Genomic DNA, 276,254 nt, shown 5'->3' on the forward strand with positions numbered 1-276,254 from the left:
TACAGCCTGCCCATTGAGTTTCGACACACGGAGCAGGTTCTTATTAACCAGGGTTAGCTCCTCCAGCTGTTGTAGTGAGGGCGGACTGTCGGAAAGGGACCTCAGCAAATAGGACTGGTAGGCAGGTAGCATTCTTGGACAGGCACACTAAATAAGATGCCTGTCCCAAAGTGGCAATTGAGGCCTTCACTGGCGGAAAATGGGCCAGGCCCAGCTTCTCCGCATCACGCCCCCTATATAGGATGTCCATCGACCACGAAACAACCACAACGAAAGCAAGTATCTTGGTCCTGCACAGTGCTGCTAAAATATACAAACTGTCTTGGAATGTTCGCCTAAGCTATTGCAGCCTGGGGGGAGAATACAAAGTCAGCCAACTTATGTTGCTTGATACTTGGGAAGGAGCAACTCAAACAGATGTAATTATGAGGAAGCAATTGCTTTACTTTGTAAATGGATTGTGTGTCTTGGTTGAGGTAACCCCTCAAAATCATGAAGTTTTCTAAGGCTAGAAGTTGAGATTCTCACCGATTCAAAGGTTTTTCCTTTTATGGTGAGGTAGGAAGAGCTGTGATGTGTGGATTAAGGCTTTGCTGTACTTTATTATCATTACTTGAAGTAGAGCCAAAATCAAATCAAATTAGGCAAGTTGCAGCTGAAATCTTTAGTTAATTTTCCTTCTGAACTACACTCCTGGACTTTGATCAAATGCAAAAGCACCCACATTAATAGGCATACTGTATTGTCTGTAAAGCCAGATCTCTTCACTGGTTCAGTACGGTAAAAATAGATTAAAAGACTGATTAATCAATCCAAATTCTAATTCTTATATGTTATCTTTAAAAGTGTTTTGGACTGTACTGGAGATATTCAGATTTATTGAACAAATATGAACAGCTCATGTTTGTCCTATTGAAAATCGCACCAGATAATAATAATCTTTATTTTTATTTTTATATATCGCCTTTCAAAGTGGGCCGCCATCACAAAGTGCTTTGCAAGATATGAGACTAGGGTGTGTGAACAATGTATCAGGTGCAGTCACTTTCAAGAACGCCTCACCCAAAAGATGGAGCACAAGGAGGTTAAGTAACTTGCTCGGGGTCACACAATGAGTCAGTAGCTGAGCTGGGATTTCAATCGGAAACCTCCTGGTTACAAGCCTCTTTAACCACTGTACCACACAGCCTCCTAGATGGCAAAAATATTACACTAGTTCCCATTCCTTTTTATCTAAATTGGGAAAAACACAAAACTTGGGTGATTCATATTTGTGGTATTCGTTAGACACAAACAAAACTTGCTGAACTATCCATCTTTTTTTCTGTTTCTCATCTCCAGCAGCTGAGGAGTCTGGCACAGCGTCGGTGCTCAGCTCCTTCCCTGGTATTCGATAAAGCACTCGGCAAGCCATGGACCACAGCCAGGTATGTTTGCTGTTCCATTATTCTGCAACACTGCAAAGCCTGCAAAACAATGTTGTAAATAAATCTGGGTTCATTGAAACATACTGCACATCGGTTTTGCTGTAAAACCTGAAAAAGCTATCCTGCTGAACTTGAATAAACCAGCAACATCATGATCCACAAACAAACATAGAGTGGATTAGATTGAATTGGGTATGGCCGAGTTTTACAGGCCCCCTCACTGCCTGGCAATATATAAAAGAGTGAAAGAAATGGTAAAACAAAGTGGGCACCATATTGCTGAAAATATTTATTGATGTATTCTGAGATATTCAAAAGCTGCTTCTCCTTGTTGTGAGTCTGATCACATTTGGAAGGTGACAGTTTTCAATATAAGGCCGATAGCAGGCAGCTGATTTACAGGTGCTTCCGTATCCAAGACTGCACACAAATTACTAATGTTGGAATGATCTCAAAAGGGATGACTCTCTGGGCCATTTTATAGAAATATGTAGACTATATAAATGACATACTGCTACAGACTATATATAATATAAAGATATCCTGACTAGTGGGGCATTATATATATATATATATATATATATATATATATATATATATATATATATATATATATATATATATATATATATATATATATATATATATATATATATATATATATATATATATATATATATATATATATGTTTTGTATAAATTGTGTAAATATGTACTGCTTATATTTTACTAATATTTTTGGTACATTTCTCACATATTCATTTTTGATAGCATTTTGCAGCAAGGGAAACTCCCTGGATTATATCGACCACCCATCTTTGGTTACTCTGGAATTAAAAAATGCCCCAGTGCAGTAAAATACTTTCAATAAATTAGCTCTGTGACTTATTGGTTGCTCAAACCAGTTCATTTGTTTGTGTTTGATTGTTTTAGAAGTTACAATTTCTAGTTACAGGTGTTTAGCTAAGGGATGAGGTGCTGTTGTTTTAACCAAGAATGAATTTTGCATAGATCTAGATTTGTTGAACAGGACATACAAGCGAACAAATCTTTGCAGCACTGGTACTTTTGAATCTGTATTTCTCAGACTGATCTAGTTTCTCAATATTGTGAGCTACAACCAAAATGAATGTCATGATTATCATCCACTAACCATTGATTAACTAAACAAATACACAATCAAAAACAAGATAACTAAGGTAATTACAAGTTGTACAGTCGGCGTGGGTAAACATAACAGTGTAGCCATATAATAAGATATACCGTAATCCTTCATGTTAAACACATTCTGTGGTTTAAAATTAAAATATCAGTGTTTTTTATAAAAACTTTTTTTTTTTTTACAGGACTGACTCACCCAGGGGGCTAATAGTAAAGTCTGACATTTCAGTCTGTGTCACCCCTCCCACTCTCTGTGGTCATAAGAAGTGGACGCAAATCAAAACCAAAGTGGGGGTTTTTAGTGACCACTGTAATGTATAGCACGTTTTAATTAAAATAGAAACATTATACATCGTGCCATGATACCTTTCTGAGGGAGAGCAACATCTGTGAATAGTACAATGTTAAATTTGATTTCGTAAATCTCCATGCATCCCCTATTCAGCAGCAATTATTGAGTACCCATATATCAATTCAAACAAACTCAGAATAATTGCAAGAGAGCTTCCCAAAGCGTACTCCCTTTCAGAAATAGAGGGAACTAAGATAAATCTTGACTTTCCGTGATTTTATATATCAGCTTCTTTAATAGCTATCTGAGTAAAATAGCTATTTGGATATTAATTTTCCATAGAAACTTCATAATACATTCTAAATGTATTCCTAACAACTTGAATTAAAGCGCATTGGATCACGATGATATGTATTACATAATTACATACAATCAGAACAACATAAATGGTGGTGGCATCCCTGCCAAATGAGAGTAACTGAATCTATGCCATCATTATTACATTGTGTGTAATAGTTTATGTTAAGAGGCCCTTTTGTGTATTAACTGACATACATGTTTTATGTTTTGTAACTCTTTATTATTGCTTCATAAAGTCGAAAGAAACTCACCGAATAATGTACGTTAACATATTGAATTACATACGACGTCGTAGTTTTCCTCATACTTAATGAAAAAACTGAAAATGTGACATTGTTTCCAGAGTGTGGGTTATTCCTACAATCATCACTCTCACCATCATCATCATCAGGTTAACTGTCGTGGACAATAAAAAGGCCCCATTGCTGTGATGTACAGCTGGTAGTTCATTCATAACTAGCAAACACTCAGTCATGGAATATGTATCAATAAGATTAGCAGTCTTTTTCAATGCCTACAGGTAAGTAGCAGAAGATTGAAAGGTATAAAATACATATTAGCCAATTTGTGGATTTAGAGTACAATATTTTAATATAAATCAATTGTTCTCACTGACGCTTACTTCATCATTTGAGTACACACCTTACCTCGATCCATTCTGACCTACTTTCAGCATATTCTTCTGCATATTCTTTTCTGAGTCAATACATATCACTTCAGTTACTGTAAAAATGCATGTATTTCTTTAAGATTGTTTAAAACAAAAATAATTTTTTAATACAAAAATGCTGTAATAAGCGTTATCTGCAGAATGCAATAGACCAGTTTCTATTTTGGGGAGTTTCCTTTTCTGAGATATCGTGATAAAGCCATGCCTGTATCTGTATATCAGTCTCTAAGCAACAAATATCAACCTAGGTAAAGTGTAAAGTAAAATGAGTGATTAAATGCAGTGATTAAAAGTCTAAAGCTAGTTTTCATGTTTTACATGATGTATTGTTTAAGTGACACCTCACCTGAACTTGTGCCACAGGAGATCTGGGGGTGGTCTCAGAAGAGACGTCACTCACTGACGTCAGTCCCACACCACTGAACAGAAACACTTTGCTGGCTTGGAGGTGATAATTCATAATGATCCATTGCAACCTTTTGTAACTCATTAAAACATGACAGATTTTCAAAGCAATATCTTCACCTATAAATTAGTAGTACATTTTACACTTGACACTGATGGATTTATCCATAGTGACATCAAAGGCAACCTAACAGATTTGGTATTTGTACTTTCTTTAATCTGCTGTTTTTATTCTCTTTTCTGCAACACACAACCACTATTTCACACTTATCACTTTATCTTCAGCTGACTATTTTCAGATGCCTCGGATTGCAGGATGTTCCCCTCTTATTCAGTGGGGAAACTAAAACCAGTCAACATTAAAATCAAATAATTGATCCCCAAAGTGCCTTGCTGCTGAACATTAAATATAAAACTACCCATATGAAAACTAGGCGATTCTAGTTTCTATGCTTTTTTTCTCATTTGGGTATGCCAGTATTGACTTACTGTCCCCTTAAAAAATTATCTTCATTGCCAATGCAGTAGTTTTCGGGTATAATAGGGCAGAGATGCCTCCACAACATCGCCCTGGGTGGTGTTATATATTAAAGTATGGGGCCGGATCCCCAGAAAAAGGAACCGCCAGCTACACAGCATGAGGGAGAAGTGGAGCTCCCGCTGCCTCCTTCATGGCTAGGGGCTCCCCTCCTTTCAGCGCCCGAGGATCCAGAGCCATCGCTGTCAGAGGGTCCAGTGCTACTGCAGGTTGGGGGTCTGGGACCGTCATCGCCTGGGGTTGCCAGCTCTGCACTGTCTGGGGTCACTAGCTCTGCTTCGACTGGGGTTGCTGACTCTGGTTCACCTGGGGTCACCGGCTCTGCTTTGCCTGGGGTCACTGGCTTGCTGTTGCCTGGGGATGTTTGCTCGCCGTCGCCTGGCGACGTTTGCGTGCCGCTGCCGGGGAATGCCGCCTGCATGCCATTGTCCAGGTTGCCATTTGTTCCCACCCCAGAATGTGGACATAAACTTTTGCTGTTTTAAGGGGAGAGGTGGCCTTGCCGGTACCCGGGCCATGTGTTACACCACAATGGTGGGGGGGGGGGGGGGGGGGGGGCGACGACAGTGTGACGCCCACACTGCCCTACACGGATGCTTTGTGCATATTAATGTATTTATGTATGTATTTTCATTTGTACTGTTGTTATTATTATATTGTGTTTGTGTGCGGGCAGCCAAAAGCCGTCCGACAGTATTATTTATTATTTGAGACTGACGAAAAGCACATCTTAACCTAGGCTATACTGTATATGGGTGGATACTTCATTAAGAGCTTTATTGGCTGTTTTGATTGGATCACCAATAATACTTCCACCAATCAGAGGGTTGCATACAGTACTTGTAGCGATACTGCCCTCTGTCAGACTGGTATACAGAACAGATTAAAGAAGCCTAGACAAGAGAAATAATGTGTCAGATATCAAAATGGATATGAGAATGGCAGTGATGAAGCCAATTTGCTTGAAAACATTAAAAGTAGATCGGACATTTCCATCAATGAATTTAAAAAATCTGGAATTGATGATGCTATCAGAAACCCAGAGGCATTGTAAATTGCCTGCTATAGTAGCTGTTCTTTTTTATGTTAAGCATTTTTTTAGAAGGGTTTAATTAAGTAACATCCAAAATTGTGTCAGACATGTTGAAAGTCTGTAACAAGATGGTTGATTGTTATTGTCAATCGCAAAGTCGCAAAGTCCAGAAACAAATCAAAACATTAAAACGTTTTTGCACCTGTCACAAAGACAGCTGCAGTCACAAACACAATATAACAATAACAACAATACAAATGCAGGTGATGTCAGAACAGAAACAGGAACCAACACAGAACACAGGTTTGGAAATTATGAAGGCACTGATGCACAGTTTAATAATTAAACAGAAGGTTTGTAACAAAAACACTGACACCAAAACAGGACACGGCAATTGAGCCAAAATAAATAGTCAAACAAAACAAACAGACACTAACAAACAGGGCACGAACACTAAACAAACAAGTACCATGCTGGTCCTCCAGCACGACGTAGGAATTGCTTATTATCGTTTTAAAGCTTACTTTAGTCTCCTCACTCTCCCATTCTTTTGCCCTGAACACACAACCCTGAGTGAGTGAAAACATATTGCTTTTATGCAGCTGTACCGAGACTTGATTGCTAATCAGTCATTCAATTGGAATCTCGGTACAACTGTACGTGAATTAATCTAGTGCAATTTCCCATGCTCACATATTATTGCATTTTACCTGCACGTGAAGTGCTGTGCAATCCTCGTGCCTAAATACAAATATACATTTTAAACACTTGTGCTTGTAACCCATATTATATCCTGTGTACCAACTATAATACACCAACATTAACATACTACACGCAACATACAACACAAATAAATAGCCCAGGGGCGGGGCACATTGCCACATATACCCCCCCTCTTGTGCAAAGCACACCTGGCCTCAATGGCCACCTTCACCCTTAAAAACCCAGCAGTCCAGGTCAAAGTCTTGGGCTGGGAAGGGAGGCTTCACTGGGCCCATGGCTGAAAATGCTGTCAGCTCCCCTGCCGGTAGTGGCACGGCTGACAGCATGGTGGTCCACTCCTGCAGCAGAAAATTTGCTCTGTCCCATTGCACCCCTGGCAGCAGAAAATTTGCCAGGAGCAATGCTGTCAGCAGACCTGCTAACAGCTTCCAGGCTGACTCATTCAGCTGGAGCAGTCCTGGCAACGAAAAGGATGCTGGGGTTGATGGTCTCCGGACCTCCTCCCCCTTCGTGGCTGGCAGCTCCCTCTTGTGGGGCTACGGCCATAGTACTTCTTGCTGCAAAAATGCTGCCGTGAGAGCAGGTCTCCATACGATCTCTGGCAGCGAAACTGCTGCTGGGGTTGGTCGTCTCCAGACCTCCTCCCCCCTCTTCACAACCAGCGGCTCCCTAGCTGACAGCGGAAAGGCTGTCAGCTTACTAACTGTCAGCAGAGCCATTAATGGCTTCCAGGCTGGTTCCTCCAGCCCCAGCATATCCCCGAGCTGGCAGCGACCCCTGGCGAAGCAGTTTCGGCAACCCCAGGCGAAGCAGTTCTGGCGACCCCAGGCACTGTGGAGCAGCAGGCAACCCCAGGCAATGTGGAGCAGCAGGCAATCCCAGGCAATGTGGAGCAGCAGGCAACCCCAGGTGATGCGGAGCAGCAGGCAATCCCAGGCAATGTGGAACAGCAGGCAACCCCAGGTGATGCGGAGCAGCAGGCAATCCCAGGCAATGTGGAGCAGCAGGCAACCCCAGGTGATGCGGAGCAGCAGGCAATCCCAGGCGATGTGGAACAGCAGGCAACCCCAGGTGATGCGGAGCAGCAGGCAATCCCAGGCGATGTGGAACAGCAGGCAACATCAGCCAATGCAGAGCAGCAGGCATCCTTGAGCGAAGCGAGGCAGGCATCCTTGGACGAAGCAAGGCAGGCATCCTTGGACAAACAAAGGCAGGGTTTCTTGGGCGAAGCGAGGAAGGCATCTTTGGGCGATGAGAGGTAGGAAGCGAGACAGGCGGCGAGGCAGGCACCCACGAGCGATGACATGAAGGTATCCTTGGGTAGTGTCGTGCAGGCACCCCTGAGTGATGACGTGCGGGGAGTCAGGATAGGCTGGGGTGCGGGTTTTGGCCCTCTTCTCTGCCACTGTGGCCGGGCAGTTCTTCCCCGTGTTTCCCTCAGCAGCCTATGCAAGGGCTGCTGAGGACCGCCAGCATCACGTCCTGGTCCTCTCCTCGTGATGATCGGGGAAGGGATACCAGCAGGTATTCACCCTCTGCTGGTGGACGGGCACCCAGCAGGCCTTCACCCTCTGCTTATTATCATTTTAAAGCTTACTTTAAGAACAATAAATACTGTAACTGATTAGAAGGCCTTCTTTGTTGTTCTCCAAGTTGCTGCAGTGACATTGCAGATGCTATAACGAGTTACTGTAAATGAGATACTGTTTTAGCAGACAGATTTCATTAAGCAACCATTTATTTAAATGTTTTTGGAATTGAAAGTATAAATGCAAAACTGTGACTTTGTTTGTGAACGTGCTGTGAAAAAATCCCCCAAAGTATCAAATCCGTTGAATTTAATATCAGCCAAAATTTCCCATTATACGGTATATATTAACTTAAAACAGACCTTTATGCTGACACCTCCAGGCATGTCCAAGTTTGTAGATGGCTTACATATTATTGGATGAAGTCCGCTGCCATCTGGTAGTGTATGTTGTTTTTCAGCTTACTATATAGTAAGCGTTGGTCACAATTTTTTTTTTTTTACCAGTATATATGTGTGTGTGTGTGTGTGTGTGTGTGTGTGTTGGGGGTGGGGTCAAGTACCACAGACAAGAGGAAGGGGGACATGGCCCAAAAACTTTGAGAACCACTGGGTTAAATCAACACTCCTGTACCTGGAAGGGTGCCATTTTTGAAAGCTGTTTTTTGCCCAGCTCATTGGCATACTTTTGTCTCGGCTTGAATTGATTTTAATCCACAAGGGGGTGGATGGAGCACATTCCTGATGTTTGTTACAGGGAAACGACACAAACAATGAGAATTAACTGTGACTGAAAAGACAAGATGTACAATTTATATTTAAAGGCTGAGCAGACTGAATGTCAATAGAAATCTGGCTCATCCATGGCTGAACCCTGTAATCCATCCCTTTCTCTTAACAGAGGTGTTGGGTATGCTGGTTAACAATAAATCACTTGTTACTGAGATTCGTATTGTTATGGAATACGATTCATTTTGAGGAGCTCATGAGTGGATAGATTAAGGAACTATTTATAAAACATCAATAAATGTGTTACTAAATGTTTTGAAGATTATTAACAAAGAAAAACAGCCTGTCATTATTACTTCTACAATAATAACATATTGTTTATAACATATGTTATTAAAAAAAAAAATGCAGATGTATTAATTGGCTGTTTGAAACAAAAACTAAAGTGTTATCCTCAAAATAACTTTTTTGCTGTCTGTACTGAAAGGCTTACTTATAAGAACCTTTCTCCACAAGTAGACACCTGCCGACGCAGACGTCAGCAATAGCAGTACAGTGGGAGTCATCCCACAACTGACTTTTTTCCTTCAGTGTTTGGTATGGTCTTACAGTTACAGCCCCCTTTTTCACTAATTAACCATTTTGAAAGTTATGACAAGCCAACAAATAATAATAATGTGCATTCTTATTAAAGATTTAGTGGTGGATTTAGAACATTATATACAGCAGCGTACATATAAAACAACAACAAACAAAAAAAAGCCCAAAAGCAAACAAACCCAAATAAAACATTGAATTGAATGTGACACAGGAGTTCCAAAGAACATCTCTCAGAAGCCTTTGGACTTAAACAAGCAAATGCAGGTTTAACATGAACTGTTTTTTAAAAATAAATTGGAAACCTTCATAAAAAAAATAATAAAAGAAGACCAGTGCTTAGGATTAAATACATGTTTCCAATACACATAACAGTAGTCGAATTCCAAAGAAGCAAAGAGCACAGCTTGGGAAGTGTCGTTTCTAGTTTATCTCGTTACTCAACGATTTTCATTTTCTGTCAGAGATGATTGCTTGAAATGCACCACAGCTTTCTCTGCTATTTGTGTAATTCCATTTCCAATCACTTTTGTACATCTTTTGGATCCCCGCTGTTATGTAACTTCTAATTAAAATGTTATAATATTATTCTGTTATCTTGATTCATCAGTGCTGCTATTAAAAACAATTATAATAACCATATTCTATAACATTTGCCTTCTGTGAAAAGCACAGGCATCTTGTTTTTGTCATAAATATATTTAATAGATCTGGATTCTTTTTGTTGGAAATGATCCATGAAATTGATGGGTAATACCATATTTAAACTGGTTATAAACCTTGAAGAGAAGCAACATCTCATAATGTACAAGTTAGGATTAAGTGTAATGTTTATTCCTATGTTCTATTTTGAACACTGTCCTATTTAACTGTTGTGTATGAACAACTACAGTAGTGAGAGTTAAGAACTAGTGCTGGGCATTGGAAACACAGTGTACTTAAAATTAATATTGTGTAAATCCATATTTGTATGTTTTTGTACTGTGTTTTACCTCCCTCCTCCATGTTCCTCCTCCTGGGTGGAGGATAGAGACCATAATATGTTTAAGAAAACGATTGTGTCTGAAAAATGTTTAATCTCCTTACTGTTCGTGCACGTGGGAAGTTTGGGCTGTCTTTCTGCTCCAAAATGAAGATGCTTGTGACTGAAAGGTCAACAGTGGTGAAGTGGGAGTACAAAACGGGGGAAAAACCTGTTTGCTAAAAGCATGCAGACATTGGAGGTGTGATCTTAGTCAACACGATTAACCAGATCTTTACAGATAATGACCCATTTTGGGACAACTAATTTGGACGTAAAATACATTGACATTTTGTCATAATACAGTCCCTTTTAAGGGATGTAAAACAAGGTAGCCCTTGTATACTTAATTTAATAGAATCCCTGTGTCTCAAGGGATTCAGAGCCATCTCTTTCTTTCTATGTGTTAACATCAAAAGGTTACAGTAGATGAAAGTTAACAACATCCTTTCCCAGGTTTCAACTTGATAATGCTTGAAACTGTGCCCTTGTGATCACATTAGATAACATTCTTCATTGATTATGATGTGGTCAGGGCTTGATAAGCATGGGAAGGAAAGCAAGTCTTCCAGTAGAACGTGCTGCATTTCAGGGGTCCATGTATTGAAATATGGATTACTATGTTCATTACACATGACAAAACAAGTCATCAGCTTTTGAAGCAGGGGAATTATGAGGACCTTGACTAGAGTAATATATAATATCGTGGCAGGAAATGGCGTTGTGGTGACATCAGGCCAGAAGCCGGAAGAATATCAATCAGGCAGATACTGCAGTTCAAAAAGACGCGGCGTGCGCCGTTTTATTTCAAAAACAACAAAAATAAATAAAATATTTAAACAAAACAAACACTGCTCACAGAGCACAGAAAATAAATATTCAAACAAAAACAAATCACAAACACAGGTCATGCTGGGCAATCGCCTTCACTGATCCTATACTCAGGTTTTGTTTAGTTTTGTTCTGTTCCTCTCTCTCCCGTTCCTCTGAACACCCACCCCGAGTGCAGAGAGCTGCAGGTATTTATGCAGGAGACCATCTCCCGATTAACAACAAATTAGTCACTTAATTAATTCGGGAGATGGCCACCTTCTGCACGAATTTTAATTATTAACGTGGATGGGAGCGAATGCAGAGCTCATCCTCAATGATTGTGCGCAGTTGACAGTGAGCTTACAGACTAAAGACAGGCATTTGTTTCTGCTCAGTGATGTGCTGGTCATTGCCAAGTTAAAGTAAGGGATTCTACTTTTGTATTTACCTTTCAATAGAATGGAGGGCAAGAGTGTTGAAACTAGTATGGGTAAGTCAAAGGGTTTTCGGTCTGTGATTCAGCCTCCCGACAGTAGATGGCATCAAACCAACTCGGGACTTCCCTTACCAAGATCTCGTGACCATGGCAAAAGTCATCTTTTGAGGGGCGGCACCTTGGTGAGGGGCGGAAGTACGAGTGTGTAAATTCCAGCCACTGGAGTCAAGTGAAGGATAAGGACACGTGTCGGTTGGGGATTGGTGTTCCACTGACTACAGAGGCGGGACATTACATACTAAAGGGAACGTACTACTGTGTTCGGGGTTGGTCCGAAAGTAAAATAGGAGGAGTAACGGGTGGAGGGAGAGACTGGTTTGGTGCAGCGGGATTTTTTAAAACACTAACATTTCTTTTGTCTTTTATTACATGACCTTCCACCTCAGTAACCTCGCAGCCCCGGTTACACTGAATACCTACTCCCTTTCCTTGCCGTTTAAGCGATTGGTTTACTTTTGTGTCAGACCCCTCCCCTTGTCGTCTCAGAGTTCCCTCATATTTTTCCACCCGACGCTCTCTTTTTGTTTTTCTTGGGCGGATTTTAGGGTTAAACAGGTCGGATTGCAACGGAAAAATCTCGCCAATTGTTTTCTCCTGTTGCTTTAATTGTCCCCTGGTAGAAACTAAGACCATTTCCCGACCTAAAATACGATCAAAAAACGGCCAGTCTCTTCCCAGGAGAACAGGGTATGGTAAACATTGCGCTACAGCCACTTTAACGCAAGCTGAATAATCACCTACAATAAGTCTAACTTTAGTGGTGGGATAAACCCGAGTTTCTCCATGAATACAGGAGATAGCCACTTTACCCTGTGGCTCCCAGGCTACCCCATCCAAGAGAGCTTGCCGAATCAATGTTTGTGCACACCCAGAGTCCGCAAATGCGTAAGTACTCTTTCCCCCGACCTGTACTCTTAACTGATAAGGGCCCTCCCGACATTCCCCAGTGTTCCTACCTGTTACTGCTGACCAGGATCTTGTCGCCAGGTCCACCTTTATTACTGGACAATTCCTGGCAATGTGTCCAGGCTCATTACATTGGTAGCACACTTGGTTAGGAGGCATCAACGGAGTTAATCTGTCCTGCGAGTCCGCGACCGGCAGGTTAGGGGGATTCTCTCTCGCCCAGGATGGGGCTAACCTCGACCTCCATGGTCTGAAGGTCTGGTTACCCCCTCTGGGCTTCATTGGTTGGTTGGTCCGAGTTAGTTTAGGGGCAGGAGTGGGGTCTGACCCGGCACCTTCGTTTGCGTCTTCGTAGGCCTCCGCCAGGAGGATGGCATCCTCGAGAGTGGTAGGTCGATTCCTCTTAATCCACTCTCGATTCCCTGGCGGTAGTATAGACGCAAACTGTTCTATAACTATTTTCTGCACCAGTTCTTGGGGTGTATGTTCTTCTGGCCGCAGCCACCGGGTGCACTGATCTAAAAGATATTGTCCCGCAACCCGGGGCCGCATCCCCTTGGACAGCTGGTATTCCCGAAAACGGCGCCGGTATGTTTCCTCCGTGATCCCGAGGCGTGAGAGAATGGCTTCTTTAACTTTAACATAGTCCCCTGCATTCGTGGCCGTCAGGGCTCGATACGCTGCCTGAGCTTCCCCTGTCAGGCAGGGTGCCAATTTCATGGCCCAGTGTTCCCTAGGCCACTCTGCAGCCTCTGCCACTCTCTCAAAAGTAATCAAGAAAGCCTCGGGATCATCTTCCGAGGTCATCTTCTGAAGATTAGGCTGAGCTGCAAACATCCGGGCAACCGCTCTCTCTGATGTTGATATTGATAGTTTTTCCACCAGCTGTCCAAAGAACTGGGCGAGCTGTTCCTGGTGCCGTGTCTCTCTCTCCTCTCGCTTCTCCTCCTGCTCCCTAAACATTGTCAAAACTGTAGCTGGATCCATTTTCACTTCTGACACCACGTGTGAGGCGAGAGTGTATTAAATGGAATGTCCAGACAGTAATTTATGTGTACAGAAATAAAATAATTTATTTTTATTCTCTATACACAACAAAAGGATTAAATAACAAAAGAAAACAAAATGGTGTGAGGGAAGGAGTGCAGGGGTGAGATCCAAAACAAACTGTGATGACTCGTCTTTAATTGTCTTCGTGGCGACCCATACATAAACAAAAAAAAGACAAAAGAAATGTTAGTGTTTTAAAAAATCCCGCTGCACCAAACCAGTCTCTCCCTCCACCCGTTACTCCTCCTATTTTACTTTCGGACCAACCCCGAACACAGTAGTACGTTCCCTTTAGTATGTAATGTCCCGCCTCTGTAGTCAGTGGAACACCAATCCCCAACCGACACGTGTCCTTATCCTTCACTTGACTCCAGTGGCTGGAATTTACACACTCGTACTTCCGCCCCTCACCAAGGTGCCGCCCCTCAAAAGATGACTTTTGCCATGGTCACGAGATCTTGGTAAGGGAAGTCCCGAGTTGGTTTGATGCCATCTACTGTCGGGAGGCTGAATCACAGACCGAAAACCCTTTGACTCATCACAGGGTAGTACTCAGATTATCTTAAAAAGGCTCCTGCAAGATAAGTATCCACATGAACCAAACCTTACTCTTCATCAGTGTTTCTTTATTTTAAGTGGCATAAATGTGCTTGGGATGTATGTCCACCATTAGACACCATTGCAATGTTGTGCTCATGGTCCATATGTATGTTGGAAAGGTGTATTAGGATTTATAATGCTCCAACACAATTTTAAGACAAAGAAAGATGCTATATTATATTAATTTTGAAATAATACTGATATCTTGACATTTTCATGTTTTTTCCTATTGGCTGTTTGTTAAATAACTTTAAATAGATGGGTAATTGTATATACATGATATACGTATTTATGCCTGTGCTAAAGGGACGGAGAGGTCAAGGCTGTTCAACAGCAGGAATAACAAACCCAAACTAAGATATTACAGTTTAACACTTTCTGAGCGCTTCTATTCACCAACAAAGCAAATAAACAAAACACTGGAACAAATCAAAGGTTTGAACACTTATAACAGAAAAAAAACAAACCGGCACACAAGCTTCGGCTTTCCTTCCTTCCTCTCCTCTCCTCTCCTCTCCACTCCCGCTCTCGCTCACCACTCCACACTCCTACACACTCTCCTAAACAAACATTTCTCGATTCCCAAATCTCATCAGCCACCTTTAACTGCAATCAGCTCTAAATATTGAGTATTGTATTTTGGTGAAAGAAAACCTCAACATCAGCCTGGAAAGTAACCAAAATAATGTAGCTGTATATCGTCCCATACATGTTAACTGTACAAATAATTTCTTCTTACATTAAATATAGTAGTTGAGTTATGGTTGTTGTGACACAGGATTAAACATTTTGTAAATATAAATGGGGAAATCCTGCACTTGTTGTTCAGTAACCGGAACAGCGGGTGACCTCAAAAGTATTGCTTCACGTTTGGACACAGTGGGGATTTCTAATGTTTTTAACAGCACTGTACCAATCTAATCTGAAACTAAAGTCAGTTAGTGGAATTATCTGGAGATTTGGGTAAATACCACTACCAGCTATAAAAATATAAACCAATGAAAAAAGAGAGAATAGTTTTAACGTAAACAATAAATCGTAACTGGTAATCTAGGAGAATACTTAAAAACAATGCTGTTGAAAATGGTAAGAACATCAAGTGTCTGAAAATATATTGTTCTAGTCAGTGAGAGAACAGGTTTCCATTTACTCGCAAAAACACAACAGACCGTGAAGCCTTTCAGAGTGGAATTTCCTGTCTCTATTATGTATTGATCTACAAGCCCAAGTTCACTCTCACTTTCAGACAATGAGCTGACACAGTAATACTGTCTTCACCACTTTTCCACGGGGGTCCTGGCATAGATCTGCAGGGGGTGGGTTGGTGGGTGTTCAAGTACAGTTGGAGGAATTTTTAAAAAAAAAGATCTAAGACAAGAGTATTTATTTTTCCTTTTGAGACTGATCAAAAAATATGATAAAATGCATATAGATCATCAGAAACATCTATGATCAAACAGGTTTAGATAGATAAACAGATACAGTAGATGGCTACTGTTGTATTAGTGTGTGTGATGTGTTACAGTAAATGCAAATCTAGATATTGTATTTGTCTCTGGGTGTCCTGGTATGAATATGATGACTTATTAAAAATGTAAACTTTTATTGAATACTTTTTTCAAATACAAATTAGTTTTAACATTCTGTACATCTTTCAAAAATATTTTTTCTCCATTTCATTATACTGAAAATGTATAATTATTTTGCTTGAACACTGTACTGTAAATAAGAACAGGTATCAATGACATGTCAATAGTATGAATGTTTATTCTCTAGACCAGTGGTACTTGAACAAAGTAATAGTTGTATCTACAACATATCGGCAATAAGTGAATAACAATCAGCCAAAATAACACAAAATGCTTCACATAAAAAAGAACAGTCTTACTACAGTAGCAGGCACCATTTACACAGCCTCTGGGTTTCTGATCAGATAAACTCCAGATTTTTTAAATCCACTGATTGAAATGTCTGGTCTACCTTTAATGTTTTCAAGCAAATTGGCTTCATCACTGCCATTCATTCTCATATCCACTTTGACATCTGATGCAAGTTTGACATCGCGAGTTCCAATGTTTCAATGTACATTTTAAAGAGTTGACTCAGTAGCTGGGCTAAATGTTAAAAGGCTTCAGTCTTGGTTTTTGGGTGATGTTCTTAATGAACTATCAATGATAACACATTTTAGGCAACTTACATCAGTAGAATATAATGTAAATAGAAAATGAGTTTTCTGGTGAGTGTTGGTGTTTGAGTTATTATAATTTATTTGAACACAATGACTAGCTAGTGACTTGTCATCGAGTTTTAGTGCTGTGGCTCATATTTATCTCAATAATAAAAATAATAGTAAATAATAACAAATAAAACAATAATAATAGTAGTAAAATTAATAGCAAGAAGAAGAAATACTACATGCAACACCATCATTATGCCATGCTTTATTTTCACAATAAAATATAAATAAAAGAAGTAGCAATTTTTTTTTTTACCGTTATCTATTTGCCTAACATACCAAACATAATAGTTTGTGGTGCTTTTACATATAGCATACAGTATAGGTAAGGATAGGGCTCCGTGTTCAGCTCGACAGTTTGGTACAGTTCAGGCTTTTCAATTCACATCCCAATGCATTCTGGTAAGCGCAGTCCTGCTTCTCTTAAAGGACAGAATGGTACCTGAGACAGGTAAAATGCACCAGAATGCATTGGGTAGTGAGTTGAAAAGCCTGAACTGTCCCGCTGAACACGGAGCTATACGGTCACCTTAAGTATAGGGTGCACAATTATGAACCCTCCTACCAAATAAAAAAACAAAGATGGCTACCAGTCAGTTACCATTGACAAGATTATCTTAACATCTGATCAACATTCATTTATCCAGTATGAAGGGACATTCCTCGATAGATTAAGCATCAGTCAGATAGAGTGATTTTTTAACCGCTCCTCTGGAAAACATTCTTTTCCCGAAAACGTGTTGGTTATTTCTACTTTTGCTCCTGGGCTTTTGCTTTGGATTTTGATTGTCTGAAAGTTAGGTAATGATGACAATATGCAGTACAATTGATATGGTGGCAAAATGTTTCTCAAAAATAATCATGTCCTTTAATGTAATTTTTTTATTCGGTTTCAAGACAGTGCTCCATCTCAAATTAAAATTGGCTTGCAGCCTTTGCCATCAGACCTTCTTAATGCCTCTGAGCTGACATTTCACATTCCTCCTACAGAGATTGTCATATGTGGGCAGTCTAGTGAAAAACACTCTGTTAGTCATGTGAGGCTTTATTTAGTTATATGAAGACCTTTCTGGTGAGGAAAGTTCAAATTCATCATGTTATTTATTACTGAATCTGTGTTACAAACAGATATAAAAAGGAATGTTTCCTGTTAAGCATTGATTTAAATTATGACCGTTTAAGAGTAATCCCAATACAGTCACTATGAATGTTACAGCCATTCCAGAGCACTACTTTTCTCAGAAATTACTGTACTCTTCCTAGACAAAGGCAAGTCGTTGTTTTTGCTATGGTTATTGCTAATTATTTATTTATCATTGATTAAAAACAAACCAAAACCAAAATAACTTTTAATGCTGCATTTTATTTAAAGCTGTGTTGTGGGAAAAGCAGCTAGAACTATATCAGTTTCAAGCATTTCATGGAAATGTGAAATACTGTAGATAACTTCAACAATCTGGCTTTTATGAATGGATTCAAAGACTGGTTGAATGGCTTTAAAGTTTATAATCATGGTGCATTAACTCATCATTCCCCAAACCGATCTATCAGTAGTAAGTTCATCAATTATTCTACCTGACTGACTGTCATGTATTACAGGAATATACATTGTGTTGTATAATTACATACAGTTCTATAAGGATAAGCAGTTGTGCCGGTAAATATTAAAATGGATAATCCATACATAAAAGATAAATGTGTTTCTGGTTTTCTTTTCTTTCTTTTTTACCCAATTCCATATACATGTACTCTCTTTGATCATTATTCCAGTTGATAGGTATGGTACCTGGCATATTTTTAAATCTATCAGGCTTTATGTTTTCTCCCAGGTCCAACACAGGCTACAGACTCAAACACAAGATTCATCTGAGTGATCTATGGATAGCCTCTTGTGAAGAAGAGATCTCTGCCATAAACATTGATCCAAGGAATTAATTTGTCATTGATTTGCCCCTAACAGTCTGCATTGTTTCCTTCCTGTTAGTGTGATACAGAAAAAAAAAAAAAAGCATCAATAGAGAGAAGACAATATTCACTACTCTCCAACAAGTACTAGTATACATGATTAACATTACAGGTAACTTGGGGTGGACATTAGACCAGTTTACATGTGTGATTATGTCACGTGAATGGACAATACATGTGAAACTTGGCAGGGAAAGCTTGTGAAAGTGTCCCAAAAAACAGTCTCAGTATTTTACCGTGAAAGTCTCCATTCTTATGAAATGCCAGGAAAAGCTTGTGAAATCAATTCCCACTTTCACATGAAAACACAAGTTTCTCGTGATAATGTTAATTATCGTTCAAGTCCTTTCCTAAAGCCATTCTAAAAGTCACATGGGAATACATAAGTTACCATGGTCCAAAGACGACAGCAAGGAAATTAAAGTTTTGTTTGCTGTATTTCCTTTATCAGATTGATGTTGCGATAACCCTACTTTTTTCTCCATCTTCCCTAGAACTTTGCATAATGCTAATCATACACGGATCTAATGTGTTTGTAAAGTATCACATAGATTGTATTTACCAAGTTTCTGTTTAGAACTAATTGATAAACTGCATTGTGGGTTTGTGAATTCGGGTAGTTACAGCTACTGTACAGAATAGACTTGCAAATAGCTTTCCAAACAACTGTCAAAACAACTTTATTGTAAAGTACTAGTAAGTACTATGCTTAAATGTGTATAACTATACTCCCATGCAATTTCTATTAGTTATGTCTGATCAAAACCTGTGTCCACCCTGCTCTTATATTCGTTGTAGCGATGAAGAGGCTTGGGTGTTAATAAGGGATATTATGTGATACAATGCACAACACAAACATAGTTTAATCCACTCCCAAAATAAAATGTGGTGTGGAATTTTTGTTACTTATTTCTTGGGAATCAACACTACTCAATGTTCCAATTCTTCATTAAGTAGAAACAGTCATACAAGTACAGCGCAAATGAGGATGCTATATTTGGTATAGATACAAAATAAGATAACATTTATGTAACGTGGCCTATTTTTTGCCTGTTTTATACTTCTCAAACCCCTAATTATATGTACTGTATATATGTTGCATTGAATAGTATGAACTGCAATTGTCTCATCTTAATTAAAAAAAAAAAAAAAAAAAAAAACTTGCAATGGATTTTAATATGCAAGCCTTCTGACAAGTTCAATAGTTACCCATTTTCTATAGGAAATCCAAAAGTAACGAATGGAGAAATTCATTTGACCCCATTTAAACTTCTTGCTGACGAAATACCCAGTATCCATGAAAGGATTCTCAGGCCCTGTATTATTATCAGTGCATTAAAACAAGGATGTCTACAGTTTAGAACAAAAGGGAACAGAATGGAAGATCAAAAGAGAAGTAAAACTGGAATACCTTTCAGTATGTCACGAGAACTAAAGAGAAGTACAGTATAAACCGTTGACAATCTGATTTGTCATCTTTTTGGCGCATAAATATATCTGCTAATTAAACCGTCAAAAGGAAAATGATGAAATATTAAACAAAACCAAAATGAATACAATCAAAATTATGTTTCACACTGAAAACACATACCATACAATACAGATATAATTAGATTTAAAAAAAAAAAAAAAAAAAAAAAAATGTTTAGTATGGCTAAGATAACCTTTGAACATGATACAATCTGTGATCTTTAAATTGTTCATATTCTCATTTAGATCAACTGTCCAAATTACTTGATGCCTACATGCATTGATCCTGTTGTGTAGATTACAGCAAAGTGAAAAGCCTTCAATTAAGGGTGACTGTAGGGCACACAAACAAAATCTGCAGGCGTAGTTTAAAGAACTTTAATGCCCAAAGCCATTTAATGCCCACCACTTAGAGACCATTCCTGTTATACTCATCCAAGCCATGTCTGGTTGTTGGGTGATACAGTATTAGAAGGACTTGTTGCGAACTATACTTTGTTAAATACAGCATGTAGCTGTTTTAAAATCTGAACACTTTGTTTTATGTTGCTTTCCTTGCTGCAACTGTTGTCTTAGGCAGATAATAATGCATACTACTAAAGTTGATGGATTGACTTGCATGGTATTATGCAAAACTAGTTCATTATTCTTTGTGATTCCCAATTTGTACATTGCTGTACTAATAAGAGCTGTGTACTGCATGTGATCTGTCAATACATGGGAGGTTTAAATTAAATGAAGGGGTAATTTCAACACAACTTCTTAGGGGAAGTGTAAAATCTATGTTGAATGTTACATATAAAACCAATAAAAAAGATCATTTTAAATAAAATGTTATTTGCTAAATGTCTGTAAACTAAGGGCTTACCAGGGAAAGCTATATCCAAACTAAGGGGTAATCAGGGAAAGCTGTATCCAACTCATACCAATGATTCTCATATATTAACAATGATCACGTTCATGACACAATTCACAATTCCACCCCAGGTGAATATATGGACTTGCATTTCAGTTGAAAATATAATTCCAAACGATAACCCTTCCACAATAAATATCTGCACACTTAAGAAAGGTTACAAATGAGAGGAGGCCATTCACTCCATCTTATTGTCTGCTGAAAAGAACGTATATAACTATATACTGCTATAGTGTGTTTTTGATGTTACATTTTTTGCTTTTATGGTATCCATGTGTGTGAGTAATTGTTGATCATCACTTCTCCATTTCACTTCCCAACCATTTCACTTTCTAACTGAATGTGTTTGGTCCATTGGGATTTTTGGCAAACATTGTCAGTTGAGACAAGCAACATTTTAACAACACTGCAGTGCTTTGAACACTACAGGAGGTAGTCACTTTATTAAGAACTACTAGGAAAGAAAAGTAGACTTTTCATAAGGCTTCATAAGGCAATTATAATGCAAAGGGTCAGAACCATAAGCTTAGAGCAGTTAGTTAATAGTTACCTTATATTCTAAGATGCTGATTTTATTTTATCCACAAGTAATGTAAGCTTTCTAGTAATAGGTGGTCCTGACATTGTTGAATATATTGCAGCTAGTGACATTTTTTAAAATGTCCTTATTTTTGCTATAAATGTTCGATATATGTTCCAAATTTGAAAGAAATTGGAAAAGACCAAGCAGGAAGTAATTCTGATAGCAATTGAATCAGACAGAGCTTCTAATTATCTAAGACATTTATATTTAAGATCTGATAAGAAAAGCAAATGCTGTAGGTAAAAATGAAAACTTTAGTGATAGGCATTTTTCAGGAAATATATGTGGTAATTGTTTTGCTCTCTCTTTCTCTACACATACGGCCTTACAAATACTTTAGAATGTTTTCCTTTTCAATGTTTATATCAATACTTTGTCTTTGTTATTGGTATTCACACTTCTACAGAGCTCCTTGCTTCTGGTTTTACAGTCTCGTGGAAATAAAATAACTACCTTGGTGGTGTCAGTGTGTTGCTATAGCTACAAATATGATCAAGTAGGGCTCATTAGTATGAAGTAGGACCATCCCTTGCCTTCAGCTGAACTGGCACCTGTGAAGCATACTATTCTACTTCATCTGAACAGGTCGAATTCCCCAGTTCCTGCAGCACGATCTGTATTAGTTCACTGTCAAAATGGTGGCTGAGGGTGGTGGTTATCTGTCCAGCAAATCCCACAGATCCTCAATAGAGTCTGTTTTGAGATGTTGGAAGCATTCATAGGGTATTATTTTGTACTTAACAACAGCAGTCTCCTTCAGTTATCTGCCCCGACCAGACCAATAACTTGGAGGAATACAGTTACAAGTGGCTCTGTAACACCTTTGTTAAAAAAAGACCATACTTTGTGTCTCCTTATTCTGCATTCACCTGGATTCAGCCTAACAGGTGACGCGTAGTAAATATTGCTGTGACATTGTCACTGTTTCCACACATCACCAACTAAAAGTTAAAAAAAAGCTACAGTCGCCCTATAAGGACAGAGGAAGTCTAGATGTTTTCAGTGAGAGTCCGTGATGCTACTTCCTGTCTCCATTACTCTCATATTTCCACCGCCTACATCCCCTCCCTTAATACAGCATGTGCTGCTGTCCTCCTGTTCAGTTTGTCGTGCTGCTCCTTTGCATTAGTCACTAAGAATCATGCTCTCTTTTTACATTCAGTTCGCCTGAGGTGAAAGAACGCTGGCTAGATACTCTCCACTGGTAGGTACCACCTTGTATATGACAGCTATTAACTACATTAATAAAAAGTAAAACCACAAATTACATTAATAAGAAGTAAAATAATACATTAATAGTAATGCAAGAAAGAACTGTAAGATGTGTTCATAGAATACAATAATGTGGAAGAATGATCTTTTGTATTTCTTTTTTAAACTAAAAAAAAAAAAAAAAAAAAAAAAAAAAAAACTTTTAAAACAGCAACACATTTTTGTTGATGATAAAATTATTAACCAGTCCTTGGTTCTACTTTATGAGGCCTTCTGCACACTTTGTATGAGCAATGATACACTTTAATGTATGGAAGATCCCAGAATGTTACAGTACAATACAGTACTGTAGCAACAAAAAATATTTTTATTAATTTAACAAAATACTACTGATGAATCTAAAATGTAAATTATTTTATGTTGAAACTAAGATTGTAGTTCTTAATTAACCAACAGATTATACTGTTAAATGCAATATTTAGAAAAGGGGTAAGAATATCATGTACATTTTTCTGAAAGGTTCAACTACTTTTTACAGGAAAATTAAAGCAGCAAAACGTAAAGAATCTCCCAACGTACCATCAACAAAATTACTCATGAAGGTGTTAAGTAGCAGCATTGCAGTAAGTTTAAATACAGTATTAACTTTCATTATATTTTTTTATTAATTTTTATATTTATTATGAATTTTAATTATAACATTTGCTTGTTCTTCACTGCATCAATTTATACTCAATTAATAATGTTTTGTTTCCTTTTTAGTCTAAAACACTACCAGGAGGTAATATGGATCCCTTCATCGAGTCTGTTTTGGAAGTAAGTTTTATTTTTAATTATTGGCACAATGAAAAGCAGCTTTACCATCTTCACTAGTTTGTTTTCAATAAGTACATACCTATTTAAAAATGATTATGTTTGCTAACATATTATGCAGCCAGTGGGAGGCACCTGCCTGCATAACTTCTGGGCTGAGGTTTGTCTAATCCAGTGTTACAATACAGCGAGTTATATGCTGAGCAGAAATATAGATATAGAAATCACTGCTGACGTGGAATTAATACCATGGTCAATGTGCATTCAAATTTCCTTTTGCCTTTTATCTGCATTTTATTATGCTTCCTATACTTTTAACATAGCATATCACATTGACATTTTTAAACAATTACGTTTTTGGACATTTGCAGTCAGGGTTGACTTTGGAGAGAGAAGTATTTGTTTGTAAACAACATCAATCAAGTTTTAAAATATCTACCCCATTAGGTTACACAAATCTTAGTTTACTGTAAGTGGTCTCACATGGATTGTGGAGTGCAGTTCTGACAGTTAACATGTTTGTTTCCAGGGTGATGCCAAAACATACCACTTGTCAACACCATGTGACAGTGAAGATGGAACATGTCATCTGATTGGTGAGTTTGAAATTATGAAATCCTAACTGTAACTACACTTGTGGTAAATCCTCTAGCATAGTAATATTTAAAGATAAATACACGCTTTTAGCTTTCAAATGCAGTCTTGTATAGATAGATTTCTAGTTTCTTTTAAAATATGGATTGTATTGTGCTGTAGACTATGTAAAATATACATGGAAAACGGTGTCATGTATTTATTGGAAACTTCATAGAAACTGAAAAATAATTAAATTTACTGTAGTGAGTTTTAAAATGTATATTTTTCTTTCTATTTTACACATCAGAAGGCAACAAGAAGAGTAAGAAAGTGTTGTCTTGGCATTTTCTAATGAAGAGGAGTTCCACACAGTCTGACTCCTCCACTCGTTCAGACCCAGAAATGAAGACCCAGTTATTCGGACAGCCTTTATCCATGCTCTGTGATGAAGACGAGAAACTTCCCAAGCCCATCATGGTAAATACTGCATTTGGATTTCCTTATTTTTGCTAATAAATCACAACTCTGTGCTTTCCCATTTACTGTAACTATAGTAAAAACAAAAACAAACAACCAACCAAGATATTACATTATTAATTAGATGTTATTAGCCTGATAATATTTGCTTCCAGAAAATGTTACAGAATTAACATCCTTAGGAAACCAAACTTCAAACTCTCTAAACAAATTCCACTTTTTTTGTAGGATATTCTTACACTGTTGTTGAAGAAAGGCACTTCCACTGAAGGGATTTTCAGAAAAGCAGCAAATGCAAAGATGTGCAAGGAGATAAAGGAACAGCTAAATGCTGGAACAGCGGTTGACATGGACACAAGACCCATTGTTCTTCTAGCTGCTGTCTTCAAGGTAATAATTTGGTTAGTTTCATTCAACCCCTTCTCAACAAAATCGGAACGTTTTAAGGCACACCTGTAACAATTGTCTGCTAGCTAGGTGCACAAAAAAATACAAGATACTGCGCTGTGATCATCCCTGCGGTAGGTTTCTGCTGTTCTAAAGAGTTTCATACATGTTAATGTGTTTGCAGGATTTCCTGAGGCACATTCCAGACAGCTTGTTGTTGACTGAACTTTATCTTCCCTGGGTGGCATCAATGGAGATTGACAATATTAATGAGAGATACCACGACCTAAAACTGTAAGTTGAGTAAATATATATGCATAATGTTATGTAACCATTAAAATACTGTATAAGGACAATTATAATCTAGAACACTATTTAGGAAGTTTATACCTCTCTGTAGGTACTTGGTAAATCACATTGGCGATGCAGTATACAATGCAGTATAAAATTGTATATGTTTGTATCGGGGAGGCGGATCATACATATATTGTAGATGCTGATGTATTATTTGAAGCGATTTTAGAATAGGGGCTTTTGAATGGAATTTACAAGTTATTTAAGGAAGTACTGAAAGGTGAAGGGCTACTTCTGTATTATTTAGGGACTTTGTGAAAGAAGAAGTTGAGACAGCAGGGCAGATTATATATTGTGCTTTTCCTTTTTTTACAGAGTGGTGGAGAAGCTCCCAAGGCCTAACATTCTCCTACTGCAACACTTCCTTTGTATTCTTCACCACATCAGCAAGAATTCAGTGATTAACAAGATGGATGCCAAAAATCTTGCTGTTTGCATTGCACCAAACATGCTTTTGCCTGACAGCACATTATCTCTTGAAGTGCAAAAAGAGATGACTGAAAAGGTGAGCACTACAGTTCTTTATAGTAAGCTGTATTCATAAATGCAGATGGAAAATGCACATATAGTTAGGAGAAAATCTAAAGTTAATTTATTATATATATATATATATATATATAGATATATATATATATATATATTATATATATATATACTATATAATAATATTAAAGTCTTGTGTAACATCAGAATGTAGAAAATATTAGCACCAAGTAAAAGTGATATGTAAAAGTTTTGAGTGTTACTTTCATATTATATATCACTAGCAGTAGCAAAGTGTGATGAAATATATTTTTTAAAAATGTGTCCAGGTATAAAATACACAGCTGATATATACAATAAATGACAATGGGTTTTAGTGTCAGTAATTATAAATTATTGAACTAGGTCAGTGCACTTGTTTGTAACATTCTTTTTATCATCAGTCTACTTCTACTTTAGTGACAGGAGGTAATAAGTAAATAACATATGCACATGACTACAATTCTTACTTTTGCTTTTGTTTTTACAGATTACAACTTTGACAGAGTTTCTAATTGAAAACTGTTGTGAAATATTTGGAGATAACATCGCATCTTTGCTTGGTGAGCCATATGAAGAGGAACTGACTGATAGCTCAGGTACGTGTAAATCAAATGCTAGGTGGATGGATGTAAACATTGTTCGTTATAGGCCATTATCTTTCAGAGAGTCACATTAAACTATTCTCAAATAACTTACAGTGTTCTCATTTTGCCTTAGATACATTATCATCCCACCAAAATGACTCTGCATACGACAGCACAGACCCAGATGTTGATGGAGACTCTCAGAGCCTAAGCACAAAGCAACAAAAAGACACTGGCTGCAGTCTGGAACTAACTGAAAATGAACAAATGTCTTCAACTTGTGAAAATAAGTCTACTTCTGATATTTCTGAAACATTCAAAAAAAGGATAAATAGGAGGTGCTCAGAGCCTAACATTTTGGCTCATAACCCTTCAGTTGGTATAAAATGTCAAAAGCTGACTCGGAGCCAAGGTGACTTCTCAGAGGACCTAAGCTTTGAAGACCAGCAACTTAAAACACAAAACTCGGACAATTGTTTTGTGACACAGTGTTTCAGGGACAACAAGCCTGCAAGTCTGAAGCTGAGCAACATTTTGCAGAAGGAACTGCCAACAGCTCCTTCCTCTAAAGCTTCTTCAACTTGCTCCCTGGAAAGCACATTTTCCAATGTTTCTGACAACTCTGTCTTTACCAGCTCTCCTCTGGCATCCCCATCTAGCCCCAAAAGGTCTTTCTTTGCTAGGCACCAGTCTTTCTCTGCCAGAGCTACTGATGACAACGAGAAACATGAGAAAGAACTGAAGAAACACTCTCTGTCCTTTTCTATAAGGAATGACAAGAAGCCCTTATTCAAAACAAAAAGCTGGGGACCAACCAGCTTCAACAGGAACAGCCTAAAGAAAGACTCTCAGAAAGAAAGCCAGTTCTCATGTGACACACTTCAGGAAGACTCTCAAAATGAAGCAGCAGAACCACAGCCCAGAGCTCGTACAACATCAATTTCAACTGAGGAGGTCTTTCAGCAAGTAGACAGCAAAAAACCGGGCCAGCCCCCATCTTATGAACAGGCTATCTGGAGCCGAACTTCTCTTGCTCCCCCTGAATATAGGTTCATGACAGTGCAAGATGCTAGAAACAAATTGTCAACAGATAGAAAGACCAGACCATATTCAGTAACAGAGAACCTCTTGAATCCCATAACTAATAGTACATTTGGTTACAAGGAGAGAGACAATATTAATGACAGCAATATAGTATCTGAAAAATCAACAGTATTCCGTCACAGAGCCATGTCTGAATCCATATCAAGAACTAGGCATGACTGGGTGCAGCGTAGGTGTAGCCAACCCCTTTTTGAGGATATTTCATATGCTAAGGAATCATATGTGTAAATATGATGCTTGTTTACTGTACATGTGTAAATATTTGTGTATTGTACATATATAGACTCACCCCAGCCAACACAGACTAGGAGCAATAGAACAAATATATTCATATATTTGTCAGAATCTGCACAGACTCAGCATCTGTTTCCACATTAAAAGCTACCTGTAACTAGTCGATTAGTAAAAGTAAACTTTATACAGCACTTGTTCTGTATATATACAGAAAAGCTATGCACAAAATTAAATTAGCTATATATCCATATTTATACTATACATCAAACATATTAATGTTGTGCTAACTTTTTGATAGCATAATGTCTTTATATATTTACTGTATATATTGAACTGTCAAATAATGTCTTTATATCTTTATATATTTACTGTATATATTGAACTGTCAAATACAATTTCTGATTTTGTTTCCACTACAATAAAGCACTTTTTAAAACCATTTTTAAAGGTATTTTGTGTGTGCTTGATGTAAGATTACTGCTATGGCCAAACATTTTGCATCACCTAGAATTTTAGGATTAAACATAATTTAAAAAAAAAAAGTATATGGAAATAAGTTAGATCTTGCATTTAATATCATGTAATCAAACAAACTACAAAATGATATCGCAAAAGTCTACCGGAAGCCATATTTGTAGTTTTATATTAGATTTTGAAATGTAACATTTTTCATTTTTTGTCAGTTTTTCGTTGAATATCTGGGAAAATACAAAGCGATACATAATTCAATATGTTAATGTTACATTATTCAGCAGGTTTCATTTGACTTAATTAATTGTATAAGGTTATCCAAACCTTTGTCCATCCCTGTATTATAAGCCTGGAGTGCAATAATAGTATGGGTGCAATTCAAAATGCACTGTACATCGTACTATGTATTGTAATTTAACTACCATTCTAACTTGCGTTAATGTAATATGTGAAGTTAGCCTAGTGATTGAAATAAATATATTAGCAAAATGTTTTTTTCCACATTTATTCTTTCAAACATAGGACTAGATATTAATTGCAGGTATGAAGCATTATCAAAAACTACTACAGTGTAGTTAAAGCATCTGTATTTTGAAGTCTATACATAGTATTATTTTCCTCTATTCCAAGATTGGGGAATCTCTGCAGTGTAGGCTGTTTTTAAAGAATGCACTTACTGAAAGTTAGTTTACCATAACATTTAGTCATTTTGAAACCTGTAGTGTAGGCTACGGGTGCAGTACTGAAAATAGCTGTGGCTAACCACTATATTCTTTGGGATTCTGCATCAAATTGGAATGTGATATAAATAATGTAAGTGATGCATTTAGAGATTCTTCCTATTTCTACTTGAATGAGAAAATTTTGAAACCATGGCCGGACACATGGCTTTGGCTCTATTTGAGAACAGAATTTGAACTGTACAGGAAAGAGGAAACCAGCACTGATCACAAGGGCACGCTTGGTTTTTCTTTGAAATTTGGCCTTCCTACTGAGTAACCATACTATCTTCTTTTTCATCAGCAGCAGAATTAGACTTCCTGTGTTAGCGCAACACTTTGTTTCAATGATGATTTTTAAATGCTAGGTGATAAATAAGTAAATAAGCATATCAAGATAGCTACTGGTTCTGAAGAGTTATTTTCATCCAAGTGACCAACAAAGAGAAAAAGATGACTACAGTGACTTTAGATTTTAAGTGTAACACATGTAAGTGTGACACACAGATAGGAGGTGTTTGTTTAACATCTAGTAGGGGGTGTATACCTGTAACTGCAGTACAAACACTTACAAAGTACAACTATTAAACTTCAAGGCACTAGAAAGCTGGACTTCCAGTTGTTCAGGAAAAATAAAATGAATCTGGCAGGTAGAAAAAAAAAAACTGTTTTGAAGAAATAAACATGGAATCCAACACAATTTAAGTGAAAAACTGCCATATAGTCTCTGGCTTCCAAAAAATAGGTATACTTCCAGAACAGTTAATTCTGCATCCAGAAGTGGAATTGCCCTCCTGGGCATCAATTGCCAATAAAGCAGAAACATAAACAGGTAAATATGTTTGCATTTTAAACACCAGGCAGTTCCAGACTGCAATTCTTTTGGCACAGGTTACTTCTGAATCTCTACTGTGCTGTCTGACACACTTAAAATCTGGTTCCCTTTTTGTAGATGCAAGGTAAAATAACTGCAGTAAATGAAAGTAGTACAATGTGGAGAATATTAACACTACTGGTTCAAAGGAGAGCAGCGAAGGTAAGAAAAATATATAGTGTGAGACTGCAGATTAATTTAACTGCTACTATAAGAACTGGTACTATAATAACTACATTCTAGATGAAAAATCTGGTAAGATTTATTTGCACATGAAAAATAAAAATATTTCTGTCTAAGCATTTCACTGTTGTCTCTATGTCACTGCGGCTTGCACTGTTCCTTTCTTAAAGGAGGCCAAAGCTAACAGCTTCCTTTGTGGTAGGATGTTCTTTGAATTAAAAAAAAATGTGACCAAAAATCAAATTAAATATACCAGTACTACACATACAGTTTACAGCAGGGGTGTAAACTCAGTTCCTCAGGGCCACAGTGTCGTTTGGCTTTTGTTCTACCTGAGGTCTCAATTATTTAATTGGTGCACAACTCGGTCCTGGAGGGCTGGTGTTCCTGCAGGTTTTTATTCCAACTGCACCCTAAAGTACTTCACTGGACCTTATTAGAAGCTTAATTGGTCCAATTAACCAATTTAGGGAATGGTTAGAACAAAGGACTTGATGTGCAACAATGCTGAGGTAAACTATGAAATTCAAGTAATAAATGAACCCTGGGTATTCCAGGAGAATATGCCCCACCCCATCACAGGCCAGCAGAACCCTGAACAACAGAAACCATACAAGAGGGGTTGAGCTCTCCCATCCGTGCAAAAAAAGGATGAACCGTGACTCTTCTGATGACATCGCTTTCCTCCAGTATTCAATAGTACAGTCTGAGGGTGTGTTCACACTGGGTCCATTTAGAGGGTTTGGTCCGCACTCGGTTGTGTTCGGTACATTTGGTGTGAATTATGAACAATAAAGACCGCTTGGGAAAGGAACTGTACCAAGTCCAACTAAAGAGGAGGTCTTGGTCTGTTTGGCAAAAGCACCGAGTCTGATTTGCTTGATAAATGTCAATGGGCCAGTTTACATGCAGGGCTCTTTACAGGTGGCCATGCACATGCACGTTTGGGAGAATTACACGTGAGAATCAGGTTTGGGGTTGAAAAAAACGGCATAGAGAGGGACAGCGTAAATCTCATTTACTCATGTAAATGATGAAAAACATGGGAAAACCACAACGACGATAAATATAGTTGGTGAACTGGATGTTTAGAGGTAGCTCGATCGCCCAAAATGACGCAACAAACCAATATATCAACAAGTTGTTGATGCCGTTTCAGAACAGGGAATACACTGCACAGTCCCACAAGCTAGGGACAAATTTTAAAAAGTTAAGCAGTCCTACCTGCAGGAACGATCAAGGAGATGCCGTTCTGGCGAAGAGGGATATTCAAAGTTTGGGTTCTGGGAAGACATGGACTGTTTATTGGGGCAGCATCCAATGGCAGTTGCAGCTGGTCACTTAATTGACACCTGCCAGCGTACTGCATCTAAAGAGCCATCCTGCTGCATTGATGAAGGTAACATCTTGTCGTGTTTTACATGTACGTCCAAAAACTTGCATTACTGCTACTTCAAAGTAATTGTGATACTTTTCATTTTATTACTGAAGCCTCCATCAGTTCTACCACTTCAAGCAGCCACAACCTCCTCAAGCAGAGCTACACAACCACAAGCTGAACAGGTGAGCGAACACCCGGATTCATTTGCCATGGATGTGGAGCAGCCAGAGGAGGCAACTGAGGATGAGGAATCGATAGATGAGACTGCACATTCACAATCTGATGTGGCAGATGGAGGTGGTGAGGCTCTATTTTTAATTGTATTTATTTATTTTGTCTCTTTGCTATATATTTTTACTGCCCAGCAGGCAGAGTGACACCGTCAGCATGACTGGTCAAGGTGGATGACACAGCAGCAGCAGCAACATCAGGAAACTGTGACGATGTTTCTGAGTTCCTGTAGAGCATTGCTGAGGCTGCAACATCCAACACACCTATGGTTGACGTTGGCACTGACAAAGTTGTTGCCTCTCTTGGCAGAATCCAAGATGCCACCTCCATCAGGGGACAATCTATGCACCGTCCAGTTCACCCTCCGAAAAGAGGTGTCCGTACCAGGGGAGGAGGACGTACCCCACGACAATAACATGTATAAATAAATAATGTCAAAATAAAATTGCAAATGAACATATTGATTGTTTTTTTTTTTTGTTTACCTCATTTATATTTAACATAACGGTAAATCCAACAAAACTTAAAATAAAGAAAGGAGAGCGCCTCCTCAGTTTGCTGATGCCCAATTGAAACTGGCGGCTGAGGTAACCTTCCCCCTGTCTGCCTCACAGGCGTCAGCCACTGATTCCTGAACACCTCATTTTGTTGTCTACACAGATTGTGCAGGATACACCAAGCAGTGGCAATTTTTGGAACTAACTCATGCTGCAGTTCAGTCCATTTCAGCAATATCCGCCACCTCCCTTTCAAGTGCCTAAACACCTGCTCAAACACTACCCATATTTGCCCAAGCGTGTTGTTGAATGCTTCTTCCACAGCTGTTGGCCGTTTAGATGGGTAAGGTTTCATAGGGGGTACACAGCATCACCAACTACACCCTGGTCCCCTATATGCTGCATTGCCTGAATGAAAGGGAAATATAGATTACTATCTTAAAAAGGATGCGAAATGCATGCAAAAGTATAAATCTATTGTATTTTGACATCACCCAAACATTTTAAAGTATTAAATATCAAGCGCTTACTTTGAAACTGCAGCATTAAAAACAAACGTTGTTAAGTTAGGAATATGTGAGCAAAAATTAAAATCTTAATACTTTCAGTCTACACATAACTGAATAGCCTACTTTCATTAACAATACATTAATCCCGTAGAAATACTAACCTGCAGAAGTGTGTGCTGACCCATGTACAATACTGAAGACCAGAATGCTTCAGCATCATGCACAGATCCTGGCATGCCACACGAGATTTCTCTAAAGTTTTGAAATAAAGTAACAAGACATGTCAAAATGATTTAAATAGCTGTATTTTATGGATTTGTGACTTTATGAAGTACTTCACATGAAAAGTCATAATTTACTGTATTCCTTACAGGTATGTTGTCAAGATATAAGTAAACATAAGAGATATATGTGTACAGTGTACCTGTAATACACAAATAAGGTAATATTCATGAAATCTGCCAGTGTCATCCACTAATGTTTGGAAAATGAAAGATGTGCAGTACTTCCTGTTGAAGTAATCTCATAGATAGCGCCGTGGTGTTTTGATGGGTATGTGGGTAGCATCAAACATTGCCATTACCTGAGGCAACCTGAACTCCAAACACATTGCCAGCTACCCTGTACTCAGATGAGGATGCCAGCCTATACAGAGCAATCACCACACTTTTCTCCACTGGCACAGGAGCCAGTACATAATTCCTTGCTGGCTACATATCCTCCTTTACCAGTTCCACTATAATGTGGAATGTGGCCCTGGTGAAGTGAAAACACTCTATCCACTGCAGATCTGTGAAAGAGTGATGCAGCACAACCTCTTCCCACCGGCAAGATGGAGTGTGTGTCCAAACCGTGCTTTCATTAACCATTGGCATTAGATAACAAGGCATAAGGATTTACTGATAGAGGATGTTTAGAGGTTCAAGCTCCTGAAACAAAGGCAAAACATCCACTGTTCCCAATCCAGGTCAGTTTTCAGCCATGGTGCTCTGCAATACCTGTGTTGATCAGTTTCATTGTATACCTCCAAATTAATTTTTAATTTATGACTCGTAAAATAAATTATTTGAAGCAGTATTCTTTTTTATGGACTTGTCACCCAACAAATGACATTTGAAAAACAATTTGGGCAAGCGCAGTAAAACATATTATTAAACAACCAGGCACGAGGTATTTAGAAATCGCAGCTTTATTACATCAGCTTACATTACCTCGTGTACCAGTTCTCTGTGCATATGGAAACAACATTTAGCCCTCTGCGAAAACAGCACAAGAACTTTACGCACAGCTAATTTACGTATCAACCACACCTTCATTTGCATGACGTCGGGTGAAAAGCATGTAAAATAAACTGAGCGAATGGAAATCTGAAAAAGCATTTTGCAGAAGACATTTTACTCAGCAAAAGTCTCGAGCTAAAAGAAACATGCATGGAAATTCCAGCAATCATGGGGTTTCCATGCAAGTTTACAAGAGAAAAATGTCTTGTGTGAAATGCTTTTTTGGGTTTCCATTCACTCAGTTTTTTTTTTTTTTACTCGAGTAAACCAGGCTTTAAGTAAGTACTCGTGCTGTTTTTGAAGATTACTAGTGGGATTTTGTGAAAATGTTGTTTCCGTGTACACAAGTTAATCTAAGCTGCTGTAATAGAGCAAAATACCTTGTGCTTGGTTGGTTAATAATGTGTTTTACTGCTCTTGCCCAAATGTTTTTTCAAATGTAATTAGTAGGGTGTCATGTCGTTAGCAATGAATACTGTTTCAACTAATTTATCTTACAACTCATTATTAAAAAAAATAAATAAATAAATAAAAATCTCGGGATGTATAAAATAAAACTGACCAACATGTTTAGCAGATCACCATAGATGAAAACCGGCAACCGGTATTAGGTGATGCTGCGTGTACTACCCTGGCTTTGATTTAGAAACCCTACTGTCCGGATGGTTGACCGCTGCTGAGGAAGCAGTTAAATATTAATGATGCAAACAAATAAAACACAGTCAACATGTTGATTTGCAATTTTATTTGATCAATTCTGAGAGGGCATCAACAACTTGTTGGATGTTCTTGCTATGTTTTGGCGCGATCGAGCTGGCTCATGATATCCAGTTATACCAATATATATTTACTAACATGGAGGACAGACAGGCGTTGTCTTTGGACATGGCTGGGATCAAAAAAAGGCAAGGAATTAATTCAGTTAGACATTTAAGCAGCAAGGGTATTCACAAACAGCTGTATTACTATAACAAGGGCATAACTCAGTTCATGGTAAGTGGTTTTCTACAGAACCGTGAACCCACAAGAGATATACAACATGACAGACCAGACACAACAAAAAACAATAATAAAAAAAGCCGCCTGCATTATCATTAAGGTGAACTACACCACTGCTAACCAAAAAATCGCCCATCAGCCACTGCTTTCTGCCATCTTGAATCCAGAGTACTAACAACTGACCTGCTCCCTTGCAATAATATAGTTAAGGATAAACACTCTCATTAACATTTACACGTGAAATGCAGATTTTCATGAGAAACTGGGCGTGGATTTTCCAGTGATTTACCATATCCCTCTCTTTGGCCGTTTTTTTCAGCCACAAAGCTGATTTACCAGAGTAATTTTCCCAAACGTGCACGCGCATCACCATTTCACGTGTAAATTCACTCGCATAGAAACCCCATGAATGTGAACAACTGCTGAACTCGATCCTTTTGCAAACAAAAAATCTCTTTGGGTAACACATTAGGGTTACTAGACATCCTGTAATGTCAGAAACAGTAACTTTTTTTTTTTATCATTCCGGTTTTGCTATTGTATTTCTTTTTTTATTAAGTACAAAACTGCATCAGTGTGCTCTACAAATTAATAGCAGAGAAACGTATTAGGCTGTGTTAGTGCCATCCAAAAATAAAATGAAAAATTACATAGATTATTTGTTTAAATCATTCTGATTATGTGTACCATATGTCTAAATCGTAAATGCTGACCTGGCTTTTTGTACATTAAACATGTGTTGACTAGATATGACAATATGAAGAAAATAATGAGTTGTTATGATTTGCAATAAATTCACCTGATGTTTAATTTTTAAACTCTTATTGTGTTATTATACACTATTATTTTAACAGGTTCAGAGTTACGGCGTCAATGAATCGAAGAAGAAAAAAGTGTCCTACTTTTTCACTTTGGAAATCTTGACAGTGGGAGAAACTGGAGCTCTGGCAGAAATTTCCAAAATCCAAGGCAAACACAAAAAGTAGTAACATATATTATTTTCTTATATCTTATAGTAACATATATTATTACTTTATTTAACGCTGACAGTAGCAGAACAGTGCAGAATTGCGTAGAGTGCATTATTCTTCTGCTGCAAGCATTCAAAACATGTATTATTTAAATTAACGAAGTGCTCCCCCAGTGCTTTCTTCCACAGCAATATGTAATGATCTAAAACATGCTATATAAAAAACCAGAGCAATAATAGCTGCCATCTTTCAATATGCCTTTTAGGATATTGTAAACATCTGGTTCACACAACATATAAACGAACCGAGTTCACTTGAAAACTGCATTGTGAACACAAGCGGACTCGGTCCTGAAAAAAGATGGAAAAGTACCAAAAAAAAAAACAACAACTTTAGTTCGCATCCAAATGAACTTTGTCCCTTTGCTCGAAGGTAAGTATGAACAGCAAGCAGGCTGGTACATTGTTTCAAACTAAACGAACCAAACCAAGTCCGTTTGAAATGGATCCAGTGTGACTACAGTCTTACACTCTGGGACCCATACTTTCTTGCTGGTATCCATTGCAATGTTCTTTGCATGGTATGGGTAGAGGAGTGTGGGCTGTGCTGCATTAAATGCTTCTGTCATTTGAGCTACCATCCTAGCCATACTAGCTATCAGTAACTATTTGCGACCACAGCTGTCACTCTTGGCATCCACTTTCCTGGTTTTGCTATTGCTGGTACACTCCAATGACCAACGTCTTGGAGCAACTTACCAATATAACTGACCTTGTTACTGTGGTACATGCTTGACATGCACTTTTCCCAAAGTTATATCTTTGACTTTCTCACTTTCTGGTATACTGACTGAAATTGTGCTGCTCTCACATCTTTATATTGATACTTGATCAGCCTAATTTGCTTCTTCAGTTCAGGGCGATGTCAAATCCACTTAGGTAGTCCAAATAAAGTGGCCAGGTAGTGTTTACAGATTACAGATTACGGCTAATGTAGTTGACAGTTCTGGTTTGTAATTCACGGTTAGGAGTTGTTTACACCAGAAAATTATCCTTAACTATTAAACACTCAATTGTGCTGAATTTAGAAATATTTTTAGTATTTTTATAGACTAGAATGTCCAGTTGTTTGATACTGTAGCTTCCCTTAAAGCATTCACTGGCAGGTCTTTGTCCAACTGAGCACTGAATTACTTAATTAAAACAATTACACCTACATCCAGGTTATTGAGTATTTAATTATTTATTCATTGGGGATGTGCCCTCCAGGACTCAAATTGCCAAAAAAGCAGGTACAAATGGCAAAAAATATGTTTGCATTTAAAACTCCAGACAGTTCCAGACCGTGGCTTTTTTGGCAAAGCATACTTAAAATCTAGTTCCGTTTTTGTAGATGCAATGTATCGTGTCAAACAACAGTAGTAAATGAAGTAGTACAATGTGGAGAGTATGACATTGCTGGGTCAAAGGATAACAGTTTCTGAGTATTGCTAGACTCCAGATTATTTGAACTGCACCTGTTGTTTAATTGTACTATAATAACTGCTGCACTTTGTAGCTGAAACATAACGTGTGCTGTGCAGATGAAAAAAAGAAACTCATATTGAAAATTGTCAAGGTATTTCACCTTTTCCTCTATATGCTTGTGGCTTCCTCTGTTTCTCTCTTAACGTAATGGAAGACAAAGCAAACTTCCTTTGAGGTAGGATATTGTTTACCAATGATAAAATTAAATCTATTATGCAAACAGTTTAGATTTAGCACTTTAACACAACATCATTGCTACAACATTGTTTCTATTACAATGAATGTGCCTCTTAAACTGTAGCAGAATACAGGCTATGGTGAGCCTCTATATTCTATGTTAAAACATTTAAAGAAAGATGTAATTCACAGTTCTGATTCGTAATTCAGAAATCTGATCAGAACTGTGAATTTAAACAGTAGTGGAATGTTCCGACATCCCCCTTCCCCAGTCATGCGCTGCATCTAGAAAATACAATCAAAGAAATAAATCAAAATATATATGGATGCACAATCACTCAGTTTATAGCATAAACGTATATTTTCCTAAAGCCTAAAGTTAACTAAATGCATTCCTTAATTGTCCATAGTTCCACTTTTTTTTTTTTTTTTTTTTTTACAAATACCTGTATGTTTAAAATATCTTCATATATCAACTTTAACTGCAATAACCAAAAGACCTTCACCACAAGAAAGGTTGACCAGTGATAACGTTCCTAGCGCTTATGAGAAGGAAAGGATTTTAAAGCATCTCTCCTTTGAAGAGTGTCATCTGCTCAGGGGCAAAACACATGTGCAGGTGATTCTACAGAGTCTGTGTGTCGGGTATGGTGAATACTGGGGATGAAATGAAAATGGTTATTGTTGGATTTTATTAATTTCCTAAATGCATGGGCCACCTCACAAAACTTCCACCATCACATGTATTATAATCATCATGCAACATAGTCTGAGATGAGCTTATGGTAGAAGGTATGGTGTGTGAAAATGTAACGCATATTTAACCAGCCCACTGCTGTAATCATCATAGGCCTGAAAGGCATTTGCAGGAGTAAGTGAGGAGCTGTGGCTGTCTGCACTGCTTTTGCAATTGATTGCTCACCACTGCAGTCCTGTATTTTTCTAAATGCTATAAAAAAAAAAAAAAAGTTTTCAATAAAACATAATTTCCTGTGCAAAATAACCACACAGCACCATTGCCACCCATCACCCTAACCGCAGTGCCTTCATTCTCTATTTCAAAAACATACCATAGTCATCTTCACATCTAAATGCTAGGTTCTGGGCATGTTTAATACAAAACAGAATACTCTTATAATGGATAAAGTCCCCTTTCCACAGTCCTGCACAGAAAACAACATGTTGTATGAAGTGAATGAATGCACTGCTCCACGTTCACTGTACAAATGTATAAGATCTTGTGATGTCCAACTCACTCATGTGACAGACACACTGCAAGTGAGATATTGTGTTTACAGTTCGATTTATAGAATTAACCTGTAGTTCTGCTTCTCAATGAACGTTAGTGAGGTTACCACACGTGATTATAACTATTTCTGAATCAAATGGATAAATACAGAAGTGCCCTTTTTAAGGAAGTGAACAATGCATATCACATGCTTTTACGACACAATGTACAATGGAGGGTCCTAATTACTGTAGCTGCAAGTTTTTAAGTGAATCTGGAGTTTATGTTTTTTTAACCTTACAGTAGTACTCTCTGGTCAGTTGCCAATGCCTATTAGCTATGCATGCTTTGCAGGTTTGCTATTACAGAAGCTTTGAGGAACGCTTATCAATCAGAGAGATCAGGTTTCTAGGAGATGAATCACAGTTTTAGCTCCTATTACAAATTCAAGGTTTGGATAATCAATCAAGGGTTTTTTATTTTTTTTACAGTCCTTGGTAAACATGTTTTACACTCTCATAAAACCATACATACATTTCTCTGTTACCTGCAGTATGGTCAGTGCTCATAACCAGAACTTGATGTAAATACTTGGCCAGAACCTTGTATCACAGATTATATCATATAGTATGATACGTAAAAATGGATCGGATTGATCATTTTACAACCACATGCCATCAATCAATCAATCTGCCTTATGAATAAGTATATTACAAATTACACTAAGAAATATGATTTCTAAAATGTGTTTTTTTTTTTTTTTACATTCATAAGGGTTTTTACTTGCTGTTATCACAAAACATCATCAGGTCATGCATTGCAGTTCTACTCAGCACCTGAATTCTCCATTTATCACCACAATGTCAGCAAAAAGAAAAAAAAAAAGAAGTTGCTTCCAACTACAGTGTTAGTCAAATGTAATATACTCACAAAGACAAGACTTTTTTTTCATGCTGTTACTAGTTCCAGTTACAACTCAACAACAATAATAATAATAATAATAATAATAATAATAATAATAATAATAATAATAATAATAATAATAATAATAATAATAATAATAAAATAAGAGATCCCTTTATTCTAACTAACCACACTTCCCCCGCTCAGTTGGAATGAAAACCAGGAGTCACAGGGGGTCCCCAGGTCCGGGTCCCGTTTTAGAGCGTCCATTCAAATTTAGCTCACCAAATTTGATACATACTTACACCTCGAATTCTGTTTGTTATATTTCACCTGCTTTCCACAAAGAATGACACTTTAAAAAAAAAATCTGGGGCTTCCAAATAGTACCTACTTTCTATTTAAGCATTGATCACTTGCACTTTCACTGTCTAGTGTTTCGTTTTTGTAGCAAACACTCAGATGCCTTTATTTCGTGCTTCACTGCTAATCTAAAATTCGTTGCCTTTCACTGCAGGTCTCTTCTCTCTGCAGCGCTCCCAAAATATTACACTATGTAACACAAATTGTTTCCAAATTGTTTATGCCCCAAAGTATAGAAAATGGCTATTATTCCCCACAAACTTAGCTTTTATGACCAGGACAGTGACATTTTGAAATTTACCTATTTCCAATAAGAAAACGGGCGAATGTGTGTCTTTTCATTCACATAAAGTCAGAAAAAAACATATGAATCCAAATTAACATGTATTTATACTAAAGTAATACAAAAATGACTACAAAAGATTTAGAAGTGAGTAGTTTTTCAAGATTTACGATTATACTATAAATCACTTTCACGAATCAGCCCCCAAATGTAGTCTCCCATCATGTTCTCGTTATACTGTCCTTGGTAGCAGCGTTCAAAGTCCAGTATATCCTGGTGGAAGTGCTCGCCTTGCTCCTCCGAGTACGCTCCCATGTTCTCCTTGAATTTGTCAAGATGAGCATCAAGGATATGGACTTTGAGGGACATCCTACAGCCCATTGTGCCGTAGTTCTTCACCAGAGTCTCAACCGGCCTTGTGATTTCCCAGGAAGCCCCGAACCTTCTTGGGAAATTCATTGCACTCCAGGATCTTCTTTATCTGTGGTCCGACGAAGACAACGGCTTTGACCTTTGCCTCAGACAGCTTAGGGAAGAAGTCTTGAAGGTACTTGAAGGCTGCTGACTCCTTATCTAGAGCTCTAACAAATTGTTTCATAAGGCCCAATTTGATGTGCAGTGGTGGCATCAGCACCTTCCGGGGGTCCACCAGTGGCTCCCACTTGACGTTGTTCCTCCCCACAGAGAACTCGGTCCGCTGTGGCCAGTCCCGCCTGTGGTAGTGTGCCTTGGTGTCCCTGCTGTCCCAAAGGCAAAGATAGCAGGGAAACTTGGTAAAACCGCCTTGGAGACCCATCAGGAATGCCACCATTTTGAAGTCTCCTATGACCTCCCAGCTGTACTCATCATACTTCAAGGCGTCCAGCAAGGTCTTGATGCTGTTGTAATCCTCTTTGAGGTGCACCGAGTGAGCCAGGGGAAGAGATGGGTACTTGTTACCATTATGGAGCAGCACAGCTTTGAGGCTCCTGGATGAGCTGTCAATGAAGAGGCGCCACTCATTCTGGTTACAGGCGATTCCGATTGCCTCGAACAGACTGGTCACATTGTGGCAGAAGCAGAGCCCATCTTGACGGGTGAAGAAGCTGGAAAAAGGTTGGTGAAGCTTCCTCTGATCTACAACTTGCACACTTTCATCCAACAAGTTCCACTGCTTGAGCCTAGACGTCAAAAGCTCGGCATTGGACTTGGTGAGACCAAGATCTCTAATCAAGTCGTTGAGGTCTTTTTGGTTGGGGTAGTATGGGTTTCTCTCCTCAGCTCCACCTCTGAAATTCTCATCTGGATCTACAACATCTTCCTCGCTCTCTCTGACTTGCTGCTCTCTTCTAAAGACGGCTGCTGTCTCTCCGGAGGAGTGGGTACAGGGAGCTCATGGCAGTGTGGCACCGGGGCGATGGATGAAGGAAGGTCCAGATACGTGAAAGCAGGTGCATTCTTGCCAGTCCGACATTTGGAAGGGTCCACCATGCAGAAGTAGGAGTTGCTTGAGTGGTCAGTGGCCCTCCGCTAAATCTTTCAAAGCTCCTTCGACAAGACATCAACATTCCCGTCATCAGCGTTTGCCTTGCCATAGCTCCTCTATTTAAATCCTCCACAAAGCTTTGTCAGCTTAATCTTTCTTTACTCCTCTCTTGCAATCTAGTGCCCCTCCCCCACTCCCAAAGCCAGCACAATTTACTGTTCCTTTAGAAGATCCTGCCCTGGATTTCCATCAGCTAGGTTCAACGTTTTAAAAGACCTATCCAGCTCATTTCTTACTCCATTTCAGTCTGTGGCAGCTCGTGCTTTCGTCACAACATGCTCCAATGACACTGCTGTACTGCAACATCTCTGGCTCCATCTAAATCTGCCTTAACACTCAGACCAATATTCACTCTACTGATGGTAGTCCTCCGTTCACTATTACAGATCTCTGCTCTCTACAGTTGGGCCTCTGCACACTACCGACAGCACACCATTGTTTTCTTCCTCAGACCTCTGCTCAGCAGATCCTGCCCTCTACTGTTAATCGCTCCTCACTACAGCAGATCTCTGCTCCCTCTTCAGATCTGCTCACTACTGCAGCATGCAAAAGTTGCTTTAGTTTACTGTTTAAAACTGCAACTGCACTTCTCCAGAGCCTCCAATGCTCCAGCTTTCCTCCAATATGCAGATCGTGGCAGCATTCCCACAATCAAGGCTAACGCTAATCCCCATCTAATCAAAATACAGGGCACTTCCTCAGCAATCTATTCATATGTCCTCTCATCCTCTCAAATGTTACAGCATTACTACAAGGTGAGAGACGTGGTACGAGACTTGAAATCTGTCTTGATGAGTTAAGTAGCTCGAAACCCAAATCTCTGAATGTGAGTTCACCTTTTCCATTTCAAGCAGACATGATAGTAGCAAACCGCTGATCAATCCTGCATTAACTAATACATAGAATGGTGGCACTCATCTGTCTGTCCTTGTTTCCAGAATATGGGGTGCAAAAGGCGTGGAGTTTCCCCAGCAGCCAATTCATACGTTCATTCAGACCAACTGCCTCCTCAGCCATCAGTTCCAGCTCTCCTTCTGCCTCTACTTTCGGTATCCAAGTTCCGAAAGCAGGTCCCATCTGCTTCCACATCGCCCATCCAGAATCCCCAGGTTGAATCCTAAACAACTGAATCCTACTCTCAGTAACCTCCTTCATTCTGCTCAGCATTACATGTCTGCAGCCCTCGCCCCTTCTTCAAGAGCTTTCCTATTCTATAGCCTGCTCAGTGTTTTCAACATTCTGCACCCAGAATTGAATTATCATATCCCTTCAATCAAAACCGGACCCTGGCTCTCATTGTCCATACTAGGGATTCTCTCCATCTCCCTCCATTCTCTCCATACCAGCAGTTCGCCTGACCCTCCATGGGATTCTTAAGTGTTTCTCCCCTGCCTCACCTTCCCGCCTGTCTATATTAATGGATATTTTCCATTTGCTAATTTCACTGTTCGGAAAGGCCGCTTCTCCCGCTACAGGGATCTACCTATGGAGATCATCTGCTTCTCGGCCGCCTTCGATGCTTCCTTCATCATTTGGCTGCATACCTCCAAGACGGATCAAATTCAGCATGGTCAGTACATTCAGCCATCCAGTATTAAGTCCCCTATCCCCCCCCTTCCTTTTCAACGTCAAGGTATCTCCCCAGCAAGAACCCCCTCCCTCAGATCCTCTATTGACTGATTCCTCTCGCTCCTATCATCACTCGTCACTAGTTCTCATTCCACCCACGCCTCCAGAGCAGGCCTCTCGTCTCGACTCCACCCGTGCCTCCAGAGCAGGCCTTCCTCCTTGACTCCACCCCCCCCCCCAATCATTTCATATAGGTGCAGACACCTCCTCCGCGAGGGCCAACATCAATCACAACCTGATCAAGAATGTGGGGAGCTGATCCTTCTCTGCAGTGGATTCTTACATTCATTCATCCTCCTCTGATATAGTTGCTGCTCATTTTAAAATGACTAGTATGCCCGGAGCGGGAGCTTCCTGTCTGCCGGGGCCACCAGAGGTTTTCCCCTCTGTTTGTCCCGTTTTGTCCTTTCTGTCTTTTGTTCATCTCACGGTGTGGGAAACTTCGCGAGAAGCCGGGGGTCCATCCTTTGGGGGGCAAGTGAGTCTCACTTCTCCGAACTCAGGGCTAGACATCACCTCCCTTACCTTCAAGGGGGTTCTCACTATGTGAGTCAGAGCGGACCCCCAGCCTCACTCTGTCCTTTCGCAGCTCCTGCATTTATCATACCTCAATCGAGGCTCTGTTCTATACTCTGCCTTACTTCTGGACATGGCTACTCCATACTAGAGTCCCATATTAACCTGATGTAAACCTGATTCGCCAGATCGATGTTAAATTCACCAGGGTTGAGAGTCAGTGAACTGCAGCAAAACCAAAATGGCCGTTCACACTGTGGAAGTTTGTCTTTTACAGAGATACTATTGTCAATGTAATTGTAGATTCAGAGACGTCAAATCTTTTGAAAATGGGTATATAAATATAGAATAGCACTAATAAACATACTGATAAACAGTATCACATTTGCCAACTTATCCAGAGTAGCCGACTCAGCTGGTGATGTACAAGAATTAGATGAAAGATAGAACAGATTTTTTTTTTTTTATCTTGTATGTTATTTGCCCTTTTATACTTCAAATATGTTACAAAGTTGTGAAAAGTGGGCGAACAGTATTTGAAAGTGTATCCATTAATATGAATATTTATAAATATTTATAGTTGCAGGCTAGCTGCAGTCTACATTTTAATGTAACAGCAAGCTAGCTCCTAATTATTCGGTTAACTTAAGATAACTAAAGCTTCGTTCCAATAAGCTTTTAGCTCGCACGGGTCAACCACAGCATTGCATGCCGCAGCAGCAACCTTTGCATTTATTATTAGTTATGCTGATTCACCAAACTCTTGTTAAATTCTACACACCAAGGATACCATTTCTCAGCGATGCAGAACACCGATGAATTTAACAACGCACCCAAACGGCACAATTACAACCCAACAAAACGTTATCCAATCTCTGGCTAGCCCTGTTGTCTTTGCAGCCAATCACAGTAAGAATAAGAAAAATTCTAAGCTACACAGGTTGAAGCGTAAACACCCCAGTCCAGCTACAAATCCAACTGGAACCCTCGTCAGAGGTAATCGCTAAAAAAGAGGAGCCTATTACGAACGGTTTCATAACGTATTAATGCATTTCCTTATTTTATTTATCTGCATGGCTTAATATTGACGTTTTAACATGTGCGCTGAGTTTAAAAATGTAATGTGCTTATCTTTACATATATTGGTATGTTATCTTTATGACCTTCTCTTCAAAGTCGTGTTGAATGTAGTCAATAAAGTGAATAAGAATAGCTGGTGTCTCTGTTTTTTTGTTTGTTTGGGTTTTTTTTAATACTAAATTTTTGTACAGTAGTTAAAAGTAACATTGCAGTTAAAATGGATGGCTCTTTTGTAATGTCTACTCCATTACCATTAACTATTGTACAGTATTTATCAAGGTTACACACGACCAAGGTAATGCTGCTTACCCCATGAAAATACATTTTACTCTCCGTGTTAAATTAGATGGTAAATGCTGCTTTATACTTCCGACTGAGACTCAATTATGTGAAATGAAATTAAAGCGTAAATTAACCTTTGCTAAAATTAATATTGGTAGGTTACCATGCGTAGCAAACACTTGTATAATAACAACAATAAGAATGAATACAGTGTATTTTTATTTGTATTATTGTTATTCTTTTTTTATATATTTGCGTCACTAATAAGTTAACGCCGCTATTTATTTTCTGTAAGCAATTACTTTACCCATCAAATAAGTAACGTTGCTCAGTCAATACGTCTGAACGGAGGCAGTATGGAGAACAGCTGATAAGTTTTTACATGTTTGTTGCTAATAAAAATGCCATTTTACACATTCACTTCCATCATGAGACAGGCAATTTTAAAATCCCGTCTCAAAGTGTCGCGGGATTGTGTAGCCTGCAAATTACCAACCCTAGTCACAACTTCGACATCGGCAGTAACACAGGTAGTCTGAAAATTGAACTGCTTGTGTTATCACGTGTAACAAATAAATAAAGTTAATATGTCATGTTTAGGACGAGTACTAATTAGTTACAGTTATTGTTAGAGTAAAATGATTAGAAACTAAACCGGCATAAAATATTTGTGAGCTAGTTTTCCCCCTAGTGTAAATCTGTATTTCAAATAGGCTTACTTGTAACTTTTATTGTTGTTGTGGACTATTTGGCTGCTTGTGTAGTTGTTGTTCTGTCTCGATGGCAGCGCGCTGTGTTTATTCATTTTCAGAAAGGGGAATTCAAGAACAAAAGTGCAGCATTCTGATGGTTTAAACACTTCACGTGTTGGTGGTCCTCAATCGTTGCCTGCATGAGATGGGATGTTGGTGACGTGATTCAGTTGTGTACAATGTAAAAGATTTCTGGGGACGCCCCTGTCCACATCTCTCATGTTTTTTATTGGATGATAAGGCAGATTTTATAAAATATGCAAAACATGTATGGTGCAGTTCATCTAAATGGGTGCGTTCACGGAGATTAGTATGCACATATTATGTGCAGAATCTGACCAATTTAGCCAATGTTCTGCTAAAAACAATCTCAGTGAATGTACCCATTGGCTAAATTGGTCAGATTCTGTACAGAATCTGCGCAGAATGATCTCTGACGCATACAATATTACATTACACGTAAGACACGTTTACTTAAACAAAACATTTAGTATTTTTTTTAAAGCTATAATACATTTAAAACAATGTATCACCAAATGCGTTGTAATATATCATCAAGATCTTCTATTTATCTGCATTTTTTTTTTTGTTTTGTCGCTGTTTTTGTTTATTTATGTGGATTTGTTTGTTTACCCCAGTGGTTCTTGCAAAGCGGAAGAGGCGGTTGGAAACGCTGCAACAGTTTATGTTGGATACGGTTGCTAGGGACTGGAGCGTAACTAACATCAAGACAGACTGTGACAAAACAGCTTGGACATCGTTGTTTTTGCTCCTGCCACGTTTCTTTTACCTTTGCAGTTTTAGTTTAAAGTTATATTATTGTTAACATGACGTCTATTTTACAGCCCCAAAAGGAGGGGACCGGTACCTACACATTTTCTAGTCGACCCAGAGCGCTACAAAACCGGAATAAATACAGAGACCCCGTGCCAGAGCAGTAAGTGTGTGTGTGTATTTTGGTCGGATAGCATATATTGATAGAAATATGGAGTTAATAGGGAACCAGTTGAGCAAAATGTTACATATCAAATATTTGCTTCAGCGTTGTATAGCCTACAAATACATGATTCAGTTATACTAATTTAAGATGTCACATTTTCTAATAACTACCAATAAATACGTGCTGCATAGTGAGGATCTTACTGCTTTCCACCCATTGCAGACTGAAGGGATATGTGTTTTGCATTATGATGCCATTTCATTCCATTCATAGGAACATACAGCAGTGACATCATTGTTATAACTGTATCCATGGATTTAGAATGGTGTGACATCATAAAGTTAATCAAACGTGACAATTTTCGTAATCTATTAGGTATGAATGTTGTTTTGAGATATGCTTGAAAGTATATCAGGAACTAAAGGAAAATATAAGTATATTAAAGCCTTGCAGGTAACTAAATATTACTGAGTAATACACTGGTGCCGCCACCAAGCATCCAGTGTTTCTTCATGTAGAGTGAAAGGAAAGGGATAGTGATTGTTCCTATATGGCCAGTCTGAGCTCACTGTTATCAGGTTAACTGTGCATAGAGGGAAGCAGTCCTTGGTATTATAAAAAATGGCATTCTGCTTGGTTCACAGATTCATTTAATATTTATATTCTTTCAATTGGCTGGCATATTATTGCAATTTTTGTTGTTGTTTTGTTTTGTAATGATTTCTCGACCTGTGACATATTGCAAAGTTATCACACAGGTGACGTTTATCTTTTATCTGACTTTAATGGGGTATTAATAGGAAATTAGGACTCACATCTAATAGACTGTATGGGCTTATTCAAGAGCCACTGTTGTAGATTTGCCTGCCTAGAATGATTAAATAAGAGCTGCAAACATACAAAACAAGAGGAAAAATTAGTGTGTATTTTACTGCCATGGCCAAAACTTGAATTTCATACTCAAAATATACACTCAACATTTTTAATTCATACTTTATTATTTGTGAATCCTAAAACATGTTTAAGTAAACCCCAACACATTGCTAACTGTCTGGTTAAACTCTGCACGGGCCAGTTGTGAGCTGCTCTACAAACTGTGGATGAAAGTTAATGTAACGATCATCAGCTACCTATTTGAAGGTCATTTTCTAAAAAGGTTCCATTCATTGCAGACATTAAAAAAGCATATTTTCTTAGATTTCTGTAAAAATTTTGCACTGAAGCAAACGCTTATTAAATCTTGCCCTCTATGCATTGTGCTGTTTGATCTTATCCAAATATGAAATGTTGTTATCATATTGCATTCTCAATAACAGTGTTTTGCTCAATTATGTTTCACTATTGCATGATAAGGCTGTTTCTTCAATGATTTGCTTTTATGTTCTGTAATGCAGAAATGAGGAACAAGCACAGTATGGGAATATCATGTATGACAGGCGAGTTGTGCGAGGAAACACTTATGCACAGAACATATTGCCAATTGTAAGTATATTACTCTATTTTGAGGATTTAGGAAAAATTTGAAAAGAGAAAAAAAAAAACAATTGTGCAGTACAAAAGTAATTCCATATTTACCAATGTGTCTACATTTGCACCTAGAATAGGGTCAAGTGGGTAGTCATTGATTTTACTTAAATGATAACTCAAGTCGAGGTCACTAAATTAAACTGTGAGTGTTTGAACTGTGAGGATTTTAGGACAAAGGGACTGTAATATCTGGAACCCCTATTAACTTCTAATGCAAATAATAGACACCTCATGTACCGAATTTGGCTCAAGCAAACTGGGTACCTGAGGGCACTAAAGGTATAATGTCCTCTGGTTACACAGCCACCTCTGGTAAAAAAAAAAAAAAGTGTTTGGATGTTATTCTGTCACGAAAATGAATGAAAACTTGGTAACATACTAATGAATACCTTTACTTTAAAACTAGCATGAATTCATAACGACTTCTTTCAGTACAAATTTCCATAGCTTTAAGAGTAAGTAGCAGTGTTCTGAAAAATATAGTGTTATACATCCCCATGTGTTGCTACAACTGTTTAAATAACGTGCCTGTAATTTTGTTTTCATTTGCTTGGTTTACATGCACGTGAAAATCGACTCTACAGTCATGACTTTGTGACGTTGTCACGCGAATACATCGTGTAACAGCAAAAGGACGTCCTTTTGGCAGCATGACTTTGTAACGGCAGGGTCAATCGCTTTCTCACAATAAAAAATAGCTGTAAACCCATTTTAACCATGCAGGAATCGTGCTTGTGGCTGAAGAGGTTTCAGCAGTCAAGATCCCGTTTTTCTGACTATATCTCACGTAATCTCAAGCAGAAAGGCCATACAAAAATACACAGACACACACAATATGTAAATTTATGGACTACTTTAACACTAGAACCGCCGTGGCTAAACTCATACCTTCAGCCACTGATGGCAGTCATTATCCCGGTACATTTTAAGTAATCAAAAGTTTTATTCAAGCACATCATATCAAACATCTGCACAGCCAAAACACTGTATTTAAATGAACAATTACATTTAAAAGGGTTTATTTTTTTACTTATCGCATAATATTTTATATGTAAATGTTCTTGTTGAGCATTTAAATAAACAATAAAGAAGCTAGCTCAAGCTAGCTTGGTTTGCTTGCCGCGTTGGATTTGCGCAAAATATTCAAAGATCTTCTTGTCTGAAACTGCAATGTTGATTGGCACCAAAATTGTCACGTTTGCTCATGACAAGGTCCTTTCTAAGTTTTGTAAAATCCGCGCTTTTTCGTTACAAAACATGGATGCAGTGAGCAAAACAACAATTTCACAATTTCTATATTTACATATATTAAAGTATAAATCCATACTAAAATACTCTAGAGACACGAAACTGAGTATGCTAGTACAGGGTATTGTGAAGTACTGTAGATTTCAAAATGCTGTGTTTTGGTCACATGGTTTGGTGGCCATATTGATAATTAAAAAACAACTTTTATGACCCATAACAGAACAGTGTTATTCAAAGATCTTGTCTGAAACCGCAATGTTGATCGGCACCCAAATTGTGAGGTTTGCTCAGGACAAGGTACTTTCTAAGTTTTTTAAAATCCACACTTTCTCATTAAAAAACGTGGATGCAGTGAGCAAAATAACAATTTCATGAGTGCTGTATTTACATATATTAAAGTATAAGTCCACACTAGAATACACTAGAGATATAAAACTGAGTAAGATTGTAGAGGGTAATGTGAAGTACTGTTGATTTCAAAATGGTGTGTTTTGGCCACGTGGTTTGGTGGCCATATTGATAATTGAAAAATGACTTTTGTGACCCATAACAAGACCAGTGTTGCACATATGCTCTTCAATGTTGATACAGTTGTACGGCCCATAATAAAGTAATAACCGCTAAAATCGAAAGCAGATTGGTCACATGGATTGGCAGCCATATTGGAATTAACGTTTAAATTTTATCTCCTAGGGTGTGCCAATGGGGTCATAGTTATAATTGAACATGTATAGGAAGACATATGTGCTCTATGAAATGTCATCACCTGCGACCTCTGCTAAGGTTCAAAACCCACAAATTGGCCTATAGCTCCTCAGCTGTATCTAACACAGATCAGTGCACTTAAACTTCAGCATAACTTTATGTTCTGTACACGATACAACTAAAGTAGCCCATTAACTAATTATAGGAAATGTAGCGAGTTTTAGTAGCGATTATTTGTGATGAATTAACCATGTTTTCTTGGAAGTCTTTATAGTTGCTAGCAACTCTAGTTATTTGTATTTTTGACTGTTCACAGTCAGCACAAACTGACCCGATAGAGATTCAGAGAATGCAGGAGGCCAGGAGGAGAGCAGTTGCCAGGAAACGAGCAAAAGAACATCTTCGACCCAGAACTCCTGAGCCTGTAGAGGGACGAAAACATATTGATGTTCAGACAGGTACAATGATCAGTAAAAACTGCTTTGTTTAGCTCGGCAAATGCCATAGCAATCACAAGAACATAAAAAAGTTTACAAAGGAGAGGAGGCCATTTGGCCCATCTTGCTCGTTTGGTTGTTAGTAGCTTATTGATCCCAGAATCTCATCAAGCAGCTTCTTGAAGGATCCCAGGGTGTCAGCTTCAACAGCATTACTGGGAAGTTGGTTCCAGACCTTCACACTTCTCTGTGTAAAAAAAGTGCCTCCTATTTTCTGTTCTGAATGCCCCTTTGTCTAATCTCCATTTGCGACCTCTGGTCCTTGTTTCTTTTTTCAGGTCAAAAAAGACCCTTGACTCGACATTGTCAATACCGTTTAGGATTTTGGATGCTTGAATCAGGTTGCCGCATAGTCTTTGTTCAAGATTGAATAGATTAAATTATTTTAGCCTGTCTGCATATGACATGACTTTTAAACCCGGAATAATTCTGGTCGCTCTTCTTTGCACTCTTTCTAAAGCAGAAATTTTCTTTTTGTAGCGAGGTGACCAGAACTGAACACAGTATTCAAGATGAGGTCTTACTAATGCATTGTACAGTTTTAACATTACTTCCCTTGATTTAAACTATCTATAGCAGATCCAGTGTGTCTTTGTCCCAGATCTCAGTGCTTCACTAATAACCTCATTTTTCACTAGCAGTTAGGCTGAACAGCTGTATTTGCATTTTTAGATGTATTTTTTGTTTTGTTACCTAGAAATTCTATTTCTAAAAATACCAAGAAAATCTATATTGAGTCTAGGGCAGATTGTACTGATAGATTTTATCTAAAAATAAAATATAATTACAATTGAGCAAGACGGTTTGCCACTATAAAATTCAGCAATACAGTAGTTTTCTAAATATAAAGAATGTGCTGAAATACTTGTACAAGTATTTACTGGGTAATTTCCTACTTTTAAATATTCAAGTGTACTATATATTTGTAATAATATAGTAAGTAAAGTAGTTTATAGTCCAAATTTCAAGTCAATGTGAGTTTACAACAGAACCCCTTACTGTATCTGGAGAGAGAAGGGTACATTTATAATTCTCTCAATAAAATATTCCTCAGCAGTTCTACCTGCTGAAATCTGTAAACATAACAGTTCTGCAAAATTTAAATATTGTCGTACTTACTTATTGCTAGTGTGGATCACTTTGTGTTTCATTGTATTCTGTAATCTAAATTGAAACTAAAATTAGCCTTTTGTTTATAATTTGGTTTCTTTTACTCAGAATTGTACCTTGAAGAGCTGAGTGACCGTATTGAGGAGAGTGATGTGCAATGTCAGACAGATGCATTCCTGGACAGACCAGCAACACCTCTCTTTATACCAGCAAAGACAGGGAAGGATGTTGCAACACAGATATTGGAGGGAGAGGTATGGCATACCCATAGTTATTTAGGACATTGTCTCATCTTGACATGGTCATTGTCTACAGATATTACTACAGTCTTGAATATGACTTCTAATATATCTGTAATTTGCACAATAGTGCTATTTTGAAAAGGTTACATACAGAACACACTTAAATGGGTACAAAAGACATCTTACTTTACCTTTACTTATTTCTGTGTCCGTACAACGTTACAGTATGTTGTCATACATAATAACTAATGTTTTAATATTTTTATTCACACATAAATCACTTGGGGAACATGTTTCTCAACTGTTGCTTGAAAGCATTCTCCAGAAGAAAAATGAATGTCTGTTATAAGCATTGTAGCATATCCAGATCTCTCTCCATCCTGCAATGCTGTTCTGTCTTTGTTTCAATCAGGGACTAGCATTGCTGCAGATGGGAGCATCAATGCATTATGATTTCTTCTTCTCCTTGTGAACGCTGCAAGTGTAAAAATTGAATAATATATTTACAGTTGATCGATGTGTGAATAAAAATATTAAAGCCATTAGGATTATGTTCAAAAGTATATGGCTGTGCTACATGGGATAAACCAGTGCTGAAGCAGTGTTTCTTTTAAACACTACAGGGAGTTCTGTGACACATTTAGCAATAATTATTGTAAAGATATGTACTTTTTAAACATTGGTCAGTAAACTTGGAGGTTTTTTTTGTGTGTTTCAAACATTATACCAATTGTAATGAAACCCCAAGCTTCTTAAAACAAGTGGCTGTTTACTTAAGCTGTCATTCACATATTCCTTCCCTTCAGCTTTTTGACTTTGACATTGAAGTCAATCCCATCTTGGAGGTACTGACTGGAAAAACGATTGAACAGGCCCTGCTGGAGGTGATGGAGGAAGAGGAGCTAGCTAGCCTACGTGCTCAGCAGCGGGCCTTTGAAGAGCTGCGTAATGCTGAACTGGTGGAAGTACAGAGACTTGAGGAGCAAGAGCGAAGACACAGAGAGGAGAAGGTATTTTGTTGGAGAGATTTAAGTTAATTGAAAACTGACACTCTCACTTTTGTTATTCTGAAATCTAGTATGGATTCTTCTGATCCAAAATAAGACAGGCTTTTCTTCACTGAATTTTAGGTCTGCTCTTTGAAATTGGGTTGGATTACCACCATTCAGTTCATTTAGGCCCAACATTGCTTTTCTATAAAAATGTGTTTTGTTCAAGTGTGGTTGGCAGTAATTGCGTCAAGCGATATGTTTACTGTGATGCACTATGACCTGTGTTGTATACAGTAGTATATTTAGCTTGTGTTGGCTTTCTTTACCTTAAAGGAACACCGCATGAAGCAACAGAGGGAGTTTCTACGGTTGGAAAAGGAAAGTGCCAAGAAGATTGCAGCACGAGCATTCGCACAACACTATCTGGCTGACCTCCTTCCCTCTGTTTACAGTTCTTTGCAGGATAATGGTTATTTCTACGACTCAGTTGAGAGAGGTTTGTACAGTAGTTCACTTAAAATTGTAAATTTTATAAATTGAAAAATCTAGCATACAGAATCTTGATTGGATGATAGCAAAGTCCAGCTGTAATAATATCACAATATAGTACAATTGTATAATATTAATTGTAAACACTTTATTTTTCCCTGTCACAGATGTGGAAACAGAATTCATGCCTTGGTTAATGACAGAGGTAGAGAAGACTTTGGATAAGAGGGTATTTGGCAGAACCATGCTGGACAGTAAGTAACCATTAAGTAGTTATTGCTTGAAGATTTCTCAACCTAATAAGTAGGAAGTGGGATCTTTTTCACAGCCACTTTTTGTTATATATTTTCATTGTGCATGGCCATCTTGTTTAGACACAGAACACACACACACACACGCTTCAAGATAAGGAATTAGTAATTGTTATTGTATTTGGGTTTAGATTAACTACTTTTTCTAACAGATTCCATGCTTAAAAAAAAACAAAGCCTAGGAAACGCACACGCACTTTAGTTTTGTGATAGTGAAACACTTTGCAAGAAAGAATTGACCATACTATATTTACAAAGCGTTTACTCCAGTAAAACAACTGTTCATTTTACAAAATGAGAACCGAACAACCAAGCACTCTCAATTTGTATGTTCATCATTAACATGGAATTTTCTTCTTAATTGGAGGTAATTAAAAATGGGAGTAAACACTTTGAAAGTATGTCCCTATAGTGATCTAAAATGCACACTTAAACAACTGTTGAGATAATGCTAAAACTGGCCATTTTTTATTGGACAATGGAAGTGAGGGTTTTAATACTTTATTGAAAGAGATATTAAACATATTAGAATACTGTTGGTAACAAAGCTAAAGTGTACTGACTGATACATTTGATTAGCGCCACCTTGTGACATTTTTTTTTTTATTATTTCATGATAATCTACCAAATCAGACTTTTAGTATTCTTTTGTTAACACATGATTTAAAGCAATTGTTCCAGTTATTTCATGAAGGAGCAAAAGTTTTCTAGATTACTTTTGTCTTTACATAATTTATTTTACAGTTACAACAACTCCTTAAAAGGAAAACAGAATGTCAAAAGAGAAATGATAAGCTACAAAGAAATTTTGCAAAGTATAACATTAAATTAAAAGTACGGTTACAGCTGTAGTCTAAAATTATAGTTCTACTATGTGGTAATCGCAGCAAAATACTAATAGTTAACTGTACACTGGAGTATGGCAAATAGTGGAACAGGCACCAGAAAAAAAAAAAAAAAAAGCACAATCTAATATATTCAGTTATTAATTTGACTATTTGTTTATTATTATGTTTGTCATTAGTGCAAAGTGATGTTGCATTGTTATAGGACAATACCAACATGCTGACTCTTCACATTAACAAACCTGTTTTTCTTCTTTTAGTGTTGATTCGTGAGGTGGTTAATCAGAGGTTAGATGTCTTTGAGAAGTTGGAGCAAAATAGACATGCTTCAGAATAATGAGAGGTAATGCTGGGTAAATTGTTAAAAAAAAAAAATCTTGTAATACAGTTACCATTCAAAACATGTGGCATAGTAAAATAAAGCAGTTGCTCATTATTTACAATGTCTTGTTGTTTTGTACCTGTTTACCCATTTTATTTGTAATGCTTTTTTTTTTGGAACACAGCAGTTCTAATAAGTTGCTCCCATTATTCCCTCTGACTGTACAACCAAAAACTTTACTATATAAATGCAATAAGAAGCATTGTATACATATTTTTTGTCAGTAGAGACATCCAAAATCAAGCCAAGAAAAAGCTGCAGAAAAAAAGCATCCTTCTATGCTGAATTCCTTCCCCTTTTTATTAATGTGCCATTGAAACTGGGGTACTATTTAAAGTCAGTAAATGTCTATATCTTTATAATTAACAATATTTCTTGTGTTAGTAAGAGACACAAATAAATAAATAGCACTCCTTTATATCACTTTTTACTTAAGTGATAACTCCAGGGTTCACTGAGTGTACAAGCTGATATATTATGTTACTTTGGACAAAAAAAAAAAAACTCAGTTATTAGTTTTCAGTGGAATAGGTCATTCTGTGGAAAGCTGTGCATTGCTGTGAAGTGGAGCCTTTGTGATGTTTGTTTTTCGAAGCTCTAATATGTCCTGTTATTGCAGGATAACACGATTTGGAATCCCAATGAAAGTGAATGTTAGAAAGGTTTAGCTAGTCATATAATGCACCATACCACATTTGTACTGTTTGCCCTTGATCATTAATATTTATGGCCTCTTATTTTGAATTACATGAAAAGCAAGAAAAAGGAGGCAACATATACAATATTACTTTGCCTGGGAAAAATAATAAAGGCTGCCATTGTGGTAAATGTTATAATGGAGATCAAAAACGAATGTATGTCATCTTAACAAATACGTTCTTCTTTATAGGAGTCATTTTGCGGAGAAAGGGAGTAAAGAAAACTAACTGGACAATAACAAATAATCCTCAAAATTATGGAAAGAATAGAGGAATTAAATAATATTTGAGCCACTTAAAACATCTTGCAGTTTATTTGTGTTGAATTTGTGACTGTGCATTGACATTATATGCAACCATTTAAATAATAATAAAACGTTTGTCAAATTGTGTTTGCTTTTGTAATTATGTAATACAAAGATATATCACTGATCTTTAGCACCACACAACAATATGGCATATTAAATTAAATGATTTAGACACAACACATGAATAAACAATATCCCTGTTATTATTATTATTATTGATTTCTTGACGCATATTACCAGTATAAAAAATAAAGAAACAAATCTAATGGTATTTCCTACAGGATTTTTTTGTTTCAGCTTGAAAATATAGCTAGGTGCTCAAGATGTTTCTCAAGATGTTTTCTCAACAAAATACTTGCCACGTATAGGGGCAGATGTAATGATACATGCAATGTGATTTGCGGCTGCAAAATACCCATATTGTTGGCCTAAATTGGGACTTTAGCAGTCATGAAAAATGTGACGTATGTGAAGAATAATTTTCACATGATGTTCTGCTATCAAATTAGCACTTTGCCGTAATTAATCTACAGTGCTGAAAAAAAGTTTGTGAACCCCTTTTAGGATTTTCACATATTTCAAACCTAAAATGTTATTATATCTTAATTTAAGTCCTAATAATAGATAAAGATAACCTGATTAAACAAATGACACAAAAACATGATACTTTTTCAACATTTATTTCTTCACAAATGATTCAACATTCAATATCTATGTGTGAAAAAGTATGTGAACCTTTAAATTCAGTAACTGGCGGCACCCCCTTGAGCAGCAATAACTTCAACTAAGCGTTTCCTGTAACTGTTGATCAGTCTGTCACATCGGTTTTGAGGAATTTTGGCCCATTCCTCCTTACAGAACTGCTTCAACTTGGTGACATTTGAGGGCTTCCTTTCACGGACAACTCGCTTCAGGTCCTGCCACAACATTTCGATGGGTTTAGGTCCGGACTTTGACTAGGCCATTCCAAAATGCGGAATTTCTTCTTCTGCCGCCATTCTTTTGTAGATCTGCTTGTATGTTTAGGATCATTGTCTTGTTGCATGACCCACTTTCGGTTCAGCTTCAGCTCACAGACAGATGATCTGACATTCTCCTCTAGAATATTCTGATACAATGCATAATTCATAGTTGTTTCAATGATGGCAAGCTGTCTAGGTCCTGAGGCAGCAAAGCAGCCCCAAACCATCACACTCCCACCGCCATGCTTGATGGTTGGGATGAGGTTCTTCAGTTTGAATGCAGTGTTTGGTTTTCGACAAACATAACGTTTCTCATTGAGGCCAAAAAGTTCTACCTTTGACTCATCTGTCCAGAGAACATTGTTCCAGAAGTCTTGTGGATCATCTATGTGCTCTTTGGTGAACTTCAGATGGGTAGCAATGTTCTTTTTAGAGAGCAGGGGTTTCCTCCTGGCTATCCTTCCATGAATAGCATTCTTGTTTAGTCTTTTTCTGATAGTTGAGTCATGAACAGTTACATTAGCCAAGGCGTGAGTTGCCTGCAGATCCTTGGATGTTACTCTGGGGTTCTTTGCCACTTCTTGATGATTTTCCGGTTTGTTCTTGGAGAGATTTTGGTAGGACGACCAATTAAAGCTGGTTCTAAAACCACTTACTTTTGTTAAAAGTGACATGCTATAACTTTAGGTGAAGTATCACGAAATGCCTAATAACACATTATACAAATGGAACACTAGGTTTTTCCAGTTAAATTGTGCAAGTTCTTATTGTTTCATCAGCTGTTTGTTCCTTTCCATTATGAAACCCCTTGCTTATATGCCCTTTAAATGGTAAAGAAATAATTGAAACTGCAATAAACATTGCATTATTTTCCTATTTAAGCTCTGAAACAAGAGTTAATAAACTCTTAAAATTAAGCTATACATAGCTGGTGTACATCAGCAGTTTGCAATCACCAGCTTTGTCATTCGACCTTGTGATGTGTGGGTATAGAACTTTGCTGGCTGTCAGAATTTAGCAAAACTCTTAAATAGGGGTGCAACAATTAATTCGTGCATCTATTGTTGATCATCTGTCCTTAAATTTCCTGAGCTTCGGTTACATATTAGTGAATCAGTGCATCAAATTAGTTTGAAGTCCCCTGTTGCCAGTTTGCATTAAAACCTTGAGTGTGTGAGAGTGTGATTCTTTTATTGCTAGTACAGAAGATACGCACTTTAGGCTTCTACATTCCTGTTGGACAAGCCAAATCAGATGTAGGCCTATGGCAATACTTTTTTTTTTTTTTTAAATCTATTAAATCTACTGATGACCTTCTTTTGTTTCAAAGCATGTTGTGTTTGTATTATATGGCAATATTATATATACGTTTAGATTTTTAACTACTGGCCCCTCGGGCCACTGCACTTGTGTTTTTACTGGCCCGGATTCAATGTTATCTCGTTTCTAACTGTGTATGGTAATCAAAGAGAGCCCACGTCTCAAAAGAAAGTGGCTAAACAAAGCCCTTCAATATATGTTACTTCAGCCATTAAACATGTATATAGCAAGTGCTATAAGAAGTACGGTAATCCAAACTTGGGTAACATTGAAATTAGAAAGGTAATTTAATGTTTTGATGAATATGAAGACATACTAAATGTTAAGCACAACAACATAGTAACTATAAGAAAAGGCAAGATACTTGGAGTTGGAAAGGAGTTTTTTTTTTTTAACTCTGGACTGTAGTTCAATGTAAAACATCTACTGTTGACTTTCTGTGAATGGTTGGAGTAACGGCAACATTTGCACTGACCATTAAAGTACAACCAGGGATCCTTGTTTTGAATTATTTACAGGTTATTGAATAAACAAAGTAACTTGACTTCGATTCATCTGATGTCAGTATTTGATGGCTAGTTGTAATTAGTAATGTTATACTATTGTAATGTTGGAATGTATTTTCTATTTTAGCCAGGTTACAACATTTACACTAAGATTATATTATAAATATTATTTGTTAGAATTAAACCGATGTATAATATTTAGGTTGCTATATGATAGGTGTTATTTTATTCTGAATACACTACAACAAAAATTATTATTTGGTGGTTTGCGCAATATTATGGTACTGTTGGAAGAGCTACGCGTTATGACGTTTCTGCTCGTTGAGTTAGGTGTATTTTAATTAGTAAACAAAAGAAAAAACTTGTGCCTAAGGAAATAAGGTACAGAGCAAAGAAATCCCGTCTTGGACATTGTTTGAACACTTTATGAACCCGGCTAAACTTTACCGGCTTACACTGTTATGCTGTCTGCTTGTGCACACGCACAAAAGACTTGTTCAGGTAATCAAATACACAAAAAGGTTTCACTCTGTGTATTCAAAAAGGAAACTATGTCCATCCCTAATCCTAACAATAAACACTATTAAAACAATATTCATAATACAAAATAATAACAATCACATTTAGAGTGTTGTCACTTGTGTAGCCTCTCCCAAGTCAGCGCCAATCTTGCTGAGTCATACTAGCGAATTCTGGGATTCTGAATAGCATTTTTGACCTGAACGCATCGAATCCCAAATCAAAAAGTTTGACAATTCGATGCGTATCTGGGTATCCATGGGAACATCTTACTGTGAGACTGGATATGATATAAAGGAAATGTTTAATTGACAACAAATAAAGCTGCTGTTTTATCTGCAAGTATGGGAAACTGACGCCAAACAAGGCTAAATGTTACTTGTGTTTCTCTGTCATAATGAAGCCTTCACTCTAAATGTTAGTCTTCATTTTTTTCCTTCTTAATTACATTCTTTATGATTTATTAATTTCAGCGCTTTCTTTTCGGCGTACTGGTTGCTTAGTTGTAGAAAACCTGATTTGCCGCGTGAACAAGTACCAACACAGCACTTCGGTACACAGTCTCAGATTCTGACTATACAACAAATTGCTTCGGTGCATCAACTCATCGACCCGGAGGTTTACCAACAATGGTATTCCTGCCTTGGTGTGGAGATAGCTTCTATTATAGAAGTAATAATCCAAAATCCAAAGGAGAATATAACACAAGAAAAGAAATACTGCAATTTCAAGTCAAAGTTCTGCTACCATAAGTGTCTCCACAGCCTCCACTACTCCATTCACACCTCCCTGTATAAGCACATGGTTGCCCAAGTTTTACCTTGAGCTAACTATTGGATATACGTTGCAGCGACTGTCGCTCTGGGTACGTGAAATTTTGCTGCCTCATGGCAGTACCCCTCCATCGTCTTTCTTGCCCTTTTCCTTTGCAACGTGCCCCACAGCTTTCAGAAAACCATCCATGTTTTGTTTCTTTGGTCTCTTGGGTTCTTTGTCTTACTCTGACTCTCCAAATCAGCTTCCTGCCAGCTTTTCTCCTACACAGGCAAGAAAGATTGTTCTCCCCAAGATCTGCGTACCGACCACCCACAGAGAACCAGGCCACACGTTATAATGTAAAGTTCTCCGTATTCTTTACAAATAGTGCTTGAAGGGAATCATCTAAGGACAACTGAAGGTTTAATCCCTAATGATAAATATATATATATATATATATATATATATATATATATATATATATATATATATATATATATATATATATACACAGTGCCTTGCAAAAGTATTCAGACCCCTGACCAATTCTCTCATATTACTGAATTACAAATGGTATATTGAAATTTTGTTCTGTTCGATATTTTATTTTAAAACACTGAAACTCAAAATCAATTATTGTAAGGTGACATTGGTTTTATGTTGGGAAATATTTTTAAGAAAAATAAAAAAACTGAAATATCTTGCTTGCATAAGTATTCAACCCCCACACATTAATATTTGGTAGAGCCACCTTTCGCTGCAATAACAGCTTTAAGTCTTTTGGGGTAAGTATGTACCAGCTTTGCACACAGTGTCGGAGTGATTTTTGGCCCATTCTTCTTGGCAGATTTGCTCCAGGTTGTTCAGGTTGGTTGGACGACACTTGTGGACTGCAATTTTCAAATAGTGCCACAGATTCTCAATGGGATTGAGATCAGGACTTTGACTGGGCCACTGTAGGACATTCACCTTTTTGTTCTTGAGCCACTCCAATGTTGCTTTGGCCTTGTGCTTGGGATCATTGTCCTGCTGAAAGGTGAATTTCCGCCTAAGCTTCAGTTTTTTAGCAGACTGAAGCAGATTCTCTTGCAGTATTTTCCTGTATTTTGCTCCATCCATTCTTCCTTCAATTGTAACAAGATGCCCAGTCCCTGCTGATGAGAAGCATCCCCACAGCATGATGCTGCCACCACCATACTTCACTGTAGGGATGGTGTGTCTTGAGGCATGGGCAGTGTTAGGTTTGCGCCACACATAGCGCTTTGAGTTTTGGCCAAAAAGCACTATCTTGGTCTCATCTGACCACAAAACCTTTTCCCACATCGCAGCTGGGTCACTCTCATGTTTTCTGGCAAACTCCAGACGTGCTTTCAGATGGTACTTTTTGAGTAATGGCTTCTTTCTTGCCACCCTCCCATACAGGCCAGTGTTATGCAGAGCTCTTGATATGGTTGACTGGTGCACCATTACTCCACTCCCAGCCATTGAACTCTGTAGCTCCTTCAAAGTGATTGTTGGCCTCTCTGTGGCTTCTCTCACAAGTCTCCTTGTTTGAGCGCTGAGTTTTGAGGGACGGCCTTTTCTTGGCAGTGCCTGGGTGGTGTGATGCAGCTTCCACTTCCTGATTATTGATCCAGCTGTGCTCACTGGGATATCCAAACACTTGGATATTATTTTGTACCCTTTCCCTAATCTATGCATTTGTATTACTTTATCTCTAACTTCTGTAGAATGCTCTTTGGTCGTCATTTTCCTTCAGATTCACAGCCTTACTAATGATTCTTCAACAGTGGGGTTTTTATCCAGAAAATGTGACGGCAACTTTAATGGTTCACAGGTGGAGGCCAATGGTAAGGTAATTGTGTTCTTATTAGGGCAATTTCTTTCATCGGTGCAAACTGGGAGCTTTGAATACTTATGCAAGCAAGATATTTCAGTTTTTTTATTTTTCTTAAAAATATTATTAAACCAATGTCACCTTACAATAATTGATTCTGAGTTTCAGTGTTTAAAAATAAAATATCAAACAGAATGAAATTTCAATGTACCATTGGGAATTCAGGAATATGAGAGAATTGGTCAGGGGTCTGAATATATATACAGACAAAAATGTTTATTTTGGCTTCTTCATATCAACCTTACAGTGATTAATTTCCAATTTTTTAATGGATTTGGATCAACAGTAAACAGTGTAAGGGCATACTGACCTAAGAAATATTCCTGAAGCGGAGGCTGCTTCAGGCACTAAAAGCAAACAGTAGAATCTTGGGCAGTTCCACCACAAAATGTCTTTCAATTCTAGGTTGCTCCAGCCAAGATTAGTCACATCAACACAATTAGTTCCTACTGGAAATCTCAACAAAACACATAGCTGTTGGCACTAATAGTCTTCTTTGCTGTTAATTGTGAAGGTTGAAGATTGTAGCATCATTTATGTGACATACAATACAATACACCATAAATGTCTATGGTGCACCTACCCTGTGAATAAATAAGTTTCTTATCAGTCCAACACATTTCTTACATACATCACTTTAAAATACAAGGATCACAAATCACAAGTAGACAGTTTATGGAAATTTTAGATCACTAGTGTTTTAGTGTCATCTGGTTAATCACTTTGTTTACAATGACTCAAGTTCTTAAGAATCCTATGTAAACTAATTTCCGACATTTGTCCCTGTTTACAAATGGCTAACCCCAGGGTGTAACCGATTATATGCTGAAAGAACCCCCAGTCAGGTCCCCCTCTGACATAAGGGATTGTACACATTGTTTTATATATATATATATATATATATATATATATACTATATATATATATATATATATATATATATATATATATATATATATATATACACAGTGCCATGAAAAAGTATTTGCCCCCTATCTGACTTTCTGCATTTTTGCACATTTTTCACATTGAGTTTGGTCAGAACTTTTTGTGGAGTTGTAGTAGTATATAGAAAGTCTGAGAGAAAAAAATGACACCAAAGTTTGGTGCTTCTTTCATTTGTTTGGTGTGCAAGGTAATTAAACATGCAAACTTCAGGTGTGAAAAAAGTTATTGCCCCCCTAGTTAACTCAACCCAATTAAAGGGATAGATATGTTCAGCTGTTTGAATACTTTAGTTAACAATCAGGCCTGATTTGGGCCAAGCCTGCCCATATAAATCTGACTAACTTTGTCCCTTACCATCAGAGTGAAGTTGTCAGCACACAGTTTCTAGAGGCAAATCATGCCACGATCAAAAGAAATTCCTGAAGACCTCCGGAAAAGAAATTGTAGATGCCTATCAGTCTGGAAAGGATTACAAAGCCATTTCTAAGGCTCTGGGGCTCCATCAAACCACACTCAGAGCCATATTGTCCAAATGGAGAAATTTTGGGACAGTAGTGAATCTTCCCAGGAGTGGACGTCCTGTCAAAATCTCTCCAAGAGCAAGGTAGAAAATCGTCCAAGAAGTCACAAAGAACCCTAGAACAACATCTAGGAATATGCAGGCCTCTCTTGTCTCGGCTAAGGTCAATGTTCATGAATCCACCATCAGAAAGGCACTGGGCAAAAATGCGATTCATGGCAGAGTAGCAAGACGGAAACCACTGCTCACTAAGAAGAACATGAATGCTCTTCTCAAGTTTGCCAAAAAGCACCTGGATGATCCTCAGGAGTTCTGGAACAATGTTCTATGGACAGTTGAGTCAAAAGTGGAACTTTTTGGCCAACATAGGCCCTGTTATGTCTGGCGAAGACCAAACACTGCATTCCACAGTAAGAACCTCATACCAATGGTCAAGCATGGTGGTGGTAGTGTCATGATTTGGGGATGCTTCTCTGCATCAGGACCTGGATGACTTGCCATCATTGCCGTCCGAGAGATGAAGCTGAAGTGCAGCTGGGTCACACAGCAAGACAGTGATCCGAAACACACAAGCAAGTCTACATCAGAATGGTTGAAGAACAAGAAATTTAAAGTTTTGGAATGACCTAGTCAAAGTTCAGACCTAAACCCCATTGAGATGTTGTGGCAGGACTTGAAATGAGCAGTTTATGCTCGAAAACCCACAAATGTCACTGAGTTGAAGCAGTTCTACATGATGGAGTGGGCCAAAATCCCTCCACGTCGCTGTGAGAGACTGATCAATAACTACAGGAAGCGTTTGGTTGCAGTTGTTGCTGCTAAAGATGGTGTAACCAGGTATTGAGTCTAAGGGGGCGATTATTTTTTCACACGGGTGCATTGGGTGTTGCACACATTGCTTTAATAAATAAATCCAATAAGTATCAACATTTTATGTTACTTGTTCACTCGGGGTCTCTTATCTAATATTAGATTTCGGTTGAAGATTTGATAACATTCAGTGTCAAAAAGATGCAAAAATGCCGAAAATCAGACAGGGGCAAACAATTTTTCAGTGCACGGTATATAATATACTATATATGTAAAACAGTAATAGACAAAATAAATAAATAAATAAATAAGGGACTTGCACAGTAGATAAGAAAAACACCTACCTAGACACTTTCCATTGTTTGTCAAAGACTGTTAGCACTATTTTTATGCATTAAGAATTAAAGCAAGACTCACTTCACATCTTTGAAAAAAAAAGATGGCTATTTATTTATTCATTATATATATATGTATGCAAAATGAATAAATAGCCATCTTTTATTTTTTCAAAATGTGAGTGAGTCTTGCTTTTATTCTTAATGCTACGAAAATAGTGCCAACAGTCTTTTATATAATATATATATATATATATATATATCTATAATATATATTATATATAATATATATATAATAATAATAATTATTAAGGTCCGCGTCAGTCGCAAGCCCAGAAGCGTGCCTTCCTCAACACAACTAAAACACTAGGCAAAGAAGACAGGCTATACAACACGTATACTACTCACGAACCTGAAGGAGGAACGTTTATTATATTGCTCTACAGGTGATCCTGGAGCATATATATATGGTTCTATTTTAATCGAGTTCTGCTATTGGCCAACATTTTCTGTTACGACACCCTCCCCAGCCAGTTCGGGCTTCCGCCGACTGAAGTTCCATTGGGCTGCAATGGGAGTGTCTGAGAACGCTACTGATATAGCTATGTGAAAGGTATGATTTGTACACCCCCACGTAATGCAGTTAGAAACAATACATTGTATCTATGTAAACATCCATGTGTGTTAGTGCAGGGACCGCTTATTCGCTAGCGGTTCACAATCTCTGTTGCTATGATCCCTTGTGTTTGTTGAGCTAGTGAGGCTTATTAACTTTGCATTTGGTAGGCGACCTTGTAAAGAACACAGCGTGACAAAAAAGTGCAGGTGAATGACGCAAGCAGCCGTTACTTAGAAGTCAAATAACCAGATAAACTGTATCAGCACTATTTGCCCCACCTCAAGTGCATGCATTTTATTATACTTATTCACGAGCTAAGCTTACTTTACTGACCAATTTAAAAAATACAATAGTACCATCAAAACACTTTAGTTTTTGTTTCTATGATATATAATAGGAAACTATAGTATGTTTGTATGGGGACACATAAAAGTACATTGATTGTAAGTATTGCTACATTGTGTTTGCCTCAACACATTATAGGTTACAATCTAGGGATTCTATGTTATGGTCAAGGACAGTGGGAAGCTGAATCAGTAAAGTGATGTGACACTGCAGCTTTTGGTATAAGACTTCTATTAAAAAGAAACAATATACCTTCTTTTCTTAATAAGATAGATATAAATCATTATTTTAGACTCACTGTTAGTATATATTTCTAATACATATTTATAACACAAAAGAACAGGTTGCACTAAAGCTTGATCATCTTGTAAATAGTATTATAAAATGACCTCTTATTAGCACTAGTAATAATCACCTGGCCTCCTTTTCATCAGTTGAAGGTCTTAAGGTGTTTTTCTTGTATTTTTCGACCTTTCGATTATGAAGATATGTTTAAAAGGCTAGTACACAAGAAGTGATTAGCTACCAGGAAATAAAAACAATAGAATGTACTGCATTGTACTTGACAAATCTTTGTATTCTGAAAAAAACAAAAAACAAAAAACAAAAAACAAAAAAAAACGAAAGAACCTCAGCTCAAGAAGGACTGGCCAGTGACAGTGCTAACAGTGTTTGTGCTTTTAAATTAGTGTGAATAATGAGCGACATGGCATTAGATACGAACTCCCAAACCAAGACTGCCAAGCGTGTGGTCGTTATTGCTATGTGGACACACATATAGTTCTCTGAACTAAACCAAATAAGAGCATAGGGAGTCTGATATTCCTCTGCCTCAAAGATAAGTTTTTTTTTTTTTTTTCATTTTCCATAGCTTGTGAAGCTTAAATATATCTGACACATCCTTTTGTAAACAAATATCACTTAAACACTTTTCACTTAGTAACTAAATGAACCACCCTAACTACAGGCAGCCAGGGGAAACTACATGTAAAATATATCAACGTGAGTCATTTGAACATTCTTTCAGATAGACCAGTTTGAGCTCTGTAAAATAAATAAATAAATAAATAAAATCCTTCCAATGTCATACCTTTGAACATGTTAAGGTTTAATTACTAACACCTGGTTATTTTATTTTATTTTTTTACAGCTTGCAACAGAAACACGTTTAAACACGTGATCATTTGTAATAAGGGTAGGATTACACAATTCATTTTTTTTTTAAATAGAATGATAACATTCTTCGTTTATTGCTTGCAGCTTTTCTTTCTTCTTCTTTACAGCTGTAAGTGTGAAATCAATTTCTCAAGCTGTTTCCTGTCTGAACTTACAGTATGTATGGCAAGCCAAATGATAATTTAGAGATATCTTAAATTGCATTTGAAGATATCTTTAAATATTTCAAGATAGCTTCAAATCATTTTGCGATATCTCTAAATGATCATTTGGCTTGCCATACAGTATGCAGATATTTTAGACGAATTTAATATGAAACTGCGGACAGGTTTGATCACGTGCATTAGTTACCTTTTCTTAACGTGCTATATTGACGAGACACTCTTTTAGTTGTGTAATAGTTCCTGTGTGGAGCTAGCCGGTGCTTGTTGCTGTTTTATGTTAGGGCGGTAGGAGTCGCTGTAGTAGTCGCCGATTCCCATCGGCAGCGGTGACAAACAGGAACAGGCGGGTGAAGAAAAGAATAGTGCTGTGTGAGTTAGAGGAGCAGCCATATTGCAGCATTACTCAATTCTGGGGGGGATAAATGGACGCTGGTGCTATCTGACTGGTCTGTCCTAGCTGTACTGGTAAGGAAATACAAGTTAAATTTAAGGATATGTTTTTAGCACGACGTAAAATTCAATCGACCGACAAAATAGACGATATAACAATAGTTTTTGTTTTGTACTTGTTATATGAATTAAAAGGAAATCACTCAACAGGTGTTACACGGATTACTGTGGGTTGTGGCTGGTGTAAATGCTGAAGGGTTAGGAAAACCGAATGTATTTGCTGTCAGTTCGCTATGTACACACAATGTACACATCTATTTAAAAAGTCGATTAATTTTCTAAGCATTTTTTTTTTTTACATCAAGGTAGTTTTTAAAGATACAATTTGGTAGATGGCAATTTGATTAGCACATAAGAGTACCGTTTTAGTGGATTTGATCAAATAATAACATCAGATTATAAAAGCATTAATCTAGTATTGCTTGTGTTTTGGTCCCGTTAAAAACAAAACAAAAATGATATTCGTCTACTGTATGCAACAGTAGACGAATGCGTGATTTACAACTTTACCATTGCGGCAAAACCGATTTGCCATTGGTTAATGTGTGAAAGTAATACAAAGTATGGCAAATATTAACAATGATTTAAAAACTACAATATAGCCTATATTGAAATATAATAACGATCTAATTGCGTTTTTTGGTTTGTGTGCCCTGTTTGCGACATTGAAACAAAAATAACAAATTAATTCACAAATATAATAATTCTGCCTTTTTTTTTATCGCAATTCTTAACTACCGTAGTTGTGAAGGGATGGCCAAGCAGTAACTGCTACTTTTGTACATTCTTATTGTGTCATTGAAGAATTAAAGGTGTAATATCAAAATGTATTAATCAGTTACTATACAGTTAGGAGAACCTAAACTTTTGTCTGTTCAAGGATCACGCCTTTAGTAAAGGTGCGGAGTTAAGTGTTTACCTAAAAGGGTGGGGACCGGACGACCTTTTAAGTAATGCTAGTACACATGGACTCCTGTGCTTGGAGGGTGAGGCTTATTTCTAATCAGTGACTCTATACAAATTCAACAGTTATTCACAGATATTTATTTCGGTAGCCAAGTTTACAGGCAGCAGTTGGTTGAAGGAACGACAGTCTTCTCACAGCGGTTTCTGAAGTCGCTCAATCTGTTCTTTTAATTTAGGAACGGATTTGGGGAAAAGAAACCTACAGTACTGTGTCGAGAGAGTTGGAAGGAGAGATTGCTTCTGAAGGAAACCGTGAAAACAACTGAAAATGCCAAAGCCAGTAAGTGCATTCAAGTACATTGATTTCTTTGGTCGTTTCTTTATGTAGAGCTATTACTTAATTTGAAATAATTATGTAAGGGAAAGACGGCCTTCCAGTTCACGCTGGTTGAAAGAGAGAGTATAACTGTATTCAGCAGACAAAAAATAAAGCTCTGGGAGAAAAAGGTGAAAAAGCCATAGACACTTGGTGGTGTTTTGTGAGACTTTCCAGCCCAAAGTAATCTGTTTCTTCAAATGCATACTCCTAACCACTATTTTACCTCTGCCACCATGGACTGTAGTTGGTATTGGTATTTCTGGTATTGTATTTTAGATTAATCTGTGGCCATTGACTGTGATATGGGCCCTTCATTAACATTATTTCCAAAATCAAAATGATATTTATTTATTTTTGAATTACTGATATTAAATTAAGCTAGTAGGAATCCTGTGTGATTAACCAAACAAGATACATGAGCATGCTTTTCCAGGTGCTAAGGTAGTCGCTTGGTGCCATGTGACAGCACTCCATTACAAAAAAAAAAAAAAAAAAAAAAAATCCCCTAGACAAAAATACTCCTGCCAGTACAATTTCTGGAAGTCGGTGGGAGACAACCTGTTTTTGGAGCATAGTTGCATGTGGTGTCTTGCAGGTAAAACCTGACTGCTTCTCTATCACTTCAGTTCCTAATTGTATATTTGCATTGTACAGCTATCATGATTATGTCTCACAAAACTGCCGTTTGTTTCAGGTGATTTTACAGGTGTGTCTGCTACCAATGCATTTGTTTGTTTTAACTTATATATAATATAATGAATTTATGCATAGCAGTGACTTGGTTAGATACAATCACTTATTATACTAATCAAACCTATTGCTTGTCATATGTGCCACATTGTTCAGAAAAATGGTCTTTACAAACTTAAACTTAAGTTTTGTTTTACCGCAGTCTGAAATATTTGCATTATCCTAAAATTAGCTGGTGTAATCTTTGATAGTAAAACATAGCAAAAATTATTTATATATATATATATATATATCTCTCTAATATATATATATATATTATATATATATATATATATATATCTATATATATATATATAAATAAATCTGAAGTAATGCACTTTATCTGTGTAGAGAAACTTTACCGGTATGCAGTATTCCACAACCCTTTTATCAGTTCTGCGATATGTATAGCAAAGCAAACATACTAACAAAGCAGGAATTGTTAGGTGTGGTTTTAATCCACTTATCTGCTCAATGCTCTTTTGTTCCCACACCTTTTTCAGTCATTTGTCCCTATGAACAATTTACTGATATACAATAACTTTTTACCGTTAAACCATTTAGGGAGTAATGTGTACAGGTGGTTGTTGTCACTGTAGTAGTTTATAAATTGTTTTGTGTTTATTCAAACAGTCTACCAGTATAAATATGCAGCTGTAAAAGTCAGCTTTGTACTTTGGTCGGACAAGTCAATAAACTATATGTCAATGACGGTAGTCAAAGTTTAACACCTGTGTGTGTTGGATGGGGAAAAATAAGAAACTTCTAAACGATAGAGAAGTAACACGTTGCACATTCTTGGTCTCAGACTCAGTCTTGGGTTACTGCAGTCACTGCATTTTTAGGAAGTGTTTCCATAGCTACAGTGAACATTAGAAAAGTCAAAGAACCTGGTGTTTGGTTAAGGCATTAGACCTGCATGAAGGTTAAAGCAGATTCTGGGATTACATTTTAAGTATGGCAAGATTGCAGTGGTTTTAACCAAAACTGAGGGTAATTGCAAATATATTAAACTGCAAAAAAGACCTGAAGTATCAGTGATCCATGGAACTGTTCTAGTTTTAGTTATTTTGTCTTAATTTTACACTGAGTTCTTTTTAAACTTTACAGTAGGACTTACAGGTCAGGTTACAAAATCCTCAGTAAATGTGAGTAACTGATTGCCACTGGAACTATTCCAGTCATTCATTCTAAATGCTGCAACCGTGTGGAATTTGAGATGTGGTGTGGTTATTTAATTATGTAGTTCTTGATAAAGGTAAATCTTATCTTTGCCTATACTACAAAGTCTTATTGTTTTGTATGTTTTAAATACATTAATGCAGTGATGGGAAATTATAAATACTGCATCGGCATTCACGTCAAGAACTAAGAAATGTCTTTGGTTTCAGTTTTTATTCTCAAAATGAGTTAAAACAAACAAACAAAAAAAGTTTAACAATGGTCTGGTTTCATTTTCAATGGAATTTCTTTGACTTGATTATATAGAGGTTGTTGCACTTGAAATGAATTTTGCATGTAAAGACCATTCCCTTATTGAATCTGCATTACCTTTTGTCTAAAATTATTTAACATAAATATGAATCTACCTCATTTAAATTATAATTCCGTTTTAATGAAATTAATAGGAAATTCACACCCTCTTAAACCGTAATCCAGTAAAATATTTTATAGATAAGGTTGTCAGTGCTGAACATTTATGTATTTCGGCATGTACTAGGAGAGACGGGGGGGGGTTAATCAAAACAGGGGTTTGAGTCAGAGCATGAATTTTTTCTTTAGTTTTCAAAGACCTTAAACAGTTTGAAAATGGAAGTCGTCAGTGAGAACACAGAAGTTATGGTTTTCTGAATAATTGAAAACGGTTTTGGAAAAGTTTTACAAGATCTTCAATCTGAAAGTGAGGATGGAAATTCAAGCTGGTCATTCGTGGAACCTTTTATACTGATTGTACTATTATTAACTATGATCGTTATGCAGTTCTGCCGTTTTAATGGCTTTTTCTTAGACCGATATAACAGATTTTTTAATTTATATGTTTTTTTTACATGGGTTTTCAACTCTTAAGTCTAGTTCTAGTGTAATTACTACTGCTGCTCTTCAGTTTGATTTAGCTCAGCCATTTTGAAAGTGAACGCTCTGAGAATCCAACTCTGAAGCTGGAACGGTCAGTGTGTGCTCTGAGTGTTTTTCAACGACACCACAGAGCACTCAAGGAGTTTACGTTTTCAACTTAAAGCAAGTAACTGCAAGTGTGTGTTATCAAAGGCTTGTAAGTGGCTTAAACTGCAGACAGAACTGGAGTTTCATATGTTAAAGTACTGTATTAAACGCCTCAGATCAGTATAGTATCCATTGAGAGCAAGAACTTCTTTCTGTCTCAGGACATTTTTACTTTTTTTGCTTTGATTTCTTTGGTTGAGTTGCACCTGTCCATGTTTGGAATTATTTCACCTTTATTCTGAAGGTGCCCTTATGTATGTTATGTACACTTTAAAGTCAAGGGGACACTACTCTACATGTTGCAAGAACATTTAAAATTAAATCTGTTGCTTCAGATTTCAGGGGACACTATTCTACAGTATGTAGAAATTGTAGATAGAATGTTGATGGACAACACAAAAAAAACAAGATTTCCTATCAAAAAATGTATTGGTGTTTTCTGTCCACGTAATTCACAAGCATTTTTCCATTATTATTTTTTTTTTTAATTTGTATGTTTAGGATTGTATTAGTAATATTTACCATTACACTCATCATTTTTGTTCTGAATTTATTTCTGGCTTGAATGTTTTGCTTGAAGGTGTTTCTGTTGTATTTGTTAATAAACATGTAAATAAAACTTAACTGTAAACAGAGAGAAGTTGAATTGTGATTGTTATAGTTTTTAAAAATTCTATTTTGAACAGAATTCCTAATTCTGAACTGAAACTTGTAGCTTGTATGCCTCTTTCTACATAAACTATCCCTTTCTACATTTTTCTACCAACATGTAGACATGTCCCTTTAAATCAACAAAACTGCTTCCTGAAATTTTGATGGAGTGCGCTAAGGACATTCTTTAGCACAAGTTGTTGAGAGAACCTGATTTTGGGTTGTACAGTGGGTCGCATTGTCTGTATGTTGTGCTTTTATGGTATACTTAGTTTCTTTCTTGCTTTCCCTAGTGGAGAAATGGCCATTAAAATGCATTATATTATGCACGTACGCCATTTTGCCAAAATGTGATAATGTACTAGATAGGAAATATTGTGTAACAGTGTTAATTGATTGTTTCTGTTAAATTTCCCACGTATTGAGATGGATTCCAAAATGTTCACTTGAGGTAAGTGACAGGTCTAATGTGCAAGTATATCCAGAACAAAAGGGTGAAAACTGGGGTTTGAAACACTCCACCATTGAAGATTAATTTAGAGCTCTATTCACAAAGCATAAACACAGTTCTTAAAAGGCTGGTACATTTGATATTCTTGAAGAATAGAAGTTTGATATTCAGGAAGTTGTTCTAATGTTGTGGGCTTCATACTGTAATAAAAATGTCTCATTTACACCACATTTTACTTATTCCATAAATCGCCTCCTAAAAGTGACTCTGTAAGTGAAAGGTTGATTGTAAAAGGTTTTCTGTAGTGATGACGGTATGTGGAGTGTGTCACTGACATTTTAATCTATATTTAAAGAAAACTGGATTTGACCTAACTCCCTGTACCTTTACTGATGTCAGAGGTGTAGCGCCCTATGACGTTCAATCTTATACCAACCCTTGTGTGCTCCACCTGTGAGTGATATCCAAAGCAACACAATAACATAACGCTAACCACAGGGATTAACAAGGGCCCTTCCCGACTTGCAGGCCTACCAACACCCCCGGTTTATTAAAATTGAATCCACCAACTGCTGGTAACTAGTGCCCATGATTCGAGGGCTAGCACTGCGAATTACCGCTTTTATTAGCCATGTATGTTCATAGGCTCTACTTCCCCAGGATTGCTGCAATATTGAAGGCAGATAGTTGTCTTCATTTTGTGTTTAAAGGTTATTTCTCCAATAATTACGCAGTGATGTGGCATTGCTCAACCACTGTATTTGAAATAGGGCTTTCAGTGTAAACACTTTCGCTCAATAGACTTTCCTCAAAGATTCTTCCAGTTACAAAATCTTGCAAAGATACGCACACATGTACTGTAGCTTGTTTAATCTGAGCTTCAGAAATATTAGTCAGAGAAGTTTATGGCAGACTAAAAATATTAAAATTGTTCAGAAACATATGTTTCTAAGCATTAAACAAACCTGATTTAATCAAAGTATTGGACAATAACATTTCCCCTCCCTGTTTTTAACTGTGTGATAATGACACTTCTTATACTTCCAGTGCTTTTTCTCAAGCACTAACTATTGCCTCAGTCTGGTCCAGGTGATCTTTTCCACTTGTAATGTACAAGGGCTCTTAATTGTATAAATTGTAATCCAAGCTAATTTTAAATTAATTGCTGAACTCTACAGGTGGTACTTGTAAATTAATACTTTAGATGTAAATGTGGCTTTAGAAGTATCTCATCACATTCACAGGTGTGTCTCTCTATGCAAAAATGTTAATATTTTATACAGTGGAATTCGCCTATAAAGAACCTGGGAATAACATACACACAGTATATAAGATACCCACTGTAAGCCATGGAACCAGGACCCAAACAAGCAATTTACTATCAAAACACACCCTTTAAGATGTACTCTGCTGTTGCGTACTCCTCGGATATTGCATACTGCTATCAAAATCCTGATATTTGTTATAGGTGTTTAATACATGCAATCAAACCACTGTCAAGAAGAAGGTTTTTGTGCACAAAAGGGTTTTCTAATGCTATACTGTTTTATAAGTTACTTGAAAAGGATACATTCAATAATAATGTTTTACAGTTGTTAAATACAGTTTTGTCCCTTTTTCTACAAAATATTATTTTAAATTCATTGAATATGGAGGCTGTGTGGTCCAGTGGTTAAAGAAAAGACTTGAAACCAGGAGGTCCCCAGTTCAAATCCCAGCTCACTCACTGACTCTGTGTGACCTTGAGCAAGTCACGTAACCTCCTTGTTGTCTGTCTTTCGGGTGAGACGTTGTTGGAACTGACTCTGCAGCTGATGCATAGTTCACATACCCTCGTATAAGTTGCCTTGGATAAAGGTGTCTGCTAAATAAACAAATAATGTGTTGTGTTTCTTCAAATAGACCACTTTTCCCTATGTGAATTGAAATAAAGGCATTGTTGGATTAAATTTACCTTGCTTATAAAGTACCTTTTTTCTGGTCCAAGTGTGGTACCCTGTGTTAGTTTCACTATTTCTTTATTACAACACAGGGCTGCCTCTCATTTTAAAAGTTGATACATCACTTACCAAACAGAACTGTTTTATTGTTCCAAAGTTCAAATGGTGGCTTATGAAACTTCTTTTTAAAAAACACTAAGCAACTGAATTGTAGAATGTTCAATGTGAAGGCACATCCAATTAAACGTAACTTCACAATTTGTCTGTCAACTTGAACGTTAATGAAATTATGCATAATGGTAGCAGTTTGCACTGTGGAGTAAAACTGTTGTTTCTGTATGACAATTTGTAGGAACACTGTCCACATTTTTATGTTCATGTCTAGCAAATTTGCAAGCTGTATTCTGAAATCTTCTGACCAATCTCATGTGAACTATTGCCTTTTAAATGGCCTGGCCAAAAGGGTTACATTACCTAGAATTTTAGAATTGAGACATGACGAACTTTAAAAAAAACAAAAAAAAAAAACACTGAATTTAACTTTTTATTTATCATGTAATCAAACAAACTGTAAAATTTATATCGCAAGTGTCTACCGGAACCCATTCAGTATTTAATTTAATTTTTTTTCTTCAGTTTTTCATTAAGTATGTGGAAAACTACAAAGTGATGTGCAAGTCACTGTCTTAACGCAACATTATTCAGCAGGTTGCATTCGACTTTATGAAGCAAAATTAATTCTGTATGGTGATGCGAAACTTTTGGCCAAAGCTATACTTCATTATAGAGTTAAGTCTGGTGACTTAAATATCACCTCAAATGCAATGTTTTTGTATAGATGTTCCTCCTAATATTTTTTGCATTTGTTTTTGTCAGATCAATGTTCGAGTTACCAGCATGGATGCGGAGCTGGAGTTTGCCATCCAGTCTAACACAACCGGCAAACAGCTCTTCGACCAGGTTGGTTTCTTCTAATTCTTTGGCTTTGATCTGGTATGAGCTCACTTACTTCAGAAATGTAGGTGTGTGTTGTATGTGGCAGTAACTACCTTACTTTTAATGTCAGCTATTTCAAAGAGTGATCGTATCGACTGATTCTTGGATTGGCAGACCTGTAATAGGCCTTTTGCAAGAATGGACTTTAGATAAAGTATTACCTGTACCCAAGAAAAGGCAAATATTTGAAAGATCTCCTTTTTTTAAGTCTGGCTATACTGTCCATATACACCAAGCAGTACACTTTAATATAGAGACTCTGCTCATGGAAGTAGAAGGCAGAGAGTAGAATATGAATGCTGATTGAAAGTATTAAGGGTCTGGTACTAATTCAGATCAGTTTGTAAGTTGTGCAGAGAAATATAGAGCATTTAATCACCATGGCGTTGAAATTTTCAGTTGCCTTACACACAAGTACTTGTTCTTGTTTACAGCATTTCACAAGCTCTATAGATTATTGGTAATCACAAACACATAACCTTAGAAAGCAGGGAGCTAAATTCAGTTTAAGATTAATTACTGTGATTTTTCTGTGGCTTAACTGAACCTGGTTGTTTTCTAAACTACAGTACTTGTCTCCAAATGCCCCCTGATTAATGAACTTATAAATGCCTGTTATAAAAATCTGTTCTAGCATAAGACATGTTACTATTCCAGGTGAATGAAATTCCACGAATTTCATTCTGTATGAAACATTTCAATCTATCTGTGGCAGAGAGAACTGCCCTTCCCATTTTGTTGAATTAAAAAGTAGACATTTAGTGTAAGTGTGTAGGTCATGGTGGTCTCCTGTACTGAGTTCTGGTTCCTGATTGTCTGCACTTTATGAAGCTTAGCAACCCATTCTTTTTTAGATAAGATTTCACTGTGAAAAGGACAGTTTATTTTTTTCTGCTTTGAAGGTAATACGTTTATTTTATTTTTTCTGAGGCATTCCTTTAATTACTTGGTATTTGAAAGATATGATAATGTTTCCTTCTGTCGTCTGAGTTCATTTTAATCGTACTACATCCCCTTTCTTTGTTTACACCAACCTTTGCTGTGCTTTAATCAGTTAACCTGATTTTAATGTGTAACATTCCATGGGTATCCATTGCGATAGTTATAGTTAAGTCTATTAAATGCAAGTGGTTCGTTAATCTAGTTTTTAGCACACACAGTGACGTGTTTGATTTCGATAGGAACGATAGTCTGCAGGTTTTAAGATTATCATTTGATTTTTAAAAGAATAAATGTATTTGTGTGTGGGCCCATACAGGTATTGAATTTGTCATTTAGGAAACTATCAGGTCATTGTGTAATGTCTTCTCTTGCATTTTGGGATACTGAAGGGTCAGTCCTGAACAAATATGTTGTGGGTTTTTAATTTTTTTTTTATCTTGTTGATGAATGGTAGCCAGAAAGCAAACTCCACAAGGTGACAATCAGCCTGGCTGTTGGTGCATCACCAAGGAGAACAATCCTTCTGAATAGAGATAGACTTGTTAGCAGTACCCAGATCCCAAACTAGAGCATACAAACTAGAAACAATTTAAACAACCTTTTCAAGTATGTGCTTTAGATTTTCTACAGCACTGCTATATAGCTACGATTGATTGCTATACTAGACTACTATGTCATAATTGAATATTTAAACTGTGGATTAGTGAGTATCAAACCATTTGGACACCAATAGTTTTCTTGGTATTCACAGATCTAGTCCTGAGTAAACATTACTTGTTTAAAATTTCTCTTTTTATTTAGTGTGAAAAATGATTGATACGTAGTGTTAACTGCCTCACAGACTTGTAATTTTATACACTTAGAAGTTATGAGACATGTAAATAGTTAAATTCACTTACACATATTGATAAATCCAGATAACTCAAATTGATAACTAGGGCTGGATTACAGTGTTTACTCATACAGGCCTTGAATGAAACAGCCCTGTTATCAGCAGGAAAATGGGCTGTACTGCTTTGATAAGGTGGGGGAGTTGTTTGTTAAAGGTGAAGCTGTTTCTTGCAATTCTGTTAACCAAGGTCCCTTCCAATCCAGTACAGCACTACTATCCAGTGTACACATGAAGTTGTACAGTTCAGTCTTTTAAACTTGTGTTAAAGTTTTGGTATTTGAGAGGTTCCTAGTGGTAAACTTTGTCAGTTCTGGATATTTTAGGCATAAGTGGTTTTGCGTATGTAAAATTAAACCCAAATGTAAACCTGTTAGCGGGAACTACTGTGAACAGAAAGCTGGGATCTGTGAACCCCCTCCCCCCAAAAAAATAAAAAATTGCCTAAAAATTCTGCATCATAGAGTATTGCAGTTTGTGCCTTCAGTAAGAGAATAGAAGTTGTGTGATGCATTTACAGAAGTTGCTTTACAAACCATCATTGTATAAACAAAGACCTGATCTTCTCATGGCATTTTGATCAAAAGAGGAAACATGAGGAAACAACAAAGCTTACTGAAAGCCTGGGAAAGTTTTGTAACATCATTTTCTTCATTGTTGTTTAAGTGGTTTGTAATTTAAACAGCTATGGCTAAATAAGCCTTTAACTGCTGGATCTCTTTGTTGTCGGTATTATCCTTTTGGCACAATCTTATAATACATAGTATAAATGGTAGTATTGAATGCCAGGCACTTTTTTTTCAGTTTCTATAATGTTAGCAAATTTTGTGTTTTAACAATTGAATACACTTTCGGGGTTTTCATTTATTCATTTACCAGCTGCTTTAAGCTTTCAGGTGGATTCGGGTAATACCTGGACCAGAGTTGCAATGATTCGAATCAATGACTCGACTCGGAATCAAGTTGCAATTTTTCTTGACTCGGGTCATCGTCATCAAATGACTCAACTTGATTCAAGACCCTGCAAGCAAAGACTTTACTCGTCCCTGCTCAAAAGACGTGACTCCACTAGTCAGGCAAAAAAAATCTCCATCTGACTCGTCGTTGTCTTTATGATAAAATCAATAACAAACTTATTTCATTTTCAATACATGCAGCCCCTCTCTAGCACACGCAGTCATCTTGTCCTTTTGCACATAAACAGGTTCCTGCCGTGGTTGTTAAGACCATTGCTAAGGAAATAGAAAACACCTTTCTAGCCTATAGCACCATTCTGTGATCATAACGTCACAAGCAGCAGGGAGCCCCAGAATCAAAATGTGTACAGATTTCTGATATCGCTGATCACAGAAAATCCTGAGGGAAAATAGTGATTTTTGTCACACACAAAAAAAACAAAACAGAATGGAGAGTACACTAAAAGTTCCTGCAGTGGTGGAGTTTGCTTTTAATATTTAGAAACAAGCAGGCTGCATCCTGCCAGCACTGTAAAGCAACAATATGAAAACTGCATTCAAAACATATGCCATTAATTTATACTGGTAGGTTTTTAGTTTTTTTTTTTTTTTTATTCAGCAGCTAAAATGAGAATCTGAATTAATTAAAGTCAGGCACAATTTTTCCAAAATGAGTAGGTAGTCGATGTTTGATATTTAAAATAATGCCTGGGCAAATTAAACAACATGGCAGAAAAAGCACTGATTAGGAGGTTTTTTTTTTTTTCAGGTTGTTTTAGCACACAAATAAAGGTAATGAATGCATTTGAAACTTTTGTAGTAAGTACAATTTTGCCTAGTGAAAGCTTGAAAAGTAAATAATTTGGAAAGTATTTGGTGCTCACTATTCTGTATTTAATGTATGTATGGTTGTATGTATTTTATCTATTTATTTATGGACACCATATCTTTTAAGGGAGTTGGTGCTTTGTAGCTATTTTTAAATTTCCCTTTAAATCCAATTCTGAATAAAACATTGTTTACAGTATACAATTTGTTAAGCTATTGCAAACTAATAAAAGCTGCAAACATTTGGAGGTTTACCTAAACTAATAGGTAGACCAAGGTCAGTCTTAATCGGGGTCTGTGAAACTAGAGGTTTATGTTTAAAGTCTTAGCGAAAGACTTTAACTAAGGCTTAAAACGTTTCTTTTCTTTCTTTCCTGTACATCATCATCTACTTTTAACATACATATACATCAAACTTTAACAAAGTTTGATGTATATGTGTATTAAGTATGAGTCGTGACTGGAGAGAGAGTTTAAAATCTTTTTTTTTGTACTTTTTTCAGTACAGTATTATGTTTTGTTATACCAATAGGACTCCAACAAACACCTTTTTATTATGTTTTGTGCTTTTGTGAAACAGTATCTGTTGCTTAAAAATGGCTAGTTGTCATTTAGTGGAAAAAAACACTCCATAGCTCAGCTTACACTAAAAGGAGAGATATGTAGTACAGATTCTGTTACCTGTGAATTATATAACATTTTGCTTCAGTTTCTGTATTTTTCTATTTGTCTCCTATGTGTTAAAACCTTGCAGTAATATCTCAACATGAAATGTAAATGCCACCAAATTCTTTCATTTGGTTAATGTATCTGAATCAAAACTATAAGGGGGAGTGTCAGTGAGAATATTAGATATGTTCTTTTGTTTTGTGGTATCATTCATTACTAAACACCCAACCCAACTGAGCAGAGAGAAAGAGGTATTTATACAGTGAATGTAAGTGGGCCAAGTATGACCACATTATTGTGCGTCTCAATTTTGTATTTAACTTTTTTTTTTAATGTATAGATTGCTAATCTCCTGTAAAACTAATCAGATTAAATCAAGATATCTTAAACTTTCAGAACCGGTTCTTAATTTGTGCCGGGGCATAGCCCCGGAACCTCTGGGCGTGAAGTCATGTTCCAGGTACTTCTAGTTAAACATCTCATAAAATGCTTTCTTTTTAAATTCTCAACACACTTGTATCAAGTCTGCAAGTTCTTATGTGCTAAAGAGAGACAGTCCACTGCCACGTTTGTAGCCTACTTTTAAATTACTTTACGATTTCAGCTTGAGTGCCTTTAAGTAAGATGACACTGGCTGCAACTCTATTGTCATTTCTTATACACAAATAAGCTTACTTGATTTGAAAAATGTCATGAACGAGACAAGCAGCTATGAGTAGTACACAACAAAATATGAAAGCTGAAAATTAATTTCAACAAAGATCAACGACAACTTTTTAATGAGAAAAAACTATTGTAGCCTACTTGAATAGGAACATTAACCTGCTATATTATATTAAACCAAAACAATAAAAAAAATAACAACCTGGTTCTCTCTTGCCTTTTTCAATGAATATAATTTAATTAATACAGAATAAAAGCATACTAATCACTACTTAACCTAAGTTTAATCGTTTTTGTAATCTACCAGTGGCTTCTGTTGCATGCACATCACTGAATAGTGCAGACCATGGGTCAAACCAATGTTCGTGTTGAGGTGTGGGTGCTTGATTTTAAAAAAAAAAAAAAAAAAAGTCGTCCTTCTGGAGTCCTCCTAAATGCTTTTTAATTTGTTTGTTTTTTTAACCGTTTAAATGCAGAACCAATACAATATGTATACAGGCTTTTTTTATTTTTGTCCTGCGGTTGCCTTTAATTCATTTTTCTGCACATACTAGTACTTTGTATAATGTAGAATACATGAATGTAAACCTCTGACTAGTACGTACAATACAGAACTAGTGACTCGAAGTGACTCGAGCCAGATTGGTGACTCAACTCGAGGTTAGCATGTCAAAGACTCGGCTCGAGTCTTTAGTCCCCAATGACTCGTCTCGAGTCCCAATTTTGGTGGCTCGTTACAACTCTGACCTGGACAAATACCTATATTAAATGAAGTAGTCCTTATTGTCTTGAATTCTGATAACTAAATGTGTACAGCACAAATTATTCAATGTGTCTAAATTTAATTTTACAGGTGGTTAAAACCATTGGATTGCGTGAAGTGTGGTACTTTGGACTTCAGTATATGGACAGCAAAGGGTACCAGACATGGCTGAAGCTGGATAAAAAGGTAAAGGTTCATTTCCTACCATTGGGATATATAGTGGATAACAGTGTATGTGTCTTGCTTATGGAGATGAGACTATGGTGTTTAACTGATTTAAGATGTTTTTGAGTACTTGAGTAGCAGTCAGTAATAAAGTCTGACCAAAAGACTGACGTAAATCTTGAAAAACTACTCACTTCTAAATCTTTTGTAGTCATTTTTGTATTACTTTAGTATAAATACATGTTAATTTGGATTCATATGTTGTTTTTTTCTGACTTTATGTGAACAAAAAGACACACATTTTCCCATTTTCCCATTGTAAATAGTGATATTTTGAAATATCACTGTCCTGGTCACAAAAGCAAAGTTTGTGGGGAATAATAGCCATTTTCTATACTTTTGAGGCATAAGCAATTAGGAAATAACACTTACTACCCAGGAACAAAAATAACAAATTGTTACACGGTGTAATCACCCATATTTATTGTATGCAGGGCCTCTGCAGTCAGATGTTCCAGCTGTGGAATGTTCACTTGGCTAGTTTTTTATTACACTCGACACTGGTATACCGCACAGGTCTAGCTCACAAAAAAAGTACATTATTATTGCAATAGTTAAATGTAAAATATTGCAAGATGTCTTGTTATATGGTACAGTAGAACCTCAGTTACGACCACCAAACTTCACTGGCCAACCAAACAACCCACTTTTTAGCTGGAAGCGTGCGATCACTCAACCATTCCTACAGTGCAGTCGGAAACCAATTGAAAAAGCGCAAGCGTACTGAAATTGTAAAAACTGGGAAACACAATCGTGTGTCTCATTCTGTTGAAAGAGAAAATGTTTAAAAACTTTGCAGCGATATGATCCTCAGCAGTGGTATTTGGGAAATGTTCAGCAATATTAAAGACAAAGAAAACTCCCAACAATTTGCAACAGAGACAAAAGACAGCAGAGCGTTAAAAACAGATGCGTCGTATGCAAAGCTAGTGAGGATTTTGATAAAGCGCTCCATAAGCGCCGTGCTGGTCATGAAGTAGGCAAAATTACTGTACCAACAATGCCATGTCTGACAGACTTCAAAGCAAGTACGGACAACTTTTAATTTTAAACCGCAGTTTTTTTTTTTGTTTGTTTTTTTTTATCAAGCCAAAGGAGTCTGGATGGCTGAGCAAGCTAGACAAATGCATTTTGTTTACAATAAAATAAAAATAAGACTGTTAATCCAGGTTTCATGGACATATAAATCTGTGTTTTTGCTACAGTTGTGAACTCAATACAGAAGTCTCTGTGTATAAGAACACCTCCTAAGAGAACACTGTTGTGGTGAAACTGATATTACCAATTGTAAGTGCTCCGCCTAAAGGAACAGGAACTTTGCTTAAAAGAGCACCTTTTTGGCAGTGCTAGCGATTTGTTCACAACTGACACAGTACTGTTTTGTAACCTGATATCTCATCATCATCAAACTTGAATTCAGAGGGTTTATTCAATCATTTTTCAAAAGTGGCGAGTGTGTCTTGAGGCACACTGATTGGTTTATTAAATCTTTCCAGAACTGCCGTCATATCGTTGCCTTTTTTTATATTCTGATTTTCACTAGTGCACCTCATTGCTACAAAATGGCATGCAAATAAACTGCAAAATGCACCACTGTTTCTCTTGTTACAAAAAGTTTTAAATTGTTTGAGCTCCTGGGGGAAAAAAAAATAAAAAATCCTGAATCAGACACTAAGTCATCGCATAATTTGGTCTTTTCCATTCTGGTGAGTTGCTTCACCATTCTGTTAAGTAATGTTGTACATATTTTGAATATTGCTCCTGTACAGCTATTTATAATGAATCTAGTGCTGCTGCTGCATTTTGTAACGTGCGTAGGGGTGCTGTGTTAACTTAGTTTGATAGTTTATTAACATTAGTATGTCTGTTACTTTAACATATACTTGCCTATTTCTTTTCTCTTAATTCATTCTATTCATTTCATATGTTGATGCACGTGAGTCATGAAAAGTAATAAATATTTATTGATTGATTTCATACTGTGTGTGGTGGTCAACTCCTGTCTCAAAACACATTACTGTGCTGTATCCTTGCATTATTCAGTAGATTAAGGTTGTTTATTGTAACCATTCAAAATGAATTATGAGAATTAGACATTGCATTCTTATGAACCTCAATTCAAGGTGTTCATAGCTGAGGTTCTACAGTACTTGTGGAATAGAAGGGATACACCACACGATAAAGTAGGACACTTATTAGCTGCACTGCTACAGCATGATGCACATGGGCATAACACGAGATGTGTTTATCTGAGAGAGTGCCTAGGAGAGTTTGCATGCAACAAACTTTCCCAGGCTTTGAATATGCTTTGTTGTTTGTTAATGTGTTTATTTACTTAACCAGGAGATTTACACGTTGAACCCGAGACTTCATTTACAAAGGGGTCCTGGAAAATAATAAAGATAATTTGTAATGTGTTAAAGACAATTGATGTACAAACAACACAATAAAAACAGATGCGGGTCAAACTTAATCAGCAACATACAGACTAAAAATAGTTCAAAACTGGGTGGACATTGTTTCAAATGTGGCTTCTTTAATACCTGTTCCATTTTGTTTTTTCGAAAAGGTTTCTTCCCAGGAAGTGAAGAAGGAAAATCCTCTGCAGTTCAAGTTTCGTGCCAAATTCTTCCCCGAAGACGTGTCTGAGGAATTGATCCAGGACATCACACAGAGGCTGTTTTTCCTCCAGGTGAAGGAGAGCATCCTCAGTGATGATGTCTACTGCCCACCAGAAACTGCTGTTCTCCTGGGCTCCTACGCAGTCCAGGCCAAGTTTGGAGACTTCTCCAAGGAAAGTCATAAATCTGGATATCTGACATCAGACCGTCTCCTCCCTCAGCGGTAAGTGATGTTGCTACTATGTGTCTCGGCATCACTTTGAGTTATATCTTGAGACCTGCTCTTCCGATTCCGATAAACCTTCATTGGCACAACTTTTGTTATTGTCAGGCCCTCAGTTATGGTGACCTCCTTTTGGAATGAGTTCTAACATGCCTCCAATTGGTTGGTCTGAGTGCAGAACTGCTTGACCAAGATTCGATAACCTTTTCAAACCCCATTTTCACAGAATTGTTTTGCTATGGGTGCAGGGTTTGGTTTTATCAGGATGTATGTAGTAGTTCTGAAAGCAAACTTGGAGGATGATGTCGGTTGTACAATTGGAACCCCATACAATGTCAGTGCAACAACTGCAGCCTTGGAGAGATTCATTATAGTGGTAGGTTTACATCTGGTTGTGTGAGCCACTGTAAGTTTAACTGGATCAGTATTTACATGAGATCTGTGACCTCGTCTGAATTACAAAACACTTAAATGCTCTTTTAACCCTCTTTTTTTATTGTATTCAGTGTTCTGGAACAACACACACTCTCCAGAGAACAGTGGGAGGAGCGCATCCAGGTCTGGCATGAGGAACACCGTGGAATGCTCAAGTACGTTGTGTTAGAGGCTGATTTTTAACATAATCAAAGTCACTTCCTCATGCAAACATGTTGTGGGTGTTACTATTTAAATTTTTTCATTTTAAATAAAAATGTGTGCTCTTTTAACAGGCAAGATGCCATGTTGGAGTACCTCAAGATTGCCCAAGACTTGGAGATGTATGGCGTGAACTATTTTGATATCAAAAACAAGAAGGGAACAGACCTGTGGCTGGGTGTAGATGCCCTTGGAGTGAATATCTATGAAAAGGAAGACAAGTAAGTGATTTGAGTTTTTTTTCTTGCTTTTAGTACTATTGAATGAAGAGTACCTCATTTTCATGATTTTATTTAAAGTGTCTTTTGTGTACGTAGAGCCATGTCTACATAACTAGCCTCCAAAATAAGTGCCAGAAATGATCCACTGTAATGTGACATTCTTAGCATGGAGTGTCTGATTCTGGGGATAAAGGTAAAGGTACATGTTTGTAGCTTTTTTGCATGCTACAATTTTCACGTGCACAAGCTGTGGATATAGGTGTACAAGCCGTGGATTAAGAACGGCTTAACATTAGTAGGATGACAGTTTGCTTGATGTTGATGTAACCCAGTGACTCTGAGTATAGTTAGCAACTGGTGTTTAGCCTGTCCTATCACATTTTAGACCTGTGTATTCTGTAGGGATGGGTCAGTGTAGTCGAATACACGATTAAACGAAAATAAAAAACTAATCGAATAGCATATTACATATTTGACTACATGAAAAAAGACTTCTAGGTTAGCTACTAGTAGAAGCAAACATGTCTTTTTAATAAATGCTGCTGCTTGAGTGTTCAGAATCAATGTTAAACCCTGCGCATTCATGTGAATGAGATTGACATTATTAAACTTAAGGACCCTAAGTAATTATGCAATGCTTGTAACAGTAAAATTGTACAGTAAACGTATTCTGTTTGAAATTGTTGCCAATTTTGTTGCCTTGTTTTCAGCTAATGTTAACAGATCCCCTGCTTGAGTTCGCCTGTAATGACTGAACAGAGCCGCTGTTGCTAGGTAGCCATGAAACAGCTTCCGGGAGCACGGCACCGGCTAACTTTAAGTTTGTAAACAAATAGATATAGCAAGTGCTAAAAAGGAAGGCAAAGTAACATTGAAATTAGAACGCTAATTTAGCTTTATTTTGAATATAAAGACATACCAAATACTAAGCAGAACAACGCAATGACTGAGAAAACAGTTTGGAAGTAGTTTCTCTGTTGATTGCAGTACAATGTAAAACATCTACTATTGATTTTCTGTTAATGTATGGAGTAACGTCAACATTTGCACTGAGCGTTAAAAGTACAACCAGGTATGTTCATTGTTTTGAATTATTTACAAGTTACTGAATAAACCAAGTAACTTGATCACAGAACTCTCGTCTTGGACATTGTATTTTACACTTCGTGAACTCGGCCCGCTCCTCCGAAGAGTGAACTTAAATTTTAGCGGATTACACTTGTTATGCTGTTTGTTGTAGTACACATACCTATTTGCCTTTTATTTTTTGTTTCGGATATTCAAGTACACGAAAATGTTGGCCCCTATGTATTTGAAAAGGAAACTATTCGAAATTCCCATCCCTTATATGCTGTACTCACCCACCAGGTCTTGCACAATTAATTATCTTCTGGAGTTACATGTATGAGCTTGGCACATCTTGCACTCCTACCTGTGATGTGTACTTTGAGTCATTCCAAGGGTGAAGGTGGTCAAAGACCTGCCCCCCCCCCCCTGCCCCCCCCCCCCCCCCCCCCCCCCAGAAGGAAATAAAGGATAAGCATTCAGTTGATTAAAGCATGTGTAAAAAGGTTGAGACAACAATGGTAAAACACTTGCAAATGGTGCATATGTGTTTTTACATACAGTATTCACCATTCCACAATAAGAAAATTGACAGCTAAATCACCAAGGACTTTTAGGATTTTGTTCACGTAATTGGTTGCCCTTAGAATTTGTTTTGACGTGATGGGCCCAATATACAATTAATAAATGAAATAAAAAAATGTAAATGATCCAGTTGAACTCTTGGAAATACCTGTGCACCAGCGCTTAAGGAATTTCAACAGAAAGGTATTTGCCCCCTGTCTGATTTTCTGCATTTTTGCACATTTTTCACATTGAATTTGGTCAGATCTTTTTGTGCATTGTAGTAGTATATAGAGGGAGTCTGAGAAAAAAATGACACCAAAGTTTGGTGCTGCTTTCATTTGTTTGGTGTGCAAGGTAGTCAAACATGCAATCTTCAGGTGTGAAAAAGTTGTTGCCCCCCTAGTTAACTTAACCCAATTAAAGGGATAGTTAGGGTCAGCTGTTTGAATACTTTGGTTAACAATCAGGCCTGATTTGGGCCAGCCCTGCCAAATATAAATCTGACTAACTTTGGCCCTTACCATCAGAGTGAAGTTGTCAGCACACAGGTTCTAGAGGCACATCATGCCACGATTAAAAGAAATTTCTGAAGACCTCCGGACAAAAGTTGTTGATGCCTATCAGTCTAGAAAGGGTTGCAAAGCAATTTCTATGGCTCTGGGGCTCCAATAAACCACAGTCAGTGCCATACTGTCCAAATGGAAAAAGTTTGGGACAGTAGTGAATCTTCTCAGCAGTGGTCATCCTGCCAAAATCTCTCCAAGAGCAAGGTGGAAAATCGTTCATTAAATCACAAAGAACCCTAGACAACATCCAGGGATCTGTAGGCCTCTCTCGCCTCGGCTAAAGTCAGTGTTCACCATCAGAATGACACTGGGCAAAAATGGGATTCATGGCAGAGTAGCAAGGCGGAAACCACTGCTCACTAAGAAGAACATGAATGCTCGTCTCAAGTTTGCCAAAAAGCACCTGGATGATCCTCTAGAGTTCTGGAACAATGTTCTATGAACAGATGAGTCAAAAGTGGAACTTTTTGGCCAACATGGGCCCTGTTATGTCTGGCGAAGACCAAACACTGCATTCTACAGTAAGAACCTCATACCAATGGTCAAGCATGGTGGTGGTAGTGTCATGATTTGGGGATGCTTTGCTGCATCAGGACCTGGACAACTTGCCATCATTGAAGGAATCATGAATTCTGCTCTGTATCAATTCTACAGGAGAATGTCAGGCCATCCGTCCGTGAGCTGAAGCTGAAGTGCAGCTGGGTCATGCAGCAAGACAATGATCAGAAACACACAAGCAAGTCTACATCAGAATGGTTGAAGAACAAGAAATTTAAAGTTTTGGAATGGCCTAGTCAAAGTCCAGACCTAAACCCCATTGAGATACTGTGTCAGGACCTGAAACAAGCAGTTTATGCTCGAAAACCCACAAATGTCACTGAGTTGAAGCAGTTCTGCATGAAGGAGTGGGCCAAAATCCCTCCACGACACTGAGAGACTGATCAATAACTACAGGAAGCGTTTGGTTGCAGTTATTGCTGCTAAAGGTGGCATAACCAGTTATTGAGTCTAAGGGGGCGATTACTTTTTCACACTGGGACATTGGGTGTTGCATAACTTTCTTTAATAAATAAATGAAATAAGTGTCAACATTTTGTGTTATTTGTTCACTCAGGGTCCTTTTTATCTAATATTAGGTTTTGGCTGAAGATCTGATAACATTGTGTCACATGCAAAAATGCAGAAAATCAGATGGGGCAAATACTTTTTCACGGCACTGTATAATCTGCATTGTTGGGGAATGATTTAGTATGTAAGAATTAATATTTGCCGTTCCCAAGGTATAACAACATAGTTACTAAAGTGTTGCAATAATTAGTTTCAGTAATTGGTAGGTGGACTAAATAATCTTCAACAAATCTGTGCAAGTACAGTACTGGTATGCACTTCTTCTTTTAGTTTCTGCTGAGGTACTTGCTTCAGGAAAGGGAGTGACAAGCACAGGGTGTTCTCTACTTTAGACTACTGAATGCTTCTTTCCTACAGTGACCTGAGCTGTAACCATGGATATGCACAGACTGGTTTTTCAAGCTGTGCAGCGTTCTAGGTTGTAGCTTGTATGGCTAACCTAAGACTGGGCCCTGTGTGTGCCAGAAATCTGGCTACATACAATGCTTCCTCCTACTGAGAAATAAATTTGTACACAATATGATTAATCCTTTGCAGGCAGTAATAGGCACATCTTTCTCATGTGTTTGGTTTATGAATTACCCTGCATACAAATAGGTAAAAAAAACAATTAAAATAAACCACACACTATCATATTACAGGACATAATTTGGGCAGAATGAACAAACCCCACATTGTGGACAATTTCCTGTCTTGTGCTGCTCAAACAGATTATTGGATTGAGCTCTCCACGGAAGTCAGGTCTTTGGTGCTGATTGATCTAGTTTACCATTTCAAGTGAAACAGGAAACAGCTGCTTGGATTTGTGTAGATTGCTGTTCTCCACAGTAAGAAAAGCAGCAATCCTCCCAAATCCAAACAGCTGTTTCTTCCTTGGTTTCACATGACCCTCACGTGTGTGGCAAGCCTGATCTGAATCGAATAGGTTTGTGCAGCACTATTCTTAGCTTACTGGAATCATACTGTCATTTTATTTTTCATATGGTCTTTCTGAATCACCCTGTATGTTAAAGGAGTTCCAAGCGCGTGTATAATGAATGCAGGACCTGTACCTTACGTAAAATAATACAAGGTAGTCCAAGATTAGTGCTAATCGGAACCTGTAATTAGCCGATTTTAAAGAAGTGTCTTTGTTATTGTCTTTCTCACCAAGGTGAAGTTGCTAATTCCAATATCATACATCATAAAATTTACACCACTTACTACTTTTTTGAAATTCTAAAAATGTAGTTTACATACAGTACATAGAACTGCAGCATGGAGATATGCATGTCTATCTAAAATGAATAGCACTAATAGAGTAATCCCTAGCACCTGTGGATTTGATGAATTAAAATCAGGGACACAGATGCTTAAGCATTGTTTTCAAGAGAAGCCTAACATGTTAATTGCATTAAAGTAAACATGTTGCACAGTTAATGCTTGTACAGACTTGAGAGTGAAGTAACCCTTTTGGCAACCTTCCTTATCAAGCTTGACAGGCAGTATCAGTAACACAAAGTACACCGGCATTGAATTATGACATTTACAAGGTTTAGGGAACTATAGAGTCCCAGTATATTCTATCAATAATTTTGTCATTATTTTGTGGTTTCATCAAGAGTGTCTCGCTGTGCGAGTTGCCTTCGGTGTTTTAATCAACTGATCTATACAGTTTTAGTCAATTTCAGATGTTATGATTGGGTTTAAAAGATATGAAAGGTGTAACATGCAACTTTTCATTTCAGACTAACTCCAAAGATTGGTTTCCCTTGGAGTGAAATTAGGAACATCTCCTTCAATGACAAGAAGTTCATTATAAAACCTATTGACAAGAAGGCTCCAGTAAGTACAACATCCTTCTAAAGCATGTCTAATGCCCAGGATAAAGGTTATTTTTTTAATAAGCTACAGTAATGTGCATATACTAGTTTAGTGGTTTGTATCTAAAATGTCTTTATGCCCAAAAAACAGGTTTTATTATTGCAGTCAAATTTTAAAACATGACCTTATTTGGTTACCAACATTAGTGATTTGGTGACCCATGACTATTGAATGGTGTACGTCAATCTAGTGGAAACAACCCACGCATTCTTTGTAGAAGTTAAAAGGTAACTAACACTTTACTCATCATATAGTACTCATTAACCTGTTTTATTATTTCTATTTAGACACTATTTCGTTTCTTGGAGTTTTTTTCTTTTGTAAATTATGCTTTCAATTAGACTGATACAGCTACAGCCTGGAAATGCAGTGCACTGTTTTGATGTTGCCATGGAAATCTCGTGTTATGCCTGTGAACATGCCATACATTTCAGCAAGGTCCAATATTCCCTCTTGCTTGCTCACTCATTAGAGTTGCAGGTGTTGATTTTGTTGGTTTTTTTTTCTGTGTGTTTTAGTGATAAACATTTTTACCAACTACTGAAGGAAAACACCCTGTGTTATCAAGACTGAGCGCAAAAATACTGAACTACTGCATTTGCGTATGTGCTATACAGATTTTATTTCTGTACACAATATCCTTTTTACTTTCCTTTAAATCAATATAACTGACAAAACTGCACCTTCAGAAGTAAATAGACTTGTGAAGCATAAACTGAGAACTGTATGTGTTTTACTGTCAGCTAAATAAGGCCTCAGTTTTACACTAAACTACCTAAACTGTGACACCCAGTAAAACCTGGCTCAGACCGCACTACAATGGGTGTCTTGTTTTCATTCCATATGTGGTTGTTATAAATTAAAATTTTAAACAAATGTAGAGCCAGAGGGTTCACCGAAGATTGGTTGCTGTAGCATTTGAATGGTTGGCAATTGGTGTACATTTTATTTTTTTAACATTTTAAAATGACTTGACTTAAATCCTCAATATAGTAAACTACAGTAGGTCATTCCATTCAAAATCTGTTGCTTTTCTCCTGCGAGTAAAAATTGTCTGAACAGTTAGTGTCAAGTCACCTAGCAAAACTGAGTTAGCTAGTACAGAACAGAGAAATAAGCAAGTGTAGCTTGAGGCAGTCAGAAAGAAAACCACCAACAGGTTGCATGTAGAACTAAAGAGGATGGCAGTGTTGAGATTTGTGCAGTAGTCTATACAATTGTATTTGGTTATTTTCTCCTTGTGTTTGGATGTTCTTAACACAAGTTACAGAGATATGTGGTGCAACCTGCTTCTCTACATATGTATGTTACTTGCATTTTTACATGCTTTTTTAACGGATATAGATGTTGGGTGATGTTTGTTACTAACTTACAGCCACAGTGTTGTAGATGCAAATGAAAAGCACATATATTAAAGCATACCTTGGGTCATTCATTTGGGTTATTGTGTTCAATAATTTCAGTCTTCTCGTCTTTCCAGTACCGTACCTTTTGGAAAGTGGCTTCTTGTATTTCAGCTTGTGACCTGTATTTATAATGTCAGCACTGGCAATATTTAAGTGAGCTTGCAAAAGGTGCATCATTTGTTTCTATCTGACAGGCCTGGTTTTGAAAGCGTTGACTATTGATGAAAGTTTGAGGCAGACAATAGGAAACCTCTTGTGTTGTGCATTTTCAGGACTTTGTGTTCTATTCTCCACGCCTGAGGATCAACAAGCGCGTCCTGCAGCTGTGCATGGGGAACCACGAGCTGTACATGCGGCGCAGGAAGCCTGACACCATCGAGGTGCAGCAGATGAAGGCACAAGCCCACGAGGAGAAGCAACACAAACAGATGGAGAGGTGGGTCTTCTACATGGCTGGGGTTATATAGTAATTCATGTGTACTACTCTGGATATGTTGCAATAACCTTGCTAGCTGACCTGCCTTATCCCTGAACTTGTTTAGGCCCCTTTTTATGCTAGGGCAAAGCTGCTTTTCTAGGGTATTTTTAGTGAAAAAGGAACTGTGGAGAAAGCATAAAGTTGCATTATTGCCCTAATAGCATAATTTTGCTGTACTGTGTGAATTTAAAACACCTGCCATGCTTTCTTTCTCTGTTTAAAATGTATTTGTGGTAATTATGGCGATATAAAAAATGCACTTCTGATCTTCAGCACTAGATCTATTGACTACTTATCTAAAAGATCTATGTTTTATACTTGAAATTTCCTTCAAACTATAATAATCAGAATACACTAATAGAAGAATATTTACATCAGTTTCTTGATGTGTTGTCAATTCCCATTTCTCACCTCTCTGTCCGTGTATTGCCACAGAAATCCTGTATAGTGCAGATACCAGTCCACTCCCCACCCCCAAAATCATCAGTCTCTCAAGGAGTACAGTATCTGTTGAGTGCATGTTTGTCTGCATGTCACTTTTATTGTCCTCCCCTGCCTTTGTTAACTCTGGTCTGCTCTTATCTACAGAGCACAGCTGCAGGATGAGAAGAAGAAAAGGGAGACCATTGAGAAGGAGAAGGAGCAGATGGAACGAGAGAAGCAGGAGCTTGAGATGAGGCTGCGCCTCTTCGAAGAGAAGACCATTAAAGCAGAGAGAGGTAAGGCTCTGTATTCATACTTTTCAGGGAACTGGATGAAAATTAAAAAAAAAAAAAAAAAAAAAAAAAAACGGGAAGCAGAATGTTGGGCTGTACAAGGTTTGGTGTTTGGGGTGGGGTGGGGTGGGGTGGCGGGGAACAACAGGTAAGGGATGGCCAGGGAGAAAACAAATCTTAGCAGTATGAAACTATGCTGTGGACAAAATATCATAGTGCCCATGTCATAACATTTGAAGGGTTGTGTGCAACATTTCTCTTAAGAGATTCATCATAGTAATGGGTGTAGAGTTTGAGGGATGGTGCTGTGCCCTAACTTCACAGACACCTCCTGAGTTAACTCTTGGTCTTGCAGATTTGCAAGAGCAGATGAGGAGAGCCATTCAGCTGGAGGATGAGAGAAGAAAGGCAGAACAAGAGGCAGCGCGTCTGGAGGCTGATCGCCAGGCTGCTCTTTTAGCCAAGGAAGAACTGGCCAGGCGGGCTGAGGATCAAATGAAGAGCCAGGAGCAGCTGGCAAGTTCTACATTGATACATCTGCTTCCAGGACTAGTGTCTTCTTTTAAAAGACTGAAACATGACTTGTGTTGCATTTTATCCTAACAAATTGTAGTTTGTGGAACAGGATACGCAAGGATTTAAGGGGTTTCTATTTGGTAATTCATTCTGTTTTCACTTGATTTTATTTAACAGCCTTGTTCCTATTGAATGTTCATTTCTATTTTAGTAACTTGATAGTGCAGCTGCAATACAGTGGTGCATGATGTGCTTTATTTGGTATCAGTATTAAATTGGAACTGTGTTGTGACAGGCTGCAGAGCTGGCAGAATATACAGCCAAGATTGCACTTTTGGAGGAGTCTAAGAAGCGCAAGGAGGAGGAGGCTGACCAGTGGCAGCACAGAGTGAGTTTTCTGAGGCCTCAGTGCAACACCACATTACTTAACAGAAATACCATTTAAATAGTATCAGAGTTACTTTTCCTAGACTGCACTAGCAGGCTTCTGTTTTGAGTGGATTTTTTTTTCTTAACTTTTTTACAGGCCATTATAGTTCATATACAGTAACTTGCAAAAAAAAAAAAAAAAACTAATTGCATGGTACTTGATTAATGTGTCAATACACTTTTACATTAAGCTTTTTCTTTTTCTGCACTGCAGAAAAATAATTTGAAACTTACAACTTTGATTTTATTTATTTAAAAAAAAAAAAAAAATGCTTCAGTGAGTTTGGGAAGTAAGCCAGTCTAGAGCCGGCATTGTTGGTATTAAACAAGCACACTGGTTTCCTTTATTATTACTAATATGTGAACCTTCATCCTCCTCCTTTTCCTCAGGCTAGGGAAGCTCAGGAGGACTTGGTAAGGACCAAAGAGGAGCTGCATATGGTGATGACGGCCCCTCCACCCCCTCCCCCTCCCCCAGTGTACCAGTTTGTGGAAGACAACGAGCAGGAGGATGTTGAGGAGACCAACAGCACTTACAGTGCTGAGCTGCAGTACGAGGACATTGATGACCACCGCAAGGAGGAGGACCGCATCACCGAAGCAGAGAAGAATGAGCGCGTCCAGAAGCAGCTCATGGTAAGAACAATAATCCCATTCGCTGATCAGATCAAGTCTACCGCCTTCCAGTCGACCCACCCAACGTGTCTACTGAACAGATTACATGTAAATTTAAAAATGCAAAGCAGTTTTAAATTGTTTTACTGTAGAGTATCTGCCGTTTACAAAGAGAACATGCAATCCTTCCTTGTTACCGGTCCAATCTTTCCTAGGGTAAAAAGAGAAACACTTCCGTGTAAAACAAATGTTTTTTTTATTTGTTCCAGCACTAATCGCTCCCCAGTTCCAGTGTTTCAGTTATTAATGGATTTCTGTCCCACTGTCTTCCCCAGGCTTTGAGCTCAGAGCTGGCCCAGGCCAGAGATGATAGTAAGAAGACCCACAATGACCTGATCCACACTGAGAATGTGAGGGTTGGTCGTGACAAGTACAAGACACTGAGGCAGATCCGACAAGGCAACACCAAGCAGAGGATCGACGAGTTTGAGGCTCTGTAAATCCGTTGCTGCACTGTGGGCTTGTAGGTACATATTGCATTACACTGTCCCAAATGCAGATCTCCCACCTTTTTTTTTTTACTTTCTGAGTGGTTGCTGTAGGAGCTTGTAGTATTATTGTGAAAAAAAAAAAGAAAAGGTTTTCACCAAGCTACAGTATACCAGAGGACAGCTGATTCATACAGAGCGCAATACAGTGTGTGAAATTGATTTAAAAGGCACAATGTGTTTTCATTTTGTAACATTCCAGTGCCAAAACTTATCAGATTTATTTCTTTCACAATTGTTTTAGCTTTTTGGTAGAGCAATTACCTGCACCATATCAATGTCATTTATCTAAAATGTTTTAAATATGCTTATGAATAATGGAGTACAGATACACAAGGAACGTCGTTGTAGTTTCATTTGGGCTTGGTTTAGAATGGAACACATATAGCCAAATAGTGTGCCATATAAGCTAAGGGAGCTTTGAAGCCAAAAGTAAACCCATTGTTTGTACTGGGCTGCATACTGTATTTTTAAACCATGCACAATGGTATATACATTTTACCCACAGCCTTCAGCTGTGACCTTTTGACTTCAAGAACTAAATTATTAATTTCAAGGTGCAAGATGTTTTGCAGGGGCCACTCAGAAATGAAGATAAGAAAACAGTATAAAAACAATTTCCGATTACTTGCAGAACTGCACATGAGGAGAGATATATATATATATATATATATATATATATAAAATTTGAAATCACACTTCCATACACGTTTAATATTCCTGGATAACCAATAATATTGAATAGTTTTATTTATACACTGGTGATTCCAATTAAAAAAAACAAAAAAACAAAAAAACAAAAAAAATATTTTGTATATTTTTGCTATATAGTATATTGAAACAGTTAAAGTTGTATAATAAAGTTCCTGCGACTATATATCAACCAAAATAATGTTTTGTGTTGAGTCTAGAGTTTCTAAAGATGACTTAGCTGAAAGATCTATTTCTAAGTGTGTTTTTTTTTTTTTTTTTTTACTTTTAAAGTTCAACCTGCATGAAGTTCTTTGTATAAATTAATCTATAACAAATAACATTTCTAGATGTGTTATTTATAACAACAACAAAAAAATTAGATGTTTTAAAGCTTACGGCATCTGTATTTTGTAAAAGACTCAACTTTTTTCACATGTCTTTTTGCACCTTTTCTAATCACTACACAATGAGTAAGGCAGAGGAGACTATCACAGACTGTCACCATGCTTTTTAATGAGGTTGCAATTAATGGGTTGAAATTAGTAGTGTTCAGGTATCTGGGGTTTTTTTTCTATACTGTTTTTTAACACATTTCAGATAACCATGTCTGTCTTTATTTTTCTTGCACGTGTGGTAACAATGTTTTTGTTTAGTGTAAACAGGCTGCAGTACTCGTTCACTACATACTTGCTAGTTTGTATTGAAACTGAATACACTTTTTATTAAAGTGTTCATTAAAACATTTTTGGCAATAAAGATCTGCAAAAAACATTTGTTTTGGACTTTTTGTATAATAATCACCAATGTATTTGTATAAATATAACTGCACATATGGACTTATTTATGCACAGTGTCTTTGAGATGTGGAAGTGAAATGAACCCTACTACATTGATCAGGTCTTAGGTTAGTGTTTTAAGTTCATTTACATGTTGTTTTTTTTTTTTTTTTTTTTTTTTTTTTTTTTCAAGCTTTCCTTTAGCTGGAATATACCAAAAATATTCTCTACAGATTAGTCTCTTTTTAAGATAAGTTTACTGCTCTGCTTTTTTGAGTGGAGCTAACTTTCCTAACCCAGTGTACAGGTTGCAATGTAGATAAAGTACCTGCTAAAGTAGTTGGCAATTATTCTTAGTCATTCCTATTGCACTTGCTCATAATGGTGTTTTCTTTTGAAATTATTTTAGGCAGTTTTTGATAAGGTGCTTTTGACTTGTGTATTGACAGCAATATGAAAGAGAAACTCAATTTAGTCTAATTTCTATGGTGAATGTTATTTTAAGCTAGTTTTTAGTTCATTCTCACAAGGAGGGCCTGGTTTATTTATATATGTTTATGGTAGTAGTGGAATTTCAGAAGGACAAAAATGCAGTTGCCAGTTTGGTAGATCTGTAACAATTCTAGCCCTTTCAAATAAAAACAAAAATAGAATTAACTGAAATATATTATTTTTCAGTTTATATGCTGGCATCTGATTGATTTTAGCTAATTTTGAGCACGCTTTTCTGAAGATACGACCTAAACTCAGTGTGGCCATTTGTTAGAAAAGCGATTCCACATTGAACACCTTACTTGTACAGTGTGACACCTGGTTCGATAGAAGCAACACCAGAACCACTTTGAGTTTTGATGGTCTTCCTGGCTATATGTTATGGCGATGATGGATATAGTTCATGTTGAACTAGTGGCTTTTTTTTTTATTTTTATTTTTTCAGGGCACCCACTGCTGTAATGTGTAATGCATTTTGTGACTCTTCTACCACTTACCAATTTGTCAACAATCAAATTTTGACTAACATTTTATTTAGCCATGCATGTGCACCTAATGGGACAACTAATGTATTCCAGGGGAAGACATATATTTATAATAGGTCTGTAGAAAAACGTATACCAAAATAGGACATTTTAGTTGAAAGCAGTTTATTATGGTGTTGGTACAGAATGAATGTTTATAAAAAGGTAATAGATTTACCAGTTATGACCAGATGCAACTGATACAATATTTCTGTTTTGCTATGTGGTGCAACTAAAAATATATTAAACTTATTAAACATTATGCAGTCTCATTTATAAGGGCTAATACCTATCTCCCCTCACTCTTTTACAAAGTATACAAAGAGTAAAAATCAATACAATTAATAAGTCTTGGATACCTACAGCTACGGCCGAGAGTTTTGCATTAACTAATTTTGCTTCATAGTCAAAAGTCAAATGAAACCTGTTGAATGTTACGATAACATCTTGAATTACACACCACTTCGTAGTTTTCCATATGCTTAATGAAACTGACAAATGAAAAAATGTGACTTTTCAAAATCTAACATTAAATGCTGCACTGCTATTATGTCTTCCGGTAGTATTTCGCAGTATCATTTTGTAGTTTCTTGGATTACATGATAAATAAAATACCTAAATTATGTTCATATATATTATTTTTGTCTCAATCCTAAAATTCTAGGTGATGCAAAACTTTTGGCCATAGCAGTACATGTCAAAATGAATCCACCTTCATCACTTTGGCATGTGCAGTATTCAGTTATACCTCTAATGTACAATAAAATTGTATTCTTGTTCAGATTACTGTAATTTCTATTGCCAAATATCCTTTTTGAAGAGCAAATAAAGTCCTACTGTACATCCTTAAATTCTAACTGTTAAATGCAGACATTTGAACTTTCCAACTGACCTTGCACTATAAATACACTCATCACGTTATTATCTTTTCAGAGCTGTGGTGGCTCCATACATAACATGGTCTGTGTATGAATGGTGTTTTTCAATGTATGTGCATAGGTTTCAGGTGTGATAAGTATTCAGGTTAGTAACATAAAAGGGGCCTCAGACATACACTATTAGTGTCTTGGTCTACAGTATATTCTTAACTAGCTCCTACAGTTTTAGGACCAACAATATTCATGTTCTACAAGCTTTATCTTACTATTGCACAAATAGGTGAAAGGATCCAAAAAGATGCATTTGGAACTGGCCATGTTAGGTTTTCATCATGTACTCCATATTTGGGTGAAGTATAAGTGTGATGTCATTCCAAGTGTTTGGTCTCCTCAGAATGTTTTGCCAAGGTTGTCCAGAAGTGACTTCCACCATGTCACGGGAGTCTGTCGACAGTATCCCTGTTTAATGTATAGACAAAATGAATAAATACATTTTGTATAATGTATCACACATAGATATTTGTGTAAAATTCTGTTTAGAATTTCTTGGTTTTTCAGTTTGTTTAAACTGACATTTTACAGATGCTGTTATAATCAGGGAAGTATACCAGTATGTTGTGTTAACTAAGATGTGGCAATGTAACTAGCAGTCAGCCCAAAGAACAGCGTTCACAATTTAGAAATACTGAATTAGATGATGGCGTAATGGAATACAAACACAGATAGCTACATGCTAATATAACAGTGACAGACCTCTAAGTATCAGTACAACAATAAACCAAAAAAAAAAAAAAAAAAAACAGGGTCACTCTACTGCCACTTGGGTAGTCTTACCCCTCTCTAGTCTGACTCCCCCCAGGAAACGGTCAGTGAGGCCAAAGGCAGCATGGTCCCAGACAGTGATATCAAGACAGGAATCCCACAATTCACCCAGAAGCACATCGCTGAACACAAGCTGGTGATTCCACTGTGGGCAAGCTTTCTTTTTAAGCACTGGAGTCTTCAGTTTCAACTGCCTTTTATCTGGAAGGATTAGGCACCTGAAAACAAAGGACATAGGCATTATACATTTTGAATATGTTTTCATACCATATTTATTGGGCTTATCTTATTTTTATACTGTACATCCCAAACAGGGTAGCGAGTGGTGATTCTATGTATGGAATGGGTTATTGAGTCCTGATGGAGCTCCTACATCTTTGAGATGTCTAAAGAGCCAACTAGGCATAGATCCAGGATAAATCCTCTATTAGGAACCTGACAAGCATTAATGGGCCAAATGACCTCTCAATCACTAATCTTGAAAAAAAAATCTAAAAAAAACAACTAAAAAACAGTTGAAAACAGCCATTCATTTTAACTGTTTGCAATCCTAAATTCTATCATGCAACTCTGAATACAAAATTCAGTTCCTGAGGTGTGGTTACATTGGTAAGGTAACCTGTACACATCACACTCCATCTAACCCAGAAGCTTATTTACATTATGGTTGCAGTCCCGGAAATAGCATCTTCATTCCTTCCGGCATAGTGCACCCCAATAAAAAAGTCATGTGATACACCTATTATTCTTCAAGAGTTCCCTGAAGCTAACTAAACATTGTAGCTCAGGTTGCTAAGACACGGTCTGCCTTGCTTGGGTTATGAGTGGCTGCTGGTGCACACACAGGCTCTAGCAAATTAAACTGCTGCCGTGACCCAGATTCTCAGCCAACCACCAAGATTAATTCAAGGTCGGGATCATGACATTGATTAAACCTTAAGATCAGGTCCATGATATCCATAGTTTTTATCATAAAAAACATAATATCAAAAACTGTACTCTAGTGCGTTTTAAAGAGCTGTAAGCTATGCTTTGCCTAGGGCAATTCTTGTTTAATGACAAGTATAAAAACTACTGATTGTTCAGCAAGACATATAGCAGCGTTGACAAAGCAAAGATCAATTTGAATTCAAGAAATAAGAGGCTGCATTGACATGGGCAATGACATGAACCAGGAATCTAGTCAAGTGCATTCGCACACTTCTGCTTACTGACACAAAAGTAACAGGCTTTTAAAAAGAAGACACTGCTTAAACACTGCTTTAAGTGGGAAACTCAGACTGTGCATACTGGCTGCTGCCAACACATTTCGAATGTGGAGAAATGTAACACGCACACGCGCACACACACACACACACATACAGACACACACAATAATGAGACAATAATAATCACAACCATACAATTAAATGCTTTTTATTTTACAGAGAGGAGTGGGTAACTGGTACAGGCTTTCAATCTGTTTAAATGCTAGGGATCCATCACCGTGACACAAAAAAGGCTACAGTACGAATGACGGGACCACTCACCAGGTCACAGCTGTATTTGAAGCTTTCGTTTATATATCTCTTGTGATTCTCATTGCTTTGCTCACAATGTTTTACCTTTTTAAGGGACATTGCTCTACATTCTCAAAGCTTTTTACTAAGAATCATCAACAATAATTTCTGAAATGAAAAACACACCCAATAAGTTACCAAACCAGAAATAAACTGCTCGGACATCTCGTTTTGGGGTTTTTCCTAAGCTGTTGTTTTACAGTTGCAATTAATGTTTTTTCCTTTTAGAAATGAATGTGAGAACACAATGTAGGTCCATAGTGTGCATACACTACACACAAAAACTGAATGAAATATTTTCTTTACTTACACTTTGACAAATGAGTTTAAAGTACCATCAGGCCTTAAAGATGGCAGGTTTTTGGCTCCAATGATCATAACATTGAGTTGACCAATGACAGTCATCTTGTTCTGCAAATCTGTAAAAAAAACATGTTTCTGTTAAGATGCTGATAGGGAAATGAGTAGGACAGTATCGGTTTACAAAACTGAGTGGTTTTAACACTATTGCTAGTTCAGTTCCACAGAATCAAATTACTTTTTTTAACCATAAACACAGTAGCCTGAAAATAGGCTGTATCTTATGTGATCAAGTAGCCTGTTTCCTATTGATTTTACAGGTATAAAACACACGGTTTAATAACTCCATAATACTTGAAGACACTTAACCACATACACCCAGTAAAATAAAAATAAAAAATCTAATTTTCAAATTGGTCTGCATTTATAGGGCTGGCTGTTTGGTGTGTCTTCTTATATCAAGCTCTGACTAACCAATCCACTAGGAGAATGTACCACTGCAAGTTCAACATGCATCAGTTAATTTAGTTTGGTCCTACTAAGTATTGCCCTTGAACATCCAAATACATAAAGTGTTCAATAAAATATGTATTTATATCCCCTTGATACTATTGGGTTTTGGGGCAATGATACACTTTACGCATTTGTGAGTAATCTTTTTTTTCATATCCTACCTTCCATTGAGAGGTGTTGAGTCTGGATTTTGGAGCTTAGCGATGGTAAGACAAATTTCACCTTGATACAGAGCTCCCCATTGTACTGTACCAGTACACAATCTTCATACTGATCAGGCTGAATACAACACAAAAACAGCTGTCTTAGGTATGATAATGCACTATTGAGTGAACGTTTTAGTACAGGAAATAGTCAATTATGGCTGGGCTGAGCATAGGGTTTTATTAAGAAAAATATGCAATCCTTTTTTTAGGATTTTTTTCTTAAATCTTTAGACATTTGCAACATTAAGAACACCTTCTCATACTATATTTGATTGAGCACTTCTAGCTTGAACTACCTCAATTACTGTACATGCTCAAGGTTATCAATAATACACATACAGCACATCTTGGCTGAGTATCCAATTAGTCATAAAATAAGGACCATTCACAACAAGCATGACAACTGCTTACCGACCCAACGATTGTCGACTTAGCCACTATACACTGTACTGTGCAATAGGCATTTGTGTCAAATGTTAAGCAACAAAATATCTGAAAGCTCTCACTAATGCTTTAGCATTTGTTAGTACATGATAGTACCAACATTGTCAAAACCATAGATCAATATTTGATTCTAACAAACTACTTACCTTTAAACGTTGCTATCTGAATCCGACAGTTGAGGTGCACATTTTTGTAACACTGGACAGCAACCCCAATTTCAGTATACACAATTTATGCTTTACAGAATACTATGAAAGAAAGCAGTTGGCTTACCTTAGAATCCAGTTGATACCAGTTGTATGACTGTCTGGAGTCCTCCTCAAACTTCCAGGAATCCAGAGGAATGATGACCTCCCCGAGGAAGACCTTGCGTTTGAGAGTCTCCGAGTGCCACACAGACACCTGCAGGGATCGGGTTTCAAGCTGAGACCGGTCGATGTTGTACTGAAATGAAGGGGTGGGAGTAGTGCATTGATTTTACACAAGACTTTGTAATACAGTGTTATATATTATCCTAATTTCTAATCATTTTTGTGTAACTATCTAAATACAGAATAGATGAGATTATCCACTAAGGAAATGCTTTGTTTTTATATATAATTTTAATTTAAAGGGTTTAAAAATAATTCATGTTTTTTTGCTAACTTTATTTTTTACTTTGACCCAGGTACCCAATTAACCTACCACAGGAAAATTCTGTTACACACTTGAAAGAAAATTATTAGGTTAATACAGGAAATAACTGGTTATTGTTTTAAGCTGCAATTTACAGTATATGTGAATGTTCTAAAGGAAAGCTCATGTTATGGGCTTCCTGATGTGAATACAGGTTTTTAATTTCTGACTAAAGCCCTGCTCTGGCAACCCACATCCAGACCTCAGTTAGTTTCCACAGCTGGAAATCTGCATGCTTTCTTACCCTTAATGTTTCACTGAAAGTGGGGTCTGTTGTGTTCTTTTTAACTGTTGTTTTCAGTTTACTCTGAGGGGACTTATCAGGGAGCAGGTAGGTTTTGATGTATCTGTATAATGAAAAACATGCACGTCATCCCTTGGTGGATTCGGGTTATTGTGGAACACCATGTTATGAGATATATAAGCAGATAGCATCCAAAAATAATAAAAGAGAATGTACTATATTTGCCCAGGCCCATCATTCTGCAATATACAAAATGACTGCAGGATTTATGGTTTAAGCGCAATGGATTGTTTTCAATACACACAACGCTATACACATAACAAACTTACGGGTTGCACTTTCTCTTCTTTTCATCCCCGTAGGCTAGGTTTTTACAAGCTTTAATACAGATTTCTAAGCAGGATCTCTTGTAGTTGTACACAATGCAGAATTCAATTTCTCCAGTGACTCTGGCTTTCTCAAAATTGCCATCTTCAGTACATGCACTGCTGACACTGCAAGTACTGTCCTGTATGGAGTGCAGCAAAAATTCAGATACCATCCTGAATACATCAAACAAGCACACGCTATTGTCCCAGGAACACTGGAACTCACAGATGCTCAAGTTGCCAAAGTGGCCATTAGGCAATCAAATGAGCAAGATAAAGGGTTGCATCTAAATGTACAGCTATGGCCAAAACTTTTGCCTCATCCTATTGAATGAACTAATTTTGCTTCAAAAAGTCGAATAAAACCTTCCAAATTATGTTACATTGACAAATTGATTTACATACTGCTTTGTAGTTTTCCATATACTTAATGAAAAACTAACAAAAATTTTAAAATGCGACTTTTCAACATCTAACATGAAATGCTGTACTGTTATTATGGCTTCTGGTAGACTTTTGGGATATCATTTTGTAAACCTTTGGCCTTATCTGTACACAGTTCTTAATAGGATTTAGAGCTTTATAGCATAGAGGCTATCTTCGTTTAACACTGTGAAACTTGGCATTGTAATGGATAAACAGTCAAAACAGGTAATACCAGACGTCCCTTATATGTTAGTCATTTCCCAGCAATGGTGGTAATATAGAGAAGCTGGTATTCAAAAGAATCATCCAGCAACTGTCATTCTGTCCCACCTCATAATGCAATACGTTTTAAAGGTGATCTGCCTTATAAAAATGACACAAATCCATCTTGATACATAACTCTACTTTCCTGATTTCCTGAGCTGGCCACACTTCCTGAAAATGTATTGGGGCTAGACTAGATGAACTGAGCAGATTTTGTCCCAATTCAAAACTCCAGAACAAATGGACAAGCAAAACAAGGTGCATTCCATAGGCAATGGTAATGATATAATGGCTGGTCAATTTGGGCAAACCAAATGTGTTTTCCGCCCACCTCCATTCAACACAACACCAAAAATAATATTCCATTGTTAATTGACTATATCTGACTATGTAAGGACAAACAGGTTTCTCATTGGCACTGACTCTAGCCTATTTAAGTAAGTGTCATAGATCGTATTATGTCTGGCAATTGATGAGAAGAGATTTATTGGGGTTCATTGCAAATGAACTTAAACAGTGGCAGAGCTCTGACAGAAAAGGTCTATCCTGGTCAAAGCTAGTAATTTGTTGCTATCAGCTGCTGTTTAGAGGGCTGTAATAACTAAATGAACATTTTATCCTGATCATTTTAGTCATGGTAAACATTAGCACTGGATGATCAACAACATTCAAACTTTTTAAATATATGTGATCAACTTGGAAGGTTAATTTTAAGGATTGTTTTGGAAACTATAAATATTTTTAAAAAATAAAAATAATTAATTTGGGGCATACTTTGAACCAAGCACAGTGATTTTCTTTTTTGCATATCCACACATGACAACAGCTGTTAATGTTATGGGGTCATGTACCTACACTCTTCATTCCACCTTGTAACTACTCATCTAGATGCATCTTTAATGTTGTGGAAAAACTATACACAGCAGGCAATAGAAAGTTCACAGATGGAGACCCAAAATGATGGACCACAAGATTCTAGCACTGCACCACAAGTCAAAGAGGCTGTTGTATGATATCTGTGAAACTGATAATATAGCTAACATTCATTTTATAGATGGTTTCTCTATGTTTGATTGATGACATTTTCATTAGGAAGGCATTTTAACAAATTGACTGGATGATTTATAGTCACCCTGTGTATAACACTTTTTAACACATGAGTGGATACTGCCTGCACTAACCCTTTCCACTGCTCCCGTGTACAGTGTCTTTGTAGGGTTGGCTTCAGCCAAACGGCCAACATCTACTCTGTCTTCATCTTCATTAGCTGTAGCTTTTTTGAACATGATGGGAGGACAGGGTGCCTTTGTTAGCTGTAAAGGGAGAAATTAATAGATGGCTTTTTTACACACTATACATATGTTCATACATACACAATTTAGATGGTACTCAAACAATACCACAGATCTAATTAATTACACAAACTTTTTTTTTTTTTTTTTTTTTACAAACTATCAATTAAATTTAGTAATTATTACCCCAATAATACACTGCGACAAAATATATATTTTTAAATTATTTGAGAACAGTTTTTATTTATTTATTTTTAATCTTATACTAACAGTACAGTATGTGCTTAATCTCTTCTTCTCTGACATGATCACTTCGAAGGAATAGTTAGAAAAACTGATTAGGAAGAAAACATAGGGATTCCTTTTTGGGGAAGTGGGGTTTAGGGGTACATTTTTTAAAAGTAATGTAATAATTATAATGGCTTAAAACTCTTTGCTAGTTTTTAATTTTATAATTGTTTCATTCAGGGTCCCCGCGTATCTCATCCAGTTAAAGTGCTGCCGCGGGGAGAGCAGGATGAGTCACACAGCCTGGACGGCACCAGTTTGCATCTGGGCTGTGCTAAGAGGCCGAATTTTTCAGGGTACTGCGATTGTTTCTCCTCCTCTCATTATGTCTGGCAATTGATGAGAACAGATTTATGGAGACTGTGTGAGGACTCACTGCCGTGAGGAGAAAAAAACATAACCGGACATTCCAAATTGGGGGAAAATAAATAAAAATAATAATTGGTCACTCTAAATTATATAATATATATATATATATATATATATATATATATATATATATATATATATTGTAGCAGGGAGAGATCTGTGCTGACTCTGCTGGCGTGTTCACGGGCTGCAGGAAGAGGGCGGCAGTCGCCCAACAACCGCCTGTGAGTCATGGCAGTGACACGGGGAGGTGGGAAAGTGGGTGTGTGGACTTTCCCCCTCTCTGAATGGCTGAGAGGCGAGTCTTGGGAGATTGTTGGTCTTATAAAATAATGCTCTGCTGTTTCCTCAGGTCTGCCCTTATAGACGCGCTGAGAGTGCGGAAACGCTGGTCGCGGACCGAGAACCAGCCGGGAGAGAAAAAGACATGAAAGTGTCACAGTGAGACAGTGAGAGAGGGGAACCCTTGGGAAGACCCCTTAAAAATATAACAGAGCAGGCTAGGTAGCCGGCAGCGTAGGACAGAGATCCGGGTCGCACGGGCAGCGGCGACCGGGATATTGCTGCAGAGTGCAGCACCTTTTATTTGTAGTTTTGTTATTGTGTTATTTTTTCCCTTGTTATTTTTGCCTTCTGTTTTCATTATTATTTCTTTGAGCACCTGCAAGGGTGCCGGTATTGTGTACCATCGCTTGGTATGCCCGTGGTTCTGTTTACCATCGTTGGTAAATCAGACCACGGACCCACAGCACCATCTGCGGGATAAACTTAAAAACAGCACCCCAAAAATAAAACTGGGCACCTGTGCGGTGTTGCCAAATCCATCTGTCTGTCTCCTGTGTCAGTGAATTACCCACCACCCTTCCACACATATTATATATATAGTTTTATTCCTTTTCAAAATTATTATTCCTATTATTATTCCTTAGAAACACTATTCCCAATCTTTAGAATTCCATTCCCAGTGATGGCAATACATAGAGACCAGTGGCAGCTGGTGAACAAAAAGAAGTGGGGAGGCAGAAGAAAGGTAAAGGGTTTGGGGTCCCCTTAAGCCCCCATCAGCAGAATAATCCTATTACTGTATTGTGACTAACACCACTTTTCATATCTTAACATTTTACCCCAATTCAGGGCTGTTAAACACGTTCTCTCCACTAGTCAGCAGAGAAAAAGAAAAACAGTAGCCCATCATAGTGTGTATTCCAATAAACATAACTGTTACACACTCCCAGCATATTTAAAAATGCAATATATACAAAGTTAATATAGCATTTAGATTTCAAGACCATGTCTTTTTAACATAAAATATTTTCTAAACAGAGTTATTAAGGCAGAAGGCAGATAAAAATTAAGCACATCCTATCCTATTGACTTAAATTTGCTAAACTCAAATAAATCACACCTATCTATTTTTATAAAAAGAAAGCAATTCAGCCGAACTTTAATTCTGGAGCAAGGTACATTACAATTTGAAGAGACAAGTAAAAGTGGAGAGGAGGCATGCCACCATTGACTGTTTTTTAGATGGCTTTACTCAGTGTTCCATGCAAACCAGCTGAAAAAATGGACATAATAGACAATTACAACTACAACAAGAGTGTGTCTGCCTCTTTCAAACGTACTGCAGTGGCTGCATGGAGAATTTGGATCCGATGGCTACCTCCTAGTAAAAGCTATGCATTTATTATTGCATATTACATATTAATAAATAAAGGCAGTGACGGGCCTGGTCAATGCATACGATTACTGTGCACGTACAGGAACATAACGCATAATGAATACAGCCCCTAACGTCATGTTTTACCACTCCCCTCATACCATGGCTTCTTTGTTTATGGCCGTGTCTGATTGACTCTTTCTCTCCTTTTTGGTTCCCTGTCCGTAATCTGTTGTCAGGAAAGTTTGGTTTACTGTCACATCATTATGGGACTTGGAGATTTCTGGAATGGAATGAAAAGTATTACTTCAAGTGTATTTTTAATAGCGAGTGAGTTTTTGCATTGATAATGATGGCAGTACAAGCCAAGGATTTCACACACACACACACACACACACACACACACACACACACACACACACACACAAAAATGTACTATTTCTCATTACTTTTTTTTTTTATTGTAAACTATAAAACCAATAAAAGATGGTACCTTTAATGGGTCTATAATGATTTGATGTTTGTGACATTTAGATCATGGCATATACTGTTAACAAAATACTTGGTTTTAAAATGTATTTAATGTGTTACCTACAGTATTCATAAAATAGAAATAAAAAATGACTTACTTTTCATGTGAGTTGTGAATGAAATGAACAGGTTTTCTACTGATTTAGTGAAACCTTTTGAATGTTTTAACTCCTAAAATCATAAAGCAATGCAAATGATTTCCAATGTATTTACTAGTAACATTCAATATTATTAGTAAATGGTACATTTCATTATAACCAGACTAGCTGTTTCTGGTATTACTTTTATACTTTATTCACCATGTGAAATATATGAACATGTAAAGTAACCAGGACATCTGGGAACAGGTCTGTTTTTATGATCTAAACAGGGATATATCTAAGTTTCACCACCCTTGAACTGTGTATTATTCCTGATGGTGTTTCCTTGCTAAGGGAGACTCCATTATAAAAAGAGAACACAACTATGGTGGTTTATAAAGGGCAGTAGTATTTAATTTCTTGCTGTTAAGATCTTTAAAATAGACTCTATTCATTTACTTTTATTTTTAATTGTAATGCCACAAAATAACCAAGTTGTGTATTCAGAACTGTTAAACTAGCAAACAAATGCATTGAAGTTGGATTACTTTACCCCAGCATTGCTTACAGACACATTCTCAAAAAAAGGAGGTGGAGTGGGAGGGACAATGGCAATATTACTGAAAAAGAAACAAAACAACAAATTAAACACAAATATTAAAGATTAGTTAAAATTCATAAGGAAAATAAATACTAAAGGAATATACATGTACATGTATTGTATTCTGCAAATGTATTTCATTATTATTTTTTTGTATGAAATATAATGACATATATGATACAATTAAGCAATAAATGTCTGAGCCAGGGGACATTATCTAATCTACATACAATGCACTCTGTTTATAGGAATCACTGATATAAGAATCGACTGCATATAAAGATCAAAACCACTGGGACCAAATCATTCCTATACCAACCAATGTAAAATAATCTGCTTGTAAGAATCAAGCAATCCGCTTATAAGAATCATTTCGGGACAAACTGACTACTTGTAATACGGTACTTGATCGAGTGCAATGACAAGTACAGCCAATAAAAGCTGTTTTTGAATTTGAATTTGATCACATCTCGTGTGATTTGGCACATATGCAGCGTGGATCGTGCAATGATGCAGGAAACACTGCATTGTTTGTAATCAAACGTGACTGCGTATCTCCGCTTAATGAAAAACTGTGAGATTTGCATCGCAACTGAAAATAGGTAAGCCACAGATGGTTAAATGCAGTGGTAGTCCTGACAGTAAAATACTGTACTGTAATGTCATTTTAATTCAAAGGCCAACACCACAGAGCAGTTAAACTAGGCACTCTTACCAGACGATTGCTTCAAGTATACTGTAGTAAAATAGGATTCTGCAGCCTTGAGTACACATAAGTCATAACCGTGATCGTATAACATGCTACTTACCTACTTGTTTTGATGTATTGTCCTCAGTGATTGAGCACATTGACATCTGTATACTGTATTTAAACTGCTGATGGCACACTTTTTCTAATTGTAATGTGACAGAGCAGCCGAGAACTGTGTAAATTATCAGGCAGGAGCAAGGCTACTCAACCCTGGTCTTTGAGGGCTGCTGTCCCTCAAGGGTTTTGTTCTACTAGTACACTAAACTGATTAACTGATCCAATTAAGCTTCTAATAAGCACTTAATTGGTCTAATTAACTAATTTCGGGTACAGTTGGAACAAAAACCCAAAGGGACAGCGGCCCTCCAGGACCACGGTTGAGTACCCGGTACTAAACCAAGTGTGCGTAAAGTGCCGCACGATCCAGGATTTGCATAAACTAGTAGGTATGCTAGAAATGGAGCTGGAAGAAGTGAGACAGCAACAGGATCTTGAGGAACTGGCACACCCACAATTCATGGAAGTCTGCATCACCCCTAACAGACTGAAAGCCACCAGGGAGATAGAAGGTCAGAACAGCTAGGTTCAGGTAGGCAGAAGCAGGGAAAAAAAGAAACTTCGTCAAACACAACCACCAGAAATCAAAACAACCAACAGATTTGAGTCACTACAGGATTTTGACAGGCAGAACCAACAACAAAAGAATGAAAGGAACAACATCCAGGACCCTATTGACAGTGGTGACCAGACAGCAAAAAGAAGGGAGGTCATGATTGTTGGGGACTCCATATTGAGAAACACAGCAAGTTCAATTCGCAGTTTGGACCCCCTTACTACAACAGTGTGCTGCCTTCCGGGAGCCTCGGTCAAGCACATCACTGAGAACGTGGACAGGCTCCTAGAACGAACAGGAGACGACCCGGTAGTAGTCGTCCACATCGGTACAAACAACATTGGAAGAGACAGACCAAAATCCCTGCAAAACAAATTCAGAGAGCTAGGAAGGAAATTAAAAGAGAAAACCAAAAATGTGGTATTTTCTGGTATACTACCCGCACCTTGCAAAGGACCATATGGACAGCTGGAAATAATTAATCAAAACGAATGGCTGAAGACGTGGTGCACACGGGAAGGCTTCACCTATCTTGATCATTGGACCACATTCTACAACGAGGACTATCTGTATAGACGGGATGGACTGCATTTAAATAACAAGGGAACTAGTCTACTCGGAGAAAAGATCCTCGAGCAGGTTCGGAAGCATTTAAACTAGAAAGGAAGGGGGGAGAAATCAACAAAAAAACAGAAGGGAGATCGCATCAAAACAAGAACAACAACTCAGGTAAGACAACCATTAAATGTATTTATCTAAATGCTAGAAGTATCAGAAACAAAATTCTAGAACTTGAAGCTACTGCACTAACAGGTAACTATGATGTGATAGGTGTTACTGAAACGTGGTTATCTGAGAGTGATGGGGACGAATATAATATTTGTGGGTATACACTGTATAGGAAAGACAGGCAGGACAGAAGAGGAGGAGGGGTAGCGCTATACATAAGAAACAGTCTTGAAGCCCAGGTGTTAAACCTGGACAAAGAAAATAAAACCGAATCAATATGGGTCAGAATAACAGACAAAAATTCAAAAGGCATAATAATAGGAGCATGCTATAGACCGCCAGATTCAGACGGTGAGCACAATAATCTGTTATACAATGACATTAGAAATGTGTGTAGCAAAGGAGAAGCCATACTAATGGGGGATTTCAACTTCCCCCAAATAAAATGGGAAAACCCGGTGGGTAGCGCGAAGGATGAAATAGAAATGGTGGAAATGACAAATGACTGCTTCCTAACACAATTTGTGAAGGCACCGACTAGAGGGGAGGCATGCCTTGATTTAGTCTTTTCAAATAACGAAGATAGAATAACTAAAACAGAGGTCAGAGAACCACTGGCAAACTCAGACCACAACATGGTCTCATTTGAAGTGTTTTTTAAATCCCCAAAAGTAAAGACTAAAGCTAAGGTTTACAATTTTAGAAAAGCAAACTATGAAGGTATGAAACAGAGACTAACAGAAGTAGATTGGAGTAAAATAGAGAAAACACCCACAGAAGAAGGATGGTTGTTCTTCAAAAATGTAGTACTAGAGGCGCAAAACAATTACATCCCTAAAGTAGACAAATCTAAATGTAAAACTAAATTGCCAAAATGGTTTAATAGATCAATTAAAAAAAATATTCAGCGAAAAAAGGCACTTTACAGAGCGTTAAAAAAGGACCAAAAAGAAAGTACGCAGAAAGAGTACACAGAACTGCAAACGCAAGTCAAAAAGGAAGTTAGAAAGGCCAAGAGAGAAATAGAAATGAACATTGCTAAGGGAGCTAAAACCAATTCCAAAATGTTTTTCCAATATTACAACAGCAAGAGAACATTCAAAGAGGAGATTAAATGTTTAAGAGATACAAATGGCAAAATCGTAGAGGAAGAAAAAAAAATAGCAAATATGTTAAATGATTACTTTTCACAAGTTTTTACAAAGGAAGATACTGACAACATGCCCCACATGTCATCCAGTTCCTATCCAGTTTTAAATAACTTTAGCATAACTGAGGCAGAAGTGTTAAAGGGACTAGGAGCTCTTAAAATAAACAAATCCCCTGGGCCGGATGAGATCCTCCCAGTAGTACTCAAAGAAATGAAAGAAGTAATTTACAAACCGCTAACCAAGATCATGCAGCAGTCTCTTGACACAGGGGTGGTACCGACAGACTGGAAAATTGCAAACGTAATACCGATCCACAAAAAGGGAAACAAAACTGAACCAGGTAACTACAGACCAGTAAGCCTGACTTCTATTATATGCAAACTTATGGAAACTATAATAAGATCCAAAATGGAAAATTACCTATATGGTAACAGGGTACTGGGAGACAGTCAACATGGTTTTAGGAAAGGGAGATCGTGCCTAACTAACTTGCTTGATTTTTTTGAGGATGCAACATCGATAATGGATAATTGCAAAGCATATGACATGGTTTATTTAGATTTCCAGAAAGCTTTTGACAAAGTCCCGCACAAAAGATTAATTCTCAAACTGAACGCAGTTGGGATTCAAGGAAACACATGTACATGGATTAGGGAGTGGTTAACATGTAGAAAACAGAAAGTACTGATTAGAGGAAAAACCTCAGAATGGAGTGTGGTAACCAGCGGTGTACCACAGGGATCAGTATTAGGTCCTCTGCTATTCCTAATCTACATTAATGATTTAGATTCTGGTATAGTAAGCAAACTTGTTAAATTTGCAGACGACACAAAAGTAGGAGGAGTGGCAAACACTGTTGCAGCAGCAAAGGTCATTCAAAATGATCTAGACAAGATTCAGAACTGGGCAGACACATGGCAAATGACATTTAATAGAGAAAAGTGTAAGGTACTGCACGCAGGAAATAAAAATGTACATTATAAATATCATATGGGAGATATTGAAATTGGAGAAGGAATCTATGAAAAAGACCTAGGAGTTTTTGTTGACTCAGAAATGTCTTCATCTAGACAATGTGGGGAAGCTATAAAAAAGGCTAACAAGATGCTTGGATACATTGTGAAAAGTGTTGAATTTAAATCAAGGGAAGTAATGTTAAAACTGTACAATGCACTAGTAAGACCTCATCTTGAATATTGTGTTCAGTTCTGGTCACCTCGCTATAAAAAAGATATTGCTGCTCTAGAAAGAGTGCAAAGAAGAGCGACCAGAATTATTCCAGGCTTAAAAGGCATGTCATATGCAGACAGGCTAAAAAAAAATTGAATCTGTTCAGTTTTGAACAAAGAAGATTACGTGGCGACCTAATTCAAGCATTCAAAATTCTAAAAGGTATTGACAGTGTCGACCCAAGGGACTTTTTCAGCCTGAAAAAAGAAACAAGGACCAGGGGTCACAAATGGAGTTTAGAAAAAGGGGCATTCAGAACAGAAAATAGGAGACACTTTTTTACACAGAGAATTGTGAGGGTCTGGAATCAACTCCCCAGTAATGTTGTTGAAGCTGACACCCTGGGATCCTTCAAGAAGCTGCTTGATGAGATTTTGGGATCAATAAGCTACTAACAACCAAACGAGCAAGATGGGCCGAATGGCCTCCTCTCGTTTGTAAACTTTCTTATGTTCTTCTTCTTATGTTCTTATGTACAGTTGAGTACAGTTTTAAAACGGTGTTGGTTTTATTTTTCTTACGCTGCAGTGGTGAAACCACTGCTAATAAAACAAACAAAATAAACCTAGCCTTCAGCTGGAGCACTAACTAACAACACTTCGTGTTGAACAAACACTAGAACTCTTACTCACGTTTTGGTTTCTTTTTCTTTCTTTCTTCTGCTTCTTTACTCCTCTATACCCCCCCCCCCCATCACAAAGCTGTCGGCTAAGCCATTTTTATGTAGATGCCATTAACTTTAACAAGCAGTTAACCAATTGACTATTATGCATAATTCATTCATTAAACGTAGCTGTGGATTTGTCATGGGCGTGCATACATGCAGGAACTCGTGACATCAAGTGGTCAACCCGTTACACTGCAGCCAGAGAACAAGCTCTTACATTCTCATACTACACTGAACAAAAATATAAACGCAACATGTAAAGTGTTGGTCCCATGTTTCATGAGCTGAAATAAAAGATCCCAGAAATTTTCCATACACACAAAAAGCTATTTCTCTCAAATTCTGTGCACAAATTTGTTTACATCCCTGTTAGTGAGCATTTCTCATTTGCCAAGATAATCCATCCACCTGACAGGTGTGGCATATCAAGAATCTGATTAAACAGCATGATGATTACACAGGTGCACCTTGTGCTGGGGGCAATAAAAGGCCACTCAAAAATGTGCAGTTTTGTCACACAACACAATGGCACAGATGTCTCAAGTTTTGAGAGAGCATGCAATTGGCATGCTGACTGTAGGAATGTCCACCTGAGCTGTTGTCAGAGAATTTTATGTAAATTTCTCTACCGTAAGCTGCCTCCAAGGTAGTTTTAGAGAATTTGGTAGTACGTCCAACCGGCCTCACAACCGCAGACCACGTGTAACCACGCCAGCCCAGGACCTCCACATACGGCTTCTTCACCTGCAGGATCATATAAGACCAGCCACTTGCACAACCAAAGAAGTTCTGCAGAAACTGTCTCAGGGAAACTCATCTGCATGCTTGTCGTCCTCACCAGGGTCTTGGCCTGACTGCAGTTCGGCGTCGTAACCGACTTCAGTGGGCAAATGCTCACCTTTGATGGCCACTGGCACGCTGGAGAAGTGTGCTCTTCACGGATGAATCCCGGTTTCAGCTGTACCGGGCAGGTGGCAGACAGCGTGTATGGTGTTGTGTGGGTTGAGAGAAGCTGAATCTTCATCCATTTTCGACACTTCTTTCTCTGACCCATCTTATTGGCTATGTTTACAGCGGAAAAATGGGACTGGTATACTGTTGGCGTACTTTTGTAATGAAGCATTTTCAATTTACCTGCTTTTGGGAGGGTTTACAACTTGCTTGTAGTCTGAAGCGGCCTTCATCTTAATTTTAATAATGAAAGTTAAAAATAAAAATACATTTGGGGCAGTAGGTATAGTAAAATACATTTAAAAAACGTACTATAAACCATTGGAAAACAAAATAGCACAGCACAGTCTCAAACATTTCCGTGAATCAATTTTGTCTCCGAAGCAGCTCTCCCACTGTTGCAGTCTTTTTAGAAATTTTTTGCTTTCAGCCAAATCAGAACAAATTAGTTTTTTTAATATATTGAAAAGAACAGAATGAGATTGGAATTAAACTCTTGGTTTAGAAAGCGGCTGCATTAAATTGTCTTTTAAGAACTTACAAAATCCCACCTAATACAATTTAGCCAGCATATTCAGGTATGCTTTGGAGGAAGATTTCAGGTGAGATATCGTCAGTAATCTAGGTTTTTGTGAAATAGGTGACATACAATAGGCAATGACAGATTACAAAATAAATTGTGTGTATATCACTCACTGATACAACCCCATAAAATATTCAGTTTTAACTTACATTTTCGGGTACATTACTATCCCACTGTTAAAACTCTTAAAGTTATATAAATATAAGACATTACAGTAATGTAAAGTTTATAAATTAGGGCTTTATGTCTGGGCAAATACTTGGAACCATTTGTTTTCTTTTGAATATTCATTCAAATCCACTAAAAAAATTTTGTTTTTGTGTGAGTATTTCAATTAATTTTTTTGATCAAGCTAGTAGTTACTACACCCAGCAATTGCCACAATAATCAGACTTTGATTGGCCAACATAATCAGGTGATAATGTGTTTGCGAAGTGACAGAGAACCACGTTTGAACGTTATTTGATCCTCTGACATCTAAACGTCTGCTGTATCCTAGGATACAGTGTAGGGCTGCTTATTGCAATGTCAGAGTCAAAGTAAAACAGCATTTTAATGCCGAAACAGTGTATTTCCTAGAAAATAGTACTGGGAAAATATTGAATCATCGGGTATAAATCTGTAAAAACCAACGTCCAGTTAAAAAACTAGTGTTGCTTTGAGGCGAATACCCCGGAAATGTTGTATCAATTCTAACAACATGGACATGGTCAATTTATCAGGGAGTAAAAAGACACAGGACGTCTGAGTTTGAAATTTTACAGAAGGCCCCAATGTCCTGTAAAAATATCAGAGGACCTCCATGAAAATTATCTGGGATAAAAAGAAATGGACGGTTTGTACAGGACTGAATTTCACAGATGCCAGTAAAAATTCCCAAACCACCTGTTTATGTGGTGATTTTTAGACCTGTATAAATCGGGCTTCAGTTAATTTTTAAAAGTTGAAATTATACAGTGCCACTTTTTTTTTTTTTTTTTTTTGGGCGGTGGACTCGAGCATTGCTCTTATGCTGATGTCAGTATTATAAATTCATCAACCAATAAAATGGGATCAATTACATGAGGAACAGGGATGTTTTTTTAGTAGGCTACACTTTATTAAAACTCAGTATTTTAAACAAACATTTTTAAAAATGAGGGGGTTTGGAGTGAGATTTCTGTATGTTCGTGTTGCAGTTAAATGAAAATTATTTCTAGTTGTACTATAAAGACGATGTGAATGGTAGTCCACGCTGTTTTTCAAGCCAAAGCCGCCTTTGGCTCGTACCACAAAACAGTGAATTATGGGAAGATAACATTCATTTTGGCTGCCAAAAGTCGTTGTAAATATGGCCAGTGTAAGGATATTGATTTATTACTAAAAAGAGTGTAATGAATGTCAATTCTAATTTGAATTTAGCTTCGTGCCACAAACCAAGTATGCACTCAATATTAAACTAGTTATAGTTTAAAACTAAAAAACCCAATGGAGACACTCATGCAACATTTGTCAGACAGCATCGGTCTAATGGGCATATAAACAAATTAATTAATTTTAGAAGCAAATTATACTTAAAATGTAAACTTTATAGTGTTTTTTTTTATTATTATCAACTTCCCCTTTTTAAAACTTTTAAATACTTCAGGGTGCAAACAAACATCATTTTAATAGCTGCGAAAAAAAAAAAAAAACATTTGTTTGATTAATGTCAAAAGAGTTTTGATAAAGCTGAGGCTGCAATCCTATGGTTATCAAACAACAAACAAAAGAGCGATTCTCAAACATCAGTGCAACCAATTAAAAATGATTTTAGGTATTAATGCAGAAAAACAACTCAAAAGTTGTATCCAAAATAAAATGGCACAAATGTAAATGTTTTAGGGGTTGTTTTGTATAATTTTTAAAATGGATTAAGAAACAGCAAAAATTGCTTGCCATGAAAGGTTTCTCAACACTGATGTTCTGCTAGCTATTAGTTTGCAAATTGCTACGATTTCTAAAAAGAGGAAGTTAAAAAAAAAAAAAAAAAAGACAACTGCTTTGACTATAACCTTCATCAGTTTGTCTACTTGACTTAGTTTTGAGGTTGTAGATAGACTGAACTTGCAATGAAGACCAACTTTTACTGTTGAAACATGACTAGAATGAGGATTTTTAAAATATTTTTCTTTAATAGATTCTTTATGATTTAGACCAGGGGTCTCCAACCCTCGTCCCAGAGAGCTACTGTGGCTGCTGGTTTTTGTTTCAACCAAACTGTCAGTTGCTTACTTGAACTAATTATTGGCTTAATTAATCAAGATTAACATGTGTTCCAGATCTTTAGCCACTGGTGATGTAAAGGCACCTAGAAAACCAGCTGGATAGGGGCTCTTCAGGACCAGGATTGGAGACCCCTGATTTAGACAATATTTATTTAGAGTGACATACTGGATCATATAGAAAATGCTGGTAACTTTTTCTTAATTAGTATTTTTTTATTTGCATTTAGGGGTGTTAAAAGGGGTCAATAAATCACCCTTTAGGATTTAGTATAAATTTTTTTTAAAGGGCAGCTGATATCTTCTGCTGTTCAGAACTCCAGTCCTCAAGGGCCGAGGGCCCTTCTGGTTTTCATTCCAATTTAAGCTCTCAATGAACATAATTGATCAAATGATTTGTTCAGTTGGACATATTTAATATTTTCATGGTCTTTTACAGCTGATGACTAAAGCCAAAAAAAAATAAAAAATCATTTGATTCAAGGTACTCTACTTCTGTCCAATTAATCAAATAATTAGATCAATTAAGTAATTGAGAGCTTGGGTGGAACAAAAGCTAGAAGACACGACGGCCTGGCAGGAACTAGGTTTGACACCCCTGATTTAGAGATTAAACCAGTTGATATGCACTGACATTCTGTGGCTTTATTAACAACTTTGCCGTCAAGATCCTGTTTTTGATGGCTTTCACCGCAGCCTTCAGGAGCTCTTTAGCAACTTGTACCCACACACAAGTTAATTATGCAATTGTAACAGTAAACAGCTAACAATTTGCTTATAAAATGCATCCATAATACATTCTGTGTAACGGTATATAATACTGGGTTTACCTTAGTCTTTGATATGATTTTAATAATGTTTCACCAACAGACTCCTGATTACCTGTAAGAGAAAATAAATACTGTTCATTTGTAAAGCATAATAAGTTCCTCCCTTAGTTTAAAAACTTGTTTTACATTAATGCAATTGGATGTATTTACTATTTGGCCATTTTGATCATATGCTTGACTAAAATCTAGTTACTGAAGTCTTCAACTCCTTTTTGGAGAAAAGAAACAGCTAATTCAATTCATAAAACATGAACCAGATGCACATTTACCAATGAAGGCATCCCCAAGGTGATATGCGCAATAATCGGTTCTAGCTGTATCTTCAATAGCCTGTGAGAACATGGGGTTTGTTAATTGAATACTGCCACCATGTAATGTGTAACACTGCTCTATAGAAGGATAAGGGTGCCAGTATTAAGATCAACCCCCAGTTGCAAATATGAGATGATGTACTATTTCTGTGCCAGCTCAAGCAGCCTTTAGGACTAGAAACGTTTAGTTTTCACTAACCTAAACTAAACCATATGCATGCAGTGCTGTGAAACTTTTCATATCTCCCCTTTTTTCTTTTCTCTTTTCTTCTTGCTTCCTGTTCCCTTAGTCTCTCCTCTTCTCCCTCCCTATTGGCTTCCATCCTCCGCAGTTCTTCTTAAAGCCAAAAGCTATTGACTGATCTCGACATACAATAATACAAATTTGCCAATTGAGGACGTTCTATAATTGGCACATTTCCATCTATTTTTCCAACAATCAAGACTTTCTTTTGACAAGTGTTTTGTTCAGCGTCATTATCATAACATCTATTATTACCATAACGTATAAACGCCTATTATAATTATACGATTTTAAACCATCAAAAATGAAACCTGCCCAACCTCTGGAACCTCCAAATAAAAAGAAACAGAAATCTGGAGGTCAAAAACGGAAGGAAAACACTACAAAAAAACCCCACAAAAAAACTGCAATAAGTACACCGCCAAATTTTCTATGTATATTTTAAAACTATTATTTCTGTGAAGTGTTCTGTTTTCTGTTAATCGTGTACTAAGTAGGTTACAGTAAAAAAAAATAAAAATAAATACACTAAAATAATTTTGTTTTAATTAAAAATTATCTTTTACTATTTTCATACTGTACAGTAATGTGTAAAATGCAGCAGCATGATTTATTTTGTGTTACCAGTAGGCTAAAGTAAAAAGAAAGTATGATACAGGTATTCATTAGATTTTTAATACTGTATAGACCTACTGTAGAGATTTGCTACTGATTATAAAAAACTTAGGAGCTGGGGCACTGGAGGACCATTTCCCGGGTTTCACAAAACCCTGGCCCTGGCCCTGCCCCCACCACGTGTCTTAGAAACACTAGCCATTTGGCACTGCCACTGTTCCTTCTGGAATGTACTGGTTCCCTTCTAATTGTCTTTCATACTGTTTCTTTCAAGACAACAAAAACATATTCACTGTAATTTCCAGATCTTCTTGGATCTAAGGCTGTAGCAGAAAATGATCAACTACATTCTGCTCTAGAAATCTGTGAGACCTACTGTCTTGCCCATTGTGACTGAAAATGACTTACAACTAAGGAATGTCTATGGTTATATATTACTGAATATGTCATTTTTAATGACTAAGTAATCAGTCATGTGAGGGAAGGCCATTTACTTCTTGCAGACGTTTGTCTGTTTTCTGTATACGGCACCCTCTTCCGAGGCGTGCAATAAGCATGTAGATGTTTGACCTGTTCGGTTGCTTTTGCTTGCTGATGACCATTATGGTTGTCTAAGGTGCTTCTTGTTGTTTGGAACTGTGAGGTTGAATTTATTACACTAGAAGTCCTTGTGGATCAGTTGATCAGATGATCTGTGGATCAGATGATGCCTTTGTGAATCAGATGATGCTGTGGTGTTCTTGGGGTGCTGCAGAAATAATTGAGCCTATACTTTCTGGGATGCCTGACTCCTTACCCAATGTACTGTAGTTACTTTGTCTGTTGCATTTATAGAGCTGAGTCTGAGAAACATGCAGCACATCTTTACAAGTGTACATCAGGTGTGAATTGGGTTGCCTCATTTGACACACATAGTAGTTATCAGCCAGTCTTAATCATTTGTGGCAGTATTCTTTCTTAAAATATCCATACTGTACATATTGTGAACTTTAATACTTTGGATTAGACATATTAAGAAGTATAGACTATATCATAATTTAAAGAAAGAGCATAGCATAAATGCAAGCTTAATTAAATAAAATGCCAGTAGTCAAACAAATATATTAAAAGACAACCTTCACAACTTGGGAATTTGTTTGCTCTTTCTTCAAAGAACCAGTCTCCAGATTTTATTTTCACTTCCCTGTATTAAAAAAAAAAAAAAAGTTTTGGTTTAATTGTAGCATATAGCATATAGCATAAAGCATACAAACTTGACAAAGATGGTGAGTCGATGGAAGGTGAGTCGATGCATAATATAAAACCAGACTCTGTCTTTGTACTGTGGTAGCTTTAGTGAGTTTGGTTTGGTTGCCGTTCTAGATAGAATAGAGACAGTATGCAACTTAGAAGAGTTTACAGATATCTCAGATACCAATTCATTCATCTGAAGGTGCTCAAATTTATACTGCATGAGTTCATGAAGAGCATTCAGCTAAATGTAGTACCAGATGGATCATGCCAGCCAACAGGGCTCCTCCTACTGGTCATGACAGGACATGCTGCCCACTCTTGTTTATCTGGATAAAACCTGGGAGTTACAGAATACACCTTCTTGGTTAGCAGTTAGATGCTTAGTAGTTTAATTAGGAAACCTGGGTATGGAAATAAACCACTTTGCAAGCTGGTAGTTAAAGAAAATATGGAGTACAGCTAGGGATTGCAGAATAATATTGAATGCATTGGTCTGCAGGTACACATTTGGCAGTAATATTATTTTTAGGATTGGCAGATCTCTCTAGCGCAGGCCTGTTTGAGTTCCATGGAAATTAAGTTTGTATGAAGGTATGAAAATAATAAATACTTAACTTAATAATACATATTACTGTACTGGGCTAATTTTAGTAGGTAGGTCTAGACATTTTGCAATGTATCACTACATACAGCAGAAACATTGTTAAGTTTCAATTAATGTGAGTCTTACTATTGTTACTAATACCTTTAATCTTAGTCATTTCAGTATGCTATGAAGGTGCTGAATGCATCTATTATGACAAGTTAAGTACCTGAGTTAACATGTTTAATCTTCTTGTATATGATTTGCAATTAGTTTTAGCACATTGCATAAGGTTATGTATTCTGCATCTAGAATTACAACAATCAACAATTTTTCAGCAATCAGCATACCAAAAATGAAACAAATAGCCCATCTCATGGTCATTAACTGAACATTTCAGTGTGTATAGAAAGAGTGGATTCTGAGTCTCATGAAAGCCTAAGACAGGGAAATTCCATTGTGACCTTTGCTTAACATCTGACTTTTGCATTGAAAGAGTAACAATACATAAATACACATAAGTACAGCCAAATTGGATTAACTTTCTCTGACAATGTCATTCCTTATTTCCTCACCAACTAATGAGCCAGAAGTAAAGAAATCCATTCCCTGCTTGACTTCAGACGTCAAATACACAGAGACCCCTGCTGTGTTTAATCTGAGCTCTGCATTCCAATGTGTGTTTATTTCCAACATATTTGGATAAGATTTCAGATATTACTGATATATAGTCACAATTACTGTAAGCTGCATTCTTCGAGTCCCTAATCAGTTTAGTTTAAAATCAACCATGTCTTGTCACTGCAGAAAGCTTTCTAGCTACAGAAAGAGAAAGGTTCCACTTGGTTTACCACAAATTTAGTACAATATTCAGGAAAAAAAACAAACGCTCAGGCTCAAGAAGTCTGTGACGGCTGCTCCTTGCAGATGGGCAACCCAGCATTTCTTTGCAGCAAAACATGGCAGTGGTTTTTGGTCTACAAAGCAGGTCTACAAGGATAACACTTTATTTGCACTGGTAATAAACCATATTCACCTTCCATTCATACCTCTAACTCAGCAGTCTAATTGTCTCAATTGATTTTACTGGTTAGTTCTCATGAAACACATATGGTACAAAAGAGCAAATAAAAGAATATATATACAGAAACATTTACTTCATTTCTGATAACTGTACAAACAATGTTGTTCAAGTGTTCTACATTTTCTAAAACGTCAATACCTACTACTCAATCTCCAGTTTTGTAGCAGCCTGTACCCATTCCTATAGTACACATTTTACTGAGAAGGCAATGCAGTTATGGCTTACCCATAAGCATAACATACAGTGCATTTCCACTCCCTGGCAGAGATAATGATACGGCACTTGGTACAGATTCGGTGGCTGCATCCTTTGCACACAGCTCCGCTGTTCAATATCTTCCCAAGGGATTTCTGACATCGGGCACAGGTCTTATCTGCGTACTGCTGGCTGAAACTCTTGGCACCCTTCCAGTGGATTTCTCTGAGCTCAGACTTCAGCTTTCTGTAGAATAATAACAAATTAAGAACATATTCTCATAACACAGCATAGCATACCAGGAAGCATGCAGTAGAACAGGGGTAGACAACTGTTGTTCCATTACAGGTTTAATAGAAGGAAAGGTCATGTTTACATGACAAATCAATCAGTTCAGTTTGCTAGTTTTGCAACATATTTTCACGTCAATTTAAAAGTCACAGTGCAACCATACCGCAATTTGCATTTTCTTTGCTACTGTCCCACTAACAGCTTGTTTCTGCTCTATCCTCATTGCCCCAACTCACACCTTGTGAATTACAAGACATGTTTTAATAAAATAATAAAAAACATGTTTGCTATAACATGTGTTCCTTTCAAAACAGGTTGTATTTATGGAATAATTTTGTTAGCTACAACTGCTATACATGTAAGTGATTTAGTACCTGGTAGGTTGTTTAATTGGTTCCATTTAATAATTTAGGACATGGCTGGAAAAATGACTTTGACTAGAAGTGGTAAAAAAACAAAATAAAAATCTATATACTTAAGGAGAAACATATTTGATTCTAATCATTCAAGCCAGAGTATTCTAGATATTTAAAAAAAAGATTGAAACATTTCTTTTTTAACCAAATACTGGGTACTGAACATACATGTCCAGTTATTCTTTAATCTTGTAAAACAAGCTGGATTCCAAACCAGACCTACTGAAATGAAAATCTGCTGTATTAAACCCACAGTATAAACTAGACCCTGGACTTGCTAGGCTAGGGGTCCTCAGAGTAACTTGGGCACAGGCATAAATTGATCTTACTTGGCTGTTTGCCAGCATGCTGAATATTGCATAGGTTCTTATCTTAAACACTGCCTTCCCGCAACATATACAGTGCGTGTGTGTGTGTGTGTGTGTGTGTGTGTGTGTGTGTGTGTGTATATATATATATATATATATACACACACACACATCTATTTTAGTGGGAGTTATTTTTGGCTCACTCTGACAAGGCCAAGTCTCAGGCAATAATTGTGCATGCTGCGCTTATTCTTTTAAAGAAAATAATGCTAAAAATAACTTCACTTTATGAAAATTAATAAAGAGACTGAAATCCCCATATTTAAAATCCCTTTGTGGTACAATGTCATTATTGCATACACATGACTACTCAGAGTAATTTGTAACTTAAACACACACCACATTTCCTTTTTAAATTGGTCAATAGAGTTGCAAGGAAGTGGTTTCATTTTCAGAATACTAAGTCCACAGCTAAGTTACTGGTTTTCAGGCAGGGTCACCCTTGGTGGAAAAAATGATTATATTGTGAGTGGGGGGCTGCATATACAGTGCCAATAGAAAGTCTACACCCCCTTGAACTTTTTTCACATTTTGTTGTGTCAGTGCCTCAGAGTTTCATGCATTTAAATGAGGATTTTTTTCCACTTATCTACACACCATACTCCACATTGTTAAGGGGAAAAAAGTTTTTATTGAAAAAAAAAAAAAAAATGAAAAATACAAAACTGAAAGATCATAATTGGATAAGTGTCCACCCCTTTGGCAGCAATTACAGCTGTGAGTCTGTTGGGATAGGTCTCTACCAACTTTGCACACCTAGATTTGGCAATATTTGACCATCCTTCTTTAAAAAACTGTTCAAGCTCTGTCAAGTTCCTTGAGGAGTGTTGATGGACAGCAATCTTCAAGTCATGCCACAAATTCTTGATTGGATTTAGGTCAGGGCTGTGACTGGGCCACTCAAGGATATTTACCTTTTTGTTCCTTAGCCACTCCAGTGTAGTTTTGGCTGTGTGCTTTGGGTCGTTGTCATGCTGAAAGGAGAACTTCCGTCCCAGTTTCAGCTTTCTTACAGAAGGCAGCACGTTTTTCTCAAGGACTTCTCTATACCTTGCTCCATTAATTTTCCCTTGTATCCTGAAAAGTGCCCCAGTCCCTGCCGATGAGAAACATCCCCATAACATGATGCTTCCACCACCATGCTTCACAGTAGGGATGGTGTTCTTTGGGTGATGCTCTGTGTTAGGTTTGCGCCAAACATAACGCTTTGCATTTAGGCCAAAAAGTTCAATTTTATTTTCATCAGAACACAAAACTTTTTGCCACAGAATCTCCTGAGTGTTTTTTTTGCATACTTCAAACGAGAATCAAGGTGAGCTTTCTTGAGTGATGGCTTCCTTCTTGCCACCCTACCATACAGGCCAGATTTGTGGAGTGCTTGGGATATTGTTGTCACATGCACACTTCGACCAGTCTTACCATAAAAGCCTGTAACTCTTGCAAAGTTGCTATTGGCCTCTTGGTAGCCTCTCTGAACAGTTTCCTTCTTGCTGGGTCATCCAGTTTGGAGGGATGGCCTAATCTAGGCAGGGTCTTAGTGGTGCCATACACCTTCTACTTCTTAATAATCATCTTGACCATGCTCCAAGGGATATTCAAGGCCTTTGGTATTTTTTTATACCCATCCCCTGATCTGTACCTTTCAACAACTTTGTCCCGGAGTTCTTTTGAAAGCGCCTTGGTGCTCATGGTTGAGTCTTTGCTTTGAAATGCACTACCCAGCAGAGGGAACCTACAGGAACTACTGAATTTATCCTGAAATCACATGAATCACTACAATTTAACACAGGTGGAGGCCTCTTAACTTGGTATGTGATTTGGAAGGCGATTGGTTACACCTGAGTTAATTTCGGATTGCTATTACAAGAGGGTGGACACTTATCCAACCAAGCTACTTCAGTTTTTATTTTTTATAATTTTCTACAAATTTCTAGAATATTTTTTTCACTTGGAAGTTATGGGGTAGGATGTGTAGATAAATGAAAAAAAAAATAAAAAATTTAATGCATTTTAATTCCAGGCTATAAGGCAACAAAAGGTGAATATTTTGAAAGGGGGTTGTAGACTTTCTATAGGTATTGTAGCTCTCCAAAGGTGTCCTAAACAATGTTTTGTTCATAACAGTGAAGCATCAGCATTTCAGTAGCATGAGCACATATCCTGAATTTAATTGCACAATATACTTACAGTAACTAATAGTGACTAAACTAAATATTAAAGAGAATAGGGTTTGTCAGCCCTTTGTACAGATGCTTAAAATTTTCAACAGTGTTCAAATATAACTGTGATAAAAGAAAACAAACAAAAAGGTATCCAGAGTAGTAATTTCATGAATATACACCAATATGTGTATCCTTTTACTCTGACCACATTCCCTGCGCTGCGTTAAGAAGTAAAACAATGAATTACCTTATCCGTTCTTCTTCAGCTGCACGCAGTGCCTTATCCCTGTACAGGACTTCTAGAACCTTCTCTCTTTCAAGTTCTTTGAGGAAATGCAAGTCGATTTTTTCAGCCATTGATTATGCTTGTTTTGTTGTTGATCATGTCTACATACTATTTAACAAAACAGGAATTGGACTGTCCATGAAATTTCTGGACGTTAAATGCATTGCCCAGAGAAGCTTCTTTTGTTCAAAGTTAGCTTAATTTTACTGAAGAGCAATTTTTCAAAAATGTTGAGCTGTGGAACTGTTGCTTTTACTGACTATCAGAGCTGCCATGTTACAGGTCAGCAGCAACAGGATGGATAAACAGCAGCTTCTTAACTTCACATTGTTTTTGCAGATGAATGGGTGTCTTACATTTTCTTCAATGTTGGTCCTTTTCTTAGCAGCATCAGATACACATAGCTGTAAATAAACAAGCAGACGTTAGCTTCAGCTCGCATCACAGGTGTCGTTCAGTCCTTTCACACAGTGTATACTTCCTTCAAGTAGCCTCTCCTAGAATAATAATAATAATAATAATAATAATAATAATAATAATAATAATAATAATAATAATAATAATAATATTGCTCTTTGTGACCCTCACAACAAAGATGTACTGTAAAGGTTGTGTGTGTAGAAGCAGAGGCAGCCTTATTTTTCATATATTGATTTTGTTATGATGTGTTCCTTGGGCCCATTAAACAGGGATCCCCTCCTCTAGAGCCATATCACAGATTCCATTAGCATTCACTCTCTGCTTTAATGGTTTAGCAATGCCTGCATTCTGTTCAAAATAGCAAATCAGATAGGAAGACTCCTCTTGTGATGGCAGTGCTACAGCTACCATATCAGTTTGAAAACAAATATTGTAAACTAATGGTAGTTTCTTTTTATTTTCTCTGACAATTAGTTTTAAAACTTCTCAAAAACGGCACATTTTGACGCTGTGTTCATAAAATATGTAAATTGTTGTGAGGGGGGTATCACTCTTGACAATTCCCTGTCTGGTAAGGAGAGATAAAAGGTTCTTCCACTTATCTTTGTCAACCATTACTGAACAAGTATTAAGGGATAACAATAAAAGCAAGGGCTTTTTAACCCACACTGACTCCGGCTTTTGTTTGCTTTAATGAGACAGGACCTGATTTATTGCTGGCGCTGAAACATTATGGAAATTTGTCTTTTCCTCTTGTTTTTGCAACAACTCCCTTTCCAGTGCTTTTCAAAATGGAGACCAGTACTAGATTAAAAACAATGTATCAAACTTGTTATTTATTGATGACTTTATTGGCAAACTGGGGACTGAACCACATCCCATTAGCACAATAAAACATATTAGCTGAGTCAGTAAAAATAGCTATCTGTGCCTTTATATACACACAAGAGGGTTTGAATGGAGTAAAAGTTTGAAACAGAAGGAGGAAGCACATTTTACACAGATAGTTAATTCATAATATTGCCTGCCAAGTAAAATAGTAGGGTATAAAACACTTGAGACATTACAAAAAAGATTGAGATGCTTTCCTCTTAAATTAGTCCCATTTGGTAGGGGGAATGATGTCCTATAAAAGCCTTGACGGAACAAACACGTTCTTTTTGATCTTGTGCTTGTCTCTGACAACACAAAGCTTGTATGGGGTTTATACAAAACAAAACTAGTGATTAACATGCCAGCACAAAACAGATAGACCATTAATTTAATAACGCTAATAAGAAAAGACGGATGTTTAAAATTGATTTTACAACAGTAAAGGTTTCCATGGCACATTCGATGTTCCGAGGAAATAGAATAGCATCGCATAGGATTTGCATGACATGGTTGTGCCTTCTGACTCAAGAGCATATCATTAGCCCAGGAGGGTTGTACTTCCACATTCACGTTGCTTTTAAATTGGCCTGAGATCCTTCATGTATCTTATTCATAAGCTACGGTAAAGCAGCTTATAAAATTACACCTTCAGTCTTCAAATTTTTTCCAGGAAGGGTGAAAAATAAAATGATGTAGGCCTTTAAAAAACATTCAGAGTTCTCCTGAACCAGTGGGTGGTTTTGTGTTCAGACCACATATAAAACTAAAGGCACTGCCTCAGTTGCAATTTAAGTATGAACAACTGCAGTTGCACATTTGAATTTGCAAGCAGAGGGAAAATAGTCGGTGGTCAAAAATGTGTCATGTCATCTAAGAGCAGTAACTTATTTTATGCCTAAAAATAAGGAAGTAACACATGTAGGACATAGGGACCAGCACTACAAGGTTTGTGTTTTTGAGAGATGTAAAAAAAAAAAAAATCATGAGATCATAAACATAGATTTGGATTTTAAAAATACCATCTACCAAGCCATCAGGATCATACAAAATATGCTCACTTGCGAAAGGTGCCTGAACCTCTGTGAGAGTTAAGAATGCATGGAATACCCAATCAGGTGATGTAGTGTAATAGCATCTAAAACACTAGTAACAAACATTGAAATGGGCATCACCTTCACACAGTGTTACTATGTAGGGCAAGATGTTACAGATTGTCTTGTGAATGCACAGGAAACCCACCCTTGTGATTAGTGTATCATCAACTACAGAAGAAGTCCCCACTCGAACTGAAATGACGTATTACTAGTTTTAACCGAAATTGAGAAAATATCGGCTATAGAAGTATAGAAAAAATACAATATGGAATAATGGAGAATACATGTGACACTACAGCCAACTACAAAAATCAGCGATGACAAGCAGGTTTCAAAGAGTGGCAAAGTTTATGTTCCTTCAGCTAAACTACCCTTAGTTAAAAGGAAACAAACTGGACTCAACCTGCTCAAAGCATAGTCACAATAAAAATGTGCAAGACAACATAAAATGAACATTTGTAAATTATATTGCCAACTGAAAATATTGTGTAAAAATAAACTAAAGCATACTGTAATTATAACATTAATGAAATGGGCATACTAAATATTACACAAATATATAATTGATTTCGTTATGAATGGTTCTATAGGGCATAGAGTGCATACTTTCTGTTATTTAAAAAAGCAACTTATTCAGTAGGAGGCTGAATTGAAGGCAGAATTACATTCTAACAAGAAAGATAAGGCAGTCGTTGAACTGTGGATTTCTACATCTCTGTTGGAAGGCATCAGGGGATGTTATTTATTAAAGCTGCTATGATACAGAAAAAGAAAATCAACCAAGTGCCCTGATGCCAATCCAGGGAAATGAATCTGCTTTAATATACCGAACCCTTAAAAACACCCATAAAGGTGTTTGAACAGAAGTAAACTGGATACATACTAGACTGCTGAGGTTTACATTAGACCCAGTACAGAAAAGGAGAATGCTATAGACTTAAACATTTCAGCTGAGTTAGTTTTAATGTACAGTTCTGTTGAAATATTGCAGTTTGATATAACTATCAAAAAAAGTCAAGGTAACAACCAAACAAACCAGATGCAGAAATGAATACATATTAAAACAAATCTCACTGTGTCACTTAATATAGTATGTAGATCTTTGGAAAGAAAGAAGACCCTACCTGTATTTCGTCAGCCTGTGCAGTTATTCAGGTTCCCTCTACACATGCAGCACTTTTGGTTTAGAGAATACTGAGCTGGGAAATGCACGTCATCTTCTTTCCTTCCTGCTTTGGTGTACCAGAGAGCCTCTAAGTACTGAAAGGTACAGCTTGTAACTGGTTTTCCTTATACTCTCACGTATGACATGGTTGTTAAATAAAAACACATTTTGTCATTTTATTAATCAATTCTTCCAAAATGTATATCATAAAAAAGTTAAATCCAGGTACACACAATCAGAAATATTAGGGGTGTTTGTAGAAGTTTATGTGCACTTGCAATATTTGGCCTCAAAGCATTAAATACAAATTCTATTAAAATGCAAGTTTAGCAATAACATCTTTCATGGTTCCACCAAGGAATTTAACTAAATAAACTTCTATTTCAACATGTTTATGAAACAAACAACTTTCTTAAGAAAGTAATCATGCGTTTATATTTAATATTATATGTACTGCATGACTGTTGTGGATATGAGTTAAATGAATACTATATACTACCCACATTCTTAATATTTAATATTTAATTTCTTAACTGTTTAACATGTAATTTTGTGAATTCTTTATTATTATCAATGGTTGCAGTTTTACTAACTAATGCCCCCTTTAATCAGTGAGGTTATTTTAGTAACAGCGTCAACTGGGAGCTAGCAAAAGGAAAATCTCTTTAAAAAAATCGCTAGTTGTAATTTTTATTTCAGAAGTTCATTTTTTCAGTTATTAAATAAGAAATCGAGTTTTTATAACTCTGTATGTAAACCAGCAAGAGTGCTGCTCTGATACTTTTAAACAGAATGAAAACCACTCAAGCAATATTGCCCTTTAGTGAAGGACTGAAGCTAGTCCTCAAAGTATATACATGTACTGCATGAAATTTGTAGAGGATCTGTAATGAAAAAAAAATGACATCATACAACCAAATGAAGATTATTGTAAAAAATAAAAACCCAAAACATGTTATAATTATAATATACAACAGCTCTAATTTGAATTACTGGTAGTAAAGAATCTTTTATTTTTTTATTTAGTTGTCGCCAATTATTATTTATTATTTTCTTCCCAATTTAGTTATATCCAATTATTTTATTTTTTTAGGCTCAGCTCACTGCTACCACCCCTGCGCTGATTCGGGAGGGGCGAAGACGAACATGCTGTCCTCCGAAGCTTGTGCCGTCAGCCGCCCGTATCACCATGCAACCACCCAGAGCTAAAGTGTCGTAGGACAACGCAGCCCTGGGCAGATTACAGGCAAGCCTGCAGGCGCCCAGCCAGACCACAGGGGTTGCTGGTGCGCGGTGAGCCGATGGCATCCTGGCCGACCTAGCCCTCCCTCGCCCGGGTGGTGCTGGGCCAATTGTGGGTCACCACCTAGGAACTCCCAGTCATGGTCGGCAGTGACATAGCCTGGATTCAAACTTGCGATTTCCAGGCTATAGGGCACATCCGCGAGGAGAACCTTTACTGGATGCGTCCCTCTGGAGCCCCTGAATTGTTTTCTAATCAGGGGCATAGCCACGGCCCATCCAGATCTGTGCCTATATGAATGCCAAGTTTAGGTAAATGTATAACTTGTTACCTCTTTTTTTATTTATTTATTTTTAACTGCACCCCGAAGGCAAGAGCTCAAGTTTAGGACAAATAAAGCCAATCAAAGCAAAATAGTCATTGTGCAATGTTTGGGTGGGATCTTCGGCTTACACAACGAATCATGTGCAAGCTGTGTTTGATTGACAGCTTGTGAGGAAGTTGGCGCGCATCTGTTAAATCCCAGACGTTTCCATATTCTGACTTTATTTAAAATGTTTAGTTTTTTAAGCGAACTTGCAGGATAATTAGTAGTAGTGCAGCGGTCAACATGCCAAAACAATTAGTTGTTTTTTTTTTTTTTTAAATGCAATGGACAGATAATGAAGCCACAAAAGCAACTCACATATCATCCTCTTCCTCCGAATCTGCAAGTTATTCATTTAAATCTACTTCAGCAGTGTAAATGATAAAATGTGAAAATAAATGTCAGAAAAATAAATTACCAAATTGACCGGATTATTCATTTGTTACTTCATCTTTGGGAAAGTGAACCAGAAGGCACTAATGAAGATTTGAGAGCAATGTGGAATCATATTTTACTAGACTGTCTACTTTCCGAATTGAACAGTTGCTCTTAAAATGGCACATACAGTATGATATGGCCTCATGAAAGCAATGTTTGCATGCTTGTCAACATCGGATACATTCGGCAATAGCGAAAGTCTACTACTGGCATGTACTTTGTTGTACAACATTAAAATAGATGAAGTTGAAGTTTTTGGTCTTTGTTCAACAAATATTGCCACATGATTATCTTTCCAAATATGGACACACTTTTAAAACTCTTGCCCAGTATGAACAGGATTAAGACAGCTGCACGAGCCTCAATGCTGACAAGTCGCTTGAACATGGTGTTTCTCTTGTCATTTGAAAGAGACCTGTGCAATTCTCTGAACTATGACTTTATAATTGCAATATCCAGCAGCAAGCCTTGACGCCTTACCCTGTTACTAACTAGGCCAGGGGTGGGCAATTATTTTGGTTGGGGGGCCACTTCACGAGTTTTGGTGAGCAGTCGAGGGCCACACACATAAAATGAATGGTTGCCTTGATTTGTCTACATTTTATGATGCATTGTTAACAGCAGTTTTGATCAACTGTTTCGTTAGGCATTTATTGTATAAGGAACTGTGACATGGATTCACCACAGCAGAAGCAGGCAGGTCAGCTGTGGGAATTCCATATCTTTTTTTTATGTTCAGAAACAAAGCAATCTCCAATCTCAGTTACCAAACTATCTTCAAAAGTTTTCCCAAACTAAGCCATCTGACATTGGTGTGATACAGATCATCCGTGTACTCCGATTCAGATTCCTCAAATTGCCTGTGGTTTAATCCTCTCGTCTGGATTTGTTTCTTGGATTTGGTCTTTAATTCTTTTCAGCAAGCCAACATGTTTCCCTGTCAGATTTGAGTTTCCATTGGTGGTCACATTTCCCAGTTTGTTCCACTCCACTCCTAATTTTGAGATGCACTGATTTGTAAATAAATCTTCTCCCGTTGTCGAGCCTTTCACTGACTGCATTGATGCCAATTTTTCTATGAGCTCAAAGTTTTCGGTGATACCTCGAATGAAAATCATCAACTGGGCCGTGTCTTTCACATATCAACTTTCATCAAAACCAGTGCAAAATGTGAGAAATTGTTTACTTTTCAACTGCAGGTGCAGGTTCTCGGAGATATCCTCAGCACATCTCACAATGGTTCGCCTTGACAAACTGTTTTCTTGTCTGGGCACAAAATAGAGGCAGAGTCAGCCATACATTTCTTTATAAATTCTCCTTCAGAGAATGGTTTGCTGTTCTTGCCTATTTTGTGTGCAATCATGTAGCTCACTCTCATAATCTCCTCCTGGGCCGCTGATAGCTTTTTGCAATCTCATAACCATCTCATCACCTTTCTTTGCTTTTTCTTTGGCAGAAAAGTTAATACATGTACGTGCATGTTCACTCTCAAAATGCCGATTCAAATTGTATTCTTTGAACACTGCCACACTTTTTTTTTTTTTTTTTTTTTTTTTTACAAATTAAGCCCACAGCTTTTCCACACAAGTCAGTAAAAAAATATTTTGGAATATTCAGCACTCACCATCTACTTTCCTCTTCTTTGATAAACTCATCTTCGAATTCACACTCACAGTTCGTGAGAGATAACAGCAATTAGTAAATTGGCGCTCGAAAAACACTGCACTGTTACCACGGCAATACCAATCTATCAGTCTTTACATCACTACTCTAAACCACGGCATGCGACGAGTCGGAGCGAGGCACAAATCCTACACAAATACCCAAGAGAGATGCGGTTTTTTTTTAATTTCTCTTGCCTGCCGTGTTGATATATTATTACATATTACTTTTGCTAGACACAATGCTGTTATTTTATATATATATATTTTTTTTTTTTTGCTAGACACAGTGGTGGGCCACATAGAATCCTTTGGCGGGTCATAATTTGCCCACTGCTGAACTAGGCAATGGTAAGTCATTTACTAGCTGTCGTTTTAATTAACAATTGCTTGATGTAATATGACTGTGTTCCTGCTGGTTTGGTGACATTGCCCGTTTGGCTTTTTATAGCACATTCACTGTGGATATATGTCCAAACATTTCAAATGGATTTACAGTGGAAATATTTTATGTATTCAGGGTTTTAATGGATTTAAATCATTTTTGCAAACTATTTCCTGTGACGTCAGACCTTTGGTCACTGCCCGTCCACCCTAAGCTGGGGCCCACCCACATTTCCAAGCATAGCTACGCCACTGTTTCTAATTATATTAATAAAAAATTTTTTTTTAATGATCTGAGTTAATCAAACCAAGACTTAAAACCACATTTTCAACCAATCAAATCCATATTCTACTGAATATATAATAATTGTCTCTGCTCTCATTGGCACATGAATTGGATTTTAGTTAAGAGGCTAGTACAAGAATGTGTATTAATATACCAATGTAACAAAAACATGCAGACGCCTACAAGGACCAGAGCTTTAATTTAATATTGAATTTAAACCACATTGTTTCAGATACATACAAATAAAATGAAACATCTTTGAAATATAAAATTGTACTTTTTCTACAAAATTTCTGCCACATAAAATAGTTAATTTGATTAATTATAACAAAAGACATAACTAAAATAAAACACAAGAATGAGCTGCCTCACCCTTTTCTGAATATTCATTGTGTCCCTGAAATAATTTGTTTAAAAAAAAAAAAAATCTGCTTCAGTACACCTTGGCCTCGTGACATTTCATGATTACAGGCAGCACATTAAAAAACAAAAAAACAAACAAAAAATATATATAAAAATGCCCTGTTGGAAATTAATCTTCATTCTGAAAAGTCTGTAAAAATGTTTTTAACTGTAAAATCTCAGTGAGCGGCTGTCTTCTGTCCTGGTAAAAGCCGAGTCCTGTTAGCAGCTCTATATCTCGTACACGAGCCACATGGAACTTGAGCCAGTCTTCCACCCACTGCAGGTCTGTACCAGTCTGAGAAGGAAACACAAGAGGCAAAATCAGCTCATTAGACATTTTTACCCTCATTTATGAACGCAATTTGAAATGCTCAGTGATACCAAGCCACTGAACCATGGAAGCGAGGATGGGCCTGGTCTTAAAATATGCAAACGTTTAAATAGTCTTTTTAGGTTCTCTCTTGCTTTTATTCATGCTGTCACTGTGTGCCTTGACAAAATTAAACTTGTGAAATCAATCGGTAAGCAGCCTTTCCAAACTTTCTAACAGCTCAAGCCATCTCTATTTGTATTTACTTATTTTTTAGAATATACATGTATACTATTAAACTGCTTTACATGGCAGTATTATGTTGGAGTCTACTTGCCATGATCGCTAGACCTGCTCTGGTGGCACTATTCTAAAAATCAGGTTTGGCTGTTCAGCTAGTAAAGGGCTTTATGATTGGTGGAGATGGTGGTGCAGATAAAGCCTTATAATTCAAACTCCTAATTGGGGATATGTAGTTAGGACGTTTTACAACATACATTTTACCTTATGATTAAAAAAGCTCCCATGTATTCAACATGCTGTACAGCACAAAGACTTTACATAGAACCTTCCCACAACAGTATCCCAATTTATTAGTTAGAACCCTGTAATTCAAGCTGAGAAAATACATCCACCCAAAGCATAATAAAGCACTTACTGTACAGCTCTCCGTGTTATCAGGTCTGTGAGGTATAATGAACGAGAAAACATCCAAACTGCCATTACAAGCCTCAGGGGGGTAAGAAGAATTCTTACAGCTGGTCAATACTACGAAATAGTGAGTTGGGATGAGAATTTGAGTATCTGTAACATTCCTAAAAACAAAAATCATTAAAAATGTGTTTTAATCAATTTTAAATATCATTAATTTATTTAGAAGGAAGAGACTGTGCTAACTTAAAGGGGCATTTTCAGGTATAATTCAGAATATTCTCTACACAGCCACATTTAAATGTTTACTGAGTAAATTTGAAGAGCAATTTATCATCAATAAGCAGAAACATACATAGAACCTTTATCATACTAAACATGTGTTGTACCCATTGATTAACACTATATTAGCTGTTACCATGTGGTCACACTGCTAGAATAGAGATCATTCTCAACCAGTGCATTTCAATGTAGTGTAAAAGTGTAGGCAGTGTAATAAGTAACGTGTCTATCAGCATTAGTGATTTTCAAAAAGACACTGCTTACTGTTTAAGTTGCTCTGGAGTATCAAAGTGTCCATCATAGTTGTAATCAAATACTGGTCCACTAATTATATTGAGTCCATTTCTTTCCTTGGCATATTTTAATAGCAGCACACTGTGAAAATGGATCCAGCTATCTACAACAGAAAAGGATTTTTTTTTTTTTTTTTTTTTTGAAGTGTGCGATTTACTTCTCAGGAATCAAATACAATGTACTTTCATACACATCACATTCCATTATTAATTAAATCGTTGTTTAGATAGGTCAAAATTAAAATGTGTTTTGTTAACGTACTAGAAGTTAACAAAAAATGCAATACCTTGATTACTTGTTCTTAAAGAGAGCAGGCATTAGGCCAAAAACAATGTGTTGTTTAGTTTAATTGATAAGGAAGTTACAAGAAATGTTAACATTTACTTCTTCTCATTTATCAGTTACCTTTGAAAGCAGTATACATTGGTACTGTGTTGCTAGTTATCAGTGAGTCAGCTTTTCTGCTGGGTGGCCCTCGATCTACAGAAAAATACCTGTTTTTTACATATACATTAAAGCAGTTTGAAGATATACAACATATACTGTAGGTTTCTTGAAAGCAGTTAATACACAAATTTGCAATATAATAATGGATCACAATTAAGTTATCACCACATTTCAGTGCACTTAGGGGTGGATTTGATCAATCTATATTCCAACAGGATAAGCCAGAGATGGATATTTTTATAGCACTTTACAGCACTACGGAATGCACTAGGATAGCATCAACCAATCCCAGCATAAGCTTGAATACGTGGCTCTGATGCATTTCAGGGGTTTGGGCTGCCCTGCTGTATAGGAAGTTACCTCAGTGTTGTGGAAGAATAAATTAGCATCAGAGTGAAAATAAATCTTAAATCTATAGCAAAAGCACAAAGGAATTTGTTTTGCTGATGAGGAGCATACAAAGTTTTAAACCTTTTAAAAATAAGTATACCTTGGTAAAGGCATACTAAAGTGAAACAAAACAAAACATGATTAACTGTAGCTTGTAAACTGTAGTTTTGTAAACTGCAGTTTTGCATGGTAAATGTCTTATAAGGGAAAGCATTGATTACTAACCCTTTGTGACTTATGGAGGGCAGTTAGACCAACATTCTGCAAATAGCTGCACATCACTATGCATTATACATTATTAAACTAGAACACTTGTAGCCTCTCATGCGAATATGACTAATAAAGCACACTTACTAGGGGGATGCAAGTATCCAAATGTAAGATTAGGATCTCTCTTGTAGCTCAGACAGCTTTGACTCTGACTAGCAGGGATACGAACATCAGCGCGCAAACAGTCTGCACTTTCTGGCTTTAAAGAACTAACATTTTCCTAAAAAAAAAAAAAAAAAAAAGAAGAGAGACTGAATAAGTAGTCAGGTCATATATTCTTGGTTATCCTTTTAGAACAGATTATACTACTTCCTTGTATTTTAATTTATGCAAAACAATAAAAAGGTGACTAAGCCTTTTTCAGTGCCACGGAAAATACAACGCAGGGGTATACTTTCAAAACACTAGGTGCGTTAAATAACTGAGTGTCTCAGAATGAAAACAACTACGATCACAGATGAAATCTGCTCCGAGCTGCTCAGGAGGAGTGGAACTGAGCATGCTGTGAAGTGATTCTTTCACGGAGCCGCTCAGTTACTTAATACACCCATTTACTCTAGTCTAATTAATTAAAAAGCAAAAACACACCATATATCCCCTGTTGTGCCACAGTAAATATGGCAAACACAGTGACCAAGCAGTATTTAACATAAAAAAAAACAAAAAACAACAGCATCTTTTAATGGTGGTTATTCATACTATTACAGTACCATGCTTATCAGGAATGATGAAAACTATTTCACAAACAAGTAACCAGCTGAATTTAGGGTGCGTATATTATTGCCATTTTACTAAAATATATAGTAACTTACTAGTTTTTGCATAGTGTATGCACACCATAATGGCATCAGAAAATCCTGACTGTATCCATTTATATATTGAGAATGGTATAAAAGGCAGTATTTAGCATTTTGTCGCAAAACCCTTGGTCTTCCAAATGGCATGTGAAGATCATTTGCTGTGTTCACTTGAAAAGAACAAGAAAACATAATATTTAGACTTACTTTACATAATAAAACGTTATTGAAACCCTGTTGTCACTCATTCATACACTATAACAAACAATACAAAACACAAGACATATTCAAATACCCAATATGAAATAGAGAATATGCATATGGAATTCTCAGACAAAACAAACAAATCAAATGTTCAATTTATATAGTCCCGCACAGCGTAAGGAACATCCGCTAGAAAGTGTCCTGAGGGCATCAGATGGTTCTAGAACATGTGCCAAGCACTCCCACCTTTCACTTCCAGAGGTCGGCAACTCTACGAAATCAACCCAACCTGACCCTAATCCAACCCCAACCTTAAGCACCCCCAGCCCTAAAACATAACCCTGACCCAATACCTCACCCTAAACCTAACCATTAAGAATCATCTGATGCCCTCCAAACACTTTCTTGTAAATATTCCTTTGTGCTGCATTGTCCTGCATATATTATTTACACAAAAATATAAAATAAAAACATTGAATTGGTGAAGGATCTTTACATAGTAATTAAAACAGCACACATGCAATTACTGTTAACATAGCGACTGCCCATGAAATTATATATATATATATATATATATATATATATATATATATATATATATATATATATTTTTTTTTTTTTTAATGATCAAATCATCATGAAGGAAGGGAGTGTCATATTACTACTTTTATTTTTTAGTTAAGGATATTTCTTTAAATCCAACTTCTTCATTTGTTTTAGCAACCGATTACTTAAAGATAACGAATGACTTGGCAAATCAGTGGCGTCACACTAAATTCAAACACTTGTTTAAAAGCTCCACTACGAGCCTATACTTAAAGCAAAATTAATACTTTTAGAGATCTTACCTTGATCTCCATTACACTCCAGTTGTTTGTTCAGGTTTTCTACCTAAAATGTTAATTAGGAGGTAATGACATGAAGAAATACCAAAAGTATTACAAATAAATAAAACACTTATTAACCATAAAAGAAACCACAATGCGTATCAAGCAGGGGTTTCAATTTGCAGTGTATTTCAATATATGAAATCAAAAACTGTTAAGCAAGTTATTATTTGACTAACTCGAATAAAAGTTGATGGTCCTGCTTTGACAAATTAAATATCCATCCATCTATTTTTTTTTTTTTTTTTTAAGAAAGGGTATCAAAGAGATTAGATAGTACCTCTGGATTACTAAGAAAACTGCATTGGCATCCGAGTGTATCTGATGGCAGCAGAGTAGTTATAGAACAGATGTTAGGCGATGACACCTCTGTAGGATGGACTGGACTATAGACGGGTCTCTTCAAAATATGATTCAGACTTCCATGGGTTCCATTGTTTGGTGCAGGTGTAATATTCAGCAAATCTAAAACAGTTGAATAACAGTGTTAAGATCTTGCTGGGACTGTAAACTTTGCATGTTTATTATAAGAACATAAGAAAGGTTACAAATGAGAGGAGGCCATTTGGCCTATCTTGCTCGTTTGGCTTTTAGTAGCCTATTGATCCCTAGAGGGAGCACTGAGTGCAAGACAGGATAGCAGTCTTTTTAGCGTATAAAATATGGCATCAAGGATTTAATGCTAGCACAGGAAACTGTTTTGGTCTTTCCTGCTGTAAGGTCCTGAACTTTCATGAAAAATCAGTAATGTACTGCTTCTGTCATTCAGCTAGGCCACAGGCTGCTGTTGCTATGGTCTCTATTTATCTGTTCTGTGTTGTGTTATCGCAGGACAACAGGAACCCCAATGAACAGGGAAGGGCAGTGAGATTCCATCTCATATAATGGTTTTAAATATCTTCAGCAGGTAGATCAGCAGTATATACATTGAAATGCTTCAATAAAACAGAAAACATGTTGATCTTACCACACAATAGGTTGTAGACTTCAATATTTTCAAACGGTTCCACTTTATTGTTGGATTTTATTGCTGGTCCATACCCTATAAAAATTGCCTAAAGGAAAACAGAGTTTGTTACAATAGTTGAAAGCCTGTCTACATGTGATTATTTTTTGTTTTGTAGAGTATTCAACTGTCTATTGGTAGTGTTTTTTTTTTTTTTTTTTTTTGAGTAACTTATTAACTGAGTCGAAGTTAAAATTATATAATTAATTTAGTTAAGTTTCTCTCAAGGCCTGAATTGATGTCTATTGACAAAATGTTTCCACTGTACACTGGTGTTTAAACGTCTTAGACATGTTGCATTTTTCTACTCTGCATTATGAGCATCAACAATTTACTCAAAGCCTCCACTAGTGTTTTCTATTATTATAACAACACTGACTTGCATAAAGAAGGAAAAAGATTGAGTGAAATAGCTCACATCACTCGATTTTCAAGGTGTGGTATCCGAACCATAACCAACAAGTACATAGAAACACCATCTGTAACTGACAAACCCAGGACTGATAATATCCTTAAGGAATAGAAAGAAGGCAAGTGCTGAATTGACAACAGAACTGGCAGAAGGCACAGGTGTCGTTGTCCATTCATCAACAGTCCAAAGCATCTTTGACCATTTTTCCATAGTACGATGTCTGTGTTCTTGTGCATATTTTAGCCTTTTAGTCTTGTTCCCCTTTCTTAACAGAGGTATTCTTACTGCAACACATCCTTTAAGTCTTGATATCAAGAGTGACCTTCCGTATTGTTGATTTGATGGACAATGACACCTGTACCTTCAGCCAGATCTGTTGTCAATTCAACTCTTGTCTTCTTTATTCCTTAAGGATATTACCATCAAGAATTGCTCATCTTTGTTAGACAGCTTTTTGGTTTTTCCAGTCCTGGGTTTGTCAATTACAGATTAGGTTTCTCTGTACTTGTTGATTATGCTTCAGATACCAAATCTTGAAAATCGAGTGATGTGAGCTATTTCACACAATGTTTTGCCTTCTTTATGCAAGTCAAGCTTGTTATAAAATAGTAGAAAACACTAGTGGAGGCTTTGAGTAAATTGTTGATGCTCATACTGCACCACAGTAGAAAAATGCAACTTCTCTAAACCTTTTGCACAGCAGTGTATATTTATATACGAGCATGTAACATTTTGACATTGTAATACGTTAATTTAAATAACTTTGCTTCCTTGTCTGAAGTTATACTGCAAAGTCTTACTTCTTTTCCTGCATAGTTTCACACCACAAAGCAAACATACATCTTACAAGCTTCACTGCAACAAAGTAACACAGGACAAAAAAATAAGTTTGAACATTGGAAGGTTTTTCATATGTTTCGTAGCTTGTCTTATAAAATACCAAAAAAAAAAAAAAAACATAGAAAAGTAGTAGATGCGTTTGTCTGTTGCCCTACAGCTGCCATTCAGCTACAGCAACTGATGTGACATTATTCACTTTTCACCAAACTTTCTTCTAGCTCTCCCTACTTTTCTACTGATAACACTATGTAACACAATTTTTGTTCCTGGGTAGTAAGTGTTATTTCCTAATTGCTTATGCCTCAAAAGTATAGAAAATGGCTATTATTCCCCGCAAACTTTGCTTTTGTGACCAGGACAGTGATATTTCAAAATATCACTATTTCCAATGGGAAAACGGGCAAATGTGTGTCTTTTCGTTCACATAAAGTCAGAAAAAAACAACATATGAATCCAAATTAACAGGTATTTATACTAAAGTAATACAAACATGACTACAAAAGATTTAGAAGTGAGTAGTTTTTCGAGATTTACGATTATACTGTATTTACAGTGTGAACGAAAAGACACATTTGACCGTTTTCCCACTGGAAATAGTGATATTTTGAAATATCACTGTCCTGGTCACAAAATAAGTTTGTGGGGAATAATAGCCATTTTCTATACTTTTGAGGCATAAGCAATTAGGAAATAACACTTACTACCCAGGAACAACAACAACAACAAAAATCGTTACACGGTGTAATTTATCCAGGCTTCTTTGTTCTAACTCTGTTGTGTACTTCCTGTGACCGGCAGTAGGTGATGGCAAACCACATTAATTTCCCATTCTGTCTGCATTTGTTTTGGCAGTGGCATTCAGGTCTAAAACTATAATAAACTACAGTCAAGTAGTAGACAATCACTGCAGTGCATGCCTTTTCAATATAAGGGCAAAACCTCAAATCAATATAGATTGGAGGACACAAATATTTATTCAGAAGCTACAAACATAACGGGCCTCATTTACAAAGGGCACAAACATGCGCGATAAATCAAAATTGACTGCCCCATTTACTAACAAAGAGTGCATTCATTTGTGCACAGTAATTTACATACCATACCGTGCACACTACATCTATTGTGAGTGATAACTGCTGAATAATGTCAGAGACTTACCGGTAACCACCGTGATATCAAAAAGCCCCAGCTGTCCAGGCGTACCTTTTAGTCAGTGGCTTATTGTGAAAGTGGAGGTGGCTTACACTGATCAGAAATGAGCGATTAACATGACACAGCACTCAACACGTGACAGGCAACGTAAAATAAAACTACACTGCTTACCTTTTACCATGCATTCCTTGTCTGATATAAAAAAGAAAGCCTTTTCTCTTTAATGCATACGGCCCGTCCATTAGTTTCTAAAATTGCATTGTACTTTATCGTTTTGGAATTCTTTTTCAAAACAACCCGCCTCTTTAATATAACACGCATATTCAAAATTTGCACTCGGCATTGTATGAGCGACATTCCCATTAAGCCAATCACATCTCAAAGAGGTAGTAAAATAGCCAATGAAATAGCGCACAGGATCAGTTTCCTCACACACAGATCACATCATTTTGATAAAGTTAACGAAGCGAAGGCTTGTTTAAACTATTTATTTTACTTTGTGTCCCATCCGGCTAACCTATGATTGGGCTACCGCAGAGAAAATGCAGACATTCAATTGGTTGATCGTACCGCAGTATATATCGAGTACGTACAAGCACAGCATAAGCGAGCAGCACTGTCAACACACTGCTGTGACGCATTTGTTGGAAAACGTCTTTGAAGCTTTTTTCCGACGTTACGACCCGCTAGAAAAGTGTTCACGATTCATAATTTAAAAACAGCTGCAGCGGGCACCACTTCGTTGAGGACCACTGATACAGAGCATCCAGGAGGGAAAGGTAGTGGCGGACTTTTGTTTCAGTTGCAGGTACTGACAGTAAGTGTAACCAATAGGAGAGTCAAATATCTGCCAAGTTTTATGCAGCTGTCCAATCATAAGCAAGCAGAGGCCCTTCACATTATTCTGCATGAAAATTAAAGGCTAGTGAGTAGCCAATGGGAAAGTGAAAGGTCTGACAGCTGTCCAATCATTCGTGAGCAGAGGCGGGGTGTGAATATGCCGGGTAGGCACTGAACTTCGCCTACTGTTATTGAGAAAATATTTACAATTCAGTATTTACAATTCAGTTTTCTCTATATATATTTTTTATTTCACCAGACATGGGAAACACCATAGTAGATTTAGTTATGAATCCACTTTCTCTGAAATGTACTGGAGATGATGATCTTTAAAACAGAGTAGTGTTGACAAATTTGCCAAATTGAAACAAAGCAAGACACCATCTGTCTTCTTATTTTAGTTTATTCCTGGTTATCTGTGTAAACATGTTATTTAAAAATATTTGCATTGTGTATTTTATATAAATTATTTAATAAATAAGCGGAGCACGTACATAAACTCACCGCTCCCACTCTCCGAAGAAAGTGCCATCAGCTGTCCGCTTCTTTACAACACAGCAGACTCAAAATGCAGCCACCCAGAGTTACAGCATCGGAGGACAACGTAGCCCTGGGCAGCTTACAGGCAAGCCCGCAGGCGCCTGGACAGACCACAGGTGTTGCTGTTGCAATGTGAGCTTAGCCCTCCTCTCCCCAGGCAGCGCTCGGCCAATTAAGCACCACCCCATGGAAGCTCCAATCCTCGGTCGGCAAAGGAATAGCCTAGTCTCGAACTGGTGACGTCCAGACTATACAGCGCATCCTGCACTCCACGCGGAGCGCTTTACTGGATGCGCTACTTGGGAGCCCATGCATTGTTATTTATTTATTTATTCATTCTCTTTATTTAAAGTATTATGGATTTTCAGCAAGATGTATTTGTTTCGCATTAGTGAATCAAAGGAACAAATCTGTTGAATTGATTCACTAAACTGAATGAATCAAATGACTAGAGTCAGGAAAAAGAATCTGACTGCACACCACTCGTTTTCAGGCAAGAAAAATAGGTTTAAATAGCGAGCCTATCAGTGGTTAAGCCCGGTGTCCAAACAAAGTAATTATCATTTACTTTAATGTGCACAATACAATTACCGCTCTTTAGTAAATATGGTGTGAATTATTCAGGGTGGGGTGCCTCATTTAATTACATTATCATGCATTACCATACAAATCACATATTCATTCCGATTACCATAGTATGGCACAATAAAAGTAGTGTGCACCATAATATGCTCTCAGTTTCATGCAATAATGAATAGAATTGCAACAGTAAATACAGAAGTCACTAAAGTGCACAGTAATTGCAATTATCATGCACCATAAAAGTTTAGCGCCCTTTCGGAAATGAGGCCCAATAAAGTCTGAATCTCAGTTGAAGATCTCTGAAACACTTCTCACTGTATTAAATGCAGTCTGCAATCTTGTCAAGCACTAAATACTTGCCTCCATGTTTTTGAAGATGTTGTCAGAGCCATGGAACCCCCCTGTACAATATTTCAGACCATCTGGTTCTCTAAAAAAAGAAAGCAGAAAACTGTATCAAATAAGATGTGTGGGAGATGTATACACACACACACACACCAAAGAGTGGATTGCAATTTTTTAATTTTATTAAAATTGTGCAGCTCTATTTTTGTATATAAAATAAAAGCATTTATACTTTTCATTCCAAAACGATTCAAAAAAATGTTTAGCCTACTTAATGAAATCTGTCTGCTAAAACAGCATCTCATTTACAGTAACTCGTTATACTAGCATCTACAATGTCACTGCAGCAACTCGGGGAACAACAAAAAAGGAATTCTAATCAGTTAGACTAGCAAGACTGGTAAAATCAGCTCAGTTTATATGGTGCTGAACTAATTTATTTCAACATTTTGTTTTGTTTATGGACTTTGCAATATCTACACGGCGAGTGTCTCTAGTAATATCTACAAAGTATCGACAATAACACTCAACCATTTTATTAAAAATTTTCTAACAAGTCTGGCATAAACAATTTTGGCTGTTAATTAAACTTGTTAACATTTTTTTTTTTTTTAAAACCCACAAAAATGCTTAACATAAAATGAAGTCCTACTACAGCAACAGGTGCAGTTTACAGTGCCTCTGGGTTTCTGATCACATCGGATGAATTCCAGATTTTTTAAATCCTTTGATGGAAATGTCTGGTCTACTTCTAATGTTTTCAAGCAAACTGGCTTCATCACTACCATTCTCATATCCATTTTGACATCTGACACATTATTTCCCTTTTCCAGCGCCTCTTTCCCTGTTCTGCATACCAGTCTGCCAGAGGTATATGTACTGCATGAAACAAATGCTAAAGAATATCTAGATGGATTTCTCTTTTAAATTATTGACAATTTGACTAATACTGTCTGCAGTGAATGCACGTAACTTGAGTAACTTGGAAAAGCTCGGAAATTCTTCCTTTTCTGGGAGAATTCAGAACAATTCGAGTCCACTCAAGTTGGCTGTACATAGAAATGAAGTATTTGATTTTTCCCCCATTGTTTCCATTTGCAGTATGAAACAAGTCTGTAACACTAAATCTCCATTCTTGTGAAGACTGCTTCGATCTGTGATCTTGAATCCAATCTACTACCAGATTAATTTTGCTTGTGTGTATTACGTTTTTGTAGAGTTGGCAGTTTATGTTAAATATACCTTCCTAAACACGAAGACAGGCAGACTCAGTAAACATATAGATGGATATATAGATACATATTTCCAAACCATTTACAAACATATCAAAAGTAAAGTCAATTCTCATTAAAACACATTTCCTGATGCTATGAATATTCTACATGGCCCTGGCCAAATTTAGCAATCGCTTACTGTGAATTACTGCTTATAATATGGATTCACTTAACACAAATTTCCTGTTTGCAAATTATTCTGGAGCCCCGCAGGGAAGAAATTTGAATAAAACTAAATTGCCCTAGTTCAAACAGCTGAGGGTAAAGAGTATTGGGAAATTATTAGCTTGCATCCATATCTGCTCCTCTGTATTGTATTTTAGTGCTCTTTTGGGACTGTTGATCTATGATGCATTTCGAGATGACATAGACAAAGTTTGAGTTGCCACAGTTCAAGCTTCAATCCCATTTCTATGAAGCAGTGCAAAAAAAAACAACATGTATTACATATACTACACACAAAAAAGGAAGATGTTGCTGCAGATTTCCTGTAAACACTTTCTCAATTATTCTGAAAAACCATGATACAATAATACAGGCCTATGAACAGCAAACTATGGATGCAAGTTGTCAGTGTTTCCAGTTTGCACAATACACTGATGTTGAGGACACCTTGTTTCTTGATAAGACCTTTTTTTGCTGAACCCTTGAAATTCATATTAATGAGAGATGACTATTTTAACTTAATGTGGAAGGTAAAAAAAGATAAAACTTATATGGCTGGATATGAATATGCTGCTAATTTACCATATATAATCTAAGATTAGTGCTGATAATGTTCTGTGAAACCAGTCCATTTTCAATCAGAGCTACTAGCGCAATACATCAGATTTCTTGAATAGTCATATGTACAATAACTTCTGTTTGACTTACTGTGCTGCCTGCCACTGAGATTTCATATAGAAATGAACTGGTTCAATTCTGATGTTGCGGGCGAAGTGAAAACGCTTTGGTAGGTGTTGTTTCATATAAGGTTTAAAGTGTTGACTGGGAGCTTTGCACTGAAATAACAATCAAAACCATATAAATAAATAGCCCAGAGTCCAATAACAAATAAAGAAAATACATTTAATAAATACACTTACAGAAAGATTTTTCACAATGCCTTCATAGTCAACTGAAAAAGTCAAAAACTGCAATTATTATTGTATTAAATGACACATACTTGCCAGTGACACGGTAATTGATTGACTTTTTTGGTTCAATAGCCACATCTTAATAAAAGGTAGAAAATACTGCACCGGTACTGGAGTACCTATAATCTAGGTTAGTTCCATATTATTTGCTTATTTTCTCCACTAAACCACCTATCACCCACCTTTAAATTAAACATTATACAGTATCTTATGTTTAAGGTCACAATCTTAATATATATTTTTAAATCTCCTTAGTTATAATTTAGGAAGTACCATGATATCAAAAGTCTCCATATGCATTTCTAATAATGAGGCAATTTGTTCAGAAGTCAAATACTGTACAAAACATATGGAATAAAAAAATAAAAAAAATACATACAAGTAAAAAAGTCCTCTGGTAGATTCTTTGGTTGTAACCGAGCAGCAGGACCAGGTATTATTATGAAGTTGTCCACATTATCCATGTACTTAGATATATATTCTACCTTCTTACAGCTAGCTGCTTCCATTCCTATATGAAGAACATCATTAGTTTACCGTATTTTCTGTGCGTCTGTAGCGTGCACGGGGGAAGGCAGCAGCAGGGCTGGTAGGGGACGTAATCACATACAAAGACATAAGCCCGATATACGCTCCTTGCAAAGGAGTCGGCTCTTCAGTGAGAGAGGTTCCAGGTTCGCGCCCGCCCTCCGCCTGTGTGTGGACTGCCTCGCCCTGTGTGAGGCGCCTGCCTGCGTTAACCGAGATCGCTACATGTCCATTAAGCATAGAACTAAAGCACTTCTCGTTTAGTGCAATATGAACTACAACACACTCTACCAGTAACATTACGGTTATATGAACAGTTACAATAAACAATCATTTCAAATGCTTAAAAATGTGGCATTCGGTTTTAGTTTAGTTTAGATATTTAAAAAGGTTATGAACTTAAGCTGATAAAAAAAAAGCAAAAAAAAACAAAAAAAAAACAGGATTACTGTCAAATATTATAAGTATCAATGATCAGCTTCAGTTCTGTAGCAGTGCAATGCAATGATGAAATGCTAGGATATCCTGATGTATCTATGAACATTATCCAGGATGCCCCACCAGGACCAACATTTTTAAGTGATGATTACTGCTCCTGGCCTAGATTCAAACCTGCTAGACATAATTCTACAGCTCAGACAAAACTGAAGGAATACAGCCTGAAACAGGAAATACAGCAACAACAATTGGTATACATGAAAAAAAGTATTACTGTAGTTGTAAGGATTCATTCTTATAGATTTTTACCCGATTACACAACAGGTATATTCTGTAATATGAACTGTCTTGTTGTATTGCATTTATTAAAGTATAAGGCCAAATACAAAATAAGTATTTCCACAAGGTTTGAATTAATATTCTTATTAAAATTTAAAAAGCAGTTACCATGATCAGAAAGAAGGACAATGTTTACACAGTTATGCAAGTTTCTCTGTTTCAAACCATCCATTAGCATTGCTACCATCTTGTCTACTCTAAGCAAGGCCTGAATTACCTGTGAATAAAACAGCACAACACATATTTAGGACCATGTGCAAGGGCATGGGCAAAGGCACATTTTCTAAAACATTTATCTGTATAAAACTAGCAATAAATCGCTTAGAACAATAACTCTACCTGCTGCTAATTTTACCATTAAAATAGTATGACTCCTTTTTGTCTTTATCCTTGTAATCGCTACTACTAGAGTTTGACAGTCATATGCAAAATGATATATTTACATAAATTATTCAAAAAATCATTAATTTAAAAACATTCTTTGACTTTAACAGTTTGTACCTAAAATTATTCAGTGTAAAAATTGTTGTTTTTTATACTTTTGGCCCATGTTTATAGCAATTAGCTATTTAGTAAACCCTTTCCACCATCATATCTAAATGAATTATAGGGGAATCACCAACTTTAAACCCCCTTGCTGTTAGGATTAAACCATTTTGATATTCTTTAGTAAACCTAACAAAAAAAAAAAAAAAAAAAAAAAAAACAGCCACAGAATGTAAACAAACTCACTTCACTGCTCACAGGTCCAAAGTGATGCCCAGAGTGATCTGGTTCGTCAAGGTACAATGTGTTCAAGTCAGGTCTTAAACACAAAATGAAAAGGAATTTATTTAGAAAAAATGAACTTGTAGTGCAGAAAACAAAAAAAATATAAACCTTTACAATTATGCACTGAATACAGCATGCACAGGTAATTTGCTTCCTGTCACCATGGAAACTATCACTCAGTTTGGATATGTTCATAAACTCCCTGACACACTCTGAGTGATAAGCACCTGTGTCAACCAGTGTACTGATATCCCTAAACACTGTTTTACCTTTTTTCAGAAGGTAAACTCAACCACTTAAGGAGAGTGAAAATTCTTTCTTCAAATGGTATGCTCCTGCAAAAAAGAACAATTTAACAAATGTAACCTTTTTACAAAGCTATCCTTAATTATGGCATTTTAAAGAACCACCTGTTCATAAATCTTACAAGAAGTTTACAAACAACTTTTTAAATCAAAGTGCAACTTAGAATTTAGCATACTTGTGTAATGATAACTGGTGCCATCATGTATTTAGGGTAACTGAAATTCAACAAATTAACTATACATGTCTTAGTCAATTAAAAGTTTCAAAAGAGAAATCTTTTACCCACTTGTTATAAATCTGGTAGATATCTGGGTAAGTCTCATTGATTGCAACATCTGATCCAGGCCAGAAAAATGTTCCAGACTTCAGATTGTGATACTTTGCAGTCAACCATATCTGGAAAAACAAAATGAGTCTCCCTGAGATGAACTACATTATCTAAGTTTACAACCACAAAAGCGAAGATATGAATCTCATGCATGGGAGGTCAGTTCATTCTAAAGCCTTTATCACCACATAAAACAGGTGGTTTCAGAAAATTTACCAATATCTGTGAAATGTAGTCCCATGCCAACCGTCCATTTCTTTTTATCCCAGATAATTCTCAGGAGGTCCTCTGATTTTTGTTAAAAGGACATTGGGACCTTCTGTACAGACCACAATCAACATTCAGAAAAACTATTAGCTATGCAAACAAAAGTGGCTGAGGCAGAAATAAAATTAAAAGGGAAGATAAACGACTGTTGGGAAGTCCAAGGCTAATTATTTCCTAACCAGCACTCCAATTGCTGATGATGTCAATTCCACCTCAAATGTCACTGTATCAAAGGGAATCGTAAAGAGACGTCTTCGACAAGCTGGTATGATAGGGAGTGTGAAGCGCGAAAACCTTTGTCTCGAAAACTGAGAAGAGTGTAATGGACAGGTGAATCTATGTTTGACCTTTTCAGCTCCAAGAGGAAACAGCATGCGAGAAGAATAACAGGCGAGCGATTGTCAAAATGTTGTCTAGTGCCTACAATAAAACATTGCTGGTGCACAAACAGGAGATGTAGTAAAACTAGAAGGTACATTTTGTAAATGAACAACATCATTCCATTCTTAAACATCATGCAAAACCCTCATTAGGGCGACTTGTGGGTTTGTTTTTCAACATAATAATGAACCTAAAACAGATGAAACCTAAATTACTTAAAATCTGAAAGAACAGGTTATGAAACTGGTGCTGGCATCTCCAGTCGCCTGACCTTAACCCCATTAAAATACAATGGGATGAGCTTGACAGGAGAGCGAAAAAGATTGTAACCAGCACAACTATGCTCTGGGAGATGATTAGGACTGAATGGACAAACATAGACGACGCACTGCTAAAGCAGCAAGTGCGGCTGTGATTTTGAACAAGGGGGGACATTTTGATGAGAAAAGTTTGCAGTAACATGACAGCAAAACATACCCTCTGTTGAATTCTATTTTAAGGTCAATACATTTTCATATAAATCAAGTTAGATTAGTAAGATTTAGTGTTCTCATAATTCTGACCACGTGTGTGTGTGTACATGTGTGTGTGTAATTGGAAGAAACAAATGATTAGACATGTATATTGAAGTAGTTAGAAATGAAATAGTAACAGGCCTAAGAAGTAAAGGTAAACTAAATTTAACTGAAAATGAAGAAGCAGCAGCATTAAAAGGAATTAATACAGGATGATAGTGTCATTATAAGACCAGCAGATAAAGGTTCTTGGGTTGTGGTAGTAGTGTGGTAGTAGTGATTATATAAAAAGCAGTAGGGACTGAATTGCAAAAATGTAAATATATATGAAGTAAAAACTAACAATAATAACGGCATAATAAAAAGTGAGAATTTTAGCAGATAGATTATATAAAAATAGGTTTGTATCGAAATAATTAAAAACTTACATTCTTCTGCAAAATACATGAACAGGTTTGGTTAGAGGTAACCCAAAAATGTAGAAAGAAAAACACCCGAGGTGAATGACTGTTAGCACAACTGATAACTCAACATATGCTACTACGGAAATAGCTGAAAGCCAGCTGCTGGCACATGTTGAAAGCTTACCTAGCTATGTTAAAGATACAACACATTTTAAGAATATAAAAGGTTAAACTTCCAGAGAATACCATTTTATTTTGCATGGATGTAAAAATCCCTGTACCCCAGTGTTCTCAGGCATGACACTTTAGAAGCATGTAAAGAGGCTGTGGAATATAGATAAGAACATGATATCCACAGAAGAAATATTAAAAATGATCAAGATAATTTCACAAAATAGTTATTTTACATTTGGAAATAGAAGTTGCAAACAGAATGATGGCACAGCAATAGACTCAAAATAACCCATTAGAATACATAATCGCAAATAAAGAAATATTCAGTCTTAAATGTGATAAAATAAATTTAGGAGAGACAGGTACATTCAAACATAATCAAACACAAGAAATAAAGTAAATGAATCAATAGTTCAGCACTTTACAAACTAAAGTTTGTGGTTTTAGAAAAAAATATATAATTAGATAATGTACTGCAGTGAAATTGCTCAGTAATTTTGTCTAAATTTAGTCCCTATCCAGTCTAGCTATAAATCAGGGTCACTTAATCTTAAACACAGGAAGTGATTAGATATCAGAAAGATTAGAACAATCTGTATATGCAAAATTCAAGCGTAAAAAACAAAAACAACATCAACACCAGAAAAAGGGGACACAATGTTATTAGCAATGTTATTAGCAGGAAATAGGCTCTAAAACCTTGGTTAGAACACCTTTTAGACTATAATATAATTATATACATAATCCTCCATACTAAACGGCTAGTGATGTTTCGAGAGTATAAATTGACACAGTTTAACGAGGTTTCGGGACAATTCGTCGTTAATTTTAATAATTTTATAATATATATTATATAATATATATATATATAACACACGCGAAGTTTTTTCTTGTACAGCTCCAGAATCTTAAAACAAAATCCTTCTGCCAATGCTTCAGCTGCTGTAAGAACATAGAAGCAGTTGCTGAGTAGACTGGTTTTCCTTTTCACATCAATTGCTTGTAAATATCTTTTAAAAAGCAAATACTATAATGTGCACCTTTATGTAAATGTGAGGCATACTGAAATGTCACAATAATTGTACATTCACTAAAATACTTCTATTCCAAACCACTAGTTTACAAACAGTGTCAAAACAGAAGAAAAAAAGTACTGTATAAGAGAAGTACTGTATAAAGGCTGGCTCATAGTCTGTTGAGCAGTGGACAGAATTCATCTAGATGCTGAGCATCAGACGTATAAAATAGTCACTGATAGATACCAACAACCGTCAGGAGTATAGTGTCCCCCTGATACAAGACTACATGATAAAAAAGCCACAAGATAAGTTCTGTAGTTTAAAGATAATATAAAGAACTACATAGAAGCAGAACAGCACTAAAACACAGTATTCATTATTCTTTCAAGACAGAAAGAACAAAACCAAAATAAAGTATGACGGGTGAAGGACGGGGCATGCTGAAACAGTAACTATTCATAATGTCAGAGCACTGGCCATCTAAGACTATTTGGTTTCACGTTGTTTTATTTTATTTTTTCTGGATTGAAGAAGCCTACCATTTATTACAGGAAACTGGCACAACATCAGTCTACTTGTTTTTTAACTGCTACATTTCAGTCCCCTGCTGTGCACATTGTGGGTTTCCTTACAACACCACATATGTATATAGGAACAGCTTCCACCGTTATGTATGTCATACAGACTTGCAAAATGTGAACTGATGTCAGACAAGTCTCCTAAAGTGGAGGCTGAAATATGTAGAAGATATTACATAACCTACATGTGAACACATACCCGACAGCAATCACAAACGTACCAATATAACAAAATACTGTTTATTGTTTTGAAAAATGACAGCAAAACATCCACACTTCATAAAATAAATTATGTACCATGTAATATGTGTGTAAATGTTCTCTACTACAACCTGATAACATGTTGAAGGACTGTGATGACAGCATGCTTCCAAGATATTTAGAAATGTGTTCCTTTTGTTTCAGAAGCGCAGAACTATTGCTGACCATTTATTTAAATTTAGTAATTGGATTTAGTATTTGCTTTTTTGTTACACTTAGTTTAGAAAGTTTAAATGTTTGTCTCTCATATTGTGGGAGTGTTGTCACAAGTTCTTTGGAGTTTAAAATCCCACTTACACAGACAGAAGTGTTTGTTGTAAGTGAAGATAGCAGCGAGAACTGTGTTTTAGAAGTATAACATGAAAGTTGCATTAGAAAAATAAAAATTGCAAACAAAGGAATATGATCCGGGAACGGAGGGTAAAGTTATTGATCATTTTGCCAAATCTAAAACAGTTTAAGATCTAAATAATTGCAGGCAATGGGTTTTCGAGAAGGCAAAATGTAAGCTTGTTAACAATGGTCAAAGCCAGGAAAGAAATGCAAAAGCAGTGTTTATATCCAATGCCTCTGTAATTGATGGAGATTTACAAATTGATTATGAAATTGCTGTTGTTCCTGAACCTCTCTAGAAGATATGTGAAATAAAAAGGAGAAGTGGGGTGTTTATGTGGAAATTAATTTTGTTGTAGAATATGGGGTAACATTTTTGCTACATAGGACCCTGAAAAGTATGCAGTCTTTACCCTAGGATGTAAGGTATGCATTACAAAATGTGGGTGGAAAAACATAAATGTAGTTCTTGTTGTGTAGATGAGGAATGAAAAACTACAGCTCCCTACCCAAAAACAGTTAAGCTAATACACCGGTTTGTAATTTAACAAGCCAGGCACGTGTAAAATGACAGATTTCAAAGTCAATAGCTGTCTGTGTGAAGGTAAGGACCTGCGTATAGATCTGAATATGGTGTACGTCAAAAAAAGTATATTACTTCTGTGATATGTGAATATATTTAAAGTCAGTAAGCCGGATTAGTGGTCTGACTGAAATCAGTGGTCTGACTGGATCCTGTTATAATGCTCGGAAGGTAGGATTTATTTTTGGTTGTATTGTTTGTTAAAAGATGCTCTGTTTCCACTTGAAAAGAGACACCACAGAAGAAAAACATACTGGTACCGTCCTGTTTAAAACCATCCTTTGTTGTCGGAAGTGCTTTATCCACCAAAGGTAGTGTTCGGAACCCAGAACTGTGTTCAAAGCTATACATAGTTTTACGTTTGACATGTGTAATACTATAATTGTTGAAAAGATTGTTACTTACAGGTTGGCCTTGGTACCAGCTGGGATTGAACTTCTCCTTCGTGTTAAGGCTGAAAGTGGCATTTCGAGTCACATCATACATGTTATTATCCACTATGCCATGGGATTCTGGATAGAGTCCCTGTAAAACATTAAGGGAAGGGAGTAAAACTGCCAGACTTACAAGCCTTTTGGCCTTCGTCAGTGTAATGTTTCTCATAGTTCTACCTCAGAATCTAAAACCTATGGAGATTACTCACTGTAACAATGCTGTAGTGGTTGGGAAATGTTTTGGAAGGGTAAGCGGGTCTCATGTAAGGGGCAGAGGTTCCACATTCTTCTGTAATAAAAATAAAAAAATAAATAATAATGATGAAAATGTACTGGTACTCAAATATTTTTGTACATAGTTGTCACTCTGGGGTGATTTATTTAGGGCAGTAGTAGATTTAGGGGAGTAGCACCGTTATGCCGTGGTCCCAAATACTGACAACAGTAAATGGGGTAGTACGCAGTGATTACCAGCAAAGGTATACTTCTTTTCACAGTCCTGGTTGCACTCGCAGGTGCTGAGAATCATAAACCAAAACCAAAGGCGAAAGCAAAAAGGAAAATAAGACACAGTAACAAAACTACAAATAAAAGGTGTCGCTCTTTGCTCTCCGCTATGACTTGGTGTGGCAGTGCGATTGCCCTGCACAGTGGTAAATTAGTGTTGGTGTGGTTTATATGTGGGAATGGGTTTATTTTGTGACGTTTTGGTACTTGATTAGTTTGATTGTATTATTGTTTACAGACGGGCGCTCGATTGAGACTAGCTGCTTGCTATGCTTGGTTGAGGGAAGGGCAGCAAGTGATTGGCTGTGCTGGTCCTCAATCAGCAGGTGGGCGGGTCTCGACCGAGTGTCCGTCAGTTTAAAAACATCTGCGGGAGATAGCTCGGGGCTGCTGCAAGGCCTGCCGTTTTCACGGCACCTTTTGAGTTATAGTTTGGGGTATTGTGTTTTATTTTGCACTTTTTGTACGGTTTACTGTATTTGTCCTCTGTGCGTTACCATCGCTGGTAACGTCACATGACCGCCTTTATTTTACTTTCACTTTCTTTTTGTTGTTAATAAATCCTGCGCGCCTGTGCCGGCGTTTCAACCCCAACCTCTGTCTCTCTGTATGCTTGAACAGCGGCGACCCACGCGTGTGACCCGAGGAAGACCCTGTCACACTTGGGTTTCAGAGATACTTTCCTGATCCCTCACTAACACTCAGGAGGGTTGCCCAGTATGCCTCAGCTAAACTGACCACGTCTTGCTTGGGTACGTAATATAATAATAAGTAGAGAGACGACACCCTCACCCAACCTCTCTGTGTCATTTCCATGATTGACAGGCAGATCCCACAGGGCTCCCGACCACCCCCAACCCCGCCCCCGCAGGATCATGCATGCGTCAGATACCCAGCACAGACCTCGCCCTGCTACAATAGTTCTCCGGGAAACTGTTTTATTTATAGCACTGATGTCAATATCCAGTATTGCAAGGACAGATCAAAATTCTCTTCAACACAACCACGTTTTTTGCATGTGCAATGGCATATTCTAAAATTCTGTTTGTGAAAGGATAGCGTCACAGCCAAAAGATAGAAGCTGCAATTTAAGGCGCTGGGGCACACGTTTAATTAACATAAAAAATAAAGAAACAAGCACAAGGGCCTAAACAAAAGGTTTAAACAAAAACAAAACCGCACTTGTAGGCTGAGCATTCGCCTTCACTACTAAGCTATATTTGACATACAAATCACAAAAATGATATTCTCAACAATGATATAAAATGATATTCTCAACAAATGATTTCTAGCTGCTTATATGCAGTTGTGGTTGGAGCTCAACTTTTCAGTTATTCACTCCAACCACATTCTTACGTGGAGTTGGCAGGGAGAGATTAACTCCTTCCCTGCCAACTCAACACAACCCATGTGCAGGACCTCTGCCCTGTCACACTGTTGCATGGAAAATACTATAAATTACAGTCATAGTCAAGATAGATTTTATTTAAATACAGTGCTTTAAAATGTCTGCAAGTTTTAAATTGGAGCAACCGTAAAACTGTGTGGACTAAACATTTCAAAATATTTGTTTTTCAAATGTTATATATTTCTTTGCTAATACGTATCACTTAAATTCAAGGCCTGTATCTGATAATTCTAGCTTAAAGTTTACTTAAGTTGCTTAATTACTATGCAAATGTAAACGGGATATACTGAATTCTATTTTAGCAAGGGAGTAATTTAGTTTAAATTCTTCCAGATTTGTTTACTTAAGTTAAAATTAGTCACCCAGCATGAGCTCAAGTAATTGATAGAGCCAATTTTACAGAAGTGGACATTTCTTTCCAGATATGCTGTTTACAGTAACATAATGCAGAATGGTTTATTTTATCTCTGAAACTTAACAAAACAGTCACCCTCTCCAAATACCTACAGAACTAAAGACAGATCTGTTCTACGTTGTGAAGAGAGGTTGTGCTACACCAGGGGTCTTCAACCCTGGTCCTGGAGAGCCCCTGTCCAGTAGGTTTTATAGGTGTCTTTACATCATCAGTTGCTAAAGATCTGGAACACATGTTAATCTTGACTAATTAAGCCAATAATTGGTTCAATTAAGTAACTGAGAGATTGGTTGAAACGAAAACCAGCAGCCAGAGTAGCTCTCTAGGACCAGGGTTGGAGACTCCTGTGCGACACTATAAATAAAGGCCATGTGTATGCACAGCTATGGCAAAAAATTTGCATCACCCTATAGAATAAACTAATTTTACTTTATAAAGTCGAATGAAACCTGCTGAATAAAGTTACATTAACATATTGCATTACATACAGCTTTGTAGTTTTCCACGTACTTAATGAAGAACTAACAAATTGAAGATTTTGAAATGTCAAATTTTAACAGGAAATATTACTACTACTATGGCTTTGAGCAGATTTTTGCAATAACATTTTGTAGTTTCTTTGGTTACATGACGTTAAAGGAAAGATCTAATTCATGTTCATATAGTTTATTTTTTATTTGGTCTCAATTCTAAAACTCTAGGTGATGCAAAACTTTTGGCTATAGCTGTACACTGTATATACTGAAAGGCATAACCCATTTAACCCCTCTTAATGACCGAGTCCATGACAAGATTTTTTTCATTATAAAAACATGCTAAGTAAAGCAGAAACACGGTAATGAGTAGAAAGTTTATAAAACACCTCTAATGATGTAAACAATAAACTTGTTAAAATAGAACCTTATTTAACAAAAAACGAGATTTTAGTATATGCAAATTACTTTTGTATATTACTTACTTAATCTATATATTGCTGGCATTAAACCACCCCAGGTTTGCAAGTATTCAGCTCGGAACCCATCCAAGGAAATCAGAATGACAGGTGGTCGTGAAAATCTGTTCAAAAGTGTGAAAATGTGTTATATTTACTTTATGACACCTAGCATTGCCTTCAAAGCTCCAGCCACTGGGGCCACATTCATATAAATGCTCTGGAATCCTCCCCCCCCCACAAAAAAAAAAAAAAAAAAAAAACAATACACCTTTTTTAAATTAAGCAGGTAACAAATAAACAAAGCAGTTTTTTTTCAGGCTAAACCACAGTGGAATAACGTCATACCCAGCTTGTCCAGTAGCAATACCAGAATGAACCAGACGAGTGGTAGATGGATCAACCTACATGCTGGCTCAAAATATATGCATGATGTGGTCGGTGGCTATGTGGGCAGCGTTGCTGGCTGCCACTTCCTTAAACTGCTAGTGCTATTTTTTGGAAAACGTATAATGTCCCCAAAATTAGGCAAACATTCCCTGTCCCTCCTCAGAAAACATGTTAATGTAGACAAGTGGTTTCCATGAAAACATTGGGAGGCATACTCTGGGGCTGATGTAAGGACAAGCACAGTGCAAACAATTGTGGCTGCAAAATCCGCATTGCCAGGCAATTATTTAGCACTGCAGCCTATGTAAGCTTAAACAGCAATACAAATTAGTCAATATGCACAAATAATGAGCTGCAATCATGACAAGGGTCACAATGACCGTCACCTGTGCATCAAACTATTTAGCAGCCGCACTGGAGGTGAGGCGAGTTAGGAGTACAGAGAGCAGTAGTCGCTGTATGAGATTTGTGGAGCACGAAAATCAAACCAAACAAAAAAGATTGATGAAAAGGTGAAATTCAGCTATTAGGTCTACAATGACCTGCGGTGAGACGATAACGCCTTAGTAATGCATCCTCCGGCATCTCAAACAAAGTGACCCTGGGTTTGAATATGCAGTCTTGCCCTTCTCCCTGAAGGTTTTCCTGCCTGTCCTCAACAAGAGCCAAGTGTTGCCGCATCAGGAAGTGTACCACAGCAGCCATCCTGAGGCCAACGACAGGTCTCTGCAGGTGTGTGCTTTTATAGAGCTCTTAATTACTCGCTTCTACAATGGTTTGCACTTTGTAAGAGGAGGTTTTGTTCTGAGGTGCACTAGGGTGGACATTTTGAAAAGAGCTTTGAAACAGACTTTAAAAGTTATGTGAAAAAAGTTGTCAGGATGTTAATTTTTTTTTTTTTTCAAGGTATGTTATTTAAGCAGTTATAGCAACACATGGAGATGTATAATGTTATATATTTTGGAAATAGGATATGTTAAACAACTATGATGTTTAATGTAATATGCTCACATCTACTAGTAGTGCATCATATATTTGTAGGGAAAGCACTGCCAACTATGGTTTAACACTTCATACAATTAAGGCACAAGTGACTGAGGTGAATTATCATGTCCAAACGCTTGGAGCTGTCAAAACACAGTATGCCAAATATACCTGTTGTATTTTTAAGATGAGCTACACCTACAGTATGCACACCAATTAGTACAAATGTTGTTAAAAAAAATAAAAAAACATGAATGAACAGACAAGTACTTTGATAGCCTCTAACCTGCTAAGTTACGGGAATTGACACTTACTTTCTCAGCCATTGTCAAACTGAAAAGCTAAAACCCATAATAAACTGCCAACTTTAAATGCAGTTAGGAGTACAAACCTAGCCTCATGGGGAGCCCCGGAGGCACACTTTTTTCGGATACTAACACCGTGCATATGATATATTATCACGTGCACCGATAGAAGTGTTCTATCATTCAGCACGCGACAAGATATTTATTTATATATATATATATATATATATATATATATATATATATATATATATATATATATATATATATATATATATATATATATATATCTGGGGAGAGTCCGAGACATTGTGTGGTTTCGAAGCTGGATCCTCTTATTTTACAAGCCTCAGCAATTTACATCTTCAACATACAGCTATAGCCAAAATGTTTTGCATCACCTTATAGAATTAACTAATTTTGCTCCATAGTCGAATGAAAGCTGCTGCATAGTGTTACATGAACATATTCAATTACATTCCTGGATTTGGCTAATGCATATGGTTCAGTGCCACATGCACTTCTTTAGGCATTTGATTTTTTCAGTGTACCGATGACAATAACAAAATTTAGTGAAAGCCTACTTTGGAGATTTGAAATTTTAATTTTCAACTTCAGAATTCAGCACTACATGGCATTGCCTAGAAGTTGGAATAATGGCAGGATGCACCACTTCTCCACTGGCTTTTATCATGGCAATGGAAGTAATTTTTAGGGCATCAAAATGGGTAGTGGAATAAGACTACCACCAATTCTAACATACATAGATGACATGACAACCATGACTACAACAGTAGCCTGCACAGAAGTTATTGGGCAAATTAACCAATAACATTGAATGGGCAAGAATGCAATTCACGCCCACTAAATCAAGGAGCATCTCTATAATTAAAGGTAAAGTAGTAGATAAAAGGTTAATGGTGAGGAAATACCAACCAGTGTTTGAGAAGACAGTGAAAAGTCTTGGAAAATGGTACAACAGGGATCTAAAGGACACAGTTTGTGTGGGACAGGTTAGACAACAAGCAGTGGAAGGGTTGAAGAGCGTAGACAGCAGCGCTTTAACAGGCAAACTGACTATGGTGCTTTCAATTTGGTCTACTGCCAAGGCTGCTGTGGCCACTGACTGTGTACAACGTTTCTCTGGACAACAGTAGAGAAGCTGAAAGCTTTAATCAGTTCATATGTCAGGAAATGGTTGGGAGTTCCACGCTGCCTCAGCAGAGTGGAGCTTTATGGTAAAGGAATACTGCAGCTACCAGTATCCACTCTAACTGAAGAGTTCAAGTGTGTCACAGTTCGACTGGAAATTACAAATGCTTCAACGGAGGAAGCTGGTAGTCAACGAGGTGCAAAAGCAGGAGGAGAGGATGAGGTGAGTAAAGGCCGTTTCCCAGGCCAGTCAGGGAGAATGGATGAGATGGGAGTGCGTGGAACAATACAAGATTGGCTGGCAAGACCTATAGATAATGGAACAGAGCAGGATCAGTTTCCTCATCAGATCAACATATGATGTTCTCCCATCACCACAGAACCTAAACCTCTGGGTAGGCGAGGATCCCTCAATGTCCTTTGTGTTTATCACCTGCAACAATAAGGCATATTTTGACAGGATGGAAGGTGGGTCTTGGCCAATGATGGTTTACTTGGTGCCATGACCAGATGCTGCAATGTTTGGCCTTAGCACTGGAAGACAAGCATAACATGGACAACAAGTTGCGACCAGTTCTATCAAAGCATTACACACAAAAGACAACATTCCTCTGTCCAGGGCAGATGTTGGTTAACAGCTTATTTTTTCCTCCTGGGATTGCCACCACTAACCTTCGACCAGATATTGTCTTGTGGTCTGGATCAGCAAGTCTTGTTCACCTGGTAGAGTTAACAGTGCCATGGAAAGATTCTGTGGGTGAGGTGAAAGAGAAAGAAAATGCGGTATGCTGAACTAGCTGCTGAAGCGGGTCAGCGAGGATGGAGAGTCCGAACTTACCCAGTGGAGGCGGGTTTTCGAGGATTTCTGGCACACTCTACAACCCGGTTTCTCAGGAGACATTGGGTTCAGTGGCCAAAAGTTGAGTCACACAGTGACGAACTTATCTGAAGCAGTAGAAAGGAGCAGTAACTGGCTGTGGTTGAGACAGAAAGATTCTGGCTGGGGATCTCAAGCACAACAAGAAGAAAGCAACGCTGATGTACAGGTAAGTAAGCTGGGCTGAGCTGAGTGGAGGATGGAGGGGGTGATCTTGGGGCGCCAGAATCACTGTCGAGCCATCTTGAGGCGTTGTGGGCTAGTCGACGAAACAGAGTGCAGAAGGTGCCCACTTGAAGACCCCAGAGATGTACCCTACTTAGCTCAGTCCAGACGGTTGTCATGCTGATGTGCTGGGGAGACGTGGGGGAAAAAAACAAGCGGTTGTCAGCTGAATGTTGCGCTGGGGAGACCACACTATGGTTGATCCCCAGAGCCAGCATCGCAGCCGTTGTGTGTGCTGATGCACTGGGGAGGCAAAATAAGCTGATCCCTGGAGCCAGCATTACACTTCAGCCATCAACACCAGACAGAAGGATATCTACATCATCAGATGGAAAGCAACGTAAATGGATGGAGATGCAGATGGATCACATTAGTTTACTGTAAAGCTACGTCTTAGCTGGAGCTTATCTTGTAATGGAAATCATCATCACTGCTTTGTAGTTTTCCATATACTCAATGAAAAACTGAGAAATTAAAAGTATATAAAAAATATGACATTTCAAAATCTAAAATGAAATACTGTACTACTATTATGGCTTCCAGTAGACTTTTACAATATCATTTTGTAGTTTTTTTTATTGCATGATGTGAAATAAAATAATTCATTATGTTATATATATATATATATATATATATATATATATATATATATATATATATATATATATATATATATATATATCTAATCCTAAAATTCTAGCTGATGCAAAAGTTTTGGCCATAGCTGTAGTCTTAAGGTACGTCAGTTCTGTATAACACGATGAACTGAGCTGAGACACCAAATTGTTTCGTGTAATTATTAGTCTGGCTTCACTGATATAACCCATTGTTTTGATATGCTGGGTCTCACTGTTCTGAATTATGTTTCAGGATCTATTGTTTAAAATTTTGACAAAATGTTTTATAGAATTACACCTCTTTTGTATATTTATTTTTCAACTAATCATTACCTTACAGTTGTAAGCAATTATAAATGTTTCCTACTTTATAAAGATTATTTTAAAAATTGTGTAAGATCAATAAAATATTATAGTGAAATGTACTGATCCATTGTAAGTAATCCTGGTAACTAGGAAACTCCAAGAGTCAGAAGTCCAATGGGAAAGCTTTAGCACATTTATTTTGCAATAAGAAGCTATTTAAACATGAAAAACACTTTTGTATTCAGTTCTTGTATTGAATATGTACATATTACCCTGCTGGACACTGGGGTGTATCAATATCCTCACAGTCTGCCTCCAACCAGCTTTTCTCACCTTTGAAAAAGATTAAACAAAAAGAACCTATCATTTTCCTCATAAAATGTTTCATGTAAGACTTCAGTTACAGTATTCTGGAAAAGCTTTCATAAATTACTTTAGCAAGCCACACACAAAGCAATGATAATATACCACCTTAGACAAGAACTGAAAAATATGTTGCATATTTAATTAGCTATTTTACAACCAGGATACACTAGGCGTTACCTGACTGAGCCGCTCGGAGTGAGAACGCTCAGAAAGCACACTGAGCAGATTTAAATGACTTAACGCTCTGCTCCACGAGAGAGCTGAGCAACGTTTAAAAATGGAGAAAATAATTCTTTGCTTGTGTGTGTTTCTGAGGTGATGGTACATGAAATGGCCCTGTGTGAAGTTACTGTCCCCTGCTGTACCTCACTGAGTTCGGCGCTCTGTTTGGACTGAACCTCATATCTGGCTGTGTTTAATACCGACAATACCGACATTAATAATGAAAATTATGAATAATATTAATATTACAAGCCTAATAATTATACATTAATAACAGTAAAACAGCTCTACATTTAAAAAAAAATGAAACTAAATGGTCCAAATTCGAAAACAACAATTTTTACCATCTTCTTTAGCAAATTAATACATAACCTCATAAGCCGAAAGCAGTTCATCGTTCTTGACAAACGTATTTGTCAATCCTGCTTGTCATCTCCACTTGTTTCCTGGAGGTGGCCATTCCGTTCGCTCATTCTGATCACTGATGAAAAATGCTAATGTACATGCTTCTAACTGCTTAATTCTATAACTCTCAAAACTATTCAAAAGCTCTCAAGGGCATTATTGCACATTATAAGTCATGTCCCCATTGGAACCAACTACACCTAGTTTCTCTGAGAATGCAGATCTCACACATAAAATGTGACTGGCAAAGCAATTTAAATGTTTAAAACATTTAAAGTTAAAAACAGATAAAGGTCATTAACATCAGGTTTTTGTCTGTTTTTTATTTAGATTTATAATAATAGTCTTTATTTTTACATAGTCCCTTTCATAGCGGACCACCATCACAAAGCGCTTTACAGAGGTAGGCTGTGAAATGTGCATTATATGCAGTCACTTACAATAGGACATTGATTTAACATCTCATCTGCAGGATGGAGCACAAGCAGATTAGGTGACTTGCTCAGGGTCACACAGTGAGTCAGTCAGTGGCAGAGGTGGGATGTGAACCAGTGACCTTCTGGTTACAAGCCCTGGACTTTAACCACTGGACTACACTGCCTCTATTTAATATCTTATAATATGCTTAGAAGTGTTCAGTGACTACCTTTTATTGAGTCGTCTCTCTTGCACTCTGTATGATAGACTCGACAAAGCAACAGGGCGGGAGAAATACACTCTCAGCTTGATTAGAGTCACCAAACACTTACAAAACATACAATGTAACCCGGCAACGCTGAACCGTCTCATTGGTTATGTAGCTGTTAGCTTTCATATCAAGCTCAGTAGGGTAATATTCCAATAGTATTAAATATAATGTACTATATTATATAGGTTAGACACTGAGCCTTTATTATGAAACATTAGCACTAATGAGAATGCAAGCATATGGGAGCTATGACCATAGTGTATTATAAACAATTCCATAGTAATGGTGGCTAGAGAGCAGTATAGTGCTACCAGGATAACAACAATGTAACACCCCATACGTTGCTCCCCTATCTATTTAATTCTTACCTTGACAAACACTATTATAATTGGTACAGCAGTCTCCTTTAGTTAAACAATCATCAGAACAGAAACAATGACTTCCAGGCAGCCTTTGTTCACCACACCGCAGTTTGGTACATGTCCAGTCCAGAGCTGCAAACAATAGTAGTAACTAATGAGACACAGTGGTGCAAACAATCACTTAAGCATACTTCTCTGCTTTTAATGCAGCTTAAATCAGGGGTTAGTGATACTCAAATACTTTCTTGGATTTAGTGCTGTGTATTGTTTACTCTATGCTTTCACAGCTTTTAAAAACCAAAATGAGCTTTAATGTAATGTAATGCAATGTCACATTGCAGCTTGGTACTGCTGACTTTTGCAATACATCCAGACTATTTGCCAGATTTATTTACAGAGATGTTATATCCAGTTAGTCATTATGAAACAAATTACTATTTAAAAATATACATTCATTAAAAAAAAGATCGAGGCCTCCTCACATTGCTGGCAGAAAATGCCTCAGGTAGACAGCCAATTGACAAAATGACATCAATTCACATCAAACCTCAGAAAGCACAGCCAACCAATGGGAACAATTAGCATGTCATGATTTGTCAGTCTAAGAATTTTTACACTTACAAAATGAAATCTTTAATTGTAGCAATTTACTGCACTGTAATGTATATATAGTACTAATTTAGACATTAAAATTGCTATTCTCCAGGTTAATCTTTTTGAGAAGTACAGCCACATCATTATTTATAGGGTTTTTTGGGGGTTTTTTTGTGTGAAAAAATGTAAATTGTTCCTGGCATAACTGCACCTTTCATCCCGACAATGTGAATCACTAGGTGCAACAGGATAGCCGGGTAGTGACGTCCCCAGACCGGACAGCTAACAGAGAGACACATAGGCAGGTACTCGGGTGAAAGCGCTGTGGTGCATTTTTATTCACAAAAAAAATAAAACAAATATTTAAACAAAAACACTGCTCAGACCAAAATAAAAGGTTTAAACAAAAATAAATCTCAAACACAAATCCAACAAAACAAAACCCCGGTCATAGTCCCGGCCTAAGAACAGAGGCAACCATGTGTCGATAGGTGGCAGCCACGGTGAGAGGCCCTCCTCCAATGTCAATACTGACAGCGGCCATGCTGGCTCCTCTAGCAAAAGCAATGCTGTTAGCGGAAATGCTGACGGCGGCAAGGCTGGCTCCTCCAGCCAAGGCAGAACTTGCACCATCGTGGTGCACTCTGGAAGTTGTGGTGGCATGGGCAGCGGGTACACTATGGAGGTAGCAGAGGTGCTGGGTATTCTGGAAGCGACGATGGCACTGGCAGCGATCATGCTGCTCTCAGCACATGACACTCCGGCAATTGCAGCGGCGCGGCGCACTCGCCAGTAAAACGGCTATGGGAGGAGGTGGTCTTCTCACCTCCCACCTTCTCTGTAGGGGACGGCTCCCTCTTCTGGGGCTCCGGTAATAGAACTTCCTATAGCAACACTGCTGCTGGTGGAGGTGGTCTCCTGACCCTCACTCCCCCACCCTCCTTCTCTGTATAGCCAACGGTACCCAGTCTTTTTGGGCTCCGGCCACAGAATTTCCAACAGTGAAACTGCTGTGTGTGGACACCACAAATGAGGACACCACAAGCAGGCATCCCCGGGTGGTGTCATGCAAGCATACCTGGGCGGTGCAGGTTTTGCAGCCCCAGGTGCTGCAATACAGGGCAGGAACAGTCCCTCGGGTGGCAATGGCAGGTGTGGACCCTAGGGAGGCAATGGCAGCCTTGGACCCGTTGGATGTAGCTCGAGCTCCTGTGGTGGTGGAGGAGGAAGCAGCAGGTAGTCTTCCTCTGGCAGTGGAGGCGGGAGCAGCAGGTAGCCTCCCTCTAGTGGTGGAAGCGAGAGCAGCAGGTAGTCTCCCTCTAGTAATGGAAGCGGTGCGACTCTCCCTCAGCCACTGGAGACTGGTGCGGCTCTCCCTCGATCACTGGAGACTTGGGCTTCACTTTCTTGGGATCTGGACATGTGGTCTTCCTCTTCTTGGGCTGTGGATGCTCGGCCTCCCCCCTTTTGGGCACTGGAGACATAGGCTTACCCCTCTTGAGCTGTGGGCTGTGGATGCTCTGGCTCCCTTCCTCTTGGGCTGTGGACACTCTGACTCAACCCTTCTAGGTGCTGGATGCTTGGGCTCCTCCCTTCTGGGCGCTGGACGCTCGACTCATTGGATGCTCTGGCTCCTCCCAATCCAGGTCCGCATCTGTGTCCCAGACGGCCTCCAGGCAGCTGTCCTCCTCATGCCCATAGCACAGGCAGTTTGTGCACCACTCCCCACTCAGGCGCTGCTGATGGCAGTGATTTCCTCTCTCACTCTTCATAGACCCAGTCCACAACCTGGGTCATTCTCTCCACTGCTTCCATGAGCCCTGGATACCCTCTGCTGAGCCCCTTCAGCTGGATTTCAGGTTTCAGGCTGACGAAATCCAGTAGGATATCCAGATGGCTGTCCTCCAGCAGATGTCTCCCCTCCATTCTCAGTCATAGGGAGGTACTGGTTTCCCTCAGCCAGCCCTCATACCTCTTCATTCTTCTTCTTCAAAAAAAATCCTTTTCTTCTTCTTCTTCAAAAATGTGTACCAGCAGTACCTGTTCTGGCCTGGGTCAACAGAAGCGCTATAATCCCACGTTGCACACCATGTGTGTCAGGTTGGCTGAGTAGTCTGGTCTGGGGACATCACAGCTGACAGAGAGACACAGGCAGGTACTCGGGTGCGGCACGTTTTTATTCACAAAAACAATAAAATAAATATTTAAACAAAAGCACTGCTGAGAGCAAAATAAAAGGGTTAAAGAAAAACAAATCTCGAACATAAAGCCAGCAAACAAATACCGTGCTGGTCTGCCCAGCACCAGCAGCAATTGCTTTTTCTTTTTTACTCTGTTTCATTTTTCCCCATCTCTCTCACATCCATGTTTCTCCTCTCCAACATCCACCTCGAACACAGAAACAGACATGTTTATATACACATGGCCATCTTCAAATCAACACCCAATTAATTAATTAATTAGGAGATGGCCACATTCTGCACAAGAGTTTTAGTTTGCATGGCAGGCAGTCAATTTGTCAATAATAATGACTGCCGACCATGCATTCCCACGAGCTGTCTGACGAGACGAGCTGCTAATATCGCCTCTGCTAGATCACATTTAAACCAATAATAAACAGAATACATTCAAATCATACCAAAACAACATCCACACCATTCTTTTAAATACACACAAAAAAATCACCCATTCTAAAATAAACAAACAATACATTTTAAATCATGATATAATATACACAACACATTTAATTTACATGCAGGGCTTAGCCCCGCCCCCTCTCATTATGTACAGGGCTTTTCTTCTGCCCTGCCACACTAGGTCAATGTGCAAATCACTTAAAGCTCATATTTGTTACCGTCTTCCGAACAGCGTGATGTCAGTCCAAACACAAGCGCTAGAATTATGATCAGCAAACACAGCAGCAGAACCTGCAAGAAAATTCAAAAATGTAAATACAGTACCTCTTTTGTACCTGTATGTGTACTACCGATGTGGTTTTCCCAAAGACTGAAGATTATTGAGCTCATTATAACAGACAGTTTAAACTAGATAAAGCTTATAAAACATACATTAATCCTCATTATACACAATTTGCTGAATGTAAAGTCACAGAGAACTGATGCAAACAAGGATACTTCAAAATGACAGTTTAACAGTTTGTTAGCTAATATTACCAGATACATCTTCACCGTATTGATCTTTTATGCTTTTACTCTATCTTTATGCATTGCTATTTGTGGCCAAACTAAACAGCCTTAAGAAAACATTTCAAAATAGTGCCAACTCCACAGTAAAGGACCCACGAAAACCTATTTCCACTGTCCCTTTGGGAATTAATGTCAACTGCTGTGTGGAATATACAGCAAATATGGTAACATAAAATAATGGTTAGTATGTCTGGGTTCAAAGTATGGTAATCACACAATGTACAGTATAATTATACAGGATTAGTTACTTTAAAAACTTGGTGAAATTAGTTTATGGTCATTATTAGCAGTATTAACCCTGTTAAAAGTACAGTACAGTATTTTTGCACAGTATTTGTACCATACCTTTCCAATAGTTACATTATGCATTTACCATATCTTACCCTGGTTTGCCATGTTTACTAATTTGCATTATCACACTTTTTTTTTACAATGCTTATCTGTGATTTACCATTCTTTGACTTTACAATACTTTACTCTGGGGAAACTTAAAAAACGTAAAAAGCACAAACAAATCAATTAACATTCAAGAATAGAACATTCCAGTTACTATTATAGTTGAGAAAAATTGTTGATCACAACCAAACCTGAAATGTTCAAATAATTTATTTGTGCTTTTGCTGCTGCAGATGACCAATACCCTAAAACATCAAAAGTTACTGTTTGTGACTAACTCATCTACAACAACTTATATTCAGTAACATAAACTAACTTCTGACAAGTTACGTCAATGTATTTTGGCTATGACATTTTAAACAAGTAATTTTGTTCCAAGTTCAAGACCAATTTCACTGTTGGAGCAAAAGCTTAATTCTACTTCTTCAGTTCAGTGAAAGCTTGGATGCAAATGTAACTATTGCCTCGCATGTGGATGGACCTGCTGTACCAGGCTGCAGTTAAAGGAACCGCTGGCAGCACTCCAAGACCTGTCCTGAAGTAATAAGCCTAACAGCTGGGCAGAAGCCAATACCAATGCAAAATGTTTACAGTTGTATACTATAGTAAAAACACAGCACAGTGTACAGACTGCATACCTTTCTGATAAATGCTTGCAGTCGTATTATATTTAATGCAGCTTTTTGTTGTTCGCATTGGCTACTTAAGCAAAAAGGCACGACAGGGTGTGTGAATATACTCTAAAACCACCATGCCCCGGGTGCGTTCCAAGTCATGAGGCGAGACCGAGTAGCTTCAGCCGCCCGGGGCGTGGCGATATGAGAGTATATCACACACCCTGAAGTGCCTTATTGCGCTTATAAAAACAGGTTAACTTACTAAATTGAAAAAAAAAAAGTTTAATTTACAAAGAAGTCATTTTTATTTAATATCCTACTCCCTAAAACTGAGCCAAGAAAAAGTGTTCCATTTATAGCAACTTAAAAAAAATGCACGAATTAAAAAAAAAGCAATTTATAGGATGTTGAATTGAACATTGCCTTTGAAAGTACAGCTCTTTATTTGTATACTTCTTGGTTTGTTCATTACATTTTCATGTAAAATATTACTGCATTTGCATCATGACACAGCACAGATGAGTCTGCCTTTAAATCGTGGAGAACCTTCCTTGCAATACCTGCTACAGTATCAGGTGACAGTGCTGTTTTATTTTTTTATTTTAAACTGACCCCTGTTATGCGGTGTAAGGAGGTATCCATACCAGATTTGTGCTACCGCTTTCCAATGGCGAGAAAGACGTTATTTGCATTATGGAATACCCGTACTTAGCCAACTGACTTTGTAGTTTACAGCTGGACAACAAGAAGAACTACTGAGCCCATGTTAAGAAACAATTTAAAACAATGCAGGGCACAGCAGAAGAGATGATGCCATCGTACCAGTGCAAATTTATGTGGTGCGGAAGAAACTGCCGAGATAAATTTCTGCATCAGCTCACAGCTGCGCAGGGGGTGGGACCGGTGACAGTAGGCAGGGCAGGAGATGCAACCAACCAGAGGAGAAGAACAGGCATAGACCAGAGGCAGCGACAACAAAACACCCATTTAACCACCAAAGAGCAAACTAAATCTTTTTTTAAAGCTGAAAGTTTAAGATATATATTATAAACTATTTGTTTTTAGAAAGGGATAGGGAAACACTGTAGTTCAGGGAGAAGGAGCAGAGGCTAGCGATCAGAATGGCAAGTTTTGAATTGATTTGAATACTTACATATTCTTTTATTCACTATTAATTACTCATTGGTGTCCAATTCAGACTTATTCAATAGCTTAGGTACACTTTGGTTTCCCAAAAGGTCAACATCTACATAAACCTCATCAGTCATGTTTATTGCAATTAATTCCAATTTGTCTGCTTTTTTTTTTTTTTTTCAAAAATTCTAGTGGTGTATGGATATCTATCAGTGATTTGCCCCTTTTTGAAAAGAAGTGCTGACTCATGGTAATATACTGTAATAGCAACACCCCCATGTGACCTGTTTTCGACCAATCAGGATAGAGTATTTCAAATACTCAAATTTAAATGGGTGTTATTGGCTTGATTTTAAGTGTAGAATTATTTGTAAGTCATTCCATACAATGGTTATGCACTACTGTGTGATTGTTTTGTTTTTGTAACTGGATTGATTGAAACACACTGTTAATGAGATATGGGTACTATTTCAATAAATTAATTTAAATCAATAAATAAATGCCATCTGTAATTCCAGTAGTTTTTATATCTAACCAGGCTCATTTAATTATGTGATCTTTATTTGTAAATTATATACAGTATTCATTACACTTCTGAGCTAAAAGCTTTGTGAATTTGGCCCAATATAACTACAAAACATTATGTTAACAGGATATTAGCACTAACTTTTATGCACTTTAGAAATATTAATGTTGGGCCTGGTGGTACAAAACTGCAGTGAAATTACCCAGTTTGGCACTGCTGTCTGTCTGTTGTTGTGCACTTCTTTATAAATCTCGGATTAGACTTGGCTGGGTCTTCTCCAACATAGCAGTGTTCATGAGGGGTACAGCATATGCATGTCATGAAAACTTCCATACAAGTAATGAACTTCCCGGCGTAAATGAAAACTGAGCGGACATGGAAAAAACACAATACAAGTTTTGGCATTAACAGCAGTTTTGTATTATTTGTCCCCTCTGCAAAATGAAGAGTCAGTTTTGTGGTCTACTAACCATGACACCTGCTTACTTATTTTTAGGCGATGTTCTTAAAGCCAATGACTTTCCGAGACAAAGCCAAAAGTTCTTCCGCAACTGTGCAACCTCAACTATAACACCTGCATAAAGTCTAGTTTCAAATCAAGTCGAATGACCTCCGCTATTGCCAATGTTTTGTATTTACTGCCTAAACATAGTTCACTCTCACATCTGCAATGTAGACCTACTTCTCTTTCTAAATCAGAACACCTGCTACTTTTTTCTATAAAAACAGTCTAGCTAAATGAAGCTACCCTTTGAAGTAAAAGCCAGCATTCAATGTTTATTTAAAAGCCATCAAAAATACCAAGTTTGTAAGTGCAGCGTTTAAATGGAGCATAGTTTGGTTTGGAAAGATACAATGGAAAGCACATGGAAGTTATCAGTGAAATTACTTGCATTTCCACATTAAATACTGTATAAATTTACAGTATTAACAATGGCAAACCATGTGGTGTAACCGTATTAAATAAACATCTGAAACCAAATTAACCTTAGTGTTGCTAAATATTCTCTGCTGTACATGTTAAAGAGTAAGCTGCAGGGTTCTGATAAATCGTGTTACACGTCCCTGTGTGTTGCTTCAGCTGTTTAAATAACATACCTGTAATCTTTATTTGCACTGTTAACATCCACACAAACTTTTACACTTATAACTTTAAAAGTCTGATTTCCATACACCCGCTCTGGAGCACTGGGGTTTGAGATCTATCCTCTACATCACTGCAGGAAAAACGATTAAAAAATAACAAGTGCTCTGGCTTTTCTGTTCTGTGCCACATTATGGATCATTATTGCGGTGTTACCTGTTCGACAATGAGGGCAATTATCATTACACTATCTATCAGTGCACGAGAGCGGACATTTTGAAAAGAGCTTTGAAACAGACTTTAAACATACTCTGTAAGGTACACTTAACAGTTCTGCTTTTGGATTAAATGCAAAGCACTCATACATTAGGTTCCTGGGAAGAGTGCCTTAAATTCACACAGAGTTTTACAATTTGAAAGGTATTTTGCTTACTGGTGTCACGTCAATGAGGTAACATGACACAGTCCAATTGACACAACTGCATGTTAAAAGAAAAAAAGGTTTTATTTTTCTGATTAACAATAGCAGTGCATATAGTCAGGTCACAATCGGTACAATGACCAAATGGAGACCACCTTGGAATGACTTCAAAACCCAAACAACACTTTTACATAATAATAAGTTTTCACTGAGTTAAATATGGACACTGTCTTTTATAGTCCGCTTCTCCGCTCCCTCCACTGGCTTCCTATCACTGCTCGCATCGAATTTAAAACTAGTGTACTTGCCTATCTCTGTCTTGACCTTTTTACTCCCTTCTCCTATCTCCAGACTTATTTCTCCCTACACCCCCTCTCCCCTCCCCTGCTTCCAGAACCCATTCCTCCTCCACCCTTGCCCCTCAGTGGTGGACCGACCTACCCAGATATTAGGGCTGCTCAGCCCCCGACCACCTTCCACCAGACCACCTTCCAGAGCCTCCTCAAGACACACCTGTTCAGACAGCATCTGTAAACCTCACAACCCTCGACTATACTGGACTACAGTACATGGCACCCAGTTGTATCAGTACTTCCGTCATCTTTACCTGCACTTAACTACTCCACACTTTCTGTATTCTACTACAGTACAATTATATTATCAGTATCTTGTACTTGATTTTACAAGATACGGATAATTATACTGTAGTAGTAGAATATTTGTAATTGCTCTTACTTGAAATCGTTCTTATCCATTTATTGTACCCACTATTTGCTTTCAATGGAATTTACTCTAGCAAATACTTTAACTAGAGGTGTAACTGCTCTTAGTCAAAATCGCTCTCTAAACGTAATTAATTACTATATTTGTTTCTCCTATTTGAATTTGCTATTTACTACTGACTATTGTATTTCATAACTGCTCTTATCTGTAATGTGATATTTTGTAACAACTGTAAATCGCACTGCTATTAAATAGCGTCTGCTATTTAATAATAATAATAATAATAATAATAATAATAATAATAATAATACAGGGTACAATTGTGGTTTTGTGTGTCTTATGTGCAATTTGGACGTTTTCTTGATGCACACATAAGCAAAATTGCCATTTTTTTAACATTTGTACATGCGTATATTTATATACTGCATCAGAAAATTGAACCAGCCTTCCAAAATAGCATGTTTTGTTTTCTGTTTTCTACTTACCCCACTGAGTATTTTGCATTTTTTTGACTTTTTCTTGCCGCTGGGTTTGTCCAGGTCTCGGAGTTCCACAGTACCCAGCATTGGTATATCAGCCGGTCCTTCAGGTGGCTGTCCATCGCTTTTCTTTCTTTCCACTGCCTTCATTCTACTTTCCACTTCTGTCATGTTTTTCCCTTTTGGAAATATGCAATAATAAAAACTGGTGTCTTTATAGGTCTCAAACTGGAACTGCCTCCACTCGATTTAACGGCATTAGGGAAACGCCGGAACAGGCGATCATTAGATATGATTGTGTAAGCTCTTACTAAATGCCGTTCTTCACGCGTGTGGAATGTTAGCAAAAAGAAAGCGACGTTAGCGATAATTAATGTCGGGAACACGGGTAAATGGGTGGCGGACTGGAGACCTAGAAACTTGGACAGACACACTCCAATGCCCCGTGGAGGTAGTATAATCGTTTATGAGTTTGCTGTCGGTCTGAATCGCAGTGTATCTAAAATACTGTATCCTGTTGAACGGCTTGTGGTTGTATAAACCAAGTGGTGACTTTGTTATCTACCGTTGATGCGTTAGTTGGGAGACTGTGGGTGGAGTTAAGCTAATAACTTTTTCTTTTTGTCTTGAGTCTGTGTGTGTCCGTCTGTCCCGGAAGCCTTACGTGCTACTGTTGGGGAGAAACCGTGCACGCTTTGGTGTTAGGCTATGACTAGGGGTAGGGGGATTTATGTAATAAAATATTACTACAGATTACCATGCTAATGTCTACTGTCATTGAACGAGAATAGTACTGGTGACTGTTGTAGCGTGGTTCGTTTGTTCTTTTTTCTCTTTGGTGTGAATCCCCATTATTATTATTATTATTATTATTATTATTATTATTATTATTACTACTATGGGTGTTATTGTTATAAGTATTAATAGGATTTGTTTCTCTGCGGTGTGATATTTCATTGTTTTACAGAGCACTGTTTAGTTAATAATCATTGGTGTTGCTGATGAGTTGTTTGCCTGGTGATACTTATTCGCATTGGATTTGGTTTATAATTATCTTTTTACTACTCGTGGTTTCTTGCTGGTATTTCATTTTATACTTAACTACCTTGTTGCTACTATTTGTAACTCCTCTGTATTGGATCATGCATAGCGACCTCACTGCTGCTTATTGTTACCTATCTGTATTGCACTTGCCTTCAACCACTTCGTTGCTGCTATTTGTAACTTTTTTATATTGGATTTTGCATGTATAAACAGCTATATTTTACATTGTGGTGGTCTATCTTTGTTCTTGCTTAGTATACATTTCTGCCCTCTGTAGATGAACCTGTGTGTCTTAAGAAATTTGTTAAAGCTAAAACTAATCTCTGAAGGCGCAATACCTTCAGTGTGGTAGTCTGACTACAGGATTTTAGTATATCCCTATAGCAAAGCTCCCTTTTCTGGTCCTCGCCCGTGGGATGCTACAACTGCATGAGGGTGTAGCTCAGGAGTATCAAACATACAGCCCACGGACCAAATCTGCCCCCTGGAGCGATGTCACCCGGCCCACGGAATACTGTGGGATATAATTATTTTATTCAATAGGATACAGGTAAAAAATAAAAAAAAAGTTAAATACCAAAATCACAACAGATATGGATCCATTTTTTATTTACCACTCACCAAAAGATGACGGAATTAAAGACTGCTGCTGCTGCTTCCAAATACCTGTTGATCAGCGACATCTGGAGCAAATGACTGGGCTGTGTGTCAGTTAGTTGATAACAAAATGTAGATTTGTTGATATTCATGACAGAAAGCTTGCTGCGTCTCAGGACATACTATTTCAGTAGCTTTTAGCAGCAATTCTTCAAAAACTCTTCATCAGAAAATATTTTTTTAGTAGAAACAGTTATTTCGCGAGCAATCACATAGCTTGTCATAACAGCAGCATCACTTATGTTACAAACATTAGTAAACATCGATTGCTGATTTTTCAATCACTGCTAATTCAGAGTATTTCTCTTCACGTACCGTTCCTGTATATGTATCATATTTCTTGCCATGGCTTGGTTCATAGTGTCTTTTAATGTTCTATTATTTCACTAGACACATGTTGCTTACAAATTAAGCACGTTGGCTTTCCATTCATGCCCTCAAAGAAATACAAAATTCCCCATTTCGCTTGAAACACACGGCACTCTTGGTCCAATTTTCTATTCATGGATAAAGACATGATGACACTTCTTACAAAAGAACGTACAAATCAGAAGGTTACGTTACTTACCGTAACCCTGGTTCCCTGAAAGAGAAGATCACCAACAACATTACGTATGTGATATGCCTGCTACTGGTAGGTATTTTCTGAGATGTCTATACCAGAGCTGTTGATAGGCCCCATCCTGGGATGACACACTTGGTCCTGCCTACCGATGGATTAAAACTGTCCTGAGTAAGCCATTTCTCTTTTTGCATCGAACCCGTGAGGGTGACTGACGTGATCTCGCGGTTGGTGGTCATCTTCTCTTTCAGGGAACTAGGGTTACGGTAAGTAACCTAACGTTTCTTTTCAATACGAAGACCACCAACAACATTACGTATGGGGAAATGTATACCAGAGCCATCGCGAGGGAGAAGGAAGGGCAGCATAGGAGGGATGCACCAGAACTGTATAACCAAAGGTTAGCGGTGCGAGTATGCAGCCTCAAGAACCCTTGTGCCTATTGAAGCGGTAGAAACTGTCATACATCGCAGAGACTGTGTCAGCAATCAATCAATCAATCAATTTTATATAGCGCCTTTCATAGTGGACCACCATCACAAAGCGCTTTACGAGATGCAGTAACAAGAAGACCATCGATAATACATCAATTACAGAGAATATAATAATATATATATATATATATATATATATATATATATATAAAAAACAATGCATAATACATTAAATACAGTGGAAAGTGCATAATACATGATAGTAACATTGCAACAGTTGCTGCTCTGAGAGGGGCTGTCCTAGGGTCTATACTGTGACAGACAGATCTGGTCAGTATGACGCAGAGCTGTTCTAACCACGTAACACCTCAATGCCAGCACCAGGCAGGGGAAATTCAATCTCCTATCCTCCTCCGAAGCAAACGGAGGTGGATGGAAAGACTCCAATTCCACAGACTGATTCATGTGGAAGGCCTTAATCGCCTTGGGGAGGAAAGCAAGGTTTGTACACAGTGATACCCTGCTGCCATCATCCTAAATACACATATAAGAGCTGTGCACTGCAGTGCCTGAAGCTCACTGACCCACTTTGCGGATGTGATTGCCAAGAGGAAGCCTGTCTTCATAGAGAGATGCTTCGACTCTGTGGAGCGTATAAGCTCAAACGGGGCCTTCGTGATAGCCTCTAGTACAACATCAAGGCTCCATTTGAGGAGAATGGCCCTCCTGGGAGGGGGTAACCACGAGCATCTTTGAGAAACTGGATAGCCAAAAAATGCGCACCCGGAAATACAGAAATTACAGGGACGTGGCATGCATACGTTCAATGTGGAAGTGACCTACTAGCATCAAGCAGTCCTTGCAGAAACTGGGTCATGACTTCTAGTCAGACACCAATTCTGGAAATACTTCCATTTATAGGTGTACAGCGACCTAGTGGAGTCTGTCCTAGCGCTCTGCAGAGTACCCACAACTGCGTCTGACAGCCCTAGGGCTGTCCAGCGGTACCGTTCAGGGGCCAAACCCATAATTGGTACCTGCCAGGTTCCAGATTCCCTGAGGTCGGGAGCAACGGTACTGGCGGGAACACGTAAAGGAGCATCCCGGGACACTTGTGGACTAGGGTGTTGACGCCGACTACAGCGCTTAGGCAGTGAAAGGTATACCACAGGGGTCAATGCATCGTCTCCGCCGAGGCGACGAGATCGACCTGCGCCTTCCCAAACTAGTCCCAAATGCGCTCCACCACTCTGGGAAGATGCGTCGCCCGTAGGGACAGCAGGTTCCTTTGCGCCCAAGTCAGGAGCCGGAAGACGATGCGATGCAACCCTGGGGACCAGAAGACACCCTGGTGGTTGACATATGCCACTGCTGATGTGTTGTCTGTTCGGAACAGCACGTGTTTTCCGTGCAACACTAGAATAAAGTGCTGGAGAGCCAGGAAAACAGCCTACAGCCTGCCAAATTTTTTTAAATAACATTTTTTTTTTTTTTGAAAGAGACAGATTAATTGTTGAAAATGACATCTTCATTAGCGCTTCCTTTAAAACATTTCTTTAAAAACAACTTGATCCTTATTTTCATTTTTATCCTAAAATGTAATGTGTAACCTGCTATTGCTGCTGGTAAAAATCATTCACTTGCCTTTAGATTTGTATTAATAAATGAGCTGCTGAACTGTACTTATTATACGTTAGCACTCAGTTTAGTCCAAACCAATGATATTGCTGTTTTTAAAATTAATCTTATAAGCTAGTACAGTCACAATATAGGCAAAACACAAGAAACATATAGACTTCCAGTATTCATTGACTTATTAAACAAAATGAAAATACATATGGAAACAACTTAATCTTCAAATAAATAAGAATAAACAATAGATGCAGCTAAATTGTCCCTAGAATAGAAATGCAAAGAAAAAGCAAAAATCATAATATACTGTAGTTCCAAAAATGAGTATACAGTTTAAACTATAAATGTTTGTAAAATGTTCATAAAATTTATAAACTTAAATAAACTACGATTGTGCTACCAGTGATTCTGTCCGTACAACCCCTAGCGATTTTATACAGTCACTGATTTCACACTTTCACTGTAAAATTTACAAACAGAACTGTCTGGTTGTTCGTCAGTAATTTACAGAAAAGGCATGCCTTATTTTTTGAAATTGGTGTACCATAAGGATGAACTTTAGCTGAGTGTCAACTTTTCTGATATTGACACAGCAGTTCCTGGCCACTTTATTAAAAAAAAAAAAAAAAAAAAAACATTCCCCAAATTGTGCTGGTGAACAAGTCAATTTTGGATGAATTCAAAGTTACTTAATCTCAAATAAGTCACATGGCGTATACAAGACCATGTGTGATAATCTAATTGGTTAAAGAATGGACAGAATTAAAGAGTGTTTGTAAGGGGCATGAAGGAAGGACTGTATATGCCCCAGTGTCTGACTGCAACTAGGACTACTTTATCATCAGGGAGAGGCAAACCTCCTAAATATCCAGTTTGTATGCAGTCAGAAGCAGGTATAGACCACCAGCGTGATAGGTGCAGCACATTCCATCAATTCCATACTAAAGCAGCCTAACCATTCATATATTTCAGGTGATTAAGGATAAAGGACACAACTCAATTAACGTTTAGCTGGAAAAAGAGTTCCAGGGAAATGCAAATGAACTGAGTAAAGATGTAAGAATTTTGGATTTGTTGTTAAACAAATCAAATTTAAATGGCTCCACATTTGCACTGTCAATTGCATTAATTTATATGTATTTTACATACTTTTCCCAGCTTATAGTTAATTAAAGTGGGCAACAAACATACAAACAAAAAAGTCCCTCTAATTATTGTCTGATTATCGGCTCCCGCCGCCACACCCTGTCCAAATACCTAGCTACCCCTTCCCCCTAGTCCCTTCGCCCTCCCTTGGGCCAGTCGTGGGGGTGCTGCTGCAGTATTGGCCTTTCTAGGTGGCTTAGCAGGCAATGGTTCTGCTCAATCCAGTGTGTCTGGTGCCTGTCGTTGCAGCCACAGGTGTGGCCACGGAGCCAAGCATTCAGAAAAACGCACGAACAGCCTGACTTTAGTGATCGCATCTGGGTTCAGCCTTTCCATGGTGTAATCCTTGAGGTGATGGGCAATGGTCCAGGCATGTTCCTCCGCCAAATATCTCTCCTCCCGAAACTTTAGTTGATAGCACTCGGGAGTAACACTCGAGTGAGGATAGCTGCCTTCAGAGTGGGGTAGTCCATCATCGTGGCTGGGAACTGAGTTCTCGTTGCCAGCCTGTGCATCCCCTATCAGCTAAGGCAGGAGGCAGCTGGCCCACTGTTCTGGGGGCCACTGAGTAGCACAGTAATAGAACTACAAACAAAAGGTGCTGCTTCTTGCAGCTTCCTGCAGCCTCTGCTCTCCGGTACGGCTCACGCTTCAAAGATACTTTACTGGTCCCTCACTCACATTCATGGGGTTGCCCAGGATTCCCTAGCTGTACTACAGTAACTATGGTGGCTGTCTCCCTGAGCTGTGCTTGCCTGCCTCTTTCGCTTGCTTCCTACACTGGTGTTCTTTTCCTCTGTTACTCCAGGTATATGAACTCAGCTCCCGCTGTCATTTCACCTAGAGGGGCCAGCATGAAAGAACAGCAAAGCGTCACTTTTATTGGTCAAATGACCCCCCAAGACCCGCCTCCTGATCAGTCAGAGGGAGATGACACAACCTCACCCAACCTCTCTGTCACTGGCATGACTGACAGGCGGATCCCACAGGGCTCCCGACCCTTTTGCAGTGTGCATAGTTAATGGTACATATTTCAGATTCTCTAGCTGCTAACCTAGTATAAGACAGGGAGCATTGCATTGGCCTTTTCCCTCTTTGGGGTGAGGAAAGAAAAGCATCAAGGATTCCAGCATGCTTCAGTGACACCTACTGGTTAGGTTACAAATCCAAGTTTGGACTTCCCTACCTTGTCTCCAGGGTTTATAGGCTTGGTAACATTTGTTGCCGAGGTTCAGGAAGTAAAAAGAGCTGACTGTGGGACCAAAGTTCACCAGTTGATGGTAAGTGAGTTGCAGTTGTGTGGCAACCTTCAAGATGAGCACAGTATTTCAAATTCAGGAAAGAAAATTGGTAATACACAAAAAGGGAACGTATGAGGCCATGCAGTGGGAGAAGTCACCACCTTGTAGTGAATGGAAAGCTGTAACCAGTTTGAAATTAAGATACTATTTAATAACTAGCACCAATTACAAACAAACAAAGCTGATACAAGTTCATACAATTTAATTTATCTTGGGAGATGTGGGTGTGGTGATCTATACACCCAAGGTTGCATATTTAATGGCTGTATTTTGTAAATTTTGTATTTTTTCCTGTTATTTTCAGGCTCTTTGTTTATTGATACGGTTCAATTAAGCAATTGAGCACCACCAGGAACAGGGTTGGGAAATGCTGCTCTAGAGCAAATTCTAGGTAGCTTCCAATTCTGATACAGTTATTCTCCACAGGCCTGCACAGGCCTTCAGTTTAAAGCCAAATGCTGCTTGGTTATTGAAACACTCCACTTTTAACCCCCCCAGTGTTGCCAGATCCGCGGTTTTCCCACGGAATGGGGCTAGTTTAAAAACACAGCCGCAGGAAATATTAAGGAGTCGCGGGTTGATAATGTAATTAGATTAGTGGTATAACTTAAAAAAATTGAAACTGTTTTCATGTTTTTAATATTGTTTGGGATACAGGATCACACTGTAATTTAGTTGCTGGCCCAAATATGAATATTGATTTGTCCCTTCAGAGCTTCTTTTCTTACGAAAGGTTTTAATTCTTTTTTGTTGTTGGTTTTTTTAAATGCATAGGCCTGCGTGTTACTAATAAGCTTGCTTTCAGTAAAAACAAATAATTGGGCTATTTAAGTGACTTTTGGCTGTAAACCCAGCAGAAACCAGGCAACCCTGAACCCCACTAATCCAAATGTTGGATCAAAACATGCAGGGTCTTCCTTTAAATAACTACTAGTGTTGGATGCCGAAATCCTGTCCCTGAGCATCTCCCACATTAGAAACTTAGTTTAAGCAGTGTGTAATTGATAGGAATGTGACGCTTAGCTGAAGGCGGTCCTGTCTGCTGTAAATTCACTGGAAATGTATCTGCAGAGTTGTGCACTATGTGTACAATCCCAGTACAAGTGTTAGACCTCTTTGCAAGTCATTTCTGCAGTTGTTCAGGTGCACTGAAAGCTTCATATACATCAGCAGAAAATTCCTTCACCTACTCAGTCATTAAGAGGGCCTGAAAGACAAAACTCAAGCGTGATGACACTCATATATGGTAGTTAAAGCTTAAACTTGCTGGAAGATATTATGTTCGTCAGCACTCATGCTTAGTTTCTGAATGGTGGAATATACAAAAAAATGAATGCTTCTTACCTGAACAAACTGGCTTGGTATTTTACTGCACATTGCATTAATCTGTCCCTTTACCACGGGGATGACTTTGGCTAGTGGAAGACTGACACTGGACAGACTGCAAAAGGTAAAAGTAGCAAAATAAAATAAAAATACAGGTATAGTATGTACATTTAACTGGCAGACAGATAAACTTAACTCCTGAAAGTAAATACATTAAAAGTCAGTGCATGCTTAAAAAATTAATTGCAGCCTGTGAAATGAGACACTCACTAACAAAAAAACGGATTAAACACACTATTATTTTAACAACTCACAACATTACTTAAAAAAAAAAAACCCAAAAAACAGCATCAACTGCAATGCTGCTGGAGTATTAAAAAAATTTGAAATAAAAACAAAACCTGTGGGGATTTAGCAGGTTATGAAAGTAGGTGTCCAAAAAAAAAAAAAAAGGTACCTTGTTGATTCTGAGAAACTGTCCTGTTTTAACAAAGTAATTTGGAACTACGTGTTCTAAAAGTATATTCAATGTTACATGTTTTTTCTACACAATTTGAATTCTTATTTGAATGTCACCTCATTGAGAACTACAGTAGGCAGTGCCCTTAGTGCTGTAGGTGATCCCCTTAATCTCACTAATATTTGATTCATACAACCAGTCACTCGAAAGGCAGTTAGCAGCTGTACAGACCTGTCTGCTGCGATGCTCTGCCGAGGATCTTGCTGGTTATGCCTGAAAAACTCTGCCATGTTGTCAAAAAGCTGGCTAAACCCACGGTTCAAACAGGTATTCAAACAATGTAGAAGTCTTGACTGTGAAACCACAATGTTGGAGAAAAAAAAAATGTACGTTTTGTTTTGTCAATACTGTGGAATAGTAAGGACTCTGTATACTGTATAATAGCTTAACACATCCAATTGAAAAAAAAAATATACACAATGTTTCCATTTTTATCTGGTTCAGAAATACAAAAACTGTAAATTATTAAACTTAAACTATTGAGGAACTCCATTATAAAATATATAACTATAAACATTAAAACTAATGATGACTGTATGAATACGGTATTTTAATGCCACTGTCTGTTCACTTGTGTAATAAATAGCTGAGCAAGAGAACAAGTGCAAAGAACTGTCCACATAACTTCAGTCTACTTACCCTTCTAACATGTCCCTGGTTTCATTTAGCAATTTTATTGTTCCAACATCTTTGTCTGTTAGACCATGTGCCTGCAGATGTAATATGAGAATGAATCTACTGAGTGGCATCACAAAGTAATTTTGGATATGACCCCCCTGGCTGTGGGTTTGATACTATGCTTTGAGACTTGTCTACATTACTATTGGCTTCCATCTCCTATTTATACAGGCATTAGAGAGACCAAATAAATCACAGGGAATTTTGCTTTTCTGTTGCAAGGGTTGTGCAAATTATACTGCAAAATATTACTTACAAAAGTATGCATTATCTTTCTTGAATGTTTTTTTTTGCATATTTAACTACAATAACAACAATTTATAATAATTGATTGTACTTCACTTCCCACCAACTGGCGTGTTATTGAGTTGGGGGAGTTTGGCAGGGTGCCACATCCCTGTGTGTAGTTTGCGTTCTATGTAATATGTAGTATGTAGTGTGTTATTGTTAGGGTACATATATTTTGGTGCACGGGATATAAATTGGGCTCTGTAGCACAAGTGTTTTAGTATGTGAGCACGGGGAACAGACAAATGAGCTCACATGCTGAGATTCAAGTGAATGATTAATTAGTAATTGAATCCCGGCAGAACTATATATATAGATGCACAAGTCACTCACTCGGGGTTGGTGTGTTCAAGGGCGTAGGAATGGGAGAGAGTCAGGAGTAATTAAAACAACTGCTACCCATGCTGGAGGACCAGCACGATACCTGTTTCTTTGTTTCGTCCACTGTTTGTTAGTGTCTGTTTGTTTGACCATTGTGCCGTTTTGTTTGTTCAGTGTTTGTGTTTTGTTAAATATTTTTATTTTATTAAAACACACAAGCAAGCACATTCACATTTCACTTTCAGTGCTGTGTGTGTTTCTAGCGGGTCTGACATCATTGCTCAGGCCTGCTTGCCTCAGGGAGTCAAAGTAATTTTCAGGTGAAACATCTTTCATAATTGAGGGAAAGAGATTAGACATTTCTACACAAACCATTTAACCATAAACGTATTATTTAAACAGCAAAAATAATGCTTATATCAGCATTTGAAAATAAACAATGAAAACCAATTCAGCCTTCTGCTGGCAGAAAACCCCATGGACTGCTAATATCTGTAACTAATTACAATGTGTTAGTTGGAAGCCATTGGTTATAGACTGCAATACATATTTTGCCTGACAATGAGAATGCAAGTGCAATTAAAAGGGAATGCTGCCTCAATTAATTGGCTTCAAAAGGTGATATTATATATATATATATAGATATATATATATATATATATATATATTATACACACAACACACACACACACACACACACACACACACACACACACACACACACTATTGGTCAGAATTGTTAAGCTTTTGGAAGTAGAAATATTAAAGTGTACCTGAGCTGATAAAGTGCTTTCCTCGTCTGGCATCGTGTACGAAGAAAGAGTCGATTTGTTTCCACTACTTTCAGCTGTGCTTGAACGTCCCATCTGCTCCACCTGCTCTGATCTGGTTTTGCTGCTCCAACTCCAGCAGGGAGATGCTCTGTTTAAGGGAAATGCTGACAGAAAAAAAAAAAATAATAATAATAATAATATGACTGAGATTACAGCAGAGGTAACCAAGGGTTTCCTTTCCAGTACTAGTCTTTATTGTTTAACTGAACCAATTAAACCTCCCACCAAACCCTGAAGTAGTTAATTATCTCATTTTACCCGTCAAACCTGGGTCTATATTTATCATTTGTGCGGGTGCAAGTACATCCTTCTAAACCATGTGTATGCACATTCAAACAGAAAGTACATGATTTATCAACATAGGAGTTTGTTTGAGAATGGTCATAGACTCTCACACACACACTGGAGCACGTGTACGATCGTTATCTTGTGTCAGAATGACAGTACTGCAAGATATGATCAAACTCCTATTAAAATCGTCTAAAGATACACAGTCAGTGCAATACATAAAATAATAATGTTCTCATTAGGGTTGATGGGTATAAATTATATATTGATGATTGTATAATATTTAATATATTGATGGGTGAAATTACAATGTTTGCCGCATATAATTATTTAATAAATTATTGCCGTTATATACCAGATAGGCTATTATTCATATTGTTATTAATATTTAGATAGTAGTATGATACAAATGTTTTATTTATTTATTTATTTATTTATTTATTTTTTTCCAGGTGTGCACAGGTAATTACAGGTGTGTAGGCTATGAAGAAAGACATTTGTTATATAAATTCACATACGGTACTAATGTCAAAACATAATTTGTAAATAGCTGATCTAGCACTTGTGGAAGACCTTGCTAATGCTGCTTTTTTGGCAAGAGAGAGTTTTGGGATCGATATGACATTTGCACCAAGTTCAAAAGAACTTTTTACAAGAGCCTTTCCAAAGGCAGTCCTGATGAAATTGTGCGAGATGTTGGGTCCTGGGTTGCGCACACCACACAAGCGAACACATCCTATTCCTACACATATGCAAGTTTTGTCTACTGTTGGCTTTTTGGTCTATGGTAGCTTTCAAAGGCATATTGGAGACACAACTGGCATTTCACAAGCTTCTAGCGCACAGATGCTTGGGGTTTTGGACTCGATAATTTCGCTCTGTACATTTAATTTCCCCATACAGGGAAGAACAGCAGATTGGAGTAAAAATTGTTGGGTTCCCTGATACAATCTGTGCTATAGACTGTACTCAAGTAGCAACAGTGAATGAATTTAATTTCGTGAACAGAAAACGGTACCATTCATTTAATGTGCAGGGTATATCCGATGCCCGTCTCCATCTTTTGAATGTTGTGGCCAGGCAGAACAGAACTCACAATTCATTTATTTTTCAAAACAGCAGTGTTGGCACTTTAGTAAACAGAGCAGTGAGAGGTGGGTATGTTTACCATATATGGCTATATAGGGGTGTTTTAAGTTAACACCTGTTACATAGAAACATGTGTGCAAGTGCCTTAGACAAGATTGATAAATCAGGACTTAATTATGTGTATGGCAATTCTAAACTTTATGCGTACGAAAAAATCTACCCATTTGTTCACGCACAAATGATAAATATAGGCTGTAGAGTTTTTCATTTATGTTTTTATTCAATTCTGTATCCGGTCTTCTCATTCCCAGTTGCCAGCAGGCTAAATTGCCATCTACTTAGCCAGATGAGCTGCCTATAACAGTTATTTCAAAAAGAAAATAAAAAAAGTAGTTTGCAGTGCTTGTATGTTCCAGTGAATAGTATTCAAAATGTTTATTTTCTTCCAGTAAAAAAGCAGCAATTTCTGCAATACATTACGTATGTAGTCGAGTAAAACATTCCTTCTCTGAGGGCATTTAGTTTCTGGGCTTATGTTTCCATGGACACCGTGAATTGCAATGGACCAATCAGTTTCTAGCTTACAAGTGATGTTGTTGAGGAAGGCCGAACTGTACAATAATATAGTGAACCTAAGTCATTAACCATACAGCAGTTATGAAATTGTATAACACTTTGTTTTTTTTAAAACAACCTACGTTTTCTATGTAAGATCGTCTTTTTGTAATGATATAAAGTACTTTTTTTACCTGGGAAAAGATACAGTATAAAAATGTAGGCATTATTGAATAGGTTAACTAATGGGTGTTTGCTTTCACTTTGAAACTTTTTACAGTTAGCAGCTGTACAGACCTGTCCGCTGTGATGCTCTGCCGAGGATCTTGCTGATTATGCCTGAAAAATTCTGCCATGTTGTTAAAAAGCTGGCTAAACCCACGGTTCAAACAGGTATTCAAAACAATGTAGAAGTCTGGACTGTGAAACCACAATGTTGGAGAAAAAAAAAAAAAGTTTTGTTTCGTCAATACTGTGGAATAGTAAGGACTCGGGTTTACTGTATAATAGCTTAACACATTATCCAATTGAAAAAAAAAGTACTATACACAATATTTCAATTTTTAACTGGTTAAGAAATGCAAAAACTGTAAATAATGTCCAGTTCTGTAGGTAGTTTTATTGAGGAACTCCATTATAAAATATATAACTATAAACATTAAAACTAATGATGACTGTATGAATACGGTATTTTAATGCCACTGTCTGTTCATTTGTCTAATAAATAGTTGAGCAAGAGAACAAGTGCAAAGAACTGTCCACATAACTTCAGTCTACTTACCTTTCTAACATGTCCCTGGTTTCATTTAGCAATTTTATCGTTCCAACATCTTTGTCTGTTAGATCAAATGCCTGCATATGCCTTATGCAGTGCTTGTATGTTCCAGTGACACTTTGAAAACTTTGTACTCCTTTTCCTACACACACCAGCTGCATAGCTGGCTCATCGATCTGACTGGCTCTCGTGGCGACACAATCTGGCAAAATTGAACTACAACAATATTAGTCTTAAATAGAGTGTATACAATCTACGTTAATAACTTTTACCCTTGTTCAGGGTACTACAGAAACATTAATGTGATTTCTAGTAAGCCGTGTATTGCAGTGTTTTGTGGTAGACTGCAAGCACCAGCCAAAAAGGGAAGCTGCTCCAGATTTCCTATAATAGCTCATGCTAATCTCCTGTGGAAGTGGCATGTCAGTTTGTGCTAATCTGTATTAATAAAATGAATAAGAAATATCCAAAACCACTTGTGTATGTAATTTGTACACCAAAGGTGTTTTTCCATTTCCGCATTACTCTTTTGCATTTGAAGTAGTTTCCATTTCATATACCTATAAATTAATATTTATCTATCAAAATTTTACTTTCAGGCTACGTTGTTCAAGTGAATGCCAATACATTATTTATTGTTATTTGTATTTATTTTAATCTAGCAACAGTTTAAAAACTGTTTAAAAACATAAATAATAAAAACAAAAGAAAAAATACAACTTACTGTAGAAATCGCACTAATGTTTACAGAAAATGCAACAGAAACAAACTTCTGAAAACTGTAAAATCAACAGTGTTCGAAATTATTTATTTATTAATTATTATTTATTAATGCACTTGCGCATTCTTGGATGGTAGTTAATGAGAAACGGCCACATGGGAAGGTATGTGCTCAGAATCTTGGATGACTAAAAATAAGTGTAAGGACTGGTTGGTACCATGAATATTTTTATAAACTTAAAATGTGTGTTTGTTTCATTTTTTTGTATAACATGCAAAAGAAAAAATGGAACACATGAAAAAAAATTGAAAACAAAATACAGCTTATGGCTTACCTTTTCTGTATTCAAATTTACTACTAATTCAATTAATACTGCTTCTTATCTTATGTCTTTAATTTAGAAATTGCTTCACATTTTTCTCTTCTGTCTCACTTGGTATTGTGGTTTCTACATAATGTGACATTGTTTCTTTTTGTGCCTCAAATATAATTTCTCTGTCTGATTGGTTTCTGGTTCTGTCTGTTACCACTTTTTTCTGTGTGTAATAAATTATTGCAAAACCAAACAAACCATCTGAGAAATCACCACGCAAGTCTCACTCAGCATGTAATATACTGTGTCGAGTGCCGGTGCAGTGCAGTGTTTGGCTGTTCCATGAATCCTCCCTCATATGTGGAAAATCAGTCAGCTTTCAAATCACAAATGTTATTTCATCTCGATAATGTTACTATAAATGGCCACGTTCAATGTAATGTTTATGGCAAATTAAAAACAAAGGACAAAATATACGTCACAATCAAACAGTCTTCAGGGACTATTTTTTCTCAGGTGGAAGGATACATAATACAATTCTTATTTTTTTCCTTAAAAAAGCTAATTTGTGTAATTATTTTCAAAATAAATGTAGCCATTTTATAAGCAAAATAACCCACTCCTGGGTGTGCAGTAAGACATTCTTACTGTACTTCCTGGGTGGTTGAAGGCACTCTCCTCCTGTCTCACAAAGCACCCAGGGTGTGTGTTAAGAATTTTCTTACCGCAGACCCCTGTCTTGGGTTATTTCTTGCTTTTAACACTACCAGTAAACGGTAGAATTCTAATACATTTTTTTCTAATACAAGTAAAAAAAAAAAAATGCAACAGAATTTCTTATAGTTATGTGTTTTCAATTACCATATTTTCTTATTGATTTAAGATATTACCTGTCATGTTACAGGTTCTTTGGTTACTTTCATAATGAAATTGATGACGTGCTCTGCTGCTTCTCTTTCCTGGATTTGTCTTATTTTTTTCCGTGCATATTTACCCAATAGGTAAACTCCTTTAAAAACGACAAGAATGTGTTTTACTCTTGGTTTACAAAAAAAAAAAAAAAAAAAAAACAAAAAAAAACAACCAAATCCAATGTAATAAAAAAAAGTCTGGTACCTCCAACAATCATGCTTATTAAACTTTAGTACAAGTAACACATTAGTTCTAAGAAACGTGTGGCTGCATGACGAGCCGTACGCTGGAGTTAATTACATTATAATTATATAATGCAAATTAATATTGCAAGGATGATCTGTTCCTTTAAAGAAGACTAATCCAGTTACACACCTTATCATAGGACTTTGTTTTTGCATTCACTGAAACGGAGATATAGGAAACTCGACTACTTTCACTACTGAAATAAAACGATCGAGTAGACGTGTTGATTTCCACAAAACATCTGATTACAAATTTGACAAAATGGTTGAACTATGAACTCTGACATCTACCAACGCTGGTATGTGTTAATCAATAACAAAGTCGTGGTGTTTACACCACCACTTGTGCTAGTCTGATGCTGCTACTACTATGAGGAGATTGTCAGAGGAGGTATAGTAACTGATAAATGAGAGATTGCAAGATTGCATTTCACTGCACTGACGACAACCGTCTGACTGCTGGAAAAAAGCACATTGCTGGAGGAACCGATGCACTCAAGAGATAACATAGGTTAAGCACAAAAGAACAAAGGGCCACATCAAGAGAACACCATCTTAGGCAGTGTGAGCCAGAACCAGGCTTTCTTTAAGACACGTACACTAGACCCTCCACAGGGTGCCCGGTGTGATTGAACCCATAAAGAGAAGAAAGGAGGGTGGAGCTGAGGTCCATGGCTATTTAATCAAGGTGCACTCAGCTCAGCTCACTTTCTCTTTCATTCAGACTAGTATTGGAGACTTGTTGATTGAGGAGTCCTGGAGGATCAAACCTATAGTATTACACTATATTATTTTGTTCTCTTATGTTTTGTTTTTACATTTTGAAGTTTTGCTCCGTGCAGTTCGCTTATGAAAGTGTGCTCTGTACTGTTTTGCTTTGAACATTTTTTCTGTTTCCGGAATCTGCTTGCTATGTAATGGGAAAACGATTCTCTGCATAACTTGAATAAGCCAAACTAATATCTGAAGAAAATGACTCTGTGCATTTATTTGCATCTAGTTCACATCAAGAAGCAACTACTCACTACTACTTTAGAAACTTCTTCAGCGGGAGATGGACAAGATTGTATGTCCTCCACTTTCCCCACCTGCAGTCGAATTACCCCATTCCCATGGACATAACCCAGATTTGTAAACTTTGTTGCTTTTCTGGAAGGAAAATCCGCTCATAACCAATACGTCATCAGCAAGCTGTGTGTACTCATTCTTTTCTTTTCTATTCATTCTTGTCGCTTCTTTTTTGTTTCGGCTGCTCAGTCAAGCGCTGGGATGTCGAAACGGGAGATGAGAGTCTTGAGGAAGGGCTGCCCTCAGTCATGGATTTCCTGAGGTTTCCCCCTAAAAATGTTTTAAATATGTGAGTAGGAGGTTTTTCCTTACCAGAGTGCTGAGCGGTTCGTATTTAGTAGTTCTGTGGGGTGTGTGGTTGGGTTTGAGAGGCCGGGCTCTCTCCCTCGGTACAGTCCTGCTCTAGGGGACGGGCCGTGTCTCAGCTGCTGATTTTCATAAAATTCAATATTTTGGGGGCTAGGTGGCAGAGTGCCACTCATTCACGGTTTGGCAGCCTCATCATTTCGGGGAGAGGTGGCTACAGCCACTTCTTTTCTGCGGCACTGGGATGCATGTTTCTGTTCGTGTATTTCCAGCCGGCCTTGCGCAGGTAGCCATCAGGCACCCACGGACGAGACCTCCGCCCAGTTTTATCTCGCAATTGTGGGGGTGCTTAATTATTTTTTATTTTCCATTCATGGTTTGGCGATATCGTCTTTTGAGGGGAGGTGGCTCATAGCCACATCCTATCTGCAGCACTGGGATGCATGTATCTGTTCGTGTATTTCCAGCCGGCCTCGCTCAGGTAGCCGTCAGGCACCCGCAGATGAGACCTCCGGCCAAATATATATTTCACCCTGAGTGCCCTTCACAGTCATAAATGATCTGCAATTGCAATCGCTATCATCATCATTCATTAACTGCCATTCACTTAAGCGGATTCTCTGTGCTGAAATTGTGTTTCTGTCTGGGCTAGGGCACATTTTTGGGGACTCCACTGACCTGCTATACTCTGGTCATCTCAGGTGCTACTGGTCAGAGTGGATAAGAGGCAGGGCTGGTCTCTGTTCCTGGGGATCAACCTGCCCACCTCTGTTCTGGATTGCTCAGCGTAAAAGCAATTCTGGCTTTAGGCTTGTGAGATCAGAGCAAAAAACATAAATTAGAGGGAAAATAAATAAAAATAATAATTGGTCACTCTAAATTAAAAATAAAAAAATTAAATAATTTTTAAAAAAGTGTACAGATATACTCTCACACTGACAGGCTTGCGTTGTAAAAAATGCAGGAACAGTTCATTTTCTAATACGGTGTAGCAGTAGTGAACAAAACATTCATAATTCTTACAACACAGTTATTGCTGAAACCTCCCTTAATTTCGCCATGTCATGCCAAATTTTTCATTATTTTGAGATATGTGAATGTGTCAGCGTTTCATTGAATTTTGTCCGTGTGATTTACTTACGCTATTCATTTATTCACCGTCATGGTTTAACTGAACTTTCGGTTGAAACAAAACATACTTTTTAAACAACATAAAAACGACCATTTCCTCAGGGTAGGTCAATCTTTAATCAGTGTAAAGTATTAAAGTATTTAAAACTATATAGATTTAAGGGATAATTGCTTAACTATGTCTTATTACTAAAGTATTTGTATTACAAGATTTAGTATAAAATATTTGAATAACACTTTCATATGGTCCATTTCAAAGAAACGTGATGTGAAGAAATGGCTATTCACATGAGCTGTTTTGTGTTTTGATGTTTTTATATTATTTTGATGTCTAAAAAGTAGATTTAGCTTATAATACCGAAAGTTTACATTTAAACCACGGCGATGAATACATTAATTACAAAATTGTGGAGGTTTATACTGGGTTACGACCCCCCACCACAAAAGACAAAAAAAAAAAGAAAATGCTGATTCGCAAACACAAGGAATATTACAGAGAAGAGGCAGCACACTTTTCAAGTAACCTTGCTTTCACAATTTGACTGGCTGCAGTGAGCCTATGCCTTCAGAAAATAACATGTACTGCAAGGGTTGTGTCCAGTATGACAAAAGCCAGAGTAGCACATTTGTGACTGGCTCTACCTTAAAGATAGTTAATTTTAAAGTGCATCAAAAATCAAGTAATCAATATAACTGTGTGGAACCGGTAAAGGCAAAGACTGCCAAACAAAGCACTGGCTTGTGCGGTGACGTCATACTCAGAAGAAACACACACATCACTGCAAGTGAAATGTGAATGTGCTGTGGCGCGGGTTTATTATAATTGAACAAATAAAAAGGTTAAACAAAACAGAAACATTGAACAAACAAAACGGCACGATGGCCAAACAAACAGACAAACAAAACCCAGTGAACTAACCGACAACAAGTATCGTGCTAGTCCTCCAGCACGAGTAGCAATTATTATTCTTTTTATTTCTATCTCCTGCTCTCTCCCGTTCTTCATTCTAAACACCCAACCCCGAGTGAGGGATTCATGCATCTGTATATACAGCTGAGCTGGGTGTCAATTACTAAGTAATCATTCACTTGAATCCCAGCACGTGAACTAATTGTGCAATCCCTGTGCACAGATACTAATACACATTTTATCTGCACATGAAGTGATTGTGCAATCCCCAAGCCTAAATACAACTATACATTTTAAATCATCCATGCTACATAACCCACACTCCATGCACCAATACATATACACAACATAAAACACAAAACACAAAAATATGCACAGGGGCAGGTCACCCTGCCACAACACCTGTGATTTTAAAGCTAAAAGTGCTTTTTAGAACAGCTCACGCCCTTGCAAAGCATGCACGACCGTATTCTGATTTTAAATGGAGGTGTGTCCTGGATGAGGCAAAAGGATTAAATGTGGGGAAAACCTATAGAAATGCTAAACAGGCACAGGAGTGTATACATGCTATTGCGAGGACCCAGCGTCCAGCCCAGTTAACCAGAATGGCAACTGCTAAATATTTGTCGGTTATCTCAGACAGTTCTATAGATAGTTCCAGCAGTTGTCTTTACATGAGTTATTCAGTTATTCCCTAGTAACAACTCAGACTGCAAGGAAGTTTAAAACCAGACAAATTACTAAAATATTTTGTTATCTATCTACTAGTGTTGGGCGGTGATAGAGAGAGCAACTCTGGATCCGTTATTAGAAAATATTGTTTGCTGGGGAAATAGTTGGTGAATTGTGATGTGATTTGGAACAATCAGAATTGGCTATTGATTCAAGTAGTTTATACCGGGGACAGATGGATAGTAGTGATGTCAAGGAGCTGTTTACTATTGATACACAAGTGGAAAATTGTCAAAGTTGAAAATGTTTTTATTCAATTTAAGGACGACTCTCAAGTGAGGAATGTTATGGATTTAAGCAAGGGAAAGCATATTGGGGAATCTAGGAATGAGGCAGTAGCTAAACAATGTAAATATCTATTCTTTCAGATGGTTAATCATGCTAAGGTGCTGTGGGATCCAAAGGTACAACCAAAAGGACTGTTTGGTGGATATTTAAATATCAGAAGTCTACTATCAAAGAGTGAACAACTGGAGTAACTTTTAGTAGACTCCAGTTTGGATTATTTATGTCTCACAGAGACCTGGTTTCAACAGACTTCTCCCTTGGGTACGTACATGGTGCCAGGGTGTAAGATCTTTAGGAATGATTGAAACCAAGATAGAGTTTAACTGTAGTAATGAACTGGAATGTATTGGGATAAACGTAACACTATCCCCTCAGATGTTGTTTATTATTGGACTGTATAGACCACATTCATCAAGTAATACTTTCTATGATAGTTTGCATAGGATACTTAAAGTGTGATCCCAGAAAAGCGATCATTCTTATGGATGATGTCAATATTAACTGGATAGAAAAATCAAATAAAAAGAAGTTAAAAGAAATTATGGAAAGAAATGATTTGTCAGTTGATAAAAGGGCCTACTAGGATTACTATTTTATTAATGTTATAAATGAGGCAAAAGGGAATAGTAAATTCATTACAGAAAAATATTCATCAACTAATTGGAAAGAAAAGGGGAGCATGAATATTGATCGACTAATCTGGAAAAAAAAGGGGAGCATGAATTGAAGATGCAGGGCAAATTGATTACATTGATAAATGATAGTCAGATTATTGCTGCAGCTTTTAGCAATTTTCTTATAGATTCAGTGCAGGAATTGGTGCAGAAATTTGGCACTAGAGATTTGGATATTTTACCACTTTTTGATGAACATCCTATTTTTAATATTGTTGAAATCACAGAGAACACTATATAATAAATTATATAATTTGAGGCTCTTTAAAACATTCTACAGCAAAATATGTGATGCAGGGCAAATTGATTACATTGATAAATGATAGTCAGATTATTGCTGCAGCTTTTAGCAATTTTCTTATAGATTCAGTGCAGGAATTGGTGCAGAAATTTGGCACTTGTGTGTGTGAAATCACAGAGTGTGTGTATATATATATATATATATATATATATATATATATATAAATATATATATATATAACTCATTAACTAGTCCTATAACTCATTTAATAAATGTATCTATAAAATCTGGGAAATTCACTAGCGCCTGGAAGTCTGCAGTAGTTATTCCAGTGTTCAAGTCTGGTGATAGCGAAAAGGTCAGTAACTACAGACCCATTAGTCTGAACAGCTGACAGCCCATCTAGACACTGGATGTACTTCTTTACATCCAGTGCAGTTTGGATTTAGAGTAAAGTACTCCACAGAAATGGCAAATTGTTATTTTTTAGAAGGGATAAAATCTCAGCTTGATAAAGGTGGAGTTGTTGGAGTTGTATTTCTGGACTTGAAAAAAGCTTTTGAAACGGTTAATCATAATATCCTGCTCTCTAAGTTATCTAAATTGAATTTCTCTTTCAGGCCTTTAAATGGATGTAATCTTATTTGCTGGATAGAAAACAGTGTGTTAGAGTCAGCAATAATCAATCTACTTTTAGGAACTGCACAGTGGGAGTCCCTCAGGGATCTATTTTAAAACCACTATTATTTACTCTTTATATTAACGATCTTCCTGAAATTTGTCCTGGAGTTAACATTCAAATGCATGCTGATGATACAGTGGTATATGCAAGTGCCAAAACTAGTCAAGAAGCTGCTAGAAAATGAACAACGGTTATGGATGAAGTGTAAAAGTGTCTTGATTACTCGTGCTTAAGTTTAAAACCATGGGACTATGTTTCTCTATAAAGTGAAATATAATACAGAATCAGTTTGATATTTTTATAAAGGGGGGCAAGATTAGCATAGTTTCCGAATTTAAATATTTAAGTGTCATAATGGACTCGCAACTTTCTTTTAAGACCCATAAAAAAGGCTGTTAAAACTGTGAAATTCAATTTGGGAAACTTTAGGTTTATTAGACAAAACATATCTGTTACTGCTGCTCAGTTGTATTTACATTCTACAAGTTTATCTAATTTGTTCTATTGTGTAACTGTCTGGTCACAAGCTGGAACGACTGCAATTAAGCCTGAGTTCTTTATACAAACAAAGTATAAAAAATTCTACAATCCGACAAAATATCATCACTGTCATATACCAAGAAATATACCATGTTAAGTTTTTATAATTACATAAATTACTCATGTATGTTTTGGTTTTTAATTCTGCAGGATTTAGCTTCCCCACCATTAAAGGAGTTTATAAAACTCTGCTCAGATGGTAATGATAGAATTCCAAGATGATATACTAAGTTTGCACAGACAGTTCTCTCAATTTAGGGTACCAGTTTTTGAAATTTACTACTGGATGGTATAAAAGGTTCTCATAACTATAACAGTTTTACAACTAAATTAAATATTTGGTTAAATTGTTATTTATTTATTTTTAAATTTAGTGGTCACCAATTATTTGTATTGTTTTCTCCTCAATTTAGTAATGTCCAATTGTTTTTAGGCTCAGCCCACCGTTACCACCTCTGCGCTGACTCGGGAGGGGCGAAGAAGAACACGTGCTGTCCTCCGAAGCGTGTGCCGCCAGCCACCCAGACCTACATTGTCAGGACAACGCAGCCCTGGAGGCCGTTTCCCAAAAGCAACTTGAGCCAAATTACTTCTTAACATCATCGTAAGAGCAATGTGTCAAATCTGATGCATTTCCCAAACACTGTCGTTAGTCAAGTATTTCGTGAATAGCGGCGTGGATTTACCAGTGGTCTGGGACAATCGTGGGGAGAGATGTGAGTCGTGAATGTAGGATACATAAACTCCCCTCTTGCTATATCTGGAAGTATGGCTTTGATTCACAGCAGTAGATTAGTTAGAATTAATGCCAGCATAAGAACACATTTAAACTCGATAGATACACTCAGTGACAAAGAAACAGTTAAAATATATTGGCTTCCACTTTATTCTCACCGGATTTGAGGAGGATTGCACTCGCAATTATGCACTAACTCCAGCTGTGCAATTGCGGTGTGTCCAAACAGTGACTACAGCACTTATTAGGCACGCACCTGAGTGAAGAACACAGGCAGAAGTTCGTGAAGCACAGAAGATTCCATTCAATCGCAAACATCCCTGCAGTTATAGGGGCAATTGATGGTACTATAATTCCCATAATGAACCAGTGGATAGATGAGCCTCTGTACGTCTGCAGAACAGGCTACTCAGCAATAAATGTGCAACCATTATCTGCAACCATGAGGGTATCATCACGGACATTGTTGCAAAGTGGCCAGGAGGTACCCACGATGCCTTCATGTGATATCCCAGGCAGCACAGAATGGGCAATTTGGTGATGGCTGGTTATAGGGGGGAAGTATATACCCATTACGGCCGTATCTCCTCACCCCTATTCTGCATCCCACCAATGCTGCTGAGGAAAGATTCATTGACAAGTCCAGTGGGGGACTACACTTTACTCCAGCTAAATGTTGCGCTGTGATTATGGTTACAGCAATGCTACACAACATTGCAGTTCAAGCAAGAGCACTTCTGCCTGAGGACAACAATAGTAGAGTTTGAAGGAGAAGATGTAGATGAACGTGTTGCTGATGAAGGACGAGAACACATTGCAGGGATTGCTACTCGGCTCTGTCTCATACGCAACGTCTTTGACCGTTAAACGCAAGATTGAAACTGAATTCCAGTTGGCATGATTTTTTTTTTTTCACATTATTCATAAAGTACAATAATTGTTTGAAGAAATATATTATTTAATTCCTGTATACAACAAATAAAAAACGTACAATTTTTAACTTAAGTGTCAATCAAATAATTGTTGTCAAAAATAAAAAATAAAGACCTCGGTAACAAATAAATGGCAATCATTGGCTTGCGTCATGGGGGATGAGTGTGGAGGTAGTGGGTCATGACTAAATCTGCAAGAAAAAAAAGTGAGTGGAGTGTATGAAGTCAGTCCCCACACCACCACCATATTCCACTCCAAACGAGTTTATGTAGACCGGTTCTTATTAAAATTGATTATTTTGTGATCGACTCCCCATCCTTGCTGTGATTGCAACTTCTGCACTGTAAGGTCATTTTTAAGAGGCAGTTTCACGGGGTGTTTTGGGAAACGCACGTGAAGATCGATCAAACTTGGGTTCGGTCAATCGTGAGAATGGTCTTGAAACCTCAAGTTCCAGCGTTACTGGGAAATGGCCCCCTGGGCAGTTACAGGCAAGACCACAGGGAGCTTCCGTCCTCGGTCAGCAAAGGAATTGCCTGGACTCGAACCGGCGACGTCCAGACTGTGTTTTTATTGTATTATTGTAATGTGTTGTTTGTATATATTACATTTTTTTTTTTTGGTTTTTCACGAGCCCAGGGACTCCCAATGTAAGTTAGCTTATAGCAAAGTCTAGGTACAATACATCTTGTGACTTGTCATGAGTGTTAAAAATTGTACATTGTCCCTATTAAATAAAACATTTGAATTTTTTTTTTTAAAAGTTTGACTGAATTTTGTAACTGGAAATGTCATATTTTAAGTTTTAATCCGCAACTGACAGCAAGTGGCTATAAAAGTTAATGTCACGTTATATATTTTTTTCTACAGTGTTTTTACTAGTGTAAATGCGAAATGTTAATTTGTGCGACTGTTGTAAAACAAATATAAATTGCTGTCAAGCACAAAATATAATACCACGTTATTCTTTATATTCATTTTCTAAAGTAAATGCAACAAGTAAACAATGCCTGTTCATTTGTAATAAATACAACAACTAAATGATATCTGTTCATTTTGTAACATTTATATTTATAAAACAGTTTAAATATAGGTCCTATGTCATGTTCTAGTAGTTTACAATAGCTTACCTGCACTATCTGTTGTTATCGGTATTGGGTAGATAACCATCGGCTATCGGTATGAGCCAAGAAAATCTTTATCAGTGCACCCCTAATGTAAATGTTTACATCTAAAACTGTGGGTGAAAGCTGGACCAAAACCATGTCTCATGGTTTACAATGTCTCAGACGCAAGATCGATCTTTATAATGGAGCTGCGCTTTGAATGGCGTGACTGGAGATTAGATAGTTGCAGGTTTATCTACCAATGAAGCATGTTTTTCAGAGTTAGAGCATTTGCTACAAAGCGAGAACATTAGACAGAGAAGGTGCATGTGATTGGGGTTTAAATAAAAAATTAGTAATGACAGACATTAATTAAACAGCCCAAGCTCCTGCCCCCTGAATCTCACTCAAAAGCTAACGTTTTGGTACTAACGATTTGAAACAAAATTACATGTTACAATTCTTTGAAATCATTCTGAGTGGTTCTGGACACTGTTGCTCAAATATTAATTTATTATAATTTGTCTCTAAATTTGCCTTTTACTTGCTTTTAGCTTGGCTGGAGGTGCTAAGTGGCTAATTATGATTATATGACCTTTCAACTTTGCTAGCCTCGCCTTCTTTTTATAGTCTAGTTGAAAGATCATATTACCTGCCTCAGTACAGACACTTAGGCTCTCCAGTGAAGCCCAAAGTAAGCTCCAAGCCAAGTAAAAGGAGGTTGACTGCAAAATAGTTATAATTAATACAAGCCGGCTAGCGAATACACTAACAATACTGTGCAATCTAGTGCCGCGGATTGGTAGTGGCTCATAGCCACCTCCCCCCAAAAGACATAAAGCCGCCAAACCATGAACCTAAAATAGGAAAGGATGAATGAAAAGTAAGCAGTTGAGACACGGGAACACCCCCAAGAGCATGAATGCACTGAGGGAGAGCCCAGCCTCTCCAGTCTGCCAAGCGCCCTGCAGAAACTAAATACGAACCGCTCGGCACTCAGGTAAGGAGAAACCCCCTACTAAATGGTAGGAGGAAACCTTAGGGAATCCATGGCTGTGGGTTGCCCTACCTCCAGGCTCTAAAGATGGCGTTCTCCCTATTCAACCCTGTCGCGTGTGATGGAGAGGCCAAACAAAAGAATTGACATGAATGAAAGCCCCACGGAGCCTTTATGCGCTTGATTTATGTGTTGATTAGTGGGTGGATTCTCCTTCCAGAAATACAAACAAGTCTCCCATACAAGAAAATAATCAATTAAAAAAATATATATTTGAAGCTACTTGTTTTTAAAGACCAATTCCCTTTCTTAAGCCCTGATGTTAATAAGTAAAAACATAAACCAGAACATATTATATCAGATGTTGGAGATATGAACCGTCAAAATATTGGACATCCCCCAAATCTGTTACAGTAAGCAGCTCTGAATATTGGATGCCATTGTTAGGTGGTGTTTAAAAAATATTTACATACCTCTGCAAATGATTTCATAACAGATGTTCTCCAAGAGGAAGCTCGGAAAAATTATTACTGTACATTATTATACTGTTATATATGAATATATATATATATATCTATATTATATATATATAATATATATATATATATATATTTAAAAATTTAACTATGAGGTTATCCTTTTTACCTACAGTTATATAGTAGCAGATTTAGATTTATTTTCAAATTCACAATCTTAATTAATTAAAATAGTTAGACACATAATAGAGTAGCACAAACTAAAGCAATAAAAGTGAAAAAATACATATAAGAGCAAATCATGTTATTGAGATGTTCTGTTTTCTGTTATTCTATTAAAGGCCACGCGACATTGCATTCTGTGAACCTTATAAATAATGTATTGCATGAAAAATGCAGTCTTTTAAAACAGTGGTATCTATTTTAATAATACCATGGCCCATCTTAACAGCATCCTAAAACTTGTGAACCAACTTTATCGTGGACCTTTATGTGTGGGGTTAATAAAGAATGGTCATATTTCAATCCACCACTGTTCAGATAATTAATCATAGTACAAGAAGCAGTAGTACTGCATTGCAAAGCTACTGGCATTTATCCACTTGATTTACATCTTCATATTGCCACATTTTATCTTAACAATAGGGCCCATTGTATAATAATAATAATAATAATAATAATAATAATAATAATAATAATAATAACTACTTTCATTTAAATATACTGCCTTTCACACCAAAGTGTCTCAAGGAACTGCACCACCAAAATGTTCAAGATACAAATTAATTTATAAACATAGTAAACTTAAATACAAACAAGATAAAAGCAGATTTCAAAATGTGATCCGGTAAGAGAATGCAATATTAAACACAAGAAGTTATTAAGTGCTAGATCTTTCAAGACGTAGTAGAAAATAACATTCTGCTGGTTTCTTAATTTAGTTTATAAGGTACGTCACAGTGGTTTTATTGTATATCAGGTTACTTTGAAGGAGATATTTCTCATAAAATGCCTTACATGCAACTTCTAAATTCCATGTACATCATTGCTTAAGGTGCTGCGTCTAGCAGCTTCATAAACAGACAGTATGAAAAAGCATTTGTAAAGGCTGGAATATCTGGAAACAAAGTACTTTCTAGTTTTGCTCCAAGAAGATGCTGTAGCACTGTGTTTTTTTTTTTTTTTTTTAACCATTTGGTTGAATAAAGAAGGGCTGCAAGAGCTGAGGGTTTGACAAGAGTAAATCCAGTAACATCTTGAAAGAAGTTAGTTTGGACTGTCGATCCGAGAAGGAACATTATGTTTACATAACATCTTTTTACCTTAACCCTTTATTAATAATTCTGCTGTATATGTATGGCAATAAAATGACTGGTATGGAGTTTTCTGGGCAAGGCTGTTTTTTTTTGGTTTTGTTTTTTTACAATGTTACAGGGAAGAACATGTTATTACCTTAACTCCTTAACAAGAATTCCACTGGTTGTTTATGGCTGTAAAAATTAGAGCTTTGGAGGCTGTGGGTCTGTGCTGAACATCCCTGCAGATAATTTGTCAAACAGCGAAGTACCATTTAAAGTAACTATTTCATTTTAATGTCTACTTATGTTGTCATGAAAAATTAGGTTTGGTGGAACAAATGCAGGGGAATTTGGCAGGGCTCCGATTCCCTGGTATGCATCACATACCAAAGTGTAGGCACCGTAGCTATAATTATTGGCAGGGATTTTGCTTCAATGCACCAATTTCCCAAATTATTGGTGGTAAGTTTCCCTCTTTGACCTGTGAGGGCACTGTGTAAAGTGAACAGAGTGCCCTGGACTGGATGGCCAGACAATTCATTCTCAGGGTTAGGTGGAAGTCAGCCATCTAGAAAGGGGGTGGAGCTACAGTACACTAAATCATCGATCAAGAAGGGAAACTATGTGTCAGCCGTGGATTGGAGGAGTGGTTGCAATTGTTAACCAAGGGGGCGTGATTGACAGTATATAAGGGGACGTAGTAAAGTGATCTGTTCATTTTTTATGGTTATCACTAACCCGGAAGGAGAACCGTGTAAAAATATATTGTGTTTGTTTGTTTTTATTGTGTCTAATACTGTGCTTGTTTGTGATTTATTAGATGGCTAAACACGATCCAGGAGCTGTCGCTTAAAGCCATCACAAACCTGGACAATGCGGCACCTTTATTCACATATTGAATTGTATTTCACCACTTGCACTGAAACCACTCACTTGGGACTTGTGATCGTGTGTGTATTTGTGGGTGATTAAGTAAAGTTATTATTTGGTTCAGCAACCTGTGCTTTAGAACGGTGCAGTAATCATTGCTGTGTCGCATTTGTTATTTGTGGTCACCAAACCAGGATTATAAAAATAAACACTATTGTACCTGGATTATCGTTGTCTGTCTTTTCATTGATCACCGCATCACTCCTGCACCTGCGCACTGCAAACCACTTTTCCACAGTGTGTTATATAGGTTCACAATGGTGAACCGCAACAAGAACAATTGTATCTGCAGTAAAGCTGTAAACTGTACCATAAAATATCGAATCCATCTCAAAAGATTTGGCTAAATACTGAACTGAATACCGAATCTACAAAATCTATCAGGAAAGATTAAGGAAACTGTTGAATGAAAAAAAAAACAGACTGGCAGCTGCTAACAAGGGACACACACAATTTATAGTTTTGAGCCTTTTAGTTAATAGTATTTTTATTACTGAATGGAAATATATCCCTAAACAAGATTTCAGTTTGAAACTTATACAATTTGTCACTAGCCCCCTCCCCCCAACAACAGAAATGTCAAAATACAGAACTGTTTACTTTACCTTTACAAGAAAGGAGAGCTGCATCTTTGCTGTAACCCACTATTTTCTTTAATGACGTTTCAACCTGTTGTTACCTGATCTGAGAGTAGGTTTTTCAACAGGCTCCAGAATCTCGGGACACTTTAAGGAAAGTCGGGTTTTGTAACTCTCCTCTCTAAACTGCAATGTATGCAGTAAAGTGAGTGTGACTTGTGCGAACTGTCACTAAATTAATTGAATTGTTTTACTTAGTTGTTACCAAAAACACAAGACATGCCTGTGAGGATCGTTTCCATCAATCACTCAGATCTATACAGCAGCTGATTGGCTTTCTGAGTGAGACTGTGTGAAGCAAGAAACATTAAACAAATAGAAACTTTAACTTTAAACTGTACACTATTTTGATAGATATTGTTTACTGTATAAAAAAATTCAAGCAATGCTATTAATCATTATTACAAGGCTCTCCGGTTTTAAAATGACGCACTGTAGCAGTTTTATTCCAGTGGTCTTTAGAGCATCTGCCATGTCTTATTTTATTTAAAATGTTATCTTGTTTTCCATAACAGTGCATTTCAGGATGCAAGGCTGAAGAAGCCATGGAAATGTTAAAAATGTTTTATAAACAAGAGAGCCAAAATGGTAAGTATAATTGCTCTCACTGTATACATATTTTTATTTCCATATTTTTTACAGACATGGCTTTACTTAATTTTGTTTTTCTATAGCTCCTAAATCCAAAGCAAGAAAGAAGGATGAATAAGAGAGTGATCGAACAGTCCTACTAACCAGCAGGGGGCTCCATCTACTTTAAAATGTAACATTTTGTGAGGTAGAGTTGCATAAGGGAAACATGTATAGCATTGATCTGAACTTTATCAAGCAAAGGCTGAGTCAGAGGCTTTTTTGCGTCTAGGATTTCCTCTTAGATAACCCGTTTCTTCATTTAACATTCATGACGTGCACCTACTTATGTTTAGTAAATAGGTTAGAATTTTACTTTTTGAAAGCAACATCACTTATTTCTTTTTTTAATATAGATTAATTCAACAAGAAAAGCATATTTTATGTAATGTGTTTCAAAGAACCACTGCATTTGTGTTGTAACTTTTCCAGTTTATTCCGGTTTTTAAAATCCTTTGACAATTGAGAGCATACCTCTTGAATTGTATACACTTGTGTATACACTTGTGTACTTTCACTGCGTCTTTAAAACAATTTGTATATGTCATTGGAGCTAGTTTAAATCTAACACATTACAAAAAGCTTAGCTTTTCTCTTGGCGTTCTGTTATTCTGTACTGAGCAGGAGCTCAGACTCTCAAAGTAAAATCATCACACTTGCCAGTATTCCCCCACATCACTTGCAGTGTCCATGTGTCATCCAGACATGAGATCAATTTCCTGTCAGGTTCTTTGCAATTGCCATGGCAACAATGTGGGTGAATTTTGTGTATATCCCTTTTGGGACTCTTGGAATCACAGAGCAAGTCCGGTTCATTTCAAATGTGCATGCTCTTGGAGTATGGCCCATTAAATGACTTAATCAGAAGCAGATCTCTGAAATACTTCAGCAGTACTTGAGTTGGAAACTGGGGAGGGGGGATCATTCAGTAAAGAAAGCAATAAGCAGTGGAAATGGACGAGATACACCCCAGGCTGTGCTTGTATATTCTGATACAGTAGCTTGTATTAGGAAATTAAGTCACATGAAGATAAGCTATTTTATTTCAATGTATTGCACAGATTAATCAACTGGATGCTTTGCTGCACACCTATTTTGATATATTTTACAATGAGGTGCCTGATTGTAGTAATAAATGAGACAGGGGTTGGTGATCACTTGCAGGTGGAAAGAACAGGGTTTATTAACAGTATACACTGTTGGAGGGTGATGTATCACAGTATCAGAATTTATTTGTGAAAGCTGCAGCTCAAGATATTAGATTGACATTAAGACAGCATTGAGATTCCTGCAGGGTTGATGGCTTTAAAAAAAACAAAAAGGAAAAATACACTAGAGTGTAGGCATGCATGTCAAATTTTACATCTTGCAGCAGATCATTTCCCAGCAGGAGTATACAGATCAGTATAAGGAGTCAGTTTCAACAAGATGACCGCGGATTGGCACTGGTGTGCAGTGGATCCTCGCTCTCAACGAAGCACCTGTTGTAAACTACATGGAGTTAGGTTTTCTTTTGTGTTTTCAGTTGTGCGTTATGGTAAATAATTGTAAATAAAACTTTGAAAACTGAAATGAATGTCTGGAAAGCAGCTTTTAAATAATAATAATCTTTATTTTTATACAGCTCCTTTCATAGCGCACCACCATCATAAGGCGCTTTACAAGGTATGAGTCTAGGGTGTCTGCAGAGTCACTTACAAGAACGTCTCACCTGAAAGACAGAGCACAAGGACATTAAGTGGCTGACACAATGAGTCAGAGGCTGAGCTGGGATTTGAACTGGGTACCTCCTGGTTACAAGCCTGTTTCTTCTACTACATAAAAGTATATATGTACTAATAGGTATATACCAATTAAAAATAATAATTCTATATATTGTGTGTATTGTATTACTAACATGTACACTGTAGTTTCCAAAAAGTGTAGTGACCCACAACGTTTGTGTGATGCTGCATCTAAAAAAAAACAACATGTTTAAAGATGATGGTAGCCATAACATGACTGACATCTTCAACATATTCAATAATAATGATCAATACCTTATTGGATCTAGTATATGGGTTTGAAATGTATTTTATCTGAAGGGCTAGAATGTTGAAAAAAAGGGTATTTGTTCCCTGACCAATTCATATCAGCAATAAAAGTATAAGAATCAACAAAAAAAATGACTTTTTTTTTCTTTACAGAAACAAAGAATGAAATTCTGTTGATATCCCACAATGTTCAGTTCTTCTACAGTGTGGCGACAGTATTTATTTCCACTTATTGTGCACTACACATGTTCTTATTCTTATATGGTTCTTGATGCACTACTTTGACTTTAGTAGATATGGTTTACATCTATTTATTGATTTATTTATTTATTGATTTTTTGTCTAGGTAGACTATTTATAGTTGCTTCCAGTGTAACTGTAGACTTGGTGGAATGACAAACAAATGACCTTCCTTATTGATAGTATAGTGTTTTAAATATGGTCTGCACAAAAAAGAAAGATTACATGAAAATAATATGATCTCTTTAATTGAAATACTGTGTCAGAGATTCATTCTAAAAATATATCAGTTTTCTCCTAATGCTTCCACAGAAGACAGAGGAAAGCCTCAGTCATTATTGAACTGAGGTTGGTTAAAGTGCCTTTCCTGTAATCCTTCACTGTATTTTTACCATTACTCTGCACATAATGTGAGCGGCTTATACAATGCACTCATGGTTGGGCTTTTTGGTAGGATAGTAGTATCTAAGAGCGAGTTTATCTTGGATGTTATCTCTTGCTTAAACTGTTTTGTATTTACACATTCAGTCCTATAGTATTACAAAACTATAGAATTAACTAATTTTGCTTCATAAAGTTGAGAGAATCCTGCTGAATAATGTTACGTTAACATATTGAATTACATACCACTTTTTTTTCCCACATACTTAATGAAAAACTGACAAATTGAAAAATGTTACATTTCAAAATCTAACCTGAAATATCTTACTACTATTATGGCTTTGGTAGACTTTTGCGATATGATTTTGCAGTTTCTTTGAATACATTATATTAAATAAAAGATCACAATTGCATTCATATCGTTATTATTATTTTTTTTTTTTAATTATGTCTCAATCCTAGAATAAAGTGTTACTATTTGTGTGCCTTAAACCTTGCCAGCTATTGCTCAAAATGTGCTAAAAGAATGTTCTTTGCTAAGCCCCTGTCACATTCAGGACCTAGATATAAAGAATGGACATTGTGCCAATACTGCACACCAAACAGAAGAACTAAAACCCCAGCTATTTGCTGTTTTGTGTGTGGTGGTCTATCACATGATGAATGTATTCTGTAGTATTAAAGCTGCATCTCCTTGTTGAAGCCTGTCTCCCTGTATCTGAAGCAAGTAAATCTGACAACCTTGGACAGAGGGCTGACAGTACCCTATACAGTCGGATGGCAGGTACTTCCATGTACAAGGCAGCACGCATTTCTGATATTTCATGGGCAATAAAGTCTTGAAAGTTATAATTACATTGTGATGAAAATACTTGTTTTTTCCTGAATGACGTTTACAGTTACAGATTTACAGTGTCTCGTTTTTTTTTTTCTTTTGTAGGTTTAGACCGTTTTACTTCAGGGAGATTAAGTATGATGTTTACACTATAATTTTAAACAATGCAGTGCCCGTTTCCTGCTGAAAATGACACTCTTGTAAAAAGATAATACTTAAACTGAAGTACTTTGGCAGCATAGACTACCAGACACAACCCTTGCCAGAACAATAAAAGTAAAATCTCATAAAATAACTAAACCCAAGTTTAATAGGCATTAATACAATGTTATATGGGAGTAATATTTTAAATACATTTTGGCTACCATCTCAATAGACGTGGAGAATCCAAACCTTAACCATTAATCTTAAGAGTTGGCAATGTGCTTTGTCACTTAATATACCGAGCATCAAAAGAAAGTTATCACTATTATAACACATTTATTTTCGAATATATTTATAAATGATGGCCACTGACTAAATGTTTTTTGGTTTCTTTTTAATCACTTGATCATTCACCCTTGACCATGACATGCTTGAGTGACTATGACTGAAGCATATGCACTTAAATCACTTAATTAGTGAGACAGTTGACTGGACACCATATACGGAGTGATTTCAGCTGTTGACTAGCAAGCTTGTGTAAAAGCAATAAAGAAAATCACAGAAAAAAAAAAAAAAAAACAATACTCTATGTCTGTCAAGAGAGCATTTGTGCAATTGGCATGTTGGAGGATTGACTAGGGCCGCGTACTGTGACTCGCCGTCTTGGGTGCTCACAGCCAGCAATTTCAAACCTGGTGAGACGGTATAACCAGACACACTCTGTCAATGTCAGAGCACGAACTGGGAGACCAAAAGTCACAACATCTGCCCAAGAGTGATAGATCATTTTGAAGCATCTTCGTGATGTCATTTGTTAAAAAGTCACTGCACCTGCTCTAAAAAAAGTTTGTAATTTTTCAATCACATCAATTTTTTCCAAATATAAGTGCTAAGTTTTTTTTGAAGCTCAAATATAAGTGATATGTTTCTTTTGATGCTGAATATATATATATATATATATATATATATATATATATATATATATATATAGATATAATATTAATATATATATATATATAGATATTACTATACTACTTATTATGATATAAGTTAGACAATTTTGTCATAATTATTATAGCACCATTATGTATTCAATAGAGAGATACATTTTGCCACCCAGTACAGTATTTGTGAACTCCCTTTATCTGTCCATTTTGACAAAGGTGTTTTAATAAAGTCTGTGATTTTATTACATGTCGGGGTGTGGAAGGGTGGTGGGTATTTCACTGACACATGGGAGACAGAAAGGTGTACTTGAAACACCGCATAGGTGCCCAGGTTTATTAATGCACTTTCGTTTTATTATTTTCAGCCCGCGGAGGGCACTGTTGTTCGTGGCCTGAACACTGCCAACATTAAACAGGACCACAGGTTTACCAATTCAGGCAAACAGTCAAGTGCATGTGAAAGTGCTAAAAATAACAATCCAAAAACAGAAGGTACAAAGCAAAAGGGAAAACAAAATACTTTTAATCAAAACTACAAAATAAAAGGTGCTGCACTGTGCAGCGTTTACCCCGACCGTCGCTACCCGCACGGCCCGGGTCTCCATCCTACGCTCCCTCACTACCCTATACAATTATCGGGGTCTGCCCAAGTTCTTTCCCCGCTGCACATATAATCTTTTCTTTGTTTTTCTTTTTTATGCTGTGTTTTTTCTCCAGCGTGCTTAGTTCACCTATAGTGCTCCTGCTGGCTTGTATACATCTAGATGGGGCAGACTCAAAGGAACCACAGAACGTCATTTTACGGGTGCAGTAATCCCCCAAAGCCTGCCCCTCAGAGAGAGGGAAAGCCCACACACCCTCTTTCCCACCTCTCCATGACAATACTGTGACTGTCAGGCAGATTTTACCAGGCTACTGCACCCTACCTGCAGAACCATGCATACACCAGTCAGTACAGATCTCCTATTACAATAGGGTAATACAGACAGTGGTACATTTCAATGTATTGTATTTTATTTATATGTGGGTCATTTCTGCTGAAGAGGACAGAGGGGAGTTAGTTGACCCTTTATGTCATCGACTTCATTCAATAATTTTTTGCAGTAAATTACTTGAAGCAAGCTTTAAAATGATATGTTATTTGACTAGGTCATCCTCGATGTGGATAAAAATGAGGTAAAAAATGTGCATTTCTGCAAGCTTCAGACACTAACCAGGTCATGCATGAGTTACACAGCTGTTCTTTTGCATCCTCACAACTAGAATCTGGTCAAAAGTGATCAGTTATTTAAAATGCCATCAGTAAGACAAGGTAACACTTTGGTTTAGATCTGTTATAAAAAAATAAATTGCACATGTATTTTGTAATAAGAACCATACTGTAATAAACGTATTCCTGGTTCATATTTGTTATTTTAAGTCAAATGACAAATCAATCAATCAGTGTTTTGTTACAATTCCAGTACATCTTTTCCGGTTTACAAAATGTCTTCCCATGCACAGAACACATGGCATTGTTCAAACACTTTTTATATTTAATATTTTCATTGGTGAGATAATTTCTCAGTTTCATCTTCCAGAAAACTGAACAAGATGACATCTCACATGATGAGACACCCTACCCACAGCCTTAGAACTTACAATAACTTTCCCTCTAATTAATGAAAAGGTATACCAGGAAGATAAACAACCTAGAGTCATAGTGATGAAATTAAAAATAAAGGTTGTGGAAAGTACTGTAGTAACAACTGATCAAATATGTCTTCAGCAGTTGTGAGTTCAATGGCACCTATGGTTAATAGCTTCATTTTTAGCACTGACAGACATATTCATCAAGAATGAAGTATGGATTCACATGTAGTAGACAGCAGACAAGAAATAGTGCCATCTTAAAAGGCTTTCACTAATACCAGCTCAAGCATCAGATGCAGCATTAAAATGTAGTTCATTTAGCAAATAATTCTTTAAGATGTTAATGTTGCATAAGCTGCTTTTTATATCATGTATAGGTTTTGGCACTCTATTGGGATTAGAGAAGCTGTAAACACAGTAGAGAAAGTTAAGAGGCATTTATCTAAAACCATTAATAGATGCTCCCATTGTTTCAGGAGTTCTTTAATGATTAAAAGACTATAGAAATTTGTTATGGGTATGAAATATCTTCTCAGGCTCTCCATAGTCCATACTCAAACACGTCAGTCATCAGTGTGCAGATTAAATCTTAAATCTTGCAAGCATTTTTAACATTGCGATCAGAGAAAGAGAGTTTCTGAAAGAGAGATCTGCTTTCCACAAACTTTCAATTAAAACATAATGTGGTGTTTTACTGTACTAATATAACAAACTATGGGTTATTACTTTATATGAATTATCATGTTATGCACAAATGTAAGAATTTTTTTTTTCTTTAGTGGTGCACTTTTTTCTTTCAAATAGCATATATCGATAATCATCTGCGCAATGTATTTTAATATCAAATATATACACTATTGCAGTTTTGTTACAGGATACATTAGTTTATCTCCAATGTAAATCACAGTTTTAAATATAGACTGCCCCTATTTTCATTTACATTCCAAATTCTGGGCTGCTTTGCTTTTCAGATAATGTCAATAATTCTGGGCCGCTTTGATCTTTAGATAATTTTCAAATTCAGGCCAGTTTTTGGGACTCTGCTAACAGCAGAGTTTCTAAGCACACCCCACCATGCAACCTCTGCATGCACACATCACCATGCAACCCCTGCATGCACACATCACCATGCAACCCCTGCATGCACACATCACCATGCAACCCCTGCAAGCACACACCAACATGCAACCCCTGCATGCACACATCACCATGCAACCCCTGCATGCACACATCACCATGCAACCCCTGCATGCACACATCACCATGCACACACCACCATACAGCCGTTGCACACTACACACCACTAAGCAACCCCTGCATGCACACATCTAGCCATCACTTTTATTGCAGATTTCTGGAACAGAAGCACCTAGAACCACCATTCAAATGGTTCTAGACTCAGGGGACCAGCCTGAATGTAACAGGCCCAGTTATAGCAATTCTTTGCAAAAAATATTTTCAGGATGTTCAGCCTCATTCATGTCTATGGCAGGGTTGAAAAGCACAATTTCATGCATATCTCTTGAATCCAAGCATGTAGAACCACCATTGAAAGTGATATAGACTCAGGGGGGCGTCCCAAACCACCTCCTAAAATGGCAGAGTGGTTCACCCAAAAACTCGAGTCGTGATGAAAAAAAACATTTTGCCGAGCCATCCTGGCACCTAGAACCGCGAAAACGGTTACTCCTTGTGCAGGGGCCCCATGGGGCCTCGCCGCAAAAAAAAAAAAAAATCAAGTTCCTAACCTCCACAGAACCTGACATACGCCCTGTCAAAAATGTCCAAAAATGACCCTTCTCTGGGTCATATCTCAATGACCCTGGGGCCTAGAACCCAGGTTGAGCTTCCTAGGGTCATGTCTGGGGCCCGTTTCACAGGGAGCTATCCGTTTTCAAATGCTACATTTTCAACAAATTTTCTTATTTTCAGCATGATGGAATGTCAAGGTTGGATTTTCAATAGCTTTTGAGTTCCAGGTTGGCAAAAATAGTCTAAATTGGGGTCCTTTCCAGCTAGGGACAAGTCGCTTCGAGGGATCGACCGGGACCCTGGGGTGGACCCCTGTACCGATTTTTAAGTCTCGGGGACCCCCGGAACCCGAGATATAGCACACTGAAAAATGGGAAATCCCATTATAAAACTCCTTTGGGGGATCGCCCGCCATCTGGCGTCAGGATGGCGTACAAACCCGTGGCCGGTGATTTTCTTCAGTTGAGAGTCATGTGCACATGAAGAGAGTGTTCTCTAGTTCCTTGCCCCAGGGGTTGTGGAGATATGAGGTATGATGTGAAACCCTATGGCAAATCCCATTATAAAAAATCCCAAAGCGGCCCAGAATTTGGGACATTATAAGAAGCAGAGCGGCCCAGAATTTGGGACGTAAATGAAAACAGGAGCAGTCTACATTTAAAACTGTGATTACATTTGAGATAAACTAATATATCCTGTAACAAAACTGCATTAGTGTATATATTTGATATTAAAATACGTCGCGCAAACGATTATAGACATATGCTATTTGCAAGAAAAAAAGTGCACCACTACAGAAAAACATCTTACATTTATGCTAACATGATAAATCATATAACGTAGTAACCCACAGTTTGTTATATTAGTACAGCAAAATACTATGTTATATTTTAATTGAAAGGTTGTGGAAAGCAGCTCTCTCGCCCTCTTTCTTTCTCTCTGATCGTAATGTTAAAAATATCTGCAAGCTTTTCCACTTGTGTGACGACACATATTCATGTAACATGAATTCCAGTCAAAACGCGATACTGTTACGCGGTTCCATCCCAAAAACTGGGCCTGTGTCATACCTTACATGCAGTGGAAGCAAGAGGAGACATTTTGAAAACTCAGATACTTCATTTAGTAACGAGCCTGCAAGAGCACACTCTACAGAGAGTATCACAAAAGGCAGTATCAATCTTAGCAGTACGGTTCTTTATGTACTTTTAACAGGATATTTAGGCAAATAAAAAATTGGGATCGACTTCTAAGTACTTTACCTGAATATGTTTTCCCAAGTCTCCAAAAACAAAACCAAAAAAAACCAAAATGAATATCAAAAAAATGATATAGGAAACTCATCTTGGATTATACATGAACTGACTAACAAAGGGTTAGTGACACTAAATTACGTGTATGGATTATTTTTCTTACGTCAATTGAAAGTTTACAATCCTACATTCTCTGTAGCATTGTACTTGATTAGAGAAGCTGGAAGAATGGCATAACCAAGTTGAGATTTAAAAATTTCCTCCATGAATAACACAATTTCTTGTCTAGAAGTGTCTGTTAGCACATGACAAGCTGACAAAAACACTGACATGCATACTTTAGAATAAAAAGTGTAATTTTAGTATTCTCGACAATGATAGTTACAGAAAATGTTTGTTTTACAGACTAACAGGACTAGAAGTCACAACATATATAGATTTGGATTACCAAACAGTTATATTACCTTACCGTCTGGGAGGCAGAGGCAGTCAAACCACTAGACATCCCGTTACTCACAATTTGGAAAATAAACTCAATGGTTGTAACACAGCCAATCACGACCCACCCACAGGAGCTGCAATTGAACAAAACCCTCTGTCTCTCAGCTCTCCTAAAAATACAACAATACACAAAACAATGTACATCCATTGAACTGTTATGCTCATTTTCCATATGTATGTGAAGTATTTAGTAAGTACTACTTTTTGCAGATCTATTGACTGCCTGTTAACATGTAACTTGACTTATATAAATGGGTAATTGCATTATCAATAAAATACCTGCCAAATAAAGTGTTCTGTAGTACAATACTGGTCATCAACACCTGCTTGAAAATATATTTTTTTACAACATATAATCAGAAAATACATTTCAATGTTGATTCGAAATCACAACATACCTGGTCATTTACATTATTACTGTGCTGTTTCTGCAGTCTTGTGTACAATAAAATCACAGTTAATGCAGAGGAATTTCTTGTTAAAACATCTCATAGTGGCAGTTTTTACATAAATTGGGATATAATTCTATGTGTACAAAGTTTTGTTTATGATAGTATAAGACCGTATGATGACAGGAGGGTAGCTGGTCTTGGTTAGTATTGTGAAGCACTGGTTTGCTTTGAAAATGTGAATTAGAGCTGCAATTCCTATATTGTCATCCCAGCTTTAGTATTTCGTGTGTCCTCGTCATGGATGGCTGGGTGGGGAAGTCAAAGACCAGGAAATACAGGCAAACACAAGGACTGCGGGCTGAGACGCAAACGTGCTTGTTTTTTTATTACACAATATAAAACTTTAAATAAACAAAAAATGGCACAAGCCAAAAAGAAACAATAACAGCAGAGCACCAGTTTGTTAGGGTATCAGCGAAAGGGGCCGTACTCACATAGCTGTGTCCCCTTTGTACTGTTAAACTCCTCCGCGTGATCAGGACGGCACCACAGTATCCAATCGCTGAGCACAACACAGCTGATCACAATAGAGCTGTTCAGCAGTCTTACAGCTACACCCTTTCTCCAAAATGACGACTTCCAATTCCGCCCTACCATCGAGTCAGCTCATCAATGTGAAGGTGTACCACCAAGCTTACTTAGTGCCCTTCCTGGTCGGGAGGTAGATTTACAGTTCAGATTCATTCTCTCCCTTTCACAGGTGGGTTTAAAGTGTTCAGAACGAATCAATGAGAGATACAAGTCAGGAAGGAGACATTGCCCACTGCACTGGGAAAGTTTTTTTTTTAAATTATTTATTTTTTCACAGGTAAAGGGGACAGGTCAACGTGAATTGAATAACCATTTCCAGTGTTTATTAGATATACACCGATTTCATTTAAATTTTTTTGTATCAGAGGCTGGCAACCCCAGGCGACGCTGAGAGGGCAGGCAACCCCAGGCGAAGCGAGGCATGCATCCTTGGGCAAAGACCTGAAGGGAGTTAGGACAAGCTGGGGTGTGGGTTTTGGCCCTCTTCTTAGCCACTGTGGCCAGGCGGTTCTTCCCTGTGCTTCCTTCAGCAGCCTATACAAGGGCTGCCAGCATCTAGTCCTGGTCCTTCTGGTGAAGGGACAGGCAGCTCCTGCTCCTCTCCCCCTGATGGTGATGGAGACAGAGGCAGCTACAGCTCCTCTCCTCGTAATGGTAAAAAAAAGTGATACCAGCAGGCATTCATTGCTCTGCTCCTTATGGTGGAGGTGGCGGAGGCAGAGGCAGCTCCTGCTGCTCTGCTCCTGGCAGTGGCAGAGGCAGAGGCAGCTCCTGCTGCTCTGCTCCTGGCAACGGAGATGGGAAAGGCGTGTAGTCTCCTGGCGACGGAGGTGGGAGTGGCGTGTAGTCTCCTGGCGACGGAGGTGGAAGCGACATGTAGTCTACCCTTGTTACAGGGGACTGGTGCGGCTCTCCCTTACTTGCAGGGGACTGGTGCGGCTCTCCCTCATTTGCAGGGGGACTGGTGCGGCTCTCCGTCCTGCTCTGGAGACCATGGTGGGACCTCTCCCTCTGACGCTGGAGACGGCAGCAACGGTTCCTCTCCCTCTAGAGGCGAAAACAGCAGGCATTCTTCCTCTGCTGGTGGAGCTGGGAGCTGCAAGTAGTCTCCCTTCAGCCCAACGAGGATGCAGGTAGGTGTGGCTCCTCCCACCTGGAATGCAACCTGCTGGGGCAGTCCCATATCGGCAGCCAAACAGTTGATCACCACGGCTCCCGGGTTCACGAAGGGCACTGGGTAGTAATGTTGTTCCCAGCGTTCCCAATGTTCTCTGGCCCACAGCAGGTCAACAACCAGTGGAAGGTCCTCCCCGTTCCATTCCGGGTCCGACACCCAGTCCAGCATCTCGTCAGAGGATAGGAAAGGCTCTCTCTTTTCCTTCCTGGGCTCTAGTTCCTCCTTTTCATAGCTTCGGAAGGGACAGCTTGAAAAGCAATGTCCCTGTTCAGAGGGTGCACACCTGTGAGGGCTGGTTATATCGCCCTGGGTTCCTAGCCTTCAGGTGGAACTCCTCTATGTCCTATCCTCTATCTCCCGCTTCTTCTCCCCATTTTATTATTATTATTATTATTTTTTTTTTTTAATGTTGTAATCCAAAACACTCCCACCCCCCCCCCCACACACAAAAAAACCCCGCCGATTGGTTTCGCTCAGCATTTAATAATGAAACAGACAGAAAATAAAAAGGTTGTAAAGACAAAACACACAGGACATGGCACTTTCACCAAAATAAAGAGACAAACAAAACGGACGACACAGACAAAACACGGCAAGCTGATATTTAACTATTACTATTATAACCTCCGTCTCCAATCCCGTTCTCCACTCACCGAACACACAACCCTGAGTGAGTAAAAACATGCTGCTTTTATGCAGCTGTACCGAGACTCGATTGCTAATCAATCATTCAATTGGAGTCTCGTTACAACTGTGTTCACATATTATTACATTTTACCTGCACGTGAAGTGCTGTGCAATCCTCGTGCCTAAATACAAATATACATTTTAAACACCTGTGTTACACAGACCCATTTATATCCCGTGTACCAATGACTCTACACCAACATTAACACACTACACATAACATACAACACAAACAAATAGCCCAGGGGCGGGGCACTTTGCCACAGAGGCACACTTTGCAATTGAGGACATTGTTAGTGTGGATACTGATGTAGTGGTGGCAGAAGAACTGAGTGAAGAGGAAAGCCTAACGTACAGCATCAGGAGACTATAGTTGCCAGCATTGATGACTGCGGTGAGCCGCCTGACATCTTTCTGGAGATATTTTTGCCCATTCTTCAACACATACAGCTTTGAGTTTTGCAATCAACTTCAGTTTCTTTTTTGCAACAGCAGCCTTCAAGTCAATCCACAACATCTCGATGGGATTCAAATCTGGGGACTGCTGGAATACAAACTTCCATCCAATAAGCCTTCTGCAAAATGTCTTTATATTTTGCAGGATTCATTGATCCTTCTACAATACAAAGGTTGCCAGTGCCAGAGAAAGAAAAACAAGCCCATACCATCATACAACCGCCACCATGTTTAACACTGGGCATGATGAACTTTTCTTTAAATTCTTGTCCTCTCTTCCTCCAAACATACTGTTGCTTTCTTGGTGAAAAAAGTTATATTTTGGATTTGTCTGACCATAAAATCTGGTTGAAGAAATCAACAGGCTTCTTCAAATATTCAATGGAAAACTCTAAATCGCTTTCTTTTGTGTATTTTAGCAAAATGTTAGTAATTTCAGAGTGGTTGGTATGAGAGAGTGAATAGGCTGACTGGGGGTGCAGTTAATAACCATCTTGTTGGCCCTGTTTACATTTCAGTGAATGTGGTCGTTCGCTCACATGGACAAAATATGGCTTTAGTGATTTTTTAAATCTGGATACAAATCTATAAAACGTCACAGCATATCTAGCCCGGCAGGAACAAGCATTCTGTGGTCGTGATGAAATGCCAGACTCACCTAACAGGGGAAACTAAGCGAACTTAAAGAAATAATTGCTTGCTACGACAAATGACTTGCTGCTCACATTGAAAAAGCAGCTGTATTATTTGGATGTCAAAAACCATACAGGATTACTGGATTTCATCCATTCCATTTACTGTGCCAGAAGAAATTAATTAAGCCCCCCCCCCATCCCCCATCCCCCCAATGGCAGATTGATGAAACAACGGGTTTGCAGTTGTACCTCTTCAGCCATCACTGGTACAGAATGGTATATCATTATTTTATTGGTCATTTATTTAAGTTTAGCAAATTAAATCACTAGAATGTGTCTGAAAATTATTTTCTAGATGTCTAAGGATCTGAATTCACACATGTCCCTTATTCATATGGCTATCACAAAACCTATGTTTAAGGAATATGTAATAGTATGTAAAAGGAATACAATGCGGTATTTCCATTTCCTCTTTCAAACATGCTCTTTCATAGTCATCTTTTATTTGCCATTTCCTGCATAGCTGTATGTGGTAAATGTCTATCTCATTAATAGCACTTAAAAGACTTACATCAAAGCCAGCCAAGTATCACATCATCAACAGTTTGCACAAGCGTGGCTAACTACTCAGTGTGACCTTGATTAACATCATTCACAGGGCAGATCTCACTGCATTGCAATTTCTTTCACCAATAAAATGGCATACACATTCAATGGTCTCTTTCATAATTACTACATTAGCTGAAGTACTGCTGCTGCTGCTGCTATGGTAACATTTTATGACTGCATGTGTTAGTGGGGTCATTTAAACTAATCAGAATTGAATTAAAAATGCAATAATAATAATGCATTTTTTACAGTTGTTTCTACATCAGGCCTGTTTTTTATGTTTAATTGTGCTGTTTGTGAATTTAGTGTTGCCTGGTTCAGAGCTAATAGTATTTTGTTTATTCCAGGGAGGGGTGTCATTTACATTTTTTACATTATACTCTTCACGGTGTCTGGATATTATTTAATGGTTGGGCACAGATAAGAAAATATCCCCTAACACCCTCTTCTCAGGTTAAACTGATCATGTTTAAAGCTTAGATTTTAATATTTAGACACAGTAAGTGCACAAATTAAGATTATAGATGACTTTACCTAGTAGCTTTTAATTTCTAAGGGATTATTTCTGAATCTGTTTGTCACCTAAAATGAAACTCCATAGCAGAGTATTGCCATTTCATGTATGTTGATATAGCTTTTTATTACATGTTACAGTGTGGTCAGGTAAAATGGCAAGAGCGCTTTCAAAACACATAATGCTGAGGGTTCTACTTTCCATCATATTAAAAGCTTGGGGGTGAAATCCATTGGATGTTCTTGTCTCAAAAAACAAGATGGCTAAAGAATTTTAATAAGTGTTGATCTAGTCTTCTATAACATATTCCTAATGTGTGAGGTTTAGCATTCATCTACTGAAAATATATGCATCAAGGGAACAAAGACAAAACCCAGTTCTTGGATCATGTAAAGGCACACAGTGTGAATCTGGCACTGATTACAAGTATAATCAGAAGTGTGTCTTAAGTCCATGTAGGGCTCGGCATGAAGTGCAATAGATCTTACAATAATACGTATCCAATGGCAAAGCTGCTGACTGCCGCAAGCCCACACAGCCTACTGGGATAAAGATGGTGTGTTGTTCTCATCTCAATTAGGGTAAAAGAAAGAACTGTTGTATGCTGAAAAAATAAAGAGAATAACTGTATTTAGTTCAAAAAGGGCAGACACCACTTGAAGCCCCCAGATGATCTCAGCTTAGTTTTGAAAAGGAAGAAGAGTCCAATTTAAAAGCATCTATGGTAGGGATATGCATTTTGGTAATTTTTTTATGAACGTTTAAATGCTGTGCAGTGTCAGTGTGTTTAAATGCTGTGCAGTGACAGGGTAGCCGAGTAGTGATGAGTCCCCAGACCAGATACAGAAGCTGGCAGATACAACACAGCCAGGTACTCAGGTGAAAAAAAAAACACACTGCGACGTCTTTTTTATTAAGCACAAATAAATAAAAAGGTTGAACAAAAACACACTGCTCACAGATCAAAAATAAAAGTTTAAACAAAACAAATCTCGCCGCTGACACAAGTTGTCAGTGAAGAAACTATATACATATTCTACACATTTTCAGATCGAATAACGTTTTTAGAATAGTTTGTTTCTTAAATGTTCATTTAACAAACAAAACAATTCCCTGTGTCTTTTTTTACGAGTAACTTTGCCCAAAGTTATATGGTTGTTATTAAAAAAAAATTTAAAAAAAAAGTTTAAATAAATAAAAGATTAGCACGATCAAGCTCTTCAGCCATGTCACCCACGTGTACAGCGCTAATGCAAAATGGCTACAGGAAAGCAAAAGCTACAACTGAAAAAAAGTTGGAAATCCTTTCACTTCTGGAAAAGGGAGTTACCAGGGATAAAATAGCACAAGATTTTGGAATTGGAAAGAGCACTGTGATTGATATCAGTAAATCTGCCTCAGTGATTAAAATGTTTGCGGTCTTTGACAGTAGTGGCATGGGCGTCCGCAGGGGAGGGTAAGGGGAGGGTAAGGGTAGGGTAAGGGGGGGGTGTACAAAAAGTTAGATGAGTGGTACCCTACCGGCACCAGGTAAGTAAATGACACCTAAGAAGAATATTACATTTATTTAACTCTCTCAGTTAATGCTATGCAGTAGTAGACAAGTCATCTATTTAGGTGATGATATAATGTTTTTTAAAGCTATTGGAAAGCCCACCAAGCTGATCAAAAGGATAACAAGATGACTGTTGTGGTCAAAGGAGGGCCGGAATGTCCAGGGATTGTTGTGCAGGACTTTTTTCCAATAGCGGGAAATAACTTGTGCGTTAAAGAACTCACAAATTCAAACAACCAGGAGCAAGAACAAATCTGGACCAGTAAGATACATTATTAGATAAAATAATTTTACTTTGTATTTGTTGATGTTCGTTTGTCTGAATTTGGTAATCGGAGTCAATATGGAGGCACACTTACAGTATTGGTTTTCATCAGATTTTGTTGTTTTTGCTGATTTATGTGCACATATACAGTACCTTAGTAAAAGTGTTGTAGATTATAGGAAGTAAGCTGATAGGGCTGTAGTGCTTGAGTTCTTCTTTATCTCCTCTCTCATGTAAAGTATCACTGATGTGCTCCAGTCATTGGCACTTTCTTTTGCTTAATTAAATCTGTACAAATATGAGACAGTATTTTTGTCACTTCTTCACCTCCTTCCTTCACAGTGTCAATCGTTATGCAGCCCTCTCCGGGTGGTTTCCTGTCTTCATATAGCATGTTTCACTTCTTCCGATAAAACATCTGGAATGTCTTCCTCGGAATGCATTTTTTCCATCTCATCTACGTCATCAGCTACATTGCTCTTTTCATCTCGATATAATTTTCTGTAAAAGTCTTCGACTCTTCAAAATCAATTTGCGGTTCTTGATGACAGTCCTGTCCTCTTGTTTGATTGCTAAAATCTGTTTTTCCTCGGATGATTAGTCTTTGTTTTTACTTGGCACAAGCAGGATTCGGGAGTGGATTTAGCACAATGGACATCTTCAAGTTGTACGGCAAGTGATTCAAACCAGCAAGGAGAACGACCTACCACTTTGCTTGGGATTCTATCAACTATGAATAAGCCTTTGATTCTGTTTATACAAGATCTGTATTAAGCTCTCTGAAAAAAAACAATGAATTGAGAAAGCGTACAGAGACTTGATCAGCACCATATACAAGAATGCAACATCCACACTAAAACTCCAGAAAAACAGTAACAAAATCAAGATTAAAAAAGAAGTTTGTCAAGGAGATACAATTTCCTCAGAGCTCTTCACGGCCACCCTAGAAGACATTTTCAAAACACTAGATTGGGAAAATAAGGGGCTGAAGATCAATGAAGCCTACTTGAATCACCTACGATTTGCTGAAGACATCCTCATATTTACAACGTGCCCAGAAGAATTACCAACAAGAATACAAGAACTACACAATGCTAACATCAAAGCAGGTTTGAAAATGAACCTGAAGAAGACTCGAGTCATGTTCAATAAATATACCACTCCATAGGCAATTGAAGTCAATAACTAAGTATACTTAGGAAAGTTAGTTACGGCAACGGAGAACCAAATGTGCAAAATCAATAGATGAGCAAAAATGGGCTGGAGTGGCTTTGGAAAATTAAGCACTGTTCTGAAAGGGAAACTACCCTTATGCCTCAAGAGGAAAGTCTTCAACCAATGCTTGCTGCCAGTGCTAACTTACTGATACAAAACCTGGACCTGCAATGAAAAATGACTCAAAAATTGCAAACAACTCAATGGAAGCAAGCGTTCAAGAGTTCACAGCACACATTGTTTCAGCAAGTCATACAAAAGGATTATTGTAAAATTGTGGAACTTTGGTTTTTTTTTTTTAAAGACCTAGAAATAAAAAAAAAAAAAAGCTTGAATATCTCAAAACTGTTTGGAATACACACTACTGTTCTTGGTCTGAAGGATTTATTTATTTAACCCAGCTTGTTATGCTACATTCCTTCTTGTGTAGTATTTGGCCAAGTATTACTAAATAATGTAACATATTCAAAATCTCATATTCACACAAGTTTTATCATTAAACTGTTAAAAAGAAATGTGTGGCTTACCTGTTTGAAGTTTGTCTCAATCCTTTACTAGTGCAGTAGTTCCAATATAGAAACAAAAATTATACTAAACTTAACAGCCGTTCGGTCCTAAATCATACACAGTAATTTAAACTGAACATAACCTTCAAACTTTTTCTCTCTTTGAAAGGCCTGTATTGCAGCTGCACCACAATTTTCTTTTAAGTTGTTCCAGCCTCTCTGTTATTGTTTTACGAGTCGGCACTGTATGGCCCAACAAATGTCATTCCATCTTGAAATCCATCACCTACAAATTTAAGTCTAGAAATTCAATGGCCGCTTGTCTTAAAAACACACTGTTACACAATAAAATCCACAGATATGCAGTGACTTTAGAGACCTGCAAACAAAACTACTCAAACATACTTAAATATTTTAAGACCTGTAGTGGTGAAAACGTTGTGAATCTATATAATATATATATATATATATATATATATATATATATATATATATATATATATTATATATATATATATATATATATATATATATAGATAGATAGATAGATAGATAGATAGATAGATAGATAGATAGATAGATAGATAGATAGATAGATAATTGCAATTGATGATTAATGGGATAATCTTACATCGATTTAGAAACCACAGCATTCACAATTCGCACACACTGTCCTCATACATAGGGGATAACGTTCTGCCCACTTTATATTACTTTGTTATGGATGCTTACTTTTTACTGCCGTCAGTAGCTCCATCCACAGTAATTTCTGCATGTTTTAATTTCAAATGGTGAAACATTAAACTTTTGTTTTTGTGGTACGTCAATTTTGTTTGGCATAATTATTTGCACACCACGGTTTTCTCGCCTGGATCCTCAAAATACTTCCAAACATGGCTTTGCTTCATTCTTTTGTTTAGAGATGCCATTTTATTAAAAAAAAAAAAAAAAAATGCAACACACACCTGAAAAAATATTTGTCATTAAATCTTTTACCACGTATACTGGATATCGTACCATGCCTACTTCAGCATGAACATGATAATAAAAACCGCCCAGTGTCAATCAATAAGTCAAACCCCTTCCTTTTTATAATACCTGCCCATACTCTGGCACCACCGCTGTCGGATTCACGATGGACTGACTGATAAACTATTAAAATGAATACATTAAGAAATATGCTTTATATGTATAGCTTATACGTTTAACCACTTCTTTAGAGTTTATACTTGTAACGTTTAAAATGCCCATCCCTTGTCTATGGCGGTTTTTCCAACTGTCAAAAATACAATAAAATACAGTATGGTTTTTCCAACTGTCAAAAATACATATAAGTTTCACCTTTTTCTCACGCTAGTTTGGTAGGAACTTTCCGGTAATTTGGTTTTCCATGTAGTTCTCTTTTAAGATTTAATTTAAGAGGATTAAAAATAAATAAATAAATAAATCAGATTTCAAATACCTTCTACCGTTGAAGAACTACAAGATTTTGACTGAGCCATGGTTTGTATGACAAAACAGCCCTATTTACAGGCACTGTCAGCTGTTTTATGGAAGTAGTCCAGGCTAAGCAAAATATCACAAAGTATATTACCAAATCGTATAAAACCTTTTAACCTTGAAATATATGAATAAATACAAGTAAAAAATGCAGTTGTTTTTATTATACTGTTTACAGTTTTGCATTATGAGGAGAAAATCATATTTATATACAAAAGTTACAGAATTAAATATAACCACAATAGCAAATTAAAAAATAAATAAACTATAACAACAACAGCAAAAAGTATATAGAAAAATGAACTATATTTGCCGACAGCAGTAAACTATATTGGGCTACTGCAATAAATGTGGCCATCACTGTAAAGCAAACAAACAAACAAATAAATAAATGCATTTAAACATAACGTACTGTGTCTATTTCCCGACTTTCAGTAATTTTGCATTATGAAGAGAAAATCATTTGCATACAAAAGTTATAGAATTCAATATATAACCACAAACAGCAAATCAACAACAACAAAAAAAAAAAAGTCTATAGAAAAACATACTATATGGTGACCATAAAGCAGTAATTGCAAAGATGATGGGGTGATGCAATAAATGTAGCCACAACTGTAAGCAAGACAGCAAACACACAAATAAGTAAACAAATAAATAAATACATGAAAGTGATGTAGAGTGGTGTACGTATTGTCACGTACAATCCTCCTCTCGATCTTGTCATCTTCCACTTCAAAATATGCGCTGGTAGACCTGTTTCCTGTGTATGCATGTTTCCTGTGTATGAGTTTTTGAAGTGTATCATCAAAACTGGTATGTAGGGATACTATTTTTTTGTTCCTAGTGCCTAGCCTTATTCAATGACAAGAAAGACTGCTTTGATTGTTCCATGGATTATTGACAAGAGACATCCCAAAAAATAGATTTTGTCATTGGTGCTTAACTGGTCCGACACGTAGGGGTTAAACTGGGTTTCCACAAAGATTTTAGGTTGTGTTAAAGAACCTCAAGTGCAGCCTGCCTCATTTGGCCACCAAAACATATAATAAAAAATCAAGGGAATTTAGCTGGTCCAAGCTCTTGTTCTTTCTAGATTGGATTATTGTAACACTCTCCTGGTTTCCCTGCTTCGGCTATTTGCCCTCTTCTACTTATCAAAATTCTGCTGCTCATCTGGAATTTTCCTAACCCCTCTGCTTCGCATTCAATTTAAGACCCTTGCTCTTGGCTATTGCTCTATTCGTCATACTGCCCCTTCCTCTCTCCAGTCCCTCATGTCTCTTTATATTCTCTCTCGCCATCTCTGCTCATCCTCTACTGGCCAACTTGTTATGCTTTCTCTTCACTCTCCTTCCTCCCGTGCTTGCTCCTTCTCTTCCCTTGTCTCCCTGTGGTGGAAGCAAACACCAGTTATCCTCAGGACTATTCAGTCTTTTACTACTTTTCGCTGACTTCTCAAAAACCATCTGTTCAATCTTTGTTTATATTTTTATTGTCTGTAATTATATACTTTTATATTTTGTTTAATTTTCTGTAAGTCGCTTTGGATAAAAGCGCCTGCTAAATAGTTAAACAATAATAGTAGGGGGTCGCTCAAACCTGGTGCTGTCTGTAGCCACAACACAAATTCCCAGGTATGCTAATTTAATACTGTGGCAATGTGGCTTGCAGGTGGAAGGAGACAGACACAGTGCTGGGGTATGGAAGTGCTGTTGCATGAGTTTATTATAAATAAAAAGGTTGAACACAAAATAACACTTATACAAAACAAAATGGCATGGTGGCCAAAATAGACAGACACAACAGACACAGAACAAAACAAGTATCATGCTGGGGTCTAACCAGCATGTGTTGCAATTGTTATTTTGAGTTTACTTCACCTCCCGACTCTCGTGCCACCTCTGAACACACCCTGTGTGTGTGAAAACTGATTCTTTTTATGCAGCTGTGGCAGGACTTGCTTGCTTAATCAACCATTCACTTGAATCCCAGCACAGTCGGCACTTTAACTAATTTGTGGACTCCCCGTGCCCCCATACAAATATACCCACTTTAATCTGCATGTGAAGTGATTGTACAATCCTCGTGCCCGGATACAAATATACATTTTAAATCACCCATGCTACACAACCCAAACTATACCAAATAACCCAAATACACCCAGGACCGGGGACAACTCCATCACAAATACATTATGGGGTACGAACATGACATTTTTTGCCCTTGGTAGGTACCCATGATAAGCCCTCTTTCCATCCATGTATCGAACAAGTTTATAACTTACTCTGTAAAATTACTATAAAAACAGCAGTGACATGAGGAAAAAACTGTTTTCCAACTAATGCATATTCTATAGAGTAAAAGGGGTTTCCCTGTGACATTTAATGTGTCTAACTTGCATGTTTTGCAAAGTTTTTAGCTTACTTGCATGAAGTATATTTGCTAGACGATTTTTCATTTCATTTTTTTTACTTGCTGGCTAGTCTACTAAGTAAACACTGTGGTAAAGTAGAATTTGTAAAAATGCTTTAGTTTCTTGCTACGATGGATCCCCTTATAGAACATCCCCTTCATTAATATTTTTGTGTGGAATACTTTAAGGAGCGTCCATACACAATTAAATAACTCACGCATGAGAAGAATAAGTTGACACCACTTTATTTGCTAATGGTCTAAACTTGTTACAAAAAGGAAGAAGGCGATTTACCCTCCCTTTTTAATCATACCATGTTTTGGCCGCACACTTCCTATAGTGTGAGGAATGTGCATGGTATGTACTTGCTACATCACATTCTAACAACAATGGAGAGATAATTTGGAGTTTCTAATCTGCATGGAAACCGGATCTATTAATGCAAACAACTACACATGCTAGCTCCCTGAAATTCTTAATAATGGAACACAAAAATCTGGTGTTCAGTCTAAGACTGAAACATATGCATACAAAATAATAAAAATGGTTGTTTGTTATATGTATAGGGAGGCAGTTTCTCATGAAAAACAACTCCTATAAAAAACAACTCCTATACACCCTGGCCCTAAGGAAGTTATCATTGTAGTAATCTATCTACAGTATTTTCATTACACATTTCCGCCTAAAGGCTATGCTGCAGGAACCAACCAAAAGACAACAGGCCACTATTTTATATGCAAATATCCTCTTTATTGCTTTTATCTTTATTTATTTAAATAGATGTGTGAGTGCCCAGTTATAAATATCACATGAAAAAAAATGTGTGCAGGGGCCTAGCATGTACAATATCTAATATGAAACCCTAAGTGAAAAAAAAATACTAATTTATATTGCTGCCATTTTTTGTCTGCTTCAGCATTATGCATTCTATGATTAATACGGCAATACACGGCCAACTAAAACAAAAGGGCCGAACAACTATTTTGGTCCCCATGGCAATGTGTTCTATCTTAACAAGGCATATGTACTGTACACTTTGAAAAGGCTTCCAGTCTGACTCGCTTGGTTTAGATTTCCATCAAGTCGGAGTCAGCACTAACCTCCTGATCTCAGTGCCTCGAGTGATTAGTACAAAACCTTAGGGCTGTGCCTAATTTGGAAAACTATGCCAGGTTTAAATCGAATAGCATATTTACTATATATGTTATATGCTATGTTATTCAGGAATTATTTATTGACACACTTATTCACCTCAAAATCTGGTTTATGCATTTGGCTGTGTTAGGATCTGCCACTGTTTAAATAATTAAAATAGACCCGAAGTCTGTGACCAGCATATGAAAGCACTTGTGAACACAAATAAAATTCACGTCTTGTTCCCTGCTGGGAAATCTAGATCAATTGGAAAAAATAAATAAATAAATAAATGAAAACCAAAACACATATATTTTACTCAATATAGTATACAAGTGCATTTTTATGGGGTAATTATTAAACATACTTCATTTAAACATTATAAAAAAAATAAATAAATAATGACCCACTGGGACTAATAATACAACTGAAGGATCATAGAGTTCTGCTGTTGTGTACCAAGAAATAGCCATATAGAAGAATTCATATCCATCACTGTTCTACCTTACAGGTTACCATGCCTTTTAAATGTTACATAATAGAATTCATAAATGTGTTTCTCTGTATTACTGCATACTACTTCCTTAGGATGACATCTTATTTCTTGTTATTCCTTTTTGTTTTGCATTACTATACAAATAAGTAGAAAGATAGGGGCCCATAAGCAGGAATGATATCACATTCATTTTCTATTTACAACTCTTACCAGCTTCTTGTCTCGCATTTACAACACTATCTCGTGCTGAGCTCAGTCTGATATGTGTGATAACCTTGCAATCCTCTACTCTGGCTGAAGAGTTGTGATAGGTATTTGTTTTACCGTAGAATTACGTTTTAGGAACAAATAAGATTTTAGTTTAAAACACAGGTCACTAAAAGATACAGTAAGATTATAAAGGTTTTTGGTCACTAACTTTTTTAGGTTGCTTCCTGGAACCCTTGTACAGCTCCTTATGGAACCAATCTTTCTTTCAGATATTCATACTTCATACCAGCATTACTTTGATGATGGTACTTTGAAGAGTTTTTATATCATTTGGTCTAATTAATCTTGCAATTTGTCTGTGGGTGACGAAGTGCCAAATTCATAACTTTTCTTACACATCAATATGACTCATATCGTTCTCAAAGGCCATCTGGATTTAGTGCATAATAATGAGATTCCCACTGTAATATATATCATGATACATTTTATGTGATGTTGCCATTGGTTACCACTTTGAATCAACACTCCTCAGAAAACCTCTTCAGCCTTTGAGTTTAGTCTAATATTTGTGTATATTTTATTATGTGGTGTATAAAAATGATACTGCATGGTTCAGTGTTCAATAAATAGAAGATTCTACATGATTGTACATGGGCCACTGGCTATTCCACAAATTAGAACAAATTAGCTTAAAACACAGGACTCCATGTATGTTCATATAGTATTTTGTTTATATAACAAAAACAATATATGGAAAAGAAAGAATGTTTAAACTTAAATTAAGCAATTACATCTGTTAGCAATGATGTGCAATTTGACTGATTCACCCAGTCATTTTGTCTTAGGGTTTGAAGTAATGCAAGAGAGATTCAGAAATGATAAAAAGGTTTTAAACACTGTAGCATTTAACACGTAAAAGCAATGTAGGTAAGCATCAAAATTATATTTTCCTTAACATCATATTAATCACCTGCATCAGCTTCATTTGTTAAAAAAAAAAAAAAAAAAAAAAAAAACCTTGAATAAAATAATGTCACACTGCAAATCTAAAACAAGATTCGGTATCTGAAAGAGAGTGAAAAATGAATTGAAGAACGGTCATAAAGTGAAGGAACTGTAAGCACACTTTTTATTTAAATGCATGGGTTTGGTTTCATCTTACAAATATGTTTTTTGGAATCACTATAAAAGCACAGCTTGCGTACAAAAGAAGAAATTGTCATTGTGAGAACATTTATTCTGACATGTCTATTGTTTTGCAGCAGATTTTCACTGGTATTTTCAATAACTTCTGGAAACGGTCATCAAATTATCTCACACACAACTGTAGATGCCATTTCAAAAATATTTCCCTTCAATTTAATGTGTAAAATGTCACATATATTTTTTTTTATAAACTGTACTGTGACAGAGAAAGAATGAATCTTGGTTATAAATCTCCATCCTGACCTGTGACGGTGTGGTGTAAAGGGAACAGAGTGCCCTGGACTGGATGGTCTGACAATTCATTCCAGGGAAAGGTGGAAGTCTGCCATCTAGAAAGGGGGCGGTGCCACAGTACACCAAGTAATCACCCCAGACAGGAAGTGATGTGGCAATCGTGGATTGGAAGAAAGGGGATTGCACTCGCTAACCAAGGGGGCGTGGCTCAAGGTACAAAAGGGGATGTGGCTCCTTTGTTATGGTTGAGAGACAACTGCTGAAGGAAAGAGATAAAAAAATTATGAGTGTTTAGTGTTTGTTTGTTCTTGTTAGACGGCTAACATGTACCGGATTGAGGCCAGCACCAGTCTGAACAGCACTCCACTACTGTTCACTAATAAATTGTATCTCACCACTTGCATGTTGGCACTCACTCTAGACTAGTGATCGTGTTTGATTGCGTTGGATCGCTGGTCGATTAGCGATCCAATGCAATCTACGGGCGATTCCCTTAAAGTTTACAACTGCATCCCTGATAGCTATTTAAGATGAAGGTTAGTCTTAACAGGGGTATTATTAGTAACACACATTTTTACTTTTGCTAATATTTGATAATCAAACCATTGTTCAAGCAGTCTAATCTATAAAGTTTTGGTTCAGAAGGCAATTCTCACTCTTGCGAGATAAAGGCACTCTTTCCGTCCAGACAACCTATCAAGAATTATCTATTATCAAGACAGCTAAATTTGGACTCTAGCTTTCCAATGAGGAATGACAATTGCCTTGTAAAACCCACATGATTAACAGTTCATTAACTCAAAGCATACATTGAAAGCAATAATACTTTTCTTACATTCCGCATAAAACAAAACATTAATTTTACTTTAAGGGCTGCTTATTCTCAAGTTCATAAGATGATTAAAACACTACTCATTGAATTCTTAATGGATGTGCGCTGCCTCCTCCAGCTGTTCAGTATCATTAAAAATACAGGTGCTCGAAGGCTCTCCTGCTGTCAAGGACAGGTCCAGGTTCCGGGGTCTGTCTTCCTCGTGTTTCCTCTCCATTTCAGGGTACGAAAGAAATATCTTTGCAAAGAACCAGTCAGTAACTATTTAGGTATTCCACTGAAATAGCAATTCCTCCACCAATATGTGCACTCTTCAACTGGTTATGTCTGGGATATTCCATCACAAACTCTGGCACTGCCAGCTCAATAAATGGAATATATTTCAGTTTATATCGACTTCAAATGTTCATCCAACTTTTTCTCCGGTGATCAATCGGGGTTAAGTTAAAGATTTGATTACAGGTACTTTTAGGATTTTAGATGTCTTATGCAGTGGACTCTTACACCAAGGCAAACGCTAGAATAGTTATTTTGCATTAGAGTGTCCGAAAACGGTGTCTCTGTTCCAGCTGGTCGCAGGCTGGATCTCCAGATTGTCACAGTTCAAAGACTGGTTTGTGTATCAGGATCTTGGTTTCATGTCGGGAGCCCTGTTTGAGTGTCGCGCTCATACTTTTGTAATGTTCTCTTTACCCCTGTGATTGGATAGTTTGGTTATTTTGGTCAGTGCCTGAGTCCATGTGGAGTGTTTTTCATTGGTTGATCTTGTTCTGACGTGGCCCCTTGTTCTCAATTGGTCCGCTATTCCGCCTCCTATCGGCTGGATTTATGTGATGGACTGGTTCCTGTCTTAGGTGTCAAAGCACCCAGAACTCTTTGGGTTGTGGCGCCAATGGAGTCATTCAGCGATCCTGAAGATAAGCCATTTCTTCAGCAGTTAGTTTATGACTCTTTTTAAAAGCATTCCCCAGTCAGTGGGGGAGTTTGTGACCAGAAACCAAGTAGACACAAAGAATGGCTTAAAATCCCCCTCTGTATATTTCAATTCTGTTACTTTCAAACACAGAATGATATTATGACCCGCTTTGATGCTACAAGTATAATACCAATATGCTATTACAGAAACAGGGTAGGCTATCCCTAAAGACTATTTTTAATTGCTATCCCACAAAGACTATTTTTTTTTTTATATTGGGAAGGTTTACCACTACATTTCACCAAACGTTGGATTATGCTATTTGCCTTAATAGATTTCACAGAAACACTGAGCTGTGCAATATGATTTAGCAATTCTATCTCAATTATGAAGAAAATTGATTGAATCTCCAATACGTCTTTTGAGTACAGTTAAGATATGTCACATACATTGTCCACTAACACATGGATTTTGGTAACAGTGAAATTTTCCCCGATAAACTATTCACAAAACCAAAACATTTGTAAGTGATTAAACCGTTTAATCTGCAAGGTGACTACCTACATTACGCATTGATGTAACACCATTTCAAATTTTAAACCGCCCCTGGCGGGGGACATGTACGGGTGCCCCAAATTTTTAACCTGAGTTTAATAACTTTGGGGGGGGGGGGGGGGGGGGGGGGGGGGGGGGGGGGGGGGGGGGGGGGGGTCTAAAGTACAGTTGCTTGTGTAATCTTGGCTAAGGATGATCCTGCCAAATGAGGGTCTGCTATTAACCCTCTATCAAAGTTTCTCTGGTCTGCCCATTGAGAATTCAACTGACTTGAAATAGTTTACCTTGAATCATTCTAACCTGGATTTCAGACCGAGTCCCAGAGGAGAAAGAGGAGTACTTGTAGCAGAAGACACTTTACTTTGTCTAACCATGGTCTGTACGATAAACATAAATAAAGTTTCCTATTATACTTTCCAGCTCAGATTTCAACTCAAGTTTTATTTTAAGACCTTATGTGTCTTCCCTTAACATCGCCAGGTAGCAGCTCACTAATTGGTTTTGACAGTGTACAAATAAACCACAACTTTCTGAAAAGTAGTCCAAAAAGATTAGAAATAGCTGTTTGTTTTATTTTTATTGTAACAGCTCTTGTTTGGTTATGTAGTTACACAGCTAATAAAAAATCAAGTTGGTAACACTAGTTGTTGTATAATTGTGCAGTTATAGTATATTTACAATAATAATAATAATAATAATAATAATAAATAATAATTGCAGTGTAATAAATACCAATTTAAAGTGTTACCTGCAATGATGTTTTAGGAATTGTGATTGATTTATACTTTTGACATTAACAGATACTGTATCTGAAATTAGCCTGTTAATTTAACAAAAAAAAAAAAAAAAAAAAAAAAACTTTACACAGATAGTTAAACTGTGAGTGAAGTGGAGAAGACTTTTTAAATGCTGACAGAAACTGCTTTATGCAGTGGTCTGTTTTTTTTTTTTTTTTTTTTTTTTTCCAAATGAAAATCATTATATAATACTTGCTAATTAAAGAGATGTTGTCATTGTGAATTGAGAACTGCAATATTTCCACCCCTTTTTTTGGGTCTGCACACACTGCATTTTAATGGTGTGGCCTGTAGGGATGCATACAATTTTAAACCTGCATATTACATTTTGTATATGATAATGGCAATACAGGCACAATGCTGCTCTTTCATAACACCAGGCTACAATGTCTTTTCACCAACGAGCTTAAATTATTCAATACATCGCTACAATATTTATAACAACTGTAATGTAGTCAAAGGGAATGCATCTATTTGATAAAATATATATTTCAGCTAACTTTAAAAAAAGAATTTGACTGCAAGAACAGAAATGTGTCTTGTCATACTGTCGGCATGCAATGCCTTTCTCTTTGTATGAGACACGGTATGCAGTTCCAGTTTTGTATCTGGGTAACCACAACTTTTCTTTTCATTGAGATGAGTAAATATTTTTCTGTTGTCAAGGATGAGCTAGACACCCAACTATGCACCCAGATTTAATGACAGGCTTTGGATGTGGAACTTCTTAAGTAACTTTTCCAGACCAATTCACTAGGAAAACCACGACACCTTACACCACTTTGTTTAAAACTGCAATAAAACAGTATCGTTTTCAAAAATGGTGTTTCAATTATTGATTTAAAAAGCAATACCCTTCCACTTATGAAACCCCATGAAATGGCTGGATAGATGTCAAAATGAAAGTAGAGCTTCTTTTTCAAAAATGCAATACCTGAGAAAACAATTGTGGATTGAGATTTTATTTCATGCTCATTTTTCAAGGTTCACGAGTTTTGTGAGAAAAAACAGCATCTTCGTTGTACATTTTTGCACAAATGTTTTAAAGTTATTCTTTTTTTTTTAGGAACTACTGCCATCACAAAGTCATTCATCTCTGTTTAAACTTTTGAAACACTTCTTTGTAAACAACAGTTTGCAAACATTCTGCCGTTTTAAACATTATGACACCATATGATACAATGCCCTGAATACACACGCTAAGGTTCAGGGAATGCACACAAAAACAGGTTCATTTTTAAAAACTGGATGTCTGTTAACATTTCTGATTCTGAATCTCAAGTTTTACAGTCACAGTGAAACCTAGCTTAACAGCAGCCACAATACAAATGCCACCCTACAATTAAGGCAGTTTGTATCCTTTATGTTTAGACTTTCAATATTAAGGCTGCTGTGCTAATATTGTTGCCATCTGCAGTCCCAAACTAACCAAAAAATAAAAAATAAAATAAAATATAATCTCCTACTTCAGGTTTGTACAGTTGTACAATATTGCAAATTTGTTCTCATTTGTGAACCTGTTTGAAAAAGGATTTATTGATTGACTAACTGATAGATAACTCAACTTTTTGCGTTTCATTATAAGTCTATGATTCCCACCTGCACACTGCAGGCAAATATTTTCTAAATTCTTCTATAAAAGGAAAAGTTGGGTGAATTGAAAAATGTTTTGTATGAAAAGAGTACAACAGTGTGCCAGTCCTATTTTTTCATTGTAAAACTGTTCAATGTGAGATTGCCTACAAGCTCCTAAATAAAATGACTGAGCTATTTATTAATAACGTTAATGAATGCATTGTTTTTTTTTTTTTTTTTTTTCTGTAAATGATTCTGAAAAATCTATTCCTTTGTATAAAGGCAACAGAAATGGTAGATGCACCCAAATGTGACAAGAATTTAATATCAGATTACCCCTGTAAATCTCGTTTTTCAGCATAATAATCACATGAGAAGTAACTTTTTACATGTTGTTTTGTCTAAAAAAAAAATAGGATTCACAGTTGACCAAATCTTACCCCTTTATACTGTCTAATTTCTAATAGTTAACTATATACTGTATCTGCTTAGTTTTTCCGTGCTACAAAATGATATTTTAGCTTTGGACTGACAGTTCCTGCACAGCTGGGTCATTATGTAAGTCTGAAGTAAGTACATTACTAAGCAATTATTTGGACTATTGCCAGTAACAGTAAAAAATGTCCATCTGTCATCCTGCAGAGGTTTGATTTATAATGCAACATAATAGCATTGACTACATTAATGCAAAAACAAAATTATGGACATCTTTTTTCAGATCAACTATGATTAAAACCAGAGAATAATTGTATGCAATAAATTTGGTTTTATTTGTGTTTTTTAGAAATTACTCAAGGCATAAGAGTTTGATTGGGAGCCTTGTTAAGGCAGGTTTTTAAAAATTTCTAATACAATTTCATTAGAAATACCCAAAGTGTTTCCCTTTCTGTCCTAATCAGGACTGAAAACCTAATACATTAGTGCTAAAGAAAGTCCAAACTAAATTCATCACAAATGGAGAAGCAATTATTTTTAACGTAAGGAGAAGAAAGAACGTAGCACAGATTGCTGTTCCTACCAAATGAACCTGCTATGTCAGTAGCACCATGATCAGTACCATGAAATTGGGATAGAAATATATCAGCAGCAACAAGCTGAATATATAGAAAACTAATGTTGATAAGAGCAAGCTACTGTAGCTACTGAATGTTTAAAATAGGTGAGGAAATTATCAGGTTGTTACCAGAGCTGGCATGCACAGTATATTAATAGCTAATGGGTATTTCTGAGTGACTCACAGTGGCTGCTCTTGTGAAAAGGGTGCAGTGGCATATCACATTGTCCCACAGCATTATATCTGCAGCACCACAAAGGCAGGGTAGAGGTATAGGGTGTCACAGATGGTTCTGGCACGTCCCTTTTGTGCTATAAGTCATTAGATCCTTTTGCATGGAAGGCCTCAGTTGCAAGGGTGTGCGGTTCTTTGATGGACCCAGATTCAGTTAAAATGTGTTTGCCCACTGACGATGGGAATGAGAATGTAGAGATGGGAGCCCCACTAACAAGATTTAAGTTTATTGCAAGTATCAGGCTTTTAAAGACAGTCACCCACACCTGTGAGCAGAAACTGACTCACTGAGAGCAGAAACTGACCCAAGACTGTCACAGCTACTGGAAGCAGGCTGATGTTTGGGATACAAATTGAACATTTGTGAAACTGCAACAAATATTGTAATGACTGTAATGTATTTTAAAATAATGTAAAGAAATATTTAGCAGAAATAGTAAACACATTGTTAAAACACACTATTCAGATTTTTCTTTTATAATGTACTCTGTATTAGTCTATGAGAATATTATAAGAGTCCATATTCCTGTTTATTCTAGTATAACAGTAGAGGAATATTGCAAGAAAGTTTTAAAAACATAACACCAGCATCAATAATATTGCAACAAATTATGAACAGGTTACAAGTATTTGAACTAAGAACACTGAACAAGTGTTAATGTTAGGAAAAAAAGCTAGTCTATTTGCCTTTGTTATTAGAGTGTATAAACTCTTGCTGGAAGCTGGCCAGACTTAAAAAAAGGGTCTTACCCTATCTCTAAATGAATAAGCACTATCACAGTCTATGTTAACCTTGGCAAAAGCAGGCATCTCATTTAATTAACTTGAAGATAATATAGAAATAACCCCTTCTAGACAGAACAATGTTTAAAACTAAAAAAACAATGTTAAACCTGTTTGATTTTATTGCAACTAAGCACAGAGGTTTAGAAAGTATTTTGATCTAATAAGGAACAGAATGAAATAAACTCTCTGAAGAGGAATAATATGTTTGAAGTAAATAAACATAATATTTGAACTAACAAGTGTTTTGCCTGTTTGGGGCTTTAGTGTAATAAAAATAGTAATAACAACAGAACTTTTAATAATGCTGTTATATTTCTCAGTGTTAAGAAGCCTATAGTTTAATGGATTCTCAGTCATGTATCATATTTGGACTAAGCAATAAGACTTGATCTACAGGTAGTCCTTGAGTTAAAAGCAAATATTCTAGAAAGATTGAAATAGTACAATTATTAAAGTATTATGTTTAAAAAACAACAAGACAATAAAGTGTAAACTGTAATTAATAACTTCAGTACACAGTGGATCTACTGAAGGAAAATAACTAATTTTGTGACCTCTTCTTTACCTGCTTATAGCAGAGCAGTGCTGGGCACGAAAAGCCGGAGCGAGACTTGCTGGTAATCAACAGTTTGGAATCCAAGGCTTTTCCATAATGAGAAAAATTAGCTACCTAAACACCTTTTGGTACCAGAATAAGTGAGTATATAGGCTAATGTCCGTTCTCTTCATTATATTATAGAAACTGAAGTGAGCATTTCATTTAATTAGAAAAGTTGTCTACAGTATTATCAGAAATGTTGCGACTTTAATTGGGATGATATTTTTGAGCCAAAAATACAGAGGCTTTTGAATTATAAAAGAAAAAGCAACTGTTAGACAGAGTTACATTTATAACTAAAAAGGCCAGTGTTGCATTTATTGAAGTTTTACTGCAGTAATAAACAGATATATTTATTTACAGGGAAACAGAGGTATTTATTCCCATACACATGGGAGGGGGAATACGCAAAAAACACTCTATCATATAATAATAGACGTATCCCCTTAACTCAACACCACACAACCAGCATGTCAGTAAACACAAACAAAATGAAGCGTTCTTACCTTTGTATAGCACTTAGTTAGTGATCAGCAGATGTGTCAGCTGCACGAAGAGCACAGCGTGTGGTTTTCACTAACTGTACTGAGCAGAATAATTTTTTTTTTTTTTCTATTTGTAAATAGCGGGACTTTCTTCCTATCATCGGGACGCGGGACATTTGCTAGGAAATTGTGACTGTCCCAACCATATATGGACTGTTGGCATGTATGGAATTGGTAGCAAGGACCCTGTGAACTCCAATTCACCTAATTATTAGGGAAAGGAGGGGTGGAAGATAATGAACCATGAGCTCACATTCACTTAATTTTGAAAAGGGGGTCACTGGTACTTTTTGAAATATATTATTCAAACAAAGATAAGAGCTGTCAAAACAGAATAAATAATTAGATTGAATTGGGTCTTCTGATGTATTAAATGCTGAGGAAAAACTCCAGTCAAGCTGAGGAAAAACCCCAGTCAAGTTTCACTCAACTTAACCTTACAAGTTGTGTGGTCCATGCTCTGAGGATCTCTGAAAAAGCTGTTTGCTGTTTGATTGTATTTAGAAATCTCTGCTTTTGTAGACAGTTCTTATTTTTACATGATAGTCTACAACTACACTTCCATATATTGGAAGGTAAGAACATTTTTTAATTTATATCTCATTTATATTGATGCATTGCTATAAGATACAGGATTTACATTTGGAGAGTGATATATTGGATGTTTTAGGATTTAGCAGTGGGCACTTTAGTGGTTTGCATGTCTAGCCTAAGAGATGGGTATGTGATAACCATACCTGTATTACTGTGTTGAAGTATTAAAGCTGTAAAGGCACTGGCATTGCCCAGACTGCCTATTACTTGGAATTTGCTGTGGTCTGTAACCACCCAATCCATTTTTAAACATTTTATAAACAGAAGGAGCATCATGAACAATCCACTACAGTCCAAAACATCTCTGTCCTCCTGAACGTCTCCCCTGAGTTTAAGAGTGTGCTCATGGCAATAATAAAATACATGCAAAATCTGACAGGGGGGTGTTTACGAAGATTATCTGTCATAAAACACAATAGCTCCCATCTTTCAGCACTGTGCAATTATATATCCTGTGTCTCTTTTCCTAAATTAAATTTAAGGATAGCAAAGATGAACAGACTTTTACAACGGCATTAAATTAAATAATAGGGTAGCTTTCCTGTTGCCAAACATTTAACTTTTGAATGGCCAAAAGCAGTTTATTTTCTACTTATATATACAACTATTATAAAACACTATATGCCAAGTGTTCTAATGCATCAATAACAGGTCAACACACATTCAAAGAACCACCAACAAAGGGATATTGATGAAATCCAAAAATCCAACTATGAGCTTGAAAACCTTACTGGAATATTTTTTTTACAAATCTTCGTTGTATTTCACTAAATGCCACATTTTAATGACTAGACCAAATGTAAAATATGCAGTATATCCCTGTCGAATTTACAGCTGCAATGAGTGCACTGACAGTTCTTAAAGTGCATTTCCTAGAATAAAACCTGACTGCTCATGGTGTGGTGAATGAATAACACTGTGACGAATAGATAAAATCTTGATATGCAGATTCCTTATGTGTCTTTAATTTTATTAAAATAACAATCAAGCTAAAACAGGACTCGATATTTGATTTCTCCAAACTGAAAAGGGAGTATTTCACAGTTTCTATGGTGACACGGCTAAACAAGCAAAGGCGATACCATGGACTGCTGCTAAATATTTACGGCCTAGTAACCCAGTTGTTTTGGTCACATGTACGATAATACAAACTGAAGCTTTCACCTGGCCTATTATTGTTTTCAGCTGACTACAGTGATTTTCAGAGGCTTCTCCTAAAATAAAATGAAAGTACTGGAGTTTTTTTCTTTCCCTGCCCCTTTAAAATATAGCTTTGTTCTTGGTTTGCTCTTTGTTTGTGCTGTGCTTTTTTCTGTTCTCTGTGTACCAACGTGAGGATTGACGTGCGGATAGCCAGGGAGTTGGAAGCAAGTGCATGACGAGGACCATATTGTTTTTATGGTAGGGATTAATTTAGATGATTTTCATCCCACCAAAGTGCATTTAAATTTGTGTTCCTGTTGAGGGACATCCCTTTTAGTGGGAGCAGCATATGGCCCAAGCTTGGCCACCTTTTGTTTTATAGCCGTTATGGCTCACAGTGTTTTTCTTTTTGCATTTTTGTAATTATGTACACTGTGTTTGTGTATGTTCTCCTGCACTAGGGATACTATTGCTGGTAGCCTAGTGGTGGCCACCAACCACTGCAATGCATGTGCTTTTATAAAACTGGGACACCAATGTGGCGGTTCAACATCAAAATCCTCTATATCTCTAATTTCACAGCGGATACCCACACAGCAACATAATACCCCTGCTACAATCCAGGAAAGTTCATTCATCGAAATTGAAATTGTAGTCTAAGTGTCAGAATTGCAGAACACCCAAGTGACCCGAATTTTGTGGGTTAGATCTGCAAATTGACATTACAAACTAGTCATTGTACAACCCGCAAAATAAAAAGTACATGTATGATTGCCGTTTGGCTGAACTTTGTCATTATCAACATATAATTGATTTATACTTAACTCCTTGATGGGTTTTTAATTCAAATGGCAAATTATATAATTTAAAATGAACCAGTGTTGTTGTCTCTTCTTTTATGGATTCAAAAGATATTTGATAATCTAAGTCAGACTAATCATTGTCCAAAATGTTCCAGAGGAAAGGAACATTGATATAGTTTATAATGATAATAATTTCTGATACGACTGTGGTATGAAGTTGTTAAAGTCTTGGTTAAACCGGTTCTCTGTCATATAGGTACAGGGTCTAGAACATGGTCACCACAAACTATAGTAAAAAAAAATAAAAAATAAAAACAGATTAGAAAAGGACAATAAGATTTTTTTTTAATCAAGGGCTGACACAGAGGATACATCCAACATAAAGTGATTACATTGCATTAAATATATGTTTTATTATCTCCTTGCTAAAATGTCTCTTTAGTGTCATGACTACAGTAGATGTGTTCAGGGTATTGTTTCTATAAAGGTTGTCACAGAAACACACAATTTAACCATATGGAGGAATTTTACTGTTTATAAAGAATTGTCGTAACAGGCAACATTCACAAGTGACTGAATAAATTATTTATTAGCAGGTGCTGGCAGATTAAATGGGATACATTACTGCATTTGGCCCACTGCCTTTTCCTTACGGAACACTTGGTTCCTCTTCACAATGCTGGCAGGAATAGGCTTAAAATTGCCTGCAGGGCCTTAGGATACTTGTAAAGAACGACTCTATAGGGACTTGTAATTTATTACATGTTGTAGCACACCCTCATCGCAAATTAAAAAACAAAACAGGTTTGAAAAAAAAACCCAAAAAAACAAAACAAAAAAAAAACAGGTTTGATATGCCCCTCTAAAGTTTATGGGCCCTATTCATAAAACTTTATAAACTATTTTTAAGGAAACTTTTTGAAAAGTGTTTCTAAACATACTCTTAGATTAAACAATGCTTTAAAGCTTTGTGAATAAAGCCCATCGCTACCACAAAATAACATTAACAAATACATTAAAAAAAAAAACAACAGAATGATGTCTGCCACAAAGGATGGTGAACAGTACTGTATTATGAATATTCACATTGATCATTACGTACAGAATGTTGATCCTTTAAAAAAAACGATCATTTGACTACTAAATTCTCAACATTTCTTACAAATTGCATTGTATTTGATACCAATAATTATTTGGATGTATTGTACAAGCTAACTGAACTTTAACCTTCAACAGATTGAGACATTTTTACAGGAAACTCAACAACAGCAGGTGATTGACAGGGAATGTGACAGGGAAACAGTTTGGATATTATTAGTAGACTGATTGCCATGATGCAATTATAGACATAGACAATGGTTATGTTTACAGCAACTTTTGGCAACCAGAATGGAACGTTCTTTTTATAGAATGTTGATTTCATCTTACCTCTATCGTACTGTACTTTTCTACATTTTGGAAATGCGCATTCCAAATATGAAATACCTGGAGGGGGTAGGCCCGTGCCAGTTTGGTACGATTAACATTGTTTCTTGAGTCAAAATGTGTGAAATTCAAGGGAAAAATTGCAGAATTATCATTTTACTGACATGGAAATGTAATCCTGTTGCATATCCAGGTTAAGAAATGCTTATCAAACTCCTCTCTGTGATCAGCCTGGTGCCAATTGCTGTACACCCTGCAGCTGACCACAGTGGAGTTTAGTAGACTCGCCGCCCTCCCCAAGATGACCGAATTCCAGTTGCCACCTATCGTCGATACAGCCCATCTATGGGAAAGCATACTACCCCCCTTACACAGGGCCCTTTCTGGTCGGGAGGAAGATTTGCAACTCAGATTCCTTCTCTCTCTGTCAACCCTATGCCCCCAAATGGACCACCCACCCATGAAAAAAAAATCAGCATTTTGGTGCTCCTTATCCGCACAATGCTTCAATATGTAAGGATTGCAGCGCTAGATACCACAAGTTATCAGGGTATTCATGTCCTTCATCTTATGTAACTACCTAAAAGGGATATGGTCCGTGACAAGAGAGAAGGAACGTCTCAGTAAGTAATAGCAAAGACCAATCTGGGAGGTACCAGTCTGGAGAATGAACTTTTTACTGAAATCTGGGGCCTGGCATAGTTTCCTTTTAATCATATCAAATCCCCCCTGACATTCCCCTGTCCACTGAACTACTTTTAGAGCAGTCTTCTTGGTGAGATCCATCAGGGGGCGATAATAGACCGCTAACCCCAGTAGTGATCTCACCTGAGACTTCGGGATCGCCATCTCCACCAAAGCCTGGCCTTTTGAGGCAATCGGCCTAATAATATGCTCTCTTCAGGTAGAGCTAAAACTCACCACATCATCAATATACATGACGGCATACTTTTGAGGGGCTGCATCAGTCTCTGAAAGGTGGCCGGGGCTCCATGCAGTCCAAACGGAATGGTCTGGAAATGGAACAAGCTATCTGAGGTAGAGAAAGCAGTTTTCTCTTGCGAGCTTTGAGTTAGTGGAATTTGCCAGTATGCATTTGTCAGATCCAAAGTTGAGACCAACTGCCAACTGCGCCTTTCCCAGTCAATCGAGGAATTAGTCTACTCGGGGCATAGGATACACATCAAACTTGGAGATAGCATTCACATTTCTAAAGTCCAAACAGAACCGAGTGAAGCCATCCTTTTTAAGCACCATCACTATAGGATTGCACTACTCACTTCGGAAAGGCTGAACAACTCCCAGCTCATGCATATCCCCTACCTCCTTGTTGATGGGACTCCTGCGCCTCTCCTGGAACCAGTATGGTCTCTCCCTGACCTTGACACCTGCTGGGGTAATAATATCATGTTTAAAAACTTTTTTTTTTTTTCTACCGGGTATAAAAAACATCATCAAACCTTTTTACCAACTCTTGGAGCTCACACTTCTGATCAGGAAGTAACTGTTCCCCCATCGGAATGTTAACTGTAGCTGATGGATTGACAATGGGACCAAAATCTTCTTCTATACTGTCATTAGCTATAAACAGGCCTCACTTCCTTTCCAGGGTTTAAGCAAATTAATATGGTAAATTTGTACTTAATTTTGGTGATCAGGTTGTCAAATTTGATCATTTACTTTACCAATCCCCCTTATCACCTCATATGGTCTCTGCCACTTAGCATACAGTTTACGTTCTGAAGTGGGAAGTAGCAACAGTACCTTGTCTCCTGGTTGGAAAGTCTTAATCCGTGCTTGTTTGTTGTACTGTTGTACTACCCCAGCTGTTGTCCATAAGCAGAATGCAGCAGCCGAGTACCCCAGTGCAAGAGGTAGACGCAGCTACAGTCGTGCAAAAGTCACCTGCTACAAGGACATGTGGCCAGAGAGTGTAGACTAGCCGCAAAAGCTGCCAGGAAACTACTAATGCCCGCGACTGGAGGGGCAGTGGGGCGCAACAATGGACAACAAGCAAGTCCTCAGACACCTAAAACCTAGCTGAAAAAGAGTAGCGCACAGAGCAGAGCACGAGAAAAACACATCTGATAGGTCCAAGTAATAAGGTAGAGGCCAAGGTGAATGGAGACAAGTGTAGAACTCTGATAGACTCAAGTGAGCTCTCAAGTGACTACAATCATCAATGTGTTTTAGTGCAAATATCCATACCTCAGCAAGCAAAGATTAGAGACCTCAAACATTTCTATAGAATGTGCGGCAGGCCATGAAGTACCCCTTGCACTGTATATCACGCTAAGCCTCTTGGGTCATGTACATGAAAAGATGCCTGCATTTGTTGTTCCTGCAACTGTGTACCAGAAGGAGGTTCCATTGCTGATAAAAACCAATGTCCTTCGAGTGAACTGTAGTTGTCTACAGGCTGTTCATGGAAGTTACTTGGTCATGATTAAGCAGCAGTTCCCAAAATGGCATGCAGCCTTCTTGAAATACCGGAGTGGCTAGTCATTGATCATGTACTGAGCGATGTGAATGGATGTGTGCCAGTGAGAGTGTGAAATTTGCTCGCGAGGCCAATAGCTATTAAGCCTAACACCTATCTCGCTGAGCTCTTTCTTGTGACCGCTGTTGATGATAAGACCAGTGCTGAATAGCTAGATGGTTGGACTGTCACTTCACCGGGAACTATGGGGCAGCATCTTGCCACCTTAGGTAAGAAGTCCATCTTGTCAGGAATCTGCCAAAACAAGGAGACAAAAACACCCGAGATGGGTGAAATTCCCCAATTAGACTTGACCAACTGTGCTGTTGAAAATGGAGAACAGTTCAAAATGAAAGATCTGCTTCTGAAGAGTGCAGATATCTTATCACAGCACTCTCTTGATTATGGGAGAACTATTACTGTGGGGCACGAGATCCCCTTAGTGGATTTCGAGCCTTTTTGCCTACCATATAGGAAAATATCCCCAGCACAGTATCAAGATGTCAGGAAGCAGATAGCTGAAATGGAGACAGTGGAAGTGATATGGCCTAGCAAGAGCACGTTTGCATCCCTTATTGTTGTGGTAACTAAGAAGGATGGGTCACTTCGGATATGTGTTGATTACCGCAAGCTGAACGTGGCACGCACAATGCATTTCCACTCCCAAGGATCAAAGAAGCACTAGTGGTGCTGGGACAGGCCAAGTACTTTTCAACACTTGATTTGACATGTGGCCACTGGCAGGTAGACATTGCTGAAAAGAACAAGCACAAAACTGTGTTTAGCACCCCGATGGGCCTCTATGAAGCCAATCAAATGCCCTTTACACTGCTGAATGCGCCTTCCACCTTCCAAAAGCTGATGACATGCTGTTTGGGTGATCAAAATTTTATTAGTATATTGATTACCTTGATGACGTAATAGTGTTCTCCAGATTGTTTGAAGAACACTTGGAACAACTCCAGCTGGTGTTTGATACACTGCACTAGCATGGATTAAAGTTGAAACCTCAGAAGTGCCACCTCCGGAAAACTGAAGTGCAATATATGAGGCATGTGGTGTCTGCTGAAGGAATAAAGACGGATCCAGAGAAGATCAAGAAGGTTAAGGGGTGTCAAAGGCCCACTGAGGAAGGAAGTTCTGCAATTCCTTGGGGTCTGCGGGTACTACCACCACTTCATAGAGAGATATGCAGCAATTGCAGCACCCTTGTACCAACTGACTTCTGGACACCTGCAGAAGAAGAGGGGCATAAGGAAGACTAATCTGCCAGCAATACCATTTAAATGGACAGACAAGTGCGAAAAGTCATTCCAATCCTTGGTGGAGAAGCTCACTAAGCACCTCCGTACTTGGATATGCCGACTACAACCTGTTTATCCTCCAAGGTCACGTGTCTGGAGAAGGCCTTAGAGCAGAGTTTGCACAAATGCAGGAGGGAGTGAAAAGAGTCATTGCGTATGGCAGCAGAGGGAATCCACTACCCAGCGCACAAATTTGAATTCTTAGCACTGACCAACAACTACCGGCTGAAGTACATGATGACATCGGCAAAGCTTGATGCCAATGGACAGCATTGCCACAGTTAGCCATGTGAAGTGGTCGCTGAAATGCTCCACACCTGCCCACAAAGAGCTGGTAGATCTGCAACAACCCCGTCAACTGCTGAGGCATCACCGTCTGATGTTCTTAATCCTTTGGTGCAGGGCCATTCTAATTTTGGTGCTGAAGCACCAATGACACATTCTCTCTGCCAGGATGTCTCACAGCAAAAAAAAGCTGCAGGGGAAACAAATCAGTCTTTCTGAGCCTTGTCATTGAGGCTAGGTACTAGCAAAAAAAAAAAAAAAACGGTATCCCTACGTGCAAATTTGCAATTTGCTGTCAAGTGATTTTTATTATTAGCTATGTCATTTATTATTACTAGTTATTATTATTATTATTATTATTATTATTATATTATTATTATTATTATTATTATTATTATTATTATTATTGCATGCTCTTTTACCGTTCTACTCTACTGACATCTCACTACATAGGCATTGTTTCTGTAAATAGTTTACTGATCATTATCTTGTATATGTTACAAAAATATAATGTTTTTGCAGTAAAACCTGACATTTGCAGCCCAATACATTTATTCTAGTTTTGAAAAAAAATATCAAAGCTATCAAAGTTTTGTCATGACCAAGTGTTTTTTGTATTTTTATGTATTTAGTGCACAATTATTTGTTCTAATGCTAGTTGTAAGTTGCTTGTTTTTGAATAAAATAAAATACTGAACATCTTATGTAGTATTTATTTATTTTTGTGACTGCTATATTCATAAATGATTCCCATTACATGTGAGTAGATGTTGAACTTCATGCTGATTTGAACACAGCGCTCGCCAAGATAAGGACCAACTAAGACGTAGCTTTGCAGTAAACTAATGTGATCCATCTGCATCTCCGTCCATTTGCATTGTTTTCCATCTGATGATGTAGATATCCTTCTGTCTGGTGTTGATTGCTGAAGTGTAATGCTGGCTCCAGGGATCAGCTCATTTTGCCTCCCCAGCGCATCAGCACTCACAACAGCTGTGATGCTGGCTCCGGGGAGCAAACCAATGCGGTCTCCCCAGTGCATCAGCATGACAACCGTCTGGATTCAACTAAGTAGGGTTGTGACAGGGTCTTACTCGTGTCATGTGTGTGGGTAGCCATTGTGCAAGCACACAGAGAGACAGACGTGGTGTTGATGTTGAAATGCCAGAACAGGCGCTCAGGATTTATTAACACAAATGAAACAAAAATAAAATAAAGGTGGTCATGTGACGTTACCAGCAATGGTAACGCACAGAAGAATAATACATCAAGCTGTACAAAAAGTGCAAAATAAAACACTACAACAAACTATAAATCAAACGGCAGGCCTTGCAGCAGCCCCAATCACAGCGATCGCCATGCTTTTATACTGACACTCCGCTGAGACACGCCCACCTGCCTGCTGGAACAGCTGATTGCTTTCAGCTGCTGCTCCACGCAGACTGGAGCACCACAGCAGCTAAACAATTAAATAAATCAATATATTAACCCAAAAACATACAATAAACTATATATTTCCCCATGTGCAGGGCTTACGCCTTGCCACAAGAGTACATCTCTGGGTCTTCAAGTGGGCACCTTCCATCCTCTGTGTTTTGTTGACTAGCCCATGACACCTCAAGAGGGCTCAACAGTGATCCACCACTCAGCTCAGCCCAGCTTACTTGCCTGTACATCAGCGTTGCTTTCTTTCTATTGTGCTTGAGATCCCCATCCAGAATTTTCCGTCTCAACCACAGCCAGTTGCTGCTCCTTTCTACTGCTTCAGATAAGTTCTTCACTCTGCGACGCAACTCTTGGCCACTGAACCTGACGTCTCTGAGAAACTGGGTTGTAGTGTTGTGACAAAGTGCCTGCCTCTGTGTCTATTTTTCTGTTATATGTTGCGTGTGGTGTGCTAAATGTTGGTGTATAGGCATTGGTACACAGGATATAAACGGGTCTGTGTTTCACATGTGTTGAAAAATGTGTAATTGTATTTAGGCACTGGGTTGTACATCACTTCACCTGCATTTAAAGTAGTTCATATGTGAGCACGAGGTTGCACATAATTAATTCACGTGCTGGGATTCAAATGAATAATTAATTGGTAATTGAATCCCAGCACAACAGTATATATAGATGCACGTTTTACTCACTCTGGGTTGGGTGTTCGGTGAGTAGGGAACGGAAGAGAGAGGAGGAGAAACCAAAGAGTGTAATATCAATATCTATTGTGTGCTGGTGGGACCAGCACGATACTTGTTTATTTAAAACTCACAGTGTTTGTTAGTCTGTCCATCTGCTCATCGTGTTTGTTCAGTATAGTCCGTTTTGTGTGTCTTTTTGTTTTGACGTAAAGTGCTGTGTCCTGTTTTCTGTTTGTTTGAACCTTTTATTTACAATAAACCGGCGCAAACTTCATCTGTTTTGTTTCAGTGTATTCCCTTTCTGGTTCTGACATCACCCACTCCGACCATCTTTGTGACACGTGTGTGCCACAAATCCTCGACTACCCACATCCACTGGGTAAACTTGGACTCTCCATCCTCGCTGTTCCGCTTCAGCGGCTAGTTGAGCATACTGAAGTTTCTTCCTCTCATACGCCTCATCCACAGCATATTCCCATGACACTGTTAACGCTACCAGATGAACAAGACATGCTGATCCAGACCACAAGACAATGGAAACGGAAACATAAGCCGTTGACCAACATCTGCCAGCATCTTCCAGTCTCTAGAAGCTTCCAGTTGTCCTGAGTGAGGCTTGGTATTAACACATTTCCTGGATGGAGGAATAAATATACCTTTATCACAAACAAGGTAATAATATTTACATTCTCAGTTTTTGGAAAGTCTTTCAGCTGGCCTGCATTTGCCATTTCGGACGCTGTTTTTCGTAAAAATACCATGCATTATAAAACCATGTGTAGCTCTGCGAGTGTACAAAATATTTCAAATCTGATTTCTGATTTGAAATCCTTGGAAAATTGCACAACATGTATATGGGCAAAGTTTTTTTCTATCTAACATGAAAAGTGGCAGTTATTAAAACTGACAGTTTCTAAAAATATTATTATACATTTTTCCAAATAAAATCGTGAGGCGTGGCTTACATGAAAAAATATAATACATCTCACAATTAAATACGTTATATCATTGGAAACAGTTACTTTATACCTTTCTGTAGATATATTGGGTTTTAATTTCTGATGTAAGGTTGCCAAACTACAAGTGCTAAACACAAACTCCTCATATTCAAGCCCAAATATGGTCATTCTACCTAGGCGTCAAAGGGATAAGGCATTGTGACAGGGTACAGCCTTTGTGTGTTGTTGTATTGTTTAAAGTGGATGTGAGTGAGTCTGCAGGGTGAATCGATGAGTAAATGAGTTTGTGTGAGGAGTGCGTGGAATGTGCCTGGACTAGTGAGGTGTTAATTAATCAATTAGTCCAGGCACCTATATAAAGGAAAGTGTTAGTTGGTGGGTGTTTGTGGGAGTGAGAGGACCTGTTTGGTAGTGGTGAGTGAGAGTGAGAGTGAGAGTGTGTTAGCAGTGTTTTTGTTAGTTGTTTATTAGTTATTGTTTAGATAGTTTTTTGTGTCTTTTTATTTGGCCATCATGCCTTTTTGTTTTGCGCGTTGATTATTATAAAATTAAATTTAATGTTTTTTATTTGCTACACTTTCTGACTCTGAGTCGCCTCACTTTGGCTACACTGCCACAGGCATGTTCTTATTAAAATGCCGGGTCTTTACCTGGCATCAAAGCCGATATTTTTTGTCACAACAGGCAGTGCAAATGCTGGCATTAGGGCAGGTAATATTATATAATATTATATAATACTATATAATATATACAGCTCTAAATGACAATATTTTTATTTGGAATTTGGGAGAAATGTTGTCAGTAGTTTATAGAATAAAACAAAAATGTTCATTTTACCCAAACACATACCTATAAATAGTAAAACCAGAGAAACTGATAATTTTGCAGTGGTCTCTTAATTTTTTCCAGAGCTGTATATATATATATATATATATATATATATATATATATATATATATATATATATATTTTGGTTAATTTTTATTTAAAAATTTTATAGGCCAACTTGAATACACACAATGCTGGGTAACACCGTTCCCATTGGTCGAATGCCAGCATTTGCGTCGGGAAATGCCGGCTGAATTGCATGTTTCAATGCCGGCATTTGTTATCTGGCAGTAATGCTGGCATTGGTCATTCATACTGGCACAAATGCCAACACGATAGCTGTGTCGTGTCAGCATTTCTGTCCAATATGAACAGGGCTTTCGTGTGGATGCCCTGGAGCCTGGGATGGAACAGGAACAGTACTTGGCCCCTGGAACAGATGTGCTTCCAGCCCTGAACAAGCAAGAGATCTGGGCAGAGGGAAGATCCGGTGATAGGACATGCATTGTACTGCAAACCAAGCCAAGTGGAGAGGAGGAAAGAGGCTAAAGCTGTGCTTGTGCTATTGAAAGAATGGCTGAAATTGATGATTCAAGATGGGATTTTGTACCGCAAAACAGTCAGAGAGGACTGATGAAACAGTTGGTATTACCTGTGAAGTGGGGATTGTGTGAAGACCTGGTTACACAATGACTCAGGTCATTTTGGCCCAGAAAGTATATTTGCATTGATCTGTGATAGGTTCTACTTGCCCAGAATGTATAGTGATGCTAAGGAGTGGTACGAGCAAGGCAGAAGATACTGCCTCAACAAGACCCCGGTTGCACGTGTTTGAGCACCGCTAGTCAGTGTTCATATTAGTACACCGTTGGAACTCATCGGCATTGATTTCCTAATACTAGAATAACCAAAGGGAGGGGTTCAGAATGTATTGGATGTGACTGATTACTTCTCAAGATTTGCACAGGCCTACCTCACTCACAACCAAAAGGCAAGCACAGTGGCCAAGACACCATTGCACAACTTCTTCTGCAGATTTGGATTTCCCAACAGAATCCATGCAGATGAAGGATGATACTTTGAAAGTGCACTGATTAAAGAACTTTGCAAGTTAACAGGCATGGAAAAAACCTGCACACCGCCATACCAAAGCAAGGGAACATTACAACGGAGCGCATATTGATGGACATGTTAGGTTCCTTGGATCCAAATTTGAAGTCCAACTGGTAAGAGTATGAAGATGCAATGACCCATGCGTATAACTGTACTCGGCACAACTCGACTGGTTATGTGCCACATTTCCTCATGTTTGCAAGACACACAAGACTGCCTGTTGATCTGATGTTTGGATTGCCCTCAGACAAAGGATCTTGGATCTTTGCATTTGAACAAGCCAATGTGATGTCCAGAAGTGCTAAGGAGAGTCAGAAACAATAGTACCGTATGACCAAAAAGCTAAAGAAGTGGAGCTTTAACCTGGAGACGGGGGTCTCGTGAAAATGACACTTGGATGAAGCAGAAGTTAGCGGACCACTGGGACAATCATCCCTATGTAGTGGTTAAGAAGCAGCAAAATATCCCTGTCTATGTGGTGAAGGTTGAGGATGGACAAAAAGAACGGGTGGTGCATCGCAACCTGCTGATCCAATGCATGTTCTTTCCAGTCCAGAAGATCAGTTCCGATGAACCAAAATGAGTGCGGTTGCGTGTGACGGAGAAGGATGTCTCTAATGCCTCTGAAAGTGAAGGAAATGCTGGCATATCCAAGAAGGGATATGTGGTATAAGGTACTGACTGCAACATCAGATGAGCCTGAAGTGCATCAGGAAGAGAGAGATGTCCCCTAGACGTCTAACAATGCAACCGAGACATCTGTAATGGAAAGTGTGCGGGAGCAAGGAGAGGTTCACTGCACTCTAAATGTGTCTACTCCTACAGATGGCTCAACTCCATAAAAAGATGAGTCAACCAAGTTTCCAATCAACTCTCCAGATGCTGAACCACCTAGTGCAGATGGTGTGCTGAGCGACGCTCTGGAACCTCAGGGGAGATACCCTACTTGAATCAGGCAACCCCCCTACAGCAAGTGACGGCTACTAAAACTGAGTCAGATAGAGAAAAGATAGAAAGGGGAATAAAAGTATGGAATAGAAAGAGTACCCTGGTTCATAAAGCAGCAAATGTTAACGGCGATGACGCCTTCTCTGAAGGGAGGGTGGGTGTACCCTGGAGGTCTATTAAGCCACAGCTTTAAAAAAAGCCACTTGGGGGAGTAGTATGATTATGTATGCCTTCAGATTAGAGCGAGATACTGTAACAACAATCTGGAAAAGTTGACCTTGCACAGTAGCATTGACGTGAATCAATGCCTCCTGTGTTGTTACTGAAGATCCTGTATACTGCTGATGTCTGTGCTGAGGGATCTAGAGGGGAGAGAAAAACAAATTAAAACTGTTTGCTTTACTCACCCACACCCAAATTGACTGAGGCTGTTTTGTTTAACAAATAACATTAACAAAAAACACAACGTAGTACTAAAACAAAACCAGTGATTTAAATTGGGATACAGTGAATTTGCCTCACAGTGATTATAAGATATATATATATATATATATATACATATATATATATATATATATATATATATATATATATATATATATATATATATATATATATATATATATATATATATAGCAAGACACAGCACTGAAACAGCCCTTGTTAAGATTGTTAATGATCTGTTCATGGCCACTGACTTGGATGCACTGACCATTTGAAACTGTAAACCACTGCATTACTACACCTGATATAAATGTGGCCTTTCCGGCTCTTGATAATTATCTGACTGAGATTGAAACTTGGATGGGGTTAAATAGTTAAATAGTGATAAAACCGAAGTAATGCTACTTGGCTCACCTCGATTTTAACTCTTTTAGCATAGTGAGCGATGGGCTTGATGTTAAATCTAGCTCTGTAGTTAGGAATCTTGGTGTGGTCTTTGACCCTAGCCTTACTTTCTAGTCACATATCCACAATGTCACCAAGCTGTTCTTTTTTCATTTTTGTAACATTTGCCCTTCTGCGCTCTATGTTGCCTGTCCCATGTACAGAGTCTAGTTCATGCCTGTGTTGTCTGTGCCTGACGCAGAGAGGCCAGTTCATGCCTATATTGTCTGTGCCTTTGTTTCTTCCCGGCTGGATTATTGCCAAGTTGTTTGCAGGTGTCTCCAAGGATGCTATTAGCAGGCTACAATATATTCAGAACTCTGCTGCTTGCATTTTAACTGGCACTGAACTGGGTGCCCATATTACATCTGCTCTTGCTTCTTTGCACTGGTTGCCGGTTGATAGCAGGATTGCTTTTAAAATACTGTTGTTAACCTATAAGGCTATGGGCGGTTATGCTCCATGTTACATTGCTGAATTGCTTACACGTTACACACCCGTACGTAATCTACATTCCTCATCCTCGGGTTTATTGGCAATACCCAAAACTAAGCTTCGCTCCATGGGCAATAGGGATTTTTGCCTCTATACGCCTAAACTTTGGAACGACCTTCCTCAATTTATCAGGGATGCTAAGATGGTTGATGCTTTTAAAAAACAGTTAAAGACACACTTTTGTGTTCAGGCATTTTTATCATGATTTGGTTTTTGATTTGGGTATTGTTATATCACGTATACTCTTAATATGCTGTATGTATATATGGTTCTCTGTGTTATTTGCATTTGTACAGCGCTTTGAGATGAATGTATTTAGTGCTTTAAAAGTAGATTATTATTATTATTATTATGACCTGATTAATACCTTATTAACTGAAAAAATACATACCAGGTGGGATACCAGGATAATTTGTAAGAGTTTAACAGCACTTGCACTGTGAAAACAGTTCAGAATCCTGTACAACATTTGTGACCACAGCATTGCTTCAGAATCTAATGCATGCAGGGAACACATAGGTCTAAACAAAAACATATTTTTCTGATGCATTCTGTTGATTTATAACAGAAACATATGTTGCTGAACAAGGTTAAATCACTGTTTGTTTAATCACCATGCTAAAGATAATGCTGATTCATGTGACAACTTTGCAGATCTGGCTCACGTCATGGCTCTTTCTGACCAATAAGCTTATTCCACTGGCAGGTACCATCATAGATCCCCAGATGAATGACTCTGCAGGCATTAATAATGAAAAAAGCAATCACTGTGCACCAATCCAAAAAAAGAATAACAGTTAAACAAAACAATATAAAATAACAAGTATTGATGTGTTACCAAAATTGTATAATAGTTGTATGATCTGAATCACTGCTTAAAAAATATAAAATTAGTTAAGACATTCACAATGTTTCAGAAACAGGCCACAGAATCATCACAATGCAAAACACTGTCATGAGCAAGAGGAACACATTTCTAAGGCTAATGTTTTCCTATCAGCATATTGTAATTAATCCCTCAAAGCGAACTGCTTTTTTTCTGCTGTTATATCAAGCAAAATATCCTGTCTGTGAAAAGGACAGCGGTAAGCTGAAAAAATATGTTAACATTCACAGTGTTTAAATGGACAAGTCATGACGGTTTTCCTCACAATGTGTTTGCCGTATTTTTCAGGAAATGTGTTGCTATGCAGTTCTGATTTAGGAAAAAAAATCAGCCGTACCAATGCAGATTACTGAATTCATAGTCATTTAGGGGCGGGGATATTTAAATGTCCCTGTCTGCTTACTAAGTAGTTAAAGAATGACTAAATATTGTGAGAAGAGCTTCATGCGTTGCCATGAAGATTAAAAAAAATTAACAAGAGAAAAGAATTTATGCACTGGCAGTTGTATAGTACCAGGCTGAGCATCCTAATGTTCCTGTACACATCTGCCAGTCCCTATACCCTGCCTCTGCTCTGAGAAGCCAGTGACTGCTGGTCTGCAGCTGTGGCAGAAGTGCCAGGCGCAGAATCTGCTTAACACACACACACACACACTATAATAACACATGGATAAACATTCAAACAAAAGTACTTATTTAAAGTGATATGGTACATTTATGTTTTTTGTTAACTATATCCATTACTTATTGCACAGTATGCCTATTGATGCTAACAATTCATTCCAGTTCTGTGTGGTGGAAGAAGAGGTGGAGCTCTGTTGATCCTGGGACATCTTAAAAGAACTGTAGAAAGAAATTACTACTCCTACGACTAATAATAATAATAATAATAATAATAATAATAATAATAATAATATGAGGCTAAAAGTCTGGTTAGTTGTGCTTAACAACATGTATTTATACAAACATTAACAATAGACAATACATTTGCAGCATCTTTTGCGTTCTTTCTTGTGTGTGTGTGTGTGTGTGTGTGTGCGTGTGTGTGTGTTTGTGTGGTTTGGTATGGCTTTGCTAGGGAACAACGTGAGATTCCACCAGTTAAACAGAATCTTGACTGCTAAAATCTTGTGAGACATAAGCACAATTCCTGCTCCGGTTTACACAAGTTTACAGATTATGATTATTGACCCTGCCCTTAAAGTTGCGCTGTCCAAAGGACGTTCTTTTATTCGATGACAATGTCACACAGTCATGACTATAGAGTCGATTTTCACATGCATGTAAACCCAGCTATTGAATGTATAGGCTTTGAAATGGGTAATTGAAATTCCAGGTCTGTCAAGCATTCCTCTTTAAATGCCTATGGAGCTTCCAAACACTATTTTTATTAACCCTGATATTTTGTTTTTAATTGAAACTATGCAAAAGAGAAAAAAATAATGACAGTATGGTGTGACTGACTGACGAACAGACTGCTGCTTACCAAGTGCTTATTGTCCGTTCATTTTTTAATTTTATAAATAGAACATGCAGCTTGAACTGTATTTGGACTGAGGGGTCAGTCAGATATACTCTAATGCAACGGCTACTGTAATTGGACCTCATCAATGTCCACTCCTTTTCCTTTCCCTAGTATTCTTGAGGCTCCAGTTTAAGTCTCTTTGACATGTGCACTGAATCATTTACTTGCAGGGATCAAGCTGATCAATTGCTTTAACTGGCCTGGTTGAGTGAGGAATTATCAGTGGCTTTATCTGTTGATTTCACATCCTCCTAACACTGTGCCGAGATGTAGACTGAACACAGGGAAATAAAGCCAGTGTCTTTCTCGAAAAGGTCTTAAGAATTCCCTGGGTAAGTGAGAAATGGGCAAGGCACAGTGTGCTTGGGTGAGCTACTCTTACAAGAACAGAATGTCCTCCAACTACTGTTATTTAGAGTTGTTCTGTTTCTTGTGGAAATTATTAAATGACAACGATCCTTTGTCATTTTCTGGGAATGAATGACCTTCTGGGAAAGCAGGTGGTCTGAAAGCTTGGGTCGAGGTTGTTATTGCTACTATAAGTCATTTTTAATAGGTTGTGGATAAATAATGTGTATTTGCATTGGCTATATGGATCTCAAGTGTGCGGTTTTGAAATAGCGTTACAGCAAGCATGCATTTTCATATCTGGGATTTTTTGTTTGCAAGCCTTTGTTTTCGCTAGAGTTACACTTTGTTGGTAATTTCACCTGTCATTCACAACCTGCTTTCCAAATTGACTGACGTACTTTGCAGCCAGCGACATGCATGACAGGTAATATTTATGAAATTGATGTTTCTTTTCAATTCTGATGTACTGGACTGGTTAATTTATAATGCCTTTTTTAAAAGCTCTTATCCCACTGTTTTGATTTCATATGTTGGTAAAATATCCTGTATTGATATGACGCTTGCAATTTGCACAACTAATCTATGTTAAAGCTGATACAATGCATTATGGATATCATGTATGAGGATATGGATGGTAAGTTTGTAATACAGCAACAGAAGCTGTGTGTATATTGACATCAACTTCAGTTTGTGACATTAAAGAAGCAGTGATGTTGCACAACATTCATAATTTGCTTTGCTAGACCTGTTTTTAACAGGAATACAGTGTCATTTTATGAAGCACATGAAAAGGCTAATAACCATTTCCAAAGATGGGAAAAACATATTTTAACAATATATAACGAGCAAAAACCCATTACACAATTATTTAAAGTAAATGCTTCATTCTGTAACAAACTCATTTCTTGCTCTGTGGCAGGCTGGCGAGTGGATAGAGGCCCAGAGACAGACTGCAGTTCAAAAAAATAACTATTTTATTATAAATAAACAAAAATAAAGTGCACAAGGGCAAAATAACAGATACTCAAACACAAATAAAGCAAAAACAAAACTCACAAAAATAAAGTTTCCAGGCTGGGCAATGCCTTCACTGGATTTAGAAAATTCAAAAAACCATAAAACAAACACCAACCTGCTTCCTCAGCTCCCTCCTCCCAAATGAGAAGCTGAGGCCTCCTTTTATATCAGGTGGCTGGGCGCTGATTGATCGTTAATCAACCTAATCAACTAATCAACCCCAGCCACCTGAACATAATAAACCCAGGCAGGCAGGGGAAGTTAACCCCATCCCTGCCAATTTAAAAGGGCAGAGCTTTGCTCTGCCACATGCTCCTATAGCATTACAAAACTTGTATTCCACAAAAAAACAAAAACAACAAAAAAAAACCCGTTGTTACTGCACGTGCTTTAAAATAGATCCTTTAAGTCATTAACACTGAATAACAAAAAGTTGAATTGTTAAGATTGTATTACATGAAGCTTGTAAAAAAAGCTGGCTGAAAATGGATAATGGTGGCTATATAATAAAACTTCAAATCAAGCATTACAGTATATCTAAACAAAAAAAGCACAGCAACCCAAGGATGAGGTAAGTTCTTGAAGTGTGACTGAAGTTGTAGGGTTTAAAATACGTTTTACTTTTCCAAGCTTTCTGCTTTGTTGTACATATTATCGCGATTATTATGATGTTTTTATTAACATATCCATGGTCCTGTCCCTCTGATGAAGAGACCTGATGCATAACCGATGTGAAATGAAAATAATTGGTCAAAACTGATTTATGACCAGGGATATGATAATAAAAATATCAAAACAATCGTGATTATGTTGAAAAAGACATTGCAGGAATATATGCAACAAAGCGGAAAGCTAGGGAAAGTAATGTTTTTATTGTATTGTAAACCTGTTCAGGAACACTTCAAAAGCGATATATCTACATTTTCCTAATATTTATTTTTTACCTGTTTACTATCATGTTATGTGTGTTTTGTATGATTCTACATTATTGCTTCTGCTTCGATCAGTATTTGCCATCCTTACTACTGAATACTAATCCTGCAAAAATAGAAAAGAGAAGCTTTTAAGTGTAGCACAGACCTCAGCCCACAATGATACACCAATTAGCTTTTAAAGCTAATATGATTCTCTAACTTGCTTCAGAAAATCATCCCTGAGAAGGCGTTTCATAAGCATTTTTTTGGTGGAATAGTAGTAAGGTAATAAGGTAGTAAGCATGGCAAATAATGATCAAAGCAAAAACAACAATGGTATATCATACATTGCACACACCACAGGCTATTGAACAGGTAAGAAATTCAATGTTAGGAAAATGTAGATGATATGAAGTCCTTTAGGTTTTCAGTTTACAGTTAGCTGGAAATGTTAATACTGCCATCATCCAGTCATGTAGAGTTTCTTCAGCTGCCTTTGTTGTTCTTGATTCTCACTCCCTTTGTCATCAGACTTGATAAATCGGTCAGTATGCAATCCCCAAAGAAAACGGACTGAATAAACTGCAAAGGAAATACAAAACAATGTTTAACAAACTCACAATATATGTCATCAATAAATAACAGAGCATGCAAACAAAAAGTTAGTTCTCAAATCAAATGTTCAATGTAACAAGGTAACTTATTTCTTGTACACTTTTTTAAAAAAAAAAAGACGCCTACTGTTATTCTAATATGCATAAACATATGTTACAGTTAACTGAGGAAGCGATTTCTAAGATTATTAAACTATCTACATGCATTCTTAGGTCAGCCAATAAGAGATGAGCACTTTGAAAAAGTAGGTCAAGACATTTCTAGTACAGGTCATTAACTTATTCAAACAGATCTTCATACACATCTAAATCAACTGAGTGTTCTGAAGATATAGGCCAACCAATACAACTCAAACAGAATACACAAGGAACTGTTCAGCCAATACCTGCATCAACGAGATTTTGAACATTCTCACATAGAGTATTATAAAAGCTGTAGTTAAATGGGGTTCAATTGGGTTTGTAGGTGAAACATTTAACTACCATAATTTGTCAAGTGACAAATGTGTATTAAATTCAATACATCCTTTCATTTAACTTTTATGAAAAAAAAACTCAAATATTGTAAAACATTCTTTTGTTTACACAGTTTTACTTAACTCTCTGCATCAAACACTCCTATGAGCAAAATGTTTCATGGTTCAGTATGTGATAATATCTCTAGAAGGAATTGTTTCATATAACAAACGTATGTGGTTTTCAAATACTGAACCGTGAAGTACATGACATATAGTAGCTATAGGACAGATGTACTGTATCCTGTAATATTACCTTTCATCAAGGTCAAAGCTTGCAAAATCACATATTGCTATAAAAGATTAAAAGCAAGTTTCATTTATAATACATCTATTGTTGCTAAGCTCACGAAAGGTACGACAGAATGATTAGTTTAATGTCATTTGCTTCGAAGTTATTATACATATATATGATATAATACGCTCTATACTATATATATATCTATATATAGATATGCTCAATATATATATATAATCTGACTTGCTAATGAAGACTATTCTTTCCAGCAAACAAAGACACTGGAATGTTTCAATACTGACATCTTCCATTATTTATTTTAAAACATATTAGAATATAAAGTGCTCCCTGCTGTTATTGCATGTGTTTTTTTCCATAGACCTTGGAAGTGAGCATATTTTTTTAAATCCGTTTTTAACAGCCTAAGAATCAATGTTATGTTCAGAACTACAGCAGCTGTTCTGGTTAAGCAGGTCTTCGGTGCAATTTGACTCTTTATCTTTTCTTTTTTATAAAAGATTTCCAGACATTCTATATATATATTTTTTTTTTACTTAATTGAAACAGGTTAAAATTGAATGAAACATGCTAACAAATCTGTAATATAATGTAACATTAACATTAAATTAAATTAAATTTGTACACATAAAAATACCAATAATCCAACAATACAATTCTGGTCTACTCTGAAACTGTTGGATGATAAAAAATAAAAAAAAAACTGTCAATACAAAATTAGAACCAGCGCATGCACATACAGAGGCTCCTCACATTCGCTTATCTAGTATCAGATTATAATGTCTTTAGGAAGCCAACTGTAAAAGTATGGTGAATATTGTTAAAAAATAAAGGCACTTGCCATGTATAGCCTGAGAAATAGACAGATGGACACAATCAGGTCTTAAAGAATCCTAATCATTCAGCATTAAATACATGGCTTGGCAACCCTAGTTAGTCCTAAAGAAAACAATAAAGAATGGGACAATTCACAAATTCTCATTAAAAGTGATATCAAATTAGACAATTATGTGTGGGTGGGTTTCATTTAAAAAGAATGAACTAGGCTTTAATATGTGCTTTTTGGGTAAACGTACATGCAATTCTGAATTAAACTGAAAGGGTCGAAACATGATTCAGATTCTAAACGCCTACCATCGGCCTGATTCCCAGCATAAGGTGGGTGGATGAGCAAATGGAAATGCAATTACCGGGATGCACATGAATGACTGAGTGTAGAATATAGTAGAACAATGGAGACTTACCAGGTCTATGAATGTTAAAAACTTCCAGCTGTCACTGTAAGTTTGGTAAGCTATCGTGCCAAGGGATTTATAATTGCAGAAATAACAGAATGATCTCCAGTCTTAGAAACTGGGCCGAGATGAGCAACATTTTTAGCGTATCCTCTTGACTGAATATTGTTAACTGGTTTCTCACTCAGTGAAGAGGTTGCTCGCTAGAGATGAGATCAGAAAATAAAGAGGCGGTGAAGGTGTGTGTGGGGGAGTGTAGGGGAAAGGAGGGGTTGATGTTGCTATTAAAAAATGCAAATGGTGCTGTTATGGGGCTGCCATGTATCATTTTTTATGTGTCTTCAAAGAATTTGATAAAGATCCCAATATTGGTATAATGATCTTTTTTGTACATGTTCGTTAGTTCCTCTTTACTCAGTTTGATTGCAATTGTTCAGCAAATTGGTTTACTTTGCTGTTCTATAGTGTTTGGAAAACAATATATTGAAATATATGCATGCCATATCCACTTTTGTAAATCTGTCTGATAATATTATTACATGAAAATCATCTCCTTGACGTGATATCATGTATTATGCTTAAAAGTGGACTCTCCCTATTTGAGATCTATTTCAGATCTAAAAGATAGAAGGCTGATAGCGACTTTGCTGCAGATTTCAACACTAAAGAAATAGTAATCTTTAAGGAATTGTCAAGTATCCCAAAAGAATAACACCTTGAATACTTGCTGTGTCGAATCAGTCAGCATGGTGCCCTACATACTATTGTTAGTTATAACAGATGTTTCTTATTTTTTTGTCCAACCGCCATATATGTATATATATATAAAAAAAAAACATACTTATTATATTGTATTTTTTAATTGCAAGTTTGTTATTTCTACGTCTAGAAATAAACCAGTATTCTGAAGGCATAGAAATCAACATGAATATTTCACAATAAACATAAAAAATAGGAAAAAAAGGTAAAATTCCTCAAATTTCTGTTCTTTCCAAAGGCGATCTTTAGTGTTATTTCCAGTTGCACAATTATCAGTCTTCTGATGTGTTCATTTAAAAGGGTAGAATCTGATGTAAAATAAAATACTACACCTCAGAGTATTTTGTTCACTTTCATTATAGCATATACTTTCATAAAATATACTGTATGCTTGCTGTAAGCCATGATACAATCGAATTATTTACTTTGCCAGACTCTTCCATATTTACAGGTTTGGGAAAAACAATCAAATACAGATGAAAATTACTAGTTAATTCCATGCAGGAAATACTCAGGAGGAAGAACTGAAAAAAAGTCACAGGATGAATTTGGAATATTTTACAGCACTGGGGAGTTGTTGCCCTGTATTGCATTAACCACTTATCCATGAGACTCCTGTTGGATTGTACTGTAAAATGATTATCCTGGCAGGTATACCCAGTAGTTTCTTATACTTATACCTGTTAAAGGTGCAAGATCTTTACCTCCATTCAAAGTTATTTTTATGACCAGGATGCTTGTTAACTTTCACTTGCTTTATCCACTGACCTGTACAGCTATGGACAAACTTTTTGAATTACCTATATACCTAATTTTTCTTCATAGCATTGAATGAAACCTACTGAATAATGTTCATTAACATATTGAATTACATACTGCTTTGTAGTTTGTACAAAAATGAAAAAATGTGACATTTCAAAATCTAACATGAAATACTGTACTACTATTATGGCTTCCAGTAGACTATTGTGATATAATTTAGTAGTTTATTTGATTATGTGATGTTAAATAAAAGATCTAAATTATATTCATATAGTTTTTTAAATTATGATTCAATTCTAAAATTCTAGGTGATGCAAAACTTTTGACCATAATTAAATATTCAGTAAGTACTCACCAACAACACAGTGTTTTGACGCTGTTGTTGACTCGCCCACAGTAAAATGAAACTCTAAATGTACACCCAACATCTCTTGTGGGGACAGCAATGCTCACGTCCACATTGAACTACTTTTTATTCATCAGCTCTGAGAAAGAAACCAGGAACGAGAGTTCTGAGAAAGGCATTGATTGACTTGTTATAATATGTAGTATACCCCATCTAAGTGGTGTTGCAGTGTGCTCCACAGCATCAGTAAGACAGCAGAAGAGAAATCCTTTAGAATAAGTAAATAAGTGCCTACTGCCAACACAATAGCTTGCAGCTGATGATTTATGTTTTTTTTTTTTCTTTTCAGTTTAATCTAGATCTATGTAAGTCAAATTAAACCCACAGAGGACCTACGTATTTACTAGCTTAATTTCAAATCTATCACACAAACTGAACATGGTCAGGACTTGTCAAGCCCCCATTCTTGGCATTGCCCTCCAATATACGTGTCAGAATACCATTTTAATTTTTTATTTTTTTTTGTCACATTTATAATGTAGGGTGGTTAGCACTGCTGCCTCAAAGTGTGAGGGTCCTGGGTTCAATTCCGGCCTAGGGGTCTGTCTGTGTGGAGTTTGCATGTTCTCCCCATGTTTGCGTGGGTTTTCTCTGGGTATTCCAGTTTCCTCCCACAGTCTAAAGACATGCTGTTCAGTTGATTGGCCACTCTAAATTGACCTGTGAGTGTGTGTGCATGTGGTGCCCCGCAATGGACTGGCATCACATCCAGGGTGTAGTTTTCCCTTATACTCTGTGTCTGCCAGGTTAGGCTCCAGCTCACCACAACCCTGTAAAGGATTAAGCAGTTAATGATAACAGATGGGCATTTGTAATGTACAGTAATTATGTACTGTAATTACATATACCCAGTAACTAATATAAATAACATATTGCATATGTTATTCCCATGGAGAAGTATGTTACTATGATCCTGATCCACAGCAGGTAGAATAGATTCTCATTACAATCACCTGTTGATATTTTCATCACAATCAACAAGTGGTTCCCAAGATACTGGAGTGTAACATGTAGCCTTTTTAAAAGCAAATGTCCATCCCCCCCCCCCCCCCCCCCCAACCCCCCCCCCCCCCCCCCCCCCCCCCCCCCCCCACCCCCCCCCCCCCCCCCCCCCCCCCCCCTTTGGACAACCCCCCCCCCCCCCCCCCCCCCCCCCCCCCACCCCCCCCCCCCCCCCCCCCCCCCCCCCCCCCCCCCCCCCCCCCCCCCCCCCCCCCCCCCCCTTTATAAAGCTGTCCTGAAATAAGAAGCACAAGTTTGGCCTTTACAACTTCAACTGGGCTTTTTTGTTAATTTCTTCATCACATTTGATAAAACTTAATTTTAAATGCAAATGTTTGCCATGTCAATTTACAAAATATATACATTTAGTATTTTAAAGGCAACATCTGCCAGAGTCAAATGTATTTTCTCACATTTTAACATCAATGCTCTGTGGGTATAGACCAGGAGTGGCCAATCCTGGTCCTGGAGAGGCGCAGGGTCTTCTGGTTTACATTCCACCCAAGTTCTCAATTGCTTAATTGAACCAATTATTGTCTTAATTGAACCAATTGTTTTCTTAATTGATCCAGGACCAGGATTGGCCATCCCTGGTATAGACTATTACATTTCCCTCTGAGGAAAACCTTTTCTTCAGTAAAATATCAAGTGTGCTCTGTGAATCTGGTTTTTGAATCTGTAGATATTTATTACATAGAACTTATTTATGGCACTGTACATAATGATTTCTATAGGAATTGATTTACTGAAAAAACAAACTACATAGCTTTTTGACAAACACATTACACAGCAATACTCTGTAAAATCTCCTCCTAATTCCAATGGTCTAGTTGAAATCAGACCTATAGGGCAGGTACCAGGAAGCAGAATGCAGTAGTGTATCTATAGTGTTAGATTTGAAATAACCACACAACCTGAATAAAGAGGAGGCCAAATAAAATAACCTGGTGTCCAGGTATTTATTTACTTTCTTCATTTAAGCTCTGTGACCATTACCTTTCCATGTATATGTGTGTATTTGTTTTACCATGGTTAACCAACCTTTTACTACACTTTGGCACCACCACTTCTTAGTAATCATTTTTTTTTCCTTTCACAGATGTCTATGGGCTAGTTTTTTTTGTTGTTGCAAGTTTATATAATACATGATTGACTGTTGGAAAGCAGTTTAAGTGTTCTGGTTTTATATGCCATTAAAATGCAGTAATGGAAAAAGAAATGATTGTTAAGTTTTAAATTTTTTCCAGAATTAACAGCTTTAACAGTACTGCAAAATCAACACTGCAAGCCTTAGTGTTGTATACTGAAATTCCATGTGAATAAATCAAATTCTCTCCTTTGCCTGATTTTCCCATCCCAGTTTTGACATATTTATTTATGACATAGTTATGAGTACCATTCTTGTTGTTATTGAAATACAACAACGACAAGAATACGTAACACAATGATAGAACAGATAACTGTGAAATTTCATGCCCAAGTTGCTCTTTACACTTGGTGCCTGGGGCATGGGTGCATTTCAGTCACTGGAATGCCAATGCATGAGGGACTCATCACCAGTTAGCTCTCTCCAATCTCCTGTCAAACAACTAATTACACACATCACCATAAGGTCTGGTGTCAACTGTATCTTGTACCCACCTGGCTGAGGAGCATCATAAACTATGAAGCTGGAAACTATGTGATATGCTATGCTTTGTGGATTTGGCATAGTGTATGTATAGTACGCCTTTTGTCACTTGCTGTGCCAATTTATGTAATGCATTGTCCATGACCAACATTGAAAAGTTTATTCTTAAGTTTTCTAATGATATTTTTTAATAATATTGTAGTGCCGGGTCTCGCAAACCTGCTGAATGGGACTTGTTGCTGTCGCAACCTGGTCCCAACCAGGTCCGCTCTTTCCCGCCTGCAGACCCTATATAAAGCTGCAACCTGCACGCTGATAAAGAGAGGGTGCTGAGAGAGTGACAGCAGTGAGGGCTAAAGACCATTTTTGAACTAAAGCAACGGCACTTATAAGTGCCAATCCATTTCTCTAAAGCAACCGCACTTATAAGCGCCATTCCAGTTCTACAATAAACGGCCTTTCATGCCAAAGAAATCTTTAGAATTGTTTCCTTCCTTCCCGCTCAACCCATGGCAAGCCGCCGTCACAATGTTTTTTCTTACTTCTTGTAAGTATAACAGCATCCTTACAAGTTTTATGTTGTTGATCTGTTTGCTTTCCAATTTATCCTGCACAATCACATAGTAGCACTGAAGACATGCAAAACCATGTACCTGTTGGAACCGAAGGGCTCTGAAGTACTGGGTGTGTAAAGTAACTGAACGGCTCAGAGCTAAACATTTTCCGATCACCAATGAAATCTCTGAGCTGCATCTGAGGAGCGCAACTGAGCATGTTGTTACTTGTGTGAGACAGGGTGCTCATGTTACGTGTGTGGGTAACCGCTGCTTAAGCAATACAGAGAGACATGGGAGGTGGAGTTGAAATGCTAGCACAAGCACACAGGATTTATTCATATAAAAGAAAGCAAACGAAATAAATGTGCACTCCAGCACTTAAAACTGCAGTTCTTGAACTCTGAGCCTCCTTCGTACATTCTGATCACCTTAAACACCTGGCTACCCTGTCGCAAATACATTTCTAAATGATTGCAGGCAGTGTTTTTATTGTTTCTGTTTTGCACTCCAGGGCCACTTTTAAGCATTAAAACTGCCATTAAAAAACAAAGGATATTTATATTTTACCACTATATACGCAAAATGCATCTGCAAAGTTTGTAGAGTTTGTGGTTAAGGTGTATGGAATGCGAAGCTACATAGAAGCCTTGCAAGAATGCAGTCTGCAAAATTTCAAGATTATTTCAGAATGAGCATGTCAACTTGCTTAACATTATAAAGGTTATTACCACATAATTTTGAAAATGTATATGTAGGTGCTGCTTTGTTTGCGCTCTGTTCCTAGTGTGCCCATTTCACTCTAAAACTTTTGTGGTTTTGGAAAGTACTATATATTTATGGAAGAATTGCAGCCATTGCTCTTGGGTTTCCCCTCCACTGACTATTTGGGGTGCTTTAGAACATAAACTTTTGGGATGAACTCTGTCTGGGAGGAAGGCTATGCCTGTTTTGTCTCTTAACTATAACTTGGACAGCTTCCCACTGCCCAACAGTCTACCTGTGGTGAAAGTACAACGTAGGCTCATTTGCATATGCAATCTGTTTCTGACCACACTCAGTGTAGGGTTTATTTAATCATGAACATCCTGTGATTTTATAAAATTAGGTTAGTCATTTGGAGCAGCCATTGTGCTCTTAGCTTGTCATTGGTAGGGTGAAGGCTATTTAAGAGCATTTAACACATTACAAGCAAAACCACTATGGCATTGCAGTTTTGCGTGATGCCCTGTCTATACAGATTGTGACCCCTGTCGGTGATGTGAGATGAGGATTAAAGTTCAGACGAGTCTGGCTTAAGAGATGTGCATGGTTGCCGGTTCATGTCCAGCCTCCACCCTGTTACACATGGTTATTTTCAACCCAGTTTACAAACTGAGATAGGTTTACCAATATGTAATTTTAGCCTCATGGAAACAAAGAGTTTCAAAAACCTGTTGCTTTCTTATTAGATTCACAGTTACAGTAAGTCCCTTCTATCAGGACTGGAATCCGCAACACCAGAATGCAGAGGCATGGGATGATTCTAAAACTACTGCTTTTAAGGGCAAAGCATAAGCACACTGTGCATTTTGATGGCAATAGCATCGTTTCATTAAAACCGAGCCATAGAAAAGTTAGTTGCATCTTGTTGTTTTCAAGGCCATCACAATGGATAATCACAATTTAAGCACATCACTACTAGCAACAAACGTGTCTGCAAAAAAGAAGAGTCCATCAAACAATAAGGAAAATATGTATAATAATATGGTAGAAAAACAAAAAATATATATCTATATATAAAGGTAGGAATTGATTCGTATAATATAAAAATAAATCTTTGTGGTATGGTTATAGGGGAAGGCAGTGAAAGGAAATATCATTTTTTATGTGGGTTAATTAAAAGTAGAAAATGCAGTAGTAGAAAAGAGACACAAGATACAATTGTTTAGAATCTGCTGCGATCACAATACCAGTTATCCTGTGTTAGACATTATCTCCATTAGAAAGGCGAGTTTAGTGCAATATGGTAGATTACAGTATTTTGTCTGACAATATTACATTTCACTTCAAGGCTGTCATTGTTATATACATTATTATTTAATTTCCAATTGATATTAATGATATAATAAGAATGCATGCTAACGTTTCTGAATGTCATTAGTTAACAGCCAACAGATTTTTTTAACAGAGTCTCTTGCTCATTAATATACTGTACCAGGTTTAATAATGAGTGCACTGATGCAACCAGTAGAACGTATGCATTGTTTAATACTCAATTATACTGTAGATTAATACATTATTTCCATAGTTAAACTCAATACACAAAACAACTTCAAACTGGTTCTTTAAAACACATGTTTAAAACTACACCTAAGTCAGCGATGCTGATTGAACTCTGCTGTCCTGCTCTGTGGATTTGATGTACTGGTCACCAGATTCACCCTTTTGAGATGCTGTTTTCTTCGAAGCACTTCAGATGACATCATGTAACCCACAAGAGTAAGGCTGTAGTACCGGTAAACCAGAGAGTGTTTTCACTGACTTGTAATGCTTTGTAAGTGTTTCTTACTGCTATACAAGAAGATGGTTCTCAAGTTGATCCATTGTTTGCTATGTTATGAATTATGGTAGTTTTTCTAAGTTTTCTTTATAATATTTTTTGTTTTTGTTTTTGTTTTTGCTATGATGAGAAAAGGTTTTTCTATCTCGCTCGCTAATCACTCTATTAGAAAACTCTTTTTATTTTTTTTATTTTTTTTGTATTCAGTTGCTTCTTTGTGTTTGCTTGCTGTAGATGGATGTTCTTGTTCTTTTGTTATGACACAGTTAAGGTGGCATAATGTATTTGTACATGAGCAAAATGGCCAAGCAGTGCTGTAGATAAGGTTTTGGGTCTGGGAGTAACTTACCCTCTGATTTTAACGCTGAGAGAGTAAAATGTATTTTCAGGGGGTAAAATTCAACATTACTTTGAGTAATCTCGATAAATACTGTACAATCTTTAATGGTAATGGGGCTGGCATTAAAAAAGAGCCTTCTATTTTAACTGCAGTGTCACTTTGAACTACTGTATAACCATATGAGTGTTCTACAAGGTTCTTCATCGGCTCAGCGCATTTTTTTCGAGGTATCAGATTGACTGCAAATTAATTACGTTACTTATATTTTAACATTAACTTCTTCATTAAACTCAGTGAACATGTTAAAACCTCAATATACAGATAAATAAAATAAGGAAATGCATTAATATGTTATAAAACAGTTTGTATAATAATATAGGCACTGTTTTTTAACGGTTGCCACTGATGGTGGTTCCAGTTGTGTTTGTAGCTGGACTGGGGTGTTGAAGCTTCAAAAGTAACACTGATTAGTCCAAGATTAGTGCTAATCAGGGTCTGTTTAATCAGTTGTATAACTTAGAAATGTGACCCTGTAACAGGAAAGTGAAAACTTGTGAACGCCTGTATCAGGCAGGTGTAATGTTGTACAAGTCACTAAGTCAATATGAGAGTGATTTAGACTGTACAATTTATTAAAATCTGGAATACTAAGCAGGCACAAACATTCTAATGAGATGTAATATTTTGCCTTAAACTTTGCACCTCCTCTTACAAAGTGCAAACCATTGTAGAAGCAAGTAATTAGGAGCTGTATAAAACCACACACCTTCAGAGACCTGTCATTGGCTGCTGTGGTGATTTCCTGATGCTTGGCTCTTGTTGAGGACAGGCAGAAAAACATTCAGAGGAGAAGGGAAAGACAGAGAAGACCCTGTAGATTCATATCCAGGGTCACTTTGTTCTGGATGCCGGAGGATGCAGTGGTAAGGTGTTATCATCTCACCCTACAGATCATCCTAGACCTGATAGCTGAATTTCACCTTTTCATCACCTGGTTGACTGTCCTACTGGTAACACTGACAGCATTGACTTTCTCTGCTATAGAGGACCATATGGCGTCTTTGGTAGCTTAACTGATGCTGGCTGAGGCTTTTCCAAATAACACAATTCATGCTGAGTGATCTCAGCCAAAAGGACTCTCAGCTCCTCCTCAGAAAACTTTTTTTTTTTTCTGTTCCGTGCACCAAGAGGACTTTGCTGCCCTTCATCTGACCATTTTTGTTTTGGTTTGATTTTTGTGGTCCACAAATCTCATACAGCGTCTACTGCTCTCTGTACTCCTAACTCACCTCACCTCTTTGCTGTAAGTGCAGCCGTTAACTAGCCCGATGAGTAATTGTTTGCACTACGCCTATCCTTACATCAGCCCCTTTATATCAAGCAATTATATCCAATAAGAAATATTATTTACATGTTTCATATTCAGTGCTTTTTAAGTGACATTGAACTTCTAAAATAAATATTCCCCCAGATTACTAAATATGCATGTACTAAATACACTAGAATTTATTTGCCATGCTTACTAACTATTTCAACAGAAATTGCTTCTGAAAAGTGTCGTCAAGGCTGACTGTAGGGGAGTAAGGTGGAGAGGCATAGTTGTGTTGTGCTGTGCACTTACACCCACAGGTAAAGCATGTGAAATCCAGGTATGCTTCCCCACCTCAGTTACCCACAACCAGCCTTTAAGAGTATTTTCTAATTTTTTTCCCCCTGGAATTATTAGTAAGCTTGACAAACATAGAACACATATACTAGGATAGTAAATAGGAAATAAATTCAATGTAAGGAAAAATACATATATAAATCCTTTTAATATTACTAATTGAATGCAGTCTTAGTTCTATTATATGATGTTCTCTATTTTTGCATATTTACAAAGGGAACTGTGTGACACGTGTGACAAACATTCTTATAATAAGACAGTTATTTGCATAGATGTGTCCAACTTTTGAATGTAAGACTTGATAAGCTGACAAAAGGACACTGATGCTTAAAATAGATGGTGATAATCAAAGGTTTCAAAATGTTCTTATGGTACTTCTCATCTTTCAACTTTCTTACAAAGTCCCTTTCTTCAGTTGCATGTGGAGTCTTAATATCTGTCGTACAGTGGGGTCAGTGTTTGTAGACTGTCAGAAGTATATTTTAAAAAAATAAAATAAATAATAATTAAATTTATTAAACTAAGGAATACATATTTGTTTTATTTCTGCTTAAAATGTGCAAAGACAGAGAAGTTAGTGATTGTCATTTCATCTGTAGAGCCTTCACTTAAAGAATAGCTTGGATAGCATTGTGGTTAGCTTTATGGTTAGAAGATAACAGGAAGTTTAAAGGAATGATACCCATTTAAAACCCAACCTGCTAATCCTATCTATAGCAAATGTTAGGCAATTTAAAGCTTAGTGCCATTTTGCCATTGATGGAGGAACATTGCTGTAATATCGGTATATATCCTCCGTTCCGGTGATGTCCATGCTAAAGTAATACACTCAAAAACAACCTACACTCAGACCTTAAGGTTGTCAAGATAATTCATATAATATATGTAGTGTAACCAAGGGCGCTGCAACTAGGGATGCTGGGGGTGCGGCATCTCCTTCTTGGCTTTGAATGGCTTCCATCATATACAGGGGTTACAGTTTTGTTCAATGGCTTTTAGCACCCCCACTTTAAAAATGGTTCCAGTGCCACTGAGTGTAACAGCTTCTTCCAAGTGATTGCTGTATATGCAAATGTAACGCCCCCTCCACAAGCATTAGTTTTCATCCAGCAGGGCAGTTTGGCCTCTAGGGGGCTCTGCTGCACACAGCAATTGTTAGTTAAGTCCCCAAAAGTTAAGTCCCCTTCACTTTTCAGCACCCATAGCCTGTCAACAATTTCAGGAGCCTTGCCAATGTATAATGCAAATTCCTATTCAATACTCAATTGAAACCATGCTACTCCAGGCAGCCGTCAACACCACTTTGGTATGATTACATGCATCTAATTCAGACCATGTGACATTTTCATGTAAAGTTTCCATTGTTAATGATTTTCAACTTTGAGTCAATCATATCTGCGAAGGGGAAAACAGAAGTCATTTTTTTAGTAGTTACAGTATGTGACAAATGTAGGTATTTTTCTTGAAGGGAACCTGCCCTTACCATGGTTACATAGTTAACCAGTAATTGGTCGTCCAATTCTACAAGTCGAATAAAATATGTTTATGAGGCAGATTAATTAAAGCTACATGCCAGCATCTTGAATGTTAAAAAAATGTTGTATATTTATACCATGTTACTTTCAAAATGTTTTTTTCTAATTACAAACACAACCAAGTGAGCACAAACACTTCACAGCACACTTGTTATTTAAGTGCATAATTCAGAAATGTCTGGATTGTCAAGGAGCTGGGATCTCTGGCCATGATAAACCTATGAATGTATAGCTCACTCAGATCTTTATAGCTTGAAGATACATAACATCACTCCTAGCTATAAAGTAGGTGTGGGGGACAGGGTGAGAAACCTTTAGCCATCAGCCAGTAACTTCTGTCGGAAATAGTAAGTGCATGCAATTTCTGCAGGTGATCTTGATTTGGCAAGTATGTAGATGAGATTTTATGACTAGAGATTTGCCAACAAAACAGGAAATGTATCTTTGTGCAACTCAAAGGTTGTTGGGAGTTCCCTTATGCAAGATATTAATCAAGTTTGACAGATAGTCTTGCAATATTTTTTTTTTTTCAAAAGGTTGATAGAGGAAGCTAAGTAAGCCTTTTCATTACAGAAGATCAAGGTACATATTATGTGTTTAAAAATATAATGAAATACAGAGTACTACATTTAATTTAACCAACATATCAATGTTGTATAAAGTAATGCCAGTATTACATATTAAACAGGGTAACAGAATAGAATATCAGTTGTTAATTTAAATGTATCTTGTGGTACACTTCAATTGTCTAAGAAGTATCAAACATTAGGTCTGCCTTCTTGAGTGTTATGTTTAATGTGTTTAGAGAACTGGATAAAGTCATGAACAACAACATTTTGATACACACAAATACTGTCAATAATAATAATAATAATAATAATAATAATAATAATAATAATAATTAGACAGCATAAATTAAAGACCTGCTGTATTACATTGTACAGTACAATGTTCGATTAACAGTCATAACAAAATGAGCTAAAATGAATGGCATGGAAATAATTAGGGCTTTACATTATTGGGGCAAAAACTTGCTGAAGGATTGTATGAATATTAGTGTATATCCTCTAGTTCTAAACTATCCCAATACTTAATGGAGAGAAGTCTAGAGTGGTGATGTTGTTTATGTTGATAATATATTTTTATTTTGTACATACAGCTTGATCTTAATGGTGTCTGTTGTTCATTTATGAAAACAAGATATAAAACTTGAATATGACCTGTTTAAGTTGATCGCTTGCTTGGCTAAATTATTTCTAAAATAATGTAACATGGTGATGGTTCAGATATTTACAATACATGTTAGCAAGTCTAGTTAATGAGCATTATATTTGAAGGAACACCAGAGGTAAATTGAAAATTCCTCTTAATAGAACAAAGATAGGCCAGACACCTTTCATGTATAGAGCTAATGAGTTCTAGAATTGGTTACCATTTGACATTCAAAATGCAACTTCACTGTGTACATTTTGATATTTGATTCATAATTATTTTCTTGTTCAAAGTATATGTACTGTAATCTGAGCAATGAGAAATATGTGTGAGAATGGATGATGTTACTACTTTTTCAATGATCCATCTTGAAAACAAGCTGGCTGTGCCAACTTATTAAAGTTTTCCTGGTGTGCGCAGAAAATAAATAGAATAAGAATTGAAGAATTTATGGGGAAGAAAGAACATGTTTATCAGCATTGCAACACAACTCCAGTAATCACAGCTGACAATTGTTCCGAAATAGTCAGTATCTACTTCCTTTTGTGTGCTCCTTGAAAATAAGATGTTTGTACAGAATGCACAGTAGAACACACTGGGATTACTTTCCAAGAGTTGGTGAGCTATAGTCTATTTACTGAAGGTCTACTCCAGTTGTTGCTTCATTTGTCCTCTAAATTGGTAATCCAGTTAACAGTATACAAGCAAACTGAACACATGAAACAAATGCTGCTAGTTCAAAAGAAAAACAAAACCTAAATGTATCTATTTAAGCATTAATGTCCAACCTGCTAGACAATTGACCAAACAGTGATTAAGTAAAGGTCAATTACTGCATTGACAGGCAATGACCACTGCAGAAGATATTGGTGCTTTATAAACCTAACAATTGTATTTGTGTATAAAGATATTTTTTAAACTTTTTTTTTTTTTTTTTTTAAAGTTACATCTTGGACTGGATCCTTTAGGGTTGTGGGTTACAGCCCCAGACAGAGGAAAGTTCAAGCCTGGTCAAACAAAATACAGCAGCCCTGTCTGTAAGACTGCAGTGACCCCAGGGCTTTAGACGCTCACACTGTGTAAGGACAGAGATCAGTTTCCCATGCTGTGACTATTAGTGGGTGGGAGAAAACAGGAAGCTCAACAGAAAGGGTAGAGTAGACAAAACCAAGTTTGCATTGCTTATAGAACTCAATTTACCAAAAGTCTTCCATTGGATTTGACTTTTGAGCATTTTAATTGAAAAGTCCAGGTGATAGCTTTTTTTTCTTAGAAATTGATACATGTAGTTTAGTTGTCTGCAGCTGGGAATAGTATAAACCCCTGTATTGAACAGACATTCCCATGTCAAACAACCCGGCAAAAAACTAAACCAAAACAGCAGATACATCTTTTGAAATGTAGTGTCGTGTCCAAAGACATCCCAATAGTATCAAACAATGCACACAGGCTATCCGTAGCTGGTGTTTTTATTGTTTATTTATTGGTAGAACACTACAATATATTGATTTATTGTATTTTCTGTAAGTAATGATAAACCTGGTGTCAGCAAGCCAAATTGACGCACCAAATTGCTCCCAAAAATATCCTTTGTCCGACTTTTCCAAATGAGCATAGGAAAATTAAGTGGTTTGGGCTTTTAACCACTCTTTACTACTTCAGCACTTTTGAGCCAACGGTCCTCTCCCGATAGTGGGCTGAGTCTTTTAAAGAGCAGTGGGAAGGACACAAATCTTTCCCGGGGGCGATTTAATCAAACCGATCTGAGATCCTGGTCCTGGAGACCCCCTGTGGGTTTTCATTAAAACTGAGCTCTCAATTACTTAGCTAAACCCTTAATTGACTAATCATTTGCTTAATAAGACCTTTTTACTTGTTTTCAGATCTTAAACAGTTGCAGATTTCAAGTTAGCTATAACATTTTATAAGTAACTTGAACGCTGCACCTTTTTAGGAGCTGAAAACCAGAAGACACAGGGGGTCCTCGGGACTAGGGTTGGGAAGCCCTGCAACAGAGAACAGGGGGTCCCCAGAACCAGGGTTTGGAAGCTCTGCAACAGAGGGACTAGACACAAATTCTGAAACCATTCATTCAGGTGGGTTTCCATTGATTGGTTTAGTGATAAAGAAATTAATGTGCAGGCATTTAGTCTGTGATCTGAGTTAGGAAATTACATACATTGTGGAGAAAACTCGTGGTGAAACAACTGCAGTTTGTATGGGGTTAAGGGTGATCCATTTTGGCAATTTATTGTGTGTCTGTTTCCTCAGAGAAATACATGTTTAATGTGAGATAAGGCGATTTAAAATGTGTAAGGGGAAAAACAATAAATCATGGATCAGATGTGCGGTTCAAGAAAGTGTAAATGAGCTTATAAGCGATCTTGACTCGCATAATTTGATCAACAGTGTAAAAAGTAAACTAGAATGAATTCCTGAAGTGATCCATCCTTTTACAGACTATCCATGGAAAACCAGGCACAAGTTTTTTAAAGGAGGAATCCCACATTTGGTGTTGGGGGAGGGGTGTTTACCTAGATACATAACTTCTTATCCTTCGTTGGCTTGTCGCCTTTTTTTTTTTTTTTTAATAGTGGAATTTCAATTTATATTTTTGCTTGACAAGTTCTGACTGCTCCGAGGGAGTT

The 276,254-nt window shown here is 37.4% G+C and overlaps 5 protein-coding genes and 1 pseudogene across 9 annotated transcripts; 3 read left to right on the forward strand and 3 right to left on the reverse strand.

The window, feature by feature from the left end:
* The first annotated feature begins 22,594 nt into the window (after nucleotides 1-22,594).
* Nucleotides 22,595-28,115, forward strand: LOC121315881 (T-cell activation Rho GTPase-activating protein-like). 2 transcript variants are annotated; one of them, XM_041250438.1, is made up of 10 exons: nucleotides 22,595-22,723; nucleotides 23,270-23,354; nucleotides 23,494-23,547; nucleotides 24,074-24,140; nucleotides 24,428-24,597; nucleotides 24,826-24,987; nucleotides 25,169-25,278; nucleotides 25,654-25,843; nucleotides 26,351-26,459; nucleotides 26,581-28,115. In XM_041250438.1, exons 2-10 carry the CDS (start codon nucleotides 23,328-23,330, stop codon nucleotides 27,777-27,779), a joined length of 2,088 nt encoding a protein of 695 aa, XP_041106372.1. In that variant the 5' UTR covers nucleotides 22,595-22,723; nucleotides 23,270-23,327; the 3' UTR covers nucleotides 27,780-28,115. The 2 variants fall into 2 exon arrangements, with proteins under 2 accessions (XP_041106372.1, XP_041106371.1); XM_041250437.1 differs by having other exon boundaries at nucleotides 22,595-23,354.
* Nucleotides 28,116-46,738: 18,623 nt separating this feature from the next.
* On the forward strand, nucleotides 46,739-56,665 carry rsph3 (radial spoke head 3). The gene is made up of 9 exons (XM_041250439.1): nucleotides 46,739-47,101; nucleotides 48,499-48,586; nucleotides 50,901-51,042; nucleotides 52,300-52,445; nucleotides 53,240-53,443; nucleotides 53,759-53,921; nucleotides 54,082-54,168; nucleotides 55,331-55,413; nucleotides 56,342-56,665. The coding sequence occupies exons 1-8, from the start codon at nucleotides 46,992-46,994 to the stop codon at nucleotides 55,405-55,407; spliced, it is 1,017 nt and encodes a 338-aa protein (XP_041106373.1). The 5' UTR covers nucleotides 46,739-46,991; the 3' UTR covers nucleotides 55,408-55,413; nucleotides 56,342-56,665.
* A 10,987-nt stretch (nucleotides 56,666-67,652) lies between these two features.
* On the forward strand, nucleotides 67,653-97,055 carry LOC121315885 (ezrin-like). Of its 2 annotated transcripts, XM_041250442.1 has the most exons (14): nucleotides 67,653-67,800; nucleotides 68,928-69,031; nucleotides 75,941-76,024; nucleotides 81,861-81,956; nucleotides 84,565-84,839; nucleotides 85,346-85,429; nucleotides 85,550-85,696; nucleotides 90,750-90,846; nucleotides 92,564-92,727; nucleotides 93,358-93,488; nucleotides 93,841-94,001; nucleotides 94,297-94,389; nucleotides 94,821-95,066; nucleotides 95,381-97,055. In XM_041250442.1, exons 2-14 carry the CDS (start codon nucleotides 69,020-69,022, stop codon nucleotides 95,543-95,545), a joined length of 1,755 nt encoding a protein of 584 aa, XP_041106376.1. In that variant the 5' UTR covers nucleotides 67,653-67,800; nucleotides 68,928-69,019; the 3' UTR covers nucleotides 95,546-97,055. The 2 variants fall into 2 exon arrangements, with proteins under 2 accessions (XP_041106376.1, XP_041106377.1); XM_041250443.1 differs by lacking the exons at nucleotides 67,653-67,800; nucleotides 68,928-69,031; nucleotides 81,861-81,956; nucleotides 84,565-84,839 and having other exon boundaries at nucleotides 75,966-76,024.
* Nucleotides 97,056-98,536: 1,481 nt separating this feature from the next.
* LOC121315884 (synaptotagmin-like protein 3) lies at nucleotides 98,537-130,718 on the reverse strand. Its single transcript, XM_041250440.1, has 16 exons — nucleotides 130,646-130,718; nucleotides 127,096-127,538; nucleotides 123,642-123,857; nucleotides 121,632-121,699; nucleotides 119,347-119,398; nucleotides 109,551-109,617; nucleotides 109,016-109,088; nucleotides 108,548-108,669; nucleotides 105,959-106,090; nucleotides 104,049-104,227; nucleotides 103,720-103,822; nucleotides 103,074-103,244; nucleotides 102,312-102,429; nucleotides 101,648-101,756; nucleotides 99,791-99,996; nucleotides 98,537-99,415 (listed from the first exon to the last, which is right to left on the reverse strand). The coding sequence occupies exons 2-16, from the start codon at nucleotides 127,203-127,205 to the stop codon at nucleotides 99,276-99,278; spliced, it is 1,866 nt and encodes a 621-aa protein (XP_041106374.1). The 5' UTR covers nucleotides 127,206-127,538; nucleotides 130,646-130,718; the 3' UTR covers nucleotides 98,537-99,275.
* A 4,804-nt stretch (nucleotides 130,719-135,522) lies between these two features.
* On the reverse strand, nucleotides 135,523-175,727 carry enpp1 (ectonucleotide pyrophosphatase/phosphodiesterase 1). 3 transcript variants are annotated; one of them, XM_041250444.1, is made up of 24 exons: nucleotides 175,135-175,720; nucleotides 169,397-169,469; nucleotides 165,955-166,080; nucleotides 164,178-164,238; nucleotides 159,077-159,174; nucleotides 155,998-156,077; nucleotides 155,760-155,879; nucleotides 150,798-150,907; nucleotides 150,475-150,540; nucleotides 150,167-150,239; nucleotides 149,543-149,651; nucleotides 148,509-148,640; nucleotides 148,079-148,110; nucleotides 147,867-147,994; nucleotides 145,735-145,804; nucleotides 140,970-141,057; nucleotides 140,283-140,467; nucleotides 139,964-140,006; nucleotides 138,927-139,081; nucleotides 138,199-138,334; nucleotides 137,413-137,487; nucleotides 136,978-137,110; nucleotides 136,439-136,595; nucleotides 135,523-135,765 (listed from the first exon to the last, which is right to left on the reverse strand). In XM_041250444.1, the coding sequence occupies exons 1-24, from the start codon at nucleotides 175,297-175,299 to the stop codon at nucleotides 135,598-135,600; spliced, it is 2,583 nt and encodes an 860-aa protein (XP_041106378.1). In that variant the 5' UTR covers nucleotides 175,300-175,720; the 3' UTR covers nucleotides 135,523-135,597. The 3 variants fall into 3 exon arrangements, with proteins under 3 accessions (XP_041106378.1, XP_041106379.1, XP_041106380.1); XM_041250445.1 differs by lacking the exon at nucleotides 135,523-135,765 and having other exon boundaries at nucleotides 136,446-136,548; nucleotides 175,135-175,726; XM_041250446.1 differs by lacking the exons at nucleotides 135,523-135,765; nucleotides 136,439-136,595; nucleotides 136,978-137,110 and having other exon boundaries at nucleotides 137,433-137,501; nucleotides 175,135-175,727.
* Nucleotides 175,728-183,027: 7,300 nt separating this feature from the next.
* Nucleotides 183,028-188,158, reverse strand: LOC121316403 (annotated as a pseudogene).
* Nucleotides 188,159-276,254: the final 88,096 nt, after the last annotated feature.

This window comes from Polyodon spathula, chromosome 5 (assembly GCF_017654505.1).
Source record: "Polyodon spathula isolate WHYD16114869_AA chromosome 5, ASM1765450v1, whole genome shotgun sequence".
Classification (NCBI taxonomy): domain Eukaryota; kingdom Metazoa; phylum Chordata; class Actinopteri; order Acipenseriformes; family Polyodontidae; genus Polyodon; species Polyodon spathula.

Coding starts and splice junctions, on each gene's coding strand:
- LOC121315885 (XM_041250442.1), top strand. Junction 92,728..93,357: donor CAACACAAACAGATGGAGAG/GTGGGTCTTCTA, acceptor TCTTATCTACAG/AGCACAGCTGCAGGATGAGA. Junction 95,067..95,380: donor GCGTCCAGAAGCAGCTCATG/GTAAGAACAATA, acceptor TGTCTTCCCCAG/GCTTTGAGCTCAGAGCTGGC.
- enpp1 (XM_041250444.1), bottom strand. CDS start 175,299: ATGACAGAAGTGGAAAGTAGAATGAAGGCAGTGGAAAGAAAGAAAAGC. Junction 148,641..149,542: donor TGTCCTTCTTTCTGATCATG/GTAACTGCTTTT, acceptor TTCTTCATATAG/GAATGGAAGCAGCTAGCTGT. Junction 140,468..140,969: donor AGTCTACAACCTATTGTGTG/GTAAGATCAACA, acceptor CAACTGTTTTAG/ATTTGCTGAATATTACACCT.
- LOC121315881 (XM_041250437.1), top strand. CDS start 23,232: ATGTACATTTTTCTGAAAGGTTCAACTACTTTTTACAGGAAAATTAAA. Junction 23,355..23,493: donor TGTTAAGTAGCAGCATTGCA/GTAAGTTTAAAT, acceptor TTTCCTTTTTAG/TCTAAAACACTACCAGGAGG. Junction 24,598..24,825: donor AACTTCCCAAGCCCATCATG/GTAAATACTGCA, acceptor CTTTTTTTGTAG/GATATTCTTACACTGTTGTT.
- rsph3 (XM_041250439.1), top strand. CDS start 46,992: ATGACGTCTATTTTACAGCCCCAAAAGGAGGGGACCGGTACCTACACA. Junction 48,587..50,900: donor CACAGAACATATTGCCAATT/GTAAGTATATTA, acceptor GACTGTTCACAG/TCAGCACAAACTGACCCGAT. Junction 53,444..53,758: donor GAAGACACAGAGAGGAGAAG/GTATTTTGTTGG, acceptor TTTACCTTAAAG/GAACACCGCATGAAGCAACA.
- LOC121315884 (XM_041250440.1), bottom strand. CDS start 127,205: ATGGCTGAAAAAATCGACTTGCATTTCCTCAAAGAACTTGAAAGAGAG. Junction 123,858..127,095: donor GCTGAAGAAGAACGGATAAG/GTAATTCATTGT, acceptor ATTATTCTACAG/AAAGCTGAAGTCTGAGCTCA. Junction 99,997..101,647: donor TTAAACTCATTTGTCAAAGT/GTAAGTAAAGAA, acceptor CTTTGTTTTCAG/GTGCCTAATCCTTCCAGATA.